Below are 247105 nucleotides of genomic sequence, written 5' to 3'. Positions count from 1 at the left end.
TGCGTCTATAGATATATTCACATCTATCTCTCATTTCAGTGAGGGGTTTAAGTATACAAAACCGGTTATTACGTCTGACAAAGAGAGGTTCCGTTAATTGCAGAGAATGACTCGTGTGAGAGCAAGTTTAATAGTTTAATAGTATAGCCCACTACTAGCTCCAATTCATCTATAGCCAATCTAATAGCTAGTTCATATAATAGTTACTTACTATACTATTAATATATGGTCTCACCTGTCATACACACATTACGTCTTAGAGTCCGCGCTGTAGCTGGCTACATATCTGTAGCCTGCTGCTCATCTCTCTTATCTTTTATCTTATTAAAATATGTTTATAGCTGGCTAATAATCTGATATTGTACCTGCTATGAGCACTGACCAGTCAAAGCATGTACAGCTCGTTGAGCAGGGCACACGTGTGAATAGATGCCTTTGCATGCGGCGCCATAGCTACTTAATTACAATTAATAGGGTAGTACATGATTACATCAATGGAAGTAAATCGGAAACCTTTCTCCTCTCTGTTCTGTAAACAAGTACATGGCAGAAGTAAGTGCGTGTGTGACTAGTGATTCTTAAAAAAAAAAAAAAAGACTACTGACTACTGCATGCATGAGCAACAGGACTGGTGTTTTCTCAAGTTGGTTTGATTGAGTATGCATTTATATTTGCAGATAACAAGTGGATTCCACACGCATCTGTTAAGTTATATTTACGTGTAATTATTATTCGCTGGATTATTGTTATAGCGGGTTATCTAGTTGGTTATAAGAAATCTAGATGTTAAATATTTTTAAAAATAAACTTATGAACTTCCTCCTCCATTTTGCTTTAACTTTTTCTAAAATTAAACTTAATTAGTTTTATTAAACTTAACATATGCTTGTTTGATGTTGAAAATGTTGTTATATTTTTCTATAGATATAATTAACATAAAAGAAATTCAACTTTAGAAAAACAAAGCATCTTATATATAATGCGGAACGGATAAAGTAGTTTATAATAAGTGATCTAACCAACATGGTAGTTTTTTTTTTTGAGAAAACATATTTTTAGAAGCGTAGAGCAAATAATCTACCCTCCTTGAGAAAAAAAGCTCACTTATAGTGGGGTTTTTTTAATGACGGAGGGAGTTGTACATCAATAATCCAATGAAGTAGTCCCTCTCTTAAAAGAAGTTCAATTCAGAGGATGAATACTCATCCCTAATATTGTGTTTTTAGAGGGAGTAGCGTAGGAGTACATATGGATGATGCATGCAACACTAATGAGAAAATTCATTCCATAACTCTGGACTAAATTGCGAGACAAATCTATTAAGCCTAATTAATCCATGATTAGCCTATTTGATGCTACAGTAAATATGTGCTAATTATGAATTAATTAGGCTTAAAAAATTTGTCTCACGAATTAGCTCTCATTTATGCAATTAGTTTTATTATTAGTCTACGTTTAATACTTTTAAATAGTGTCCAAACATCCGATGTGTCCCTGATCCAAACACCACCTGAGTAAGCAGTAGTACTACTCCGATATAGGCTGTGTTTACATCCAGGGGTGTAAAGTTTTGACATATCACATCGAATATATGGATACACATTTGAAGTATTAAACCTAGTCTAATAACAAAACAAATTATAGAATCCACCTGTAAACCGCGAGACGAATTTATTAAGCCTAACTAATCCATCATTAGTAAATGTTTACTGTAGCACCACATTGTTAAATTACGGCGCAATTAGGCTTAAAAGATTCGCCTCGTAATTTACATTCAATATGTGTAATTAGTTATTTTTTGGTCCATATTTAATATCCCAATACTCTATACATGTCATATGTGTCCAAATATTTGATGTGATATGGGCTGTGTTTAGATCCAAAATTTGGATCCAAACTTCAGTCCTTTTCCATCACATCAACCTGTCATACACACACAACTTTTCAGTCACATCATCTCTAATTTCAACCAAAATCCAAACTTTGGATTCAACTAAACACAGCCATGGTGTAAAATTTTACTACAAGATCTGAACAGGGCCATACTATCTGCGTACGTTGATGGCTGTCTTGACATGAGGTATCATGCAGACGCTGAGATGCAGAAGGAGGCAGTAGCAACACTCATGTCAGAAGCCAATTTTTAAGATGTGTGCATGCAACAGCTACTGTAGCAGCTTCCATATCCATGCATGCATATACTGATCTGGCTGCCTCTTTCATGTCACCAACACAGTTCCTAGCTGTTGCTGTGTTGCATGCATGCATCCACCAGCTACTCCAGCCTTTTCTGCTTTATTTTTGCATATCCTATGCTTGCATTTGCATACGTACTTAATAACTGGCCCATGAAGCAATCCAATTCAGGCCTCTCACTGTCTCACAGTGCAAGCAGGTCTTAGCCCAAAAAAAGAGGTCCAAAGACACTCATTCTTATAGTGCAAAGATCATATTTTGCGTAGCTTTATTGGATGAAGGCATTGTGCAAGAGAACCAAGCCCACATTGCGCGTGACTTCGAGCGGCGAGCACGGGAAGCGAACAAAATAAATTTTCCTCACCTACCCTTCGACCTTATCGTCTCGCGCCCGTGCCCCTCCATCCTATGGCAGAAAATTTAGTAAGACTGAAGTCTTACGCTCCTGCAAAAGACTTAATCCCCCGTGCAACACGTGTCCCGTCACAATCTCAAAGCACATAACTCCCTCAAACCCTCTTCTGACGTCATTAGCACGTGAGAAGACGAACGGACGCGGCGCGCGCGGCTGCGGGGAGATGGACGAGCGCGGCGCAGGAGATGAACCGGTGCTCGTCGATGCAGTGGTGGTTGCCCGGCGTGCTGGTGATGGCGGTGAAAGCGGTGAAAGCCCTAGCGGCGGCGGCGGCGGCGTCAGAGTCCCTGCGGTAGCTAGGGCAGCGACGTGAGATTGAAGCTCCCACGCCGGCGATGCCTGAGGGACGGTGCGCAGTCGTAGTGGCATGCCGGCATATGACATTGAACAATACGGCTGTAACTCCTAACAGTTACATCAGCATCATACATACGGTGAGCTTATATATGGTGATTAGATAAATTAAGTACAGAGCTCTGCTATTGAAGCTCCGATAACAACTTGATTGTTGGTGATTATATAAATTGGGAATTAAGATAACAAGCTCCAACAGTGAAACAGAACAAGAAGAACAAGCTTAAGCACACGTACATAACTTCATCAGATTAGAAGATGTCTTAATATCCATATGCAAAAACCCAAAATAACAAGACAACTGAACTTGCAGAGAAGCTGATGCTTGTGTCTCTGACAAAGTAGAACTCAAAATGATTCTAACATCAGTCATATGCTTGTGTCCACTTGCCGCACCTCACGCAGGAGCACCGGTTCATCTCCTGCGCCGCGCTCGTCCATCTCCCCGCAGCAGCGCGCGCCGCGTCCGTTCGTCTTTTCACGTGCTAACGACGTCAGGATGCATAGTTAAGAGGGTTTGAGGGAGTTATGTGCTTTGAGATTGTGACGGGACACGTGTTGCACAAGGGATTAAGTCTTTTGCAGGAGCGTAAGACTTCAGTCTTACCAAATTTTCTTCCCCATCCTATCGTCGTCGTCTCGCCCCCCATAGAGGACGTCGTTACCGATGCGCCACCGCCGCAGCCCACCCCTATCCTCGTTGTCTCCGCGGGCGCACGCCGGCCCCGGCGAGCGGTGAGGCGGCCGTGGCCGAGCAGCGCCTCGGCGTCCTCCGCTGGCCCCGCAGGAGAGTGCGTGAACGGGCTTGGCGCGGCGGTGTTGGCGGCGGAGCTTGGCGACGACCTAGCCAAGGCAGCGAATCTGGCGGATGCGGTGGTCGTCGGTGCGAGGCCCTGGAGCGCTGAGCGATTCGAGGCGGCAGCGAAGGGCCGCGGATGGGAAGGAGGTGGACGGGCTCGCCGTGGCAGTGTTGGCGGCGGAGCTCGGCGACGACCCGGCCAAGGCGGCGGATCTGGCGGACGCGGCGGTCGTCGGCGCGAGGCCCTGCCGCCGTCGAGACATGGCGGAGCGGCATGGTGGGGTGCCCTGGGCGTGCTGGCGGCCAACAGCGTGGTCCTCGTCGCCGATTTGGCCCTATGATCTGTGATGAATCCAATTATTCTGTCCTCGTCGCCAATTTGGCCCTTCGGGAGAGGGATTTTGCTTCTTTTTTCTTTTTCATCTTGTGGTGGCAACAATAGTGTTTCTTGAATCCATCTTCTTGAGTTCTTGAATCCTTCGGGAGAGGGATTTTGCTTGCGCGGGAGCGGAAGAATCGGTGGCGGGAGAGGATATTTAGGAGGGTGAATCGGGTATTTCACTTGGACGATTGGGCGCGAAGTCACGGTTCGACGAAGCAACGCTCTCCACAGCGCAACGCATCCTCCTTTTCCTAGCCGCGCGTGGGCTTGCAGACGCGAGGAAGCGTGCTTCCCTCCTAGGGGGCGAGTTCCTTTGCTGTGGCGCGCACCCTACTACCACGCACGCGAAAATTCCAGGTGACAAGCTGGAGCACCGGTCCAGCTCACCGCACTGTGAGAACTGAGAAGCCTCATATACAATGCAGCAAATGTGCTTTAATTCGCAACCGATGCTACTTCAACCGCAGAAGCAACCAATTTATACTGTAGATCGTTTCTTTTTGGAGTACTGAAAACTTGATGAAATATAGTGCACGTCTTCAGAGTTTCACGCAGCTTCACATCCGCACAGTTCAATCTGCGCCTTACGGAGATGATATACATACATTCTAGAATTATATTTATTTCAGCACTAAATTGCAGATCAGATCAATTAGTCCACACATACGATCATTAGATACAGTATGTGTGTTGCTGAATATACCGCTCCGTATATGACAAGTAGTCGCGTACCAAAGATGAAAATTAAGACTCTGTTCAAAAAAGATGAAAATTAAGAGATGTCCCAATGGGGTCGGACACTATTGTTCTCCGAACCCTGATCATGAATTGCCATTTTCTCTTATAATTTTGTTTAGAGCCTCTTTTGATTTTATTTTGTCTTCTCCACTTTAATTCGGCCCATAAAAAATTCTAAACACAAGCGTACACGTACGTATCAAAAAAAAAAAAGAAGAAGAAGAAGAAGAGAAAGATCGCTAGCTAGATGCATGTAGCTTGTTAAATGTTAATCATGTGAGGCAAAAGGGATTGTCTTAATTTGGTTGATGCATCCAGTAACACTAGAGCTATTTGCACATGTACGGCTTGCAGAAAATGGTGCCGACTTCGTTAATTAATGTAAGACGATTTGCTGATGTAAATACGTACATTTGCAGTTTATCCAAATGGGTTCGGAGTTTTCGTCTCCGTACCCCCATGGCGTTCTCCATTTCCTGCAGAGATTGTATATATTGATCCTTTTCCCTTGCTTGATTTCTTCCCCCTTAGATTTATCGGATTCATTTGCCTTCGATTTCTCAAATATGTTTTCGCCAAATTACAAACGGAAGCCGATCAATTTTTAAACACGCGACCGGTTTTCTTCTCCAAGGGGGTTCGGAGTTTTATTTTCCGAACCTCTTGATCTCGGCAGTTTTGAAATGAAGCCCCGAAGTAAATTCGGCCCATTTAACCGTTCGGGCCCAAAATCCTTGTGGTATGGATCGATTTGCCTGGCCCAGCTAAAAAGAAGAGGGAAGGACTGGCTCGATAATCTGTGCCGCACATCCTTGATCGGACGTCTCACTGAGATCCAAAGGGTCGGAGTTTTTTTTCTCCTAATCCCCTCGGATCACCATCTAGCTCTCCGATTTAGCCATTGAGTTAATCCGGCCCACCTAAAGACTTCGGCCCAAAAAGAATGTGTGTGTATATACACAAAAATGAAACCAGATTTGCATATATGTTAATTAGTCTGTAAAATGTGTCTGTTATGTTCGTCTACGTACTTATCTGAACCTAACGAGCATGGGCATGGGCATGCCGCCCTTATCTGAACCTGATTGCATCGTGTAACTAAAACTCTTTTTTCTTCTAATATGTTAACGTGCAATCCTTTTGCGCGTTCGCGATAAAAAAAATACTCCCTCCGTATTTTAATGTATGACGCCGTTGACTTTTTTACAAACGTTTGACCATTCGTTTTATTCAAAATTTCCATGCAAATTTGAAAGTATTTATATCATGCTTAAAGAACATTTGATGATGAATAGAGTCACAATAAAATAAATGATAATTGTATAAATTTTTTGAATAAGACGAATGGTCAAACGTTGGATAAAAAGTCAACGGCGTCATACATTAAAATATGGAGGTAGTATATCCGAAGGGTTCTTAGTTTTCTTGTCTGATCCCCTTGAGGCCTTTAGTAAATTTGGCCCGTTTAACCATTCAGGCCCAAATGCCTCGTAAATGGATCGAGTTACCCCGATTTTCAAGGCCCATATGAAAAAGGCGGAAATTCATAATACGCAAAGGACCAATGTGAAAATTTTGTCTCCTATCTAATCTCTTCCGCACATCCTTGATCGGACGTCTCACAGAGATCCAGGGGGGTCGGAGTTTTCTTCACCGAACCCGCGTGGGCATGGTAACGCTGACACGTGGGTCCCAGCCGTCAGCGCAACGGGTGACTTGCAACGGCGCCACTCCGAGCGCCGCCGTCGCCGCTTTCTCTGGAGCTCTATGCATCATTGCTTCCGATCTTTTCCTTTTTTTCTCGAGACATATCAATCGGATCTCGTCCAGTATTTTCTCATGTTTGCATTCAGGCTCTTATGTTTCTTGATTTCGTTCGCTCAAATCTGGATTCTGCAGACCAGTCTAAAAAAAAATTTGGATTCTGTTGAATGAACACAGGTCAATCAGATCTCTAAATGATCGATCGATGCACCAAGCTTCAAGTTCAGAATGGGCAATCCGATCTACAGAAGGTACAGATTCAGATTTGAGATTCAGACTTGTTACCATTTCTTCTACTAGTAGGTAGTTAGGTACCCTACCCTCTCTGAACTTCTGAAATATAATCCACAATTGATAGAGAGATTGAATTACTACATGCTTAATTAGCTATAGCATCATCATGATCCCACACCTCAACGTTCCATTTGCAGTGTCTGTCCAAAAGAGGATGGAATAATTCCAAGGTTTTTACAACGGTTTATTAACCATCCAATATTAGTCAGACAAGAATGCACACCTGATCATGCAGAGATATCATGTATGATCATATTTTTTTTCATGCGAAATCCATCACCCAAAGTGCTCCAATTATGCATTGACCTTTAGTTCAAAAAAGATCTCCCCTACTCCCCCAGATAAATCGAATCGACGATCATGGGGAGGAGAAAAGGTGTCGTAATCTCAATCGGAACAGTTCCTGCACTGTATCAGAAATGCATCCGCGCGTCAGGCTATACTCCACTGGAGGAGCCAGCAAGGGATTATGGGCTAAAGATAATCAAGTAAAGAGTTGTCACTGTTGAGAGTTTGATTGAGCTAGTAGCTTAGGCAGGCAGCCATGATGCAGATGCAGTACTAGTACTGGTGTGCTAGCTAGTTGGTAAATGGATGGCTGGGAGCTTTTGCTTTCCTAGCCATTATTTCCAAAGTTCAGATCAAAGGCGAAGACCGGCACCATCCATGGTGACAATGGTCAGGTCCCATTCCATGCTTAATACCCTTGTTCATTATTAGATTGATCTCCCTTTTGCTACCATATCGCAATTGTCCTTTCTGGCAATCTTTCAAATTAAGCCTGCAGATTTTTGTCCCCAAAGTTTTAGGGATGTATATTGTAGTACTGTGCAAGCAAGATCTTCAGAATTCAGATATGGATTGAGTTCAGAAGCTGCTAGCATCTTTAGAGATTTGTATCTTCAGCCAGAATTATTGGGATAAAAATATTTCCGGATATGCTACAGTAAAAATAAGCATCTTATATGCTATAAATAACCAGAGAGCAAATTTCATTTTCACGGTTTCGCCAATCCATAAGTAATAACCACTCAATTACAATTTAATTAGCATCCCTGCAATTTACTTTCATGAAGACAAACGCAACGTTGTTTTGATCCCTCTTCTGAATTCTGTACGGTAAGCCGGCCATAGTAGTCCTCTGTGTACTTTCTGTACTTGACAAATTTCGCAAACGAAAGAGGTGTGCATTGACAAAAAAGGCTTTATGCTATACAGTTCCAAAGTCCACATCCTGAAGAGAATAATTCCATTTTGTTGTCACTGAGGCTTTATAATAATGGAGGCCGCATGAGGGGAGGGCTGGATGTTTGACTACCACCCACCATGGAAAAACCTTAGCTTTCTCTATGCAGATAACTTTGGCTAAATTATTGGAGCCAAAGCAAAGCAAAGCAAAGTGATTGTGAGTGACCTCCAAGCCGACCATACTAATGGTTGTTGGTGTGAACGGTGGCCTGCAGTACAATTCAGGATTCCATCTTTCCTTCAATGTATTTCTAGTTTGGAGTTCTTTTTCAGTAAATGCAAAAAATATGATTTGAAATCATCCTGCATCATATTCTCACAGTTTCATTCTGTTGTGGAGGAACTGATGGTTACAGCAAACATCTAACTAATTTGGACTACCTGTGTGCAGAGTCTGAAAGGTTTTCCTGCATGATGCAGTGTTAATATTCAGAGAGTTGGAGAAGGTGTCCCTATCGACAAAAACAAATTTCATACTTATGTCGGCAAAGGCAAGTTAATATGCTCTGTATTGATGCTAGATTAGCACTAGCATTATGCAACAGTTTATTGGCAGAAGAGAACGAATACATAAAGCCCATGATTAGTGTTGAAAGTAGCAGAAGCACTGCAGCTAGTGCTCTATATAGCCTCTACCACATCAAAGAATCAAAGGTAGCCTTCATCAGCCGGTTCACGAGCCGTTGGAAATGATGCATTGAGTCCCAAAAGAAGCCATTTAAGAAGAAAAAGAAATCAACGGTGCCAAAACATTAATTGTGTCGGGACATAACAAACCTGCTTCTTTTCCAATTTGTCCTTGCTGTCCTTACTTGTTGATGAGATCGAATCCGTGGCTTCAGCTCCGTCCTCCTCTGCCTGCATCTGCATGTCCCTACTGAGTAAACATATGGACTGCCATTAGAGTGGAATTAATCAAGAAAAACATGCAATCATTTGTAGTCATGCAGGTTAGCTAGCCAATTTTGTAATGGTCAATTATTGCCAATATATATATATGGTCATAGGTCGTAACTGTCTGCATTGTAATTTGCTTTGTCACCTATGTACATAATTTAACTATCAGCTAGCTAAACATATAGTTTCTCTAGTTTTAAAAAGATAGCTTCGTTGACTCCTAGACATATATTTGACCGTCGGTTTTATTCAAAAGATTCATGCAAATATATAAAATATAAGTCAGGCATAAAATACCTTTAGTGATAAACTAAGTCCTAACAAAAATAAATGATAATTACGACGAATGGTCAGATATATATAAAAAATCAACAACAAAATCTATTAAAAAAACAGAGTATGTAGCAAAATCTACACGAAGAACCAGAGGATATGATATTCTATATGTATATCCAAAATATATATGCATCCAGCTAGTTATTGCGATGACCGTGGTGAACCATATATACATGTGTAAAGTAGACTAAAAATATACTTCCTCCGTTTTTTAATAGATGACGCCGTTGACTTTTTCTCACATATTTGACCATTCGTCTTATTTAAAAAATTTACGTAATTATAATTTATTTTGTTATGAGTTGTTTTATCACTCATAGTACTTTAAGTGTGATTTATATTATATACATTTGCATAAAATTTTTGAATAAGACGAATGGTCAAACATGTGAGAAAAAGTCAACGGCGTCATCTATTAAAAAACGGAGGTAGTATTATCCCGTGCTGTTGGCTGCATATGTAACACATACATCATGGTGTTATACAGAGGATCACATTATTTTTCTGTGAAATACATGCACGCACGCTTTCTACGTTTTGACAGAAACATGTGAGTACGTACGTAACAACGTGGCATGCATGTACATTGGATCCATGTACCATCCCATGGGACGGACTTTAGCCTAGTTACCTTGTCAACTAGTATTCTTAGACTTTCACAATTAGGAGTAACATGCTTATACGTTGTAATAGGCCAATCTCATCTAAGTAGAGATGGATCATAAGTGTGATTGAGAGATAAAGCATTGGATCCGATGATTACGTACATACGCTACATGTGTGCACGGTGGGAGGAGACAGAAGGAAGATGACTTCGCTAATAAGGTAGTAGAGATATTTTAATAAACTTTTAGGCTCGCCAGATCACCGCCTATGTTGAGGATACACACACTACACATTGAGCGTTAGGTGAAATATATGACGATAACACTCATGAGACCTTATCTTTCTTCCGTCATCTATAACTTGTAAATGTGTACGTAAGTTTCTTGACGATATGTCTAACAACACATAGAAATAATATAATGGATATATAAAATGAATATTCATATTTCTTAGAATCAACCATGCAAAGCAAATAAAAATAGTATCTACCTACCACAACAAAATAATGTTACATATTTTTCTTTGGATAACATATGAGTCCATATAACAAGGCAATATAGTAAATTGCACACATGTATGAGCTTTTGGTTGCATGTAACATGTATACCATGGGTTATGCAGATTGCAAGCGACATGCATGTATACCACAGGTTATTCTATCGACTTGGATAGATTTTAAGGCCTGCGACTTTGGTCATCGGCGTCTAGAGACTTCCATTGCGTATTCTTCTAAGCTTTACTAATTTTTTATGCCTGCCAGATCACTACCTATGTCGTTTGTGAGAGACTGTACAGATACAATGAGCGAGCGTTTGGTGTAATATGTGACAGTAGCATACACGAAATCCTATCTTTCCTATGTCGTTTATAGGAACCACAGACGTCTCCTAAAGTTGACCGGCAACATCTCTAGTGAGAGATAGAGATATCTGTTACTACCGGGTCAAGGTAGGTGTAGGTGGGTATAATAAATTTATGAATTACTTCGAATTAACGAAGCTATAATATATAGATATTACCTGCAGTAAAAAAAATATAAATATTTTGCTTTGAATAATAGAGTTAATATATAAAATATACAACATGGTAAATTGATTCAAACTAATTCTAATATGTATGGTACCACATTCTCAAACCTCAAACACATGGTGTTCTCACTGACACTTGTAAGCACACAAAGCCTAGGCAACACCGGGCATACTGGCCAGCTACACTCTACGGAGGGATCAGATGCCCTCTCCGCTGTAGCTAATACAAAGCTGTAGAGTTAGTGCCTTGCTCTATCTCCAACAGCTAGCTACACACAAAAAAAAAAAACACATTTCTTTTAAACATCCCAAAGAGAAAGCTAAGATATAGTAGTAAATACTTATTTCTGGATTAATATCACTCCTGAAACGGTGGAGTAATATTTATGGGGAGAAATCTGACATTTATTTCTGACCAGGAAAATCAGCAGCTGCAGGAAAAGAAACAGTAGAAGAAAAAGGAAACCATCAATAAATAATAAATAGTAAAAAAGAGTAAAAAAAAAATCACAGATAGAAACAAAAGGGCGCAGTCACCGGCCTCCTCATATACACGCGCACCCTACGCTCTCCTCCTCCTCCACCAACTCCTCCTCCTCCTCGAGCCAAGAAACCATCAAGCTAGCGAGGCCACCTCACCGGCCGCCATGGAGATCCCGCCGCTCTAACAGCGGCGCGTTCTTGCTCGTCGTCGGAGCTAGAGATCGATCGACCAAGCTAGCGTTTCTTCGATTAGATATAGTCATATCTATATATATAGGTAGAAGGATGGGCGTGCACTTGCTGAAGAGGCAGCAGTCGTCGGCGTCGGCGGGGGGGTCGTCGGCGGGGGGAGGGATGCCGCCGAAGGGGTGCATGGCGGTGAGGGTGGTGGGGCCCGGCGGCGTGGGCGGCGGCGGAGGAGGAGCGGAGGGGGAGAGGTTCGTGGTGCCGGTGGGTTATCTGAAGCACCCGCTGTTCGTGGGGCTCCTCAAGGAGGCCGAGGAGGAGTTCGGGTTCGAGCAGAAGGGCGCCATCACCATCCCCTGCGGCGTCGACCACTTCCGCCGCGTCCAGGGCATCATCCACCACCAGAAGCACCACCACGGCGGCTCATCCCATGGCGGCGGCGGCGGCGGCCTCCTCTCCGGCCACGGCGGCCATGGCTCGTCGGGACACCACAACAACTTCCACATCGCCGCCTGCTTCAGGGCCTGATTGAGATGATCATCAGATGATGATGCGTGGTGTTTCTTTGGCTAGCTTCTCTCTCTCTCTTAGATCGATGGATTAATAATACTTAGGGTTTTAATTTCCTTTTGGTTAGGAATTTAGTCATGGTTTGTGATGATGATCAAAAGGATCGATCATGCATGCATGGGTTGAGTTTGAGTAGCCTGCATGAGCAGATCTGTCATGCAGCTGCGGGTTGTTCTCTGTTCATCCTTATAGGACTCTCTCTCTCTCTCTCCTAGTTAAGTTAGATTGTGATGATGATGATGAAAATGGAGATCAAAGGATCTGTTCAATCAAAACAAAAGATGTTCCCTTTCTTCTTTTTCTTTATTTGTGAATTCCGTTTTTTTTTTCAATTTTTTGAGATGATATATATGGTTGGTAGTATTCTCTTTCTATTCAGAAAGAGCATCCTTTTTCTATTCAGAAAGAACATCCTTTTCCTAATGGTTGTTGATCAAGATTCATATATGGTATAGGGATGAAAAAAATATATGAAATTTCAGAAACAAATTAAACATGTCTATCTATATGTTGGCTTCCAAAAGAGTGGAGAAAAAGAACCTAGCTCCATAGACAAGAACAAAGAGGGCCAGCTAACTAGCTAGATAGCAAATGTTGTTTTTTTTTTTCTTTCATCTCTTCTAGGATTCTAGCTTACTTTCTTGGTTTTGTCCACTCTCAGTACTAAACAACAATCATCAGAATTTACTTAGTGCTAAGCTAGCTACTCCAGCTGTTAGTGCTACTCATCATTATTCTCTAAAAGAAAACTTACTAGGACAATAAATCGCCTACTGATCAACAGGGCCAGCACTACCAACAAATACATTCCAACACATTCAGAGTTTTTAGTTGGTGAAAGTTGTTGGTGAATTGAAACAGAAACCGAGTATGAACGAATGGCTAAATAGCTTATTTGTGATAATTATTATAGGAAGTTGGAAAATGGATTTGTAATATTGTTTAGTTTGAAAAACGTGCGGTTTAATCCATTATCCGTTTATCACGAAGGCAGTAGTGCAACAGTTGTCAGAGCTTCTTGTGGCAGATAGCCCTGGCACTGTCAGAAATGTGATGAGAATGAGTGAGAGAAGAATCTCGAGATGGTGGTAGGAAGGGCGGCGCCGCAGTAGGAAATGGAGGAGATGGATATGAACAAGCAAAGGACAAGTTGTTTGGCCAAAAGGACAGGCAGTACGAGAAACTGAGAAGCATTGGAGATCACACACACATGTACCGTACACATTCAGAAGATTCAGACAGATAATCTAGTTTAATTTATTTTCTTGGTGATTTTCTCCCCTTGCTTATATTTTGGGAATACCTGTTTTAGTTAATTGCAAAACTACCTCTTGTTATGATCCACTGAACATGCCAAATTAGCTTTGCTTGTTTTTTTATCTCAACGTGCAGTGAAAAGTAAAAGTAAATAAACCTGATCAGAGTGCTATGCGGTCATGTTTATGAGAGGTGTATAGTTTTTAGCATTCCCAAAATTCGGAGAAATCCAATCATGATCTAGCTAGTGGCACCAAATTAAGTTTTCACAAATAATTAAGCAAGAATTGATACTCTAGTACTAGCAGCTAGTTAGTGGTAGGTCACTTTTGGTGATCAATAGGGAAAGAGAGATGTGTATGTGTGCGTAGGTCAGAACTCCATGTAATGTGGAGAATGAAATAGAATCGTGCTTGATTTTTCTTTTTGAAAAGTTGTGTTCGATTTGGATCTCTCCATAGCTGCTATTAAAACCCTAGGCCATTGATGTGGCAGCATACTTGTCCTCAGAGATGTCATTCTACAAGCTACACTTCATTATTCATTAGTGTTCATCATCGATTAAGCATGTGAAATTAGGAACTAGAATGATGTTGAACCCAAAATTTAAGGCTATGACCGGTTGAACAATGCTGAATAAGCTGTCAAAAAAATGAATGACAAACATAACTAATTTATGATATTTTTTATATTTATATTATTAGCAATTTAAAAGATAAGGCTGAAAAATAGACTATATATGGTAGAAAAACCCAAAATAACTTTCAAAATTCAAATTTTGGTTGTGGCTAATAAGTCAACAAGCTGACAATGAAGACATCGTCATCCATCCATATATTTCTTCCTTTCTTTATGTACTATATTCTCTTCATGCCTTCTCTTTCCCTATTCATAAGAGGTAAAATAAGCAACCATCTATTCACAGTAAAACATTCTTGGGCGATCAAGGTAAGGAAAGAATTTTCTTTTAAGAAAAGGTGAGAAAAGAATATCATCAATTCATATAGTAAGAACATAGTACATCTTTAATAGTATACCGCGGCGGCGGTATCTAAAATGAAAGAATAAAGAGGGATGCTCTTTATTTGCCAATAGTTTTATTGACCTCTAGAAGTGCACATGAGACACGGTCGAATCGAGTGGTTTATCGACGGCGCCAACTACTTTTTCCTTCAAAAAATCACCAATTATTGGGTTCAACACATAATCGAGAGAAATAGAATATAACTAAAGATGATCGAAACAGCCAACGGTGTTAGTACAAAGCATGAACAGTGGTAGAGATGATGGAGGGGATACGGAGAGCATCCTTTTGTGTACGGCAAAAGAAGCAGCAGGTGGACAAAGCGAAGGCCATAGTTTTTTTCTTACAACAAGACAAATGCATTGTGTTTTTGCCTGAAAAAAAGGACAAATGCATTGTACCATGCGTGATGAGACTATCTTGTGTAGTGGAGTATTCCATGGATTCCATTCTGGACTCTTCCATTCCCTTGCAATCTTTGCCTCTGCCTTGGAATGGCCTCCACTGCCTCTCCTTTCACCACCTGGATGTTGACTTTGAGGCAATATCTCTGAATTTTCCAGGCTTGTATAAAAACTGAACAATTTTCGACTCAAATTTTATAAGTCCATGACCATGACAATAGTTCAGAGGAGGTTCCAATCTATTCTTTAGGACAGCTTAATTGAGTCATGTATGGGAATTTGTCACCGTTTGTATAAAAACCGCGAACAATTTCATCTATTTTTAGGAGTGACTTTTTTGGTCTTTGAGAGGAGCTAGAATATTTTTAGTGTAAAAGTTGGTACCTCCGATATCTAACACTAGAAAACGTGACACCCATCGGTACCTTATCAACAACCGTAATAAATAAAAATGTAAGTCCATGACAATAGTTCAGATGAGGTTTCAATCTCTTGTGCAGTTAGTCATGGTCTCATGGACTTGCAGTCCAGAAGAGTTTGATGGAAAGTGCTGAATTCAAGATGTCCCTTCTATCTAATTTAGTGTGTGGTTGCCAATTTATAAGACCAGCTTGATCAAATATCAATCTATCATGAATGATTGTGTTAAAGAACTCAACAACGCGTCAGCTATAGATAGAAGAAAATGAATGGACTGACTCACTAACACCCTCATGTCGACGTTGCCACGGCGACCTGATTAAGACGGGGTTTCATTGACAGGTTTGTATTCATCCACGTTAGTTGCATTAATTCTCATCCAATCTGATCATCACCAAACATTTTACTTTACAAGTTTCTTCATTGTCACTGTCAGACAAGTTTGATAAGGTACAGTTCAAGGACGGTTCCATTGCACGGACACGGACTGTCTGTTCCTAATGGCAGAATCATCAATCAGTTAATTCTCCTGTAAAGATGCTGTCATTCTCTGTATATACATGCATACAAATATATTCAGTGATCATGAACAGTAACCTATTCTTTGCAAAATGCTGATAAAGAATGAGTTTTTCTCTCGCTTTTTTCTTTCTGGTTTCTGAAGCAGATAAAGTAGGGTTGAAATTGGCAGCTTCAGTTTCAAGTTCAACGATTGCTGCTTGGTTCATCCAAGCTGATGACCTAGTTTCTTTGTCTGCGTCTACAAACCAATTAGTAGGTTCAGGCTATCTGATTTATATGGTCCATAGATGTGAACTAGACAGTTTTTAGCTGAGGTAGGGTCGCAATTTGGCGATTGGTATGAAATCCATTTAGCATATTCATCCAAACGCCAAGCGAGTAATCATCACCTAAACAAGTGGTTAGATTTTTTGAATCTTGCTTCAGAATTTGGTACAGTTGTTCGATCTTTCTCTCTCTTTCAGTTTTGACCTTGTGAAGAAGTCGCAATATCATGCGTGCCAACCTTGTCAAGCGACGGTACTTTTGCACAGTATTTAGATATAATCATTTTTATTTAAGAAAAAGATGACATTAAGTACACCCTTCATCCCAAAATAAGTTTATTTGTGGGTTTATGTGTCTAACGTTTGATTGTCCGTCTTATTTAAATTTTTTTTATGATTGGTATTTTTGTTGTTATTAGATGATAAAACATGAATAGTACTTTATGCGTGACTTACCTTTTTTTAAAATCTTTTCATAATTTTTTTAAATAAGATAGATAGTCAAACGTTGAACACAAAAACCCACAAATGAACTTATTTTGCGACGGAGGGTGTAGATGATATAATCACTTCAATTGATAGCAACGCACCAATCATATACAGTATATACTGTGATCTCTAGACTAGGAATTTGGGATATGTATGCTTACTGTGCATAAGCTGGTTCAGAAATTTCAGAAGTTCAGATGAAGGAGAGGGAGAGGAGAACAACTTGAAAGAACAAAATACAACAAAAGACTTGCATCTTGTTTCCTGTGGGCTGAAGCCTGAAAGGACCACATCTTTTTTATGACAATGAAATCATCATTAAAAACAGACCATCTTTGATTAATCGGCCCGTTTCTTTTCTCATCGAAATGGTTTCATTAACGAGAGGAACTGAGCTCCTTCATGAACAACAGGAGCAGCATCACCGATCGATCGAGTAATTCTGATTCTAACTGTAATTCTCTCGCTTGAGTGATGATCAGTTTGACGCGATCGAAAGGAGAGATCATCTTTGTCTGACATTTACAAGTGAACCGAGCACGATCTGACGCGGCATTGCAGCTCACGGTGACAGCAACAGAGTTAGTGGGAAAGCAATTTGGTGTATAATTCAATTATATATTACTACTATATAAGATGAACAGACAAGTACTCCTACGTCGTAGTCTGATGAGATGGGTGTGTGTAGCCATCTCCCAGCTGGAAACACAGTAATAAGTTGCAGAATTAATCCCATTTCCGGTCGATTTCTGGAACCCAGGAAAGCGAAAACGAGAATATGTACTCAGTGACAGCACCATGAGTAGGACAGCAAACTTGTTCTTGTTTTTTCATCTCGTCAGGACACAGACAGCAGCAAGATCGATGGCGAGAGCAACATAGAGAGAGAGAAAAATGCTCTGATCCAATGGCATTGCAGGTTGGAGATCGCAGCGATGATGATGATGGCGATGGCGTGCAGTGGATGGAGCTGAGTTCTTGCAGAGATAATCCGATTCCAAGACCGTGTTTGGCACGACGAGAATTTTGCGTGTAGAACTGGACACCATGGGAGAAAACTTTGAGATGTCATTAGTATCTGAATAGTGAATACTATAGTAAGCATCAGTTTTAGTTTTGACTGACGACAGAGCGTGTGATGAAGATGGTGCCATGAGCAGAAGGGAGTTCGTAGCAACCAGGTGCTTCGTCAGAGATTCAGAGGAGGATCACACACGAACGTGGCGTTGCTGAGATGATGCCTTATGCAGCAGCTTCAGGATTCAGACAATTACCCCCATCGCAAACGAATGTCGCGGTTTGTATTCTCAGCGCAAAGAGCCAACCCAGTTACCGAAAGAAAGTACTCCCCGGTTTCAAAACATAGGACGTATTTTATCTCATTAGAATACAATTTGATCGATAATTAGTCCATTATGATATTATTTGTGTGATAAAAAAACATAATTACAAGTATTTATGTGATACAAAAGCATAATATAAGTAAGTACTTTTGAATACGAATATAATAATTTTAATTTTATGTTAAAAAATTATATCCAAACAGAGTATTGTTGATCGAAGGTTGATCTAACTAAAGTGGTTATTAAGGGGCTGTTTAGATTTATGTCATTTCAAACCATACTATTTTTTTAAAGTTATTAAAAATATACATACATTAAATTTCTTGCTAAAATTTAGTAAATACATTAGAAATCCTGATAAAATTTTGATAATATTGCCAACTTACCAAAATTTGGTTAGATTTATTTGGGTTTCAATATGAACAGCCCTAAGAGTTGGTGCACTTCGCATAGCCATCTTCAGGCCCATTTGCAATGCTGCACTACGGCCATAGAAGAATCTCCCTTTGGGCTCTGCAGTCTGCACCATGGCCCATTTGCAACAGAATATGAAGAATGACAGCTTAAGAGAGAAGATTCAGCTAATAAATGTATCGACAATGATGCATTCATGGACAAATGATTTGTATTTTGTAGGAAGGTCTGAAATTACTGGGCAAAAAAGAACAACATGACACTATATTTCTTGAACAAACATATCATTCGATTCATTACAAAAGATCTTTACATGTATTCTCTACAAAAAACTATGATGACAACAGCCGACAGCATCACGAACAAGAATAATGATCATATTGACCAGAGGGATAGGAGCAGGAGGGGAAAACATCAATCAGGGTCACATAATGAGCGGCTTTAAAATTAGAAGAGAAAAGAATACATTTTCTTTTGCAAATCGCTTAATGCCGTCTTGTATTTGAGCCCCTTATTGTGACACCATGTAAAAATTTGGTAAACCCGAGAAAGTTTAGCTTGCCATCGGATTTTCTGATCCAGTCTTGAACGATGGAGTAATGAGTTGGAGCAAGATTTAATTCCTGTACAGAGAAAGGTTGGTCAGGATAACCGTTATAGTTACGAGAAAAAATGTTACTTCTCCATGGATCCCACAAACCATGGTAGTGAAATTGCAACAATATTATCCACACAAACATTACCCTACCAACTAAGGCAGCTGTGGTGTCAGATGGGATCATGGAAATCATCATAAATACCTGTGCTAATTCCTCAACTGATATGACTCGGTTGCCCTCTTGTTCAAATTGCTGAAAAGCTGTTCCAGCAATCTCCTCCCACCTTTCCAGAGCCTCAAGCTGGTAAGGACTGATTGCTGCGGCACAGAACTCTTCAAAGTCCATTCTTCTGTATGCAAGTGGTTCCAACTGAGATAGAATCAATATACACAACACTGAAATCAGCAACTTCAACCACCAATGAGATGTATTTTAAGAAGTTTTAAAAAAAAACACAGGATGCAAGGAGTTAGAAAAGAAACAAACAAAGCAATAATGGCCATCAGTTCATCATAATAGCTTTGGTTGTATGGCTTTGCAACAAAAAAAATTCAGTATATGGCTTTCAGCATTAAAGGTAACGATGGAATTCATATAGTAATATAAAATATTTAAGCAGGTACCATAGAAGGGTGATAGTACAACTCTTGTTGTGCATCACAAATTAATCACATTATGGTCAATATCAATCAAAATATGGTTAATTTCTACTACATGTACAAGATAAACAGCCATCTAGCATGCCAAATGAGCCTTTGCTTGACAACTGGAAATTATGCTCTCTGGTAACTTTGCATGATCTTGTACTTTGAATATAGGTCAATACAAATTGAACATTCTCCTAGTACTTAAAGTCGTCAGTGAAATTTCCTTACCGCATGCAAAAATTCAAGAACCCTCGATTCCTTCATAGCATCAGTTAAATATCGCGTTAGTGCCTGAATAAGATAGTGAATTAAGAGGTTAAAACTATGATTTACTGACAGGTAATGTAATGCACATTGGATGACAAGTGTCATGTGTGCCTTTATCTCAATGAGGTAATCAGAAATAATATGGTAAACTCACCATCCGAAAGTTGTCAAGTGATACAAACCCATCTCTAGGTTCGAGCAGTTTAAACTGCAGTTTGAGATACAAAAGTTCATCTTCCCTTAAAGCCTTGGATAGTGCCTGTGACAGTACTCAGATTTCAGTAATAAACAAATATATGGTTGAGTTGCACCACAATTTGCTGGCATCAGCAAATTTATAACAAGGACTTTTAACGCAGAAGTTTGAGCAAAACCATGTCCACTAATTGATACTACCCCCACAGTAACACATGGAAAAATGCAAGGTCATAAACGAAAGACACAACTTGACTATCAGTAAAAGCTTAGCCAAAGCACATGTAAGAACATGAAAGGGATCCACACGCTTTATACCACACATAGGAATGATACTGCAAGCATATTCAGTTTTTCCACTTGGCAGAGTTAATAGTTAACACAGCCTTCATCTTTTATTTTTATCATTTTATTATTTTTCTCCCAAATTAGTCTAGGGAGACTAACTTGGGAACTTGACAGCTCCTTAATATATGAACATCCCTAACAACCTGACAATAGTATATAACATATGCACCAATGATGCTGACAATTATTTTGCAAGAGATAAGATATGCAGTCCTAACCAAACTAGGCCCTTGCATCTTACATACAGCCAGCCAGCCATGATCTTGTGCATATAACAAAACATTTAGCCAGTCCATGCAAATTTATTAGCCAGAGTGCATATCAAAATCAGTGAAACATCAAAATAATAATTACAGATGCAGAGAAGATCATGATAATCTATAACGAACCTTTAACGCCAACCGTTTAAGAGGTGTAGCACGGAGGTATTGCTTAATTAATCTGAAGATGAGTATGTCCAACGGGATCTGCCTTTGTTCATCTCGCAACCAAGGATGAGCTGCCAAAGAAAACAAGTGTCATCCTCTCATATACGATTTATGATAGAGAAAAATAAAATAACTAGTGCCATACTACACAACAGTTATAGATAATAATGTTGACAACTTACTCAGTGCTTGAACAGCGGTCATTCTTTTGCGGTAATCTTTGTTCAGAAATCTCTTCACAAAATCCTTAGCTTCAGCTGATACTGTAGGCCACGGTGAATCATCAAAGTTGGGATCAGCTCTCAACACAGATCGGAAGATTCCTGATTCTGTTCGTGCCCAGAATGGCCGACTGCCACAGAGCAGAATGTACGTTATGACACCTATACTCCAAATGTCTGCTTCCATACTATATGATCTGTGTAAAACCTCTGGGGCAACATAATATGCACTTCCAACAATATCATTAAGCCTTTCATCTGCATTATATAGCACAAAATACAAAGAACAAGGTGTCTGGTCAGCTAATGAAATACCAAGCAACAGTGAAGAGAAAAATAGTTAGCCAAAGTTCATTAAAAGCATCAGGACACAAGCCACAAAAAATGAATGATGCATTGTCAACCTGGAATATAGATAACTCAGATTAACGTAAAATGAATTAGCCCAGGACAGGATGCCACAGCACAGAATGTAAACAATAGGCATGAACAACAAGCCAAGGTAGTCTATATAAATCAAGATTATCCACAAGCCATACCTAATACGGAATGCATGGTAGTACACACAAAGATGAAGACTAGTTTATTACCTGGTCTAATGAAATCAGAGAGACCAAAATCAATCAACTTCATGGGAGCATTTTCATCCCTGGTTGTGAAAAGGAAATTCTGGACAAAAGAATATAACTATGTCATAAAAATAACCTAGCATTCTACAAGTATAATTTACAAATGTGACTGCATACGTATACGAATGTAAACAACACATAAATTAGTTCCAAGATTTCAAAGCACACCTCTGGCTTCAAATCACGATGCACTACCCCCTGAAGATGACAGAAGGCTACTACGCTCAAAATCTGTACAACAATCGCTTTGGCATCTTCCTCTGTGTATCTCCCGCCTCTTCAATAGTTTAGGTTAGCATAATTGGTAAGCATTAACAGATATACAGAGATAGTATTAGTTTACTACTATGCATAAAGAAAAATGTAGAAAGTACCTGGCTAATATTCTGTCTAGCAACTCTCCTCCCTCACATAATCTGTTAAGGAAAAATGATTGGAAAATTACTTCCTTAACAATATTAAATAAGGTGCGACAAATAGTGATTTTCTGCAATGGTAGGTAGTAGACTAGTAGATAACACAAACATCAGTAGATAGAATAGGAAAAAAAAAAGCAGATAATAATAAAGTAACTGCGGAGCTCATAGACAAGATATTTTGCATGCGTGTCAAGTAATCTGAGATCAAATATTGCCTGTAGAAAAATCTTTAAGTATATTGGTTAAAATTACATATAAAAGTCATAAAAAAACATACTCCATGACAATGTAGACATTCAGGCCATCCTCACATGCATCATAGAATTTGACGAGATTATTGTGCCCTGATAACGCTCTCAAAATTTTTACTTCCCTACGAACATCCTCAATGGATATTGCCGTTGTCATCTGCCAAACACAAGAGTAAATTGTTAAAAGTAAGTTACTAAAATTTTTGTTTCAGTTCGAAGAACTAGCCACTGCAATAAATTTATAGGTGCCGTTGTGAAGGTACTTGCACCATTTCAGTTCGTATCAATGAAAAGAGAACAAACAAATCAAATAATACGATAAGTAGGACTCATTCTACTTCACAGTACCATATTTGACCCTAACATTGCATGCTTTCATTTATAAATTATTTTATAAAGTTGGATCGAGGGAACCGGAGCAACAATAGGACACTTGACAATTAGCTGCCCTGCGGAAATCCCATTATTTATCATGTTAAACTGCTGCTAGGTTGAGTTGAAGACTGATTATAAGAAACTTGCGCTGCATAAAGTAAACTTAATTTCTAAACTCTAAGGGAACCATTTGTGTGTTAAATATCATGTCGGTTTGATCTTTGACCCAAGAAAGGGTCTCCTGAGAAAATCAGAGCTATGTTACCAATGGTTACTAATTGATAAGTGATAACAAGATTAATCGTATGAGCCTCCCACTAGGGCTACTGGACGTGCTACCAAATCTTCCAGTTAGTTTAAAAATGGTTTGTCATTATCTCAAGGTCCCAGATTTTTGGCATTTAATGCAGTCTGCCAGCAAATATTTAGCTTGTGATATATTTAACTGTTTAGACAACAAACATCCAGAATGTATTAAAAATATTTCTAAAAACTATGAAACAGTTTTCTTCAAATCATTAAATGATTTGTCTGAAAGGCTAAAAGTAAAGCAGATGCCTATTGATGTTCAGATTCCATAAATAAAGCAGTTGGAACCACCGATACTCAGCTATCACATCTCTGATATCCTAAAAAGCAATGTGAATATCTGTTGTGGTGGTAGACAATCAGGCCAATTCATATTCAGATCATGAATCATTTCAAATTATGTAGTGCCTGATCTATGAAGCCCCTGGCAATAAATAACAACCAAAGGGCACTCTACCCATTTTTGTTGTATCACTCAATTAAGTAACAGTACCATATGCCATGCGTCTCCTAAATCAACTCTAAGCTCTGTAGCCTCCTTGGATCTTTCTCCACTTCAAATGTCTTTAGTAGATGTCAGCCTGCAGTTGCTGTGACACTACCTCCCACTGATTGTGAATTGTGACTGGCAAATGGTGACACCCAAGACCTCTCTTTCCTATGATGTGCTTTTTGAAACTACCGTCACATATGGACTAAAAATACCGATAATTGATCACTAGACCAGTGTATTCATGTCAGCTTTTCCCCAGATGTGTCACATGAAAATCCACCTCAAAATCGACAAGCCTTAACTAAAAGCCAAAAAGGACAGATAAAAAAGGTAGGTTAGGACATGTACTGCCGATTGGTTAGAATATCATTTATCACTAGCAACGATTGGCTAAGTCACCAATTTAATCAATGTACTAGCTGCATCCAAAAGCCTCTTCACACCACAAATTAAGACTTGGGTAACTGTTCGTCCCTCACAAATGCAACTATCTTCCCCTACTGTTTCCAGTCAAAAAAGAAAAACAAATGTAACTCTCTAAAGGAGGAAAATGCAGAAATATCCTGGTTCAACCTTACTGTCTATTTCTCTGAAAGACAAACTCCTCAAAAACAGTGAAATTGAATGAGATAATCCTACTCCAGAAACTGAACAAGATTAACCATCGCCAATGTAGAACTAATGTGGCAAAATCCGAGATTCGCAATCTTCCATTTGTGCCAGTATCCTGGGGGGGAATAATATAATAAGACAAAATTCCTAAATCTCAGTTACTTCTATCCTTCAATCTCGATCATACGAATCATAACACTGACCTAGATTTCAGTTATTTCTTCAAAAATGGCGCGACGGCAACAACTAAATTTTGAATTCATGAAAAAAAAGGTGAACCAGAGCTTAAAAAAAAAAAGCAGCTAATAACCACCACCACCAGCAGCGAGCTCTGACCTTAGCTTTGGCGATGATCTTGACGGCGACGGTCTGTCCCTTGTACTCGCCCTTCTTGACGACGGCGGAGCAGGTGTGTCCGAAGTGGCCCCTCCCGACCTCCTTCCCGAGCTCGTACTTTGCGCCGAAGTTCTTCGAGAACCCGAACGTCTTGTCCAATGGCCTCTCCGTCTCCGCCCCATCCGCGGCCGCTCCACCGCCGCCGCCAGCGCCCACGCCTCCCTCCTCCGGTATCGTCCCTTCCTTGGGCTTCCCCCCACCCAGCCTCTTGGCGAGCGTGGCCTTTATGTGCTTGGCCGGCGACGGCGGCGGGAACGGCCGCTTGAAGAACCTCCTGGGCGTCGACCTCGCCGGCGACGGCGACACCCCGGCCGGCAGCGGGCTCGCGCCCCCGGACGGGTACGGGCTCGGCCACGCCACCCCAGGCGTCTGGTGCCCCGGCGTCGTCGATCCGGACTTACTCCCACGCCGCCTCGGCGTCCCCACCTGCTGCGCCTGCGCCTGCGCCTGCTGCCGCGGCGGCGTCGACGGCAGCCCGTTCGCCGGCGGCGGCGACTGGTGCTCCGTCACCACCCCGCCATCATCGTCCGCCGTCCTCCCCGACGCGCCCTTGCCGTAGCACTGCCCCATGGCAACAACAACAACAGCTGGTCGGCGCGCGCGGGCGCGGGCGCAGCGGAATTAGGGTTAGGGTTTGGGTCCCCCCGCACCGCCGCCTCGCGAGGTGGAGGTGGAGGAGGTGGAGGCGAGTCGCTCGTTGGGGAAGAAGAAGAAGAGGAGAGGAGAGAGAGAGAGAGAGAGAAATCGGAAATGGCGTTCGTTACCAATTTCTCCCTCCTCACCTCACCTCGGGGTTACATTACATTACACAGCAACAAGAGGAGGGAGGGAGGCGACTGTCAATTCCACGTTTCCCCAGGGGCCAATCTGCAAAAGTGCCAGGAAATATTTTTTTTATTATAACGCCTTTCTGGTGGCGGGTCCCCACGAAGGGGTGGGCCCACGAGTCAGTGACCCGTTCGTGGCGCCGCGTACGGAAGCCGTGCGTGGGAAACGGAAAAGGGGGAGAAGGGGAGGTGGCAATGAATGAGTACGGGGTGGATGACAGGTGGAGCCGAGTGGACACGTGGCGGGAGGTGGGTGGTGGGGGAGTGGGTGTTTGGTGTGTGTGGGTGTGTGAGGTGAGGTGGGGTGGTTTTGGGGGCGCTCCAGAAACACGGCGGGTGGCCGGGGCAGTTGATGCTTCCGTTGTCCACTTGTGTGTCTGTACCCCGTTTTTATTACACCCCCAAAACCTGCCTCCTTCTCTCTCTTCTAATCCTCTCTCTCTCTCTCTGCTATCAAGGATTAGTTTGTTTCTTCATAACCTTGATTAGTTTATAATGAAATGGATCACTAGTTTATTTTCCAGTACATTTGACCACCATTTCACCGTGGCTTTAACCTCTCACAGTTTGTTCTACGGTTTAGGTGGTTTTCTTTTCTCCAGAAAATGAAGATGATGAAGATTAAGTTTTTTACGTAAAACGAGTTGGTATTTACGTATGATTGATTAAGTATAAATTATTACAAACTTGAAAATAGATTAATATGATATTTTAGAGAAACTTTCATATAGAAAGTTTTCACACAAAACACACCGTTTAGCAGTTTGAAAAACGAATCTTTAACTTCATCCGACTTTTGTTGAAGAAATGAACAGGACCTTAATGAAATGGATTACTAGTCCTTAAAAGATGAACGAGGCAACGAGATATAATAATATATAGGTAAATTATTATACATGTGTTCTTACTTCTTAGCGATTTACTAAGGGGTTGTTCGGATTTATGTCATTTTAAACCATACCAAATTTTGGTAAAGTTGCCAAAACTTTGCGTCCATTTAGTTTTTTTATCAAACTTTAGTAAACACATAAAAAATCATGCCAAAACTTGGCGATATTACCAAATTGCCAAAAATTTGACAATAATGTTTATTTTGACTATAATCAGAACAACCCCTAAATTTCAATGCTGAAAAATAAACTACGACGAAAAATGCTTAAAATTAACTCTAAAATTAGGTTCGAAATTCAAATTTTGGTTGCAGCTGATGAGCCCACAAACAAACTATTCCTCTAGAGTTCTAAAGGAGCTCTTGGATTAAAAATGAGGTATTCAGATATTGCTCTGAAAATTCAGGTTCAGGCATGTACTGAAAATTGCATGACCTGAAAATCTTTCAGAAGAGTCAGTGTTGCAGTAATCATTTCGAGCATAATACGACTTCGTTGAGTTCTTTTCGGGAGGAGTAACGAACTGCATATATTGATTTCTAAAGTGCATTCAAAGACCGGATCAAATGTGTTCCTGGAATTTGACCGCACGGTGAGTCTTGTTCGTTTCTGAATCTTCCTCTCCATCTTTTCCATCTTTCGATGTGTTCAGTTCATGAAGACACTTGCAGTGACGTGCCTTCGATGCAAGCGTGTTGACATTTCTATCTGCTATTAATCAAAGATCGGTTTTTTTGACTCTTTCGATTCAAACACAAAGAGCTATGTTTTGCTGGACTCGCCAGCAATTGTTTGATCCGTTGAACAATTTATGTTTTAAATATATGATACCAAGTCTTGAGAGCCTTGCCTCCTTGGCAGGTTAGGCCTGAAAACCTTTGAATTGTCATGTAAATAACTCTTGCAAGATGAAAAGTTCAACTGTGCAAATGATACAGGTTTTGAATGTGTCCATGCACCGCCTGACATTTAAAAGGTAAATAAATTGTACATGACAATTCGTAGCTTCTCCAAGGAATCATATACTCTTTTAGGGATTCCATCCCCTAAACAAAATGATTTTTGCCATATAGTAGTAGAGTACTAGATTGCAAGCTTTGTCTGATAAGATGGTGTCTGACGGGATTCGATTAGCTTTCGCTACCATAGGAGTTTAGGAATATCACAGAAGAACAGGTTGATAGAACAAGTAAAAAAAAGAGGCCTGATAGATTGACAGCGGCAGCTTGACCTGTTGCAACCAGTGATTTCATCTTTTGCTATCTACTGTGGAAAGGAAGAACCATGTACCTTTTCAAAAGAGATTTTGCCCTTCTTCAAGACAAGATCATCACAGATACTTACAGCGCCATTGATTTTTGACATATGTTTAACTATTTGTTTTATTAAAAAAATATAATTATTACTTATTTTGTTGTTATTTGTTTTATTATCAACGGTATTTTAAATACGACTTAATTTTTGGTATATCTGTAATTTTTTGTTAAATAGATAAATGGTCAAACGTATGTGTAAAAGTCAATGATATCGTACATTAAAAACTGAGGAAGTATATATTTTTACTTCGTGCTTAGCATCGCGTGTGGGATCATACAACAGGAGATGGGAGTGAAAAATAAGCAGAAATGGCAAAAGGTTTTATATTCTGTCTGCATGCTTTTCTATCTTTATCCAAAAGGCTTGATTATTACCATATCATTGTCAGTGTAGCACTGTACTTATCTCCTTTTTTTAGGCTGTCAGCAAAAGCCCCTTTCATTGCCAAATGACAAGCTTCTGTGCATTAATCTGAAGAAAGAAATTACAGGAGAAGTTTTCTTCTGCTGCTAACCAGGGCTTAGAGGATCACTAATATCCTTTGGGTCCAATATTTCTTCTCCTCTGGAATATCTCTGAAATTTTTAATTACAGAGTATGCACCAAGCCTTTCCTGATGACTACATTTAACTGTAGATGAACACGACCTCATCTTGTTTCAGAATACATATTTTTTTTGTACTTTTATCTTGGTCAGAATACGCTGCAGGACGAACTAATCCAATAAAAAATATATAAATTTATAAGGACTATTAATTAATTAAGGCATGTACTTAGATACTTTCTGGTGATGAATACTAGCTAAGCACGTGTGTAATCCTGTGGATAGGTTGATGACTGACGGTGACACTTGAGCACTTGTATAATACTACGTAGTTAAGATTTTGTATCTAATAATGTGTCATCCATGATGCAATTGGCATGCTTTTTGTATGCCTACCTGAAGCTTTTGATGCTAACACATTTCTTAATCTTGCATATATATATAATTGCAGCTGCAATTGGATCATATGATCGATATCTGTGTGCATATTTAAGCATATTCATGTCGCCTAACCGCGTTTAGGTATAGTACATGAAGGATTTGGAAATTTTCTTTCTTTTGGATTTGAATGCGGACTGCGAAGCTGAGCTGCGCCAACCTTTGAGAAGTCATAAATCTTGCTGACCTACCCTCTCGTTATGAATCAGATCAATGTTTGTCTGTCTGTAATGTAGTCCAAACCAAGCTTAAAATTCATTATTTCACACCATGTGACTATGTGAGCCATGGCCACCTCACCATGAATGGTGCCAGCAAATTTGTCGATTGAGCATTATTGTTTTCTTTTAGTTGAAACTTGCCACACTGTACAATTGATGAGTGCCATGTATTGACAGACGATCAAGGATATCATGGGAATCAAAATTGTCGATTGTTTCCATTTTTTGTTTTTTTAATGAAATTATTATTATTATTACTTGAAGATTGTTATGTAATGTGTTAAATTACTGTGCCACAAAAAGGAGTGAAATTACACGATCTTCAACAACTTATGCATAGTTAGGATGCACACAGCTAAACACATTCACGCTTGATGTAATAGTGCTTCCTAGTTCAATTAGCCCTTAACTTCATTTCCGCTCTCATAAATGTCTAGGGGTCTTCTGACTAGCTTCACAAGGTGGTGGCCTAGACGACTTGGGTTCGAAGCCTCACCCCTTCTAATTATTTGATATTAGTTCATTCCCTAGTATTCACGTTATTTTGTAACTTCATTTCCGCTCTCCCCAACCCCTATGGCCGCCGCTGAGTGGATCACATCATGTATAATTAATAGTACAAAATTTTCAATCCTCCTAATATATCAACACACAAGCCTTTTGTCCATTCGCGAAAAATGTAATTATCATGTCTGGAGAGTTTAAATTCATGAAAGGCACATGGCTAAGTTCCATCAGCAATTAGGTTGAGAGCGTCTTTTCGCGACGAAAATTCGCACCTTTGGCCTCTGCTTCAGGAAGAACCACAGTGTATAGTTTGAAAAGATCCATTCTGTCCTAATATTTTCTTTTGAAAGATCCACTCTATCCTAATTTCGAGGAATTATTAGCCACAGTTGTCCATTCTAACAGCCACAACTTTTTTGATCAGTTGAGTTACTGAAACTGCACGAAACTGGACTAGACTTTTTTTTTTCTAGCAGAAGAACAAGTTAAGCGTCTTAATCAGTGGCTGCTCATTTCAGTGGCCAAAAGTAAATCTTGCGACTACATATCCAGCCGTTTGTTTTTACCTGCTCAACAGATTTTTCACACCAGTGTAGCTGCAATAGGATTACTACCTCTGTTCTCGAAAGGATGACGTCTTAAATGCGTCCAACCAAATCTTGAACTCTTAAATCATTAATAGATTAAAAATATTAGGATTTAATGTGTGAAAATGCACTAATAAATTTGTCAGGAAAAACTCTTTCATACGGTTATATTTTCAATAAATTTTATAAATACATAATTAGGGAAAATGATAATGATAAGACATGCGCATTGGAGATTGCTTCGATGTCCAAAAGAATAAGTAAAAAAGAATAGAGGTAGTAATAGGATAATTTGTGCAATAATTTACACAACTGTAGCTGCCTCAGTCCGTTTTCTGCATCAGGGACCACCTGCATCGATCTGTACCTCAGTTAATCTTTTTCTTCTATTTAAATAATTTTCCAGGTATTCTGCTGATGATTCATGGCTTGTCATTTTCAGTGAACAGCTATCAACATTTTAATCCAGAGAAAAAGATGCACGCAGCAAAATCTGGAGAAAAGCTGAGATGAGCTGCTGATAATGGATTCGGATTCAGGCAGAGTCAGCAGTGTTAGCTGGAATTCTGAATTTGTGTCCGAACTGTGAGGCAAAAGTACAGTTGCATTGCACCCACAAAACTCCAGCAGGAAGAGGCGTACCACGAGCAGACGAACTCGAACGAGTAAAGAAATCACACTATCACAGGCAGGAGGAGAAGGAAGCAGGTACAGTCTACAGATTACAGAAGCATCTATCTCCTCGTCTCCATCTGCATAATTAACAAACTGACACTGCAACCACACCACTCCATATAATACTCCTACTGCTCCATTGGATGCAGTAAAAAAATTGTCAGTGCTAGCTGCTCGTAATTGGCGCTCATTAGCAGTTGCAGACACTGACAGATGAAGGTTCCAAGCCATTAAACAAGACCCAACCTGCAGCAAGATTCAGAAGAGAGGAGCCTGTGGTAGTTAATTTTTCTCGCTGCTTATTCAGAGCAGATCATGAAAGGTCCGGGAGTTAAATCTCCCACACCCAACTTGCCATCCACAGAGTAAATGCAGCGATGGACAATGCGAAATATGCAATGGCATCCTTGTCTGAACTTGTTTTTGGTTGGACAAACAGAGATAGCTTTGACACTTGCTCGAGAAATTCCTTGCATGCCAGGCTGCCAGCAATGAACCATCTCATAGGCTGTGTTTAGATCCTATGGTGAAAATTTTTATCGTGTCACATCGGATATACGGACACACATTTAAAGTATTAAACATAGTCTAATAACAAAATAAATTACAGATTCTGTCCGTAAACTACGAGACGAATTTATTAAGCCTAATTAATCCATCATTAGCAAATATTTACTGTAGCACCACATTATCAAATCATGGAGCAATTAGGCTTAAAAGATTCGTCTCATAATTTACATGCAATCCGTGTAATTAGTTTTTTATCTATATTTAATACTTCATGCATGTGTCCAAACATTTTGATGTGATAGAATGAAAAAAACTTAACATGGGATCTAAACAGGCCCATAGTAGAGTGAAGCAGTACTTGCCACGAGAGTAAATGTTGCTACTAGATCAGAGAAGAAAAAAAGGCAGTGCTGCTGCTCATAAATTGGGCTACTGGTACCATGTCCATTCTGCATACCACTATGCTGCACTGTATCATGAGCTGTAGTACTGCAAGTCTACTACCACTACCTTAGTACCATGTACACATATGTACGTTTGAATCATGTATAAATGTACATTATTCTCCTGCTAGTGATTGTGAAGGTGAGGAAGATGAACACTGAACAAACTGCACTAACTGAAAATTGCTCTCACCAGGGAAAAAAAAAAAGAGACAGCAACTGAAATACTACAAGTCACATTTTATATTTTTTTTTGCCGGATGTGCTACAGTTGTTTTTCCTATTGCCTCACCTTCCTAGCTTGTACTGTTCATAACTATTTTCATCTTGATGGGAAGTGCAGATATTCTCCTTCCTTAACTTAAAAAAGATAAGTACACAAACTTTCAGTCAATTGAAGATGACGGTGCAGCTGATCTCGATCTACCTAACATATAGATCTGCTCATTATTATAATCTTTTTCTTTAAACATAGAAGGATTGATAAAACAATTGTGAGACCAAAGAATTTGTGTTTCTCATCTAAATATCTCTCTTGCAGTACAAATAAGACTACTGGCATATAGTCAAAGGTTAGCATGTTATTAGGACTTTTGTTTATTCATCGTGCTACATACGTAGTATTATATTCTGGAGACAACCTCAACAAGTATTCACCAATACTGCTAAGATGACTATGGAGTTGAGAAATTTGAAGTTTCTGTCTTCAAACTATCAATATCTGATATCTCAACATCCACGCATTTACAATAATAGGGATGTCCAATGAACATTATTGTACGAAAATAGCATAATTGTCTAAGAGCATTTTATGTACTAAGGTCAACTTGACTAGGTCAAAACTTTGACTTCAACAGTACATTGCATCAGCTATATTGGTTTCATTTTTCCAATTCACAGTACTTTTTTTCGTATGTCAAACTTTTCGACATCTGCACAGGCCACATGCAGTTCAGTACACATGCATCTAAAAGAAAAAAAATGTGTTTAATTTGACATAAATTTTGGGCTGTAAGATTTTGTTTCCTCTTTAGACTTAGAGGCACCACTGTAAAAGGCCTCTTAGCCTTAATGGTATATTTTCTGTAATCCGGTTGAAAATTTTCATGACTGTTCAATGTCATAGGACATATCCATCACAAAAGAAAAAACTGACCTTCATTCCTTCGATGGGAGAAAGCTAATTCTAAGTTTTCTAACATCAAACTTCGGCATCCTAGTTAACTAGGCATCCAGAAGGATTAGCAAAACTATTTTACTCGCAGACAATGAGTGAAGGCTATATCTTAACACTGCCTTAATTATTTAGTTCATCGATCGAATACAAGTGAGATCAATATCATTGTAGGTGATTTGGAAGAGAGCTAGACAGCTAGCTCCTCTTATGTTGCATTGTTGCTAGCTAGTCACTGTCACAGCAATCTCAATCTCCTGGCTTTGTCTGTGGTGTTAATATATAGGTTAGGCTCTTAACTGTGCTCCTTAATTAAGGTTTGACTAATTGGAAAAGCTAATAATATAATATAATAAAAATTAGGCGAGACTAACTAATCTCCAAGTCTTCAGACTTCGAATGGGTGGCCTGTCTATAATTAATCTTGTTTCATGCTTTCTGCAGAACATGTACATCAAACTTGCAGTTGAAGGTTTGAAAATTTGAGCTTGTTATACGCAGAATCATAGTCTAGTCAAGCAATTCTGACTTGACCTATTATCCTATCATCTCGAACTATATGAAGACTCAGCGGGAAACAGCTAAGTTAGTGTGTCGCCGTCTTTTTTCCTGACTTGTAAAGAAAAGAAAATATTTAACCTCAAATCTGAAAATTGTTGAAACAAGCTGGCACTACATAGAAATCCGGGACTTACCGAAGCTTTGCTTGATAATTTACTCTCATATGAGTTATTTTCTCCTCTTTTTCTTGAGAATTTCTGTCTGAAGAAGTTGCTTAGTATTAGTAGCTCAATGTCCTTGGAGAATTTGTTTATTTTGAATAGAGGGCAGACAATACCAAGGATCAGCTTGTGGTACATTGAATATATGTTGACAGCATGTTTGTTTTGTATTAGAACTGTTACAATATTTTTTTTCATAAACTTGGTCAAACTTAACCATATTTAAATAGGAAAAAAGTTCAAAGTGACTAATAATATGAAATAGAGGGAGCAGAAAAAATATTTACGGATTTCGCTAGGATACCCACAAATGTAAGAAAAGATAAAAAAAATAAAGGAAAATATAAGTGGTTAACAATGAGGTCCTTGCCATATTAGTAGAAGCCCAAATCCATCAAAATTTGGCCCAACTACAATAATACCCTGTGTGCTAAAGCCCAGCCCACTACTATACAAAAGGCCTAGCCCATCAAGGCCTTGCTAGCCAGTATCCACCCTCCTCCGCTTGGGCCACCTGTCAGTTGGGTCTCCTCTCCTCCGCATCCGAATCCCACCACACCATCGGAGAGGAGAGAGAAGAGGAAGCAAGCGGCGGCGGCGGCGGCGGCGATGGCGACGTCGGCGGGGTTCCTGGCGCGGCGGGCGGCGCAGAAGGAGAGGGTGCGGCTGCTCTACCGCCGCGCCCTCAAGGACACCCTCAACTGGGCCGTCCACCGCCACCTCTTCTACCAGGACGTGAGCTCTCCTCTCCTCTCCCCCCTTTCCGATCTGCTCCCCCCGTGCTCGCGGATCTGACCTCGTGTTCCTCCCCCCTCCCTCGCAGGCGTCGGATCTCAGGGAGAAGTTCGAGGCGAACAGAGATGTGGTAACGCCTCCGTTTCCGCTTCCCGCATCTCCGCCTCCGCTTGTTGTGTTGTGTCGCGAAATGAACTCGCGAGTTGTAGTTTACGAATGGTTTTTTGTGTGTTTGATTTTGTGAGGGGAATTGCAGGACAACCCGGATGTGATCGATAGGCTTATCGATGATGCGGAAGCGCAGTACAGGAATTTCCAGCATCCCGATCCCTACATTGGTAAGCTCTGAAATGCTGGAGAATTTTGCTTTCACTGCCGAAACCTCTCTTTCAAGCCGAATTTCTCTTGTTAAGTCATGTAGGATGGTAGCATTTCTGTTTGGTTAGGCGTTTAATTTTTTACTTTCAAGGCTTCGGAACTCTTAAAATGGGTACAAGATAAGTAGGGGTGTTCAACTATGATTTGTAAGAAACCTTCCAAAACAAACTTAAGCAAAAGTAGCTAGTGATTAGCGTTGCCACTGATGTGATTACCGCTGTTGAAGGTGCAAAATGCACTAGCCGATTTTACACGGTTTCACTGGAACCATATATGAACATCCCTGCTGATAAGTATGCGGTGCCATACAGATTTGCTTCTATAAGTAACTGCCTTACAGATTATTATCTTTCAAATGGCAATGCCAAATCACCATTCAGCTCATAGTTATTTCTACCTATATTGTTTAAGATTACCCCAACTTGCTTGGGAGTTGAGACTAAAAGGCTGCAGCTGTTTCTGAGATGTATTGCTAGTTTCAAGTCAATGTACTGGACTACTGGTGCAATGAGCTGATATGTGAATCTCACAAATCAGACTGACTTAACACTACTGCCTTGTACTAGAGATATTCAAACTTCCCTTAGGAGTTAGTAGTATGTTTTAGGCATATTATGATGCCCTTGATGATGTGATCAATAAGGTGGGGTTCTTATATGCTTGTTCGAATCTCTGCAGTCCCATGGGCTCCTGGTGGCAGTAAATTCACAAGGAACCCTCCTCCACCTAAAGGGGTAAGAACATAAATTCATAATTTTTATCTTATCATGCCTGACTCCTTTTCCTCGTCCAATATTTGCTTGTCCTTAGTAGAAATTGATGTAGTGCTTGTCATTTATAATGGTTTTCTTGGAGATTTGTATCTAAATGTTTAACAAAATTACTCAGCAGATTTAGATCACCTTAATTCAAACATTAGTCCACATTGGAGTACATCTCTGTTTGTCGAAATACATAACTCTTTGTTCTAAATCTTATTTTATGCTTTTAGATGTGTGACTATAAACTGATTAATAAAGAGGTAACTGCCACAAACTGTATGGTTAGTTAAGTTGCTTGTTCTGGTTTTGGTGCTGCATTCTCTTAGTTCACCATCCACTTTACTAGCTCAATTTTTATTTTTTGGTACTGCCAGAGAGTATTTTGTTCCAGTTGTATCCAAATTACTTATATGGCATGTATGCTTCAGTCAAAACTTGACAAGCATATGTGAATAGTATGCAAATTTTAGTTTTATGGATAAACATATGTGAAAAGAAGCAAATTCTGTGCAGTTTGCGATGCATTTTAGCTTTATGAATAAGGATTTACTTGCTGCCATACTTGTTCCGGTTTTGCTGCTGTCACATTGTTTTCCTTTGATTTTGTGTTTCGTGCATCAAAGTGTCGCAATCAGTTTATAAGGTGATTATATGACTCCTGCAGATCGAGATTATCTACAACTATGGAAAAGAAGACTGATGAACAGGAGCCCTGCTGCATCTAGGAGCAGAACTTGGCACCTCCAGGGTGCAAACAACTTAATTTCCCTTTTCCAGTTGATAACGTGCAATCGACATATTGTATGATCAATAAGAACGAAGCCACTGGTCTGTCACCCTTTTGTTTCGTTTTTCATCAGCTAGTGCATTGTTGTTACATACACATCGCTATGCCTATGCATCATTTATCTTTCAGTCAAGCATAAACTGCTGAATGTGTTACGTTCGATTGATCCATCCAACCTAGTTGCATTTGGTTGTCAGCGTGGCGTCACAACTCTGGGCCTTTGCCTTTTTATTATCCGTTAAAAATGGCGCAAATGTTTTGTATTCGTATGAAATCCTTGTGAATTTTTCTCTATCCCTAAACAGTTCGTCCTGAATCCAACTGTTGCGATTCCGAGGCTTGGAAGGCACGGATCCAACGGTTGCCCCGATGCAGCGCACGCGGCGGCACAAGCGATCTCCACCGTCTACCTATCTACCCTTCGTGGCGGGCGGCGACGTTCCTCTTCCTCCTCACGAAACCGAAGCGACGGCAAAACACCCTCACTGACGACTGGGCCCCACCACTCTTTCCGACCACACCTGTCAGTGTAACCCCACTCTCACTGAGGACCGGGTCCCACCACTGCTCGGACCCCACCTGTCAGTCTGACCCAAGCCCCGTTAGTTTCTCGTTAAACCAAAGCGAAGCAAAGCAGTCGTCGGAGAGGGGGAGAAGAAGAGGGAGGAGTAGACGCAAGCCCACGCGAATCGAATCGAATCGAATCGAGAGGAGAGGAGAGGAGAGAGCGCAAGGAATAATCCGTAATCCGTTCGCGGCGAGGTGGGCCCAGCGATGCAGGCGCACAGATCGCCGGCGATGGTGGGGGGCGGCGGCGCGGGGGCCGTCGGGCCGCCGTCGCCGGCGACGGTGCCGGTGAGGCGGCGCTGCGAGGGCACGGCCATGGGGGCCATCACGCTCGACCTCCGCCCCGGCAACGGCGTCGGGCCCTTCACCCTCGGTGAGCTCCTCCTCCTCCCCCCCAACCCTAACCACCCACCTTCCGCCACGGTTGGGATCGCCGTCGTCGTCAGTTGCTTGCTTGTTTCCTCTCGCTTTGCCACGGATATGTATATGCTTGTGTTGGAAGCAATCGCCGGGCTTCCATTCTGTGGCTGGTGAATTCTTACGTGGGAGGTCGCGATTGCTGCTGCTGCTGCAGGGATGCCGATTTCCGATGCGTTCGCGCAGATAGAGGGCCAGCCAACACTCTACGACGTTGTCCACGTGAAGTACTTCGATGAGGTTCGTGATAGCGTGTGGCTCTGTTTGCTACCAAATGCGCCGCCAGTAAGCTCAACTGATTGTTTGCTGTCGTTTCTGTGGCCTCAGGAGCCTCTAAAGTTGGATTTTGTCATAAGCTTTCCTGACCATGGGTTCCACCTGCGCTTCGATCCTTGGTCACAGGTAAGTTTGTATGGTACAAACATGAAACATGTGCTTTGATTTCCCGGTGGTCCGGTTACATCTCAGGCATCATTAGGCTAATTTGTGCCTAACATATTAATACAAAAAATGTTTTAATTTGTGCCTAACATATTAATACAAAAAAATGTTTTTGTGAATATAGAGTACTGTAGTGCACCTCTTATGTGATCAAATTGAACTTGGAGCGAGATATGTATTCTAAATATGTAAAGTGTACATCCTAGAGAGCATGAAAGTCATTACTCCAGGAAAAAAAAATCTAGTTTTAGCGCCAAAAAGAATTGCTATTCCTGAACTTGTGTGGTTGGTGAAATATATTCAGCGTACTTAAACAAGTGATAAAGATCATTTCTCCCCTTGCAGAGGCTCCGTCTCATTGAGATCTATGACGTGAAAAGACTGCAACTGCGATATGCAAAGTCCTTAATTGGGTGAGGAGCTTGCTATTTGTTGAACCAATATTTGGAATGTTTACTCGTTTCACTGAATCACCTTGGCCATTTGACCCAACTCTCTGTGCTATGTTATTGATAATTTTTTTTTCTCCTTTTCTCTTTCAGTGGCCCATCAACATTAGCCACTTTTGTGGCTGTTTATGGATTATTCGGACCTACTTTCCCGGGTATATATGACAAAGAGAGGGGCATTTACACCCTCTTCTATCCAGTATGTCATGACAAGTAGCCTGCCTTGTGTTATTCTTTTACAATTTTTTTCCTGTCTTTTCTTCTCATGATCAGTAGGGTATCCATCTTACTCACATTTTCTTGTAGGGGTTATCCTTTGCGTTCCCTATCCCCAGCCAATATACAAATTTGTTTACCAATGGGGAAGGTACGCTGCTGCCAAATTGCCACATTTAATTATTTGAGCATCAATATTCAGTTGTCCTATATACTTATATTTTCTCAGAATCTCAGCTCAGCTCCCTAATTGTTATGGCAGTGGCAGATTTGCCTCTGGAATTTCCTGACGGAACAACCCCTGTTACTTGCCGGGTTTCTATATATGACAGTTCAACGGATAGCAAAGTTGGGGTTGGATCACTGATGGATAAAGCAGTTGTTCCTGCATTACCTGCAGGCAGCCTGTACATGGAGGAAGTGCATGCAAAGGTATATTACCGTATTATATCGATAATATTTTCAGCCTTAGTAATTGTATAGAAACCAAGGAGATATATATACTTCACAACCCTCATCCCTTACCCAGGAACCTTTTCTATAAGCAAATGCACATATGGAACAAAAAATAATTATATATATTTTTTTAGAAAATGTATCTCCATATAATCTTTTGGCATCCCTAAAAAGGATATTATCATGTTTCCAGCTTGGTGAAGAGCTTTTGTTCACGATAGGCGGGCAACATATTCCTTTCGGTGCATCACCCCAGGTAGCAAATTATGCTGTCTACTCTCTCTGCTTTCCCCTTCTCACCACTTTGATGCGATGGTCTTATTTATTTCTTGATTTGGCATCTCTGGTAGGACGTGTGGACTGAGTTGGGTCGTCCATGTGGCATCCACCAGAAGCAGGTCAGTTTTTAATCTATTAGTGAAACTGTTGCAATATGGATTCCCGTAGATGTTTTGTAGCATGTAAATATTTCAATATCTATTTCACACAAATAATATGCTCTAAATTGAGTTTGTTGAACATGAAGTATGGTATTGTAGTAAAATCTCTCGTGTTTGAACTTCCACATTTATCGTGAACTTAGCTCCTGTTAACATCTGATCATGCTATAGAACACATATCTTCTCTGTTTTAATATGCTATGACATGCCATGCGTGCATAATCATGGGCACTCAGGCAATGAATATGTATGCCCTTACAAGATCTCAGGGCATCCCATTTTCACATGACATATCTTTTGGGTGCTGGGATAGCATAGGACTGTTACTTTGTTAGGAGAAGACAATGTGTTGAAATTAGACAACTCACTGCTCCACTGAAGCATGTCAAATGTCATAGTCAAACTTGAAAAAGAACTCTTTTCCAAACTATTGCATACTGTTTTCTGATATTGTAAAAACATGATGTGGCACCTTGTGTTCAATATAAAGGAGTGTGCTCCTTAATTCAATCTACTCGCTCTCATCTGCAAACCATATTGTGCTCTCCCATCTGTCAGGTTGACCAGATGGTAATACATTCAGCATCAGACCCCCGCCCTCGGACAACTCTTTGTGGGGATTACTTTTACAACTACTTCTCTCGTGGTATTGATATCTTATTTGATGGGCAGGTATTTATATTCTGACACTAAGAATGTCTGCAGTTCAAAGGGCATGTTTTTTCAGAGACTCAAAATGCTTGCTAACCTTGCTCTACGTTTATTTTCTCCTTGCAGACACACAGGATAAAGAAGTTTGTGTTACACACAAACTTCCCTGGTCATTCAGATTTCAATTCCTATATGAAATGTAACTTTGTTATCTATGATGCCGAAGGTCTGAACTACTTGCTGTAGAATTAGTTTGTTGCGAAGAAACCAAATACATCCAATTAACTATATGTCTTGATCAGCTGAAGGGACAGATCAGCCTGGTAGTATCCCTAAGAGTTGCATAACGCCTCGCACAAAGTGGGAACAAGTCAAGGTATGGTGGTTGACATGACTTTTGTACTGCCAAGATACTTTAGTCTTGTCTTGATTCAGATAGGTTCTCAAGCTCAACTTTGCTTTGTACTAGGATTTATTCAATCACAACATTGTGTTCATCTTCTGTTGCAGTTCTCTTTTATATCTCCTTAACTTCCTAGGTTACTTTATGAGAGATCCCTTTATTTTTTAATAGTGAATGCCAATTTATTCTTCCAGATAAATATAATGGCCAAAGTTCTTGTGTTAGGAATGTCGTTTCTGTTTATAACTGCTGTAAATGTATCTATGCTTTGAGTTACAATGCTGTTTTTTTTTTTGACCAAGTATGGATGTCTCTTTAACCTTCCCTTGCCTTGTGTTAACAAAACCATCTATTTTGGTTGTTATATTAGGAGATCCTTGGTGATTGTGGTCGAGCAGCAATCCAGACGCAAGGCTCCATGAACAATCCATTTGGGTCAACTTTTGTCTATGGATATCAGAATATTGCTTTTGAGGTGGTTTTTAATTAATCAAATAAAAATAGAGTTTTCCCTGTGCGAACTGTATTGTCATTACTCAGAAGTGAAACCGTTTGTTCTGCCTTCACTGATTAACAGGTCATGAAAAATGGATATATTGCAACTGTGACCCTCTTCCAATCATGAGGTATGTATTTGTACTTGTTGCACATAGTATGCAAAATCTGTAACACTGAGTCACTGACCAACAGTGAGATGGGACAAAAATTTCAATCTCAGTGCTAACAGCTGATGGTGATGCAAATCCAGCCGCATCTGCATTAATGGTTAGACAGTGCTGCTACTCCAAATGGGACTCTAGAAAGGTATTTAGTCGTTTTTGCCTGATCGAAAACTGCATTTTATTGTGACTCTGAGACTAATTCTTTGTTAACTCATTGACAGTGCTTGGTTCTGGCCATGGAATGCAGCCGCAGCGCTCAGCATGGATAAGCATCACTACCTTGTATTCATTCTGTAGATACAACTCATTGTACAGGAACTAATTGTATCCTGCAATCTTACGTTTTGTACATATGATATTTATTTGTTGAAACAAGAATTCAGTTATACCAGCTGTACTGCCTGTTTAATTCGATCCCAGTGATAAAATAATGGGCGTGCTTTCCTTTCCATCTAATTTACCTCATCGTTTGTCTTGTCTGGTACCATGATATGCAAAGAGATGGTTTCTGTCAGCTGAATTATGTCATTCAGTGCCCATGTATCGCTGCCACTTGTCAGCAAACGAATGGTTTAACATAGTTCACGGATTATCTACTTAATTATATAAATAAATTAATTATTTTAATACAAAATACTCTCTCTGTTTGATTTTTATCTTAGTAAAAGTTCTTCGGGCTTGACCAAGTTTATAAAAGAAATTAGTAACATCTACCATATCAAATTAGTTTTATTAAATTTAACATTGAATATATTTTAATACAATGTTTGTTTTATATTGAAAATATTATTATATTTTTCTACACATTTAATAAAAAGTTTGATTAAGGAAAAAAAACCAAATAACTTATATTATGAAATAGAATGATTACTAAATTAAAATCTAATCAATAGGACGGAATAAAGTTTTTTTAAAAAAATATTTTTCAGACCGTGGAATAAATGATTTAAGTGAATAAGCTGAAAAGAAGATAACGCTACTGTACGATTTGATGCACATTTCTAATCTAGTGCTCTTTTTCATACACTGCCTTTGTATATTTGCCGTTTTTAGATTACACATCCTTACTTCAAATACAAAACAATATGAAATTCCAAACTATAAAAAGGAAGGGGAAAAAGAAAAGAAAAGGGAATGCTTCACAAATCACAACACAAACACGGCTCATCTCATCCATTATGTTTCCTTGGGGGGCTGAAATGGTAAATAAACGGAAGTTGTAGCCAAAGAGGCGAAGCCCCCCGCTCCACTCCTCCCAACTCCGCCGCCTCACGCCGCCGCCGCCGCCGGCGCCGGCGCCCGATCCACCACACGCGTATCCCTCCAGCTCGCCGCCCGCCAGCCCGGCATGGAGCGCGTCGCCGGCGGCGGCGGAGGAGGAGCCGGCGAGGCGCGGGGTGCAGCCGCGCCGCCGCCGCCGCCGGTGGCGGCAGGTGGCGGGGGCGGGGGCGGGGCGGTGAAGGGGAAGTCCTGCAAGGGCTACCTCTTCTACTCGTCGTCGCTCAGGTCGCGAGACCGCGGCCCCGTCTGCGCCGGCATCACCCGCGCCATCCCCCAAGGTAGTGCCCCTCCCTTCATTTGTGAGCATATGCTATGCTGCTACTGCGCGCTAGCTTTAGGGTCTCACGAGTGCTAGGGTTTCTTCTGCTGCTGCTGATTCAGCCGCGGCCGCCTCTGAGCCGAGCTCCGGAGCTTTTTCTGGCACCTTATTCCAGTGACCCTGCAAACACGCACGCACGCATGGAACAATGGGGAACGTAGATGTTCAATCGCAACTGCTGGATTGGCGCGGTCATAGTCGCAACCATGATCCTTACCACACAACACAACACATGATCGATATTTAATTCATCCTGACTTGTTGCTAGTTAGCATGCCACTGCCACTGCTAATGCCTAATAGCAGCAGAAACAGCAGATCTGGACAGTGTCACATGCCATCGCACTGCGCCGTAACTCTGAATTGCTTGGTTTGAAATGTTTTGTTGTCATTTACTCTGAATTTGCTGTCTATCCAAACACATGCTTAACTGTTGAGCTAACTTTTATGGATTGTTTAAATGCTCAATCTGAATTGTTTTCTTCGTCACAGTGGTTGGCATTGGCTGACTGTTCTATGTTTCTGCATCAGTCCCTGATCACATGGTTGGAGAAATCGAGATGGAAGCTATCCAGGAAGGTCGCAACCTTTCCGACTTCAGATATGGATGTATCGGCTATTCCATGTATCTGGATGACAAGAAGAGTTCTGATGGGAAAGGTGACAAGCACCCGCAACTACCTATTTGCGTTGGAATTGAGGTATTTCCCACTAAACCATGTTATTGCTCTGAACCTATGCACACATTATTGTCAGTTCACATGTTGGAGCATGCTAGTATGACATAATGTGCAGAGTAAGCAGTTATGAAACAGTTCTCCTACCATAAAGAATTATTGTGATGATTCAGACATGCTGCGAAAAGTATCAGCGTGCTAACTTAGCTCTGTAGTATGTACAAATGGTTAGACTTCGTGGTAGCTTGCTTCCTCATATGCTGCTTACAAAATAGACTTATTCTTTCTTTTTTATGAATGACAGTACAAACAGATGCTACCCATGCTATTCGCCTATTCCATTAGAAATATATATCTTTTGTGTTTTTTCCTGATCTTTTTGCACTGCAAATGCCCATGCAGCTATTGGCTGATAGAAAAACTTCAACCAATCAGGCTTCGACTAATCAGGCTTCATCTCACCATAAAAAGGAAGGTAGGAATATATTTTGTTTTTATTGCTTGACTAGCATGTAGAACAGCAACACCAATTCTACCACAGTATGCTAATCACTGACACATTTAGTCTAGCAAAGTTGATTGTCTGTATAGTGGCTATTGTGTTCTACCTAATGAGCCTTGCCTGTTGTCACATCTAGTTGGTTTAGATATTGGACCTATTATACATATACCTGAATTCTACTTTGAATGAAGTTAACATAGACCCCTTTTTTTTAGCGTTGTAACTGATGTTTCCCTCCTACCAATGAAATGGCAGAGCTCCTGCCTGTTCCCTCCAAAAAAAACTTTGAATGAGGATTGTTAGTGCACAACAATGGTCGAGTGCGAATGTTGCCTCCTTGATTATCCCTATTATTTTTGGTGAGCCTGTGTAAAATTGAAACCGCCAAATGTTATCATGATAGACCAATTTTTTCCTTACTTGTTGACCCTTTGTGACCAACCTACACACATGGTAGCACACTGTACTTTTATCACGGTTGTGTAGAAATGTTTCCTGGCCACTACTTATGTATGACCGATTTCTCATTAATCGGAGTTGCTGGATCCCAGACTGGTCCTGACTTTATTGGCGAAACAATCTGGTCACTTTGGAAATTGCATTAATATGAATCTCTTCGAGTTTGTTAGGAGACTGTCTAAAATATCTACATTTCATTTCTATTCTTGAAGACTTAACTTGTCTTGATAACACTGCAGCTCCCCAACCACGACGATATAAGCCTGCACAGAGAGGAGATGATTTCTTAACCAAGTGAGTTCCTCTTCTGTTTTAGATTATGTTTAGATCCCTTAAGATCGGCATCAAAATTTAATGAATGATGGATTTCCCGATGAACCTGCAGATTTCAGAGGAATGCTGGACTTGTGGCTAATGGTGTAGCAAGGAACTTAAATAAAGTTGGGGCCTACATTAAAGACACCATGGATGATATCATGTATCCTTACCGCAAACGTCCAAAGTAAAACCTAGATCTGGTTCTTTTTTAATCCTGAAGTGGAGTAGACAAACGGGGGAGTGTCTAAATCCACTACTTCCTGAAACACCTGGCTAGCACATAGATAGGCTCTGTAGGCAGTTATATGGAGGCCAAGTTGCGCTCTATTCCGCTAGCTGTTTGGTGTCTTCATATCATGTTTTTCCCCCTAGCCTTCTCCCGCTATTGCAATGAGTTCATTTTACTGGGTTCCTTCCAGCAATGTATAGGAGGTATGATGTAACACACAATATCACCTGCTTGAGGTCATACTTGCGACTTCTGAGAATAATATCATGTCACCATTGCGAGCCACCAGCTTGAACAATTAGCAGTATAGGAATATCATGGACCTTCTGTTGTATGATTTCTCAGACCTCTGTCAAGTGTTGAGCATGCCTACTAAGCCTACAGCACCTGGTGCATTCGCGAATCGCGAGTACATATGCGTGGTGACATTTGTGTGAGATTTTGTGCTCTACACGTTGATGTGATTACGAAGATTATGTGGGGGATCCAGTAGAGGTGGCCGCCCTCGAAGATCACCACGTTGGCGATCGTCTGCACGCCCTTGCCGTGAGCGCGCCGACCAGCGACTTCAACTCCGCCGCCGTGCCGCTCGACGTGTCTGGCAACATTCATTAATAATTTTACATCAACGAAAGCTAATTATCAATCCCGTATGAAATACTCTTTTTTTTTTTAGAGAAGGGTATTTTTTACCTGGCTTCTACATCCAACCGGATATATACGGCTATTGAAATAGGGAACTTAGCCCCGTAAACAACCCAATCTGAAATTCGCTCCATAGGAGATTTGAACTCAGGATCTTGGGATACTACTCAGGTCACTGTAACCACTAGGCTACATGCCCTTTCGTTAGATATACTACATGTCCCGTATGAAATACTCATGACCGAAAGCTAATTAGATCAACATTCATTAGTATATCATACGAGATTGATATACTACGATTTTAACATTCATTAGTATATCAATCCCGCTCGACATGACCGAACGATGCATGCTCATGCGCCATCGTGCCACCATGGTGAAGCGTGTTCATGTCGGCCGGGTTTGTGCCGGTGCGAGCCACCACGTTCCAGTGCCTTTAATGAGCATCTCTTTATCTAATCTCGATATGGAAATAAAGTTAGTCTTAAGATCACCCGCAATGGTAAAGTAAGGTGCTATCTATAAAACATGTATATCTCAGCAATAGACTAGATTAATAGTAGACCACCTCAATAGTATGTCTACATGGGTATCTATAGCTCTCTAATGCATTGCCTCGTTTTTCTCTATAGACTATCTCCAGGTTAGTAGATAGCTTTGCTCTCTCTCTTTATTTAATCTCTTCCAAGTAGGAAAATATGCTGATATGGATCTCTTGTAGAGAGTCTATAGATAACCATTGTGGGTGCCCTAATAGTCATAAGCAGAAATTTTAAATCGCACAAATTAATGCCATTTTTAATAATGGAATAGAATATCATCTTAGTCTTTGTTCAACGAGCTACAACCAATTATTACACCAAATCACTCAAAACGAACAGATAATGCCTTTATTTAATATCCCATGTTACAGTAATCAGGATTTAATTAGCTTGGACACTCAACCATATATACTCCCCCGGTTACATAATTCTTAACATTTTGGACAATGGCACGGTATCCAAAACATATATTTAATTTTGTTTTTCTATCATAATATATGCAATAAATAAATGCATGTTTAATTTTCTTATAGTAATTTGAAAGATAAATCTATACATGTTGTTTTAGTTCCTTTAAACTAAATATAAATTATTGATAATCAAAGTTACAAAAGTTTTACTACAACTTTATTCAAAACACAAAGAATTATAAAACCGGAGGGAGCACTCGGTTAACGGTATATATATTTTTCTCTTAGGAATAAATGGTTTACATCTCCGGCCAATACGGACGGTCGATCACAGCCAAGGCAATGTAGTGTATATATATGTTACTAATCATGCGTGTGTATATTACATATGTACTTATCTATATACAGGGATTGAAATCCCCTATCTTCAAAGGTATCATGCGTGTGTATAATTACATATGACCCATGGTTCATCGGTCCCACATATCAGTGAGAAAAGGAAGGTAGAGGAGCCTGTTCCCTATACAGCAGAAGCAATACATAAGAGGTGGCACACAAGCATCATATCACTAATCAATCAGAGCGATGCGCTGGAAGATCGAGGTGCGATGATCATCGGCATCGCCGGCGACGGTGGCGGCGGCGGCGGTCTTCTCCCAGACGGCGTAGCCGTTGCCGTGGGCGGCGAGGTGGAAGCCGGGCGGGATGAGGCTGGAGACGTCGTAGCGGGAGCCGATCTTCATCACCACCTTGCCGTCGATCTCGGCGACGTAGGCGTCGGCGTCGTGCAGCATGATCTTGAGCGAGCTCGTCGCCGTCACGCCGTTCCGCTGCCTCACCGCCACCAGCGCCGCGATCTGCTCCTTTAACCCCCAATCGAAGAAATGGTCGTAGAACTACACATATACAAGTACATTATTGTGCAATTTTAGATGACTGATAAAGATACATATATGTACACATGTGCATTATGCAAGTTTAGTAGACAACTGATAAATAAGGGCAAAGAAGTATTAGACAGCTAATAAATAGCAAAAATTGATGAAGTATTCAATATTAAACTTTGACTACTTTCTTGCTTGGAAAAAATTACAAATAATTACAAATATGTTATATTACTGAAGTCTGTAGGGTCACAATTAAAAATGGCTATTACCAAAGTGTGTTTCTTAAAAAAAAATATTTATAGTCAACTGAAATGGCAATAATCAATTAATAGTGTTTGTTATTTCGGAGTCAATTAATCAATTAATTTATGTAAATGTATAAGATATAACTCATGCTTAAAGTACTTTGAGTGATAAAACAACTCATAACAAAATAAATTATAGCTACATTAATTTTTTAATAAGACTATGGTCAAATGTGTGATACAAAATCAACAGCTAGTAGGAATACTTACGATGCATGGGTTGCCGGGATGGGTGAGGATGTAGGCGTAGCCCTGCATGACCTTGTCGGAGGGGAATGGCCACATCTGTTGTGTCGAGCCGGTGTCGTGGTTGTCGACGAAAGTTACGGCCTTCGCCGGCCACCACCCGATCAACCCCGGCGCCTCCCTTGCGGGTCAATCAGCTGCCACAGCTCCCCCTCCACTGCTGTGTTCATGATCCCCTTCGTCGTGAAGTCGAACACCATCCCCGCCGACGTCGTCCCACCCACCCTGTCCACCCAGTCCACCAGAGCCTGCCGGTGTGCGTCCTGATTGTACTCCGGCTTCTCGTCTCCGCCGTACGCCATTGGGTCCCACAGCTCCGCCACCGCCAACCCCACCGGTGCCGTCCCGTCAATGTACACCTTGGCCACCTCCGACGAGTACCCCCTCGCGAAGTCGAGCCGCCACGCGTCGAAGCCGACCTCGTCAGACTTGAGCCAGAGGAGCCAGTTGGTGAGCTCCCGCTGGACGACACCATTGAGGTGGTCAATGTCGGGGGCAGCGGCGAAGTCAGCGCCGGTGTCGAGGTTGCCTGTGCCGTCGGAGAACTGGGTGTCATCGCGGCAGATCATGTGGGGGCCCCAATCGAGGCGGCCGTCGGGCGTGCCGCCCTCGAAGATGCAGTAGATGCCACGACTGTCCTTGTAGTCCGCGCAGCGGTGGTTGATCACCACGTCAGCGATCGCCTGAATGCCCTTGCCATGGAGCACGCTGATCAACGACTTCAACTCCGTCGCCGTGCCGTACCTAGACGCGTCCAGGTCGTACAGCCGCCCAGGCATGTACCCTTCACACACATCGCCACATTGATTAACGAGTAAATTGCATTGGCAATACACAAACTTATCAAGTGGGTGCAACCTAGTGCACGAACCTATAAAATCGCTCGTTTTGGTGCATAAACAAACCAAGACCAAAAGGGCACTACATGGCTAAGCTTGTAGATCTAGGCGCTGATTATGATACTACATAAATATATAACCAAAAAGGTTGTTGTTTGGACATACATTTGTTCAATAAAAAAGATAGAATGAGGCATAGTGATTGTAGAGAAAGATATGAAAATATGAACAATGGTAAATGGTTACAAAGATATGAAATTCATCATTGACATTTCAATGATGTAAGATAAAGTAGAGACCAAGTTAGAAATATAGCATGCCTTATGCATACTCAATACACATGTGTGTATGTCATGTCCTAATCAACTTCAACTCTGTAAAATCAGTATCAATTTCTATGGAGCTAAAATCGTTTGGTTGAGCTCCATCTTTAGAAAAGGTTGACCTGAAATTGGAGCGGATAAAGTATGCTAAATTTACACATGATTTTTGCACATCCAGTTTAAATGTTTAGAAGTGATATGTTTTTGTACTCAGAGGAAGTACAGAAGTAGTTTTTTTTTGTTGTTTTTAGAAAAAAAAATGATAATAAAGTGGCATATTAGTTACTTCAAAAATGAAAAAAGAACATATTTTTTTCCTTGGAAGGAGCTTAATTACTAGTACTCATTATTACACTTAGTACATAACATTAATAATTTTTTTCTAACTGCTGACAGCTTACCTTTGTATTGCATATGTATAAGATTAGAATGGGGTTGCAAGATTGATTGACCCTTATGCATGTCAGTGTGATATTATCTAGCCAAAAATTCTTCTCAACTAAATCAGTGAAACATCTCATTCCAACCCGAATGAAATAAAGGCCAAAGTGACAATCATCATCCACACTTCGCAATCAGGGTAGCTAGCTAGCGTGCTGTCCACTCCACGCTTGCAGGATCCCAAATTTCTCTAACTCCAAAATGTTCAGAGATAGTTTCAGACAAGGAGGAGCAGCCGGAGAAACCGACCTTGCGTGGAGACGGAGTGCGACGGCGGCGGCAGCCAGACGTGCGTGACGCCGGCGGCGGCGATGTCGTCGACCTTCCCCATGAGCAGGTTGTACCACCCTCCGCTCTGCCTCCACGACTCCCAGTTGAACCCCTGAAGAGAAGAACGCAACAGCTTGTTCAGAAACTGAACTGAAATCGGTCACAAGTTCAGTTCAGGCCGTGGCTGGCTGCGTACCTGGAAGAGAATCTTGTCGCCGGAAGCCAAGCCGAGAAGGAGGAGGAGGAGGATCATGGAGAGGCGTCGTCCGGTCGCCATGGCAGCAGCCAAGCTAGCTAGCTCTAGCTAGAGCTCTCTCCTTTGCACAGAAGCAGGGACACTCTGCTCTGAACTCTGAACTCTGAATTGATGAATTCAGAAGATGATTACAGGTGTTTTGATGATTGCAGAAGATGGCTACGCGTGTAGGGTATTTATAGGACGCAGCTGCGGCAGGGCAGAATTGATGAATTCTTTCTTTTTCTTTTAGAAAATGGAGGATTGATGTTGATGAATTCTTTTCTAGATTCCGCGATGTGATGTGCATGTGATGGAGAGTTGCTTCCTTGGGGACAACTGCTGGATACCCAACTCTGTTACGTGCTACTACTCTGCTTCCTGATGAACTTTACTCAACTCCACTGTGCTGATATCTTGTATCCTGATCAACACCAGTGTTTAGATCCTAATTTTTTCTTCAAACTTCCAACTTTTTCTATCACATCAAACTTTTCTACTCACATAAACTTCCAACTTTTTTATCACATCGTTCTAATTTCAACTAAACTTTCAATTTTAGAGTGAACTAAACACAGCCGAAATCAGATGAGATGAGATGAATTCATGGCGTTGTCAAGTCAATGAAGGATGGCGCCAATGTCACGGACGCCTTGGAGAAGAAATGGCTGCAATGCAAACGTACCATTCGTTGCCCCTGCTTTTAGATTTTCAGGGTACTAGCCACTTCTTTCTCTCAAGTCTGACAAAACATGAGCAAAACACACAGAGAGGAAAACAATTGGTTGCATCTGAAAATGTATCAGCTATGTCGAATTTGTTGGTTTCGGATGATAAGCCGTAGAAAAATAAACGAGACAACAAAAATGTAATCTTAGGGCGCTGCCATTAGCACCTTTTTTTAAGTACTCCTTGATGAGTTGATCTCCAATTGTTTTCGTGCATTAAGCTCAAAAATACGTTTTTTTTACTAATATGATGGCCAATCATAGTTTAGTAAAGATTTGAAGTGGGTTTGCTTGGATTATGCTATCTCTGTTTTTTTATTTCATAGGAGATCTTGGTTAAATAGTTATAGCATTATCCGGTCTTAATTAGGTGTAACTATATCATAAGCTTATGTTTCTAAAACAATCTCACTTCGTATTTACTCGAATAATACTACCAATCTTCATCAAAATAAGTAATTTCAGAATTGAATAAAAATAAGGAGCCGAAGATTTTACGGGCCTACATCTTGTGTGTTCTATTCTTAGTGGTTTAAAAGCTAAGGCTGAAAAAAGAAAAAAAGGCTTTGAATATTTTGAAATCAATATGGAAAATTCAAATTTTGGCTGCGTTTTTTTAAGCCAACAAGCAAGCATTGAGGGTGCAAGAAGCTTCAGATGCACTTATGTATGGCCAGTTTGACAAATACTCCCTCTGATTACGAAAACATGATTTTTTTTTATATTGTCTTTTAAGTTGAACTTTTGAAACATAAAACATTGATACTGTTATCTTTTATATATTTTGGATTAAAAAAAGGCAATGTAAAAATTCGTTGAACTGAACCAAACAAGACATTATCATCACTGTAGTTTGATATACCTTCACTTGAGCAGTTTTGGAACGCTATTTGATTTCGTTATAGTACCATTTTTAAGCGAATAGGCTCTACCAAATTCGTTTATATTTGACTTCATTATAGTAACATTTTTTAAGTGAATAGGCTCTACCAAAAATGGTTCAGCTCAAGAAACAAGACAATTTAGCCTATTACTAAATGTGTTGAGACGTAATCCTCCGTACGAATGTAGTACCTATAGTGAATAAAAATCGAATAATGGAGGTAAGTAAACGCTGATAATTTCTCTTGATAGATTTGTTAGCCAGGATACCAGAACAAAATCTAGCAGAAAACTTCTACTATAATTAATGTAACAAAGAAATCTTGGAAGACTTGGTATTTCGGCAATTAATAACATGAAACAACTTGATCTTACTGTTTACCCTAATTATAATCCTGAAATGTACTTGCTTGCAATTGCATACAAGATAATGCAGAATAAACATGCATTATCCTCGAGAGTAACTAAAAAACAATTATGAAACAACTTGATCTTACTGTTTTACCCTATTTACCATCCTGAATTGTACTTGCTTGCACACAAGATAATGCAGAATAAACTCGCATTTTCCTCGAGAGTAACTAAAAAACAAAAACAATTATGAAACTACAAGTACTACGCGTTCGCGAAAAAAAGAAACTACAAGTACTACGTTAGCAAAATGAGTTATACTGTTGGAAATGTACAAGGTTGATAGATTTGGGTGGCTGCAAAAGCAATTGTGAAAATGACATCTAACTGTCAAATGCCAATGGGGGTGATGTGCTTATCCCCTAACTGAATAAATTAATCCTTGAATAATTGAGATTGTTAGTAAGTACTTATTTAATCCCTTATAAACTGAAAGTCTGTACGATAAACACCAAATTGTGTGTCATTGTCATGTTACAACTAATTCTAGTACTCTCGTACTGGCATTTTTTGTTTAATTTCATCGAGACAATGATCACAAAGAGGGAGTTGCTTAGAGTGCCAAGATTTATCAGAGGAACTCTGTTGATGTGGACAGACTGAATGACAGAGAACCGGTCATACACTCATACTCACACTACATGGAGTATACATATGGGAGTATCTATCTTTGATCTGGTTAAGAGACCAAGGGGAATGAATACAATCTCTTTTCGTTTATCTTATCCGCAGCGGCAGGCGGTAATTTGATCTCATCTCCTAGAGCATAGTACAATCTTATCTGGTTTTCTCCTATATTGTAATTATATGATCAATATATCCCAATTTGGTAATGATATCTGTATTGACATAGTGAAATGGAACCAATCAACTAACGATCAAAGTATTCAATATTCTCTCTGTTCCCCCGCAAAAAAAATATTATCTGTTAAAAGTTATAAAAGTTTGATTGCTAGTGTACGTACGAAATAAATTCGAAACGAATCAAAATTAGATCACATAGCAGTATAGAAAGTTATTTTGGCTGACATGGAATCCTAATCAACAACAAAAAAAAAAACAAAAATGTGGGACCACATTTTCTTATGGTCTTGAAGCACCATCCACATTTTCTTTATATTTACAGAATTTATTTTAGAGTAAATTGCATCCGCGGTGCATCAACTTGGCAGGTGAGTGCAATTTGGGGCTATAACTTGAGAAATGAGCATTCTAGTGCAACAACTTGGCAGATAGGTGCAATTTAGTATAAAAACTTTAGAGTAAATTGCACCCGCGGTGCATCAACTTGGCAGGTGAGTGCAATTTGGTGCAAGAACTTGAGAAATGAGCATTCTAGTGCAACAACTTGACAGATAGGTGCAATTTAGTATAAAAACTTTATAAGTGATCGTATAAATGCAACAACTTGCAAGATATGTACGCTTTTCATACAATAAATTAAAAAGTTATACGATAACTTAATTATTTGGAGCACTTTTTTTATACATATTCAATTTTAAGTACTTATTTTGACAATTAATATGCTAGCGTAGCGTGGATTTGTATATAAGCATATTTATATTTTTATCCTAATAACTAATAAGTCAATTAAACTGATGTAGAAATTATTATATTTCGGTTGAGATTTGGAAAGGTGAAAAAAAAATTCTTAAAGGTAATTGGATGTAAATTGCATGTGCAATATAATTCTTAAAAATTAAATTCAATATTATAAGGTAATATCCGTAGGATTGCTATGTAATGACATATTGACGTCGCGGGAAAAACCCACCTAGCATATGCTTAGCTAAGTTGATGCACCAAAATATTATTTTGTCAAGTTCTTATACTAAAACGCACCCACGTGTCAAGTTGTTGCACTCGAACGTTCAATTCTCAAGTTCTTGCATCATATCGCACCCACCTGCCAAGTTATTGTACTGTGGGTGCAATTTACTCATAATAATAACTGCTTTATTCAAGTTGGCCTTGGTCAATACCTTATTACTTGCCCTATTCTCTAGTTCTTTGGAAATTGACATGCTGTGAATGCACTTTGATTATTACTTCTTTATATTTAAATGAATGCTAGCAAAATATATTAGATGCATAATGATAAGAAAATAAGATCGATGACGCGTTTACTGATATGAATTTTTATGAGAAATGCAAATAATTTTATAGTCGTCAACATTTTATTAGGTGTTGTACCGTAGTTGTGCACATGGGAATGGAGGTGTCGTGATCATGTTAACAATGTTCATTTTAATAATCGTTGCACCAAACACACAGCAGTTCATTTCAACAAAGTTCAAGTTCTATTTTCTGACTACGGTAGAAAACCCCAAGGTTTGTCTTAAACTCACACAGAACAGTATGATGCATAATGACTCTTGGTACTACTCTGCCATAATGACTCTAGGTACTGCTCTGCCATTGCAGTATATCAACCTCATCAAGCTTATTGTCCTAAATTAAAGTTCACTACTCCTAGTCTCAGTTTGCTCATTCAGACCATCCTGAAAAAAGAACTATAATAGAAGAGAGAGGCGCTCCGGTGCAATATACTTGCAGTATTCTACTATAAGTAGAATTAATCTCGGCTGTTTATCTTAAACGGATAGATTAGTAATATGTTAATATATATTAGGGGTAATTTTGGAATGGTATGATTTCTCTGTCTCATCAAGTACGGCGGAATCGGTGGCTCGACGCAACGCATCTCGCCCCCGACACATCACCACGGTTTCTGCTCCTCCTCCCGGCGGGCGGCGGCGCGGCCCCCGAGCCCCCGACGCAGGCACCGCATCTCTCCCGAGCCCCTGACAGATCACCGCATCACCGCGGTTTCCGCTCGTCCTCCCGGCAGGCGGCGGCGCTGCCCCCGAGCCCCCGGCGCGGTCCTTATTTTCTCATATATTTTCTATAATCTAGTTTTTGCCAAACTGATTGAAAGGTTTTTTAGCGGTTGACAAGGTATTCTGAGGCCTTCTTGCAGGTATATGAACCTCAACTCTGTTGTTCTGTAACAAAATCAAATCATTCAATTGCAACTGTAGTTTATGATGGAGTATCTGCAGAGTTTTCCACTGATACTGAACAATGGCACTGCATAAATTGTTTCCTTATTGTTCTTTCGAAAGTTCGCAAGTTATTTCCTCGTTAATTTCAGTATTTTGATATTTGAATGGCTGAGTTATCAGATTAGTATCTGATCCGATGTGTTCAATTTGCATTGTTGTATTTAAGCCCAAAGAGACCCCTCGCTGCTGGAGCAAACGACTGCCGGCAGGAAGATGTGGCAATATCTGGCTTGCTAGATGGAACTGGGGAGTACACTTTGGTTTACTAGGATTATGAAGGTGACAGGGTGCTTGTTGGAGATGTGCCGTTGGGGGTGTGTTTTCCGTTCTACCTTTCATTTTCAGAGTAGTAGACAAAGTTACTACATTTATAGGATACTGATTACGCAAACATCAATGCTTAAAATGATATGCAGTCTATTGCCTTAATTTTTTTTTTCAGTTTTATTGATTATCAAACTGGGAAAAAAGAATTCTACCATCAAACTGGACCATGCCTCCTATCTGATAGTCTGATACTCCAATTCATGTAGGATGTTTGTTTCTTCAGTTAAGAGACTGAGAGTACCGAAGACATCTGACCTATCTTCATCTGTCAGTACCTCTTTCCACCTTCCTTCTATTACATCAAACTCACGGTAATCTCCGCATTATTCTGAAATTTGATCATGCCATGTAATCCATGCAGCTTATAACTTCTGGACGGAAAAGAACAGCAGCTGAGTGTTGACCTTCTTTTTTGGATCTGCTTTGACACTTTCAGTGACTTGCTGTTCAGAAGAATATGATCTTCTGAGCTTGTATCATCGTCTCTTTCTCTCAATGTCTTGCTGTGCTGAGCTTGTAACCAGCCATTAGAGAATAGAGTCCTCGATCCTGATGAGATTAGGGCAAAAGGAGCTCCATCGAAGAGACGAAGGCCATGCCGTGAGACATTGCACACAAATAACCAATAAGGTTACTGTGGCTCACAAACTTTGTATCTTTTGTATTAATGGCATAGTTTTTTTATTGGATTAGTGGCAGCAATAGCTATTATATGTAGTGTGCAAACAGGAGGATTTTTAACCTTCCCCAATATTTTTTTTTTCGGATCAGCTCTGAAAATACATATAGGCCACTTGAGCACTGTATCATGTCTCTTATCAAGCCATGCTATGATTTACAGAAGTTTGAAGTGACTTTTAGAAGCACTGTATGAAAAGGGGGAAATGTTGCACTGCGCGGGTGAGCAAGCAGTGACGGTGCGTGGGCAAGCACACGGCACACAACACTGGACGGGCTAGCGTCGCAGGCGCACGGGGCAGGCAGAGGCAGCTCAAGATGGCGATATCAGGCCAAGGAGCAGTGGCGAATTTAGGAGGAAATTTGCTACAAACTCCTCTTCCCATATACATATACATATAGGAAAAAAAAAGGCAAAATTTGCTATGGAACACTCAAAATTTTTTTGTGGTTTTTGCTAGTAAAAATCTCGAAAAAATATGGTAATTTACCGTATGACACTAAGGTCATTAAAATATTATTTTCATTAGAGCTGGAGAGAGAAACAAACTAAAATTACTTTGCTGCCATGTCTTCTTTCTCCATCCATTCCTCCATTGGTATTGCTGAAATTGAAGAATATAAAGCGCGGCGGACTGGGGCGATGGAGGCGTGGGCCACGTCACTCTTTTTTTTTCGCCCGTCGGATTAGGTATGGATGGCTGAGATTGAGGCGCGGAGTGAAAATTTTTCAAGAGTCATCCAGTTTTCGTATAATCCGATATAGATCCCTCATGAACAGTTCCTTGCTCCCTGTTATTTTACATGTAGGCCCTTTATAAAGCCAGATATTTCATGCGATGGCGAGATAAAACGTGAATTAGGACCGCGCTCTAAAATGTGGAAGACGAGGGGCTTTTTAGCAAAATGACACCCACTAACCCATTCACACTCCAAATCCTAGCCGCCGCTCACGTCTCCTCCTACCTCTCGTATCACGCTCTCCCTCTCGCGCCGCCACCGCCTCCACCGTTGCCGAGCGCCTTTCCCTCGCGGCATGCCGTCGCCGTCGCCGAGCGCACCACCTCCGCCTCCGCCTCGCATCGTCGCTGTCGACCGCCGACGTCCGGATCCGGCCTCCATGTGCTCGGGGGACGCGGATCTGACTGCCCGCGTCCCCTCCTCCCTCTCGCCTCACACTCTCACTCTCCCTCTGACCACCCCCGTTCAGATCCCACTTCGCCGCCGCACTCCCTGCTCCTGCCGCCGCCGCTCCTGGTGCTGCAGATCGAGGGACGACTCAAGACGGCGAGCTTCATGGTGGCACACATGGGCGGCGGCTTGCGCAGACCACATCCATGACGGCAAGGGCTACTGGTGGCGGCAAACGAGCTCTAGATCTGGCAGTGGCGGAGTATTCCTTGTGGCGGCGGCGACTGCATATTCCCGGTGGTGACGGCGTCTTTCGGCGACAACGGGTAGCCAGAGAGAGGTGCGGCAGCGGTTGGGCGGCCGGTGCGATCGGCGACGGAGGTGGCTGGTGAGGCGCGGCCGGGGACGGTGGAGGTCGGTGGCGACAGAGGCGGCTGCGGTGCGAGGAGGCTTGGCCGCCGGAGGCGGAGGCCGGCGTTGTGCTAGTAGAGGCCAGCGCAGGCGAGGTTGGCGAGGCGTGTGCCGGTGCGGCACGACGAGGCTGGCCGGCGTGGCATGAGGAGGTGCGCCCGACGGAGGAGAGGCCGGTCTACTGGGCGAAAGCCCAGCCTCGGTTCTCTTTGAGACCTCGACAGACGACTGCGGCGGTGCTTTCGTCGTTTCTCTTCTTGTAGACGTCGTCTAGTCATCCCCCTTAATGAAACCTCCGAAGCATTCGGTGCAAGCTCGCTCTAGATTCTTAATCTCTTGTGTCGGCGTCCTAGCTTCTGCAAGGTGGCCACGTCGGAGGGCCTAGGGGGTGAGCAGTTCCATTATTCTCTCTCACCCTCTCTCCCTCAATTCCAAAGATGTGGATAGAGCGGGTTTTTGTGTAGGCTGTAAGGGTCTGGTTTTGGGCGACCTCGGTTGTAGTTCTATTGTTGGCCTAGCGATGCTACCCTTCTCTTAGGTCTATGTGTTGGTGCTATCGGTAATGCGGGTGGTGGTATATTTTTTTTGTTTTCCTGGTTAGGATCTCTCAGGGCTATAATCTTGTAATTTTTTTCTGCTATATCAATATGAACTTCAAGTCATTAAAAAAAAAAGAAGAGAAAGGAGAGGAACTTAAAGTGGACTTATTCCTTGCCCGGTTGAGAAGTAGTAGTAGTTATTTAGCCCATTTAAACAGAAAGCACGTAAATGGACTGGAGTAGGGAGTGAAGGGACAATTTTTTTTTTTGGCAACAATTAATTATTTACTATTCACTGTATTTGATATGTGGGCCGGTCCAGTGGCAAATAATTTTAGCACGACTGTTAAGAGTGGAAAATAGTAAATTATTGCGGGAGGGAAACCCTAGCCTAGCCTTGCAAGGATAAGGAGCAGACGTGATGTCGTGAACTCGTCGTGCCTTGGCGGCGGCGGCTGAGGCCTCCTCCACCTCCTTCCTAGACGAGCCTTCTCCTTCCTCCTCTCCAAATTGCACCTTGTCTTCCTCCTCTACTAGACAGAAGCAGCGCCTTGTCCTCCGATCCTCAACGCCCGCCGCCGCTTCAAACCACCACCATCACTCCGGATGCCACCGCCCCTCCCTGCTCGCTGGGGTATCTCTGGGCAAGGAGCTCGCTCGGCGAAGTTCTCACTGCTCCGGTCTCTCTATCGGAGCCTCGTCGCCTACGGAGACAAGTAAAGCTCCAACTCAGTCAATGATTGTTGATTTTGATTCATGGTGAGGGATTAAATATATCCATGCGTTTTGCTGTGGGGGAAAAAGCTTGGATTTTGGGGGCACTTCAGGCAGATGCGCGGTTCCATGTTTAATTTCACAAGTATTTGCAGGGTCCCAGCTCCACTTGTAAGTGTTTTTGGTGTTCATGCTAGGTTTGGGCTTCCTTGGTAAATCTGCTGAATACCTCGCGAGGGACAAAGACAGGATCTGTCCAGTTCTTTTTTTTTACTTGTGCAAGACAGAAGATTATGTAATCCCTATTACAAAACGGAAAGGATTCCAAATACACAAACTACTTCTGCGTAATAACAATATTTATCCAGTCAAGGTTCGGAGTCCTGTGTCAAAGTCGGTGTTGGTACATATGATAATTACTAGTATATCTGTCTTCTGTATAGACTAGATCCGTGATGTTGTTCTGTTTTGTGGTTGTGGCCTTCTTTGTAGCAGCAGCTTATGGAGAACACGATGGCGGCCAAGCGGAGCTGGATGGAGCACCATCGTGTGCTCAGCGACGACTCCTCCTTTCACATGGAAGACCTCCCAGAGGTAAAAAAAGAAAAAAAAAACTTCTTTTCCTTGATCTTTCGTCACCTCCTAATTTGGTTTGGTTGGGAGCCGGACAGGACTGGGCTGTTGTTGGCCTGCAGCTGCCTTCTCACTCCCACTCACTGAATGATTGATTTCTGCCGAGGGATTGATTCTCCGTTCCTTTTGCTGAGGGGAAAATCTTGGATTTTAGGGGCTGTTCTAGCCTTCTGCTGAGGCCTCTTAGTTTTCCTGTTTTGTTCTGGGGCAGGTGGATTTCTGTTTTCTGGGGATTATTGGGGGAAATATTGTTCCTTGTTTATTTCAGAAGTATTTGCAGGGGTAATACGACATTTTTTGGGGAGTAAAATAATGCTTTATATACTCTCAGAAATATACTGCCTAAAGTTTTTGTGGACAGAACCAGTCCAAATTTTTAAGTAGAGATTACTTGATCCCTATTACAGAGGTAAATGGTTCCAATTGAACGAATTACACAAGAATATAGTATCCCATCGAGGTTTGGAGTTCAATATTGGTGCAAGGATTGGTTATATAATGTGTCTTCCTGCTGCAGCTGTGTATGGACTACTCATGATTTGTTTTGTTTTGTCACATGCCTTCTTGCAGCAGCAGCCGCAACTTATGGAGAACGTGGCGGTGGCCAAGCGGAGCAGGCTGGAGCAACACCGCACGCTCAGTGACAACTCCTTCCGTGTGGAGGATCTCCCTGAGGTAACATTCTTTTTTTTTTCCTCACCAGTCCTCACCTCCCAATTTGGTTGGGTTGGGGAATCATGATTTCATCTTTAGGAGTAAAATGATTATTCTTTGATGCTCTTTGTCAACCCCTTACTTTATGAACCTGCGCACAGAATGATCAAGCGTGTTTTGATCTTATATTTGATTTTTTGCTTTACTTTTCTCCTCTCTTATCTGTGGCTATGTATGAGGGATGGAGTATAAATTCAGTTCCACCATGGAGGTAACAATCCCACTTACACGCACATCAGTAGTACTTTTAAATGCCTCCATCTGTAACCCGCTCCTTTGGAGACTCTTCTGTTGCAATTTGTGCACACAGTGCAGGGATTTTCAAGTTTGAAAAAGATGGATCATTCACTAGGACCTTCCAAGCAAGATGCTGGATTTTTTTCCTCAATAAAATATCATGTAGTTTTATCTCCCCACCTTTTCTTTCTTCCCTGCATAATTTTATCAAAATCCCCAATTTTCTCCTGGTCTTTTTCTACTAAGGGCTTATAAGCCAAAAAGCCTAAGCCTAAACAAATGATGAGTTTTTTCGTTGGGATTTTAAAAGCCGTAAGCCACCCTTACATTGTTAAGTTAAAAGCTAAGTACGAGTAGTTCTTTTTTGGCTTATTTGAAGTGGAGGTAGGACTCCACCATTGAACTTGAGGCTTAAAAGCCACCAGCTGTAAGCCAAAAAGAATCAGCTTAAAATCCTAAGCCAAAACAAAGATGGCCTAAACATTAGCTATCTCTGCATGGCTTTGCGCTTGACATCAGCATTTGCACCCATGCCCTTCAATTCTTTATTGAAATTCCTGACCCTACTCTTCCTATTTTGCCATATGTAATCTTAATTTCTTATATTGTTTTCTACACTCAAAATTAGAGGCGGGTCATAAATTGTAAGTAAATAATCATCTAGCATTCTCTGCTTTGCATGCCTTAAATATCTAGCACTCCTTAATGTTGTATGTGGCATAACATATACTCCCTCCGTTTCATATTATAAGACTTTCTAGCATTGCCCATATGTCTAGATTCATTAACATATATGAATGTGGGCAATGCTAGAAAGTCTTATAATATGAAACAGAGGGAGCAGTTAAAATGTGCTTGGCTTCAAATCCTCACCATTTTACCTATTGGGATGCTGCGAATTCCTTAACAAGGTTGTTATCTTTTGTTCTCCTATATTTTAGAATGACTTTACTATCAGAAGCCAACATCTTAGCAAGTCTTCTGTAAATTTTTACTGTTCTCAGAAGCCAACATTTATGCACACCACATTGTTCTAGATAGAACCTTGCAAACCTGATTTCAAATATTATTTAGGATGCATCAGTTATAAACCTACTGCGATGGACCACAATTCATCAAGGGGTAAGAACCACCAAGAGGATAGTGGTCTGTGTCAGCTGCTTAAAATGGAAGGAGACGTAGGGTGGGGCGACGATTGATGGACTGGGAATGGGACTTATCCTTCATTGCTTGTGCACTAATTGATGCACACTATCCTTTTATAGCCATATGTGGTTTAGGGGTGGATGTCAAGTTGGCTCGGCTTGGTTCATCTCGTCTCGTAGGCAAGCTCGAGCCAGCTTGTTTAGCTCGTGAGCCATGGGCAAGAGATAAAGGCACTCAAGGTAGCATATGATCTCGAGTTCATCGATACTTGGACCACGGGGGAGGAACATGGAGGAGATGAGCTCGAGTTCGGCGGCACTTGGACCACGGGGGAGGAGCTTGAAGGAGATGAGCTTGAGCTCGCTAGTTGAGGAGACAAGCTCGAGCTCATAGGCACTTAGAACACGGGGAGGCGTTGCTGCTCACTGGCGGGTAGAGGCGCTGGGGTCGGGTGGCGGTGCAGGCTTGAGGCGGCGTTGGGAGTGGGCGCTTGCAGCATCTGGTAGTGGCACTTGGTCGAGTGGCAGTGTGGGCAGGTGGCGAGTGGCGATGTCGGACGCTTGGGGTTGGCATATGGGTGATGCTGGGCCGAGCGGTGGCACCGGGTGCTGGGGACAAGCGGCTGTGGTTGCCTTTGCCTGTGAGGATATGGTTTGGTGTGGTGTGATGGCTTTGATCTGGGCTATCACGTGGCATATGTGGTGTGGTGGGCTGGTCCCTAGTGGATTGATGGGCTACTGTTGGTGGTGGGCCATGGTTTGATGGGTTGGATGTAACCTGTATGCTCCACGCCTCCAGCTCGTTTGGCTCGCGAGCTAGCTCGAGCTGGCTCATTATCTTTAACGAGTTAAAATGCCAGCTTGGCACGTTATGAAAATGCAACGAGCCAAGTCGAGCCGAGCAAGCTAACGAGCCATGAGCTTTTTCGTCCACCCATAACTAGGTTATTAACAGCTAGGGCATAAGATCAACAAATAGATCAAGTAGTACTTACTCCAATCACAAATATGAACTTAATCTAGGCTCAAGTCTTTTTTTTAAAAAAAAACTTTGACTAGCTATGTTTATAAATATAAAAGGTGTCCAGCCAATAGTGCAATACATGAGTTGCTTTGGAGAATGAATTTTGCTCTGTATCTTTTCTTTGCTTGCCTGAGTTGCTTCCTCAGGACCTTCGATCTAGAAATAGAATCACCCCATTGTTTGCCCTTTTCACAAAACATTATGCATTCAATGTTTGTTACTCCTTCAACCTCTTTTTAGCTTTTTCTCTCCATTTAGTTGCCCATAGCTTGAGTTTCCTCCTAATTGTGTTTTAGATCCCTGGGTCAGGTTCTGTCATGCATTTGATTTCCAACTTTCTAGAAATAGAATCACCTCATTGTTTTGATTTTCTTCATTGTATTCAGTGTTCCATCCTAGCTAAATTTGGTGTTAGTAGATGCATTATTTTTAGTATTTTTGGTTCTTCTGTACTATCTCTTATCTATTTCGTCATCGGATTTGAATGTGCTAGGTGACTGGGAAAAGAAGAGGAAAAACCCATTGAAGTTAGACTTTTCTCATTGTGTCCTGACTCAACCTATTGAGTACTTAATGATTATCACGCCTGTCTGTTTCTTTGATCAAAACTCAACCCTCATCATCCTCTTGTTGCAGGAAATTCAATCTCTTCTATTATCTCTGCTGTCACTGAAAGAGGCTGCTAGTACAAGCATCGTGTCGAGAAACTGGAGAAAACTTTGGACACGGTATCCTAATCTATGCTTTGATGGCAGCAAGGACGGGCCTGCTGATATGGATAGTGTCAAAATAGAAAGAATGAAGTTCATTGATACAGTAAATTCTATTATTCAGCAACACAGTGGAATAGGGCTCAATAAATTCAGTATCAGGTGCAACCTTCTGAAGGACGACTCAGACATTCTTGATAGGTGGATTCGCTTTGCCACTGCATCAAAGGCTAAGATTATAGATATGAACCTGTGCACAAATAGAAATAATAAAGGACCAACCAAACATTTGTATGACTTCCCTCTTGAGGCTTTCGGTGATCAAGATATCCCTTTTATCCAGTGCTTGTTTCTCAACAATGTTTCTATAAAGCCACACTCGGATATTGGCTTTACGAAACTCAGGAGCCTTCATTTGCACTGTGTTCAAATAATTGGAGATCTTTCAGGCTTGCTATTTAATTGCTCCAGTCTTGAGGACTTGGAGGTCTTTGCGTGCTTGGGTGTGACTGCTCTGAATATTCCACACCAACTCAATAAACTTAGGCATTTGCTAATTTGTAATATGCGTATCCAGATGCTGGAGTTTCATGTTCCTGGTCTTTCTCATTTTGAATACAAAGGTACTATGATTCCTATAATGCTTCATGGTTGCTCAAAATTACAGAAGGCAACCCTGAATTTTCACCAGACATGGCTTGAAGAAGATAATAATAAAGTATTGGGCCATGTATTCCATGGAATTCCCAGTGTTTCGGCAGTTGAGGTGCTCAATATACTTGTTGATATTTGCACAAAGCAATCGGTCTGGTCCTCACAGGTACATCCTAGTAGTAATAATTATCTTTGCTCACTTAGCTGTTCAAATGGAGATGCGCTTCCTGATTTGTTCTGGTAATGTTTCAGGTGCATACGTTGACAGCAAGACCAACAATCATGTTTATGAATTTGAAGCATCTGACTTATGAGATACTTATTTTTACTAAAGATCCAAACAGCCACAGTGGAGTTCTTCAGCTGGCTCAGTATTTAGCTTTTGCACCGCAGCTGGAGACTCTAGAATTGCATGTGAGTGCTCTCCTGCCTTTCTTGTTTTTTGCTTATGCTTCTTTCTTTGTTGGCTATGTATAGATTGCAATAGTTAGTAGTTACATATATTTTTGTTTCGAAAAACAGATGTTGTATCATTCGACTCACTGCCGCTGCTGGCATGAGGGTGCGGGAGTCTCCTACGGACATATTCCCCATCATCACCTCAAGACGGTCTACATGAGTGGGTTCAGGTGCTACCGGGCTCAGGTCGAGCTGCTGTTTGCCATTCTTGAAATGGGTGATGAGCTTGAGCATGTGACCATTGATCCAATGACGAGAGTACCGTATAGCCCTGATTTGATGAATTTAGGCATACCTGAGGACGAGATATGTCAATGGGCGAACCGTACCTCACAACGGTTTGGTAAAGCAATCTCTGTTGTAAAACCTCCCTAGGTGGTGTTGGTAGTCCTGTGCATATATAGATAAGTGTTTGTTCAGATTCAGTACTGAAATTGCTGACACCGGGGTTTCTGTTTTGTTTCCATGAGTAAATTGTTTTTTATTTTATTGTTTGACAATAAAAGGCTTGGACTTGTTTCTTAATTTTGTGACAACTTTCATATGCCAGTTTTATTTACGAGTGAAGTACACAATTGATTCTTAGACTGCGAGTGTCATCTAGATCTCTAACCTCTCAAGATATACTTTTTGTCGTATAGGTTTAAAAGGGGTTCAACCGACTTCTGTGTATTGATCTACAATGTCAATCACATAAAAAAACAAAATTAGAAAAAAAAAAAGCATCATCTTCTCTTATTATGTTAAGGTGAGAAAATATTAAATAATTGCATATTTAACACAAGTTTGAACCGATATTATGGATCTGCCACTATAAAAAGTGTAATTGGATATTTACCATAAAAAATGGTTGGAATCCAATATATTGCCATTGAAAGATTAACACATCATATGCCAAAACTCACGCATCACGAGCTTAGGTGGTGTTTGGATCCAGAGATTTAATTTTAGTCTCTATATTTAGACACTAATTTAGAGTATTAAATATAGATTACTTATAAAACTAATTATATAAATGAAAGCTAATTTGCGAGACATTTTTTAAGCATAATTAATCCATAATTAGAGAATGTTTACTGTAGTATCACATAGGCTAATCATGAATTAATTAGGCTCAATAGATTAGTCTCACGAATTAGTCCAAGATTATGGATGGGTTTTATTAATAGTCTACGTTTAATATTTATAATTAATGTCCAAACATCCGATGTGACAGGGACTTAAAAGTTTTAGTCCCATCTAAACAGGGTGCGACGGTGGTGGCAAGTGCACGGAGATGTTACAAACTTGCAGAGGCTCTGAATATTTTGTGGCACGCTCTAGTCCATTGGTAGTCCAAAAGGAAAGTAATCGCGTCTTATCTCAGATTATAACATGGTGATTAGTCTGAACATGCATGTAGAAAGCATGATGAAGAACTCGAACAGAAATGAGAGAGAGAGGGGGGAGGATGAAGGAAGACGCATTCATGTCCAATACATGTAAAAATATGTAGACCAGTGGCATATTTTAAATTACATGTAAATTGTAGGGCCCCTTTGAATCGTAGGAATGAGAAAACATAGGAATAGGATAAACGCAGAATTTTGATAGAAATGTAAGTGTAAAACAGAGGATTGCAAAACACAGGAAAAACAGAGGAATAGTCGTTTGATTGGACCGCAGGAAAAACGCAGGAATTAGAGGAGAGATAAAGACTCAAAGGAAAGTTTCCAAAATGTTTTACCTCATGTTATAATTCCTCTAAAACTTACATGGCATTAGCCAATCCATAGGAATTTCATAGGATTCCATAAGATCCATTCCTTTGAAGATCCATTCCTTTGATTCAAAGGGCTATATAGGAAAAAATCCTATAGTAATGAAATCCTCTAAAATTCCTATGAATTTCCTTTGAATCAAAGGAGGCCGTAATGGTATTGATCGAAATATGTAAATTATAGTGACATATTTCAAAACTGTCAAATTTATAATGGCCTGGGCATGTATCCAATTAACCCTAGTGCTAACGGGTCAGTTTGGGCTGGTTACACGGTTTAGACTGGCCTGCTTATCAAGTTCTGAGATCCTGAAGGGAGTTCACTAAGAATTGAGATACCTTGTTATCTTGATCATCAATTCAGAGACTTACAAAACACTGCGCAACCATTCACCAGGCAATTCACGACGAGGTAAAGATTACGCATGTCAAACTGATATTTCAGTACCTCAATCAGACTTCAAAAGGCAAACATGTATTTTAATTGCATGCTTCACATCTCATTTACATAATCAGACCCGTGATAAAAGAGTACCACTTCAAAATGGAAGCAAGATTAGGCCTGAATCACACCCCCAAGTTCCCTGACAAAACATAAAGAGTATCACTCCGAGTTGGAAACAACAGATTATAATTGAAATCGCAACCCCTCCCCCACACCCGTGTCTGGTCACCTCAATCTCAATCCAGTGCCTCAACCTGTGCAAAATTACATGCCAGGTAAATCAACAGGTTGTCAAAAAGAAGAGTACGTAATATTGATGAACTATAGTTTTCTCATTAGTGTTTTTTCTTTCAAATGCACCATTGGTACTTGAAAAAGGAGTACCAAACAAAAAGAAATAAATACCTTAGTGTTTAAGGCTCTATAAACAGAAGTCAAGGGATGCACAGTATCTTTGGAAGCGCTTTGCCCTCTGTTCTTCAGGTTCCCCTTCCATCTCCATAAATTTCATGATCGCCACTTCCTCACCAGCTGCATAGAATGACCTAATTCATTTCATGGACTAACACTTGACAATATCCGAAATCGGACCAATTGTCTGTCTACACATACCATCATCTGAAGAAGCATCAGATGCTTCAGCTGGGGTAGCATCATCTGGTACAGCAGTTGAGGCAGCAGCTGGAGCAGCAGTAGAGGCAGCAGCTGGAGCAGCAGTAGAGGCAGCAGCTGGAGCAGCAGTTGAGGCAGCAGCTGGAGCAGCAGTAGAGGCAGCTGCTGGAGCAGCAGTTGAGGCAGCAGCTGGAGCAGCAGTAGAGGCAGCTGGGGCAGAAGATGGGCCAGCAGCTGGGACAGCATAGAGGAGCAGCGTTAGAACAAAACTGGATATCAAAGGCTCTTTTCAGGTACCATTGATGGATCATCTGATTTTTTGTGATAGCTGTACAAACAAATGAATCGACTTGTACAAACTTCAAAAGTTGTTCTAGGAAAGTCTTCCGACAAAATTTTATATAGAAAATTCCTGTGCAAAACACACTATTTAGGAGCTTAGGAAGCATGCAAATGAAAATCCAAAAATCTAGAATCAGAAAGGAAGCCTTTATATCACCTTCTTTCTTCTCATGGATTACCGTAATGTCCAAGACCCCTTCTCCAGTGGTGTCACCAGGCATGTTAATTGGGTAGCTCCCTATTAGCGACTTCTTGTTCATTAGACGTGTTAGGACCTCAAGCTGAGACCTGATATCCATGACAACCTGGGATCTTGAAGTAGGATCTGTCATGAACTGTTGAATGGCGCTGCGTGTCTTCTCAAGGACTTCCTGGACTTTATGCTCAAATTGGTAGCGGCCGGTCACACCAAGCAAGAAAGTGCGGGAGTTAGCCAAGGTATCGTTCGACGTAAGCTTGCTGCCCATCATGTTCCTGATGTTCTGCACGAGGCCATGAATAATGGGCCATGAGACGGTCCCATCATCATTAACTGCCACAGCATACTCATCTGGTCTGTGGTGTTTAAGGATCCAAATCATGTCAGCGGAGTGAGCAGATGATGCCCCTTCACCCAATCCAAGCACCAAGACTCTGTTAAGAGCGTCCACCTTCATCTGCCGCAGCAGCTCTGTCCTGCATGTGCAGAGCTCATGTTCCTGAGCAAATTTGGATCTCAGGTTAAACATCTCCACCAGATTCCCCCCAGCCTGGACCTGCCGAAGGGCTTCCCGAAGGCTACAGCAGTAGCCGTTCAGCTTGGACAGCATTCGGCTTTTCTCTTTAGCCACATCAGGGTTAAGTACCCGCATAGACAATGGAGTACGAGCAATCATATACTCCATGTCCTGGACACATCTCAGAGAAATGAACTCAGAGTAGAGAAATCTAATCTCACGTAAGCCTAGAGATTGATAATGATGTGTTATATCAAGTGCATCACTATGAGACCAAACCAGCCCCTGTGCTTTGCCATCAGATAACTCCCAAGCAGACAGATAAGTTGGAGGAATGGAACTCAGTAAAAACCTCACGGGCAATCTATACTTGTCAGATAGCGCTTGAACAAGCTCACTCTCCGAATGGTGTGGGGGTGGATCCACCTGAACGGCGACGGCGGTGGCGATGGAGGGGGTGGGAAGGAGACCTGAATTTTTCACATTTTGGTCCTTTTAAAAAACTTATTTCGCAAATAGACCCCTGAAAAAACTTATCCCAGAAATGGTCCTTTTTGGGGCGCCAGAGTGGCTGGCGCCGTCATCCAACTGGACGGCGTCAGCCTCTCTGGCGCCGTCCCCCTGCCGACGTGGCGGGGCGATGCTGAGGTGGCTAGGGGGAGCGCGCCAGAGTGGCTGGCGCCCCCCCCCCCCCCGAAATTTTTTATTTTTCTTTTATTTGTCGATATTTTTTTCACGCTTAGGAACACACAAGAACCAACCATAGAAAAATTGAACTCAAATGGGCATAATATGTGACCTGTAGAATTTTTCCTATCCTCTCCTCTCTCTCCGAACTAGTGCAGAGGAGAGAGATGTGCAAATTTTTTATTTTTATTTTATTTTTTTGATATTTTTTTCACAATTAGGAACTCACAAGAACCGACCATATAAAAAATAAACTCAAACGGACAAAATATGTGGCATGTGGAATTTTCCAAAGATCTACCGAAAAACTTCTCTCCTCGAAAACACAATCTTGCAAGCGGAATTTGGAGGTTTTAATATCGCCGAACCCGGCAAAGCGGGGAAAATCGGATGTAACTTTTTCTGTAGATGTCCGTGGATATATTATTTGCCTGATTCTGAGTCCGTATGAGAAAGTTACGCCTATTTTAATAAATAACATATTTTGTCCGTTTCGGTAGAGTTTTGGAAAATTCTACGAGTCACATATTTTGTCCGTTTGAGTTTATTTTTTATATGGTTGGTTCCTATGTTCTCCTAAGTGAGAAAAAAATATCAAAAAATGAAATAAAAATAAAAAAAATGCATCTCTCTGTACTGTAACTTATGGCTATAATTTCATGTGGTTATATTTTGAATTAGATTAAGTAATTTCATATAGTGATAAAGTGCATTATGTGCAACATGTTGTTTTACTAAAGAAGTTATGGTCCAATTTTACAAAAGGAGTTATGGTCTAATTTTAGTGAAGGTGCAAAGTAGACTAAGTGGTATGCTAGCTATTTTCAGACTTAGCTAAGTGGTAGTTCGAGTTTAAATTTTTTTATGGTTGGTTGTATCGTGATCCTAAATGTGAAAAAACATCCGAAAAAATAAAACAAAAATGACACCGGTGCAACTCCATACATAAAAACAGAAATGGAGGCGAGGGGTGGGGAGGGGGGGCGCCATCTGTGCTGGCGCCCTCCTCCTTGGGGCGGCGCCAGCCATGTTGGCGCCCTCCTCCTGCCACGTCGGTTCGCGTGTGCCACGGTGGCAGGAGGACGGCGCCAGAGAGGCTGGCGCCGTCCCGTTGGACGACGGCGCCAGCCTCTCTGGCGCCCCAAAAAGGACCATTTCTGGATAAGTTTTTTTAGGGGTCTATTTGCGAAATAAGTTTTTTAAAAGGACCAAAATGTGAAAAATCCAGGGAAGGAGACTGCGGTGGCCGATCGGCGACGAGGAGGCGGCGCCGAAGATCGGATGGGGTGGATCTACCGGAGCGGCGATGGAGGTGGGCGGGATACCGATCGGCGGTGAGGAGGCGGCGCCGAAGATCCGCTGGGGTGGATCCATCGGAGCGGCGGCGAACTGGCGATGGAGGGAATGGGAATGATTTGGTGGGCGATGGCGATGGCGATGGCGATGGCGATGGGCGCCGAGGAGGGCTAGGGTTGGAATCGATCCGACGGGATTGTGGTCTTGGGGATTCGCCGGCCTCGTGGCTCGTGCACGTTGGACGTGCGCGCTTAACCGCGTCGCTGTCTGGGTCTAGTCCAAACTCCAAACCGACCGAATCGACCTCTTCTCCGGTCCAATTGCTCCAACACGGGGTGACAACTTTCCGGATTCCGGACCTATTTTTGAAAACAGAATTTGCCGGTCAGAATTTTTTGGAAACGAAAACGGATTCAGAAATATTTTCTTGGAAACGGAATCGAAAATCGAAAATGATAAGGGTGGTTTCCGTCGGGACTCGAATCGGTAGGAAACTTTTCGGAAATTTTCTCGGAATTTCCAGAAATCACAAAATACCCTGTATTCTATTTTTTAAAAGCACTGAATAGTTAATACCATGGTGTTTGGTTGTTATTTTTTTAAAAAAATATTTGTTATGCAAATCTAATATAAACCATACTTTTTTTTAAAGTTGTCAAAAATGTGCATCCATTTAGGCTTTTACCAAACTTTGGTATATACATAATGATTTCACTTTGGTAAATACATAAAAAATCATGCCAAAATTTGGCAATATTATCAAATTACTAAATTTTGATAAGGTTTATTTTGGCTACAATCTGAAAAGCCCCTAACTTTAGATGTATGTAGTTTATACTTATAAATTTAAAATGTAATTTGAAAAAACAAAACAGTCCTGCATGTGGCTAAGAGGCTCAAAATAATCCGTGTTTACAAGGGAATAGCCCCAAAAAGAATTCCTAGCAACATGGAAGCTCTTGATTTCCCAAGCCCAATCCAGAGCTAAAACTGAGCTAGATTTGGGCAGCTATGGTCGTTCCAGGCTCCCATCGGATGACCTAAACAATAAAAGAATAAGCCAAAATTTAAATTTTCAAAATTAATTTTGAGATTGATTGTGAGACATTTTCAATGTTGTTTCCTTTTTAGGGCCCCTTTGAATCGCAGGATTGAGAAAACGTAGGAATAGGAAAAACGTAGGATTTTGATAGGAATGTAAGTGTAAAACATAGGAGTGTAAAACACAGGAAAAACACAGGAATGACCGTTTGATTGAACCGCAGGAAAAACACATGAATTGGATGAGAGAGATAGACTCAAAGGAAAGTTACCAAGAGGTTCTACCTCATGTTAAATTTCCTCCAAAACTTGCATGGGAAGAGGCATTCCATAGGAATTTTATAGGATTTCATAGGATCCATTCCTTTGATTCAAAGGGCCATATAGGAAAAATTTTCATAGGAATAAAATCCTCTAAAATTCCTATGAATTTCCTTTGAATCAAAGGGGGCCTAAACATTGGCTTTTAAGTCACCCAGAACACATATATAAAAGTTTTACCTACAAATTTATTTTTATTCCCTAATAAAAAGCCAAACGACGGGCCCCAAGCGCTAGGGTCGCGCGTAGAGCCGTAGACATGCGTTGGACATGCGTTGGGGATTCGCCTCGAGCACGTTGGACATGCGTGCTTAACCGCGTCGCGTCGCGTCGCTGGCTGGGTCTAGTCCAAACCGACCGAATCGACCTGACCGTGACGAGAAGAGGGTCGTTGGTCTGGTCCAACGCGGACCAGGCTGGGATGCCCCTTCCCTTCCTTCTCCGAAACCCACGGGAAAAGCAACCGCACCATTACGTTTCGGTTTCGCAAAATTTCTTCATTTCGATCCATCACTTCTTTCTTTTTTAGACAGAATCCGTAGCTTCATTGAACACAAAATTTGGCACGTGATTCATACTATAGTACTACTCACGTTGGAGACATGTTTACTTAAAAAAATCGATTAGTACTAATCTTACCATTCAACCGCGTTCCTTGAACGAAAGGGCATGTAGCCTAGTGGTTACAGTGACCTGAGTAGTACCCCAAGGTTCTGAGTTCAAATCTCCTATGGAGCGAATTTCAGATTGGGTTGTTTACGGGGCTAAGTTCCCTATTTTAATGGCCGTATATATCCGGTTGGATGTAGAGGCCGGGTAAAAAATACCCTTCTCTAAAAAAAACCGCGTTCCTTGAACAATCCGTATTCCAAATTCACAAGCAAATCCAGAAATGCAAAGAATGGTATCAAGAAAGACAAATCAAACACCACAAAATTAACTAAGGGTGTGTTTAGTCCGTGAAAAGAAATATTTTGGGCGTCACTTTAGAAGTTTGACCGGATGTCGGAAGAGGTTTTCGGATACGAATGAAAAAACTAACTTCATAACTCGCCCGAAAACCGCGAGACGGATTTATTAAGCATAATTAATCTGTCATTAGCACATGTGAGTTACTATATCACTTATATCTAATCATAGACTAATTTAGCTAAAAAGATTCGTCAAACTGTGCAATTAATTTTTTAATCTATATTTAATGCTCCATGCATGTGTCAAAGATTCGATGTGATTCTTTTAAAAAAAATTTGGGAACTAAACGAGGCCTAATAATCACTTTTAGATTTTAACAATTCATTTTCCCAAAATAAAAAAAGAAAAAGAAAAACATTTCTTCTCAAACTCACCAACCAACCTTTCCCCCCTGGCCGGCGGCCGCTTCTTCTTCCTCCGCAAGCCTCGAATTGATAGCCCCCTCTCCTCCATCCTCCTCTCCTCTCCTCACCTTTCCCAAAATTAGCACCCGCCTCCCTCCGCCAATCCCCACCACCGCCACCGACCTCAAGCCAAATCCACCGCCGCCGCCTCCTCCTCCTCCGCCTCGCTTCCCCCCTTCCCCTTCCTCTTCCCCTTCCCTTCCCCGGCGTCCCCTCCGCACCGGCTTGTGGGGGAGGAGTAGGAGGAGGAGATGGCCGCAGCGGCTGTCGCGTGCAGGCGCGGGTTGCTGCAGCAGCAGCAGCTGTGGCAGGCGCACCGGTGGGTTGGCCCCGCGCGGAGCATCTCGCAGCTCGTCAAGACCAACGGCCGCCGCGCCTTCCTCGTCGACACCCTCGCCCTGGTAACGTGCCTCCACCCGCCGGTTTGTTGCGCTTGCGTGCCCAATGCGGCTCGGATTTTGTGTTCGAGAGGTGTTCGACGGAATGCGCACGCGAGAAATGCTGGGTCGTTGGATTTTTTTTTTTTTGGGTGGGGGGAAATTGTGTTGAGAGGTGTTCGACGGAATGCGCGCGTGAGAAATGATGGGGTTGTGTGCTTATTTCCGTTTGGTGATCGTTGCATCGCAGGTGAGGAAGCTGGAGTCGCAGGGCGTGCCCACGAAGCAGGCGGAGGCGATCACCTCCGCGATCACGGAGGTCCTCAACGACAGCCTCGAGAGCATCTCCGAGTCCTTCGTCTCCAAGGCTGAGATGCAGAAGGTAACGCCATTTTTTTTTTTGGACCGTACGGCTAGGTTATTTGCTCCCACGGTTGGTTAATGGGTGCTTTTGTTTTCCCATGTGCAGGCTGAGATGCTGCAGGAGTCCAACATCTCCAAGTTCAAGTCGCAAGTGCAGAGCTCGCAGGTATTATCTGAAGCAAACTGTTAGCACGCACAAATCGGATGCATGCTGATGCTTCTAGTTGTTATAGTTGGTGAACTTTGCAATCCGTTTGTTGAACATGATTAGATAGATATCACAAGTTCTACTTAGCATTGTTTTCACCGTGAATTGTTTTGCATTGCCTCATTTGCAATGGTGGATTGTGAAAATCACATTTAGGCTCCACTTTGGACTGTTGCTATGTTGGAATAGATGTGTTGGGATGAGATTTGGAGGTTTTGGTGACCATTTTGCCTACCATTCTTGCTATCTCATCTTAATAGTGACAACCAACATATATAGATTTCAGATTGCCCTAAAAAGTGCCATTCTATCTGGAAATCTCTTAAATGTCACTGCCATTGGTAATAATTGGGTTCCTATTATTATGGAAGTTGCCAATCTGATAATGTGATACTGCTTCCTGTCCTGTCCTTTGGAGGATATGTATTATGCATATCTTCACAGTTTTGTTTATGTGTATATTCATATTAAACTGATCTTACATTTTGAAGCTAGATAAGATTAACAGGTTATTCTAGAAACTAGAGCTTCGCTTGGAACATGTTGAGGCATTGCACCAAGTCATTTTAGTCTCAGGCTTAGTAGGCTTGTTACTTATCTTGTAGTATCAGTTACTGGACCTGTTCTCATATTAGCTCTAATGCTTTGTACACCTGAAATCTTTGTCTGCAACCCGCTATAAAGGACTGCATTTCTCTCAGGCTCAGTTTATATATGAGTATATGCCTTTTAAACCTTTTTCATATATTTCAAGTATAAGTTTCAACATTGTGTTTTGTTCTTTTCATCATGTACTCAGCCTGCATTTTATCATGCACGCAATCTATGGGGTTATCTTTTTCTGTACAGAAGGGAAATCTTGGCTGTTATCCACTTTTATTTTGTATACTTGTTTACTGGGTTCTTCAAATAGCTCTAAGGTAACTACTAACAAATATTTAAGCAAAGATATTTCACTAATAAAGATTCACCTTAATGTTGTTTTCATATATTTATTAGCTTCTATTTTCTGTTTGTCATGAAGTTTTAGTTGTCTCCTTGATGGTGCTCGTTGGTTGGACACGCAAGCTATTTTTCATCCCAATGGCACCTTATTCATCTTATAGTGCAATCTTACAGAGATTAATCAGGATAGTAGTTTCTAACTTGAAACCTTGACATGCACAGGATGGTTATTAATATTGTGTCCATTAACAATCCTATGGAGCTACTAGTGGCCTTTGTTGTTTCAGCCACCTGTCACCATTTGCATTGAGTTATCCGTATTAAGTTTGGAGAACCAAGTCTGATGTCTTGTTACTTTATTAGAGAACTTTGGGGGTACAGGTTTCAACTTGAAAATCCAAGCCATTCAACTGATACTTTCATACTTCTGATTTTTTATGTCAATTCTCTGTGCACTGTGTTTTCATGGATTCAGTTGTGCTCTTATTGCTTTGATGATACGTTAGTATTTGCAACTTCTTTCTTGAATCTTGACTCCTCTGTCCTGTTCATGTACTTCTCTCTCTACAGATTGTTGGGGAAATGTGTTTCCAGTACTTATCTATCTAGACAGTGTTGGAAAAATATGTAGAGTGTTTACTATTTGCTGAAATGGACCTTTTGTCTGCAGGAAAACCATTTCTCTTTGTTGCAGCGTGAGACTGAGAAACTCCGTGGGGATATTGATAAGATGAGGAGTGAACTGAAGTCGGTATTAAACCTATGAGATTTTTGTAATAATAATGTGAACTAGCACACTTGGTCTGATTCTCTTGTTCTTCATTTTGTGTGAAACAGGTATGAGATTGACAAGGTCACTGCAGGTCAGCGGCTGGATCTAAACCTTGAAAGAGGGTAAGATTTATGTTGCTGTTTATGTGTACTACCTGATCATGACTGCATCATTCGATTGTTTGCTTGATAGCTGACCAGAAACTTCAGAGAGCATTCCAACCTTAGAATTTGTAAGAGAAAGGAAATAGAGAATTAATGGTTAGCGTGTTTGCTTTAATCAAAAGCTCTGTGACTGATGGCCATGATCTTTGTATGTGGTCTTTATCAGTGGGCCTTCAACATGGACTGCTTATCTGCTCTAATAAAGTACTTTCTCAATCTGTGTATAACAAAATAGTGCTCTTTAGTCTTAACTTTTGCAGAAAAATCTTCCAGTTGTATCAATTTGCTGCATTAAGTTTCTTCTATTTTTGATTGTGATGCTCGTAAATTTCTATTAAGAAAATACTCCAATGAAAAGGATGTAGATTCAAGTAAAAGAAGGATGCCGATTACATGAAACCTTTGATCTTCTGCTTCTTACTGCACCTGTTGACATTATGACAGGGGATGACATTATCTAGGTTCTATTGCTACCATGAGAATTATTGCATCCATCCTCAGTCCTCCCTGCATGTATGATATTTTAAGATAAAATTGTGTATGATTATTTTTTGAAGCATTGATTACGTACCCTCCTTAAAACTTTCTAAATTGAAACATGGTAGTGTCATAGTGTGCATTTAATGTGTGCTATGATCGATTTTGTTTTTGTCATTTATCTGCCAGAATGAATAAACCTGTGGTTGCATCTTATCTGACTAAAACACTTTCATTCCAGGCGCATCCGTGATGAACTCGCCAAGCAGAATGAGGAAACTACAGAACTCACCACAAAGCTAGACAAGGTGAGTAAAGTGGCCTTCATGTGTGGGCTCTGTTATCTCTCTGTCGGGCATTAACAGGATTTGTCTGATTTGCTACTGTTGGCAGGAAATTCACTCACTGAAAGCCCAGCTCGAGGCAGCAAAGTATGATGTCATCAAGTACTGCATAGGTACCATTGTTTCGATATCAGCTGTTGGACTCGCCGTGCTCCGCATTGTGATGTGAAGAGCACAGATACGTTCTTTCCTTTACCCATTCATCCATGGAAACTGCAAGAAAGAGGATAGGTTGTGATTCTGTTCCTAGTTTTTTTGGAGGGGACAAAACGTGGTCAGGGGAAATGTTGTACCATCATCCTATTAGGGAGGAGAAAAGAGGTGGTTCCTCAAAACTTGTAAAAATAGATCGACCCGCAGGAGAAATGCAGCAACCAAAAATGATTCTTTTACCTTTGTGTTTGTTGGAGCTTCTGATATTTGGTCAACATATGCTTCCTTTGTCTGTGAGACAGTGGGAGCCCACTTGTTACCTTAACACGCAATGGGAATCTAATCCAGTTATTAGCTGAGGGAACACTAGCTGTTACTTTTCCCTGCATACTCTGGAAAAGTGAATCCAGTTATTAGCTGAGGGAACACTAGCTGTTACTTTTTCCCTGCATACTCTGGAAAAGTGTTTTCTCATGTGTTGTTGCCTTTTTCCTGTTGTTGGATGCGTCCGTTGATAGTACCATTTTGGCTTCACCTTGCACCTATTCCTCGTACTACAATCTATTGCACTCGATGAGCCAGCGGCATCAAGCTGATCGAAATGGTCTGGTGAGAGTTGTGTGGAGCTGGCTCTCTCTCGAACCCTCTCTCGCATGCTACAGTAAAAATCCCCTTTCTCGACCCCTCTTCCTCCTCGATTCCGGCGGCCTCGTCGCCGGTGACGGGAGGGAGAGGGGTCGTCCCCCTCCCCTAGTTTAGTATAGTAGTCGGGCTAGTCTCGTTAGGTCGGGTTATTCTCTTTTTTTTCTTCTCGTTGGTGTGGTGATGGAAGTTGAAGACGGTGGCGGTGGCGCGATTGAGGCCGGTGACGGTGGAGGCGACAAGGTTGTGGCTTGCGACTGCGATGGCGACACAGATACAACCCAAGGCGACGGCGGCGGCGCGGATCCGGTTCGCGGCGGCGGCAGCATTGCGGATCCAGTCTGCGGCGACGGCGGTGGCGCGGACCAGCTCCGCGGCAACGGCGGCGGCTCGAACGCGGCCTGTGGCGACGGCGGCGGCGCGGATCCAGTCCGCGGCGGCGCCGGCGGCTCGGACGCTGCCCGTGGCGACGGCGGCGGCGCGGATCCAGTCCGCGGCGGCGCCGGCGGCTCGGACGCTACCCGTGGCGTCTGCGGCGGCGCGGATCCAGTCCGCGGTGGCCATGGCGCCTCGGACGCGACACGTGGCGACGGCGACTCCGCGGATCCAGTCCGCAGCGGCGGCAGCGGCTCGGTCGCGGCCCGTGGCGACGGCGGCATCGCCGATCCAGTCCGTAGCGGCGGCGATGGTGCGGACGCGGCCTGCGGCGACAGTGGCGGCGCGAGGGCTGTCTCCCACGTCGTTGCTTCCAGTTGTGTCGTTGTTTCATGGTGTAGGCCATCTCTTTCTCAACCATCTCCATCATCTCAGCAGGACAGAAGCTGATTTGCAGCCATTCAAGTGCTCCTTCGTTGAAGGTTGGCTGCTCTTCGGATTCACCCATCCTGTTGTTCCCTAACAGAAGAAACCATGTTGGGTTTGTCATTCGGGTTGAGCTCGGACCACCTGAGCAATTTCGGTTGATAGGGTTGATGTTAGAGCTCCTCAGATTTAATGATGAGCCCCGTGGGGATCCTTTGCTGAGTCCGGTGACGCACACACCAAAATCTACGGCTCAGCAACAAACCTCGGTCTTGTGCCGTTTCCGTGGAGGCAGCCGATGGGGATTAACGGTTTGTCAAGCGGACTGCACATCTTTTAAGGCCCAGGGTAGCAGTCGTCGCGGCTTCGCCGCAGATCCCTGTCGACTTGCTCCTTTTTCTGATGTTAGGTTATTTTAGGAAGGTTGCTTTCGTAGTTCAGTTAACCCTCCTTTCTTAGGGATGGCTCTTTTGCTTGGATATGTAATGGGGTTTATCCCCTAACTCTGTTCTTGCTTAATAAAGTTGATGTGTTTCAAAAAAAAAAAAAAAGAGCCAGTGGCATCGAGAACCGTAGGTTGCAAAGTATATAAAAGTGCTGATTAAAACTGATTTAGAGACTGCTACTACTGCTCCGTAATTGCTGTTTGGTGGCATATTCTGTTGTCTAATTCATTGACAGAATATTACTTTACATAATTGCGAGTATTTTAGTAGACTTTATGCTTGCTACTTCTGCTGTTCTTATCTAAAATATTCCATCCCAAAAGTACTGTGGGAAAAGAAAATATTTTGTTAGATAGGAGTAGATTAGATAGAGACCTGGGCGTAACACTGTAAAACTGTAGATGTTGCGGTTGCTAGCACGTGGGCGCAAGTTGTGGCTGAAAGTCGTGGAACCATCGGCGCTGAGGCTGATTTGCTGAAAGGCACTTGGAAGGAACAGTTGCGGTCGCAAGCCACCTGAACCCTGACGCTGACATTCATCCTCTCCTCTCCTAAAAATCCCATCCCTCTCTCTACAGTAAAACGTCCCCAGATCTTATGTGTTCATGCCAAAAAGTACCATTCTTCATTCTTTGAGTTCTCCATGCTGCTTGCAGTCACTAGAACCTAAACAATAACTGACCTGTTGGCGCTAACTTTGACAGGGAAAAAAAAGGCACATGTTACTACCTCAGTAGAGTATGTATTTTTGAGGTGGATAGGAGTATTAAGAAGACTGGTAGAAATGATTTAAGAAAGTTTGTGATTAGTTAAGAAGAGGAAATGTGTAAGGTGATTAAATAGAGAATGGTTATAATTGGTCGAGAGCAGAGAGTAGGTAAAAAAATAGCTTTATTTTAGAACAAACTACTGTGCTAGAAATAACTATATCTTAGAACGAATGAAGTAGTAGAGAACAAGAGCGTACATCTTGCATAATTTCCCATCATAGTTTCTGCCCTCTTCACAGAGTCAACAAATTTCACATCAAAACAGTTTAATTCTGACTGGAATATCAAAATTCCAAGTGGATACCGGCTCACATGCAAAACTGAGGTAATGATCCAAAATGTGATGGCAGCTATCTTGTGTGCTCCGCTTTCTTGCAATGTATTCTGAAGCATCTCAATCTCTCTAGAAAACATGGTCCATTTGACAAGCCCATGCCGTATTGTCTCAGCCTAAATACACGCCCACCGCCCTCCAATCCCATCCCATGCATGTGCACCTTCATGCCTCCATACCTCCATTTTAAAGTAAAAGAGCATTTGCAAATTGTCTCAAATGTTCAAGAATGCTACTCGAACAACAATTCTAATGGTATTTTTTATAATTTTTTAATAGTAATATTACAATAATGATTTAAACCAGTGGCAAATTTACAATTACCATTGAAGTATACGATGTTATTGACTTATATACGTTTGAGCATTGTTATACCAGAAAAAAATAAAACAATATACAAATACAGAGTATTATTTATCTTCCTAGAACATGTTTTATCATAAAAAATATTTAAATAGGATTTATATCTTATATATTCGCACAAAACTTTTAATAAAAATAAATGTTAAAAAAGCATATTCAAAGGTTAATATAATCATAAAATTTACTTAAACAAACAAAAATACTCACTCCGTTTCATAATGTAAGACTTTCTAGCATGGTCTACATTCATATAGATGCTAACGAATCTAGTCATATATATATTTATAGATTTGTTAGTATCTATATGAATATGGATAATGTTAGAAAGTAGCATATATCTCATTATCTCCTTTGTGGTACCAATAATACGAGTACTAAAAAAAATTCCTCACGTGACGCGACAGCGACGTCGGTGCCATCGCCTCGCCGGAGACGAAGGTGGCGATCGAGAGGGATGGTGGACCATCGCCTCGATAGATCGCGGCACGGATGGGCACAGCGCGCGTCGCCATAATTAATCCCCCGCGCCACCCTCCCCACCCATACCGCTCCTGGTCCCCGCCGGCCGGCCGGCCGGCCGGCGGCGACGTGCGCCAACCTTAACACGTTGGCAGGTCCATGTCGCCGGGATTCCCAACCAATCCGGCGAGCCACCACGGCGGCGGCGGCGGCGAAAGCGGATTTCAAGCTTTGCCACCTTCGCACGGCGGCGCCATGTGATCGATCGACACTGATCATTGTAATTAGCAGCAGCGATTTGATTTTTTTTTTGATGGTTTTGGTTTGGGTTAATTTGGTTTTGGCTCGGGATCTAATGCGAGTGATAATCTATCCCCACATCATGATCATGGGCGTAATTATCAAACTAAACCCGGCCCCGTACACATGGACGGGCGGCGAAAATATTATGAAATCTTTCGTGGAAAGAGACCCAAACTGTTTGGGATTAATTCTCAAAGTTGGAGTTGGACTTATCACGGCATCAACTAGATTGGAGTATTGTACAACACTTAACAGCGAGGATAACAGTAGAGCTCACTATCTACTATTAGCCCATCTTAAAGCCAATACATATAATAAATTAGCTATAAGATTGGCTACAATTTTTCTTCTCCTATCTCTATCTCTCACTTATACATTTATTATTTTTGTCTTGAAGCTTGTGTTAAGCTAGCTCTTGCATGAGAGCCAACACCTTTGATTTTTTGTTACTTCTCTCCTCCACATAAGCTTACAGTAAGCTTATACTAGCTCACTATTATACTTGCTCTTAACATGCGTGCTAAGTTCAACAAAGCTATTTTTAACATATCCATTTATTACGTACTAGTAGTAATTATTAAAGCCTAGAAATTATCACATTAATTTGTGTTAGCGTAGATTTTTTTAATATATACTATAGTCTATAGCATTGTAGTTAAAATTGCTTTAAAAAAAGTTATAACACATCCTCGTCAGCACGGATTGGCTGTTGGGGTGTAAACTTCAGCCATGACCAAAAAAAAAAAGGGTCAAGTAACTCGAAAAAGGACATAGCGAGTACTATTATGCAACTGGCCTTTGTATATATCCATACACAGAAACTCTAAAAAACACATGCTGTTAGTCCCAATTTGTATGCTGATAGCAAATTATCAACTAATCCCCAATGTGTTTACAGTATGAGCAAGATTAATAAGCAGCTTGCAAGAAAATTAAGAAGTCATCGTACTATGTCAACTACACTGATGTTGTTGTTCATCTTACTGGTGCCTTTGGTTGACCAATAATAAGTCGAAAGCTGTACAGCAATGAATGAGTGCACACACTGAAACTAACTCAAATTAATTAAGAGAGTATTAGGGTTTGGACCATATCCATGAATCTGATAGGTACTTCCTCCATCCCAAAATAAGTCTATCTCGTACTAAAATATACCGATATATTCTAATATAATAAATCTAGAGAATGTCGAAATTTATTATAATAGGATGTGTTATATTCTAGTACGAGATTAGTTTATTTTGGGACCAAGTAAGCCATACCTAGATTAGAACTTGCATGCCATAGCTAGTGCTATCATAATATTTTCGCACATGAATCATCCAAGATCAAAAGCGTGCATGATTTGACTTTCTGAGCCGGACTAATTAACACAAATTAACATCAATTAGTACAAAGTTTCAAGCTTGCGCTGCAAACAAGTAGAAGTAGACAGCAATCTTGCTCCAACTACCACAATGTAATTAGCCCCCCTGGTTAATTATATATCATTTTCTTTTTCTCTTCAGATCTCATCTGCATTATGTTGTAGTATGGGTTTACTTGTTGATCTTAGATGAAGAAATTAAGAAGATGAAACATTACAAAATACGATATTTAACAACATCTCAGTTCAGTTTGATACACACACTTATATAGGAGTAACAAAGTAGCATAGGTTCACCAAAATTAACTAGTATATACTAGCTTAGTACACATTGTGATAACACTAGTAGCTTAGTACTAACATGATATTTTCGCACATGAATCATAGGGCTAATAGCTTGTGATAACACTACAAGTCATGCAAGATCAAAAGCGTGATTTGACTTTCTGAGCCGGACTAATTAACACAAATTAACATCAATTAGTACAAAGTTTCAAGCTTGCACTGCAAACAAGTATACAGCACTCTTTTCTTACAACCACCACAATTTAATTAGCTCCCCTGGTTAATTATATATCATTTTCTTTTTCTCTTCAGATCTATGTTGTAGTATGGGTTGACTAAGACTAGCTTGTTGATCTTAGATGAAGAAACTAAAGAAGATGAAACATTACAAAATACGATAATTAATTACCAACATCTCAGTTCAGTTTGATACAAATACTTCATTATATAGTAACAAAGTAGCATAGTTTTCACCAAAATTAACTAGTAGTAGCTTAGTACTCACTAATTAAACAGCAGCAGCTAGTAATTAACAGTGGCACATCAAGCTTGCTGATTGCTACTTGTAGTAGTGACCAGCTGAGTGATTACACAGGTGTTCGATCCATCGAGGTGTTCGTCGAGCTCGCCGCCGGCGGCGGCGGCGGCGGCGTTCAGAAGCACCAGTACTGCGAGCTGGGCCGCGCCCTCTTGGCCGGCGGCGGCGGCGGCGAGAACTCCGGCACGGCGAACGCGTCGCTGTCGCTCCAGTGGCTGTCCCGCACGTGTCCCTGCTTCGCCTTTACAGGTGTCGCCGCTGGCGCCGCCGACGCGGCGACGACGACCGGCACCTCGTCGAGGCACCACGCCGGCAGGTGCGGCACGTGCGGCGCCCACGCGCCGCCCTTCTTCTCCGGCCGGCCGGCGACCACGTCGAACAGGTCGGCGTCGAGGAACGGCACGCGCTCGTCCTTCTCTTTCCCCGCCTGCTGCTCCAAGGAATCGTAGGTTACTCTCGGCTTCATCGATGGAGACGTAGCAAGAACACGGCGGAGCGATGGGTTGGTAGTACTCACCGCGGCGGCGGCGGCGAAGGCGTCGTCGTCGGGGAGGAGGTCCTCGACGCGCCATCCGGGGCAGATGGTGGTGAGGTAGTCGGAGATGCTGCTCCCTCCTACTCCTCCTCCGCCGCCGGCGCCGTTGCTGGAGGCGTCAAGAGGCGCGCTCACGGCGGCGCCAGTGGATGCGGCGGAGGAGTGGTACTCCTCCTCGGTGGCGGCGGCGGCGGCGTCGTCGTCGGAGCTGCAGTCGGAGGACGGGACCGGTTGTTCGGCGAGCGCGGCGGGGGAGAGCTTGGCGCCGACGAGGAGGAAGCGGGTGTGCTTGGCGGTGAGGTCGTTGGCGGAGTGGATGGGCTCGTCGCAGTCGGCGCACAGGATGGCGCGGTCCTCGACGCAGAACACGAGGCCCCTCTTCTCCCTGCACACGTCGCACAGCGGCGCGGCGGCGGCGCCACCGTCGCCGGAGGACGTCGAGGACGGGTGGACGAGCGGGAGGCGGCGGTGCTTGCTGGCGAGGCGGTTGGCGCGGTGGACGCGGCGGTCGCAGGCGGAGCAGAGCGCGGCCTCGTCGGCGCAGCAGAGCACCGCGGCCGGCTCGGCGGCGCAGACGTCGCACTGCACCCGCATGGCCGGCGATCGACGAGCTAGGTCTCCAAGTCAAAGGCAGACAGCGAGAGGAGGCGAGGAGGAGGACATGGGTGGGTAGCTTAGCTAGGTAGGGTACAAGGCCAGCTACTAGTGCATCCGATGGAGGATGGGGATGGAGGAGGAAGAAGAGGACGAAGTGGAGGGAAATATAATAAGCTCAGGCTCAGCTCACCTAGCTACTGCTAATAAAACAGAGGAAGAGGATGATGGTGAGAGATTTTTTTTATTATTTTTTCCCCATTGTACTGGTTCCATTACCCAACAAAATGGAAACAAGTTTTTGTTACATCATTTTTATTACAAGGGACTGCCCCTATTCATCTTTCAACATATTTATAGTTTTAAATCTTGCATAAATTTTAACCAATAGATATAGCCCGTCTTAATTTTTTTTAAAAAAGAGAGATAAAAAGTTGTTGTAAAATCTAATATTGAGTGTAAACGTTATGTTACTGAGTGTAAATGTAGTTTGGATATATATGAAAAACTGAAAGATAGAGGTCCAAAAATTTGTCGCAAGTGAAACATCAAAATCGTTTTTATAAGGAAAAAGTACGAATTACTCCCTCCCTCGAACTATCGCGGTCGACCAAATTACCCCCGTAAACTTTCAATACTGGACAAATTACCCCCCTCGACCCAATCCAGAGCGATCTTATCCTACGTGGCGTATGCGTGGCAATCCAGTCAGCATTTTATTTATTAAAAAATGTGAGACCCACCTGTCATACTCCTCTTCCCCTTTTCCCCTCTTTCGGCATGCGCACGGCTGTGCGGGGACGACGGCGGACGGCGCGGTCGGAGGCGGAGAGGCGGGCGAGGCAGGCGGTGGAGAGGCAGCATTAACAAATGAGGCGACTCAGGCAATAAGCTGAATCAAACGCATCATCCTCTTCCTATCTCATTTGTTAATGCTGCCTTGGATTTGTACAGCCAACTCTATACATAAGCAGTCAACTCCTATTCCCTCCACATTAACTAGTTGGATTTTGCATTGTTAGTCTTCTATTCATCCATCTGTAAAATCATTATAATTCTGAGAGACCAGTTATGCACCAAAGTTTGTTTTTTTACATGTTGCACACACCTTGAAGCATTGTAACTTGTAGGAAAAAGTCCAAATACCCCCTCCCCTAAACTTTGGATGGAAGTCTATCTAGCACCTTAAATTTTAAAACCGGATATTCAACCCCCTAAACTTTGCAAAAACGTTCATATTACCCCCCCAAAGTTTAGGGTGCTAGACGGACTTCTAACTAAAGTTTAGCGGGGGGGGGGGGGGGGGGGGCAGGGGGGTATTTGCACTTTTTCCTAACTTGTAAGTATCTAAGTGCAGTACTCTTTTCTTTCTTTACTTGGTATTTCTAACCTTTTTATTGCCTCTAATGAGTGATTTTGATAATTGCTTTTCATAGCTTTACATTAAGACATCATAGTAAATTTGCAATATTACTAAAGCATATGTAATGAAAAATGTAATTATACAATATTCATTAAACAAATCTAGATAATTTAAAATATACTGTTAAGGTTGCTAACTTAGACTCTAGGGCGAAAATTTTGTCTCTTTTCAATGGGGTGGCGGCAGAATTGCCCCAGCCAAATCCTATATATCTATAAAATTCATCACCACTAAATGTAGTTAATGCTATTTTTCTCTTTTCTCATTAAGCCACATCATTTCAATTATTTTTAGTCCTAGGATGATTGATCTATGATCCAAATTATTTCCGTCATTTTCTTCTCTTATCTATTCATATCACTTTGATTTTACCTTTGGACAATTAATCTGTATTATATTTCTTATTTTCCTTCTCTCATTGAACCACATCGTATTAGTTATGTATTTGAATGATCAACCTATACTACAAAGTTATGTCGTCTAGCTATGTTACATGTTTGTTTTTTTTTACTATTTTCATACAAAACTCTCATAGCAAGGCGCGAAGTTTCGTCTAGTTTATAAGATGGGGATGAGCGTTCGGCAAATTCGTCTGGATTAAAAGCAACCATGTGTATGTTGCATATCATTTTTTTCAAAAAAAAAATCAATCAAATCATAGATTACGATCGTAAATTTGGCTAGATAAACCTCAAACAGTTAATTATGGTAAGGAAAATCTGTCACGAAATAGATTGATATCTGTAGTTGCTATATGGAGTCCTTGAGTAAAATTCTCCTCGTTTCCTACCCTTGTTTTGTCATCTAACTTTCTGCACGCTAATAAAGTAGGGTAGTGTGTCATCCTGCATAAATGAAGAAAATCTGGCCTCTGGGGACCATATGACCAAAGATATTATGAATTTATAAACGGAAGCTGCTAGTGATCAAAATGCCAAGGCAGATGCCATCCCATGATCCAGGCATGTTCCTGGTAGTAGCTAATGAAAAGGGCACGAGTGAAAGGGAGAGGAATGTGTGCTACTCCCTCTATTTCATATTATAAGTCGTTTTAACTTTTTTAAGTCGAAAGTTTGTAGAAAAATATAATAGCACTTGTAGCACCAATTTAGTTTTGTTACATCTAACATTGAACATATTTTGATAGTTTCTTTATTTTGTGTTAAAAATACTATATTTTTTATAAACTTAGTTAAGTCTATAAAAGTTAAAACAATTTATAATATAATATGAAATGGAAGTAGTAATAGCTTTAGCTGCTGCACGCAAGCATAATTCCAACACAGTTTTTTCAGTGATCTGCACCATTTCTGCAATGCAAGTCGTTTTTTTCTTTGAAGGTACGCAAAAGAGTTGCGCATCGTTCTATTAAGGGAGGCGCCTCTGCATACCGTCATCTTGGATAGGATACAGATACAGACGCCACTGTCACCAAAGAGAACTTTGGTTTTTGATATCGCCATAGCTTTGTTCAAGTTTCTAAGATATATATACATGCAGGCCAACCTGAAAGAGATTTGATTTTCTTTTAGTGCACAGCTGATGACAACTTTCTTTCTTGACCTTCTTGAGAGTTTCCTTTTGGCAAAAAAGATGACTTTAACTCGGTAACCATCATCTTCAATATATCATGAATCACTGAAATACTAGCACAGAGACTAGTATTAGGCCCTGTTTCTTTCAGCTTAAGATTATTATAATCTAGATTATTGAGTCAGATTACTATAAGCTAGATTGTTATAATCTGTAGTAGAATAAGCGGTTAGTTGTTTCTTTCCTAGATTATTAGAGCCTAGATTATTGGGTTTGCAAGTCTAAAGAGGGAGTGGGGTGGCATGGTGGGTAATTTTTTACCTAATAATCTGGAAAAAGCTCACCTAAATGAGCTTATCAGATTATAATAAGTTGGACTCCAGATTATAATAAGCTACTTTAATAAGTTATCTGTTTCTTTCAGCTTACTACCAATAATCTGGATTATAATAATCCCAAGCTGAAAGAAACGTGACCTTACTAAGATATTTTGTAGGAACGCAAGGATTATATAGAACTTGCAAACCGCTGAACAAATCAACGGTAATTAATGCAGATTCTCATCAACCATAAAATAGTCCATAGATAAAAGTTTAGCAATAGATGTTCAATATAACTTTACTCGAGTATTTATATTAGTTTTCTTGTTTTTAACAAAACGGTGATTTTGTATTTCGTAGTCGTTCGACGACCTAGAACCTCTGTATAATTTGCCGTAGCATTTTAAAGCAAAGCCTGAAATAGATTCCATTATTCTCTTTTAAAAGAAACTGCATGTTGTGCCAAGCATTTCGAAGCTGGTAGTAGCATCTGTTTCCGAATTCCAGAAGCTTCTCTTTGCAATGTGCATGCAGTTTGGCAGGTGGAAGTGACACCGGGCTTGGTCACTTCCATGCCCAAATGCAGCTTACGCCGTGTTTAATTCCAAAGTTATTCTTTAAACTTTCAACTTTTCCATCACATTAAAACTTTTCCTACACATACAAATCGTTTTAATTTCAACCAAACTTTCAATTTTGATATGAACTAAACACAGCCGTAGCACAGTTACGTTTCGGCCGCCTCATTTCGATCGCTCTCACCGCCGGTCACGAACCCAAAAGCGTGAGGTGATCTCCGGCGCTTTCCCGGCCACTCAACGCCGGCGATCAAGCCCAAGATCAGGCGGTCACTGTCACCACGCGGCACGCGCTCCCGCGTGTTTCTTCTTCTTTTTTTTTTCAACCAGTTTTAATTAAGCCAGATAGGGATGGATTGGCTTCACGATTAGGCTCTTCTCTTTCTTTTCTTAGCTAGCCAAGCTACTACTATCTTATCCTTAATTGATTAGTTCCAGCTCAAACCACACCCAGTTGATGCATACTAATACTAAGATTATATAGTATTATATCATTAATCATTTTCTGAAGAATGATGCATATGCATTGATCGAAAAGGAGTTTCTCTTAATTGTTTTTTTGTTGAATCTTAATTTTTTTTTCTGGAACCAAACTGTCTTAATGAGGTGATGCAATTGTTAATTGCAACTAGTGTCAAGCTGGACTGTACTGTGCATATAGCCTGATGGCTCTAACCTGGAGTAGAATGGTAGATACTTGTTTTCGTGGAGAAATGTTCTTGGATTTTTTGTCTCAATTACCACTAATGGTCTGTGATGCAACAGAAAGATTGGTAGATGTCATTTCTAAGCACATGGATGCCACTTCAAAAGCTAATTCAGTTTCTCTTCTACTAAAAAAATCTGCACTTGTTCTGGATCCTTCCTCCAATCTTCAGACTGAACAGTTCATTGTTTATTTTTGTAATCATATTCCTTGAATAAAACATTATTATTATGTGCCACGTATAATACTAATTGATGCTACTTATTGGTGTAAAAATGATCTCTCCGATGCTGACGACAATGGTTTGATTTAAAGTTGAATTAATTGCACAAACTACACATGCAAAAGCAGCGTTGCATACTGGAGTTATTTCTGAACCTTTTGTTTATTCACTTCCATTAATATACTTTTTCGAATAAGAACTTCCAATTAATATACTTGATAGTACCAACTTGGCCATACTGCTTTCATCAGAAAAGGAAAATTATATGCATATTTTCCTTTTGGAATGTCAGTAAGATGCTCCCAAGTTCCGATGGAGCAAAAATGTTTATCACCAAGTTGCCTTTTAGAATTATTCTCAAGCACAAAGTAGGTTTTAAAACTCATTGGGTTTGTGCAAAGCCAGCTCTAGACTCTAGTGGCCATTTGGGCAAAGAGGAGCTGAGCTGAAAGATTCTTATTTATCCCACACAAACAAAAAGAAACCGAGGAATAATTATGGGTAGTAGTTGCTGTTGTTATTGTTCAAGATCCTCTGAATCTAAATCAAGGTAGCAACTTGGGCAACACATCATATTCACGACTAATTTACTCTAAAATTGTGAGGGATTATGCATGTATCATAAAAAATGCTACTTATATATGTTAAGAAAAGCAACAAAAAAAAAAAGGCATTTTACCTCGGGAGCCACCATTCTGAATATGTAACTATAATTTTCAGGTGTTGATGTACCATTGTGAGATCCGACAAGATCGACAAGTTAATTTGGCAGACAGCTGTGATCTTGGCTCTCTACATCTAATGCATCTTGGTAGGGCTATTACTTTCACAAAATAATCAGGTTGCTTGTCCTATCTAATTCTGGTAGCTGAATTAAGTCCCTACACATTGCAATTTGCAGTACTTTCTTTAACATATCTTGTAAATAAATTAAAACAAACTAATTGGTTGTCCCATCTGGAAAGGACATCTTGTCTTTTTTTAAAGAGAAAGTTGATAACCAATAACTGAATGTCCCACCTAAGAAGACGCCAGACAGCTCTGAACATTATGTTGCAACTTCAGTTTGATCAACAGTGAATGCTGATCATCAGAAAGGATGTATAGATGTACTGTTCATTGCCAGTTTGTTAGGAAACATTTCCATAAATGTCTCTGGTAGAAAGCTTTGGAAACTGTAAGCTTTAGAATCCAGATCATCTAAACATATACCCCATATAGATTTTCCACAAGGGTATGAAAGGAGCACATCAGAATTACTGTCAATTTTTCATGAACTTTTCTTTCTTCAAGATGCTTCCAAGCTCCAATTCAGCAAAACATCTGTCACCAAGTTGGGTTCAATAACTACTCAACTGCAAATTTCATTTTCGAAATGGCGCTAAATTGAAAGTGTTGAAGAAATTTTGAAATGACACCAGTTCAGTTTCAGAAATTGTTCAGACATGTGTTGCAGAAATTGTTCAGTTCAGACTTCAGATCAGATGAAATTTTACTAGTCTCTCTGCATGGGCCGGATAAATATTCATGGGCCGAAAAGGCCCATATAACTGGAATCCATCTTGTCTCTCCCCCACTGACAAGTAGGGCCCACACAACCAGGACCAGAGCCCAGATGCAATCACTAGCATGCGATTCGCTCCCATCCTCCGGAACCCGCGCCGCCGCCGCCTCCTCCGCTCCGTAAACCCTAGCCTCGCCGCCATGTCGCCGCCGGCCGCCGCCCACCTCGCCACCGCCTCCGATCCCGACGAGGACCTCTGCTTGAGCACCGAACCGGTCGCGCCCGCGGAGGAGGCCTCCCCGCCCTTGCCCGCCCCTCCGCCGCCGGTGTCCGCGGAGGAGAGGGTGGAGCGCGCGTGGGCGCACTGGAGGCGGCTGGGCTCCCCGAAGATGGTGGTGGCGCCCATGGTGGACAACTCGGAGCTCCCCTTCCGCATGCTGTGCCGCCGCTACGGGGCGACCGCCGCATACACGCCCATGCTCCACTCCCGCATCTTCTCCGAGAACGAGAAGCACAGGGCTATGGAGTTCACCACATGCAAAGTAAAATTCTCCTTGATGGTTGGTTCATACGATTTTTTTTCTATTCAATTCTTGGATCCTTCAATTAGAGCGCTCGGAGTAGTTTAAGGGAATTCTTCACTGGAGTAATAATTGTGATGATGCTTTGATAATTCGTAGTAGTTACCGAGAAAATTCCGAGCAATACATCGTCATATCGTAGACAAAGGATTAGGTAGTTGTTTTGATAATTAGGTTTTATTGTGCTGTCACCTCTGTAATCCACTGATCGTTCTTTGTATTGGTTATGGAACATACTAAAAACAGAATGTGACAATTGGTGGTATGTTATACAGGAGGACCGTCCACTTTTTGTTCAGTTCTGTGCAAATGATCCTGACATTTTGTTACAAGCAGCAAAGATTGTGGAACCGTACTGCGACTATGTCGATATCAATTTTGGGTAATGTTGTATTCCCTACTCTCTATGCTGAAAATTTCCTCTGCTCTTACTTATCTGGCATTTTACTGTTTAGTAGATCTTCCCCAGTTTTGCTCAGTTAATTGAAATGTCGATTTTCCTTAATAAATGAGCATTACTTGATACCATGTTTCGTTCTGGATGCTCTTCTAAATGGTGATACCACCTCTCTGAAATCTTGCAGATGCCCACAGCGCATTGCTAGAAGGGGGTACTATGGTGCGTTTCTCATGGACAACCTTCCTCTCGTAAAATCCCTTGTACAGAATCTATCAGCAAACCTCCATGTTCCAGTATCATGCAAGATTCGCATATTCCCACGACTGGAGGACACACTGGCCTACGCAAAGATGCTTGAAGAAGCTGGTGCTTCTCTGGTAGCTGTGCATGGGCGGACCAGAGATGAAAAGGATGGGAAGAAATTTCGAGCTGACTGGGATGCTATTAAAGCTGTCAAAGATGCTCTTAGGATACCTGTTCTTGCAAACGGAAACATTCGCCATTTGGATGATGTGAAGGATTGCCTTGAACATACTGGTGCTGATGGTGTGCTTTCAGCTGAAACTCTTCTAGAAAATCCAGCATTGTTTGCTGGTTTCCGGACAAAGGAATGGAAAGAAAATGGTGATGAAGATGAAGCTAGTGGCTTAGACCAGGCTGATCTAGTCATTGAGTATTTGAAACTGTGCGAGCAGTACCCTGTTCCATGGAGAATGGTTCGATCCCATGTTCACAAGATGCTAGGGGACTGGTTTAGAGTGCATCCTCAAGTGAGGGAGGAACTCAATGCTCAGTCCAAGCTCACTTTCGAGTGGTTGCATGATATGGTAAAGAGGCTGAAGGATCTTGGTGGAGGAATACCACTTTACAGAAACAATAATGCTTTACAGACCACATCAAATGGGCTAGCTGCAAGCAACGCCTGACGATCACCTTCCAATTTTGATCATTCAACATATAGCTTACAAATTTATCAACCAAGATTTTAGCAGCAAAGCACTTGGTTTTAACTTACATCAGTATACAGCGAAACATCATTGTTGTAGTGCAACACCACATTTCCTTCTAAGAAAGGAAGTTTTGAGAAAGCATTTTACCTGTTGCTCCGTTAGCATGTTTTGAGCAACTACTATGATCACCTTATGGTCTGTAACAACTGGTGTATAACTAATTGTATACTTGCATGCATTATTGTAATGTTCCGCATATGGTCCATTTTTTATGAGAATGTGTTTATAGCTGCTTGTTAGTTGAGCTGGTGCAGATTTGGTCTGTTCTGGATTTTTACTTGAAATTGTCATGTGTGACCTTGTCTATGGTTGCCACTACAATCATGTTCATTTTTACACCAGTTTCGTTTGATCATGTCACATATAAATTCTAATACGTGGAATTGTTTGAAATATACAAATTAAGCATCTTGATTTTGGGATAAAACTGATGAAACTACCAACAGAGACCAAGCCAGCAGTCATCTCAGTTCTGTACTTTTGTGTTAGTGCTCAGAAGGTACACATACTATACTAGAACAGTGACAAAACCATACATATACTACCATTGCTGTTGCTGATGGCTGCATTATTTGTTTTTGTAGGATAATAACCACTACAGAACTATGTCAAGTGCTACCAATCAAAGAAGCATAAAAAAAAAGACAAAAAAAAAGAAAAGAGGAGAAAAGTTCTATCTAATCTTGTGTTGGGGAGTGCTGCTTCGCCATCCTGAGATGGCCTCGCCGCGCCGCCGGTCGCCGGAGATCATCACAACGGGTCGGCGAGCAACTCCGGCCGCCAATCCGACTTCTCGGCGTAGAGCAGCGCCTCGCCGTTCTTGGAGAAGGTGAGCCGCACGTCCCAGTGGAGCGACCTCAGCAGCCTCTCCACCTCGCCGACGGCGCCGGAGTCGTCGCGCACGACGATGCTCCCCCCCGGCCTCACGATCCTGTCCACCTCCACCACCACCGGCAGCACGGCGCACCTGAACACAAAGATACCAAAAAACATTTCTCGATCGATCGCCGGCCATGGCGAAGGCGAAAGCAAAGATGGGAGAAGATCGATCGAAGAGAGCATCAATGGCGGCTGACCTCTCCTTGATCTTGGAGAAGAGGCGGTCGGCGTGCAGGAGGTCGTATGTCCTCGGGTAGGTGCTGAATGACTCGCACCAGTCATGGTACATCCCGATCAGCCCTCGCTCGAAGATGATCGGCAGCGTGTCCGCCGCGTCGACATTGACGACGTTCATCACCCAGATCTTGTGGTCTCTCATGGCCGCCGCGAACCTGACAAGGAGAGAGAGGTCAGCATCGTCTTCTTCTTCTTCTTAGTTGTAAGTACTACCTCCGTTTCAGCCTTTTACGAGACGTTTTGACTTTGGTCGGAGTCAAACTACTCTAATATTTATAATACCAAATTAGTTTTATTAAATCAATAATGGAATATATTTTCATAATAATTTTTTCTTGGGTTAAAAATGTTATTATTTTTTAAAACAAAGTTAAAATAGTTTAACTTTGAACAAAGTTAAAACGTCTTGTATTCTCAAACGGAAGAAGCAGCAGCAATGGCGCAATGGCGATGGGTGTGTGACCTACCCTCCGTAGGTGGCTCTCATGTCCATGACGTTCCTGACCCTGGACCAGTCGATGCCGAGGCCGTTGAGGTACGACCTGTCGACGACGCGGCGCCAGTGGTCGTAGTCCACGGCGAAGTCCTCCGGCGCCGGCTTGCCGTACACGCCGGCGCGGGAGGCGTTGAGCCAGTGCGGCGGCGCGCGCAGCCGCCGCGGCCACTCCGCCGGCCACGCGGCGCCGCGGTCGGACGGGGCGACGGGGACGCGGTGCATGCAGGCGTTGAGGCGGATGTACCACGCGACGTCGGCGTCGTCGTCGTCGCTGCACATCGGAGGCTGCTGCCGCCGCCGCGTCTCGTAGCACTCGTTGGAGGTCGGCTTGCGGTAGAAGGCGGCGCCGATGCCGTTGAGGCGGTCCTTCTTGATGGCGACGAGCTCCCAGCACATGGACTTGGTGAGCGCGGTCATGGCCTTCCAGATCTGGACGTCCTCGGTGAGCTTCTGGTACACGGGCGTCGCCGACCAGACGAAGAAGCCGCCGGGGCGGAGGACGCGGTTGAGCTCGAGGAGGAGGGCGCCGCCGTCGGCGTGCCACGGGACGCGGCACCGCGCGCAGTGGACGAGGTCGAACACCTTGCTGGGGAAGGGGAGGCGCTTGGACCCCATGACGGCGGAGATGGCCGGGATGCCGCGCTCCAGCGCCATCTGCACCTGCGCCTCGTGCTCGTCCTTGGGCGCGAACGACATGGCCACCACGTCGCGGTCGAACAGGTAGCCGCCGAAGCTCGCCACGCCGCAGCCGACGTCGAGCACCACCCGCGTCCGCTTCCCCCACGCGATCCCCCGCGCCGACTGCTGCAGGAAGTCGATGTAGTGCAGCGCGCCATGGATGAACTGCGTCCCGCCGCCGGGGAACGTCAGATACTGCCCGCTCACCTTCACCCAGTTCTGGTGCCCCTTCACCTCCACCAGCTTCGTGTGCGGCACATTGCTGTACCAAACCTGCACGCCGCCGACATTGACATGACACGAAGCAGCAGCAAAATGTGTAATTAAGCAATGGATGGCGATCGAACAGGTGGCGTGCATACCCTGTCTCGGCTCTTGGGCCACTCGATGGGGCGGCGGTAGCCGGCGGGGAGGGGGACGAGGCACGTCGGGCCCTCGTCGGGGCAATGCCGCTCGCGGTGCTCGTACCGCCGGTAGTTCTCCGGCCGCAGCTTCTTGATGGCCTTGTCGTTGTCCAGACATGGGATGTAGTCAGGGCCGGTCTTCACGTTGCACAGCCGCCACTCCGGCTCCTCGCCGCCGCCGCCGCCGCCGGCAGCGGCTTCGACGCTGTTGTCGTCGACGCCAGCCGCCTCGTCGCGCCGGTCTTTCTCCTGGTGGGAGTGATCGGCTTGCGTCGCCCACGCGTTCTGCTCGTCGACGCCGGTGGCGGACACCTCCGCGCGGTCTTCCTCGCCGGGGAGCGTGTCGACCATCTCCTCCGTTCGCTCTGACACGGTTGGCTTGTCCTCCGGGTCGACCTCGCCGCCGGCGTCGGACTCCGACGTGCGCGCCGCCTCTGCTTCGCTGCCACGCTCCTCCTCCGGTTGCTGCTGCTGCTGCTCGAGCAGCATCTCCTCGCCTTCCCCGTGATCCGCCATCACGTACCCTTCACCGATCTGCCCTTCCTCCTGCGCTTCACGGCGCAAGCTCGCGCCGCCGTCGACGCCATGATCGATCTGCTCCTCCTCGCGCTGCCGCTGCCCGGCGTTGCTCTCCTCCTCGACGCCGCCGTCCAAGCTCTTCTCCTCCACGGCGGCGGCGGCGCGAGGCTCTCCTAGCGGCATCTGCAGGTGCAGCTCTTGGCTCTCTTCTCGCGCGGCTTCTTCCTCGTCCTCCCCGACGCGTGCGCGGCGCGCTCCAGTCGTCGCCGCCGCCTCCTCCTCTTCCGCGTTGGCCTCGCCGGATGACACGCTGCCATCCTCCTCGCGTCGCTGGGCGTCGTCCATGGCCGCGACGGCGCTCTTGGTCTCCTCCTCGTCGGCGCCATGGTCATCAAGATCGGGCTTCCCACGCGGGTCGTCGTCGCCATCGCCGTGCTCCTCCTCGGCGCCATCCTCGTCAGCGATCCTCCCCCGCGCCGCCGCGTCATGGACCCGCTCGACATCGCGCGGCGGCGCCGGGGGCGCCTTCCTCTCGGGCCTACTGACCTCGTACGCGAACGACGAGCGCGTGGTGTGCCGGTACGTCGTCGTGACGGTGCCGCCGCCGCCGCCGCCGCCGCTGCCACCGTCGCCATCGACGACGGAGCCCGCGAGCGACGCCGACGAGGCGGAGGTGAGGAAGTAGGCGCCGGCGACGCAGAGCGTGACGAGCACGGCCGTGGTGGCGTAGTAGACGCACGTGGAGGCGGCGGCGGAGGAGGAGGACACCGACGAGGAGGAGGAGGAGGAGGACGCGGCGCCGCGCTTCCCGGAGGCGCCGCGCGAGCTCCGGCCAAGCCCCGCCATTGATCGGACAAGGACGAGTAAAGTGCGGGAGGGCGCGGGTTTAGGCTTTGTGTTGGTGGGTGACGTGGCGCGCCATGCGCAGAGCTCCCGGGAGCGTGGGGTGATCCCGGCGAGGCGGGGGCGCGTCCGGATGTGACGATGACATGTGGGGCCACGCCTGGCCGGTGGTCGTGGGCCCTCAACTCGCCGGCCGGTTTGCATTTGCATGGGGAGCTTGAGAATCGGGACAAAGGAGAAGCGTCGTCGTCTCTCCTTGACATTCCTCTCTAATTTTCTCAACCATTTCGTCTTCTCTTCACTATTTCCTTTTGTTTAACTGGCTACTCTATCCGTTTCAAATTAAAAGTCGTTAATTTTGACTTTGAACAAAGTCAAACTATTTCAAATTTAATTAAGTTTGTAGATAAATATAATAATGTTTATAACACCAAGTTATTTTATTAAATTTGCAGTTCAATATATTTTCATAATATATTTGTCTTGAGTTAAAAATATTATTTTTTTTCTACAAACTTAGTCAAATTTGACTTTGTCCAGAGTAAAAACGACTTATGATCTGAAAATATCGATGATGCTCTACTCCGAGCGACCGCCCCTCCCCCATGTCCGTATATGCTGGACCCACCTACTTCTCTCTCCCTTTTTTCCACAAAATATATTTCACCTAGTATACTTACAATGTTTTACTATTTATAGATCTAATGTTGCAGTGAATTAAAATATTCTTTTGCAACAAAAAATCAACATATTTTGGAAACTCTCTATTAGGGAATTTAGTTTATTTTTTGTTCCACCAAAAATGTTTCGCACAGTGTACTCACTATATATAGATCTAATGTTGCAGGGAACTGAAACATTCTTTCGCTATTTGCTGAAACATTGTTTTTATATAAGGTGAAACAACACCCGATTTAAACGAGTGAAACATTTTCGATCTACTTAGTGAAACATTTCCGATATGCCTGGTGGAACATCGTGCAACATTTAAAAATAATTCAATAATAAGCTAATTTTTTTTGTCGGAATATATCAATGTGTGGTCTTGTTTTGAAGATTTAATTGCAACGAATTTAATGGTGCAATCGGATCATGATTTGGATAATTAATTTAGGAGAAAAATCAGTTTAGAGTAGTTTTGCACGTAAATCGGTCGCCCGAGCGGTAGGCTCGTCCTGAAAATATTACTATTTTTCTACAAACTTAGTCAAATTTAAAGTAGTTTGACTTTGTCCAGAGTAAAAACGACTTATAATCTGAAATGTAGAGAGTATTATATTGTGCTAACAAATTTATTACAACTCCCTCCATCCTTAAAGAACTATTATCATTCTAGCTCGTCGAAGATAGATTAAGCACAAAGTTAAAATACTAGTAATCTAGCTCTTTATAAAATGCGGAGATAAAATAAGAGGGATATGCACACTGGTTCAGCGGCTAAAATGAGAAGAAAACTTTTAAATAATATTAAAATAATATCAAAGAAGTCTAGTGAACTTGGCTCTGCTTTGCAGCATGCTCACACAATCTTTGAAATTAAAGCACGAAATGCTATGACATTCAGGGAGGGAAATACGAACATTGTACACCTCCTCATCAAATCAAAGATTGTGTTGAGCTCTGGGAGCATCTTGTCAAGCCAAATATTCATGCGCAAATCTGTTGTTGGGCGATAAAGATGGATTAGCCCACACGATGATCACCATGTTTTCCTTTTTCGCTTTCTTTCCCTTTTTTTTTTTTTTGCCTCCTTTTCTTTCTTTGTGTTCTATATCACTCTTTTCTGTTTTCCGCTGTGTTTCGGCCATTTGGCCTTGTAACTCTTGACCACCAATGGTTACAAGGTAAACTCTCCACCTTTTGCATAAAAAAAACTCCACTCTAAAAAAACTTTCTTTGTGGGATAAATTCTAAAACTAAATTATAGTCTTTTAAGAGACAGAGTAACAATATTACTTCGATGAGTTTTTAAGGATAAATACAACAGTTAAGCCTTGCAATGATTTAAATAACGAATGCTCTAACCTTAATCAACTAGAATATTTTTATTATATTTTACTCTTTCACTTATATTATATCTCCTCCACATCAATAGATTGGTGAGGAAATGTATATGCATATGTAATTCTGATGAGACAAGATGGTGATGGAATCTGAATAACTTTGATGTTTGATACAAATACATATACAATATAATGGTCAAAAGATGAGGATGACATCTCAATAAGTACTTTCAAGGACCAGGAAAAAAAACCATTTTGAAAGAGTCATCTCTGAACCAAAGTATATACTCAGTAACACAAAGTCATCAGCAAGTAGGAGTACAGTGTAATTGCAGGATGTGTACTGTAACGTCTCAATCTCGTACAACCGTTGGAAAGGCACATCAGCGTCATACCTGAAATGTATGTGGCTAGCAGGTGAAAGCATTGCACGGTAGGTGGGTGTGCATATAGTGCCCTCCTGCCTAGTGTAAATTAAGGCGCACTGTGGCTTGGCTACTGCTACTTTTATAAAGTTTTTGCACTATGGGATGGGTTGTTTCTTAGGGAGTAGCTTGGTAATATTGTGCACGGCAGTAGCTAGTTTCTTCTTCAAGGGTAGTTTGGTATAAGATTGTACATGAGTTGTTCGGGTAACAATATAGCAATATATATAAGATGATTTTTACCATTATTAAGGAGGTACCACCAGGTAATTAAGGTATTGAGTATAGTTACCATTCAAATCTAACCGTTGAACTATTATGTCATGATATTATATATGGTCATAACTTTGGCTTGATATATCTTCCCTATCTAGTTTTCGCTCGGTCTCCATGGCATCCAATATCTCTAAGAGATTTACGCTGGCCTCTGTCACCCGCCCCTATGGTCGTCGTGTCTGTGGTGCTAGTACCGGGTTGGAGGAGATCAAAAGGTCATCGAGCCGGTCCATTGCTGCATCCACCGCACTAAGCTCATCGCTATGGCCGCTAGGTGACAGCGGCGATACGTCGGGGAAGGATGTTAAGGACGAATGCATTGGAGGAACATGGAGTGGGTGGTGCGAAAAGAAAATTAATCATAACCTTTATAGGGTGTCGGAAGGCTTGGTACCCGGTGGGACTAGGCACCGACGCTACTAGATACGAAATGATTCTCAGCCATTTGATGATGCTCAATAGACGGCCACGATTTGGTCTATGTCTCCCCTCAAGGATTGTAAAAGTTCTCTATATGTATTGGAATTTTTCTTTTCTGGAGAATTTTTTACTTGATGTAGTAATTGCTATGATACTTGGCATGAATCAAGGAATGCAAGCTAGAAACCTTTGTGCATGTAAGCATCGTTGACCAAAATATATAGACCAAAATTTCCAACAATATGTATTCTTTTTTATCACATATGTATACACTCCTACCTTAGTCAATGGAAGCATATGAATGCCCATTGAGTATTGGAGTAAACCTACACGAAAGAGAAGAGAAAAAAAAAAGGTATCGTTGCTGCTGGTAATAAAAGAAAAGGAGGTACTCCTAGATGGAAACAGGTCTCTTGTCACTCACCCCTGTAGTTTGTGCAATGACAAGTCACATACAAAGTGCTGGAAGTGATAGTATGTGGGCATTAAGTGGTGCCTGGACTAGAAAGTTGCAGCGAGTGTTTTCCACTTGTGTCCAATGGCGCATGATTGACCGTGTCGTCCTCGTCGCCGTTGCATCTATGGAACTGAGCTGCCCATCCCCTCTCCTCCGTAGCAAAGGCATCACAGATTCACAGGTCGCCCATCACGTCGATCGATCAGTAACTGTTACAGCAAGCATGTAGAATAGCCATTTCTGAACCTGCGAGGTTGCATCTATCCATGGTTAAAACAAGTCGCCGTACTACGAACCATTGGTGTCATATGTCCTTTGATTCGTTGGGGGTGACATGACTAGTCACGAGCTGCCTATATGTAACACTAGAAGAGGCTTCTAGTGGTCGTAGTAGCTTGGTTTGGTTGCTGGACAATGAGAGTTGGTAGCAAGAGGTGCACCCTGCTGTCCCCCCGGTTCAGGGATAAAATGAAGCACAGGCTGGAACTTAGATTGTCTAGAGATGGTAATTGGTCAATTGGTGAAGTTGTGACTTGTGATTACGAGCATCTTGCTCTTGCAAGACATTGCTCTCCCCTTCGCTCGTAATTGGTAGTTTGTTGTCATTGGCCTTGTTTGGATCCTCCGGGCTATTAAATAGCCCTCCGAAATCTTGCTATTTAGGATTATTAAACGTAGATTACCGACAAAACCGATTCCATAACCCCTAGACTATTTTGCGAGACGAATCTAATGATGTATATTAATCCATAATTAGCGGTTGATCACTGTAGCATCACTGTAGCAAATCATGGATTAATATATCTCGTTAGATTCGTCTCGCAAAATAGCCTAGGGGTTATGGAATGGGTTTTGTCAGTATTCTACGTTTAATACTCTTAAATAGCAAGATTTCGGAGGGCTATTTAATAACCCTCCGGATCCAAACAAGGTCATTGTCTTTTAGAAACACCTAGGGGTCTTCTGGCCAGCTCCACGAGGTGGTGGGTTAGACGACCTGGGTTCGAAACCTCACCCCTTCTAATTATTTGATATTATGTTATTTTCTAATATTCACGTCTGTTTTGTTGTCATCGTCTTTCTAAGTGTGCGTGCTTGCAAAGGAAAGGAGTAGAGAGAGAGAGAGAGAGAGAGAGAGAGAGGCACATCAGCAGATCGAGAGAGAGAAGCTGGTATGACAAAAGAAAAGAAAAGACAGAAGATGACTCATGCACACTTGCGAAATCAAACCAAAAGAGAATCAAAGCGAGGCAATATGTACGCGCAGAAGCAATGATGAAGCGAAAGCCGAAATGGTGCTAACCGTTGGGCGGCCAGCCACGCATGCAGCGAATCGGTCGATCGATCATGCAGCTGCTAACACACACACAAGAGATGACGAGACGAAACTCAGCCGGCCGGTGATTCGACCGAGAGTAGGTGACACAGCCAAGCAGAATAGAGGCTATGTTTAGGGGAGCTTCTAGCTGCTGCAGCTTCTAAGCTCCCCCAAACAGTATATCTTTTGGTTCATATTCTAAGAAGTTGTAGTTGTAGAATCCAGAAAGTGAACCAGAAGCTAGAAGCTGAAAAACCTAGCTTTTCAATATTCTCAGAAGCTGTAGTTGTAAAATCTAGAAAATGAATCAGAAACCAAAAAACTGGAAAATCCAGCTTTTCTAGATTCTTATAAATTGTTTACAAATCAGCTGCTTCTCATAATTTTAAACTCCACAAACACTGCAGGATCCGTCGCCGCGAACCGAGAGACGTTACGGTATACGGAGTGGGCACGATTGCTTTCACGAGTTGGGAATCCGTTGGTGTCGTACGTCTCGTCTATGGCGTGCTGTATGTCCTCTCCTTCTTTCTTCCTTTCCAAATAAGCACTCCTCTTCTTCCTCCTCCTCCTCCTCCGCCTCCTCTTCTCATTCCCAACTCATCGATCCATCAGTAGCTAGCTGCATTGTCCGGCGAGAGAGATAGCTGCTGCAGGGGGCGGCCATGGGGAGGGGCAAGATCGAGATCAAGCGGATCGAGAACGCGACCAACAGGCAGGTGACCTACTCGAAGCGCCGCACGGGGATCATGAAGAAGGCCAGGGAGCTCACCGTGCTCTGCGACGCCCAGGTCGCCATCATCATGTTCTCCTCCACCGGCAAGTACCACGAGTTCTGCAGCCCTTCCACCGAGTCTGTATCTCCATCGCCACTTCGACTCTATGATCTTCTCCATCCTGATTATACTATATATATAACTGCATCATATCGATCTTAATTGCATCCTGCTGCAGCATCAAGGGGATCTTTGACCGCTACCAGCAAGCCATCGGCACCAGCCTTTGGATCGAGCAGTATGAGGTTGATTTGTTTAATTTCTTCCTTTCTTCCCCTCCGCTAGCTGCAACCAAGCTGCTCACTTCGATTCTCTTCTTATGATTTGTTTTCTCATCTTTTGCTCGATTCGTTTTTTCAATTTCCACTCCAGTTTCTTTCCTTTAATTCTATGTCCCAACTCTCTTCTGCTCGTTAATTGGTTTGGTTTGGTTTGTTTTCATCCATCAGAATATGCAGCGCACGCTGAGCCATCTCAAGGACATCAACCGCAACCTGCGCACCGAGATCAGGCCAGCACAAATTTCACCCCTTTAATTACTTTCCTCTCTTCTCCTTAATTAATCCCTCTTAGTATATAGTTACTGGGGGATTTTAGCTTGAACAAGAGATCCAAGTTTACAACGTTTTTCAAGATATGTACTGCTGGATCTGAATATAAACAACCATACGTGTGTGCAGGCAAAGGATGGGAGAAGATCTGGACGGGCTGGAGTTCGACGAGCTGCGCGGTCTTGAGCAAAATGTCGATGCCGCCCTCAAGGAGGTTCGCCACAGGAAGGCATGCACGCACGCCCTAATTAAATTACGAACCCTAATTTGCTCAATACTAAAACGTCGTTCAATTCCTTAATTCAAGGGTGGTAGATCCTTGTATTTTGTGCACACTAGATCTACGGTTCATGATCAGATCCGTGCATATTTCATGCTTCTCGCTACAGATCTACGAGTTTCTTGAACCCTTCTTGGCTTCTTGCATGTGTGGAAATTATATTGATGGTTTTTAATTTGGCCTCGGTTGCTTGCTCGTATTAAACAAGATAATTTTAAGGTTTATGCTTTATAGAAACATAATTTATGTGTACTATTGTTTTATCTTACAACTAGTAGGATGTATGCTCATTGATCTATTGGACTGTAACATATTAAACTTTCTGCTTAATGTATCCTAGCCTTTTAATTTGTTTCAGTTTTCTCATGATTAATTCGGTTTTAATTTCTGCAGTATCATGTGATCACCACACAGACTGAAACCTACAAGAAAAAGGTCAGGAATAAGCCATGCCCATTTTCTCAGTATTTGTTTCTGGTTAAATTTTATATATATATATATACCACCAATTTTATTCCTTCCTCTTGAAACTGTTGGCTATAGGTGTACATCTACTGTGGATTTTATTCCTTCCCTTGGAAGCTGTTGACTATGTGTGCATCTCTTGTGGATATATAGGCCGGATTTAATCAATCCATTATCTTAAAAAAAATACTGCCAATATTATGCCTAATAATGCAGCAATATTAGTATATATATGTATGTTCTTCTGGTGCAGTAATAAGGGTATATCTAGATATCTGCACAAGCCTATATAAGTGTATATTTATCTTCCCCAATTCCTTCCTTTAATTGCTTCACTTTTGTGGCCACCATCACTGCTTAAATTTGCTTAGTTTGGCCAATAAGTTCGCACTTGCAGTGTCGTCTATGTTCACATGTCTTTCTGAAGAGCTATATGCTATCCCTTTGATTGTACGTTGTTCACATTTTTCCTGACGATATTAAGTTCCTCCGGGTAAAATATACATTGATCCCGTGAACTAAATTGCACTCACCCAATAACCTGCATTTTGCCTTATTGCGTGCTAATTTAGCCATATACATAGCCATGGATCTCCCAGTTTCTGTACTTGAACAGTCGAAGCTAGCTAAGCTAGCCCTTGAATCGATCAAAAGCCAAAATAAAAGATCTGACAAGCACCATGACGCCTCTCAACCGAAACATGCATGCTAATGTACAGTGTGCATTACCATGCGTGTCTGTGCATTTCCATACTATCTACACATCAATATATTTGATCGAGGCTACCTGATCTACACATCTAGTCTAAGCTATACACATAGCCATCAGTAGATGTACATCGATGTTAATTGGAGCATGCATTGTCATGTGCATTCCTATACATTACATGATGAACAACGCACGCAATATAATGCGATCTGCGATGCAGTTTTCTATGTCTTTTTTGCAAGCTAGGACTCATGACAAACAGCAAAGGACAGTAGTATGAATTGGGCATGTATCTGCATATATATGCGTATATGTATCTCCTGTTAAGCAAACAACTAAGCCAGGATCGGTAGCTATATAAACTAGCTGTACCTAGAGACGATGAAGCATGCATGCTTATTTTGGTCCCCCGGCTATTTAGGAGAGTAGCATGTCAAACACGGATTTTTATGAGAGATTGCATCGCGGCGTGATACCTTTTGGTAGATAAGGGACGGCATTGAGGCTTTATGATTTGCAAGAATTTGGAAACCAAACCATTACGGCCGCTGGCTTACTGAATCTTATAGTGGGGTGTACTACTAATTAATTACTCAGCTTGAACAACTGAGCAAAAGCGAATACTTTTGACTTTACATTCAATCGACTTTAATAGGGAGTACTCTTTGTTCATTGTTTTGTAGTTTTACCTGCGGTTAGCTGGTCAGAATTAAACATATATATGTAGCTGAATAAGTAATTCATTGCATCGAGGGAATCAATTGTTAACCATTCATGCATATCTAACTGTGTTGTCGGCTGAGGTGAAAATTAACCAGTTCATGCATGCATGTTGGCATACAGTATAAGCTAGCACATCACAAATTCACAATCACCTTCAAGTGTTTAATTTCGCTGCATTAGCTACTCCTTTGGTCTTGTTACGTGAGAGAGCTGACAGAGAGTAGTGTATAAACTCTGAACAAAGAACTGCACTTTGATATGGAGCTAGCTAGAAGATGACTTTGAATCTGTATATATAACTTTGTCATTGTGATATGGGAGAGGATAACTTGCTTAAATTTTATGTGAGTGATTGTTCATAGAAATTAACTTGAAGATTGTTTCTTGTGTGCTATAGCATGTTGTCCGAAGATGCAAACATGTATATACACACATGGCAGTGACACACTCTACTGCTACTTGCACACACTTGCTGACCCTATGCCTATACATGCATGCATGATATAATTTGTCTGTCTATAGCTAATAGAGATTGGTTTCTACATTAATTGATCCGGTGTGTGCATGCATATAATGCAGGTGAAGCACTCCTACGAGGCGTACAAGACTCTGCAGCAGGAGCTGGTAACCTAGCTATCAAGCAATTTTTTTCAGTTATAGCCAGAAAATTAATTGTTAGTTTCTCCAATGCAGGCTAGCTAATTTGATTGTACTCTACTGTTGGATGAATGTTTGAATTAATTCAGGGGTTGCGCGAGGAGCCGGCGTTCGGGTTCGTGGACAACACCGGCGGCGGGTGGGACGGCGGCGCCGGAGCCGGAGCCGGCGCCGGCGCGGCGGCGGACATGTTCGCCTTCCGCGTGGTGCCCAGCCAGCCCAACCTGCACGGCATGGCCTACGGCGGCAACCACGACCTGCGCCTCGGTTGATATATCATCGCCGCCGCCGCCGCCGCCGGCGGCCTGCTCGTCGCCGGCCGGCCGGCCGCCGGACACCGTATCATCGCTCGATCTAGATAACAAGCCGACGAATAAATTGCAGTGCTCGTGTTACTTACCTGCATGCGCATGCATTATTATCGATCAACGCAAGAACTTCATTTCATTTAACAAGCCGCTTGATGTGTGCTATGATCCAGCGGTTAAACCGTGTGTTTTCTCTTGACATTTTGTACTACCAGCTAGCTACTGATGTTGTATTATGTATGCGTGGATAATTTCAAACTTATTTGCCATGCTTGCTTTATTTAGCTTTGAGTATGATCAAGTGATGAGAGTCACCTAGCTCGAAGGATTAATTATTGTGTACAGCTCAAATACATTATTTGGCTACTGCCTGCTGCTGTCCGAGTAATTATTTACACCTGTGGTATATCGCTTAGTCCGTTATTTTTGTTGGGATTTTGTTGTTTCTTTTTTTTCTTCTTGGTGTGATTTTTTTTCTCTCTTTATCTGTGGGTTTTTTCTTTGGCTTCTCCTATATAACTTTCTTCTCTTCTTAATGAAATGACGCATAATTCTCTTGTGACTTTTAGGGAAAAAAAAATTACCTCCGTGGCCAACCAGCAAGCTCGCCCTCGCCAGCGCCGGTGAGGGAGAGGAGATCGTCGTCGTTGGCTGTTTTATGGACCGGACAGCCCAACAATTACGGCCCTGTAACCCGTGATGTAGTCGAATGAGTCCTCTGGGTAAAAGCCCACTCAGCCCATAGAGTTAACTTACGTGGGCCGAATTGTCGCGCACCCAAGGTGTCTGCTCCGACTCCTGCGCTGCACGTGGGCCCATAAAAAGGTGAAACCAAGTGTGGACCTTAGTTGGGCTTAATTCTGGCCCATTAATAATCGCTGGACACCGTCCATGCTAGCTACTGCATTTTTTTTTCGATTTTAGTACCACCTTGGAAAGCTATAAACATCACCAGAATTTACACGAAAATTCTATATAAAAATCACCTTGAATTTACACGAAAATTTTACGTTTTCAATATATATTCATTTAAAAATGTAATCACCGCAGGTTAGTGCACTACACAGCCAAGGAGATAATTGCTGTAATTAACAATGTTATCCTCGACTAAATTAAGGTATTAAATTTTATATACGTACCTTCAATCGCCCGTTCAACTGGGAAATTAAGAAATGCAAAGTAGAAGAGACAAATTAACAGCGGCTTTTGGCCGCCTACTTTTCAAGTTCATGTGCTAAGCATATGGCATATTGCTAATCATGGGGTCGTATTAAGGAATCATAATCATCATGGTGATCATCATCATCACAAGGTGATTAATTAAATAATAAAGATTTAAAGGCGGCCGGCACCAGCTGAGACTAAGACTGGGCTCTGGGCTCAATCAGACGCACCGGACTTTCAGCTAAAAGGGCCTCGTCAAAGGTGCTTGGGCCTCGCCAAGATAATAAAAAAAAAGCCCTTTAAATTAAAAGTGTTAATCACTTGATCTCGCACTAATCTTCTTCTTGTATGGGGCTCTCCACTTTACTAATTTTCTTTCTGTCAAATTGGCAGTAATTAACTACTTCAGATTATATATGTATTATTAAATACCTGAGTTTTAGCAGTTGCATATGGTTAGCTCATGAGAGTACTGTGAACACATATATAATAAATATTCAGTTTCTTTTTGCAGCTATAGGTCAATGTGACTGACATGTATATATTGGTGGTAGGGCCCAGATGTCTGGGGGACAAAGTTGCTTGCTCATCTCTTGCATTGCACAGGAGCCTACCATGGCTATGGATCAACCTAAGCTTGTCGTTACGAATTGGCAACCATTGAAGTTGGTCGGATGCTATCTTTACTAGCCCATATAGTCAACATATGATCATCAGAAGCAACCGTAATAATATATATATGAATCGATCATTGGGACAGGGACACCTTGATCCATACCATCCATCGATTCGATCATATCTCTCTCAAGATCATGAGATGATTGAAATTAACATCATCTTGATTTCTCAGGTGATGTTTGGATACAGGGACTAAATATCACATCGGATGTTTGACACTAATTAGAAGTATTAAATATAGACTACTAATAAAACTAATTGCATAAATTTGCGAGATATTTTTTTAAGCCTAATTAATTTATAACTAGCACATGTTGCTAATTATGGATTATTTAGGCTAAATAGATTTGTCTCTTGAATTAGTCTAGAGTTATGGAATAGGTTTTTTTCGCGAACGCGTTATAGAATAGGTTTTGACATTAGTCTATATTTAATACTTCTAATTAGTGTCAAACATCCAATCTGGCAGGATCCAAACAGCCCCTTAGTGTGTCTGACAAAACTGAACACACTACTGTCCGGTTGATCAACCACGCAAAATCTTCAGACTGTTAATAATTTCTTCGTGAAAAAAAAAGAGGAGAGGAGAAGTTGGATTATTGTTCAGAGAAGACGACGAGATAGATGACATGCATCATCTATCACCAAATTTCAGTAAGACGTGTGCATGCATCTTCCTTGCAGATTAAGCACTGTATTAGCTGGGATATATAATTATAATTAGAATTCGTCGCTATCATGATTCATGCACAAGATTTTGTGTGGTGAATGAAATCTTACAACAGTAATTAGAGTCTAGAAGCTAGGTAGGTAGGTATAGGTTAATTAGGGACGAATAGATGGTTGGATTTGGAAGGTTTAGTGTCTCTTACTAATAATTTATAATTATCTTTTGATGGTTCTTTCAAAGCCTAGCTAGATACCATTACCTACATATCATTGCACTACTAATGCACGCTCAATGCTCTTCGAATAGATGCGACAATTCGTTTACTGTGTTAAGCCTCTACACATGATCCATTCATGTAATTTAGGAGTAATAATTAATCTGTTTGCATTGTGCGTAGGATACGGTCTATAAGGGATAAAATCCAGTCTAATTAATCATACTCGGTATGAACATTTGAAGAATTAATGGCAGTGTCGCGTAGTACATAATTAGTAAGAGCAATATTAATTACAGAACTTCTCACAAATGCAAACAGCTAGCAAAGCAAGAGGCCGTAATTTGCGCTAAAAAGAGAAAGGGACAAGCTAGCCGACAAAACGAAAGAAGCATCAAGGAATATTAAATCAATCAAGCAATTAATTAATCAAGTAATTACACGCATAATATACACTGACATTATGATCACACTGTCGATGCAATGCCATGATTTTGTCAGCATTTAGATCACTCCCGATCCTTCGTGCACTTCGCGTGATATATCAGTAATTAGCAAGGAGAGAGATAGATATGATCGATGTGATGCTTAATTAAGCCAATTTTGCTAATTAGTTGAATACCTTTGCCTTCACGGTTACGAGTACTAACTAACTTCAAATTTACGATCAAAATCAATGGATCGATCACGCATGGAAGACGGGATATGTTTCGTATATGTGCAGTACTGTCCGGATTCTAACTCTGAATTGGATCTTGTGTTGTGATCTGGCAACATTCACGTACACTGTCAGATGGAGGAGGAGGAGGACCATGCATAGCACAAATGTACCAAACCTAGCTAATTAACCTGCTAGCTAGCTAGGTCATGCATGCGGCTTTGCAGAGACTATTGCAGAGATGAACGATGGACGATGGATCGGTCGATCTCGATCGATCGATCGAGTTCGTCAATTATGAAAGATATGAAGTACAGTACACTAATAATTCGAGCTGAATATAAGAAGGACATATAGGTAGATCGATCAGAAATCAGAGTTGTAGTATGCAGCAGACTGACTCGCCGCATATGCCTCGCTCTGCTAGTGCTTAGGTGTGGCAGCTGTAGTAGTATGCAAGTGCAGCAGCAGCTATAGCAGCTTGCAGCCACTGATGAACAGCTAGCTGAAGAACCTGCATATATGCGACATGCATGTACACATCTCTTGGAAGCTCCCGTGTGTCTGCATCTACTTGAGCCCCGTGCATGCATGCCCATTGCCACCAATCGATCCATCCATCCATTCACCTCAAGCATCTTCCCTCAGTAATTAATTAATCACGCTAACTGCTTCATGCCACTATAATTACTGGAAATAACACAACACTACATGCTTGATTAACAGTGTCAAACTTTTGACCTGTTGCTATAGCTTACTCTTCTTGCACAGTACTTTGCCCTGAGTCTGATGAGGAGTATAGCATTTAGCAACAAAGAAAGACAGACAGATAGAAATGAAAAAAATAATAATAACACTATGGTCCTATATATAAATAAAATTACTACTACTAATTAAAAACTTTGAGTTGGCAAGTCACTGTGCTGCCTCCCATCAGCAAGCACTAGAAAACACAAAGTACGAACTCTCCAGCCTCCTCTCATCTCGGTTCTGATGATCTCACACTGCCCAAGGCCAGCTCTTTGCGTCCACTAGCTTTATTTTTTCCCCTTCTCATTTGCCTAATCAAATATACTTATTAATTAACAACTAATTAACATGGGGATATATTAGTAACAGTGCAAGTTTCATAAGCTAGTAGTATATCCTGTTGGTTGTGGATTTGGCATCAAGCGATCCAGTTAACCATCTTGTCACCGGTGCTAATTAATTAACTAATTAATCTCACGCTAATCGCCAGAGCCTACACGTAGCTAGGGTTCGTAATTATATCGATGCGAACGGCGCGAGCACATGCTAATTACAGTGTCGCGCGCATACGTGACAAAGCTAATAAGGTTCAGCGAATTAACGCGCTTAGCTTACTTAATTCGCATGCACCTAGCATGTGCAGGGTGTACGCGGTTTCCCCTAATTACTTAATTAGCTATAGCTTGGAGTGCGCCTAATTAATTAACTAAAGCTAGCTTAGCTAGCTACTGTAGCTAGGAGCAATGTAGCTAAGCTGCTGTAGAGTGCAGTGTGTAGTACTCTAGCTACCAGCTCTACTGATGATGAGTCGACGCCCTAATCTTCTTTCTCAGGCTAGTTAAATACTCCTTTTTAGCTAATTAAGTTAAGCGCACCAAAAAGCATTTATGCATTGCATTGCAACGCAGCACAAAAAAAAAACTACTATACTTCTCTAATTCATTTTTTTTCATATCACTTCAGTTAGCTCCACTTCTTTTGTGTGAAAAATTAAAACCTTTTGATTAGACTTTAGCTTCATAAGAGATGGAGCTAAAGCTAAAGCCCTGTCAAACAAGCCCACAAGTTCCAAACCGATCGATAGACATGCATGTATGCAGGGTAATTAAGATATATTATACTATATATATTCTTGTATGTATTACAATTCATAATTAATTATAAGTGTATATATAGCCCTACATTTTTACAAACTAATCACGCACTTAGATATGCATAACATGCAAGACAAAAGTGGTTGTTTTGAGAGGGAAGAAATAATTCAGAAACTACAGTATGAATTATGAATTGTCCTTTTTAATTACAGTAGCATTATAGCTTATAGGTCAACTCACATCGTAAAAATATACTAGTATATAGCAGTATAGCACTATAGCTTACTGTTCAGAGCATGTGTGTTATTATTCTCTGAAACTAGAATAATTACGTACGCATTTACGCATTCATGCACGGCATATGTATATCGGATTTAACAAAACGCTGTGGCCATTTAAGTCATCACTAACTCCATGCATATGATTAATTATACAACAATTAACTTATTGATGCAAAATATACTCAATTCGCAGATGATATATAATGCATGCATATGATGCTTTGAACAATTAGTCATTTAGTACCTAAGGAAGGATATACTATATGTGTATAACTGTATATAGAAATGTCCTTTGTAAGATACTACTTTACTATATTACTAGCTCATCATCATAAAGATAAAAACAAAAAGGACATAGTAAGATATGTACTAGCTAGTGTACTCTAGCTACATGCATATAAATATATCGTAGTATACTATATACATATGGGACATGAAGTAGACACCATTAATATTAATTAAGATTTGTGACCAATTAAACCTTGTGCTTGTTTAAATTTGTGGGATGCATGTGAGACGCCGCATCCCCTTCAGAAAGCCTTTTTCTCCCTCTTTGGGTTTTGGGACCATATGTACACTAGTTGTTTTTGCTCTTGTATCCCTGGCCTCCTTCTTATATATATATATTCTCTAACCCCACACTATTAGCTACACAATGCATGAATGATAAAACATCCATCTTAGGGTAAGAGGTCTTAACCTAAGCTTATATAGCTGAGCTCTCTCTTTTATCATGTGTATGCAAAGCTTGCAAGAGCAGACAGCTGACTAGGAGGGTCCCAAGCACATAAGCAGGCCCACAAGCTCAGTGTACAAGTCACTGAAAAATAAATGAATCTTTGCAATTAGGACCCTAGATGGAGGAGGAGAAGCCTATAGTTGTGGGTGTTAGGTGTGTGGATAGCTTGGCCCAATAAATTGTTATGTCTCTTTATTTAATTTTTTTTTGAAGAGCAATAAAACTTTCTTGTTAGGTCAGATTCCTTGTTTGTTGTAGTAGTAGTAGGATTCTGGTGATAGCAAAGGGAGAGCTAGCTAGCTTTTTCTTATGACAAGGTCAAAATTGAAATTTTCTTGTTAGAGGTCATGCATGGAGGGAAAGTGGTCCACAAAATCTAAGAAGGCCTAACTCATGTCTCTTTCCTCCTATGTTTGTGATGGATAGTGAACTGCATTCTAGGCTTATGTAATGTGGTTTATAGCCATCATGTTTGCCATAAAAACCAATATTATTAATGATATGGAGATGGTACATATGTTTATAGCTCACATATAACTTCTATTGTATAAAGAAATAGATCGATCTCATGCTTATCTAACATAACAAGGCTACATATAACTAATATTCTTTTAGACATCTTACATTAATTTGGCATTGTTTGGATTGGTAAAATGTTTGCCAATGCTATTATTACAAAACAAAATTAGTATATATATGGAATGTTTACTACTAGATTTGCCACATTGCACATGACGGGCTCCTTTGGAACGCAAGATTCTCAAACGCATATATAGGAAGGAAAAATGCTAGGCTGAAGGTACCCTAGCATCTCAAATCATATATGTACGTTGAAAAAACAAATAAAACTGACCATTTGGATGTAGCGCAACAAAAAATACAGAAATTAGGGGAGAGAGAAGGGGGGGTCAAAAGGTTGGAGCTCATGTTAGAATTCCTCCGAAATTTATATCTTTTGAGCCAACCGAAAAGAATTTCATAGGATATTTTGATAGCTATTCCATTGATCTAAATATAATGACCACATAGGAAAATTTTCGATGGGATTGAATTCCTCCAAGAACCCTTTGTTCCAAATTAAAGGAGCCCGATTCATGGTGTTAAACTTTACAATATATAGCTGGCTAGGATTGTGTCCCTTTTATCTTCTTAAGTATGAAACCAATGAGGTTCTTGAGAATTTGCTCGTAAAGGATCAGAACAGAGGGGATTCATATTCTCCATATGATTGGATTGTGCTGAGCGATAAGGATGGATAGATCAGTTGGAATCGATGATATAAAATATATATGCAGGGAGATCGCGACAGGTGGTCTCAAGGACAAGAAAGTGATATATACATACATGCTTGTAATGCATCATGCAATGGTTCAAGTCATGATATATTCATCGCAAAAAGGAAAATGGCCTTGTACTATAGCAGGAAGAACTAGCATTATAGACTCAAGAACATTCAGTACTGCCACATCATTCTCCAGTGTATAGTATTAGCTAGTTACTATTTTTGTTAGTCTGCTTGCTAGCTAAATATACCAGAAAAAGGTGGATCAATGCATCAGAGGTTGAATCGAGGCTTTGAACTATTATATATATGTATGATGTGAAATATCACTGGAAATCAAGAAAATTTCATGAATAGTACACAGAGATCACGCACTAGTTTTTTCTTCTTCTTTTAGAGAGAAGGGCTGAATAATGTTTAGCAAAGTATTAACAGCAAGTTTCATTCATATAAGTATTCTTTGCAGTATCATTTATCTGTTAATTCCCCCCCCCCATTATATTGCACACATTATAATTAAGTACTGAACATATATATGTGAGCAGCAAATTAAAAGGAAAAAAATCAAAGAGATGCCGTATTACACCATCATCAATCAAACTAAGCATGGAAGAAATCTAGCAAAAAAAAAATTTTGCAACACAGACATACTCTAGTACAATTAAGTAGTTGCATGCATTTTTCTACAATTTTTCATACATAACATGCATATATAACAAACCAATGAACATAATTGTGCGCAAATTAACTTTGTTGCTATATATATACATGATATTCGAAATAAGAACTGATCGTATAATTTTAAAATGGTATTATACAGCATTTGTGTGTTCTTTTTCAGAATAACTTGAGCTCTTATTGTATTAATTAATAGTATTAATTATACATGATTGGTCTCAAGATAGTTAGAACATAAGATATAAAGGATTGAATAGATGTATTGCGTACAGCGAAATGGCTGTAGAAAAATTATTTAACAATGCCATGGATTTTTAGTAGGGGATGCTACAGAATATATATAACATTATATATATCCTGAGAAGTATAAACCTAGCTTATCCATGAGCATGAATATACAAATCGAATGAATTGAACCATGACTAACAACAAGATCAATACATATATATGCATATAATTAAAATATTAGATGAAGTTATATCATATATATAGCTAGCTTAGAATTCATTAGTATACTAAAATGCTACGAATTGTACTATAATAGAACTCAAATCAGTGATCAGAAACAGACCCAGATCGAAGGTACGTGCATATATATATATGTTCTTCAGTTATATATATGCTACTCCATCTATTCCAAAATAACTTCATCTTTGATTATTTTGGGAAATGTGTTGCATTTCTTACAGTATTATATATATGCACATGCATGTAGTTTAGCGACGCACAATATACCTCTCTTTGATCGATATGTATAATTCTTTTTTTTTATCGATATATAGAGTTAATGTGTATCTTGCAACAGAGTTGTGACACTCCAAGCACATTTAATGAAGTTACGCAAATTAAATCTTAATCTGAACTCCTGAAAAGCCCCTCACAATGTAGAACATATCGTATATATATATACTAATTAATCATGTGGGCAATAGTATGAATAACTAGCAACACAATACCAAAGTGTTTCAGTGCAAATGCAAACAGATAATGATGGACAATTTGAAACGCAGAAATGCACTTGATGTGTATGTACATCGTTAATCCAAACATATGCTGGACAACTGTGAATTATGCACTGCATTACAATCTCCTAGCAAGCTAGCTAGTAGCTATATTGTGTACTTGAGCTACTACGACACCCCCATATGAAAAGTTCAGTGATGATTTTCTCCATAATAAAAAGAGAATAAGTGTTCAGATGGAGTAAAAGAAACAAAGTAGAGATGAGGCTACAGCTAGATGCAGCATATGGACAGTACTATACATCACTACTGTACCACTCTACACTCTACGTATAGGCCGGCCGGGAGTGAAGCAAATTTGCATAGTGGCTGTACTGAAGGACAAGAGATCATACCAGTAACTGTTCTTTTATCCTTTCATATATTTTTTATTAAATAAAAATTGTACTCTTGTAAGAAGACAGTGCTAGCTAGCCAGTAGATACGTACAGATCGAAGAACAGAGAGATGAGAATGAAGACGAAACATGCATACACCTAGCATTAATTAGCAGAGCTAGTATAGATTCAGTTCAGACAATGTAGAGAGAGACTAATGGTTGCTTAGGCTAACTAGGTAGATTAATTTGTTAGTAAAAACCAACCATACACATTGTTGACATTCCATCATTCCATGTGACTTGTATTGGTTGGTATAATGCATTATTTTACATTTGTTTTTTTTAATTTTTTTGAAGGATTGCAACATGGCTCTACGTCACTTCAACATAAGAATATTAAAAACAGTAGCCTAGGAAAAGAAGGAACAGTGGTGTGACAAGGTCACTATGTACCCTAGAGAGAGGAGAGAGAGAGAGACCAATAGCTAGGCCATGACCATGAGAGAGAGATGAAAGAGAGTCCAAAGATGATGCATAGCACAAGGCAGTAGCAGCATTGTCGAGTAGATTAGCCAAAGAGAAAAAAAAAACCTACATCAATCCCAGCAAAAAAAAAAAATGCATGGAATTTATGTACTTTCCCTTGATCTGGATCAGGAAGAAGAGAAAGAAGCTAAGGTAGGAGAAGCTGATTGCTCATCCATCCCAAGGCATGAGGCAGCAGCTGAACAGAATAGCTGCTTAAAAAGAAGCAAACTACTGGTAGAAGAAAAAGAAAGAAAAACAACCGCAGGTACTACCCGGTTAAAACATGCAACAAATCATATAAAAAAACACCATCAGGTGAAGGGCCAGCTTTACCCATGCCAAAGCCAGAGAGAAGCTTCTCCCATGCACACACACACAACACATACGTACACGTACTAGTACTAGCTAAGTTAAGCTAAGCTGGAGTACTTAATTAATTACTCAAGAAATTTTAAGCATGCAGTAGTAATTAATCAACTCATCACATGCCAAAATCAACTGGGGAAAAGAAGGGATTTTAATCAAGGGGGAAAAGCAAATTAATTAATTAGAACAAGTTCGATATCATCATTGAAGCTACACTTGGTTCTTTTTTTTTCCTCTCTCTCTCTCTCTTTGCATTGCATTAAATTAAGTCATTAATTAATAAACTCGAAATTAATAAGCTCATCGACGACAAGCAGTAGTACTAGCTAAGCTCTAGCTAATGACATGCTCTCGATCGACCGTGCATTAGTGTTCATCGGCTGAAATAACAAATAATCTCTTAATCTCATCATCATCATCTTCTTCTTCTTGTTCTTCTTGTTGTTCGATTGATCTTGTTTTGTTGAGACGATGATGCAAATGAAACTAGCAAATTGATGATGATTTGATCATGGAAGGAAGTAGATGATGATAGGTAGCTAGGTTGCTAGGTTCTAGGGTTATGAGGGAAGAACTGGGTGCCTGCAGCGAAGGCGCCGATGGGCGTCGGGTAGGGGTCCATGAGCACCGCCGCGGACGTCGCCGCCGTTGCCGCCCCGTGGCCGCCGCCGACGCCCTCGCTGCTTCCCGCCGGCGACGATTCCTCCCTCCCCTGACCCGTCAGCTGGTGGTACTCCGCCGACGACGGCGGCAGCTGCCCCGCCGCCTCGTCCGCCGGCCCGTGGTCCCGGAGGATCCCCTTGAACGTGTGCCCGCCGATGCTCACCGCCGTCTGGTACGCCAGCTCCGCGTCCGCCTCGTCTACCGCCCCGATCCGCACGCACCGGAACACCGCCTCCACGCTCAGCTCCGGCGGGAACCTCCCGTCTCCCTCGCCTGCACACAACCATGGCGGTGTCAGCGTCAGTGTCACCATTATTGACAGTGTGGGGGTGAGAATTGGTGGTGTACCTGAGGATGTGGTGGTGGCGACCATGGCGGTGTTGGCGGAGGGCAAGCGGCCGAGGGTGCGGACGAGCTCGCGGGGGCGTTTGCTGGCGGCGGCGGCGGCGGCAGCGGCGGCGCTGTTGTTGGCGGCGGCGCCGCGGAAGAGCGCGGCGAGCTGCTGCTGGCGCTCGCGGCGCTTGGCGGCGGGGACCCAGGTGCTCTTGACGTGGGTGGCGCAGCTGAAGCCGCGGCTCCGGCAGCAGGTGCGGCACCGGAGGTGGGAGCAATCCTTCTTGGCGTTGTTGCCGCAGTCCTGGCAGCTGGTGCCCGCCCTGCCGCCGCCGGCGCCGCCGCCGGGGCCGCCCATATGCCCGCCGCCGCCGCCGCCGTCATGCGACGAGAACCCCAGCACGACGCCGGTGGCCACGCCCGAGGAGAAGAACTGCGACGTGTGCGGCACGGCGGCGGCCGCGGCCGCCGCCTGCTGCTGCGGGTGCCATAGCTGGAACCCTATCCCCCCACCCCCGCCGCCGCTGCCCGCCGTGTCGGCGGCCGCGGCGGCCGCGCCGCGCGCGTACAGGAACAGACTGTCGGCCCCTATGGCGTGATCGCCGCCGCCGCCGCGTTCGCCTCCCCTCCCCCCGCCTCCGCCGCCGCCGACTCCTCCTCCTCCGCCGCCTCCTCCTCCTCCTCCCCTCAGAGAGAATCCCGCCATGCGCCGCCCATCAAGAAACCTCGAGTGCAACACCACCTTCTCCTCTTCTTCTCCGATAAAATCTCCCCTTTAATTATTATCCCCTACACACACAAAAAAAAAGGAGAAAAAAAATCAGATCTTGGCCACACAAGAAAAGGCATGGGATTGTAAGCTCTAGCTAGGTCAGAATCATAATCTTCTGCAAAGATGACACACACTTGCTACCAAACTAGAAGCCATAGATAGATCTGTAGTGAGATCATGCAAGCCATAGCCATGGAGGATGAAGAGAGAGCTAGTGAGTATGAGTGGCATGCAGTGCAGTACACTAGTATACAGTACACATCACTCCACTCTACTAGCACAAATACAGTTACTACTACCACCACCACTCACCTCTAGCTAGAATTCTCCACTTCTCTCTACAAAGATTTCCTCCTCTTCTTCTTCCTATCTTGAGAGCTTCTTGCTATTAGTTGGGGTCTAAGCAACAAGGGTTAGGAGGAAGAAGATGATGGGGGTGATTAGCTTAGGTAGCTTTTTGAGGTGGTGAGAAGGAGAGGTGGATGGGCTATATAAAGAAGAGGAGAGATGAGGAGTAGTGGGTGTAGCTGCAGCGGCAGGAGGGGAGGAATTCTAGGGCGCCGCCTGCAAACGCCGCCATGAGAGCGGCTAGCTCCGACCTTTAATTTTCTATTTATTGCTCATCTTCTCTCTCTTCTTCCTCTTCCTCCTCGCAGTTGCTGCTGCTGCTTCTGCTTCTTCTTCTCTCTCTCTCTCTCTCTCTCTCTATCTGACCTTATCTCTGTGCTGCTTGTTTCCTTGCTTCCTTCTCTGTCTAACCAACCGGATGAAAGAACAAAGATGCAAGAGAGAGAAAGTAAAAAAGGGAAGAAGAAAATGGGGGAGAGATTTTGCAATGGCTGTGGCTTTGCTTTTGCTCATCTTTGTGCCATGCCGTTTCCCGCGTAATTACCGGACCTGCCATTCGCTCTCCTGCCTGCCTTGCTTCTTGTCAAAAACAGTATGACTACTTGGCGACAAAGGACACGGCCAGGAATTTTTACTGACAGGAGAGAATACACACACACCTTTGCAGTCCTCTTCTCCTCGTCCTCGTCTTCGTCTTCGTCTCATCTCTGTACCCGGCCAGTCGCATGCGGCTGCTTTGGCTAATTACTCCATCCTCCATCCGTCTTTAAATAAAAAAGATAAATCTAAAATTAGATGTAATATATTATATTACAACAAAACTGAATAGATATATATCCAAATTCGTAATACTAATATGTGTCACATCTAATATTGTTTGGTTTTTATATGACAGAGGGAGTAGGTACTTTGATTTGGGTGTGTTTAGTTCAAGCCAAAATTGAAAATTTAGTTGAAATTGGAACAATGTGACGGAAAAGTTAAAAGTTTGTGTGTAGGAAAGTTTTGATGTGATGGAAAAGTTGGAAGTTCGAAGAAAAAATTTGTAACTAAACTCGGCCTTTGATGACTTTGATATGGTCTTACAAGTTGTTAATCTCTCTTCCTTGATTATTATCTCTAGCATGTAATAATAATGCTGATTGTGCAGAGAGTATACATGATGGGGATGTAAATTAATTAAACCACTGTGCATGTTTTCTTGTTTTGTTTGTTTGTTGGTTTCTTCGTCAATGTGTATATATATGTTCAGATCGTACTTAATTGTATGTTACCGTGCAAGGAAAAGTTATACTCTTACTGCCTACTGTTCCAAAAGTAATACTAACAAGTGCGATTTGGAAGCATTAATTGACAACGTTTAATTTGTTTTTATGATAAACATCAAAAGAGTACGTAGTACACATATACCAGCTATCGATCTTCTGCTACAATTCAGTATGGTCAATTCTCAAACGTATGGTACGTGGAGCCTACATGCAACAATATATTTGTGCGTACCTGCATGAAACTTAACTAGACGTATAACATTATTTATCGTGCATGTACAGATTAATAGTCATGCTGATTGAATGTGTAGGTCACGACCAACAGTTCAGTGGTACATGCATGATAGTACATGAAAAATGCTGATCGATGTTAAGGAAAATGTACGGTGCTACATACTTCTAATACAACCAGTAAATTTTGTACTTAATTATAGGCCTATAAAGATAAACTAGCATGTTAGTCCTACATATTGTTAGAACACATTACAACATAACCCTTTATTTGCAACCAGTCATTTGTAATTGTAACAGCTTAAGTAGAACCGTTTGTAATAACATATGTAAAGGTTGAATATTTAAACCATTATTTGAAACGAGCACAAGGTGGCTTGCTCCACCCCACGCGTTGGGCTCGTCCCGTAGCGGTTATGCCGCCACAACCGGCCGGTCTCCTCTCCCATCGCTTCTCCATGCTAGTGAGGAACTCGAGGCATCAGGTTGAGGGGCGGAGTAGTGATGGTTGGTGATGGCGCTTGATGCCGAGAGTCTCTAGCTCCTCTTGCATGAGGACGGAAGGCGCTAGATTCGGCCACGACAACGATGGTGAGGGTTGGATCCAACCATGGCGGCTGTTGCCAGGGGCGGAGCTAGCACCAAAACTAAGGTGGTGCACTACCATTGAAAACCTAGAAAGCTTCAATCTAAACGCTATGCATTCCGGTGTTTTAAAGTGAGAAATCTTGGCTTTATGGGGGTTCCTGTGCACCATCTAAGCTGAACGTGGCTCCGACACTGACTGTTGCTCCCTACCCGAAATCAACCAGATTCGGCAGACTACTCAACGTTAGGATCTCTAGTGGCGAAGTGTGAGGAGGTAGAGGACCACGGCACAACGACTACCGTGAGGTGGAATCCTTTTCTTTTTGGCCTCTTTCCCTAGATTTTTCCTTGTCACTGGAGGCTCATCGTCCAGAGTCGTTACAGATGGGTAAATGGAAGTGGCTCTTCGATGTGGTGTGAAATGTATTTTTAGTTCTTTAAAAGAAAGGAATGCAAATTCATTGTTTGAAGGACAACCATGTTAATTCTAAACCCGATTTGAGTTTCATGAAATCTGGCAACAAGAGTATATCTAGTTAGAGTTTGTATTTAGACCAGGAGAGCAAAAGAGAAGGGAGTTTAGATTTAGAATGATCGAGTGAGGTTAATGTGATAAAATTGTGGAGATGGCATACCGGAGGGGGAGAAGAGGTTGGCTAGTCGATAGAGACAATTGATCGAAGAAGACAGTGTTGGGGTGAGAACCTATGGTGATGTATATGGAGAAGAAGGGAGGCGACAGTGACGTGCGAGCGAATGCTAAGAGATCCAAATTAAGGTGAGGAATGATAGAAGTAAGGTTTTTGTCACTAGATGGATGAATGTGGGTTTTTATTTGAGAGAAATAATTGGATCCACACGACACACTAACAATACTCTCGCACCACCACAAATGCATACGCATGTCTATAGTCTACCGGATCCAGACAACCGGTCCAACAACGACTTGAGATATCTGAAAGCAATTTTTGAATGTGATATATAGTGGCCGCTTGTATATGCATACCAGAAATTAAATCAAAATATGCATAGCATTTACATGTTACATGCACACAAAATACAATGGAAATTTCGGTCGTATATTCTTTTGCAGTGATCATGATGATCTGTTGGACATTTTCATTTGCACTAGTACCATCTCTCGCATCACTAGAGAACAGAAGAAGAGCTAGGTGAAAACAGTCCAAAGAAAGAAAGAGACTATAGGGGAGGGAGTTCTTGCAACGCCGGCCGGGACGGCACAAGAGCAGAGCTAAGTATATAGCGTGTGCACGTAGCTAGATGAGTTTAAAACCCCGAGGGAGAGAGGGTGGGGGCCATCGTGGCCGTCTAGGCACGATCGAGCGGACGGCGCATGTCTAGCCACGTGGCGGGAATCGAGGTCGTGTGTCGGGGTCCTTTCGGGCCGTGAAAGCCGCTGCCCATCCGGGCCCACCCCCACCTCTCATCTCCATTCATCTCTCCTCTTACCTTTTCGAAGGCCCATATGTCTACAGTAGCTAGCAGTAAAACATTTCAGCTCAGCATACTGCACAGTAAACAGCATTAATACTACTAGCGAAGCGGCAATCAGCAGCTGAATGGGTGAAGAGAATAAAATAGAGGTGAAATAATGGATGTGTTATAGTGAAAGAAGCTTCAGGCTGGCTTGTTGTTGGCCATGGCGTTTTTAATTGGTGTCTTGTTGTCACCATATGCTTTCCTTCCTGGCTTTCTGCTGCTGCAGCAGCTGCTGCTTGGCACGGCATTGACACCACTTGGGGGTCTAGAACCTGTCAGTGCCTCCTCTCCCTCCCTCCCTCCCCTGGCGAAGGGCATATCGAAAAGCTAAAAATTCTGAGACACAACTAGTTAATAGTCAATTTAATATAAAAAAATTATGTTTTTCAGCTTTTAGCTTCTAATTCGTTTTCTATATTCTATAACTATAGTTTTTTAGAATCAGACAAAAAATTGAACTGTTTAAAATGTTTTTAATTTTAAGCTATAGCTGCCAAAAGTTCCTCGAACATGCCCTCCGAAAGGCTGAAGGGATCATCATGCCAAGCACCCAAAGCCCAGGATCCCATATGCTTGCAAGTTGCTATCCTATCTTCCTTGTCATTCATGGTCACACAAGTTTTTTTTCTGCTCCCATCACTTGATGAGCTAATGGCTGATAATTCGTACTTAGAAAAATGAGTAAATCAATCAAAAAACAATTTATAAATAAAATTTTTAAATCTGTGTTATTCGGTGGTTTAAAAGCTAAATTAAGCTGCCACTACAACGAAAAACTCCAAAATCAACTTAAAATTTGAATTTTGGCTATGAATGATAAATGAACTCTAATTAACATACATCTCTCTTTTTAAATTAGTACTTTACTAAACAAAAAGCATGTCCACAAACTTCCTAGCTAGCTAGTTTATTAAAACTTGGAATTCAGATATCTAAAAAAACAAATCTAGGAACAGAAAATGGCAGTTACATGAGTATTATTTGTATGGGTATTCCTATCACATGTGCAAGAGAAGAAGCCATATATATGACTATAGTTGACTACAAAGCTATAGCAAAACATCAAACATGCATGGGCTTCCACACTTGTAGTACACTACTATACCTGTTCCTGCAGCTGCCTGCCTGCATATATTGATCCTACATGATCAAAACCAAGAGGCAAGAGCAAGAGCATCGATCCATGCAGACAAGGCCACTGCATATAGCCACTTTTGCTGGTTAAGCCAGCTAGCAGCTTGCTATCGAGAGAGGTGTAGCATGATTAGCTTAGGTTCTCTGGTCTCTACCTAGTGGGTCCCTATGTATCAAGTACTGTTGGTGTATAGACACTTAGACAGTGTGCATACCTCATGATGCATCGTCTATATATGCACACGGTGGACTGTGATGACCGACTCAACTCAAACTCAACTCAAGTCGATCATTTCCAGTCTCCAGCTAGTGTACTGCACGTACTACTCCTGTGGAGGGATGTATGGAACATGCATGGTTAATTTTTGATCTGCAAAAGGAGTGGTAGAAGTTAATTTAACCACAAAATTTCAGTGAATGTTTGGTTGGTTCGATGGAACAACACATATAATGTGCAACATTATTAACAATATGTGCTTGTTGGCCAAGAACTTTAAGACCAATGGTGATCATAGATAGACCAACAAACGGGTACATTGGACATGTACCCGGTCCGTGCAAGCGCACATGTATCAATGATAAAAGTCAATTAGGGAATATACTTGAGAAGATGTAGATTATCATGGCCATATTGAGAGATTTGATATGCAGCTTTTAGGCAGTCACCTTTTTGAAAGAAAACAACAGATAAATGATCGAGATAAAGTAATTAAATTTTAGATAACGGCTAGTTAATAGTTCACTGTAATATCCATAAAAAAATAACTCTTGAGAGTTATCTAATCAATATGAGATCTAGCTAGTTAATGAGCATGCGTCATATATCCTAATATTTCTTGATATCCCCCTGTACAAACGGAAAGAATTAATATGTTGTTAGTTTTTTTCAGATTCGCTTTGTATGTGGTCAAAGAATAATCCAGTTTTCCACATAACGGCACCAAATTAAAGGCGGCCACCGTGACAAGAAGGTTGCCTAACTTTTCCCTAGTGCACATATGAACAGTGCTCAACATTCAACTACAGTCACCGTGGGTCATTCAGATCCAATGGAAAAGGAGAAAAGAATATATGTACACTTCATATTCATTTCATGTGAGATGAGCAACATATGCAGTTTATTTAACTCCTCATGATAAGAGATTTTATGTGCGACATTCCAGTGAACTTTGCAGCTGAAAGCTTATGTGCTAGCTAGTGGCTTAAAGTGGGGTATATATATATATATATATATATATATATATATATATATATATATATATATATATATATATATATATATCTATATATATATATATATATATCTATATATATATATATATATATATATCTATATATATATATAGTGGTGTCTAAACCCTTTTCTTTTCTCAGATTTAATTATTCTCCCCTCCAATATTGACTAATGTTTTTTTCGTTGAATTCCTCTTATGCCGAATGGAAAAAAAAATATTAGCTTAATCCTTTATTGACCCTTATATTTTAGGGGAGCATGCACAAATCCATCATCCTGCAGTAAAAATAATTATTTAATTTCCTTGGATATATATCAAATTAAACAAAAAAGAATGCGGTAAAAACAGAAGAACAAAATTATGCATTCTTCTAAGCTGTTTGGTCTTCTAAATGAGGGGCCAGGTTATCTATTTGTCTCCTACAAACATCTTTATCAAATTACATTCTACATATATATATGATTTCACGTGCAATTAATAGGAGGGAAAAAGACCGACTACAGCTGCTAGGTAGAGTAGCTAGCTCCAAAAACTATATGCAGAAAATCTCAGAAAGAAAGCAAGGAGAGTATGTAGGGTGATTTATTTTATTTATTTTCTCTCTTGTTGTTGGGCACAGAAGGGATTAAAAGGGACCCTAAAATTTGACATTGACAGTGATGTGGGTGAGGTCCCAATAATTGAGTACTTGCTGTGGCCTTTGCTCTCGAGCCCTGTGCAATACACGAGTTGACTCTTCTTTTACTCCCTTTCACTCATTTCAGTCCCTTTCTGTCCCCATCCAAAACCACATGAATGTGCGTTGTATGTATGTACACTGTTCATGTAGTATGTGTCGTTGGTGTGTGTACGCACACATACATATGCAAAGGCAAAGGATGAAAGGAAGGAGAAAGAAAGAAAAGGAAGGGAGAGGAGCTAGAGAGATGCATGGAGAGGGGAAGAAAGAAGCAATGCCATAATGCCCAAATCCCTATGCTTAACTAACTCTCATTCGCTTTGGAGTTTGGGGGGTCTCACTTGAGGAGCATATGCATGCAACCTGAAGTGAGAGGATGGTGCCTAGAGAGGTGTGCCATTGGGTTTTTGAATGCATGACGCACTTCTCCTTGCTATGGATTGATTGGATGCAGCTAGCAGGAGTACTTGTTTTTAAGTACAGCAAGATTTTGGGGGGAAGACAGTTGTAGAGCGACTGATCAAAGATAACCTAACTAATCAGCCCCAGGAAGGTTGTCTCCATTGATTAAATATACAAATATTAATTCTTGACTTAAAAAAGAAGCCGCTCATTGATAATTAGTTTGGGCTGACCAAGGAGAATAACCAACTCTTATTAGTCCCCATTTAGAGAGCCGAAGATTACGAGAAACAACTATAGAGCTTGTTCACATTGTAGCCAAAATAAACCTTAACAAATTTTGGTATTGCCAAAATTTTGGCAGGATTTCTTATGTATTTATTAAATTTGGCAACAAACTAAACGTATACATTTTTTTACAACTTTACAAAAAATAGTATGGTTGAAAATAGCATCAATCTGAACAGCTCCATAGTAAGTTGGTAAGAATTTGGAGAAGCCAGTAGCTAATAGTTCATTTCTTGTTTAGCTATTGTCAGAATCTAGGGTGAGAATTCAAGGAGGTAGTTGCAAATTCTTAGTGTAGATCCAGCTGTAAGAGCTCTCCTAAAAATGGCCTTATTAATTGGATCAGTGGAGCTATAAGATCAGGGCATGGCTTTATCCACCTAATCAAATTCTAGTGCTCAAATTTATACCGGCCATATCTGTTCATTTTAGTAGGAATTCGTCAGGTTCATGGAGTTTAGAATTGAGCTAAGCATGTGTACTCAGATGTGAGCGGGTGCAATTTCTTTGTGATAGAAAAAAAGAGAAATATCTGTGCTGATTTAGTGAGTAGGAGTAGTAACTAGAAAGCTGATCATTTATCCTAACTGACTGACTCACGAAAGCTGCTCTGATCAGCTCATACGATGGCCCGACACGATGATTTGAATTAAGACCTAACACATCGCATCACGTGTGAATGAACCTGACAACACTTGTACCACCACTGAATCTATCTGTGCACAAGAGAGAATATTGCAAAAGAGAATACAAAAGCAGATTAATCCATCGTTTTAATTATGTCATACAAATACAGGCATGCATATGCTAGTCCCGTTATCAAACCAAAGACCATTACCTCCAAGCATTTTGTAAGAAAGCCCAATTCTTGCAAGATGCATGATTATTGTAGTTCTCATCGTGCATTGCTAAGGAACTAAACGGAAAATAATAAAGTCAGGCGTGATCCCCCTTTGCCCTGCCCTCTAGGTAGTTGACACCTTAACTCCACAATAACCGTCAAAAATATTAGTTAGAAGTCTAGATATATAATGCAGGCAATTGTTTTCCATTAAGATTATGGTCTGTTTAGTTCCGACAGAAAAACATTAGCAATCCGTAATTAATAAATATTCATGCATTGGTTTGTACTTTAGTTACCATAAAAAAAAACTCAATTGGTATCAGAGTTTGCTATAGTAGGTAGTGGTATTTTGTTTAACTTAAGGTTTTGTTCGAGGACTTAAAAATAACTTTTAAACTAATGATATTGTAAACATCCTTATTAGTCAGTTATAAGTTAGGAGTATAACAATTTGGAATTCTTTATTATGTGTAATATATACTACCTCCATGTACAAACAGGGCAAGTGCTGTACTACTGACATGTCCTTCAAGTTTCATATCACTTTGCCAATGCAACCACGAGAAAGATGGAGAGGAGTAAAATAGAAAGAAAAAAGAAAGCGCGCAAAAGGCCATGCCCTTTAATTTACTCATCAATTAATTAATTAGTTCTAGTGTCTCTGATGATCTCTTTTTTTTTTCAGAAAAATAATTTATAGCCGAGGAGCTGCCCCAAGTACTTGTCTCTGACTGAGAGAGGTGCCTCTGCGTAGTGTATATATATCGGTCGTACCGGTTGCACTATAGTTAACAGTAGCTTTTTGCAGCTCCAAGCAGATAGCCGGAAACAAAATGTTCCGTTTCTACAAGCAAATAGATGCAATAGGGATACCCCTTGTCCCTTGACAAGAAAGCGCAATAGAAGCTCGACTTGATAGCAACTGGGCCAACCATCACATGCTTGCATGCCCCCCCTTCCCTCTGTAGTCTCTCTTCACCTCTCAACTCAACTCAGTCCATCTACCAGTCTCTCTCCCTCTCCTATATACTAGTATATTCTACTCCCTCCGTCCTAAAAAAAAAAAAGACAAACCCTGGTTTCCGTGTCCAACGTTTGACCGTCCGTCTTATTTGAAAAAATTATGAAAAAAATTAAAAAGACAAGTCACGCATAAAATATTAATCATGTTTTATCATCTAACAACAATGAAAATACGAATTATAAAAAAAATTCACATAAGACGGACAGTCAAAGTTGGACACGGAAACCCAGGGTTTGCCTTTTTTTGGGACGGAGGGAGTACATCTCTGCTAGCTAGTATACGTTTCACTATAGCCCATATGCCCAACAAATAAATAAATGCTACAAAATTCATACATAACAACAAAGAATTATTCATTTCATCAAGAAGTAGAAGAAACATGCATAACAAAATAATTAGATGGTATTATATATTAAGGGGAAAAGGATAGTGAATTTTTGTACCTGGTGCAGCATCATATATAGTCGTATGTATATAATGAAGTGATTTAAATATGCACATACCAATCGGCAAAAGATAATGGATGAGGAAAAACTCACTTGTCTAGTTCTTTATCGGCCCCGTTGATTCCATTTGTAGCAACCCCTGCCTCCAATGGGCCAGCAGATGAACAGGGTAGACTCCGTAGCTTCTTGTGATCACTGAAAGATATGCTCCAAGCGTATAAAATATTTGGCAGTAGGTTGCAGTGCATCATCCCCTAGTTCAGCTAGTCTTCTCTAGATAGATCACTGCAAAAAAGAAAAACAAAAAAAAAATGAGTATGTTGTTTGGGTGTGTGTTTGCAGCAATTGCAGGCCGTATTCACCCTTTAATGAAGCATTAGTAGCAGCACATGTCTCAAGATCACTAGGCAGTATCTTAAACCAGGCTCTATCATCTCCTAGCACCACTAGAGACACAAACACCTGCCGTGTTGGTCTAAAAAGGATCATTAGAGTAGGCCCCATGCCCATCCTTTTCCAAATGGTGGTGATCATGTGCTGTTTAGTAGTGCTTTATGCCCTAATTGCCTCTAATGCTGCTCCCAAGAATAACCACGCCATCATTTTGCCACTCCTTGCTTGGGAGTGACCTATGCATGGTTGAATTGATGGATTCTCATGTACTACTGTATAGTAACAGAGATTTCTTCATTTGTTTATGTGATGGTAATCATCTAAAGCTTCAGGTAGTACAGGAACATGTTTATGCCCTGTGTAAGACATGTAGCAGCACAAGCCAAGAATGCGTACAGAGGATACAGCCGGAGTGGAGTCTCCTCCAGTGCTGGCATCAAATCATTTCAGAATGCAATGTACTCCGATCCTACAACACAAGCAGGGGTAATATCACTGATAAGCTCATAATCTTTTTAATTTGCAGCACAGCATAATTAGGTTATGCACTATATATATGGTTCAGGAATTGGAAAGGTGGTAGTTGTACCTCACAGTGAAGATTTTGTGGTTCAGAGAATTTGAAGCACCCGCGTGCCCACACACATTGCTTGATGAACAGCGTGTCACAAACCGCGCGATTCATTGATGCATGTGCAATGTTCCGCGAGACCACATCAATCAGGCCATCAATGTTTCGACTCCACAAAACACAGAGTCAATCAACAGCTGCGCCAGCATGAATGCGTGATGTAACTCCAAGGGAACAAGTTCATGCACACGTGCGCACGGCGAAAACATCTGTAGCTGCGGCCCCCAGAATGAGCGGACCATGTCTTCACTTTCCATAGTTTGAACTTTGAAGCATACAGTTGGTCACAGTCCCTGAATTATTTGCAGTGCATATATCGGCAGCCGTTTTCATCTGCCAAGAAGAGCAACCATCCAGTGAGATAATTGTACATAGTGGGAGATGCACAGTCAGGCTGTCAGCTGAAGGATTTAGCGAGTAAAACAGAACATGGGAGTGTCTCCATCAATCTGAACATAAAGGAACCTGGTCGACACCTAAAATATATAGCATGCCATGCCACTTACTGATTGGATCATGTTTAACAAAACTAGGAATTACAGTTCTTGATTCTAATTAGTGGTGCTCGAATCCGGTTTCTGGAACCTGTTGAAACTCACCTCTCTCTTCCCTGTCGGCAAGCAGTCACTACATCTTTTTTTTTCTTGGAAGAAACGTCTTTTTTTAAAGTTTAAAACAAAGACGGAAGCTCTGCCTTATTTCATAACAACACGAACCCAAGAAGGGGGGCACACCAATCACCTGCGCACCCTGACCAAAAATATGCTGTGAGCTGGTTCTGACTAGGTTGGTTGAAAGGACGACATCTTTAACATCCCAAGTTCAAAATGTGTAGCATAGCCACAGAACATATCCAGAATAAAAACTTGGAATTGATATTGGAAAGAGTACTGCGAGCAGGAAAAAATCAAAAGAAAGTGACCAAATAAAAGGAAGTTGAGGGAATTAGCTAGTTCGGAATATTTGTGCAACGATGAAAGTGCCAGAGCAGTACAAGACTCTGAAGTTTGTGGTACACAGAGCACAGATATGTTGTCGGGATTGTCTAGGTTGTTTTGGCATCTATAGTGCAATATGCACAACAAAAATATAGAACATTTCTAGTAGAATTCTAGTGAAAACACAAGATGTGACAATATTATAATGATACTAGTTTCATGAAGAACAATAACTATCAACACAAGATATCTGGTTTTAGTGTAAAGACTGATCTTGACAGTGTCCTTAACATAGATTTCTTTTATTTTAGAAGGTCAATAGAAGTACCAAATCTCAACATATGCACAGTAGCCAATCAGTTTTCAATGAAGGAAGAAGACATGCTATGACACCATGATATCATGCTCACGTTCAACTGGAAAAAATACATGATCAGGTTGCATTCGTTTTGCTTCATGGAACAAATATAGGAGTCTATATTTCCGATAAAAAAAATATAGGAACCTACATGTAATATGTTTGCATCCTGTCTAAATGGTGCATCGAACAAATTGGCATCATTAGCTCCTAGTACAAAGTGTATTTGTAGCGCTTTTTGGCGAAGGAACTAGACGCACATACTTCCAAATAAAAAGTTAGAGAACTAGACAAATTCCTGAAGGAGGGATGATCAATGATGATAAAACCAAGTGACGGGGATTTCATTCTTTTGGAAATTTCTGGTTTGGTTACCCATTCCTAATATGCTGAACCAGTATGCTGTTTGAAGCAAGAGAAATCACATTTTGGGATTCATAAATCATAAGGAAACCCAGCTTATCCCTAGTGAACTTCACTTCACGTTACGTATCCAACTATTCCATTGTGGCCAGCTGTAAAGTCATCTCAAGACTTGCATCTTGACTATTTAGATACATGTACATCTTTTATGTTTCTGTCTATCTTGAAAAAAATTTATTGGACCTTTTTTTATGGGAATTACTGTCAGGCATTTGCCCAACAGTATAGCTTTTATAAAAGAATAATATTTACATCATACAAAAGGACATGAAAACCGTAAAGGAAAAAATTACAAAGATTGTAACCAATCAAAAACTAATTGTTTAAAGGGATCCTTCATTCTACACATATGCAGAAGAAGCAAACTCTTGATTGGACCTTGTTCAGTAAAACTCTTGATTGCTGAACAGAACCAAACCATGAGACAACTTTATGATGATCGAACCAGGAAAATAAGCAACATAAAGAGAATAGTTTATGCAGTACACTTATGTGACAAGTAGACAAGTAAAAATTAATCAATTTCTAAGACCAACGATTAAGAAAATCAATGATTAACGGACTAACTAGTATGTTAATAAGTTTTGATCAACTAGAGAGGTCATCATACTCCATAACTCATTAGTCTGGTAGAAATCCTGAACACCTAATTATTTGCTTGCCCTGTTAGAGATATCATGATTCTTAAAGCACGTTTTACTTTACAAGTGATAGTACTTATGATTAAGAGCTGGTTTCTATTGGTTTTTAGGCCGTGGCCCTGCTTGAAACCAGACACGGAATATCACAATACATAATCTGTTGATGCATGTTTCCGACGGTTACAATGTCAAAATCTCCATGTGGTTTAGTAATCAAATCATACGGACATGTGCCCTCATGGTGGTAACACGCAAATCGTTCAGCAATCAAATCATATGGATAAATGCAACTCGTGGTGGCAATACTAAATCCATCAATCCATCGTGTGTCTCCATGTGTTACTACTGAAAAGTGACAACTACATCGTCTTGAGAAAGCTAGTAAAATGAATTAGATTTAGTAAATAGTACCATGCCTAATTGAGAAGTTCAGAGATCAAGCAAAAGCATAAGCAGTTCAGAACTGCAACAGACCTGAAACGATCCTTGTGTGCGCCTGATTGAAACATCAGCAAGGTATAATTTCCGGCAAGCAAACTCTTCAAAAATGGATCAAATCCCTCGCTCACTCTCTCCACAGACATCAGTACCGGATCAAAGCCAACAAACTGTCACAATGGCTGTAAGGGCACTGCATGATCGATCGATTCAAGGCATATTGCACGTTAATCCGAGACAATGCAAAAACCTATTCAGATTAGTATATCAACAAATTGCATGTTCCTACTTCAGAAGTTCAGACTGGTATTCAGGCTGGCCCGGGGGCGGAGTACGAGGGGAGAAGGTACCTCAGCTGCTGCCGCGACGAGAAGGGCGCCGTCGGATCCTCTATGAAGAACCGCTCGAACCATCCGGTGAGGCGGAGGTGGAGGGCGCGTGCCGTCGAGGAGCGCCGCTGCGGCGGCGGCGCCTCGCCGATGAGGGAGCGGAGCCCATGGGCCTTTGGACTTTGGAGACGACGAGGCTGGCAAATTGCAATGAGGTCCCTCCAGTTACCTGTATTTGCATTTTTTGCGTGGGGAAGCAGCAACTGGTAATAGATCCTGGCCGTTGATCTACGAATGAAAGGGCAAGGACAAACCACAAATCATTAGAGAGCGAGAGAGAGGGGGGGTACAGATGTACGGAGTACAATAGTGGAGTGATCACTTAAAATTTACAATTAGCTCTTGTACACGTGTTACAATTAGCTGATAATCCATCTCTTTTAAAAACACAGGCCTAAGAACAACATTAGCTACACAAACTTTTCAGAATTTCATTTATCAGGTGAGAACAATCACAAAAACATACAGGCCTAAGAACAGCATTAGCCACACAAACTTTTGAGACATTTCATTTATCAGGTGAGAACAATCACAGGGTTCATCATTCTTTTCTGAAGAAAAGAAAAGATGGTTACAGATACCACAGAGGGCTAATGGAAAGGGGGGCTAGAAAACGAATGTGGGAGGCAACTACATACATAAGATACCTATAGCAAGTAGCAACACGAACAAAGAACATCTGAACATGCAATGGAATTACTGTTGTTCCTACTATATCGAAGTCTAACAAGGGGGCTTGGTTCCAAGTCCCACTAGCTATTCATCACTGAAAGAATGAAATCACTCCAGGAAAAAAAAAGCCTATTGACTGATCTTGCACCCACGAACATAGGTGTGCTCGTAGTTGATGTACTTTGTCCAGTATGGTCGGTACTTCGACATTGCAATCTCCAGCCATGGCTTCATGTTCCCGTTGTAGTGGATGACGGCGGCGTTATCTATTTCTGAGCGCTCGATGGATGGGTTGTACCCTAAGCCAAGAACATGCCATGATTTGTCCAGGGGATGTGTTAACTTGTAGAATGTTAGGAGACCTGGCGGCAGTGTCCCAAGCTTCCAGAGCAGCCTGTTTTCATTCTGTAAAAAGAACAAAGTGTGAAGCACAGTAGTGGAATTTGTTTAGTACTGTATGCTACTGTTTGTGATATAGAATGTGCATCTCACGAAGTGCATATTATGCTTTTACTAGTTTTAGAAGCTAAGAGGGTGCATGAACTGTTGTTAGTGCAGAACTGCATATACTACATTTGCTAGTGAAAATAATAGGAATTGCAGAAACTGAAATATTGCATATTATAGCGAAAGAAATTTGCCATTGAAATTTCTACAGAAAAATGGAAACAGTAATATAAACCTTATTTCAACTTACCATGTTCTGCCATTTGTGATAAATGCCAGTAATGTCCTTCTTCTTCCATTCTTCCAAATCAAACATATTCATTCCATACGCCCAGCCACAAGCATTAGGATCGAAGTTCTGAGCAATATTTGGATTTGAAAAATTGAGGTACTTGTCAAAACGGTGAAAACTCTCCCCACATGTTTCCACAGCACCATTTACATTCCCATTTAGATCAACCTCCCAGAGTCCTGTCAAATCCTTCTGAACAACTATGTCATCATCCAGGAAAAGGATCTTATTCAACTTAGGATACACTTGTGGAAGGTAGAATCTTAAATGGTTGAGCATGGAAAGATATTTGGGGTTCCTATATTTCAGATTAGAAGAACCAGCAGAGAGAGTTTTTGGACGGTCTGCCTTAAAATAGTACTCTTTCATGGCCACAGATTCAAGCTGCTTCAGAACAGGGCAATATGAAGAGTTCAGCCATTTGAAGTCATCCACGTTTTCAACATGGATTGTCGCATCTCCAGGTGGATTCAACAAAAACCACATGTTCATTGCTCCAAAGTTCAGCTTGTCAGTAACAAGATGGAATACATGTTTCTCAGGCTCCTGCATGGTAGAAAAATGAGCAGTTTTTACCGAATACATGTTTCTCAGTCATTGCCAAGAAATTGCAATTCCAAATTGAACTCTAGATTGCACTTACCTTTGCGTTCATGATGGTTGAGTTCACCACAACTGAAGCTGCCAAAACATTGTCCGAAAAAAGGGCATAGTGATAAAGATCAGGATTTTCTAAGTTCTCACTCTTCGGAAACTTTCTTTTCTCTGGGGAGAGAAGGTAATAGTCTATCGTTAGCCGCATGGACAGGCAATGGATGCCATTTGGGATTGTCTTCGCCGCTAACTGGCTTAGGAAGGTGCTCTGCTTCTTTAAGCTCCTGACCTGCTCATCAGCTGACTGAAGCATCGCTCTTAACCGCTGAGTAATTGCCTTGCAATCATATAATTGATCTCTTGCTTTTGCTAGTAACTGGCCCATTACTTTGACTCTCTCAGAAGCACTTCAAATAAGTAAGAAAAATTAGTAGTGCAAAAAAAGGAAAAAAAAAAGACCTAAAGAAGAGTTTAAACAGAAATTACCTCTTGGGAAGTTCAGCATCAGCAGTAGCTTCCCCAAGGGAGCGCTGGCTTTCCTTAAGCCTGGAAAGTAGATCCTGATGAAGATCGAGCTTGTCCCTGGATTTGGCAAGCACAGAATATATTCTGGCCATGATCATTTGATCACGCATCAGACGAACCTTTGAATCTGCTTTTTCATTTTCATTCTCACGCCTCCATATGCTATATTTTCCAAGGACAGCCGAATCAACGGCTTTTGAACGTTCAATTCCAGCATTCTCAAGCTTAACTAGTGCTTCATCATCCTGCTGTACTGGTTCAATCTTCTTTATTCTGGTTCTCTCCCGCAATTTCTGTAGTAAGGAAATATAAAAAAATGCTTAAGAAACATAAGGTCTCATTTGGAAACAAGTAGTAATGCTAAAAGAAATGGCATAAAAAGGATGGACACTTCTGTTCGGAATTGTAATACAAGAAAAGCTAGAATATCCCTAGTTAATTTGCAAGGGCTTTAAGTAGAAGAAAGTTACCCTGTGAGTTACTTCTTCTGGTCTTACCAGCAGCTGAAGTCCATCTGCATTGAGAAATAAAGCACCCACATTGAATGGATTGATCTTAGTAGATGCAATCATATAGAATTATAGATCTGTCATTGTTCACTAATTATCACCTTCTTCAGTTAAGGAGAAATTCTGTAGTTTAATGTTGGCTTGACTACTCCAGTCCAGTACCTAGTATCACAAAATTGTGGCAGTAAGAAAACATGCTTCAATAACACCAATTAAAGATGTAGAAATGAAGGATAAGTCTTCAAACCTGTTTACTAGAATAAAGTGGGTCCACTTGGGCTGCACAAAGCAGGAACACTTATTAGAACGACTTGATGGGATATGCTCTAAAACCATCACGAGTGTCCAGAAGGTGATTGGATGGCTTAGGTATAATGAGGAAACATTTCATGAGAAAATTGTTCCTAACAAGCTAACACAAGCGTATAAATTGTGAACAGAAGGGGTAAAGTTTATTTATCAATCACTTCCAAGTCCAACCCCAAAGTAAGTTAAACTTTAAACAGAGAACTTAATAGAATGATGAAGGGACGTTATCTTCTTAACAGGTGAGAGCAATATTCAAAAACTGAGAGAATTGATTGCTTCCAAAACTAAATGGCAAAGCAATGCCGTACAGAAAAAATGTAATGATAAGGTAATGTGGTCAGGTCATACACGAATCCTATATGTTTGAGTAAACTGATTAACTTTAACTCTGAACACAAGAAAACGCGAGCATATATATAAACCCTGAACTTTGTCAGCATATGTCACTGGGATGCAACATGAAGACTATAAATTGCGTGGAGTATAACAAACACTTATGTCTAGGATAAAATTATATGCCTGAAATTCCAGCAAAATGTTCCTAGGCATTACGAAGATGACACCAGTAGTTATTTTCCCTATAAATATCATGTTCTCGTTGGAAACAGTGACGGCCTGACGGGTATGGACCCTAAAACTTGTCAGAGCATGCTGTTCTAGAAAAAGGTCTAGTAGACTCATATAATCAATTGGTAAGGCCAAATATTCAGTAGGTGCTTTCACTAAATTATCTAGGCAATGCCGGATGGCTGGGTAAAATGCAATCCACCTGGTGAAACAACAATTAGGCACCATTTGGATACCCAATTTATAAAGGCTTACTTATGACACAGCCATGTTGATGGACACAAATGGCTCTTCCCAGCCATTGTGCAAATGTCATCAACCGTCACTTCCAGAGCACAGTAACGTACATCTAAAATGTTGCGTGTGAAGTGTAAACTACTACAGCTAGTTCAATATGTACTGTATCACTTTATACACAAGATACCGAGTAAAAATACAATTAATACCAAGTGTTTCCCATGCATGACAGAGAGAATGGTAATCACATTATGTCTATCAACAGATATTGCATGACAAAAATTTTCTGCTCTCCAGTCTCCACTTAAATTTCAAGATATTGTCAATATACGGTCGCATTTGGCAGCTGTTAAAAATTAGAGTAGCTGAGCTGCGGACAGATCAACACATGCACATAAAACGCGAATTCACCCTAGCCTGACAATCGAAAGCCAAAAATTTCCACATTCCACAAGGAGCAAGACAAAAGTGCAGCAGCATCACTGTAGGTGTTAATCTGAGCATCTCATCTAGAGAAACAAGCGCTGGAAAGAAAGAAAAAAACGAAACTCCTCACCTCCGGTGACGGCGACAGGGAAGGCGGCGAGGGCGCAGAGCGCGACGAAAGCCATCGCGCGAGCCCCCGCCATTCCCGGCCCAATCTAGCTCAAAATCCACGAGACCAGCCACGCACTGGCCCCAAAACGAAAACAAAATCGTAAGTAAAAAAACACGCACGAGATTAAAACGAGATTGCCCACAACAATCGGCGGAAATCAAGCACGGCCAGGGCTGAAATCGACGGACCGGCGAGGGGAGGGCGCGGCGGCGGAGGTAGATCGGCGGCGGCGGCGGCGGCGGAGGGAGGAGGGGTCGCGCTCCGCGATCCGCTCCGGGATGTCGGTGAATCGCCTCCTCCTCCTCCTCCGGCTTTTGGAGTGGGGACTGCGAGTGTGCCTGCCAGCCAGGGGTGAACTGCATTCTGTTTCTGTGTGCGGGTTTCGTTCCATGGGCCATTGGGCCTAACCATGCTCCAGGCCTGCTTAAAAGCCCATTTACTCGGTACGTGACCGACAATTAGGCCCATTTCAATTGCAGGGGAATGGAATAAGTTCTCACTTTAGGTCGCTCACTCAATTTGTCGTCGACTTTCAAATTCAACCCTAAACCGCAATACCTAAATGACGCGTTACTCAACTTCCAAAAACAATACAAATAAGATCTCAAGATGGTTTGGATGGTTGTTTCAGCTGACGTGGCATCTATGTGACATTTGACGTGGCATTTAAACTTAAAAAAAACTATGGGACCCATGTGTCAGCGACGGTCTGGTTATTTTTTTTAAAAAAAAAATACAATGGACCCATGTCTCCCTGTCCAATCTCCTCCTCCTCCCCAACATGCCACCATATATGCAAAGCCCCAGTCAGCGTCGTCGTCGTCTGCCAGTTCTACCGTAACGAACCTCGTCTGTCGGTTCTACCTAAAACGAACCTCATTGTGGCCTCTCACCGGCAAGTGCCACACTCGCACGAACAGCCAACCTGCTCATGTTGACGCTCGACAGTGGTTGAGCGAGCATCGCCTTTGACATCACGAAATATAGCTCCCCCACCCGAAGCGACTTTGCCGTGGGCCAGCGCCAACAGGTGGTTTTCAAAGTAGAGCGCATCAGAGTTGCGCATGAAGAAGGACGCCGTGTCAGCGCCATCGCTGTCACTGAGCACAGCTACACGGGAGGAAACCGGGGTACACATTAAGGGCTTGTGTTAATTACTAACTTAATTTAACTTATCAGCGCCACACAAAAAAGATAGATCATTAGCACATACATAATTTAGTACTGATTATTATATTTTTTAAAATAAGTTTATTTAATTATTTAAAGAAACTTTTATAAAAAAAGTTTTTAAAATATACTATATTTAATAGTTTAAAAACATGCTAACGAACAATTAGAAAATTATAGTTTTAAAAAAACGAAGCCTTAAGCTTAGCTGAGGTGTCGACTTGAACTTTCTGTTACGAGTGCGTGTGATTAAATCTTTAGCAACTTGTTTGGAGCTAATCTATTAATCATTCCAAGCTGCCTGCTGCGATTGTCGGTTCGGTCATGTGGTTAGGTGTGTGAGTGTGGCTTAACTTAATTACCGTTGGAGTGGTTGCTTCATTTCTCCCATCAAACAAAAAATGGCTGGTTTAGTAATTTGACTGCTCGTGTTGCCGGTCAATTCGACGATAATTTGGTTATTTTAATCACACACAAAAAGGAAATTTGATTATTTTACTTGCTGCTAGAACGACGCATCGAGATCGCGTGGTGGAAAAGAAATTGAAAAAGGGGTGGTCACGTGCTAAGTGCTGTACTCTTTGGCTCGACGGCCGGATCGTGTGGTGGCGCGGCCATCGGACGGCTGAGATGAGAGATCCACTGGTACTTTTGCACTATGCTACCTATGATCTCTCCTATTTACAAACTAGAGGGCAGAAGCGTCGGTTAATACAAGGAGGGAAAGGAGGTAATTAATTAACGCGCTAATCCAACGAACCACTCCAAGTAAACGCGTGCCGTGTTACTTCCATGCGAAGTATTGAGAATCTATCCGAAAACGAATGTGTGCGTGTGCGTTGTTCGACGGTTACGAAGATATTGAACGCGACGAGTGCATGTCATATTCAGCTGTTATATCATGTCATATTATCTATTTTTAAGAGGGTATCATGTGTTGTGTCCATGTCCTATGTGGCTATGTGTATATACATATGTACTTATTTACCAATTCGAGCTATATGTCTCTATCTACATTTCATTATTGTTATATCTGCTTAATAAATATGCTTTTGACGTCGATAGAGTGGTTATGCGTTATGCAGGACTATGTAAGGACACTTTCAGAATGCGACAAAAGTTTTCAAATAAGTAGAAACCAAACGTCTCCCGTTAATTTTATCTATGTTCATTTAATGTTTCTGTTGGAAATAATTCATAAGTTGCCAGAAACCAGAGATTAAACTATTTCCATTATTAAGAAAAATAATTCCTAAGGTTAGTCTGGATCACTTTTTAAATTCGAACAAAGAAGTTGACTTTTCGTAAAGAAAATATTCCCACACTACTTTGTTTACATGTCAACGTTGCAAATTAACAGTTGAGATTCAACTGCCACAAATTTTATGTAAAAAAAAGGATTGTAAACAGCAACCCCATATCGTTTTAGAAATCTTTCGTCTAATTCAAAATTCAAATGCTCACTAGCACAAAGTACAATCACTAGTATGCTGTAAGACAAAGATTAAGGATGAAAAGAACACAATTCGTGCAACTACGGGGACCGAATCGGGAAAAAAAACAACGACATAATCTGCAGTTTATTTGTACCCACACCCACTGTCTCGTATTCTATTCCCCATTCCTTCTCTTTTTTTCTCGCTTTGTTTCTCCCGTCGTCTGATCCACCACCGCAACGCACGCACGCACGCGCGCCTCCTCCTCCCTCCGCGGCGGCGACCACCGCGCGCGACGCCATCGCCGCCACCTAGGGTTAGGGTTCCGGCGACCCCCACCCCCGGCGATCGCGCGAGGGATCCATCCGTCCTCTCCTCCATGTCCACCGACCAGCCTCACCTCCCGCCGCCCGCGCCCCCGCCCGGCGCCGCGGCGGCGGATCCCCCCGAGTCCACCCTCGCGCCGCCTCCGCCGCCGCCGCTCGAGCCACCCGAGGTGATGCACAAGACGAGGGCCGTCGACTTCCTCGGCCGCCGCACCCCAATCGTCTACCAGAACGACAACGGGCCGTGCCCTCTCCTCGCCATCTGTGAGAATCCCCCCACCTTCTAGATTCCCTTCGGGTTTCCATTCGCCCCCGCGCGCGCGGCGTTGTGATGTGTGGGGTTTTGTTTTGGTTGCTGCAGGTAACGTGATGCTGCTGAAGAATGTGATCAGCTTGAACCCGGACGCGGGCGAGGTGTCGCAGCAGAAGCTGCTCTCGCTCGTCGCCGAGCGCCTCATCGACTCCAACAGCAATGTGCAGGTTCGGTCGGTCCCCGTGGGGTTAGATTGTTTGTTGTGTTGCCTTGTGAATTGGTTGTGGGGTGTGATTCGCAGGGTAAGGACGAGGAGTACGTGCGCAACCGGGAGCAGAACATCTCGGATGCGATTGACCTTTTGCCGCGCCTCGCGACTGGCATTGATGTGAATGTGATGTTCAGGAAGTGAGTCCATGGTTCGGTTTGTCGGTTAGCGGTTTGTTGTTTATGGTGCTCTATATGTTCTGATATGATTCGGGGTGTGGGCGTTGCAGGATCGATGACTTTGAGTTCACCCGAGAACGTGCCATATTTGACCTTCTGGATATCCCGCTGTACCATGGGTGGATAGTAGATCCCCAGGTATGCATCTCCTTATGGCATGTTTGTTTGGTTTAGCCATGTTGAACTTCTGTATCTAGACAACTGGATCGGCGTGCGGGTTAGAGTTTACTGTACTTCTTTCGACATGGAATACAATAATTCTTGTGCTTGGAGATAACTTCATGTGTATACCATTCACAGTTTCTGTTATTTAGAACAGAGACCATGTGTTCATGCTTACCATCTGCAACAACACTCAATAAAAAAAAGGAAGTGTAATATGTATGCCAGTGTACTTGTCCCCCCCCCCCCCCCCCCCCCCCCCCGATATATACCTTATACGGGCAATGTTTACCATTGTTTTGAAAACTCGTTTGAAAGCTCTATCAAGTAGCTACGTGGTGATTCTATTTGATAACTGGTAGCACTCACAGCTATTGCTTGGTTTCGCAAATATGTATCACATTTAATTAAGCTAGTTTTCTACATTGTTTCCCAACTATGTACTAGTTAAGATCCTCCAATTTGCAATTCAGACAGTGCGGAACTTCCTCGTCACAAATATATGTTGTTTTCTATGTTGATGCGGTCTTCAAACTACAACTTCTGATCACTAATTTCTTTTATGAGTAAAAGCAAGACAATCACTCTACGTTGTTTTCCAACTTTTTACTAGTTAAGATGCTCCAACCTGCAATTCAGACAGTGTTGAACCTCCTCGTGTCACAAATATATGCTGTTTTCTATGTTGACATGGTCTTCAAACTACAACTTCTGATCAGTAGTTTCTTTTAGGAGTAAAAGCAAGACAGTCGGACTGGCTCTATGGTTGCGTTTTGATTTGAGTATTGTATGTGATGCTCCAACAAAAAGCGTATACTTGTGTCTAGACATGATAAGTTTCTGTAGCAACCAAAACTTAATATAGGATTTATTTATCTTGTGCAATACAATTTGTTAAGATAGCCAGAAGGATGCTCGAACAGCATAGTCAATACCTCCCTACATGCTGGATGCATAAGAGATTTTGCTTGCCTCTTACGTCTGCAATTCTCACCTGCATGCTAATTCTGATTGTTTCATATTTTTAGGATACTGACACTGCTACTTCCATTGGATCAAAGTCTTACAATGCTCTTGCATCTGGGCTTGCTGAATTTAAGTCGGGGGAATCAACAAAAGAGAATAGACATGTACAGGAGGAAGAAACTGTTGATTTTGCTGCTGCAACTACTGCAGCACTAGGGGTTCCTTCTCCTAGTGTTTCTCGAGGTATATCATTTGATGAAAATACACTCACTGACCCAGTTGAGTTGCACATAAGACGAGGCGATCGTGAGGAAGAAGAGGAACTAAGGAGAGTCCTTAGTCTATCAAAAGCTGAAAATGCTAATGCTGTTGATGGATCTGGTTCCTTTGACACTTCACAGTCTCATTCATCCTCAAATATGGAGGAGACAGCACACACTGAGAGCTTCCAATTAGAGGCAGTCGAGGCGATGGATTCAACAAATAAGGAGGAACATGGCAACAGCCATGTTTTGAGCGATGGCCCTATGTTACAGGACAGCACAAATGCTGCTCCTAATATTAATGAAGTTGGGATGGAGGAATCCCAACAGGTTTTGACGTCTAATGAACTAGAAGACGATGGGAAAAGGAATATCTTGCCAGAGCACTCTGATATAACCATTCAACCTTCAGAGTCTGTGCTTGACTGTTCCTCTCATGAGTCTTCTGCTCCCAACCAAGCTGCTCCTGCCCTTGGGCAAGTTGATAAAGAATCCTGTGAAGAACAAGCTCCCTTGCAAATTCTTGGTCAGGCTTCTGACACTGAGAAAATTCATGGTCAGGCTTCTGACACTGAGATTAGCTCTGAGCTAACAACTGCAGCTAGTCAAGATACCCCAAATCATGCTACTAAAGAGCTGGATGGGGAAGATGGCAATAGTCCTGAGCCTATCATCTTAAACCTTCAGGAAAGTGAGCCAATATATCAAGGAGAAGAGCACATACTTAGCACTGGAAATTTGGCATATGAAAATCAGGAGCCGGTTTATGAGGGAGAGGTGGTTCTCGCTGAACAAGCTGACAAGACTGAGAAAAGTAGTGAGGACATGCAAGATGGGCCTGCAGAACATCAATGTGAGAATTTTGTTTGTCCTGTCATCTATTATGTACTTGTATTTGTTTGAAGATCAAACACACATGAATATCCAGTGCATAATGTTTGATATTACATTTTCTTATTTGTTTGCAGGGGAACTAATAGATAATTTCCTTCAGAACACTGCTAGCCAGCTAACTGTCTATGGGTGCGTACTTACTATATAGGTTTAAACCTCGTGTATATTTCTTATTTATACTGTTAACTAATGCCTGGGCGAAATTTCTACATTACAGTTTATTTTGTCTACAAGAGGGTCTTAATGAAAGAGAGCTGTGCGTCTTCTTCCGTAATAATCATTTCAACACAATGTTCAAGGTATGATGATTAATTAAGTTATAGTCTCCAGTTTCTTTAATAAGCCACCCAAGTTAAGTTCTTAAGTTCTTTTTTGGTGCAGTACAATGGAAGCCTATATCTCTTAGCCACTGATCAGGGTTTTTTCAGCCAAAGTGATTTAGTATGGCAAAAGTTGGATGAGGTACACCACACCATTTCCAACAGTTTGGTTGCTCGAAATAAGGGTTCTTTTACTGATTTATTCTGTTCGCAATTGATATTCATCAGGTGAATGGAGATGGAGTTTTTCTGACCAGCAATTTCACACCATTTAAGGCTGAAAACCCGAGAAATGATTCTTGGAATGAACAGCAGGCTATGACAAGTACCGCTGTATGTGCAACATCGATAAGCTGGTGTTATCTCCATTGGTTTCTATAATGTACTGATTCAAATTGTATTCTGTCCACAGGACTATCTTGCTCAATTTGACAATACTACCCTGCAGCACTCGTCTGGAAAGTATGCCCTTCCTACCTATGTTTTTCTTTAAGTAGTGATGTATTGGTCAGTCAGAGAGTAGGTGTTACTGGAATCGCTGTTTTGACCTCTATGGTGTTGTGCGTCTCTTGAATGACATTTTGCTTGTCAACGCAAGTACATCTATTCAGCTATATTGATGCCACTTGAACCCACAAATGCTCCCCGTGCATGAGGTTAATTAAGTTCAGTCTTCACTTATCTCACAAGCACATTATAGTTAATGCACAATCAGTTTGGTATGACAATCCAGTCAACAAGTTTGCTTTACATCTTAACAAAATGTGCATGACACTGGAAGAGAATTGTGCAATGCACCTGCACACTAGTACCGTGGCTAAATTTCATTTAATACTATCGACACACTTTCTATTGTTGTTTCTTTTAGGTATTATTGCTTTTGTTTCTGCACGTGTGCCTAAGGTGAGTAAGGTCTAATATATGTGTGTTGGTGTTTCTTCTGTTCTGGCAGCTCTGATCTAGAGCTAGCTATAGCACTTCAACAACAGGAGTTTGAGCGGCAACAACCTCAACGACACCAGTCGTCAACACAGCAGCAGGAGCCGGTGCCCCAGCAGCAACAGCAGACACCCAATCAATCACATGGCACAGGTCGGCCAGGATTAGTTGTTGGTCCAACAACGGCAAGGGTATGTTTTTTTGCTTTGAAGGATTCTGCCAGTAGCAAATTTCTGTTAATTAGTACAAAAAAGAATCTCATTGTTGTGCACTGCATGTTAGGATTGTTATATTTGATTTAGATGATATCTGTCATAGCTTGTAGTGCGTTGGGGGGCTTGAGGCTTTTAGTTTATAAGGTTAAACTTGCTCTGGAGTCACCAGTTTGTCGTAAGGGGCTTGGGGCTTTTAGTTTATAAGGTTAAACTTGCTTTGGACTGGCATATGCAATTTGGTTTTAGGATTGCCGAATTATCCACAAATATGATTAGTCTTTTTGAAGCAGAACATATGTTCTCCGTATACTTTTATGCAAGGTTAAAAACTCATGAAACCTGCATCCTGCGGCTAAAATATCAGAAAATCACCTGTTTTGTCTCTAGTATACACCTGAACCCAACCAACAAGCTAATTTACTGCACAAACTGTCGTTATGATGTTATATCAAGAGGAAAATAGAGTTAATACTAACATGTTCTAAGGAGCAAGCAGATCATGGGGTTGAACTTTTCGTTTTCGTTCTTTTCCCCTTATTTTCATCTATTGCTTGATCCCTTGATCGTGTCAGAACCGAGGACACGTGGTTTTACTTGTTCCAATCCGTATTATACAACTAGTATACCCTGTTTGATGGATCTGAATATGGAGTGGTTTGATCTTTGTTCAGAGGCCACCTGCTCCACAGCCGACGACGCCGAAGAAAGAGAAGTGCATCGTGATGTAAAGATACAACATATCGGAGACGGGACAGGAGAAAGGAAAAGGGAGGGGGACAAGGAGCATCACATAGTATACTGTAAAGAATCTTCTTGTCTACTCTTCTTCTTTAGTGCCGCGGCATAGCAGCAGCCTGTTGTTTTTTTAGCCACTTTTCCCAATCTTGAGCGCTCTTCATTTTGCGTGTTTTTTCTTCCCTGGTGTAAATAACCTTCAAAGAAGTCATAAAACGTAAACAGATGCTGTCAAATGATAGCCCTCCAACGCGATGTGATTGGTTCATCGTATAGTACATCTCACCCTCCTCGTCATCACAATAATAATACAGTAGAAAGCCCGGCGGCTGTTATTTTCTCTTTTTCCTAGAGACTCATTCCGACTTGCTGACTACGCGTAGCGATGGTGATGGACTGATGGTCGAGCCTCGAAGTTCGACACATTTGGTTCCGTCTCAAAAAATAAAGAAAAAGAAAGAAATTAAAGACATATATTGATTGATATTGGGATGGACGATACGAAACAGATACTTCCATCCAGTTAGCCAAAAAAGAGTTTGTAATAATCCATCCAGTTAGCCAAACCAAACCAAACCAAAAAAAAAGAGTTTCTATGTGCACGCCCAGTTGGACCAATGTTGTACAGTATCATATCCACATTGCACAATCCAGCGTGCCATCACGCGACAGCTTTTCTATGGATATAAATATATATTTTTACGATATGAAACAAAATTGCGCACTATACCGGTTAGCCACTTTAGTCCAACACGCCTGAGAAAGCTACATGGACGGTGAAGCGGTTGGAAACCATCCCTCTAAAAACAAACGGAGGTCTGTCGTCTCCCACCGCGTTACAAACTCCCATCCACCATTTTAGCTCTCCCCTGCGATCAATCCAGTCGATCAAACTATCTCGATGTAGACTTCCCCGTTGATCCGGCCCGCGAAGAGCGCGATCATGAAGGGGAGCTTCGTAAGGGATGCCATCAGGTCATCCTTGCTGATTCCGTCGTCATCGTCGACGTCCAACGTCTTGAACAGCTTCATCATCTGTAATGTAAACGGTAGGCAATGACAGATGAGTCGAAACTGGGTGATGGCGTTGGAAGATAGGTGATTAGATATGTTGCATGAAGCAAACTGGCGACTTACCCCATTATCGGTCATCAGCTCAAGCATGCTTGACCGCAGGACATCGGCGAGCTGCTCCCTGCCGATGTGAGATGTTAGGGGATTCCTACACCTCTCAAACGCGGTTTCGCAGGCGTCCTGAAACGATGGCTGCTTCCTGAGGTGCGCACATCCAATCAAGAACTGCATACATCACGTCCTTGAATGTTAGTAAGCGCAAGGCATCAGTTATTATGTTGATTGTATTCAAGTTGATACCTGACGGAATGTGATGGATTCCTTGGCTTCAAAATCGAAGTACTGAAATATCTGAAAAACAGATGCACAAGTTCAGCGAAGGGTGTACTGTAACTCCAATTAAGGTTGGCAGTATTTACGCGAGGAGAATGCCAGTACCTTCTTGCAAAGAGGGGTGCAATTAAGGCCAAAATGAGCCCAAAAATCTTGCGCATTCACACGTCCGCTGCAAGGGTTAACCGGTTAAGTAATGTCATTTGTCATGATTCTGTGAAATCATGATAACAGCTTTTAGGAAATGGAGGACATCTTTTTAGACTTCACGACCAAATTATGTGCTCTGCCATAAAGCACATATTTGTCAGTGTGAGGATGAGAAAACTTACTCCTTGTCTGGGCTCATACACAAAAAGTCTTCCAAGAGTGCCATTGCTTCTGATGTGCTCACACCATATGTCTGAAAAAGAACAAAAAACATCAGGTACCATAATTGATGGAGCAGCAACTATAATGCCTCAAAAGCACCAATGAGCAAAAGAAAACCATGCATGGCAAAAGAAAAAAACACAGTAACACGGCTATGATTATGCTTTATCTATATAGTGGGTGGGACACCTCTAAATAGTTCGCATATAAATCATGCACAAACCAAGTCCTACTACAACATTTTCTTCAACAACAATACAATTTCAAGGTCTCATGTTATTTCTTCTATGTACTCCCTCCGTCCCTAAATATTTGACGCCGTTGACTATTGTAAACACGTTTGACCGTTTGTCTTATTCAAAAAATTTAAGTAATTATTAATTCTTTTCCTATCATTTGATTCATTGTTAAATATACTTTTATGTATACATATAGTTTTACATATTTCACAAAAGTTTTTGAATAAGACGAACGGTCAAACACGTTTAAAAAAGTCAACGGCGTCAAATATTTAGGGACGGAGGGAGTATATCTGTAGACCAGGTCCCATATTGATATGCATATGCCAACAGTGCGAATGTGGAAGACTTACTTCTTTTACCCAAGCCATCTCCACCATATAATTTGAGCAGTTCACCTGCAAATGTTAAACCCAGCCTATTAGAGATCAAATTCATAGATGATGGAAGACAGCCTAATGGCAGATTTGTTAATATATATCTATGCACTATGCAACGTTCCATTATATGGAATCCAGCAAACACAGTCAAAACAATGGACATGAATTCAGCGTGAAGATCACACTACGACATTGCCCTTTTTACCTTTCCATCTTCCACTGCTCGAGCCATGATCATTGAATCCCCATATGAATAAGAGGTTGGAATAACATTAAGTGCATGTGCCATAGCATAGCTAGTCTGCAAAATTCAATAGTTAAAATAAAGTACTTTGTCCATTACATTGGTATGGAACGCAAAAATATGCCAAATATGTAATTATTTTGAGTCAAGAAGGATTACGTTCTCTGCAAAATGAAGGGCATTCTCTTGCTTGATCTCAGGTGGGTAAACAACAGGGAGGTACTCTACCTGTAAAAAGTATGGTTCATGTAAGGACCTTATTGTGTAAGTAGTTATTACCAAAGACATGAAGATTTTACATTCTAGGCTGAATGGAATGAGAGTGTGCACCTCCATGAAATTGTGAAACTGGGTAAACATCTTGAACATGAGCTTTCCTAATGATATATTTCCCCTGGAGCAGAAAATGAACATAAATAAAGCATTGAGGCAACAAATAAGGATTTATTTCTGTACAGATAACTTACCATGATTGATCAAAGTGCACATGTGGATAGCGCACAATAACAGGTTGAACAGGGTAGCCAGGTATGAATGCACCATGTTGGAAAGAAATCAGAAATCTTCCATTTGTTGTCGTGCCTTCCGGGAATAACAAGACACGTGGGAAGCTATTGCAAGCCGCCTTTCTCTGAAATCACATCCTAGAGAGTATGTACCATATGAACAAGATAACAAAACAGAAAATCATGCTTTGCACTTTCTAGGATGAGTTGCATGGCATTGCTTCCTGAAATCAAATGTGGTGTATTTGCATATTGTAGATGAAAGAGGAAGCTACAGAAATGGTGGCTGCAAGCACAAGTTTGTCTTTGTTCTTTTCTGCCTATTATTCTTTCTACCCCAGAAGTCCACTGTGTGCAGTAATGATAATTTGACAGCCTAACAGCTATAGGCAACAGAAAGCAACAGGATAACTTGCATATCACCAATTAAAAGATGCCTGACACCATGAGACCATCACTTTATTAAGGAAAAAGCACATGTAATTTGATGCAGTTAATTAAAAATATGCAGAGCAACAGTGGGGTCAAGAGGAATCATTCTAACCTTTATTTCGTTTACAGCAGACTTCCTTGAAGCTGGCGAGAATCTGTCAACATATATAACCTATGCATTTGTTGTAAATTTGAAACTTGAAAGTAACTTGCAAAATAGTGTCAAAGAAAGTAACTGGGAAAAATGGGCTTTTAAAACATAATGGATATACCTGCATTGCTCGGATAATTGTTCCAACAAATGGTATGGAATCATGAGAGTCTGAAGAAACGATTGTCGGGAACAGCTCATAGAAGAAGTATATGGGTTCTATGTATGATACATGATTTGAGACAACTATAGGTGCAAGCTCTCTAGGCGCGGGTTTTCCTTTCCTCCTTATCCAATGGTATCTGACAGTAGAAAACAAGTGGTTAGCAAAGATCAGACAGTAAACAGTTGTATTGCAAGAAGAGAAAAATGACAAACAGTAGGCACTCAGTCAGGATACCGCAGCATAGACAAGGAGCAAAAGTGAGTTGTTTCAAAATTTCCCATTATAAATCCATATGTGAGATTAAAAACCAAAACTCCAGATCATGGCCCAAAGGAAAACTTTAGTATAAAACAAAATCCACATCCAAGTGGTCTTCGTCCCCTGAAGTTTGAACAAAACGTTCATTTCTGCAACTGCTTACAGAACACGACCACCAACACTGCGCAGTTCCCTTCTCAAGTTCTCATTTTACTGCATAGAAGAACTATTGGCAGAGATGATAAGCTATGTGTGTGCTTTCTCAGCATTGACCACTCAACATTCGCTCGCAGTTTTCACCATTCTTTTCACAACATTTGAAACTTCAAACGTCTCAAAATTTGTGTGCAGAGTGTCCAATTGAGCAATTCCCAGGTGAACAGCAATCCAATTTGAACTAAGTAGCAGCCACATTTTCGATCCAACCACACAACAGCCCACCTGATTAGTGCCTCAACTTAATTAATTATCAGCGCCAAAGGCCAACAATTTTCAGAATACTTTCAGGAAGGCTTTCTTACTCTTTCTCACTATCTTCCCAAACCACCTAGTAGACAAGGCATCATCATTCATCGCTAGTCCATCTCGTTTCGATCCACAATTGTAGTGAAGCTAACCAAAGGCGCCGTGCAGAGATCAGTCTCTAACCTCTTCTGAACCACCGTGGTACCCTCCCCTCGTTGTCGGTCTCTTCCCAGCCGCAATTAGTGCAGAGAACGAAACAAACAACATATCTCACACACGGACCCTTCACTTCACCTTCCATACGCTACGTTGCGCCCACCTAACAAATGATTGCAGCAAAGCCACGCCCACACACACGTGCCCCAAAAATCACCAAACCCCAAAATTCCGCGAAACCAATCGCGCCACCGAATCAATCCATCCACAGATTTCGAGTGCTTCGTCTCACCACCCGAATCTAATCACCTCAATTTCATTCTATAAACTTAACAGCGGCTAATCCATCATCCGATGCAGATCGGATTAAAGTTTTTTTGTTCTAATTTCTGATCTGTCATCGATCCAGACTCGATTCTGAGTGCGCGTTTGGTGAGAGGGATGCTAATCCGAGCGACGAACAGCGGAAACTAGAACTCACCCGAAGGAGAAGAGGATGCAGCGCGCGGAGATCCGCGTGATCCACATGAGGCGGCGGCGCCACGCCGGCATGGGCCCGGCGCCCTCCTGCGCCGCCCGCTCCCGCACGTCGACCCACCCGCGGAGCGCCACCCACGTGGCGGCGTACCCCACCGCGATGGAGAGCCCGAACAGCACCAGCCTCGCCGCCGCCACCGGCGCGCACACGAGCGCCCTCACGAGCTCGTACGCCCCGCACCACCCCGGCGTCCCGTTGCGGAACGGGTCGGCCGGGGACACCCCCCGCGGCGACCACCACGCCGGCCGATCCTCCGATAGGAACGCGAACGGGTCCCCCCCTCCTCCGCCATCGCCGCCGCACACCGTTGGCGACTCCTCGTCGTCGTTGTCGTGGTTATGGTGCCCCGCGTGGCCGTTGGTGGTGGGCGTGGGCGAGATGGAGTCGGAGAGGAGCGGCGTGGAGAGGGAGGCGGGGCTAGGGTTTCGAGAAGCCATGGGTGGCGGAGGCGAGGCGAGGCGAGAGGAGGCGGAGGCGGGAGGCCAGCAATGGAGGAGAGGGAGTAATGGCTTTTATGAAAGCGAAAGCTTATAGCAAGAGGAGGAAGGAGACGTTCCTTTTTTGTGGTCGTAAATCTATTTAATTTATTTCTTTAATCGTCTTCAAATAAATCCTTTATTTATTTTTGCGTTCTAGCCCTCGCATTTCTCGGTTTTTTTTTTCTTCTCGCGTTGCCTATAGTCAAGGGAGTGGTCGGTGGCTGCTAGTACTATTTTTTTTTAAGAAAATTATTGGTCTCTTTTCTTAACTGATTTATAAAAGTTTTTTCTTCTCTTCACATGTGTTTATAAATAAATAATTGAGGTCCTTATTAAGTTGAATTGAGAGGTTTAAAGAATGCTTACATGTGAAGGTTGAATTAGCTTTGATTGTGTGGACGTGGATGCTCTAGTCTTCCCTCTTGGATGCTAAAGGATTAATTTAGATGAAATTAGTCTTTCAACACGTAATCCTAATAGCCTTTGAAAGCTGACATTATATGATAGAGCCTGTTGTTTTACCAATTACTGCAACATTGCCGTTTGTAGATTTTTGTGCAGTTTATAACATGGAGTAAATCAGGAAGTTTTCGATGTGACATGCTAGATTAACTCTAAATGTGGGAATAATCAAATGTGACAAAGGGTGGAATAGTAAGAATGCTAACGTGCCTGGTAAAAAAGAGAATAATACATATGCTATACGTGCTTCTACGGTTCAAAAAATTTCAAAATTAACCACTTTATTTTTGTCACTGAGTTCCATATTCTAGAGGACAATATATTTAATCTTACGATTGTATTTCAGATTGCATTTTCCGTATTCCAAATTTTACAAGATATATACGTAGACTTAAAAGAAGACTTATAAAGCACAAGCAACAGCATGCAAAAAGAATATATGTAAGTGTTTATTGTCATTCTAATGCGATGCTCTGATGGGTTTCTCTTTATTATTCCAAAAGATCAGTGGAGTCGGCTATGTTCTTTTCAGCTGTACTCCACCAGATTTTATCTTCTGCATTGCTTAGCTTAGATCTAAACTATTTGCCAAATTTACTTCGCCTACATAATCCACTATGATAATCAGGTCAATAATCTTTTTCAAACTTGTAGTACTTGGAAGGAAAATAGAGCAAGGGGTGTTGGTGCTATTTACCACCGGGCCGGGCACCAAACAGCAAAATCACAAGACAACAAGCAGTCCAGTAGTCGGACACTCGGATTGCGGTACGTGGGGGCTCCTCCACCGCACCCGCGACCTGGCACCCACTCGCTGACATGCGGCCCCACAACTCCTGAGCCCACCTGGCACCACTCCGCAAAAACGCGTGTTTCGTGGAATTTTTTTCATTTTTAATTTTTTTTAATATTTACAAAAATATTATACCGACGAAAATATTTTGAAAAAAAAGACCCTGTTGTCCAAGTAGAGGGCAGCAAGGTGACATTGCACACGGCGCCATGTGCGCATTTTGCGCCGAGGTCGAAATGCAATTTTCGCCGCATGCAAAATTCGCATGCCCGCTCAGCAACTTCCAGCGCTTGCTCACACACGTCACCCTCCACTCTCGAGGAGCGCGGATATATTTCTATGAATATTTTCACCGGTATAATATTTTTGTAAATATTAAAAAAAATAAAAATGAAAAAAAATTATGTTTCGTGCGGTGGCGTGACAGACGACGTGGGCCTCCGGCCTTCGGGTGGGACGCTCGCTACGCTACGAGTGCAAGGCCCGCCGCGACGAGAGACGACGACGACGGCGACCCGCGCGCCGAAGCGATGCAAGTGCGGCCGTGTCCAATCGTCGTCTGCCACCAGCCCACCACTAGCTTCCCTTGTGCACCAGCCTGTCTGGTCTGGTCGACCACTATCTATCTCTTCTAGCTCCTCGTCCTGCACTACAGTCCACTGCACTGCATTGCGCTGGACTCATGGTCTCATGCTATGCTGACGAGGCTCGGGTAATTGGACGCCTTCCTTCTTGATTTTTTATTTTTTTAAAATTTTAAAAATAAATACTTTTGAAACTTATTTTCAAAACATTTTGATCATGCCAACCCATCTAGCGTGGCAAAATAATACTAACGCCGCACATTGCGGGGCGTTATAGTTTTGTATTGCCATGATGGTTTGGGTGAGGTGGCCGAATAACGTTGTCATGCCAACCAGATCGGCGTGATAGTTTTGTCTTGCCACGTCATCCAAGGTGGTATGGCCAAATAACGCCGACACCAGCCAGACCGGTGTGATCAAATAACGCTGTCATGCCAGCTAGATTGGCATGGTAGTGTTATTTTACCATGCCAATTCTACTGGCGTGATCAATGCTCATATCTTAGAAATAACATTTCAAATGGTTTATTTTTAAAATTTAAAAATAAAAAATCTACCATCTCTTCTAATTAAAATACAGATTTTATCTTAACTTCTATTAGCATATCTTTTAAACCACCAAATGTTATGTTTATGTAGAAGTTGTTTTAAAATATCAAACAAATATAATTTTTAAATTTATAATAATTAAAACTCAACTAATCCATGTGCTAACAAATTTCTTGTTTTGCGTGCGCTCACTTCATTTCCATTTTAATGTATCACAAGCATCGCCTTAATCCTCCGATCACAACCTAATACTACACTCCTATCTCTTATGGAGATTTTGGAATTGTCATTAGCGGTTTTCTTATATAAAATTCGCCCATGGTTTTCACGTGAATTGGTAATTTGATATAAAACCCTCCGTGTCAACTCACGCCTAAATCTCCTGTTCACCAATATTTAAATTGCTAATTAAATTTTTAAGCAACGGTCAAAATGTTCTCTCCCTCCCACTTGTTCGGTTCTCTAGCTTGCGTGGTCGTATACATAGAATGTTGATTATATGGCACGCCCTTCTAATATTTTGAAAACGATTGTATATGACGCTTTTTTGACTATCAAATGGGCAGATCTTGCGTTATTTCACACTCAAACTGAATCTGATAATTATTCTTGTTTTAATTACGAGAGGCGTTGATTCTGCATGTGCCTAAAGCTAGCTACCCTCACATGAACGCCGGGGGATATTCTACTGTATTTGTGTAAGATCAGGATCTGGCTTTGCTGTGCACACGACGGTATCCTTGCTGGATCCACTGGAGTACTAGTTTGAGTGATGTTTAATCTTTTTTAAGTCGTACTGTGTAATTAAGTAACAAAATTCTCGCCGTTTCGGACAGGTAGTCCACTGAAATTGCACGTTCCCCTTGGCTCTCTTTGGACGTGGTCACGTTGGTTTGAGCTGTTGTTCTTGAGGTCTCAATTGGCAGGATCTCGATGGCGTAATCTCTTCAAAATTTTTGCCCGGTTATCTGGTTTTGAGAGCCGTGGTTGGCTGACCGGACAGATTCTCCATTCTTCTTCAGCGTATAGAAGAATTGCTAGTGTTCTTGGCGTGAACAGGTCGCGGAAAAGGAAGAGGAATTGAACCCGATGAAGGCACCGCCACCGTAATAATCCGATGAATAATCGGTCGTATTAGTATCGTACAGCGACTTTTTTTTATTAATAACCCATAACCTTTATTTCCATTTCAGAAACAGCGTACATGTTTTTATCGTACAGCGACTTGGCTAACGCTTGGCTTAGCAGTTAGCACCTGTTCATGACGTGTTTTGTTTAGCCGACCAAAACGCCGTGGGCGGGCGGCGCGACCACCAGATTTCGCGCGAGACGGCGAGCAAAACAACCGCCCACGTCCCACTCGCCGACACGATGATCGCCGTCACGCGCACCGCGTCAGGACTCAGGAGCCACGACACAAGAAACGTTGTCAACTTGTCGTAGATTCAATCAACCATGTGAGGAGGCATCAGTTCATCAGCAAGAAATAACGTTGGGAAAAGGTTAAATTGAGAAGAGATGGTAATTCTCTTTATATTCCAACACTTCTCTTTACATGAGGCCTCTTCAAGCCTTTAGTGTGATATAGAAGTAGATTAGTCTTTAGCGTGAAATAGAAGTGGACTATAATTTTTATTTAGTTGCACACCAGCTAGAATTCGAACTCAAAACTTTTTACTTTGATACCATATTAAATTGCATGCACCGAACAGTTTAATCCAAAAATTTAAACTGATAAAAAAAGATGGACAATTCACTTTTTATTCCAACAATAACACACAGTAATAAATCCGTGAAACAATTTGGCATCGTATTTTTGACAGCAGCAGGAGAGGATCACAACACGAAAATGACACCGAATCGTTGGTCGACACGAACGAAGTTACAGAATTTTGCAAGGTAAAAATTGCCAGCCGAGATGCATGTCTGATGCTTCCTAGTGCGCGCTCTGGCGCGCGCCCTCCTCGGCGCCGGCGACATCCTCCTCGTCGTTGTCGTTGTCGTCCACCCACTTCCAGTAATGGCGCTTCACGGTGATGGCGGCGGCGGCTCCATCGACGACGACCTCGTCCTCGTGCTCCCCGCCCTCCTCCGTGTCGAACTCGCCGTCCTCGGGGACGCCTTCGACCACCTCCGCGTCCACCGCGTGGAGAACGTACCTGGCGTGGAGCCCCGGGTAGGACGCCGAGTCCCGCTCCTCCACGCGGGCCTCCTCGCCGCCCAGGATCCGGACGCGGACGCGCTCGCCGAGCTCCTCCCGGACGGCGCGGACGGCCGCGGCCTCGGGGGTCTCGCCGGGGCGCATCTTCTCCGACAGCGGGCGGAGCCCGCCGCGGGAGCGGAGCGTGCCGTCGGAGAGGAGCTGCCCGGTCTCCATCAGCAGCGCGCCGCGCCCGTTGCGGATCCGGACGCTGGCGACGTGGACGGCGCGGACGACGGGATGCTGCTGCTGCGATGGCGGCGCCGCGGCGGCGGCGGCGGCGGCGGAGATGAGGACGCACTCCCCCTGTGAGAGCTCGAGGAAGAGGTTGAGGAGGGTCTTGGTTCCCGGCGCCGTGCCCCAGGACGCCAGCGCCGACGCCGGCAGGCGCGAGCCGAGGAACGCCGCCAGCGAGTCCAGCGTCGGGAAGGCCAGCGGCCGCGGCGGCGACGGCGGCCGCATCGCGATTGGTCAGCGCCTCCGCCTCTCTCAGTGGTGGTGGGTGGAATCGCGATTCGCTACGAACGCAAATGGGGAAGAGAAGGGATCGCGTTGCGTCACGTGGAGAAATTTCCACCAGCCACCCGAGGCCGCGTCCTACGGCCCAAGTGCGAGTATGGGCCATAGGAAAAAGTACTCCGAAGGTCCCTCAACTTGTCATCGAGTTACAAAATCGTCCTCCAAGCGCAAAACCAGATATCCAACGTCCCTTAACTAACCAAAACCGGACATAATAGGTTCTTTAGTAGTTTTGACCCCGGTTTTATCCTACGTGGCGGCTGAGTCAGCGTGAAACCCACGTAGGCCCCACATGTCAGGGCTGCCACATTAGCCTCCTCTCCCTTCCTCATCCCTCTCTCTCCCTTCTGAGTCAGCTGGCGGGAGGAGGAGGGCGTCGGTGGCCGGCGGCCGGCGACGGGCGTCGCGGCGACGGTGATGGCGGCGATGGTGGAGCGGCGGGCGGGCGGCAGGAAGGGGCGGCGCGCGGGCGGGAGGGCGGCTGGGAGGGGAGGGGCGGCGCGCGGGCTCCCCCGCCGGCCGCCGCCCACGAGGCCCACGAGGCAGCGGAACGGCGGCGACGACTCGGCATCGGCCTCGTTGGAGGTGAGCGCGGCGGTCCCACCCTCGTCGACCGCGAGGCGCGCGCGGCCGCCGGGGCGCTGAAGAGGTACCCCGCCGCGGCGTCGTAGTCGGGATTAGGAGATGCCGCTGAGAAGCATCGTGCCGATGGCGAGCGGCTTACGGCCGAAGCAGTCGAGGAGCAACGCAAGGAGCACGTAGGCGGGCATCTCGGCGAGCGAGTTCACCGACCGCCTTGCAGACGAACGGCGGCGGGCGTCGGCGGCGATGGTGGCGACGGGCGACGCGGCGGCAGTGGGGGGAGGAGCTGTCGGCGGGAGGCGGCAGGTGGTGCTCCGGAGGACGACCCGGGCATGCCGATGGCGACGCGGCACCTGAGCTGGATGGCGAGGGCGAGGGTGGACCTCATGCCCCACGTCGACGTCGACGAGCCGACGACCGTGAGGGCGCTGCTCGAGCAGGAAGAGAAGGAGGCACCGGCGTGGCCTTCCTCCGCCTCCCCTCGGCCTCCTCCGCCTCCTCTTGGCCACGAGCCACCGCCTCGCCGCTCCACGCTGTCCTCCTCCTCCGTGCCGCCGCCGTTCGCATCACCGGCCGCCGCGCAACGTCTTCCTCCGGGTCGGCCTCCTGCTCCAGCTCGGCGGCCAGCAACCTCGCGACCGCACGCCTACGGCCTCTACAACCACCGCGGAGGGCGCGAGCGGCGGGGGGAGGAGCTACGCGTGGACGGCGGGGGAGCCCGTGTGCCGCTTCCCCCACCGCCATCACCGCCGACGGCCGCCGCCTAGGCGCTGCCGGCCACAGAGAAGGGAGAGAGAGATGAGGAAGAGAGAGAAGAGAGGAAAAGAGAGACGAGGGTGATGACGTGGCCAGCTGACATGTGGGACTCACGCTGACTTAGCCGCCACGTCGGATAAAACCGGGTTTAAAACCACCAAAGAAACTTGGGTGACCAGTTTTGTATAATTAAGGGAACCGCATATCTGGTTTTACGGTTCGAGGATGTTTTTTATCCTGATAACAAGTTGAGGGACCTTTGGTGTACTTTTCCCTAGAATAATTAGGCTCATGCGTTGTGTCCTTATTGGGATGGGCCAATTCGGATCGCATTTACAATGGGCCTAAGCTTTCTATTTTGGTGGGCCAAATGAGAAAAAAGATTTGGAATGAGAGACGTTCCTCCAAACATTTTTAAGAAGAAATTATAAGTGTGTTTAGATTGAATACGGGATCTTGGAGTTGAAACCGCACACCTCTTACCATTACCACTTTCATTTGTGCTGACCAAATTTCATCCGATGGTTGCTGGTAACTCAAAGGGATTCGGTGACATGTACAGTACTACAGTGTACACAGCCAGCAGGCATATTACTGAACAAAGTCGGACAGATGATTAAGCATGTTTTATTTGGACAGTACAGAATTAAACAACTCTGATTCAACCGAGGAACTGATCGACCGGCGAAGAACAGCAATCTACAGAAGAAAGAATTTTGCCAATACAATCCTATGTACTTCCTCATCATATAGTAGTGACCAACTAGCAAACTTGAAACTGCTCTTCTGGATCTTAATTACTACTGCGCCATGATCGTCCACCAGATGAAGCTGAAGCCTACCAAGGACGATGCACTGACCAAGCTCAGGCGATGCGTTGCGCCTCCGCTCGCCGTTGGCTTGGCCGCTGCAAGATTCAGCAAACAAAAGAGAGGCTCAGTTACAAATTACAGCTACATGTCTGTGAATCACTGGAAATTTCTAAGCAAGCTTGAAATGATCTCATACAGAGAGGTTTTAATTTGGCTGCCAGTTCATACTGTGGAAAACTGAAACATAATCTGAATTGTGATGTTCTGAGTTGACAGCGAAAATTGTTGTTCTAATTAAGCACAGGTACCTGTAGATGCAGCGTTTCCAGTGGAAGCTGAAGAAGCAGCAGTGCTACCTGCAGTGCCGGCACCTGCAGGAATTGAAGAGAGTTCAGATCAGCATCCCTCTGTAAATGATCATATCAGTTTTTTGTGATCTGATTAAAATGCCAGAGATCATGAATTGGAGGCCATGATTAAATTGTGATCCTGATTAATTTGCGATCTCTCAATTATCAGGTGCCTCGGATTCTTGTGAGACCGGAGAGACAACTGCATGCTTTAGCTGGCACTAGCTAGCTAGAGTTGGTGCATCAAACGACAAACTCTCCAGCGAGGAGAGGAGCACTGTTAGTGTTAAACTAAGCAATAATTCAGACCATTATTACTCTAGCTAGGAGAAACAAACAAACAAACAAACAAAAGCAGTAGCAGTCAAACCGCATCAACCACTGTACGTATGTCCACTGCAATTAGTAGCAGCAATCTAGCCGCATGGATCACGCCGTGATCGTCGACGAGAGGAATTAATTAACGAGATCAAAACATTGAGGAAATTGATGGAATTATGTGTGTTACCGGCGGCGGCGGCGGCGGCGGTGGCGGAGGAGGAGGCGGACTTGGCGCAGGCGGAGGCGTCGGTGGTGACGCCGCAGCGCTTGGCGAGGAGGAGGCCCTGCTCTGGCGCGACGCCGAACGCCTGGAGCGCGGCCTTGTTGGTGAGGATGGCGCACAAGCACGCCGTCTCGTTGGCGGCGGCCTCCCTGAGCGGGCCGCAGCACGACGCCGGCGGCGGCGCCGCGGTGGCGTTGAGGTAGCCGCCGCAGGGGACCAGCTTCGACGCGCACGACGGCACCCCCGCGGCCGCCCCCGTGTCCACCGCCGCCTGCGCCGCCGCCGAGCTCGAGGCTGCGCCCACGAATAAGGCCGCGACGACGACCACCACCACGGCGACGAACGCCCGCGCCGCCATAGGTGATCAGAGCGATCGAGTGAGGTCGCGGTGATCGAGCGAGCGAGTGAGCGAGGTGGTGTGGGTAGAGTGTACGTAGAGGCGTTTGTGTGTGGGTTGGGTTGGCGGTTGGTGCATGATATATGGGACGTGTCAGTGTGACACTGCCAGGGAGGTTTAGTTGGCGGCTTGTACGTCGGCTAGCTGGAGTACGTTTCTTTCTTTCCACAGCTAATTAAGCTAGTTAGATACTCCCTCCGTTTCAAGTTATAAACTTTAATCAAAGTAAAACTATTTTAAGTTTAATTAAGTTTGTAGAGAAGAGTAGTAACATATTTTTAACCCAAGACAAATTTAGGGCATGTTCACTTTGACGCAAAAAAAAACCTTACCAAATTTTGGCAACTTGCCAAATTTTGGTAGGATTTCTTATATAGTTACCAAAATTTGGCAACAAACTAAATATAGCCACTTTTTTTGGCAACTTTACCAAAATTTAGTAAGGTTGAAAATGGCATCAAAGTGAACATGCCCTTAATATAAAAATATATTCAATCATTGATTTGATTAAATTAATTTAGTATTATAAATACTATTATATTTGTTTATAAACTTAGTCAAACATAAAACAGTCTAACTTTGACCAAAGTCAAAATATATTATAACCTAAAACGGAGGGAGTAGAACTCATGGGACGAGTAAGTTATAGGCATTACGCTGCCAAATAAATATTTCAAACTAAATTTAAAATTTATTGATAGTTAAAGTTTTACCCATTTGATTTTAGTCATTTTTTAAAAAGTCAATAAATTATGGAAATATAATATATTATTGTACTCTCTCTAAAGTTGAAAGTATTTAACCCATCTTGTCGACCGACCTGTGTGTTTGGAAAAATCTTAAAAAAAAGGTCGATCGGAATCGGAATGGACTCCGGATTGGGCTTAGCTGGATCATCACAGAAAAAAGCCCACCTTGTTGCTACAGGCGAACGTGGTAGAGATTGTGCAGTTTTTACGGCCGGCGAGCAGTTGAAACTTGAAAGTTGCAGGGCCTCACTCGTACTTTCCTCTATTCTAAAATAAGCTCATTTCTCAGCTTACCTACACATATCAATAAAAAAGTAAAAAAGATAAAAATATCATTACTGTATTTAATCTTAATGTAATGATTCCTTTCTTTATCTACTTTCTCTGCATTTATTCAGTACTTATACAAATTCTAATATAATGATTACTAAAATAAAATTATTTAGGACAAACGGTATAGGCTAAAAGAACTTAGGATGGGGGAGTATACCGTGGGTAGCCACTAAAGGACTTTGTAGCTAAAATGAACCTTACTAAATTTTAACATTGCTAAAATTTTAGCAATTTAATAATATTGCTATGTTTTGGTGGGATTTCTTATGTATTTTTTAAAGTTTAGTAAAAAAATTAAATGGGTGTATATATTTGACAATTTTATTAAAAGTTGATAAAGTTTATTTCGGCTTGATCAGGCCCTAAAGCTGCATATTCGTTTGGTCGCAGACTACTCGCGCGTGCCGGGCGGTCGTAGTGCTGTCCAGTACAGTGCGACGATCTCGATCACTGATAAGATGAGCATGCATGTACAGTAGAGGATGGTTCGAGAAACACCACATGCATGCATATGATCGATCGATAGCGTCGAGGGCACGCGCGTAGGACGTACTCTGATCATGCATGCATCCCCGATCGGAAGGACAACACAGACCAGCTACGGCATCACATCGGAATCCAATGCAAAACTGGAGTGAGTACACCTCGGCGGTCTCCTGTGCAGTCCTGTATGTACTTTCTCTGTCCTATAATATAAGGGATTTTAGATGAATGTGATAGATCCTAATCAATGACGGACACACCCATTAGACAGGGTGGATCGGCTGGTCCAGCTATGGTCTGTGTCGCCCCACATCTCCAAACCTTATTTTAGTCCTATTTCTAACACATTAGTTGCTACTCTACTATTGAATAATCAGGTAAATCAAGTATTTTAAGTAGGAACAAAAACATTTATGAAAATTCGTGTATAAGTAGTAGGATGTGTCACATCCACCCAAAATTTGTTATATTATAGGACCGAACAGATAGAGTATAATATTGTTCGATGAAACATGGATATGTGAGGATCTGTAGTACTTTTTCCGTTTCATATTATACTTCTTCTGTTCTAAAATATTGTTCGATGATACATGGATATGTGAGAATCTGAAGTACTCCTTCCGTTTCATATTATACTACTTCCATTTCATATTACACATCCGGTCAAAATCTCTTATATTTTGGGACAGAGGGAGTAAGTCATTTGATTTTTTCCAAACTTTCTTAAGTTTGATCAAATATATAGGAAAATACAGTAATATTTTCAATAATAAATAAATATATTTGTTGAAGGCATATCATGAAAACCTTCGACCAAGGCTGCCAAAACCTGGTGGGCTCGATCGGGCGAAGCATAGGGGGTTCACTAAAGGCCAAGACACTTTCGCCACCTTAGGGCCCATAACAAAGCCCATCAAGGACCCCAGGGCACAATAGACTCTAGTTACCCTCACAAATGCCCATATCATAAGGGTATTCATGTAAATTCCCCTTACTCATTAACTCTAGGGTACATGAACCCTGTACTCATTAACTTTAGGTTGCATGAGTTTGTACTAAAGCTATAAATAGTACATAGGGCATGTAATGGGGATTCAAAATTCCACAAATCAATACACATTGTTTTACTTTTCACTGTGTGAACCACGTCTTTCGACGTAAACAGTTGTCAATCGACAATAATATTATCAAGATATATTCTTAGTTAAATATAATGAAACTAATTTGATATTGAAAATATTGCTAATTTTTTCTATAAACTTAGTTAAATCTAAAGAACTTAAAAAAAAATTAAACGACTTATAATATACTTCCTCCATCTACTCCCTTAATCTTTATATTTCATCTTAACAGACGGAGGAAACGGAGGATTTTTGTGTCAGCGAGGCCGGCAACTCGCCTGGATCGTCGCATGGCCTTGTCGCCGCATGCACGCACGCAGCTGGGATCATAGTCTCAACTGTACACACTCTCTTAATTTGCCGGCTGCAGTAGCATGAGTCCTGTTTTATGTGCTCGTTTCATGTGAACACACACATGCAGTATGCTCTCCAGTTATGCTCCTCTAACTAGCATGAGTTCTGTTCAGATTGCAACCTGCATATCCAAAGATGCACTGTTATTAATGGGAGCCGTCTATGTCAGAGCTATAATAATTTCTTAATTGAAGTCTACCTATACTTCCATTTGGTGGTGCTTAATCTCAAGTTAATGCACGCAGCTGCTTCTGTCCTTTGGAGTCCCCACTATATATGTATACTCCTATCAAGTTAGGTTTGGTTCACATTTGCTGTAATCAACTAATCTTGCATCAAACTTACACAGTTACACATAACACATCAGTTGCTAGAGCTATCAGCTATGTGATTCAGATCAATATCCATTGCGTGCCATGGTAATGGCAGTTCAGAGCTAGCTAGAGCAGATATTGATCCATTATATTGGTTAGGCGCCCATTATTCCACTTGGTAATAATATCACAAGCCATAGATGGACAGATCGATCGATGCATACATGCATAGATAGACACACATACAGCTAGCCTTCATGCCCATTAACTTGGATCAATCCTAGTTGGAAGGTGGCCTACCATAATTCTCAAAAATACTCTGCGCCACTAATTAACACTAATTCAATAGTACTTCAAGCAGTCTAGCACCATTACAGGAGTAGAACGTATAGCATTACTATTACAGGAGTATGTACTCCAAGCAGTCTAGCACCAACAAACATTGCATGGATGTAGACATGCTTGTTCATATAAGTCACAATTCTCTGCTCTTCGAAGCGCAATGACGATCCGCTAACCATTTCTTCACGAATCATAAGTCACTTTTTCTCTGAAAATGCAGCTGGTTTCTGCCACTGCATTGGTTTCATTGTTTCCTGCTCTACATGCACAGCACGAGCCAATCAAGCATACAACTACACAAGAACAGCGCAGTTCTTCCGAATTCAGACACTATATGCAGCCATGCAGGCAGGATACCCTTTGCATTGCAACCATGGATGGATGGGTTGTGCAGTCTGAAAACGATCGATGCTTTGCGTTCGATTAATTGCTTCATTTTTGGTACTACAAGGCTGCTAGCGGCTAGCCAAGAAACAAATGAGACATACTCAAACCATCTTATAATATAAGGTATATATTATAATTGGAACAGAGAATCAATTTAAATTCGAAGTAATAAGATTTGTCCTATCCAAGCCTAATATCTTATATTTTACGACGGATGGATACATATATACCTTATTTAAGCTCTCCCTAGATAATTACTACTACCTCCGTGTTTCAATGTATGACGCCGTTGAATTTTTATTTAACGTTTGACCATTTATCTTATTCAAAAAATTTATGTAATTATCATTTATTTTATTGTGACTTGAATCGTCATCAAATATTTTTTAAGCATGACATAAATATTTTTATATTTCCACAAAAATTTTGAATAAAACGAATGGTCAAACATTGATTAAAAAATTAATGACATCGTACAATAAAATACGGAGGGATTACAGCTTGCTTGCATTGCAGGTTCTGTACATAGCCAAGAAAAACTCAAACTGCAATGAGCGAGAAGTGAGAACATAGCTTAGCTAGCAGTAGGGGAATGGTCAGCTGCGTTACTTATTGCGGAGATTGAGGTATATATCAGGCTCTTGAATGAATCTTGATTCCCGGCGCCGCGAGTTCGTTCGTCAAAGCGTGATACTAATCCAGAATCCTAAGTAAAGAACCAACTGATAAACAAATCACACGGCATACCTAAGAAAAAGGTATGGCCATGTATCTTCTGTAGTAAAAGCTAGCTCAACGCATGTAAAAGTACATGCTTTAGGGCTTGTTTGATTTAGTGCCCTACCAAAATATTGGTAGTGCTATAACATACATAGCACTACCAATATTTTGGTAGGGTAGCATTTTAGGTGAATGGATTTGGATTGATACCAATTGAAAGCCAAATTTATATTATACTCAAGAAGGTTCTAGAATTATGCCAAATTAATCTTGGGCATTACCATTCACTTGGCTTCAAACCAAACCATTACATTCACTATTCAAACTACCAAACAAATTGGTAGGGCACATTTTAGCATCAATCCAAAATGGCCCATAATGCTTATACAATAATATAGTATAGTTACTTTTTTTTAGATAATAGTATAGTTATTTTCTGAAACTTTGATGCTTTCACTTCGATCATGGCCATGTTTAGTTCACTCCCAAACACCCTAAACTTTCAACTTTTCATCATATCACATCACATTTAAAACTTTCCTCCACACATAAACTTTTAACCTTTTTTCCAAACTTTCAACTTTCCCCAAACTTTCAACTTTTTCCAGGAACTAAACACAGCCCATATATCATGTACTAAAGAACTGTGTTCGGATGCTACTTTTCCCAACCTCTCTCCCTCGTTTTCCGCACACACGTTTTTCAAACTGTTAAATGATGTGTTTTTTTTAAATAGTTTCTATACGAAAGTTGCTTAAAAAATCAAATTAATCTTTTTTTTTAAAAAATAATAAATACTTAATTAATCGCGTGCTAATGGATCGTCCCTTTTCCGTGCATACTGTACACCGTTTCCATCCACCGGTAGCGAACACACCCTCCTTCAAGAAAGTATAGAAGGAATCTACATGTAACATGCTGTTAGTTGGCAGATCAGCATACGTACTTTGGAGGAATTCTGTACGGAACATTTTACTTGGCTAAATGTTGACACAATAACTGATATTTTAACGAACTCAGCCTAAACTGAAGGAAAGAATGTGAGTCAAAAGGAGGGTTGAAAATCACAAAAAGGTGTAGGCGACCAAACCCAGAATGGTAGTGAGTGGAGTGGACCAGATATTAGGCCCATGTCCAACTCCAACCATTGCATAATTCAAGCTTTTGCACATGCATGTGCATGTACCTACGTACCACAATTATTTGAACAGGTTTTCAAACCTCATTTAATATCTTCTTTCCCATCAAAATGAATAAGTGTACTCCTCACCCTCAAATTAACCTCATCATGTCATTGCAAACAATATCCATTATTCAGAAAACATCACACATGATCTCATTCCGATCCAATGCTCTCTGCATAAATGTATCTTACTTATACTATGATTTGATTTGCGATAGTTCAAATTTTGAAACATAAACAAATATGTGCCAATTGGAGTTCATTAGGAAGATGAGTGTGATGTGGATGGCATCACATGAGGTGGAGGTCCACCAGAACACGGGAGTAGGCCGGATCCCATCGCTTGCACTGCACCCGACTCGATCAGCTTCAGCTCGCTTCCCACGGAGACAACCACACGAGATTTCCTCTCTTTCTCACTAGACACTAGTCTCCTCCTGCTCATGGCCCATCACGTGATCGCACCTCTTCTTTTGTGGACATCTTCTCTCATTTTTACTCCTCCTGATTCTGGAATTTTCTGTTTAGGTCCCATTCTTGTCACAAATGTAACCCCTTGGCATGCTCTAGTTATGCTCGGCCATGTTTTGTAATAATTCTGGTTAGGTCCCATGTTTTGTAATTTTTTTAAATAAAATCATAAATATAAAGTTTTAATAGAAAATGTACCGTTTAATAGATTGAAAAATGCATATTCATGCATCATTTCTCACTCTTCCAGCTAGAATATTGGTGACGTGGATAGCTATTCAACCTGCTGAATGTTATTGTACATGCTCTTAAGAGAGAATAAAAGCCTATCGGTAAAAAAGGAGTAATGGGGGTAAAGTAGTTTATCAAATTTTTTTCACAGTGAGCTGATGCATGTTGTGGTCCCTTTAACAAGGTAGATTATCTTTATGCCCAATTGTCTATCTATAGCCAATATCAGCATGGAGCAATAACCGCTCTAGGTCAAATAATAGCCTTGCAAATTTTAATACTCACTAAATAACTAGACTTTTCTAGAAAAATCTCCACCATGTCATAGTACAATGTCTTTATCCATGCAAGGTCCAAACTGGAAAGGAATTTTGTAAAAAATATTAAATATTTCCAACAGTTTTTTCCCTCTCCTTATAAAAGTTGGTGCTGGTCAGTACAAAACAATCATTCAAGTGACCAAGCAAACACACAAAGCGCCACTGTGTAGCTCACTGCTCACTCATCAACCAACTTCCTCAATAATGTCTCGCTCTAGCTTCGCCATGGCGCTCCTCCTCGCCGCCTTCGCCGCCGCGGCGACGGCGAACGGCGGCGCAGCGCCGGCGGCCAGCGACTTCATCCGCAAGTCGTGCCGCGCGACGCAGTACCCGGCGGTGTGCGTGCAGAGCCTGGCGTCGTACGGCGGGGCCGGGGCGCCGCCGCCGCGGAGCCCGCGCGAGCTGGCGCGCGCCGCGCTGTCGGTGAGCGTGGACAAGGCGCGGTCGGCGTCGACGTACGTGGGGCACATCTGCGGCCCTGGCGGCGGCCGCGGCGGCGCCGGCGGAGCGGGCCCCGTGCGCGACTGCCTGGAGAACATGGCGGACAGCGTGGGGCACCTCCGCGACGCGGCGCAGGAGCTCGGCGGCAACATGGGGCGCGCCGGCTCGCCGGGGTTCAAGTGGCACCTGAGCAACGTCCAGACCTGGTGCAGCGCCGCCCTCACCGACGAGAACACCTGCCTCGACGGCCTCTCCCGCGGCGTCGACGCCGCCACCCGCTCCGCCATCCGCGGTAAGATCGTCGAGGTCGCCCAGGTCACCAGCAACGCCCTCGCCCTCGTCAACCGCGTCGCCCCCGCCAATTAAACATCTACTCCTCCTATAACTAATTAAGCTTTTGTTCTTGGAATCTTGGTCGAGTTCATCTTCGTCATGGGTTAATTAGCTCAGTTAATCTCGATGCGTCGTCGTTGCTATGGTTGTAACATATACTGTACTGCTAGTTAATTATCAAGACTTAATTAAAAGAGTCGATGTAATATTGTAATGGTTGAGTCTTTACACCGAAGATGGTGAGGAAATTAATCCGTGTTTTGCTTGCTAGGTACAATTATCGATTACTGTTTGATTGATTGTTTTGCTGAATATTATTGTCACATGAGGAGGAACAGAAACAGATGAGAGAAAATCATCATCAGCATCATCAAACAGGGAAATGAATGGATCTTGAATCGATGGGGACTTAGAACAGGTTAAGGAAGGCGACGTTTCTTTCTTCTTGCGTGGATTCATCGGAGTTTCTTGTTCCTGGTTGGATGAACTGTAGCCAAGATTGGATGGAGATGGACACCAACCTTGCTGTCCTGGCATGCTCGATCAGTAAATGAACGGAGTGCATTTGTCTGCTCTGCTCCTTACCTATACGTGATGAATTGATGATGATCATGTGGTGTGGACGTTAGGGTTTAATTGCAGAGCAGAGCCAAATTGAATGTTCGTCGGATTGAACCAAAAACCTCGTGCAAAGTTCGCAAAAACCAGTTCGCTGCTGTTCTTCTTTGGTTGTTTGGCTACAAGAAAACTGCTGGTCCCATAGACAGAAATGCGAGAAATTTGCATGATTTTTTTTGCCTCCAGAACCAACAGCAAGATATGTATACAGATCAGAAACCATTGTGGCATTGTACATCTGTACTGTAGTGTACTGATACGTGGCATGGGCGTTGGCCGTTGGCCTGCCAATTGGCGACGCAATTATGCCAGTCGGATTGGTCGGTGATGTCCTTATCTAAATTTTAGATTAAATCTCTGAATAATCCCTCGCAGAAGAACAGTAGTATGCCCAAATAAATGGGACCTTTGTGTCAGCATTCTTCTCGGATTCCCGTTGCCATGATCGGTCTGATGCTGATTAAGCAAAGCGTGCATTGTTACTGGTAGGTGAGGGTAAAATACTTACAGGGAGACTGATGAGGGAGCATTTTTGCATTTTAGATGGATTGACAGTGGCGCCGCGCAGCTTGTACATAAGTCTCCTTTGAAACAAAGGACAAATAGATGAATTCTACAGGAAAAATTTGAATCCTATGGGAGCAATTCATATGAGGCCCTCTGGAAGAAAGGATTATATCCCTAAAATTGCATGTCTCTTCTACATACTGTGTTTTTCCTGTACTTCATCCAAACGGTTGTCTGTGTAGTTTTCTGTATCTTCAAGGTTCAATGACATTTGAATCCCGCTTTTCTTATTTCTATAGGCTTGTTCAAATTGATGCCATTTCAAACCATATTATTTTTTTATAGAGTTGCCAAATATATGCATCCATTTAGTTTCTTACTTCATCCGTCCTAAAATGTTGCTACCTAGGATGGGTCATCCTAGGACAACGAAGCTCTGTCTAGATTCGTTGTCCTATGATGGGTCAAATCCCATCCTAAGTAGCAACATTTTAGGACAAAGGAAGTACCAAACTTTAGTAAATATATAATAAATCCTACAAAAATTTGGTAAGATTTATTTTGGTTATAATCTGAATGGCTACTATGGTTTGAGAATATTGCGTTTGAAAGGAGCACAAAGATTATGTGTATGTTAGTGTTACTACTTACTACCATGTGGGACCCGACGTGGCAGGCTTAGGTGGCCACGTGCAGTTAACATCTGCCAACTCAGCTGGATGATGGCATGATGCATGTTGGCCGGCCGGCTTTCTGCAGCACACATCTGGAATTGCAGGATTCTGTCCATGGCCGACATGGGAGGGAGGCGCTCTTTCCTTTTCCTTTTTCTTTTTCTTATTATTGGGCCTTTTGGACAATGAGATATTTAGCCCGGCCTTATTTTGTTGAATTCTTCCGGCCCGCTCCTGCCTGTGCAGCGGGCCAGCCGATGCCGGTGCAGATGCAGGTTGGCAACTAGGCCGTCCGAAAGGCCCAAACATACTAGTCGTCTTCTTCTCCTATGGGCTGGCCCATACAGAGCAGGCCAAAATTGATTGACATGTACCTTTTGTACATGATCCATATTACATACCTTTCGCAAACACGAAAAAAAAGTTGCATATCAATATATTAGAAGAAAACAGAATTTAAGATACACAATGCATCGTACGCCGAAAGCGGGAGGTACAACAGAAAAAAAAAACTAGCACAAAAACCCGTGAAAAGAGATTTAAAGGACTAAAGCCGGTAACACATTACATACGGGGTGTTCGGTTACCCAACTGCAGTGCTCTCCAACGCTGTTGCTGCAGCGGTTGCCGTAGAGATTGTATGTTTGTTACTGTAGTTGCAGGCAGCCATCTAGCCATATCGAATAGCCCCACAATAATATTATCACCTTTTTAGATAATGGTATGATAATGAGCTGTTCGTGCGACATGATAGTGAGACGCCGGCCAATATGGACAAGGGGAGTTCAGAGAAAATGTCGCTTTAAGCTCCTGTTCCTTTAAACCTTTTTTTTTTTCATTTTTGCCACGGATTATTTGTTCCGCAGTTCTTGAAAAAAATTATTATATTCTATTGTTTATACTATTTATTGATTTATCACGTTAATCGAGTAAACAACGCGTAAAAAATTTGTGTAAAAATCTGTTTCAAACAGGCCTGTGAATATATATGCACTGTGGCGTGCATGGTGTAATTACCAGCACTGTGGCGTACAGGGTGAATGCACCATGCATCACGACGAATTTATTTGTTGGCCGGCCAGGATTTACGATATAATAACACTACTATTATCCTATCTATGCATGGTCTGGCCGGCCTGCACATTATATTGTTTGTGGATTGACTGATCAATCAGCACTACTCAGGGTTTACCTTTTGATTTTTAATTAAAAACCTCTCCTAATCAGTTTACCGAAATCTAACCGAAAACTTGTAAAAACTGATAACTTACCATCCGGTTTCTACAAACTGACCAACAATGGTTTCAAAAAACCAGGCGGATTTCACGAAACCACTCAGTTTTGATAACCCTAGCACTGCTGATCTTTCAGGTTTTCTTCACTGAATCATCCCTTGCAAATAATGTGGAGTGGTGGACCGTTTTTGTTGTTTGTTTGTTGAGCATTACGATCATGGGCTGCATTTGTTAATAGCATATGCGGCCGGCATCGTTTATATAACAGCTAATATATGGTACCTAGGTTCTAGCTAGGCGCATCCGCGCATGTACTTATCTCTTCTATTTTAAATGATACTAGTGGTGTGGTGTACGAATCTGCCTTCAATGCCACGAGCTGATATGTAGTGTCTAATCAATTAACTATGCTATAAACTTATAAACTTGTAATTATAGGGCTTGTTTGGTTTAGGGCCATACCAAAACATTGGTAGTGCCAAAACCTAAGCATATTTTGGCACTACCAATATTTTGGTAGGGTAGAATACTAGGTAATGTGTTTGGATTAATACCAATCGGAAGCCAAATTTTATATTATGGTGAAGAAAGTTCTAGAATTGTACCAAATTAAGCATGGTCATTACCATTCATTTGGCTTCAAACCAAACCATCATATTTACTATTCAAACTACCAAAAAATTGGCATGGCACATTTTGGCATCAATCCAAAGTGGCCCATATAGCTTTTTCTTTGGATATGGCATTATATGACTAACCAACTAACTATGCTATAAATTAAACTTGTCATTTTTGTTTTTGTTTTTTGGTTTTACAATACCCGTTGCAACACACGGGTCTTTAGCTTGGTTGTGTGTGTGTTGGCATATACAAACAGCATTCCCCTAGCTTGTCAATAGTTGAGGTTGTTGATGGCACAGGGTAGCTGTTCTCTAATTAAGTTCCCTGAGCTTAGGAGATGGCAGAAAATGAATTCTGTATGCTTGACTTTCTTTAATTTTGACATTGCAGTGAATTGAATTATGGTAATCTTGCTTTACTGATAATTTTTCAATATTTGTTTATGCGTTTGGCTCTTAATCATCTGATGACAAACAAATATTCTAGCTTTCAGCTTAACGCATGCTATCTAGAAAAAAAAAAAAGCACGCGCCCACACAATATGTATGATGGAGTTACCAAGCACATCAGACTTTTTGCAGGCTGTTTTTTACAGCAGCAGGCATATATAGCACCGTGGTTCCAAACAAATTAAGCAGACCATTGAGCTTTGACTACTAATTAATCTCTCAAACAAGATAGGAGGTGATGATGTACATGCTCCCAAAAAAAAGGCAAACAAATATACGATTGGTCAAACACATCTGCCTAATTATTAATTAGTGGTTAACTTGTTAAGTACGCCTAGCTCATCAACTGTTTGACATGTGGGGCAAGTGGCCGAAAAGCTAATTTTGGCATGTTCTGGGGACAGGACCGCATCGATTTGCTAGCTAATTAGCTGTTTCTTTCGGGTATCCTGTCATGATAAAAAAGGTGATAAGCCTCATGACCAACATCGTCACATTCATTCACATGGTCCTCATCCCCGAAAGATCTGCCTTTTTTCCCTTTTGTTTATTTTTAAAGGAAATTTTTTTTTTTCAGTTTCATTTCTATCCCTTCTCTACAATGTACTCCTTTTATAAAAAACAACAATAATAATTTAAATCCTGAGGATAAATCTAAACATGATGAGCATCATGTCCAGTTTCATCATCAGGATTTGATTAGAGTTAAGAAACCCTCTTCTTATTCCTTCTAATTTGGGACAAGAACACAGTCAAATTTCAAGTCGGATTCACTCGAGGAAATTAAATTTGCTGATCTTGACATGTTTGAGACTGATTTGCCCCCACACTTAATCTGGGGAAGCTTCAGGAAAATCTACGTACGAATAACCTGGATCAACATGATCGTCAAAATAGGGTTGGCTAGCGAATTGATTAAGCCCACCTCATTGGTTTGATTGAAGAACACGTCGGTATCGTCAACGCTGCTAATTAAACTCCCATAATCATGATCCTTCTTCCTTTCTCCTCCACAGGATCGTCGCTCACGTCCCGACCATCAGAATCTTCCACGACACCTACATACAACTATTTATTTGATTGTGGAAAACTGTTTAATCTGAATCTATCAATGGATTATTTCTCTATACTTAAAAAATATATATTTTTTTTTGTAAAAAAAATGCTCTTATGATGTTTTGCTTAGACCACTTGTTAAATTCATTTTTTACTAGATTAAATGGATAGTACTTTGCAACAATAGTTCTCTCAATAATGTAAATCAAATAGGACATCCAATTGGCTGTTAAAGTTTTTATCGCTCAACATAAACCAAAAACCCAAAATAAAATTGTACTAGCGCCGTACAACAAATGGTTACCTATAGAAAAGCAAATGCTTCCATTCCATAATTCATATCATGCCCCTAGTGGTTTTGATTATTTATAGCACGTGAGACTTGGTGGCGACGTTTCAGCTGCAACAACTCCGCAAGCTGTCTTGGATCCATATACAGTGTACCATACTCTATACTTCCTCCGTTTTTAAAAAAAACTAATCTGAAATTGGATGGAATATTTTTTGAACCTGTCTAAATTCGTTGTAATAGAAAACGTACTATCTAATACTAGGTTGGTTTTTTATCGGATGGAGAGAATATGTTTTTACTACTCCTTCTGTTTTGATTTTTTCCTAGTTAATCAACTTTATAAAAAATATCAACACTTTTGATACAAAATAAACATATTATCAAAATGTATCAATCTTACATTTAATAAATCTAATTTGATAATATTACTTTTTTTTACAAATTTAATTCCACTTAAATAAATTTTATTAAAAAGATCAAAACGAAGAGATGCGATCGTACGATACGAAGGAAGCAGGATCGAACAGCAGGAGGCAGCAGCCATGTGCCAACGAATCCGGGCGAAAAGGCGTTCCATGGAGTGTTGCACATCGACTAAATTAAACAAACAAGATTAATGGAGTATTAACTAAGCATGCATGGGTGTGTGTGTGTGAATGTGTTTGTTAGGCTAATATAAATAACACAAAACCAATCGCAATCAGATGAGTGGTGGCGCGATGGCCCCTGGGCGTGCATAAAGGCCAAAAGCTACCTTTTGGACGCACAGCAACCTCTTAAATACCACTGAATTATTTAAACCCAAAAAAAAAGGGAAAAAAATCACAATCACACCGACTGTTTTCTGTTTTCTTTTCTTTGGATCGCTCTCGAGCGCGTGGGCAGCTGTACCATACCAGTAGGATCCATCGGACCAACAACCAACTTGACAACATGTTGGTGTTGGTGTTGCAGCTCTTCTCCTCCATACAAGTTCTCCCCCCACCTTCACTACTAAAACCACACAAAACTACCCAACTAGGAGTAGTAGTAGATCTTTTACTGGATTTAATTGTGATCATTCTGCCCCCAGGAATACTCCTATTTGTGTAGTATTGTAAGTAGCATTAGGAGGGTATGTTGGTTATGAAATTTTTCAGGTTTGTGTGGACAAATATATCATAAAAGTTGGGTTAAAATTGAAACGAAAAAAACATATATTGAAGTTTTTGTGCCCCGCCGCGCCACCAGTGCTGGCAAGGCAACCCAGTCGTCATTCTCTCCATCCCGCCCTATCCTCCTTCGCAAGCCAGGCATCGACAAAGTGCCCCCCATCTTATCATACATCTTCTCTTGCACCCATGCTGCTTATCCACTTCATATTTAGCATCCACGTCGCGTCTTCTTCCAACCTCGTGGATCTGGTGATGCCCACGCGACCTTTGTGCCCTACATGTGGCCGCCGTCCACCGCTGACCACGGCCATCAATCTAAGCCTGCTGAAACCACTCTCCTCCTTTACCAACACCCCATTCATCCTAACCCCAACTCCAAACCCTTATTCATATGTTCTCCAATAGAGTTGGCGTGTCATCAGCGCGCTAGAAAAGAGGAGCTCGCTGTTGCTAGGGAAAAAAAAGAGATTCGAGGGGAGAGACATCCCCCGGATATATTTTTAGAAGGGAGGAATCGAATCTAGGGTAGTTGGTTACCGACAATGCTGCTAGCCACTAGGTCTCACTAGTTTCCCTCTCGTCGCCATAGAAGAAGACTGTTGTCACCACCGCTGGTAAGTCCCAGCCTCCCCTTGTCCCTCTCCCTCCAGTCCGCTCCCAAAGAGAATTAGTAGGCTAAAGATGACTAAAATTTGAGGGTTTGAGAGAGCTCTCGTGAAACCAGGCAACTGCAGATAAACAAAATCCTCTCCTCTCCCTCTTCCACCTCCAATTTGGTGGTTCGCTGCCAATGAAGAGAGGGGGAGGGATCGACATTCCTTCTCTACTAGGTAGTCCTAGGTTTAGTCAGGCTTTTCCCTTTTTCGAGTACATCCTGTTTCTACTCTTGTGCAATGCAAGGAGGTCATCGGCATCCGATCTCCCTTGTCTCAACAACTCTGGCCATAGAGGTACTTGCTAGGCTTCTTTCCAGTGAGGTCGTCTTGTCTGTGATTTGTTGGGTCCCTCCAAGATGTCCGCAACTAAATGAGCAGTTGATTTGTTTGGGTGGGTGGCTTCATCCTCAATCCCAACATCTAACAGGTAGCGCCGAATGTCCTCTCTTTCTTCGGCGATCTTCCTGTTGTCTTTGGTCCTCTTCTTTGTCTCCCGCGACAGGTCTTGAAGCAGCAACTGAAGCGCTCTTATATGGTGCTAAGGTAACTGTAATCTCCATCTCCAAGATGCCTCACCTGGGTTTTCTATTTGGCAATACATTCTGCAGTTTGCCATGGTTCTTGCAAACTTGTTGTCGTTGTTGTCATCGATCGAGGAACCGATGCAGAGGAAGAAGCAAGACTAAGACCTTGATTGTTTTTTTCTTATCTTTTGTAGTCCTTATCTGCTTATTTTGTTCTCAAGTTATAACGTACCCATTTTTTAGGGGCTTATGTGCAAATCTAGCTATCCTTTCAGCTAGCTTTATGTTAAATAAGATAAATAAATAAAATAAATATGACTAGAATTTCTAGCAATTTTAATCACTCGAAATTTAGCAATCTTCTTAAAAGCGTTCAGCGTGTCCTTCGCCCATGGCCCCCAATGATTAAAGAAAACCAAGACAAAAAATAAGAAAACCCGGAGATAACTGAGGTGAATGTAGTCGGCAAATACTCCTAGCTAACTCTGATGTACGTATATGTAGTTTGAAAAATGCGGACGAACGGTGCCTTTTCCGCGGTGACGCAATGTACGCATGTGACCGTCTGCTAGTGGCCTGCCCACTACGTACGTCTACACGCACCATTCAAATATTCAATTCAATAACCAACAACACGCAAAAAAAAAAAAAACTTTGGGAGCAATTGAGCAAATGGCCAAAACAACTTGTCGTCCTCTTCCATCTCTTTCTCTCTCTATCCCATAATGCCTCACGTATGCCATTCTCTCTTTTTTTTCCCAATGTTTTTCATGCCATTTCCAGCTGTGCTTTCTGTACCGTACGTCATGGCCCTCCCTATCATGAGGAATGAGGATCCCCTGACTTTGTGCAGTTTGCAGTTGTTCTGCAAACTGCACAAAGTCAGAGGATCTGTTTCCTATCCTGAGATATCTGGTTGCTATTCATTTCTTCAAAAGAGCTGTTTACCTAAATGATACAGTACATAGAAAGTTGATATTTATTCAACCCCAAAATAAACTGAATTGTTTCGAGTGAATTTTTTTAGCTTAGGGGGTGTTTAGATCCAGTGGTGTAAAGTTTTGGCGTGTCACATCAGATATTATATAGGGTGTCGTATGGGATGTTCGGGCACTAATAAAAAACTAATTACAGAATCTGTCAGTAAACCGCGAGACGAATTTATTAAGCTTAATTAATCCATCATTAGCAAATGTTTACTGTAGCATCACATTATCAAATCATGTAGCAATTAGGCTTAAAATATTCGTCTCACAAATTAGTCACAATCTGTGCAATTAGTTATTTTTTAAGCCTATATTTAATACTTAATGCAGGTGTTTAAACGTTCGATGTGATAGGGTGAAAAATTTTAGAGTGGGATCTAAACATGGCCTTAAAATATAGCCTATAATATGTTTGAGCTTAATTTCGCTCCGATCAACTTGATAAGGGCAAAGCAAAGAGAAAATTGGACTGGTACAACCATTCCGAAAGATACCACTGAAACATCTCTTTGCTCATACACCACTGATAAAGTTTCAACTTTTACAACTTCCATCCAAAAAAAATTTCAGTGGCATCATGATTCCATAAGTTTGAACCATGCCGACCTAGTATTATCTACAGATTTAAATCAAAAGGAGTAGTACTATATTTGAGGATGTTTAGTGCCTGTGCCACAACACATAATCAAACAAAAGCTTTTTTGCAAATTGCAGGCAAAGCAACAGTGCAAAAGTCCAAATACTTGAAAAGGCAAGTGTACTCCTCTTCCATAAATGGGGGTGTTGGGTTTTTTGCTGGTAGGTTGCTACAGTAGCATCCAAAAAGGAGCAGGCAATAATCAATCTGATCTGATTTGCAAGTGTATGCATATCCCAGCCTTTACACATTGACTCCTCCCCCATTGGTTCGTCGGTTGGCTGGTTGCTCCCTACTTTTTCGCACATACATCATCCATCAATTCTCATCGTCCCTCCGTCGGCCGGCGGAAAAGTCTATGTGTGATTAACTAAAAAGTCTATGTGTAATCGCTAAACACACCCGACCATTTCACATACCTGAGCTTGATTCGTTGTATTATGATATATCTTATCCGTCCAAAATCTATTATATTTTAAAACTGAGGGAGAAGTAGATAGTATACTTTCCCAGTCTAAAAGGTTACCGTTTTAAATTGGTTATCATAGATTAAAGTTTCATGAGAAATAATATAAAAAAATTTATTAAATGACATGTGGTAAGGATAGGGTTAGGAGAAATATGAATGAGAGATAATTGATGAGACAAGTACTTTAGAGTGCCAATTTTTGTAGCACAAATTTTATTTTATTTTTTAAAAAATAAAGGGATGGAGGGAGCGGTATATATCAAACGAGAAGGGAAAAACAAAAGGAGGAAAGAATGTGAATGTCCAAATTCAGAGAGCAGAAAGTTGCTTTGAATGGGATCTGCTCCACCATCGAATATCCCAACTCAGATATGTCGAATCAGATTGTGTTCCTATGCTTTACCGTGAATTCTTTTCCAAATTCCAAAGGGTGGCCTGCCAATTATTTTTGGCCTAAAATGATCCCAAGATTGTTATGATTATATGCCAGTCAGCGGCCTCTTCTACTATAATTCATTCATTCCTTTTAGATTATAAGATTATTATAGCTGATAGATTATATGCAAATTATTCATGCCCGTTTTCTCAAGGTATGATTTCTCCAAAAATCTTTCTGCACCTGCATTGCAATCTCGAGTCGTAGGTAAGTGTGTAATTTGTCAAAGAAATCAGACTCATAGAATTCTAATAGTACTTTCCCAGCGTTGAAAATTTGCTGTATGATGATAGCACAACGAGAGGTCCAAAGTGCAAGAGCAGAAGAGAAGATACAGGGGAGATCCCGATCGTGCAGCTTTTGAGTCACAGAATGAAAAAGCATCAGCAGCAGCCAAATGAGATTGTGTATGTGTACCAGCTGCTAGCTAGAGTTCGTCAACTCGATCGTTTTACAGCATTTTTTTTCTTCCTTTCTGGTGGATGGTGACCACGCAAGTTAACTGACGTGTAGTTCGTTTTATGTTGTCATAAAGTGGATCCATCATTGCACAGTTGTGCACTAGCTTTGTTATCCTTAATTTGTTAATCACAGCTGACGTACGGGTTAATTTTGTTGCAGTCTGCACTAATGACGCACTTCCTCTATCCATCAATCAATATAAGGTTCCTCTGCACTAAGGTTAAAAGTGAAATCACTTTGATGCTCATAGAAGTTTGCCTGCCTAGAAGTGATCATGCTCAGGGACACATCAATAAATACATGGAATTATTGGGAGATGTTGGACTGGGAAAATAGTAATAGAGAAATATTTGAATTTATAAATAAATTTTGGACGCTAGAAAATACTTATATTTATAGATATAGATGACTTAATCACAGCTGAATGTCTCGATCTCGCATTGTAGACGTAAATAGTGAAAACTAAAAGTAACAAGTACTACCCCTCCATCCCAGAACATAATTATATCTAACTATAAATCTAAACAACTATATGTATCTTAGACTTATAATATAAAAAAATATATTTTGGAAGAAAGGTAATACTAAATGTTCTTCCTCTAGGCTCTTCGACTCTGCGCTCTCTTCGGTCTCAGTGGTTGTAGAGTCCATTCTCTCGAAGGGTTATTTGTGGTCGTTAGTTGGCGTTGCTTCTTTTAGGGATTTCTTGGGAGTATAGTGTGACTCTGTCTCTCTCCCAACTGATTAGAGTTGCGTTTAGCTGTCATAGTATTCTCTTCCCTTTTTCTTGGTTGTGTTTTTTTCTCTTCTCTTGGCATAAGCCAATCTGACTGATTGCGTCGTGTAACAGATTTTTTTTATAATATATTAACGTGTAATTCTTTTAAGCGTTCGTGGAAAAAAAATCCTCGTTTTCTTTTGCTTTTTGCAACGACGACCAACGCTATAATAATTTTCAGCTAGCTCGATGAGTGAACCTGAGTCCCCTGATGCATGTGTACACGTACGTGCCTAAAAGCTAGCCGCATGGGCCTGTGCAGCTGTGCTCTGTACATTGTGTGGAGGCAACGGCGACCCAACGTCGCGGCTACCCGCGTTGCAGCCTGGCTGTACATACATGTTGCTGCTGTGTTAGCTTCGCTTAGCACCACACAAACACAAGCTGACCAGTGACCTCTCCTCTCATGTTCCCATATCTATGGCCGTATGGGGGAGGTGGTCAAGCCTTCCCCCTCCCCTGCACTGCACCCCCCAATCTTTCCGGATTAATTATACCACCTCGCCTACGCACATGCGTCCGCCCCCAATATAATACTGCTCCTGCTACCGCCGTGCTCGCTGAAGCAACTCGGGTTCCTCCTCTGATATAGTAGTATTGCGACCATGATGGCCGCGGTCAAGCGCCCCTACTGCAAGCCGCCGCCGCCGACGACGACCACGACGGCGATCACTTCCTCCTCCGGCCAGAATCACAAGCGGCTCCGCCATTCGCTGCCAGCTGCTGCTGCCATGGACGGCGGCATGGAGGAGGAGGCGGTGGCGCCGCCGCCGCCGACGACGATGACGACCACCACGCCGCCGCAGCCGCTGCTCCCCGGGTTGCCGGACCACCTGGCGCAGCTCTGCCTCTCGCCGCTCCCGCCGCGACTCCTGCACGCCGTTTGCCGGCCGTGGAGACGGCTCATGTACACGCCGTCGTTCCCGCCATTTTTGTCTCTGTACGCGCTCCTCGACGACGCAGATGCCGACGCCGGCGTCTCGTTTGCCGCCTACGACCCCTTGGCTGGACGCTGGGACGCGCTTCCCTCGCCGCCGATGCCGTCGCCGCCGCCCATGCTCTGGCACCCCTCCTTCCTCGCTCGCCGCCTCCCGCTGCAGTCCGTCGCCGCCGCCGGCCGCCTCGTCCTCGTCTCGGGCTCCACGCAGTCCCTGCACCCTGCGCTCTCCCGCCCGCTCGTGTTCGACCCGGCCGCGCCCACGCCGCGGTGGCAGCTCGGCCCGCGGATCCCGCTATCCCCGCGCCGCTGGTGCGCGGCCGGCGCGGCGCGCGGCCGCGTGTTCGTCGCCGGGGGCGTCGGCGCCGGCTACGACCCGGCCGTCGCCCGCTCCGGCGCGACGTGGGACCCAGCGGCCTCGCCGCCCCCCGCCGCCGCGTGGGAGCCGATCCCGCCGCTGCGCGACGGGCGGTTCAGCCGCGACGCCGCGGAGGCCGTCTGCTCCGGCGGGAAGGTCTGCATGGTCAACCTCCGCACCCCCGGCGCCAAGGAGGGCGCCGTGTTCGACCTCCGCGCCGGCCGCTGGGAGGACATGCCGCCCGGCATGCTCGCCGGCTGGAAGGGCCCCGCGGCGGCGTCGCCCCCGGACGACGGCGAGACCATCTACGTCGTGGACGAGGAGCGCGGCGCGCTCACCGCCTACGACTGGGGCGCCGACCGCTGGAGGACGGTAGCCGAGTCCGACCGCCTCAAGGGGGCGGCGGAGATGACCGTCGCCGGCGGGAAGGCCTGCGTGGTGGCCCCCGGCGGTGGGAAGGTGTTGATCGTGGACGTCACGCCGCCGCCGCCGCCGCCACCAGCAGCGAGGAGGGAATCGTGGGCGGCGCCGCCGCCGCCGCCGCGCATGTGGGAGGTGGCGGCGCCGGGCGGGAAGCGGGTGGTGTCGCTGCACGTGCTGCCCAGGATGACACGCCCCGAGTAGGCGAAGCTCGTCTCCGCATGGATATGCGATTCGGTACACGTAACACAGCACAGCACTGTACAAAAACGAGAGCTCTTTTGATTTTGCCGCAGATTGAAGCTCGATTATTTTTTTATATTGATTTTTGGAGTAAATTCCCCCCAAAAGCTTTGAATCATGCATGCTTCTGTTCATTTCAATCAACAAAAGAAGAAGAAGAGATGGATCGATGGAGCGAAGAATTTGTTTTTGTCGATCCACACACACACACAAAAAAAAAACCTGAATGTGAATGTTCGTAGCGTTTTTGGATACCGTGGTCCATTTTATGTTGTTACTGCTTTAGCTCCAAAATTAGGTTCTATTCTATTCGTCCCAAAAGCCGTGACCAAAGTGGTAGGGATCCCCGTGGGCGATGGCAACGGCGGCGGCGAATGACCGATTTGCTGCTTTCGCCGTCGATCTCCGGCCATGCGCGCGCGCGCGCGAAGGAACCTCGCATCCTCATCTTTTCATCTCCCTTTTTGTGTGGATGCTGTCTGTGATCATCATATCGATCCGCTCGTGGGCCATGCGTCGATCGATCGATCGATCCGGCGAACTTTTTTTGGTTGGTCGCCACCGGCGGTGGCAGGTATGGGCGGATCTACAGTATTAACATCAGTGTCAAACGATACTGATGACTTTCGATAAAAGTTATGGTTAAATTGCTTGTTCATATATTACAATACTATAGTTATAATTTCGATAGACACGTTATGATACTAATAAATTATTTTTCTAGATCGGCCACTGCAGATAGGGTGTGGTTGCCGTGGTTCCAACGGAGGAGGACCCGGCCGTCCACACGGACCGAGTCCTATTCGCCGTCACGGTGACGGCGACATTGGCTGGCTCTGGTGTCCTCTTTGTCTCGTCGTCGGTTATAAATGACGCCGCGACGATAGCTCAAAAAGTAGGCACCTGTCGTCCATGCCAACTTTGCTCTCGCTTGCATGGTCACACACAACACAAGAGAGAGAAAGAAGAGGAGGGGGCAAAAAAAAAATAAAAATCTAGGTGTGAGAAAGTTTATAGCTCATTCATTGACGAAAGGCAGGAGAGCGGCGCGCGCGGTGGCCAACGAGCTATGTGCGCGTTTATAGCTCTTCCCCGCCGTCGGTCAGGACGGAACAAAGCTAGCGGACGGTGGAAACGAGCCAAAAACGGGTGACCCTTAATTGCGGCGAGATGCGATGATTCCTTGTGTGTTACTGGTAACTAATTGTGATGGCCACTCGTCCGGCAAGTTTCGCTCACGCCTGATGTCATTTCTTCTTTCTGGTTCTCTTTACATTGGGAAAGTGATTTTATTCCTCCATGGGATACCTGCTCGTTTCGTGCATGCCACCTAAATAGTTAATAAAAAATATGAAAAAATTGGCAACATAGATTAATATGAAATATATAACTTCTATAAGTTGTAACAAAAATAACAATATAATTGCGAATGTGCGATAACTATTTTTAGTTAATTTGTTATTTTTGTTACAACTTGTATAAGTTGAATTTGGTCTTGCATATTTGTGGAGTGATATATTTCGTATTAATCTATGTTGTTAATTGTTTTCAAAATTTTTTAATAACTATTTAAATGACATGCAAACAATGAGGGGATATCCCCTCGAGAGATGAAAATCCACATCCCTCTACATCCTTCTTCACTTGCCAAATTCTTCAAGTCCCAGATGCTCTGAAAGTGATGGCTTCAGGACGGCCTGATTCTCACACACTTTCAGACTAGACTTCTTTTTTTTTTCCCTTTCATTTCCTTCCAAAAAGGAGAAAGCTTTTCAGACAATTGTGTGACAGAAACTAAGCAATGGTACTACTCCAACTATCATGACCGGTTGCTTGGCCAGTTAAGTGCCAACTTGATTTCAATCAGATTTCAGGCGTTTCTCAGAGAACAACTTGAGCTGCTTGCTGTGTAGGAGTATGTTGGTAGCTTGCAGAGAGTACAGTGCTTGCTTAGACCATGTGCCATCAAGTAAAATAAACCTAGAAAGTGAAATCTTCATTTTGTTAGCTATCACCTAGAAAAAGGTGAACGCAAGAACTGTAACAAGAGAGTGATATTTCTAACAGGACACTCAAAAAAAGACTAAACTGTTATAGTAGTGAAGAGTAAGCAAGACACTAAAGCCTGAAAATGAAATCCTCACCTGGCTCAAGTGTCAACTGTGACACAGCCAACCAATATATGCTAAGGCAAATCATTTCCCAACACTGCCGCAAGATGCTGCTACCTCAACCGGCCTAATTAGCGTTCCTGAATTACCACCATCCAAATCAAAATTAAGGTTAGGAACAGTCACTTTCTTACACGGTTACACCCACTGGCTTGCTTGACCGATAGCAGTATACTACCAACATATACTCCTTATAGCAATGGCAACAGACAAACCGATAATTTCACTTGCTCAGCAACTTGTTCGTGACCTTGTCTAGATCAACCTTAATTGTAGCAATTAGCTACAATTAAGGCATCTTCTAGACTGTCTGGACAAGTTTGTAGTCTCGTCCATCCCTAGACAGACCGGCGTTATAATTGGGATTCGGACGTGCGGCTTATTGCAAGACATTTGGGGCACCAGCACACCACTACAGTTAATGATTATGCTCATTTGGATACATTGCAACATCACTATAGTTAATGATTCAGCTCATTTTGGATACACAACTTCTCGAATATGCTATATTCTCACGACATTACATCCGAGTTGGCTTTCTTACAGTTACAGTTTCCAAGCAAATTGTTGATAGGTTACAACTTACAAGCAAAAGACAGCTGGGGAAACAGACAACATGTCCACTCTCTACCAGCAGAGTGTGCAGAGTTTCTAATCTGGCAAGGCAGTCCCCCTTTCAAGATTGTTCTTGATCTCAAGAGTATACTTGCCAAATGCCCTCTCAACCTTCTTGTTGAAGTGTTCGTTCCGGTCATTGATCGAGTCAATGTCCTTGTCTTCATGGAACTTGCGCCTCCTGCTGAATGCTTTCCGTTTCTCATCCCGTTCCTTAAGCTCATTAACCATCCTGTCTATGTTTTCTTCCGGGACCTTAGACACCTGTTCAACGCACAAGCCATCGATAAGGACTCCATGACAGAAGGGCCTTAAATTCAATTAGTACAAAGAGTTTGGTACGATGGCAAGTACCTTCCCATATTGGAGACTTGAAGTGTCCCGATAAAATTCAGGATCGGCTTCCTTTGCTTTGTTGTATGCCTCCATGTCAACCTCAATGTTCTTGGTCCTCTTTTTGTATGCATCATATAAGGTCTTCTGGTTGAAAACTGCAAGTGAGAACACCCCCATTTATATAGAGGTACGAGGTTTAAATTAAAAAGATCAAAGGGAGTTCATGGCCAAACTCAAATTGTTTCAAACAACAAGCTATAACCATGGGCCTATGGCAGCTACCTTGATGCTTTCTGATTTCTGACTATAACATAAGCATCAGGGATTTCCAGATATAAAGAATCATGTAAGTAGACACTCATAGTGCCAGACATTCAATGCACTATGTAACAAGAAATGCTAACCAGATGTTGCATTGCTGAAGGCTAGACGCAAAAATTATAGGGAGCATTTGTCAAGAGCATATATAACATATAATCTTGTTTAAGAACATCAGTAATTTACACTTGCAGGTTTAATATTTAAATGCAGGAAAAACAGAAACATATGTTGGTAAAGTTTGCAAAGCACAGGTTAAACTTATAAAACAAAGAAACTGATATGACAACCTAGACCCTGATGGGAAAGGAACAACATGCCATATACTACTAGGTAACAAACTGACAAACAATTATTCAAGTAACTTCAGAAAATTCATTTGGAATTAGCTTAAAACACGTATAATAAACACCACAACGACAACCGGCCATGAGACAGACAGCAATATGAATACGGATGTGTCGAAATTCACCAAAGCTACAGAATATGCCTCTGAATATAAATTGAATGAAGAAATTCGAGAGATGGAACTCACCATCCCAACCATATGGTGCAGGTTCCTTTTCCCACTTCTTGTATTTTGCTTCGGCTGACTCCTGTGTATCGAGCATGTAAGACTTTGTCATGTCCAGGCCATTCGAGTCAAGAAGCTTTCCGATCTTCTTTTTTCTGTCTTCCAGCCACTTTTGTTTAGAAACACCTCTACTCTCAGTGCGAGGCTCCATCCTCTTCTTCTCTGCCACCATCGCTTGCTGATTTGCCTTCCTAGCTTCATTCTGCAGCACGAGAAACAGCAAAGAGATGAATACCCAAGACTACACAGACAACAGCTATGACAAAACAATGGAATTGCCGATGACCGCACCATCTTCAGCCGCAACTCAAATAGCTTCTTCTGCTTCTCTGTCATCTGCGGGTAACCGTCGTCTGAGCCGGCGTCCTCCTGCTCCGCATCATCATCACCACCACCACCCTCAGCTTGGGCAGCATCGGATTTGCCAGCGTCTGCAGAAGGCGGTTCTTGCTCCGCACGCTCCAACCCTTAATCGAAGCCAATGAATCACTCCATAAGCACCCAATACAGGCTCAGGACGAATCGAATTACTCCTAGCCTCGAATTAGAATTACCACTATAGTATGGATTCATGGACATCACCCATGGCGCAAATTGCTCAGATCAGAAAATACGTACAGAAGCGAGAGGAGGAGGCGGGGCTAGCACCTGATTTGGCGTCGGCGATCCTCTTGAAGCAGTACTCGGAGCAGACGTGGTAGGGGTTGGAGGCGTTGATGCAGTCGGGGTGGACGGTGCGGTCCACCGGCGGCCGCTGCTCGTCCTCGATGCGCTCCTTGGCCTCGGCGATCTTGCGGAGGCAGTAGTCGGAGCACTCGTGGAACGGGTTCGACGAGTTGATGCACTCCGGCCGCGACCTCCCCGACGCCGCCGACGACGACGACGCCATCGGCCTCCGAGCTCGGGATTCGTCGGAACCCTAGAAGAGGATTAGCTCCGCGTGCGAATTGGGGATTGAGAAGGCGATGGCGGCGGCGGCGAGGTGAGGTGGTGTGGTGGGCTTCAAACCGGGCCGAGGAGACATGGGCCCACCCATTTCCCAAGGCCCATGCAATCCGCATCGCAGCCAGCCCATGAGACCCAGGAGTTAGTTCACAGGCCTAAGATACTTTCACTTTGGTCCAACGATAAACTCCTACAGAAGGAAAAAAGTTTATTACGGATCCCTCGACCATAGGCTGAGTTTGATTTGCGTCTCTCATTGGCAAAATCGAGCACAGCGAATCAATTTACCTCCCCACACCGTTTTGAGAGAGATTTTAGCTGACGTGGTGTCTACGCGACAAAACAAACAGTAGAGCCCACGTGTCACCGGTAGAGCCCACGTGTCACCATCTCGCCCCCCCTCCCCCCCGGATTGCGGAGTAGTCGGATGGCGTTCAGCTCAAAGTCTAGCAAGAGGAGACTCTATGGTCGGTGTAAAAAAAAAAGTAGACTATATGGTTCCGTTCTTTTCTCTAGTAAGAGTTGGATGAAGATTAAAATTTCCGTGGCACGTTTTTCAAACTGCTAAACGGCGTTTCATGCGAAAACTTTCTATATGAAAGTTGCTCTAAAATATCATATTAATCTAATTTTCAAGTTTGTAATAATTAAAACTTAATCAAATCATATGCTAATACCACCTCGTTTTGTGTAAAAAACTTAGTCTTCATCTTTGGAAGAAAAGAACACCACCTATATATGCGAAAATAAAGGATCCAGGTCCAAAACTCCCAAAGAACTTGAGCAAAAGTTCAATTCCTCTCCGAAATCTTGAAAATTGCAAATTCTATGCCAATTCTTCGACGAACTGAACCCTATGCCTAAGAATTTAAGATCCTGTTGCGAAACATAAATACGAAAACATGGATAATGATTTCGTTCGGGCCACCGGGCGGGGGAGGAAAATTCGGGCGCTCCCCCCCTCCCCGCCGTGCGCGCGCATGCCTGCGCTCCACCTGGCCCACCACGTGTCCACACACAAACAACTCTATTGCAACAGAAAAAAAACCCACATATTTTAGAAATCTTCTATTAAGGAAATTTGGTTTTTTTTCCAAAAAAAATGTTTCATCTAGTGCATTCACAATGTTTTACTATGTATAGATCTAATGTTGCAGTGAACTGAAATACTCCATTGCAACAAAAAAAACCCACATATTTTGGAAACGAAAAAGTGCGAATTACCCTCCTCCTGAACTATCACGGTCGTCCGAATTACCCCCCTGAACCACAAAACCGGACATTCTTCACCCTCAACTATACAAATCGGACGAATTACCCCTCTCGACTGAATCCGCGGTGGTTTTGGTCTACGTGGCGTACACGTGGCAGTCCAGTTAGCATTTTATTTATTAAAAAAATGTGGGACCCACCTGTCATAGTCTCTCATCTCTCTCTCCTCTCTCTCTCACTCATCCTCTCTCTCGCTGGTGGCGGAGGCAAGCGGTAGCGGCGGTGCAGACGGCAGGCGATCGGCAGGGGCGCGCGGGTCAAGCGGCAGCGGCGGCGCGCACGGCGGGCGGCGGCGCGGGACGGGCGGTGGGCAGGGGTGGGCATGCGAGCGGTCGGCGCAAACGGCGCGGACGGGCGCTCATGGCGGCGCGGGGACGGGCAGGCGGGCGGTCGGCGCTCATGGCTCTTCCGCCCCACATGGACGTCGCGACGCACGCGCACGCGCACGCGCATGAGGTGTTCGTCTCCCGTGCCCAAGGCGAGCTCCTCCTCGTCGGAACATGTGTTCGCGGTGAAGGAGCTCGACGCGGACGACGAGGAGACCGGGGAGTGCACCGGGGAGCGGGAGGCCGCCATGGCCAGCATCCTCGAGCTCTACCGCTGCAACCTCATCGAGCACCGTCGGCATCGGCTCCTCGCCCGCTGAAGCATCTATGCCCCGGTGTTAATTTTGGTAATTAATGACAAGCGCTAATTGTGGACTAACCATTGTCTTTGAGCTATACATTTTAAGTTAGGTCCACGTCATATGTGCGCATGGATGATTATCGATGGATTAAAATTGACGGCGCAAAACAAAGAGAAAGAAGACGGTAAAACTAGTGCTTTAATTTAGAATTGATCGAGGTATAGGGCGATCAAAATTGCTAGTTTATTTTCTAGTTTCGCCGTACTATTAAGAGGGGTAATGACCTAGCAAAGAGATGATTGAATTGCCACATTAGGTCATTGCATTTTCATTTGTGCTCTCTTTTTCATCACACATACATTCACTTGCAAATTCACTAGGTTCGGCCTGACCAGGGACGGTCAGACCGGCCACATAGTGGCGGTCTGACCGGCATGCCATGGCCGGTCTGACCGGCCACAAGACGGCGGTCTGACCGTCGCATAGGGCTGGTCTGACCGGCAGCACATGAGCGGTCAGACCGGCCCCCTAGAGGCCGAGATGATGCTGCTCGGGATGGCCGATACAGAGTCGACGGAGCCGTAGTCGGTCAGACCGAGCCGATGGCGGTCTGACCGAGCCGAGGTCGGTCTGACCGCCCACTCTACGCCGGTCTGACTGGCCAGGCCGATGGGGCCCTCTGACAGCACTTCAACGGCTAGTTTTCTAGCCGTTGCAGAGTAGCACGGTCTGGCCGGCCACATACCTCCGGTCAGACCGGCAGAGTACAAAGTTGGGGGATTTCGCCCCCAACAGCTAGTTTTGGTGGGTGGGAGTATAAATACTCCCCCACCAGCAGCAAGGGGGCTCTCTTGGCACCCAATTCAATTGCATACACCCCTTGCACCTCTCTCACACTCACTTGAGCTTTGTGTTCATCCATCTAGTATGTTAGAGGGTTGATTAGCCAAGAGTCAAGTGCATTTGCTTCCATTGCAGAGCTAGTGTGGCACTTGATCATCTCCACGCCGGGTCATTGCTTGTTACTCTTAGAGGTTGTCGCCTCCTAGACGGTTTGTGGAGAAGTTGCCCGGTGACCTCTCCGAGAAGATTGTGGAGGAGGCCCGGTGATCGTTTGTGAGTGGTTTGGAGTTCACCACCTTCGGAGTGAAGGAAGAACTACCCTAGTGATCGAGGCTTGTGTAGTCCTCTCCGTGGGCCGGCTCCCGCCTTGCCCACCCATTAACGAAGGGGGCGTGCGGTGGCTTCGTGGTTGAGCGGTGGAGTTGGGCTCGCCTCAACGGGGAGTAGGAAACCGGCGAGTTTCCGAACTTCGGTGAAAAATCTCTTGTCTCCTTCTCTCATTTGATTGTCGTATTTACATTTGTGCAATTTACTTTTCTAGAGACAAACTTGAGATCATATCACCCTAGGATTGCTAAACATTGACATAGGAGTGATTTACTTTCCTAGAGATATAATTGAGCCACTATCACCCTAGGTTTGCAAAACATAACTTAGTTGCTTAGTTAGAGTTGAACCTCACCAAGCCTAGCAACTTAGGTTAGTTTTGATTAGGTGTCATTTAGTTTTAAATCGCCTATTCACCCCCCCTCTAGTCGACATCTCGATCCTACAAGTGGTATCAGAGCTTGGTCTCTCTTGATTGGGCTTCACCGCCTATAGAGAAGATGTCGAACGAGGTGAACCATGTAGGGAAGGCTCCCATGTTTAATGGCACAAACTATTCCACTTGGAAAATTAAAATGTCTACTCACCTCAAAGCTATGAGCTTCCATATTTGAAGTATTGTGGATGTAGGCTTTGCTATCACCGGCACGCCCTTGATGGAGATTGATCACCGCAACCTCCAACTCAATGCCCAAGCCATGAATGCTTTGTTCAACTCTTTGAGCCAAGAGGAGTTTGATAGAGTGAGCAACCTTGAGACCGCATATGAGATTTGGAACAAGTTGGCGGAGATCCATGAGGGCACAAGTGAGTACAAGGATGCCAAGCTTCACTTCCTCAAGATCCAATATGAGACATTCTCCATGTTGCCTCATGAGAGTGTGAATGACATGTATGGGAGGCTTAATGTCGTTGTGAATGATCTCAAGGGGCTTGGGGCAAACTACACCGATCTTGAGGTTGCTCAAAAGATGCTTAGGGCTCTACCGGAGAAGTATGAGACCCTTGTCACCATGCTCATCAACTCCGACATGCCAAGGATGACACCGGCAAGCCTCTTGGGGAAGATCAACACCAATGACATGTACAAGTTGAAGAAGGAGATGGAGGAAGCCTCACCTTCCAAGAAGTGCATTGCTCTCCAAGCCGAAGTTGAAGACAAGGGCAAGGGCAAGGTGAATGAAGCCAATGAGAACTTGGAGGAAGAGATTGCCCTTCTTGCTAGAAGGTTCAATGATCTCTTGGGAAGGAGAAAGGAGAGAGGAAGGGGCTCCAACTCCAATAGGAGAAGAAATAGAAGACCCAACAAGACTCTCTCCAACTTGAGGTGCTTTGAGTGTGGTGAGAAGGGACACTTTGCTTCCAAGCTCATGAAGAAGCTCAAGAAAGAAGGCAAGAAGATTGAGGCCTTCATCGGGGAATGGGACTCAAATGAGGAGAGCTCCGCCTCATCCGGGTCCGAGGAAGAAGATGGTGATGATGCAAGCTCCAAGAAGAAGAAGATGGCCGTTGTTGCCATCAAGGAGGCTCCGTCACTCTTCGCTCCACTTTGTCTCATGGCGAAGGGCTCCTCTAAGGTAACATCTCTTAGTGATAGTGAGAGTGATGATGATTGTGATGATGTTTCCTATGATGAGCTTGTGAGTATGTTTGAGGAGCTCCATGCTTATAGTGAGAAGGAGATTGTCAAGTTCAAGGCCCTAAAGAAGGATCATGCTTTTTTGGAGATCTTGTATGAGGAGCTAAAGACTTCTCATGAGAGGCTCACCATTTCTCATGAGAAGCTTAAGGAAGCTTAAGGAGGGAATGAACAAGAGAAAGTGACATTTGGAGACAATAGCAAAGAAAAGGTAATTGGGTTAGGTAAAATTGCTATCTCCAATGATTTGTCAATTGATAATGTCTCTCTTGTTAAATCTCTAAATTTTAATTTGCTTTCGGTTGCTCAAATTTGTGATCTTGGCTTGTCATGTGCTTTCTTCTCGCAAGAAGTTATTGTTTCTAGCCTTCTTGACAAGTCTTGTGTGTTCAAAGGTTTTAGATATGGAAATCTTTATTTGGTTGATTTCAATTCTAGTGAAGCAAATTTGAAAACTTGTTTAGTTGCAAAAACTTCTTTGGGTTGGCTTTGGCATAGAAGGCTAGCCCATGTTGGCATGAATCAATTGAGCAAACTTTTAAAACGTGATCTAGTTGTGGGCTTGAAAGATGTGAAGTTTGAGAAAGATAAGCTTTGTAGTGCTTGTCAAGCCGGCAAGCAAGTTGCATGTTCTCATCCTACTAAGAGTATCATGTCCACATCTAGACCATTGGAGCTCTTGCATATGGATTTGTTTGGCCCAACAACCTATAAGAGCATTGGTGGTAATAGTCATTGTCTTGTGATTGTTGATGATTATTCTCGCTATACTTGGGTGTTCTTTTTGCATGATAAGTCTATTGTTGCCGAGCTTTTTAAAAAGTTTGCAAAAAGGGCCCAAAATGAATTTAGTTGCACTCTTGTGAAAATTAGAAGTGACAATGGTTCCAAGTTTAAGAATACCAATATCGAGGACTATTGTGATGATCTTGGTATTAAACACGAACTTTCCGCTACCTACTCACCTCAACAAAATGGTGTAGTGGAGAGGAAAAATCGTACATTGATTGAGATGGCAAGGACTATGCTTGATGAATATGGTGTTTCCGATTCCTTTTGGGCGGAAGCCATAAACACTGCTTGCCATGCAACCAATAGGCTTTATTTGCATCGTCTCTTGAAAAAGACTTCCTATGAGCTAATTGTTGAGAGGAAGCCTAATGTTGCCTATTTTCGAGTTTTTGGTTGCAAGTGTTATATTTACCGAAAGGGTGTTAGACTAACCAAATTTGAAAGTCGGTGTGATGAAGGGTTTCTTCTAGGTTATGCCTCAAATAGCAAGGCATACCGGGTCTACAACAAGAACAAAGGTATTGTGGAAGAAATCGCCGATGTTCAATTTGATGAAACTAATGGCTCCCAAGAGGGGCACGAGAATTTGGATGATGTAGGTGATGAAGGCTTGATGAGAGCTATGAAGAACATGTCTATTGGAGATGTCAAGCCTATTGAAGTGGAAGACAAGCCATCCACCTCCACTCAAGATGAGCCATCTACTTTCGCTACGCCAAATCAAGCTCAAGTTGAAGTGGAGGAGGAGAAGGCACAAGATCCACCTATGCCACCAAGGATACACACCGCTCTTTCCAAGGATCACCCAATTGATCAAGTGTTGGGTGACATTAGTAAGGGTGTTTAAACTCGATCTCGTGTCGCTTCGATTTGTGAACATTACTCGTTTGTTTCTTGTCTTGAGCCAAAACATGTAGATGATGCTCTTTGTGATCCGGATTGGATGAATGCTATGCACGAAGAGCTCAACAACTTTGCAAGAAACAAGGTGTGGACTTTGGTTGAAAGACCTAGAGACCACAATGTCATAGGGACAAAGTGGGTCTTTAGGAACAAACAAGATGAGAACGGGTTGGTGGTGAGAAACAAGGCAAGGTTGGTGGCACAAGGTTTCACACAAGTTGAAGGTTTGGACTTTGGTGAAACTTTTGCCCCCGTGGCAAGACTTGAGGCTATTCGCATCCTTCTTGCATTTGCATCATGCTTTGACATAAAACTATTTTAAATGGATGTGAAAAGTGCTTTTCTAAATGGTGAAATTGCCGAACTTGTCTTTGTTGAACAACCTCCCGGTTTTGAAGATCCTAAAAATCCTAACCATGTTTACAAACTCTCAAAAGCTCTTTTATGGTTTAAAACAAGCTCCTAGGGCTTGGTATGAAAGATTGAGATATTTTCTTTTGTCAAAGGATTTCAAAATTGAAAAAGTTGACACCACTCTTTTCACAAAAATCATTGGTGATGATTTCTTTGTGTGTCAAATTTATGTTGATGACATCATATTCGGTTCTACTAATGAGGTATTTTGCAAGGAATTTGGTGATATGATGTCTAGGGAATTTGAGATGTCCATGATTGGAGAGTTGAGCTTCTTCCTTGGACTTCAAATCAAGCAACTCAAGGATGGGACGTTCGTGAGCCAAACCAAGTACATCAAGGATCTACTCAAGAGATTTGGTTTGGAGGATGCGAAGCCCATCAAGACACCTATGGGAACCAACGGGCATCTTGACCATGATGAGGGAGGTAAACCGGTAGATTTAAAGCTTTATCGTTCTATGATTGGTAGCTTTCTTTATCTTACCGCATCTAGGCCGGATATCATGTTTAGTGTTTGCATGTGTGCATGGTTTCAAGCCGCTCCTAAGGAGTGTCACTTAGTGGCCGTGAAAAGGATTCTAAGATATTTAAAGCATTCCTTTACTATTGGCTTGTGGTACCCAAAAGGTGCAAAATTTAAGCTTGTTGGCTATTCCGATTCGGATTATGCCGGTTGTAAAGTGGATAGAAAGAGCACATCCGGTAGTTGCCAAATGCTTGGTAGATCCCTTGTGTCATGGTCATCCAAGAAACAAAACTCCGTAGCCCTCTCTACCGCCGAGGCGGAATATGTTTCGGCGGGTAATTGTTGTGCCCAATTGCTTTGGATGAAACAAACCTTGTTGAACTATGGCATATCCTTCACCAAAACCCCACTCCTATGTGACAATAATAGTGCCATAAAGATTGCAAATAACCCGGTCCAACATTCTAGAACCAAGCGTATTGACATACGCCATCACTTCCTAAGAGACCATGTTGCCAAGTGTGACATAGTCATTAGCCACATAAGAACCGAGGATCAACTAGCCGACATCTTTATCAAGCCTCTTGATGAAACCCGCTTTTGTAAGTTGAGGAATGAGTTAAATGTCATAGACTTCTCTAATGTAGCTTGAGATGGTGCACCATGGTTGCTTCTTTTGCATATTGTATATTTGCTCCTATTTGCTCTTATGCTTTGGATTTATTGCCATTTGATTCTTCATTGCGAAAATGGAGCATGTCACATTAAGGGGCAGTTTTGCACTCTTGCATGTGCTCTACTTCCTTTTATATGTGAGCAAATCAACTAGTGGTGCTAGTAGTATTTTCAAAATGCCCAAGTCAACATAAGTCAAAACTTTTGCAAAATCAATGTAATTGGAAAACTATCTCTTGGAAAATGTTTCAAAAGGGTCCTTATATGTTTTCCAAGCCTCATATTGCAAGAAAAATAATTTTTGAATGAAAATGCCATTTTGGCTCTCTTTTGAAGAAACTAGATTCTTGTTTTTGGCCAAAATGAGATTAAACCCCAAAATGAGTTTGAGAAGGAATTTGAGAAATGTTTCAAAACAAAATTGGTAGAGAGGAGGATTTGAAATGTTTTTGGTATTCAAATCATATTCAAAAACCAAATATTTCAAAAGTTGTTTGAAAATCAAATTCGCCCAAAAACCCCTATAGACCATAAAAGGTCACCTCCTAGCACTCAAGTGAGTTTTGTTGCAAATCTTCATAAATTTCAAATATTATGAATGGTTGGCAATATTTCCACTCACACATTTCAAAATTGCTCCAAAAAATCATTTTTTTTGTTGAATTTTATTGTGTGGGGGTAGCCGAACTGTGCAAGGGCTGTGCACAGTCGGCTGGGGGCCAGGCGGTCTGACCGACGCTATATGCGCGGTCTGACCGGCCTGGTAGCGGCGGTCTGATCAGCCGCACCCCGACGGTCTGACCGGCCGCATATAGCCGGTCTGACCGGCCTGGGATGGTGGGCCCAGGACTTTGTCCTTTCTTCCTCCTCCTCCTTCTACCCGACCCCTCCTCATCCCATCTCATCTCTTCACTTCTCCAACTCGAAATTTCTTCTCCTCTCTCCTCTCCCAAACCCTAGCCACCTCCCTCCACCAACTCCATCCGGTTCAATCGTCAAAATCACTCCGATTATACCATAAGTGAATCTCCTCCTCTTCCTCTCTATTCCATGGATTGATTTGAGTTTTTATTGAGTTTGTGATCCATGGCATGGAACCCTAGGTGAAAGAAGAGGTGTTCTTCGATTTACACCAATAGAGGGTAGTTTCTTAGTGTGATTCAACTCCTTCAACCGGTAAATCTCTCTCGCTCTTGTGCATTGCTCTCAAATCGGTCTATTTCAATCTCTAGGGTTAAGGATAGTTTCCCCCGTTGCTTCAATCTTGATGAAATAGACCTACACCTTGATGTTCATGTTCCAATCTTGTGCAACAATGTCCTAGCAATTTTTAGAATCATTTGAGTGGATTGTGGAAGGATTCGGTTGTGCTACTGTCAGAGGCGGTCTGACCGGCCTAGGGCCGGCGGTCTGACCGGCCTTGAGCCGTCGGTCTGACCGGCCATTGGCTGTCGGTCTGACCGACTTCGGGTATGCGGTCTGACCGGCCGTGGCTCTCGGTCTGACCGCCCCTGACAGGCAGCACTCCCCCTTCCTCCCACTTCACTATGTGGTTTCTAAAATTATTGCTTATATATCCTTTGCTCCTGTTTTTTCAGTGATGCCTCCCCGCACTCGTCATGGTCATCATGCGCCCACTCCGGATCCCGTGAGTGAGCCTGAGGAATCAAGCGGAGAGGATTACGCTCAAAGTGATGAAGAGGTTGAGGCCAATGTTGAGGGGGCTAGCGAGGAGGAAAGTGGAGATGATGACAGTGGAAGTGGAGAGGATGAGGATGAAGGAAGTGATGAGATGAACATTGATCCCTCCATCCAGTTTGTTGTGAACATGCAGAATCCATCATAGTATACCATCTTGAGGCACCATGATCAGTTTTTGAGGCCTCGGGACATCCCGGATCCCCGTTTTCACACCGCTTTCCAGAAGAGTGTGTATGAGCAAGTCTATGCAGGGAAAGCTTTTGCAGAACATAAGTGGATCTCTTGGAGAGACATTAATGAGACTCCAGAGTTTGAGGGCTTGCAGGATCTCTTCAGGACTGTTGGCATTGACCGGATTGTGACTCTTAAGCAAGATTACAATGAAGATTTGATCCGGCAGTTTTATGCTACAGTGTGGGTGGCCGGGGACTATAGTGAGATGAAGTGGATGTCCGATACCCTTTAGTGTTCTATCTCTAGGAGGCAATTCCGGCGGCTCCTCAATGTTCGCTTGGACTTTGGAGATGACTTGCATGAGGAGCACACCCATAATCCGCTCTCCATAGACTACCTCTCTCAGTTTTATGAAGATGGAGCGCGGTACACACATGGGAAGGTTGCCGGCTTGAGGACCATCCCGAGTGTGGTTAACAGGATTGTGAGAACTACCATCCTCCCTCGCCTGGGTAACAATGATGACATTAGGGGGGTGGCTTGGCACGTTATCGATGCCATCATTCAGGGCCATCAGTTCGACACTGTGACTCTCATGATGCAAGAGATTGCCATCTCTAAGGGGACCTTCACTCAGGGTATCTATTATGCCCCTTACATCATGAGATTGATTCAAGACAAGTTTGGGGCTGCTGGGCCAAATTTGAAGAAGCACAAGCAGTACAAGCCCCGCCTTCAGCCTGGAGCTCCCCGTGCTCCTAGGACGGCGCCCTCCTCTCATCCTGGAGCTAGCTCAAGTTCAGCACCTCCTCCTCCTCATGGGTATGATCCAAATGTCTTCTTTCATCCGCAGTATGCCTATTTTGGAATGCAACCCAACGAGTACTTCAACCCGGTACTTGGGGCTATTAATACCGTAAGTGAAAGCATTCAACGCTTGTCTACCGGGCATGAAACTTTGCATGAGGATGTTCGTGGCTTGCGCACGGACATTGGAGACTTGAATGCTTCCGTGGGGAGATTGCACACTCGAGTGGGTACTTTGGATTCTCGAGTCCAAATGTTGGAGAGCTCCCAAGCATTTGTGTATCATCGTCGTCGTGATGCTTCTCATCCTTCCACTTCGGCGCGTCCTCCTTCTCCTCCCCAAGAGTGAAGACCTTTTTGGTGCTTGATGCCAAAAGGGGGAGAAAAGTGTGTTTTATGTTTTGTTGGGTTGGGACTAGTAGTAGTGAGGTTAGTCACCTCATATTTAATAGGTTAAGGAAGATTGGGCTATATTTTGTATGGGTATGGGCTATTACTCTATCTTGTGTGTTATTTGTCATTTTGTTAAACTCTCTATGTCATTTGGACCCTTCGTGGTCTTGTAATAGCCTACATTTATTTGTGAGCACTTTATGTGGTTTTGATGTGAACTTGTGCAATGATGGATGGTTGGTGTGACATTGATATACTTGTGACCATCTTATGCATTCGGTTCATTCATATGTGAAGTTCACATTATAATTTGCATATGTGTTGTGCTATGTTGAAATGTGAAATTGAAATGTGCATTGGCTCCATATTTGATATTTGTGTTTGTTATCCATATGTTTAGGGGGAGCTTTTGCTTGTCAATGCAATATATGTCCATGTGCTCTATGTTTGATTATATATATTTGTGGTGTTTGTCATCAATTACCAAAAAGGAGGAGATTGAAGCATCTAGGCCCCCGGTGTTAATTTTGGTAATTAATGACAAGCGCTAATTGTGGACTAACCGTTGTCTTTGAGCTATACATTTTAAGTTAGGTCCACGTCATATGTGCGCATGGATGATTATCGACGGAATAAAATTGACGACGCAAAGCAAAGAGAAAGAAGACAGTAAAACTAGTGCTTTAATTTAGAATTGATCGAGGTATAGGGCGATCAAAATTGCTAGTTTATTTTCTAGTTTCGCCGTACAATTAAGAGGGGTAATGACCTAGCAAAGAGATGATTGAATTACCACATTAGGTCATTTGATTTTCATTTGTGCTCTCTTTTTCATCACACATACATTCACTTGCAAATTCACTGGGTTCGGCCTGACCAGGGACGGTCAGACCGGCCACATAGTGGCGGTCTGACCGGCGTGCCATGGCCGGTCTGACCGGCCACAAGACGGCGGTCTGACCGTCGCATAGGGCCGGTCCGACCGGCGGCACATGAGCGGTCAGACCGGCCCCCTAGAGGCCGAGATGATGCTGCTTGGGATGGTCGATACAGAGCCGACGGAGCCGTAGTCGGTCAGACCGCCGATGGCGGTCTGACCGAGCCGAGGCCGGTCTGACCGCCCACTCTACGCCGGTCTAACCGGCCAGGCCGATGGGGCCCTCTGACAGCACTTCAACAGCTAGTTTTCTAGCCGTTGCAGAGTAGCACGGTCTGACCGGCCACATACCTCCGGTCAGACCGGCAGAGCACAAAGTTGGGGGATTTCGCCCCCAACAGCTAGTTTTGGTGGGTGGGAGTATAAATACTCCCCCACCAGCAGCAAGGGGGCTCTCTTGGCACCCAATTCAATTGCATACACCCCTTGCACCTCTCTCACACTCACTTGAGCTTTGTGTTCATCCATCTAGTGTGTTAGAGGGTTGATTAGCCAAGAGTCAAGTGCATTTGCTTCCATTGCAGTGCTAGTGTGGCACTTGATCATCTCCACGCCGGGTCATTGCTTGTTACTCTTGAAGGTTGCCGCCTCCTAGACGGTTTGTGGAGAAGTTGCCCGGTGACCTCTTCGAGAAGATTGTGGAGGAGGCCCGATGCCCGTCTGTGAGTGGTTTGGAGTTCACCACCTTCAGAGTGAAGGAAGAACTACCCTAGTGATCGAGGCTTGGGTAGTCCTCTCCGTGGGCCGGCTCCCGCCTTGCCCACCCATTGACGAAGGGGACGTGCGGTGGCTTCGTGGTTGAGCGGTGGAGTTGGGCTCGCCTCAACGGGGAGTAGGAAACCGGCGAGTTTCCGTACTTTGGTGAAAAATCTCTTGTCTCCTTCTCTCATTTGATTGTCGCATTTACATTTGTGCAATTTACTTTTCTGGAGACAAACCTGAGATCATATCACCCTAGGATTGCTAAACATTGACATAGGAGTGATTTACTTTCCTAGAGATATAATTGAGCCACTATCACCCTAGGTTTGCAAAACATAACTTAGTTGCTTAGTTAGAGTTGATCCTCACCAAGCCTAGCAACTTAGGTTAGTTTTGATTAGGTGTCATTTAGTTTTAAATCGCCTATTCACCCCCCTCTAGTCGACATCTCGATCCTACACCCGCCCGACGTCTGCCCGCAGCCCGCAGCCATCCCCGCAGCCGGCCGCCCGTCGGTGTCGGCTCCTCGCTAGCCCGCCGCCCGCAGCCATCCCCGCCGTCGGCGTCGGCAGTTGCGCCGCTCGCTCTGCCTCCACTACCGGCCGCCCGCTCCACCTCCGCCTCAGTCGCCCGCCTCGCCGCATACGCCGCCCCACCCCCTCCCCCGCCTCGCCGCCGCCTCTAGCCACCATCCCGTCCGCGTCTCCGCCGCGTCGTGCGTACCGCCATGAGCACCGTCGTGTGCGCCGACGGCCCGTCCACCCGCCCCCGCCCGTCCCCGCGCAGCCGCTTGACCCGCGCGCCCCTGCCGACTACTCGTCCCGCGCCGCCGCCTGCCGTCTGCACCGCCACTGCCGCTTGCCTCCGCCACCAGCGAGAGAGAGGATGAGTGAGAGAGAGAGGAGAGAGAGATGAGAGACTATGACAGGTTGGTCCCATATTTTTTTAATAAATAAAATGCTGACTGGACTGTCACGTGTACGCCATGTAGATCAAAACCACCGCGGATTGGATTGAGGGGGTAATTCGTCCGGTTTGCATAGTTGGGGGTGAAGAATGTCCGGTTCTGTGGTTCAAGGGGGTAATTCGGACGATCGCGATAGTTCGGGGGGGTAATTCGTACTTTTTCCTTTTGGAAATCCCCTATTAAGGAAATTTGGTTTATTTTTTGTTCCACCGAAAAATGTTTCACCTAGTGTATTCACAATGTTTCACTATATATAGATTTAATGTTGCAGTGAACTGAAACATTCTTTCGCTATTTGCTGAAACATTGTTTTTATATAAGGTGAAACAACGTCCGATTGAAACGAATGAAACATTTTCGATCTATTTAGTGAAACAATTCCGATATACTTGGTGGAACATCGTGCAACATTTAAAAAAATTCAATAATAAGCTCAATTTTTTTTCGTCGGAATATATCCATGTGTGGTCTTGTTTTGAAGATTTAATTGCAACGAATTTAATGGTGCAATCGAATCATGATTTGGATAAGTAATTTAAGAGAAAAATCAGTAGTTTTGCACATAAATCGGACGCTGACGTCAGCGCCCGATTTCCCCTGCTCCCCGTCTGGCGAGCGACGCGTAGTCGCGTCCAGAAAACATTGTCGTGACCCAAGGTCACGGACAAGATTGGGGATAGACGGGAAAACCCCCTTTTCCCGCCTATCCTGAGAAATGAGCCCGAATACCAAATGAACACACACACTAAGTGACAAGACTTTTAGTATTCCAAGATATCCTGCCTGCTACAGGCTTTTTGTCTGCTTTATATAGTTCACAGCTTTACATGTGAGATTGCAGTTGCGCCCTTTGTTGGACCCACATGAAATTACAATTATGCCCTTGCTATATCAGCTAACCCTAAGGGCATTTTGGTACATTATGGAGGTCATTATAGTCTTTTGGTGCCAGCTAGATGAAGTGGTTGAGTGGTCCTCGGGAATATTCTCTTGGCATCTTTGTTGTCTAAGTCGTCCTCTTCATGATCAAGAGTCTTTTCCACCACCATGGGTCTTCTCCTCAATCGAGGGTCTTTTCCACCACCATGGGTCTTTTCCATGGCAAATAGTCTTTTCCAGTTCAACCACCCTTTCCGACTTATCCGGTAGCTGACCTGTTACTGACTTAGTTAACATTCAAAACGGATAATAAGACTTAGTGACAAGAATTTACTCGAACGGTATTTTCCGACTCGAATAGTGTTTTACCGTTTCCCTGTTCGAATGGCCATTTCCACTTGGATACTTAGAATAATGACTCATTCTCACCCAATCTCTCTCTACAGTGTTTTGGGCCGAATATGGAGGGACGGTGGTCACCCCCTGCTACAACAAGCCTCTCACGGGTAAGGGCGATGTGTGTTTTCGGTCGAAACCGTGTTCGAATCAAAAGCTGGGGGAGAACCGCCGTCCTCCTATTCGGTCGAAAAAACACTAGGATATAAAATTTTGAAGTTCGAAGGTGGTTATTCTTGATAATCATTATGCGTTTATTTGAACCGAAAAGTTGTGGTTCAACGCAGCAAGTGTCATTCAACTCGAAACATGAAGCACATTGCATTTCGAACACATGAGAAGTTGCTCTTTTCTCAAGCAACTAATTGTGATGATGAAGAGAAGGAAATACTTTATGATGACACTTGTATTTTTTCTTTTAATTTTTTTTAAATGGCAAAGAGAACATCGAGATGGCAGTTTGCGTGACTTCGTCGTCGAGTTTAGAAAACGACGTTCAAATAATGCTTCGAGCAGCATTAATTTTTGGCAAACCTTTAGACCATCTGAGCGTCAACTTATAATATGGAAAATGCGCTACTCAATTGTCCCTTACACGAGAATGCCTTCTCCTCTCAATGTCATTTTTCCTTCTTCTTTTCCTTTTTTAACAGGCAATCAGATGTAAATTTGTCGTGTGGTCTTCAATAAAACAGTTTCTGAATACTTTTCTGATACAAAATAGCTAAGGTAAAAATTTATTCGAAAACCGTCGTCCTCCTTACCTTTCGAAGGAGTGACGAGGTCGAAATGACGCTTTACCTCGTCGCGTGGATTTTCCACTTTTCGCTCGAATCGGATATGAGTGTTCGAGTGCTTTATCGTTAGGTTTTCGGACGAAGGTAAAACTTGTTCGAAAACCGCCGTCCTCCTTACCTTTCGAAGGAGTGATGAGGTCGAATTCACGCTTTACCTCGTCGCGTGGATTTTCCACTTTTTGCTTGAATCGGATAAGAGTGTTCGAGCGTTTTATCGTTAGGTTTTCGAACGAAAGGTAAAATTTGTTCGAAAACCGCCGTCCTCCTTACCTTTTGAAGGAGTGACGAGGTCGAATTCACGCTTTACCTCGTCGCGTGGATTTTCCACTTTCCGCTCGAATCGGATATGAGTGTTCGAGCGCTTTATCGTTAGGTTTTCAAACAAAGGTAAAACTTGTTCGAAAAAATGCCGTCCTCCTTACCTTTCAAAGGAGTGACGAGGTTGAATTCACGCTTTACCTCGTCGCGTGGATTTTCCACTTTTCGCTCGAATCGGATAAGAGTGTTCGAGCGTTTTATCGTTAGGTTTTCGAACGAAAGGTAAAATTTGTTCGAAAACCGCCCTCCTCCTTACCTTTCAAAGGAGTGACGAGGTCGAATTCACGCTTTACCACGTCACGTTGATTTTTCACTTTTCGCTCGAATCGGATAAGAGTGTTCGAGCGTTTTATCGTTAGGTTTTCGAACGAAAGGTAAAATTTGTTCGAAAACCGTTGTCCTCCTTACCTTTCGAAGGAGTGACGAGGTCGAAATCACGCTTTACCTCATCGCGTGGATTTTCCACTTTCCGCTCGAATCGGATATGAGTGTTCGAGCGCTTTATCATTAGGTTTTCAGACGAAGGTAAAACTTGTTCGAAAAAACGCCGTCCTCCTTACCTTTCGAAGGAGTGAGGAGGTCGAAATCACGCTTTACCTCGTCACGTGGGATTTCCATTTTCCGCTCGAATCGGATATGAGTGTTCAAGCGCTTTATCGTTAGGTTTTCAGATGAAGGTAAAACTTGTTCGAACTATGCGGAGTACTTTTTGACCTGTTATCAAGTTGGCTTTTCTTCTTCGAAGCGTGCGGAGGGTTTTCTCGATTTGGTATCGAGTTGGATTTTCCTCTCCGAAGCGTGCGGAGGATTTTCTCGATTTGCTATCGAGTTGGATTTTCCTCTCCGAAGCGTGCGGAGGATTTTCTCGATTTGCTATCGAGTTGGATTTTCGTCTCCGAAGCGTGCGAAGGATTTTCTCGATTTGCTATCGAGTTTGATTTTCCTCTCCGAAGCGTGTGGAGGATTTTCTCAATTTGCTATCAAGTTTGATTTTTCTCTCTCCGAAGCATGCGGAGGATTTTCTCGATTTGCTATCGAGTTTGATTTTCCTCTCCGAAGCGTGCGGAGGATTTTTCTCGATTTGCAATCACACAAGACAAGTTTTTTATACAGGTTCGGGCCTTCATTATGGATAACAACCCTACGTCCTGTTTATATGTGTTAACATCGAGAAGAAAAGAGAATCTTACAGAGGTGGTCGGTATTGTACACTTCGAGTAGCATGTTTCCTTTTTTTTTCTTTTTTTTCTTTCTTTCTCTTTTTTTCTTTTTTTTACACATAGAATTTCTTCAAGGAAATAGCATTCCAAGTGTGCTTTAACTCTTCTCCATCGAGGTGTGCCAGCTTGTATGCTCCTGTTTCTAACTTCCTTTTTACTATGAATGGTCCTTCCCGTTTCAATTCCAACTTTCCAACAGCCACTTCATTGAGTGTTTTCTTGAGGACCAAATCACCTTCTTCTATTTGCCTGATTTTCACTCTTTTTTCATAATAGCTTTTGGTTCCTGTTGTACTTTGTGCCATTTTGTCTAATGCTTCCACTCTTATCTCGTCTAACATTTCCAAGGTGATTTCTCTTCCTTCTTCTCTTGTTACACATTTTAGCAAAGGGGCAGTGACTCCACTCTTGTACAACTGCCCTTCTATCACTTTGTATTTCCTTGACATTAACCGTATTCTTCTTGTTTCTTCTTCCTTTTCTGGAAGCTGTTCACGAACCAAATACTTCAGAATTGGCTCTCTCCAATCTATCTCGCCTTGTATGTTTGCCACTTCTCTTTTCTCATAACTTGGTTGAATTAACATATCAAAGAATGAATTCTCCAATGGTTGGCCTGTGGCGGCTGCTTTTGCAAGCTCATCAGCTTCCCCATTTTCTTCTCTTGTTATAGCTTTTACTGTTATCCCAAGGAAGTGTTTTTCATTCAGCCTTGCTTCTTCCAAGTACTTTGCCATTGTCTCTTATCTTGCTTCAAATGTTTTGGAAAAGTGACCTGCCACCAGCTTTGAATGAGTTTTGATTATCAATCGTCGAGCCCCTAGTGCTCTTGCCTTTCTCATGGCTAATAAAACTCCTTTGTATTCTGCTGTGTTGTTTGTTGATGGGAAAACTAGCTTTGCGGAATATTTGAGTGTTTGCTGCATCGGTGTTTTTACAACCGCTGCTGCCCCTGCACCAGTGGTATTGCATGCTCCATCAGAGTACACTATCCATGGTTTTTCATCTTCTTCCTTTTTGTCCACCTCATTGGGAGTCCATTCTGCCAAAAAATCCGCCAGAACTTGTGACTTTATAGCTGTTCTCGAGTTATACTTCAAATCAAATGGTAGAAGTTCCATTGCCCATTTTGCAATCATTCCTGCTACCTCCTTATTTTTCAATACCTCTCCTATCAGGTATGCTGACGGTATCGTTATGTCATGTGATAAGAAGTAATGTCTCAACTTTCTTGAAGCCATCACAATTGCATAAATCAACTTTTCCACTTCTGTGTACCTTGTCTTTGGCCCTTGTAAAGCTTCTGATACGAAGTAAACTGGCATCTGCTTGTTTTCTTTCTCTTGCACTAAGACTGCGCTTACTGTCACTGGTGTTGCCGCTACATACATTAGCAAAGGTTGACCTTTCGTGGACTTGCTAAAGTTGGCATATTCTGTAAGTATGTCTTCAAATCATCAAAAGCTTTCTGGCACTCAGCGTCCACTAAAATGAGTTTGCCCCACTTAGGGTTTTGAAAAATGGCAAGCCTTTCTCTGCAGATTTAGAAAGAAATCTGCTCAAAGAAGCCATTCTCCCTATTAGCCTTTGCATTTCCCTTGTGTTTTTTGGTGGCTCCATTTGGTGAATCGCTGCGATCTTGTCAGGATTTGCTTCTATGCCTCTCTTGGACACTAAGAAACCAAGCAACTTTCCTGCTCTTACCCCGAAAACACACTTTTCCGGGTTAAGCTTAACTGAATATTTTCTTAAATTCTCGAATGTTTCCTGCAGGTCTTTGCCATGAGTGAACGCCTGTTTGCTTTTCACCACAATGTCATCCACATAAGCTTCTACATTGCGGCCTAACTGCTTTGCCAATACCTTGCCTATTAACCTTGCAAAAGTTGCTCCTGCATTCTTTAAACCAAATGGCATTCGAATAAAATAGTAAGTTCCAAACGGAGTGATGAACGATGTTTTCTCTTCATCTTCCTTCATCATAAAGACTTGATGATTACCGGAGTATGCATCTAAGAAACTCATCAACTCGCAACCAGCTGTAACATCTACTAACTGGTCTATTCTTGGCAATGGGAAGTCATCTTTTGGGCATGCTTTGTTGAGATCTGTAAAGTCAATGCACATTCTCCACTTTCCATTTGCCTTTTTCACCAGGACTGGATTAGCCAACTATTCAGGATGCATCACTTCTCTTATCACTTTTGCTTTGAGCAATTTCTCGAGCTCCACTTTTGCTGCTTGCTGCCTGTCTGTTGACATTCTTCTTAACTTTTGATTTTTTGGCTTGTACTCTTGCTTGATTGCCAAGTTATGTTCAATCAGGCTTCTATCTACCCCTTTCAGTTCTTCTGGTGACCAAGCAAAGACATCCATGTTGCTTTTCACTACTTTCAAGATTTCCTCCTCAACATGCTTTTCCAGATTTTCTCCTAACAAAATGTATTTTCCAGGATCATCATCATCTAACTGTACTTTCCTAGTTTTGCCTTCAGGAAGTGGTTTCTGCAACTTAGAGTATTCTCCATGCTTTTGATCAACGACATGGACTCCTTTGCCATTTGGCGTTCCCTGAAGCTCAAACTTTCTTGCCGCCAACTGGCCACCTCGGACTGTTATCACTCCTCTTGGTCCAGGAAGTTTCATGCATATATAATTGTGATGTATTATTGCCTCGAAAATATTGATTGCTGATCTTCTGAGTATCGCATTATATTGATACGACATGTCTACCACATCAAACACTATTTCCTCCTTCCTTGCATTGTTGCCTTTCCCAAAAACTATTTGCAAACGTATTTTCCCAATTGCATGTACTTGTTGTCCACCAAAACCTTGCAGAGGCACTCCTGCACTTGTCAATCTGTCTTCGGGTATTTGCATCTTTTTGAAAGCATCATAGAATAACACATCCGCTGAGCTTCCTCCATCAACCAAAACTCTTTGAACTTCGCATTGTGCTATTTCCACTGAGATCACCAAAGGGTCTTGGTGGGGGAAAAGTATTCCTACCGCATCTTCAGGCCCAAAGGAAATTACTGTCTTCAAATGAACTGGTGGATTTTACTGATAGCTTGTCCCTACATGATTTACTTGTCTCACATATGCTTTTCTTTGTCTTTTTTGACTCAATTCCCAAAGAAGAGCCTCCTGTTATGGCATTTATCACCCTTTTTGGAGCTTCTTCGATTGCTTCTAGATTTTCATGACTTGTGGTGCTTCTATAGCATTTTGCCCTCGCTGATCTCGGGCCCCCTCATACTTGTTCTCATATCGACTGACATGCTTTTCCACTAAGTAGACCATGTGCCTACATTCCTCAGTGGAATGGCCTCCTGGACCATGAATTTGGCAAAACTTGCTATAGCATTCTTCTGTAGAAGGACCACCTGGACCATGTGCTTTACAAAACTTGCTATGATCAAGCTGATATTCTTTTCCTCCGCTTCTGTCATTATTCCACCATCGTCCTCTACCTCTGCCAGAAGTCCACTGGCCTCTTGCAGATTGCCCCCAATTGTTTCTTCCTCCACGAGTGTTTTCCCATTGTCTCTTCCCTTTTCCTTCTCCATTATTTGAGTCATTTCCAATGAAGTTTACTTGTTTTTTCTGATCTTGCTTGTAATCGTTCTTGAATTTTTTCCATGGTTTTGCAGTGTTTTCTGCTTTTTGTTCTTCTCCTAAAGAAACTTGCTTGTTCTTCATCTGCTTCTTTCCCAACAATGCAGCCTCTTCTGCTTGCACCCTTAGCTTATCTTCTTCTCCTCTTGCAAAACTTTCCATTCTAGGTCCTTTGTTGTCTTTGGCCTATTCCTTGCAAGATCGAAACGGAGAGGGCCAGGCAACAAAGCTCTTTTTGCTAATGCTATGAGCATCTCATCATCTACCTGCCTGATCTGACACCTTATTCTTGAAAATTTTACCATAAAACTTCTCAAGGTTTCTCCCGGCATCTGCTTCATGGCGTATAGGTCATCTGCTTCTTTTGGCTCTTCATATACACCAATGAAACCTGCTCGAAAAGTATCTCTCATATGCTCCCACGAGTAGATTGACATAGGTGGAATGGTGGTATACCACGACAATGCCACTCCTTCTAGCATGGTTGGAAGTATCTTTGCTTTCGTTGTGTCATCTCCTCCGGCCGCTTCTACCGCCGTCTCATACACCCTCAAATACTCATTTGGATCTGTATCACCTTTGTACTTTGTGATGTTTGATAACTTGAAATGTATTGGCCAAGGTGCCATTTGCAGATTTTGGCTCAGGGGGCTCTAGGTATCGATTGCTCTAGCCGGTTGAAAATAGGATTGTGCTGATGCGAACTGGCCTATGCGGTTGGGGAATTGGGTGGCAAACTGGGTTATGTTTGGATTGGGCATTTGTGGAATGCAGTATTGCTCTTGTGTTGTTTCTGGTTGTTGTGAGTGAAAAGAGGGAAAGGCTTGATGCTATTGGTTAGGGTTTTGCATTATCTGATCATGTGATGCTTGTATGTAAGGTATATTGGCTTGGCGTGTTTGTACTTGAGGGATTTGAATATGTGGAATTTGCATTTGTGGAATGTTGGCTTGGGTTTGGGGGATTTGGTTTTGAGGAAAATGGGTCTGGTTGTAGAACTGTGGTTGTGTGAGCTGTTGGGTTTGAATGGAAGGTAGATTTTGAGTAGTTTGCAAGGTTTGAGTGGATTGCGGATTTTGGGTGGAAAGTCGGTTTTGCACAGATTGTGGGATCTGAGCGGGAAGTTAGTTTTGAACGCATTGTGGGATTTGAGTGGGAAGTTGGTTTTGAGGAACTTCTTGCGTTGGCTTGTCAACTGGAGCATTCCCTACTTGAGGATTCTCTTTTTCCACATTTCCAACATTTCTTTGGATCTCTTACCCGACTTGATTCGGTTGACCTTCGTCAGTGTTTAATGTTTCTACCTCTTTGCCAGATCCTCCTGCTCCCATGGTTTGATCATGCAAAGCTTGAAGCCTTTGCAGTTCTCTTTGCAGTTCTTCATATTGTTCTTTGTTCACCATAACAGCCCCTTGTGCTTGCACCATCTCGGCGAGCTCTACTTCACTTGTTGGGTTTTCTCTTGTTTCTTCTCTTGTTGGACCAGCAGTCTTTCCGCCTGGCATTGCTTTCTCCACTCCGGTTTGTGCTGATTGTCCAGTCATCTCTTCCCACTCTCTTTCAAGTGCTGCTGCTGCGCTTGCAAAAGTGTCGGTGTAGCGGATTGGCACTGACTTTTGCCTTTGGGAACGTTTCATTTACTATTCAAGCCCACTCCAAGGATACTACACGTCCCCACGGACGGCGCCACTGTCGTGACCCAAGGTCACGGACAAGATTGGGGATAGACGGGAAAACCCCCTTTTTCCGCCTATCCTGAGAAATGAGCCCGAATACCAAATGAACACACACACTAAGTGACAAGACTTTTAGTATTCCAAGATATCCTGCCTGCTACAGGCTTTTTGTCTGCTTTATATAGTTCACAGCTTTACATGTGAGATTACAGTTGCGCCCTTTGTTGGGCCCACATGAAATTACAATTATGCCCTTGCTATATCAGCTAACCCTAAGGGCATTTTGGTACATTATGGAGGTCATTATAGTCTTTTGGTGCCAGCTAGATGAAGTGATTGAGTGGTCCTCGGGAATATTCTCTTGGCATCTTTGTTGTCTAAGTCGTCTTCTTTATGATCAAGAGTCTTTTCCACCACCATGGGTCTTCTCCTCGACCAAGGGTCTTTTCCACCACCATGGGTCTTTTCCATAGAAAATAGTCTTTTCCAGTTCAACCACCCTTTCCGACTTATCCGGTAGCTGACCTGTTACTGACTTAGTTGATATTCAAAACGGATAATAAGACTTAGTGACAAGAATTTACTCGAACGGTATTTTCCGACTCGAATAGTGTTTTACCATTTCCCTGTTCGAATGGCCATTTCCACTCGGATACTTAGAATAATGACTCAATCTCACCCAATCTCTCTCTACAGTGTTTTGGGCCGAATATGGAGGGACGGTGGTCACCCCCTGCTACAACAATCATATCTTTAAGAAATGCTGATAAGAAAAGTAAATTTCATCCTATACCATACGTATCAAATTATAGTATCAAAATTGTACAATAGACCTTGATTCCTATTTTCCCTCAATTATATATGCTTCTCTTTGTCTAATCAAATGAGGGCGTGAGCAACGACAACTAGAGATACGCCGAGGAGATGAATAACCAGGAGTGCACACACAGCAGCTACCACAAACCGCAGAATCGTCGATGGCCGCACCCGAAGCTCAAATACTAGCTTCTGATTCTCTGTCACTGTCATCTTCAGGTAACCATCGTCGTCGTCTGCGGCAGCGTCCTCGTCGTCGTCGTCATCGTCGTCGTCGTCAGTTTTGGCATCATCATCGTCGTCAGCTTGGGCAGGAACAGCTTCGGACGCAGGCGGCTCTTGCACCGGACGCTCCAACCCTAAAACGAATAACACCCAGTGAGAAACTACACAAGCACACGATGGATCGATCGATACAGGCTAGCTCAGGACGACGATCCGCGGCGCAAAATTGCTCAGATCAGAAACAGGATCAGAAGCAGAAGTAATTGATCAGAAGCAGACGATAGATGATAGATCGATACAGGGTGAGGGGATTACTACCTGCAGGTGAGGGTTTGGCGTGGATGATCCTCCTGAAGCAGAAGTTGGAGCAGGCGTGGTAGGGGTTGGAGGCGTTGATGCAGTGGGGATGGACGCGCGACCACCGATGATTATCTTCCCTGGCCTCCACGATCTGCCGGAGGCAGTAGTCGGAGCACTCGTGGTACGGGTTCGACGAGTTGATGCAATCCGGCCGCGACTTCCCCGACGGCGGCGGCGACGGCTTCTCCATCGGACCCACGATTAGATGACGATTAGCTCCGCCTCGCCCTCGTCGGAGACCGCAACGCGTGTGAATTTAGGGCTTGGATTGAGCGAGGTGGTGGGCTTCTCTTTTGACTTTCCTATTAGTATTAAATCAAATCTCCTCCTCCTTTTCGAGTAAGATTCTAACTGGCCGAGAAGGTGATGGGCCTTGTGCGCGCGAGGCCCAATTATTTTTCCCGAGCCGTTGGGCCAAGGCCCATATATTCATCGCGGCGACCGCGATATGTGCGTCGTCTTCGCGGCCGGCGAGACTGCGAGAGGCTGCGACGGCGGCGTACGTACGATGCCGGAGTTGAAGACGGCGAGATGCGGAGCCACAGGTAGTCGTACAATGCTCCTCGACGGAGAGTCGAAGAGCTCCTCCTCGTCTCGTCCGCGTGGCCCGGATTGATCTCCACCGCCGATGAGATCGACAAGCACAAGAGGTTCTCCCTTCGCCGCCGCCGGCGAACGCAACAACGGCGGTGGTGATTGGCCGGAGGTGCGATTCTGAAGTGCGCGCTGCACAATACGGGATTACGGGTCCTTTCTGCATCGACGACGCGCGGTCGTCGACGACATCGACGGTCACCTATCTGATTGGAAAATGGAAACGGTGCTTCTACAGAAGTTCATGTCTGCTTCCAGTCAGCACTCAGCACTCAGCAGTTCGGAGATGCCTGTGCTTCAACTATATTGAAAAATGTACTACTCCCTCCGTTTCTAAATATTTGATATCGTTGACTTTTTAAGTAAATATTTGATCGTTCGTCTTATTTAAAAACTTTTGTGAAATATGTAAAACTATATGTATACATATAAATATATTTTAACAATGAATCAAATGATAGGAAAAGAATTAATAATACTTAAATTTTTTAATAAGATAAACGGTCAAAGATATTTAAAAAAGTCAACGGCGCCAAATATTTAGAAACGGAGGGAGTATGTAATAACCAAATTAACCCAAAAGCTTAAGTTGATGAGTAGAGACGGGTAATTCACTAATGTTGCAACACTCATTCTCTCACGCGAAACGCTCCAAATCTTAAGCGTGGAATAGAATTAGGCTGCAAATTTTTATTTGATAATTGCGTGCTAGTCAGGATTTGAACTCGAGACGTTTAAACTGATGAAAAAAGGACGGTTTACTTCTATTTTAAAGTGTTCAACAATTCAACTCAAAAAGTTTCAACTCATGAACCAACCTCCAGAAGAATTCTACCAAGTTGGCAAGTTCCGCTCCACAATCTTGCATATTTACGTTAAATTCTGTATGAGTAGAATTCCATCACCTGTCTCCCGGATCCCAATTCTCTTGGAACAGACACATGAACCTGCAATTGTTCTGTTTTTGTTTCCCAGGTTCTTTGATTGGTCGTATGGTTCGGTGCAGTTTTTCACTTCTGACGCCTACTTTCTTCACGAAGGTTTTGAGTAGCGACCTCATTTTCGTCCTTATGTCGCCTTCGTGTGAACCATAAATATAATCAGAACGTGCAACCACCCGTTTTGTTGAATGTGGATCACATCATCACGCACATCAGCTATGCTGCAAACACTGGAAAATTCTCTCCTTTTTTCAGGTCAAAAGACATTTTCAGGCACGAATTGGACGTCTCAAACCAAACAACTGACGAGTCTGAAAATTCCAAGCCCCCAAGGCATTCCTCATCAACAAGTAACATGACGTGTACAGTAGTACTGAATACTGATGATGCTGTATTATTCTGACCAAATGGCTCCATCTCCATTCTAGAAGATTCACAACCAGACCCTGCCAACCAGAAAGAGCAGCCATACTTGTCAAAGAGTTGATATCAATGATGGGTTTCCCTTGTTCATTGATGATAAAACAAAAGGGAAATTAATGGCCACATATCTTGGTTCAGAAGAACCTCCCTGCTATAACAAACATCGATCCGCCTATATCTTTTTATATAACAAATATGGACAGTGATGGAAAGAAAATGAATGAAAAAACTGGTTTGTGGACCACTTGGTTGGTGACAAAATTATAACTTATATAAGCAGGCAATTATCTTACAAAAAGAAGGGGGAAAAAAAAGAAACAACACGCTTCTATTTTTACAATCTTCACGGAATAAATTATACTACTAGATCTAGAATATGGGACTCTTTTATAGGAGTGAATGGCGGTAAGAAAGTGTGTAGAAAAGTACATGATAATACAGCAAAGATTGTGATGCTGCAGTCACAATAAAAAGCGGAGCCGATGGAAACACAGCTTCTATTGAAACCTACAGGACTATTGTCGGGATATACTTTTTTTTCACCATCATCATCTGGAGAGGAAACCTTGTATCGCCAGCCTAGGACCACAAAAGGAGATACTGTCAACTAAAATAATAAAAAAAGAAATCACTTGTATGATTAAAGAAAATCTGCTGCTTATGTTCATCAAGTTAATTTTTTTGTATCCAACTAATATCTTTTTTTCCCCTCAAAATCATTGCAGATCTACAACACACTGGATTAGCTGGCTAGGGGAAAGAAAAACATATGTTGACCAGATGCTTACAGCTCATAAGATTTTTCAAAGCTTGACCAAAGAAAACTAATACGAAAAACTTTTTTTCCGTCATATGTCTTGCCTTACATGTTTGTAATCAGCCCTAAAAAATACATATAAGTAGTTACAGAGCTTCAATGGTTTTCTTGGGATCATGTAAGTTGATGTGCCCATAGCTAGGTCATGACAGCTGAGTTACTAGTTGTGCACAATGAAATCTAGAAACTTGTTGAAAGATGACAGATTTTTACTAGATTATGCATGTGACTCAAGAAAAACGAATCTGACTAGTTGACAATATATAACTACTAAATGACAATGTTATTGAACTAGTATCTTTCATGAAGGGTTACTTGGTCCAAAAAGCTTAGCTAGATGAACTTTACAAGTACCAAATCATGGCTTGATAACATGCCACCCATGTTAAGTGAAATATGTTCAGTTAATATACACATCAAACCAATGAAGTACAGATAACTTCAATGCGCAAGGATAACCGAACATAAAAGAGAATTTTCATTACCTTATCTACCTGTCACCCTTTCTCTTACAATGTTCCCCACACTTGTGGTAGGGATTGGACGCATTCACACAATCAGGATTGATTTCTCCTGTTTGCTCTGCTTTCACAACAGCTTTGCCCTTCCTTGAGTCTGTAAACAGAGAGATAGTAGGCATTAAAATGGCTGCCAAAGCTCTCGTATATATACACATGCCATGATAACTCATTGGGTTAACTAGATGTACCTGGTTTGCTTGTATCTTTCTGACCCGTTTCGTTCAAATGATCAAAGCAGTATTGGGCGCATATATGGAATGGGTTGGACGCATTTGGGCACCTCGGATCCACCTTCCAGTTCTGCACCACAGAGATCTCCTTTCCCCCTGTAGGCGTAAACAAAACCAATTAAGAACGGCAGTTGAAGGTACAAAATATAATCTGAATTGAGCATATTCAGGATAAGCAAGTTGGTAGCATCATTATCATAATGCCACCATTCCATTCGAAATTCACAAGATTAAGACATGGGCCCTTTTATGGTACCAACAATTGTTTGTAGGTGATCCAATTCTTTCAAAGTAGTGGAACAAATCATTTAAGATTTTCTTATAATTTTGCACTTAATATAGGGAGGAACATAATAATTATTACAATAATGTAATAAAGCAAAAGGGTGTTGCTGCTTCTTTCCCACCAACAAGCACTACATGAACTGCGAAACATTATGGTGAACAGATCTTCCCATGATCATGGTTGGTCCCTTCAATTTTCCTTTCCCGTAAACCAGCAAAACTCAGTCACATTTCTTTTTTCCAATTTGCTTCCATGATACCAATCACTACATTTACAGTGCATATCAATTTGTTTGTACCATTAGAGGCATTTAAGGGATATGTTTAGTTAGGTTTAGGGTTAAAACAACTAACCATTTATCCCCTAATCTACACTAACATCAAAATTGGGGAAGCTAAGAAACCATAAACAATCAGCAGTGGAAGGCCACTAGTATATGCTACCTTTCTTGCGTGAGGACGACTTCTTAACAGTCTTATTCTGCTGAACCACCTCCTTCATCTTGGCAGCACAATGCTCAGTGCATTCATGGAATGGATTGCCAGCATTTGGGCACTTAGGATCCACCTTCTTGCTGCTCCCCGATCTCACGCTGCCATCTGCGCAACCATCCAACAATTGTTATGACAGATAATACAAAGAACAACAAATCCCAAATATGATATTACCAATCAGTAGCAAGTAACGAATCGAGCAAAGAAAGACAGAAACCTTCAGAGGAGGAGGAGGAGCGGCGCGAGTGGCGGGAGAAGAGGGACATGGGGGACTTCCCGCCCTCCGACGAGCGGCTGACCTCGGCCATCTTGGCGGCGCAGTGCTCGGTGCAGACGTGGAACGGGTTGGGCGCGTTGGGGCATCGCGGGTCCACCTTCTTGCCGTCGCCGTCGGCTCCCTCGCGCACTACAGCACCAAAACCCAAATCGAATCGAATTCTCATACTTTCTTCTGAAAGTTGCTGCGAAGAGATGGGGGGCAAAGGAAGGGAGGTGCTCACGGAAGACGTAGAAGGGGAGGCCCCCGGATCCGCCGGCCCTGTCGCGGCGGCGCGGCTTCGCCTGCAGCTCGCCGTCGCTGTGCGTGCTCCCGTTCTGCTCCGCGATTCCGTTCTGCGCCGCGGCCGTCCCGTTCTGCGGCGCCGCGGTCCCGTTCTGCGCCGGTCGGGAAGACGGCGGCGGTGGGGGCGGCTTGGCGGTGGCGGCGGCGGGAGCAGGGACGGGGCAGTAGTCGGCGCAGCGGTGGAAGGGGTTGGCGGCGTTGGGGCAGGCCGGGTTGACCGCCTGCCGTTCCTCCATCACCGGCGGCTCTGCTGCTGCTGCTACCCCCACCAACCCAACCCCTCCTCCTCCTCCTCTTCCAAGATCAAAATCAACCGCAGCAGCAGCAGCAGCAAGGCAAGAAAACCAGAATAAATAAGGATGGTTTGACTTGCGAGATGCTGGTGCTGCAGCGCAGAGAATTCCGAGGACGAAGGGTGTGATTTGAAAGGAGGAGGAGGAGAAGCTGGGGTTGGGTCGTTGGCTGGGGTGGGAACTCGATCGGGAGGTTGACGACGACGAGGAGGAGGAATTAACAAGGGAGGGAGGAGGGCGTTGGAAATGGAGGAGGAAGGGAAGAGGTCAAGTCGCAACAACTGCTGTGGATGGTGGTACTGGTAACAGCCGCGGCGCCAAACGGTCAGGCCGGTCCAATCTGCTCGCCTCGTGTAGTCGTCTTCATTCTGTTTTTTTTTTTTTTACTATATAAATTTCATGCGTAATCATGTTATTTTTTTTCCTAAAAGTATATAGGAATTTTATTTTAAAATATTATTGGTATCTAATTCAGATTTCAGTTGGGATGATGGACATATCATATCATATATATATATATATATATATATATATGGCTCGGCAGAAACTCTGAAGCAATTAGAAGTCCGACTCCCATCTGAAATGAGCATGAGTTTTTTTTAAATGATTTTTTATACGATGCCTTATATTTTTAAAAGCGAATGAAATTATAAACCAACTGAAATTACTAAAAAATTAGCGAAAACATATTTAATTTTTATAATTGCAGGGGAAGAGATTTGGTGCATTCATGTTTATACTCGTCAAGACGTATCAATACGAAATCAGGTTTAAGAGAACCGTAAAGACGCACACCTTCCACCTGTTCTTAATTGTATATTTATGAGGATCATTAACAGCATGACAGCTCTGCGCAGTAGAGCTGGTTGCGGCTATATTACGTACCAGTACTACTTACCAACGATTTAGCAGTGTTGCGGCTGTGCAGTCGTAACTCGTAAGACCATTGATTTTCCTTGATTTTATCAGCAAATTATACAAGAAACGTAGTATGAAGATATTTTTTAAATGCGAATTTAACGATACAACATACACAACATCAAACAAACATACTACTCCCCCGTCCCACAATATAAGGGATTTTGAGCTTTTCTTGTAAAGTTTGACCAAGCGTTTTATTCAAATTTCTTTTGCAAATATAAAAAACGAAAAGTTGTGCTTAAATACTATGAATAATAAAGTAAGTCACAAATAAAATAAATAATAATTTCAAAAAAACTTGAATAAGACGAGTGGTCAAACGTTACAAGCAAAAACTCAAAATCCCTTATATTATGGAATGGAGGGAGTATATATTCTAGTTTAATAGTTAATGAAAAGTGAATTACTAATTTTTTTAAAAAAATAATGTTGTTTTATATTTGCACACGTGAAGGCCAAAATAAAGTTCTTGGTCTGATATGTGAACAGTATTTTGGTCAATCACTGATCTAAACCAACAAAGTACAGCCATGTACTCTACGAAACCCGGAACAACTGTTTTTTTGTTTAAAGACGACTAGAGCAACGAGTACGTGTGCGCGTGCGTGCGGCTAATAAGGAACTTTTGTTTTTTTCTACTTTCAATGTCTGCAAGACTGGAAGCTTCCAGGAGAAAAGGAAGGAGGAGTTGAGGAAGGAACCAAATAGCGGAGGAGCACCACTGTTTTGGACCGCTCTTCTACTCGATCCATCCGTGGCTGCTTCGTTTCCACTGAATTTCCAAGCTCTCCCCAGTGTCAACTGATCGTTTTCTCCTCCAAAAACCATCGAGATACAGAAAAGTAGTCCCTCAGGTTAATAATTTGTAGCCTTAAAATTTAAATTTCTAAACTTGGTTTTAAAGTTGATTTTAAGATACTTCAACGTAATTTATTTTCAACATTGGCTTTAAATCACTACGAACAAATGTATAAAAAAATTGTCTATAAATTGTTTTTATTCCCTAACAAGCCGTATTGAACAAAAGCTCACGTTTTGAACAAAAGCTAACATCAAATTTTATTTTTTTAACTATAATTAAATTCTAAAATATTAACCATACATATATTAGTATTAAAAAAGTACTTTAATAAAATAATATTTTGATGATATTTCTATATGTATTATAATAAAAATGATAGTACAAACAATAAGTATTATCAATGACAGGAACTTTTTTTTTCTCTACCTAACGCGTTGTTGTTGTACTATAGTACTATATGGTACCTGTAAAAAAAATGTGAATGAAGCAACACAACTGTCACGTTTTCCGTTTGCACTTTGCAGCCAGCACAGCCGACGGCGATCTCTTGTGTTTCCAGCGTGACGAAACGGATGGATGGCTACGGATAGAGTGGTGCTTTGGTGTGCTTTTGTTTTAATTGTTGTCTCTTCTCTTCTCTCGTGCAAGGCCGGCAGTGTACCGTGTGCTGATAATGAGTTCAACCACTAAAGTTCCGAGTAATAAAAGACCCAGACAGTACAGAGGAGCCACTTTGCATGCATAAAACTCCTACTCTACTGTACTCACAGTTGCACGGCTCAGAATTTATTTATAGCATACTGGAGTATGTGGTTGTTTATGCAGGACCAGATGATCAAAAGTTGGTACTAGTACAAAAATTGAGTGATTCTTTCACAACTCATCATTATTGAGTAGTGGGGTTGTGTATACTTGGCTAGTGTTTGTCTCATCATTATTGCCTTCCCAACTGATCGTAAGCCCGTATAGGAAGTTCCGGCCCAGAAGGCCATAGTTGCATTTCCATCTGGACCCGAACAAATAATCGGGCCAGAAGCTGAACAGGCCATATTGGACTATTCTTTTGACGAAGTGACGGAGTTTTTATAGCATGTGTAGGCAGAAGGATTAAGTTCACCTGCCGTCCCTCAACTTTACACCGAATTTGTTTGACATCACTTATCCACAGTATCAGAAATCTTCACCCCTAAAATATATAAAACCGTGTAATTTAGGTTCCATAGATGTCTGGTTTCGTTGACGTGGCATCATAGTCAGCAAAATAAAATTAAAAAAAATGAGTCCTACATGTAAGTGAAATGAGGAGAAAAAATGTGAGACCCACTTATCAGCCCCATCATCTTATATAGAGGGGGAGGCCAGCCGGAGAGGGGGGAGAGGATGCCGACAAGGGGAGGGGGGTGCCAGCAGGATAGTGGGGAGAGGATGCCGGCCGCGTCGGTGGGAGAGGGGGAGAGAGGCGACCGGCGTGACATCGCTGGCGGTGAGAAAGCGCAGGGAATGAGCCATAAGGAGGTGGCAGCGGCGGCGGTGGCTGGAGGGGGCAAGGCAGCGGGTGCGGAGGGATCTTCATCTGCAGGCGACAGCGGCAGAGCTCCGCCGCCGCAAGCACCCTGTCGAGGCCGACGGTTACCCACAACCATCCTCCGATCTGCTCCGTCTTCATCGTTGATGCCGCCCCCACGCGCCACCCTAGATCTGCCTCGCCCGGTCCGCCCAAGGACCTTCACCACTTCCCCCGTCGCTTCCGTCTTGGACTCCTCCCGATGCGCCGGCCTTGGCTCTCCACCGATGGCTACTCCGCCCCTCAGCCTTCCTCTTTCTCCTCTCCCGTCGGCGCAGTCGGCCGCCTCTCCCCTCACTAGCTACTCCGCACGCCGCCGCTACCACAACCCAGGAGTACAAAACCATGGTGGATGTCCGCGCGGGGCGGCGGCGGGCGAGCGTGGTAGCGGGCAGGGGGAAAGGGGGCAGAGAGATGGCCGCAGTGGCATGTGCGCGTTGGTGCGGCGACAGAGCTCGACCGGCTGCCTCGCCCCAATTTGCCACCGACAACCTCCTTGAAGAGGAGAAAATAAGAAAAAAGAAAAAGATATGGGCCCCACATCTTTCTTCTCACTTCACTTACATGTGGGACCCACATTGTTTTTATTTTTATTTGCCACATCAGTGAAACCAAGCATTTGTACTGCTATGTGACTTAAATTGTACGGTTGGGTGAAGATTCCTGGTATTAAAGATAAGAAATGTCAATCAAACTCGGTGTAAAGTTGAGGGACGGTAGGGGTGAAGTTATTCCGCAGGCAGAATCATCGATCATGCGAATTCGAACCCCATGGAATCAGTACAGCTAAACAACACACCCCATCTTGCCATAAAACCGACCCGTCACGTACTAAAAACTCCTTCCAACGATCTAATTCCATGGATGGTGGATCGCCTACAGGATCATTTACCATACTACCACTACTCTCTATCCCAAAATATGTAATCTAGGATTGGATAAACGAATTTGAACGAATTCATACATATTCGTTGCAGTAGAATGTCCATTCAGTTCTTAGGGACGGAGGGAATACTAGCATTTATACTGCCATATTTTGTCAAATTGACAGCATTTATAACCATTAATCATCCTCTGATCTTCCCAAATCTCCATCAGCCTGCCGCTGGCGGTGACCATAAAAGCCCCGACCAGTCGACCCCCTTTCGCGGCCGCCGGAGCAGCGGCCGGCCACCGCCGGTGTTAACAGCGGCAGCCTTTTCATGCGGCCACAACGGTCAAAAGCGCAGAGCATCCGAGGCTGGCCCACCACCACGCGCCCGACGTGACGAAACTGCCCCCCATCTCTCTCTCTCTCTTTCCCCTCCCACGCAACGACAAATCCGGCTCGAACCACTGACCATCCCGTCCACACTGCACCGCGCTAGCTCACTCCCTCACTTGCGTGTCCCCCCTTCCCGTGGCTGATCTCGCCGTCGTGCGGCCGCGGGCTCCGGCGACCGGTCATGGCGTACTCCGGCGGTGGCGGGAAGCTGTCCGCCGTCGATGCGATCCTCGCCGAGGCGGCCGACCTCGTCGCGCTGGAGCAGATCGCCAAGCTCAACACCGCCCACCTCGCCGCCGACGGCGACTCCGCGCTCCCTTCCAGCCTCGAGTCCCGCTTCCGCAAGCTCAAGTCCCTGCCCGCCGCGCCGTTGCCTCCGCCGCCGCCCGCCAAGTCCCTGGGCCGCAGCGCCACCGCGCCGCCCCACCACACCGACCCGCCGCCATCGGAGACGCCGGACCCTGCTCCGCCTGCGCCCCCTGCACCGGCGGCACAAGAACGCCGACCAGAAGACGCCGCCAAGGAAGCCCAGGAGAAGGATAACTCCTCGCCGCCGCCGTCGCAGGCTCATCCTCCACCGGCCGTGACCGTTCCGACGGCGGCGGCGGCGGACGACAACGAGGAGGACCTGGAGAAGCTGTTCAGGCCAGGGCGCGGCCGGCCGACGCTGAGGGAGAGGAACAGGGGGAGGGACGACGGCTCACCGTCGCCGCCGCGCCAGGCGTGTTGCTTCGGCTTCTCCCCCAAGAAGACGCTGCAGAGGACTCCGACCGGGAGCGGCAGGAAGAGCCGCCGCGCCGGCGTCGCCGCCGCCGCCGCCGACGACGTCCTTGGCATCGGCGACGCCGGCGAGTGGGGCGACGAGAACAGGAGGATCGTCACCGAGCTCAAGCAGCAGCAGCGCAAGCTCAAGAAGGCGCTCGAGGAGCAGGTCAAGGTCAGCAGGGAGACGGCCAAGATGGCGCAGTGGGTGAAGCAGGCGTCCGCGCGGATGACGCACACCGCTGCCATTGACGACTTGCTCAGCGACTGCGACGATGAAGACGAGCTCAAGTGAACAAAAGATTTCATCACTGCTGCTTCTGCTTTATCTATGTTCCAAAATGTTTTAGGTTACAACATAGAAGAGTCATATGAATCAAACTTCAGGGAAAAGGATATAAATCCTGCTGTTTTCTAGTATTTTGCATGAGATAGACGAAGAAAGATATATGAATGGGATATGTAATGTGGTCAGGAGATGTAGAAATGAAATACAGACTTCTTGCCAAAATTTCGTCTTTTGCCCCTCCCATATGTCTCCTAAACCATTTACTGATTTACACAGCCTTTCCTGATGCCACTATGAATTCAGTAATAGTATCCTGACAATTTTCTAAATAGAAGAACTCAAGAACAGCGTTAAGGTCCAGTATGTGAAAATCATGATTTCAGTAACAACACTAGGGCAATTTTTTCTAGTATCTAAATTCACAAGCCACTGCTCACGCCATTACGAGTTCATACTTGGGCAATTTTCTCAGAGAGCATTTGCAGTACATGAACGTATACAGAAACGGACACACTTATTTGATTTAATTGGTTCATTCTATTTTATTTTGAGTTATGGTCTATTGGTACAAAATAAAAAGGATCAACGCAAAGAAAAAACAAACACTTTATCACAAAAGAATTGCCCTGTCATACAGTATATCACAAGATGATTGATTACATGTCATTTTATACTTCACTGAATCTTGTAACACACAAGTCAATATCAGACCATCTGATACTATCAACATCTCCTTATGACTTTATCGTGCAAAGCTACTCATGTATGATTCAGCAAGAAAGCAACATGAGGAAATTCTAAATGTTTCGTGTATATCACTATCTCCAAATATAATCTTTTTCATCTGAAACATACGGAAATATGTGGGGTAGAAAATTATGTATCATAAACAGAAAGTGAACATTTCTGATTCCTCCTTATCATGATGCCTGTAAGTGTTACCTACTTGTTGCCTTAACTACAAAAATTGCATGCTCAAGTACAAACACACAAGTGTACCAATTGATCCTATGATGTAAAATGAATGAATTAGGACTTGTCCTAATTCATTCATTTGTGTTTGACTGATCCTACATACTGAAATGAATGTAGTAGGGCCTGACTGTTTTAGTGCGTACCAGCATTGTGGAACCAGGCTTATGAAAGCATCAACGGATGACCATTTCCAATGTTCTGTCCAACCTCAAAATTCCAAAGTTCAGCAATTCAAGAGAATTGCTGCCATTGTGTCAGTCCAACAAGCTTCAATTGCAGACACAGCATTTGTCAACAGCAGGTGATCCAATGGTAGAATAACACAGAGGGCCTCTCTGGAGTCTTGATTCGTTGAATATCCCACAAATTGCACCCTGTGGATTCCTTTGTGCACCCTGAATGTAGTTCGATATTCTTCCTCTGTGAAAGAGTGCAAGAGTATCAACAATCATATGTTGAGGAGGAACCAAGTAAGATGGATTTCTAACTAGAAATAGAGATAGACATGGAAATATGAGAACCTTATTTCTATGCTTAAGATAAATTGAGAGCTTGATGCCTCATTGTTTTCTCCCATGAAATTTAGTAATAGGTAAATCTGAAGCGAATAGAGGAGCCGAGCTATTGCAATGTTTAAAGCAAGAGGTCATCTTACAGTTGTAGGATAAACTACACAAGATTTCAAACTTTGATATGTTCCATAAAGTTGTGACCTAACTTTCTCTCTCTTTTTTTTGAAAGGAGCCTAACCTTCTCTTTCTAAATAATGTTGCTTTCTGTCTTTTTTGGCACACTCTGCAGTAAACAAATTAAAAAGATAATTGGAGGCTTGGAGAAATTTTATTGAGTGACATCTTACAATACTGAGGGAGAAAAAGAACTGCAGAAGTGTCTATATATTCCTGAGCAAGCCAAAACTCACCTGTGTTTACTATATATCGTATCTGTTTCAGACATTCAGCATGGCAAGCAAAAAAGGGATATGGTATTCTTCAAGTTATAGAAATTGAAGCTTGAGCCACTTCAGAATTGTAGGTATTCCAATTTCGATAACCCGCCAAAGCATCCATCCTTGGAATTCAAAAGGGTGGCTACAAATGTAACATTCCCCTTTGTTCCAGTACAATAGAGGCGTCATTCAGCATTTCTCTAGCTTTTCTATCAGGAGTACAACCAGCACCCTCCATCTCCTTATATACTTCTGACACCTATGCAGGAAAATAATCAGAATTACTTCAATCTCCTAAAACCTTAGATTAATAAGCCATGTTTCATAAAGCTTTGTTACAATATTTTGTATCATCAAGATGATCTAATAGCATAATATAATGTGAGATAGTTGCATACATGAGGAAAAACTTATTTTAACAGTTATGGTGAAGAGCAAAACAAATAAGTATTCAGAATTTCAACAGAAATTTAGGATGAGGATTTGCTACAATCCATGATATTTAAGTTACTAAATGCTAAGGAGTAGAAAAATAGTGGACATGCCTTTTCAAATTTCTTTGCTCTCATGAAAGCCTTCATAAGTGTTGTGTAAGTCACAACATCTGGGCTCATACCCTGAAAAAATGAAATCAACAATAGGTAGAAATTGCTCAAACTAAGTTAAATCATGGAACCCAAAAAAGAAACATTAAAAAAAACACTTTTCTTCTCTCATTTCTGGAGAAAGAACGTACACTATCCTTGATATGCTGGAGTACAGCAAGTGCCTCCAAATGCCTTCCAGCAGTACCAAAAGCATTTATTAGCAAATTCAGCATAACAAGATTTGGCTCAATTCCTTCTGCCTCCATCAATTGAAGAACATTTACAGTTTGTTCACACAAACCCTGAAAAGAGAGAGTTGAAATGGTGCATAAGCCACACAAACTGAAAGGTATGCACAGTGACATGTAGATATTGATGTTTTTAGACCAATTAAGCCTTCGTCCAAAAGAAAACAAAACTGTGAAGGCAGAATGATAATTGAAGATTCCAGAGCGTTTTGAAACTACAGTAGAGACTACCGAGTAATGCCACCACATTTTTGACTCTCTTGATACCCTTGCCATGCCTTGCTAGAGTGTGCAAGAACACATGTGCCTTAGGGCCCATGTGTGACACATGGGTGGGATATAATCATTGCCACCCCCTTTAACTAGAACTAAACAGAATGGGTGGCAAATGAACAATGAGCACGGCATTGAACAGATAAACAAAATGGTCAGGATTCACTGAATTATTCATGGAGATTTTAATCCAGAGATAGAACTGTGATTTAATACTAAAATGACTGCAAATTGTTGTTTTCCAAAGTTATATTATCACTTTGACACTCTATGTTAGTCTGCATCAGATGTTAATAACAACTATCATGCCATTAGACGAAGTTGATTCCATCTATATCCAGTAACTAGACTAACCTGTTGAGCATATGCATTGGCCAATACACAAAAGATGCTAGGTGAAAGCTGCAGATTCTCAGCTTTGAGAGCAGCTACACAGTCATGGGCATCACGAAAATGGCCGTATTGTCCATAAATGTCAACCAAAACTGCATACACTGCACCACTCTCCTTGAGCCCTCGATTCCTCATGCCATGAAACAGCTTCTTAATTTCGTCCCACTTCCCCTGTTCCCCCAACCTGCTGATGATTGTAACAAAGATTTTAGGATCCGGATACATTCCTTCCTCCTGCATTGCAGCGAAGAATCGCAGAGCACGTTTCGTATTCCCCACACGACAATGCCACCGAATCAAAGAATTCCATGTAGTAATATCAGGCTTGACCCCTTCTGCGCACATTTTGTCGAACACCTTGCGTGCATCCGCTAACTGCCCATACTTGCCGAATGTATCGATCAACCCGTTGTAAATCTTGACATCGAGCTCCACCCCGAGCTCCTGCATCTCCATGATGAGGTCGGTGGCCTTCTTCCACATGCCATTGTCCCTGTACAGCCGCACCAGCGTGCTGTACCCGGCGGTGTCAAGCCGAATACCCCGGCGCTTCATCTCGCCGAGAACCCACCACGAGTCCTCGAGGCGGCCGGCCCGGGCATACGCGTTCAGCAGCAGCATGTACGTGCGCCGGTTCCGCGCGACGCCGTCGTCGGCCATCTGGAGGAGGAGGCGGTCGGCGAGGCGGAGGTGCGCCGTGGAGAGGAGCCCCTCGAGGAGGGCGTTGTAGTGCGCGGCGTCCGGGCGGAGCCCGAGGCGGCGCATCTCGAGGAGGAGCGCCTCGGCCTCGAGCGTCCGGCCGGCGCGGGCGAGCGCCCGGATGAGGCGCGCGTACGCCGCGCCGCTGGGGCGCAGCCCGGCGGCCTGCATGTCGGCGAGCAGGCGGAGGGAGGAGGCGAGGTCGGAGCCTGCGTGGTGCTGGATGCCGCGGTCGTAGGACTCCCACGGCCGCTCTTGGCTGCCCACTGGGCCGGCGGTGGCGCGGCAAGCGACGGCGCCACCGACGCGGCGGTCATGGCGGCCTCGAGGTAGAGGCAGGGTGGGTGGAAGCTGGAGTGGTGGAGGGAGATGGAGGCGGACGAGGTAGTATGCATCCATGGCGGCGCGCGCGGAGACAGGAGCGAGTTGGGGAAGAAGAGTGGAACCGATAACTAACTAAGAAAATACGCGTTCCATTAAAGAATACGTATTTCAGGTAATCCGCTAACTAATCGGGTTAGCGGTCCCCCGAGAAGTGCTGAAGGCGGAAACCCGGAGAGATCCTGACATCCTGTCTAGAGTCTAGATCCGGAGAGGCGCTAAGAGCCATGTTCATTCTAGTCTAGAGTCTAGACCATGATTTTCATCAACATTCGATAGAAAAGGAAACAGAAAATAAAATTCGTCTATTATCATGTGCTTGTTAGCTTATACTAAATCACAGCCTAAATTTAAATTTCAAAACTTGAAGTTGATTTTTGTCTTAGGCTATTTTCTAGCATTGTTTTTTTTATGTAGCTAATAACACATATATTTAACCGTAATATTTTTTATTTCATTTAGGTTTCAAGTTGTAGCTAAAATGATCAAAGCATCTCATATTTTTAACTTAAAATTACTCCACCCGTTCTAAAATATAATGTTTTTAGATTGTTTAGCAAATACTAGTTAAAATATTTTTTTAAGTTACTTCAGTTATTAATTTTTGAATTTTGATTTTTTTTAGATTCCTTTTCAAGCATGTGATTAGCTTTGGAATCATTTAAATCATGAGAATCAATGCGTGAATATTAAAATTGTGGCATAAAATTTAAGAGAAAATCTACTCCCCGGTATCCCGTGGTGTCGAGATAGCTCTTCAACCTTATCCATCCGACCCGCATCCTCATCCACCCGACGCAATCCCCATCTCACTCTCACCTCACTCCCCTCCTCTCTCTCTCTCTCTGTGAAGAAGGCCGAGCGGAGACGAAGCCGGCCGGGAGGAAGGGGTCGTCATCGTCGTCTCCGGCGGCAGAGGAGGACGACGACGGCACTGCGTCGGCGAGGTCGACCAACCCTCAACAAGGTCGCCCTCGAGCTCGCCTCCCCTTGTTGCGCCGCTCTAGCTCGCCGCCCTCGTCGGTCGGGTGTGCGCCAGGGAGTCGTCGCCCCGGGGAGAGCAGAAGCAGGAGCTCCCCTTGTCCTCGCCCTCGACCTCGGCGTCACCGTCGTCCCCGCTGTAGCCTATTGCTTTGCGCCTCCGGGATGGACGCCGGCAGCCTGCGTCGACTTGCAACAGGTATGGCCGTCAACCTCCTCCTCGGCTTCTCCTCGAGATTTCTCACGCTCTCTGGCTCGGGCCTCGACCCTCAACTCGTCGTGCGTCCTCGACGCCATCCTCCGCCGTTGCGGCCCTCCCTCCCCCACGTCTCCTCCTCTTTTTGATGGTACCCTCTGATACCCCACAAGTATCAGACTGATACCTAGATACCACCCGGTATCTTGGCACCGGGTATCAGGTATCAGTCGATACCTAGTCGGTACCAAAGGTATCAGGTACCAGGTAAGGTACCTGGTATCAGGTATCAGGTATCAGTCGATACCTAGTAGGTACCAAAGGTACCAGGTACCATGTACCAACCGGTACCTAAGGTACCATGTATCAGGTACCAGGGAGCACACGTGGATAGAGGAAAGGAAAAGGGAGTCACTTAAAATATCCCGTTGCAACGGTATCCGTTGTGTAGCTGCCCTCAAAATTTAAATACTATAAAATACTTTTATTTTAGTAGAAGTTTAACACGGGATAATCAAGAAGACGAGGTATAGTAACCTTGATCTGTCTGCACAAACTCTTCAACGTCTGAAACTCTGAACCTTGATTAGGGAACCCCATCTCTTTTCAGCAACTTCACTGAACACCTTTTTGGTGAGATGAAATATATTACGTGCAAGCTTTGAGATAACACGGCTGCTAACTGCAAGACACTGAGTTGCATTGCTCATCGCGTCTGCGATGATGCGAGGCCGACGCCATATCATAGCAACCATATAATATTTAAAATTCAGATGACTTCGGTCAGGTTGGACCCAAGGGTCAAATTGTCATCACATTTCTGCCAAACCGGCCAATCAATCATTCCCTGGATTCGTTAGTTAGACGATACAACTTTTTTAGCTAGATGATAACTACATGAAAACAACCCATCGGTAATCTTCTTTTTCTAGCTCGATGGATTATGATGCCGTGCACGCGTAATAAATCGGTCATCGCGATGGGTTGATTATTTATTTAAGTGGGCTATGTTGTACTAATAATTCAGATGCTTTGTATCTCTGAAGCTACTACATATGCTTACTTGCGCCACAAAAAAGGAGTAATTTAAATGCAAAAAAATTGACTATCTGTGTTGGTACGGCCCCATGTGTCTAAAATAGCCCCACATCATAGGGGTTGGTGCACCAACCTAGTCCCTAATTGTTCATACGTGGATTAGCTGAAGAAATATAATGTCAGCACATCTGTACATGCTTGGAGAGATGAAACATAACGTCAAAGGAACTGTAGGTTATTAATCCATGAATCAACTTAATTATCAGCATGAGCTTGCAAGAGGGAATCCATTCATGAACAGGTAACCAATTAAAATATTCATGAACAAATCTGGATTCATTGGTTGCTCTGACAGTGCTGATAAGTGCTAATCCCACTGATGACATTATCCTGTAAAAACACCATTGACAGACTGATAAAGGTAAGCATGAGACATTTGGAGTAATCTTATCAGTTATCCCATGCAGGTGAAAGTAGTGATGAGTTGTAGAATTTCTACGTGCGATTTGATTAGGCACAGCACCGGCTAATAATGTATACTTGCCAGCTGGTAGAAGTCTCCATTCATTTAGGTCATATCAAAGCAACTCTACTATGACTGAGACCCTGTTTAGATGGGACTAAAACTTCCCTATCACATTGAATGTTTGGACACTAATTATAAATATTAAACGTTGACTATTAATAAAACCCATCCATAATCTTGGACTAATTCGCGAGACGAATCTATTGAGCCTAATTAATCCATGATTAGTGTATGTGATGCTACAGTAAACATTCTCTAATTATGGATTAATTAGGCTTAAAAAAATTGTCTCGCAAATTAGCTTTTATTTATGTAATTAGTTTTATAAGTAGTCTATATTTAATACTCTAAATTAGTGTCTAAATACAGGGACTAAAGTTAAGTCCCTGGATCCAAACACCACCTGAATTCCTTTGTTCTTCAGGTCAAAAAGATTCAGATTTGCACGCCACTGGTTTCTGAACCTGATCCAAGAATCCGTGGCCGGTAAAAGATGGCCACCAAACCCCACTAGAAAAGGACACAATCTTTGCTCGATGGACTGTGTGTAGTGGGTACGCAGTGACGCGAATTTAATTGTTCTTGAGATCTTTCACAATGGGACCAAAATGATTAATAAGTTCAGTGTAGATGAATAAGGTACGTGATGTGAGAACAGCCTGAATAATAAAAAAAAATGTGCTACAATTTATATATAGCGGCTTGATTACTACTGTTTTGGTAGTTTAATTAGTTTATACATTGCTCTCTTGACTATTGTCCCTGCAACTTGATTAGTACACAGTAAAAAAAGGTGTGGTGTCTTTTCTTACGTACATGCTGCCTCGAGGAGGTTGGGAGGTATCACACTTGGTGGTAGAATAAATGCTAACCGTTTATATTTTTCAATCCAATACTCTCTCCTTCCTAAATTATAAGGCATATAATTTTTTACACAATCTTTAATGACATACTTTAACCAATAATTCTATGTTATGAGATTAGCATCATATGAAAGTACTTTAAATATAAATATAGTGATATAATAATTATCGGGTTTGATTTTCCTTAAAATAAGAACGCACTTTAATTTGAGACGGAAGGAGTAGTTCATATCTATTTATACTACTAGCTACCATCTCAACTACAGGTAATAGAATTACTTTTTCTATTCCTGGTAAAAAAAAATAGAACTACCTTTTCTATTGTTGATAGAACTCGTAAATTAACGGTAAAGGTCACTCCTAATGGTGATAATACTAGTAATAGAATTTTACAACATAGATCATCGTAAAGGTAGTCACATGATACTATGTATTCTACATTTTCAAGAAATGTAAAATCACTTTAAACATATGTGACAAATATCAACTTGTCCCCGACCACCTTATTAGGCTCTTGGTAGTTGGTAGTGAGAGTATGGCCGGGAGCCTAGGGCAGCTAAGGCTCCACAATCATGTTTTGATCATCTTAAATCATCACTAAAAATTTGAAGGAAACCCATAATTCATTAATTGAGCCCTTGGCTAGAGATTTCTAGTTTCGAGCCTGACCGGGTACGAGGTATGATCATGAAATGAAACTTTTGCGTATCGCTAGAGTTCTACACCATTTCAATGTGACTAATATACGGGTTAGCTTTAGTTAAACAAAAAAAAAATGGTCCACACAAGTGTTGTCGTTGCATTTTTCGCATCTAATGTACTACTCCGTTAGGTTTGGTCTAAATCAAACATCATTATATTTTGATCGAGTCTAAAAGAATATAATAACATTTATATAAAAATAAAATATATAATAAAAATATATTCAATGATGAATTTAGTGACCTAATTTGATATTGTAGATGTTACTGTGCTTTTTTCTATAAATTTGATCAAATCTTAGAAAGTTTGACTCGAGACAATCCCAAAATATCTTATAATGTTATGGAACAGCCAGCAGAGGGAGTATATTGGTAGTATACGATACTTCCTACTCTCTCCGTTTCATATTATAACCCGTTTTGTTTTTTTTCATAGTTAAATATTTTTAGTTTTGATCAAGTTTATAGAAAAATCATTTTTAATATAAAATAAACATATTATTAAAATATATATTCAAGGCTACATTTAACAAAACTGACTGGTGTTGTACATATCGCTATATTTTTAGTCCTGATCAAACATAATTTTGATTAGAAAAGATTAAAATAATCTATTATATTATTAAAGGAATAGAAAAAGAAGCCTCCACGTTTGCTCTCATGGCTTAGAAATTCTCACATTAATCAGAAAAAAGAAAAAACAGAGTCCATATAGAAATACAATTAGGAAATAGCTGAAATTCGGAATTAAAAACAAGGAATATTAGAAGAGGAGACTAGAGTCCATATAGAAATACAATTAGAAAATAAATGAAATTCGGAATTAAAAACAAGGAATATTAGAAGAGGAGACTAGAGTCCATATAAAAATACAATTAGGAAATAACTGAAATTCGGAATCAAAAACAAGGAATATTAGAAGAGGAGACTAGAGTCCATATAGAAATATAGTATAGAGTCCATATAGAAATACAATTAGAAAATAACTGAATTTCGGAATTAAAAATAAGGAATATTAGAAGAGGAGTATAGAGTCCATATAGAAATACAATTAGAAAATAACTGAAATTCGGAATCAAAAACAAGGAATATTAGAAGAGGAGACTAGAGTCCATATAGAAATACAATTAGGAAATAACTGAAATTCGGAATAAAAAACAAGGAATATTAGAAGAGGAGTATAGAGTTCGTATAGAAATACAATTAGAAAATAACTGAAATTCGGAATTAAAAACAAGGAATATTAGAAGATGAGACTAGAGTCCATATAGAAATACAATTAGGAAATAACTGAAATTCGGAATCGAAAACAAGGAATATTAGAAGGAGACTAGAGTCCATATAGAAATACAATTAGGAAATAACTGAAATTCGGAATAAAAAACAAGGAATATTAGAAGAGGAGTATAGAGTCCATATAGAAATACAATTAGAAAATAACTGAAATTCGGAATTAAAAACAAGGAATATTAGAAGAGGAGACTAGAGTCCATATAGAAATACAATTAAGAAATAATATAAATTCGGAATTAAAAAAATAAGGAATATTAGAAGTAGAGTATAGAGTCCATATAGAAATACAATTAAGAAAAAAAAGAAATTCGGAATTAGAAAATAAGGAATATTAGAAGTAGAGTATAGAGTCCATATAAGAATTTAAAACTAACTAAAATTTGGAATAAATATAATAAAATTAAAATTAGAGTTTAGAGTCCATATAAAAATACAATTTACAAATAACTAAAATTCGAAATTAAGAAAAACATGGGAAGAAGTGTTTAAAGGTCAATATAGGAATACAATTTAGAACTGAAATTCGAAATTTAAAATTAAAGAATATTGAAAGATGAGTTTAGAGTCCACACATAAATACAATTATAAATAATAAAAATTAAGAAATAAAAATAAATAATATTGAAAGAAGAGCATAGAGTCTATATAGAAATACAATTTACAAAAAATTCGGAATTAAAAAAAATAAATATTAAAAGACGAGTCTAGAGTCCATATAGGAATATATATAATTTATAATTTACTAAAATTTAATATTAAAAATAATTAATAACTAACACGTATATAAAATATAATATGAAAATTCAAAAATAAAAATAAATAATATTGGAAGAAAAGCATAGAGTCTATATAGAAATACAATTTACGGAAAATTCGGAATTAAAAAAAGAAATATTAAAAGACGAGTCTAGAGTCCATATAGGAATATATATAATTTACAAATAACTAAAATTTGATATTAAAAATAATTAATAAATAACACGTATATAAAATATAATATGAATATTACACATTAGTAGCTTTGTAAAGTTATTGTAAAATTTAAAATTATGTTGTCATTTTAATATATTTGAATAATATAATTAGAAAACATATATGCTATTATATGAGAGAAAATATAATGATTATAGCTGCGCAGTTTGCGCGGGCCACGTTCAGTTTATAATATGAAACGGTGGGAGTAATATATATTTGTACAGAGTGCGTGAAACTTATTTGGTGTGTGTAAAAGGAATGCGAACACGTGTGTTCGGGTACGTGGGGTGGATGGGTGTACCCGCTAGACTTGGGTGACCACCAATAGCACCCAGCCACCAACCCCCGTCTTCGTTTCCCGCGCTATATAAACGCGCCAAAACTTCGCCCACTCCACGAACACACTACTACGACCACCTTTCATCCCAACGCACATATGCACCTACGCATCACTCAATCGATCAACAATGGCGTCGTCTCCACTGCCGGCGTTCACGGTGCGGCGAGGCGAGCCGGTGCTGGTGACACCGGCGGCGCCGACGCCGCGGGAGGTGAAGGCGCTGTCCGACATCGACGACGGCGAGGGCATGCGGTTCTACAGCTCGGGCATCCACCTGTACCGTAACAACCCGGCCAAGAAGGGGCAGGACCCGGCCATGGTGATCCGGGAGGCGCTGGCCAGGGCGCTCGTCCCGTACTACCCCCTCGCCGGCCGCCTCCGCGAGGAGGCCGGCCGGAAGCTCGTCGTCGAGTGCGCCGGCCAGGGCGTCATGTTCGCCGAGGCCGATGCCGACCTCACCGCCGACGACTTCGGCGACGTGCAGAGCCCGCCGTTCCCTTGCTTCGAGCGGTTCATCCTCGAGAGCACCACCGTCGCCGGCGTCGAGCCGGTGGTCGGCCGCCCGCTGCTCTACATCCAGGTGACGAGGCTGCGGTGCGGCGGCTTCATCTTCGGGCAGAGGTTCTGCCACTGCGTGGTGGACGCGCCGGGCGGGATGCAGTTCGAGAAGGCCGTGTGCGAGCTCGCGCGCGGCGCCGCCGCGCCGTCGGTGTCGCCGTCGTGGGGGAGGGAGATGTTCATGGCGAGGGACCCGCCGCGGCCGTCGTACCCGCACCTCGAGTACCGCGAGCCGGCGGGCGGCGCGGACCGGCTGCTGGCGACGCCGCCGGAGGACATGGTGCGCGTGCCCTTCTTCTTCGGGCCGCGCGAGATCGCCGGGCTGCGCCAGCACGCGCCGGCGAGCGTCCGCGGCGCATGCTCCCGGTTCGAGCTCGTCGCGGCGTGCATCTGGCGCAGCCGCACGGCGGCGCTCGGGTACGCCCCCGGCGAGGAGGTGCGGCTCTCCTTCATCGTGAACGCCCGGGGCCGCGCCGACGTGCCGCTCCCGGAGGGGTTCTACGGGAACGCGTTCGCCTACTCCGTTGCGGCGACGACCGCCGGCGAGCTCTGCGGCGGCGACCTCGGGTACGCGCTGGGGCTGGTGAAGAAGGCCAAGTCGGCGGTGACGTACGAGTACCTGCAGTCGGTGGCGGACCTGATGGTGGTCGCCGGGCGGCCGCTGTTCGCGCTGTCGCGGACGTACATCGTCTCCGACGTGAGCCACGCCGGGTTCAAGAGCGTCGACTTCGGGTGGGGGGAGGCCGTCTACGGCGGTCCGGCGAAGGGCGGCGAAGGGCCGCTCCTCGGCGTCACCAACTACTTCTCGAGGTCCAAGAATGGCAAGGGCGAGCAGAGCGTCGTCGTGCCCATCTGCTTGCCCAAGGACGCCATGGACAAGTTCCAGCTCGAGGTCCAAGCTCTCACCGCCGAGCTCAGCTAGACCATTGAAACGCAGCATGTGTGTTCTACTGTTACTTTTTTTTTTTTTTTTGCCCAAGTGTGTTCTACTGCTCTTGTTTTTTCTTGGTTCAGAATGTACTTATACCTGTCGGTGCCTGATAAAAATTGCACTGACTATGTACTACTAATGACGATGTCCTATCGTGTTCAAAAAATATACTATGTCTGTCCTAAAATATAAATATTTTTAGTATAATGATAAATCAAATAATTTTAACTTTAACTATTAATATAAAAATCAATTATATAAAATTGATGTTACTAAATTTATCATTAAATAAACTATTATAATATATAACTCTTTTTATTTAAAATATTTTTCTTTTATAGATATTGTTGGTTAAAATAGTATCTCGAAGATTGTGTCAGAGTCAAAATGTTTATATTTTAGAACGGATCGTATCTCTCTACATTTCTCCAGTCCGGTCATCGTACAGCGGAGAGTTCCTGTGGAACGTGATCCGAGTCTGCTACAGTAACTAAGCACAATTTATGGCTACAGCCTACAGTATCAGTGCGATCTGGATCGTTAGACTGTGATCGTGTGGTTTAGTATCATTGTTCATCCACTGCGTTAGTGCCTCTAATGCAGAGGATCTAAGTTCATATTTTTTTTTCAGTTCTGTGAAAGTGTGTGGTACTAAATTATCTGAATCAGAACTGGTGATCTCTCGATTGAATGCATTAGTCTAGTTGTCTCTCATTGCTTTGCTTATTGGCTTATCAACAATAATCAGCATTTATAAATTTTGAAAATTTTAATTTTAGAAGAGACTTACCTTTGTGGTTTGTTTCGTTCTAGTCTATTTCTAGCTTGGCTGCACCGTAGATAATACGGATATAAAAAGTTGACCTATAAATTATTTTTATTCGTTTTTTTTCCGTGGCTTATCCGCACGACTGCTCCTCTTTTTAAGCAGAGGCAAACATCAACTTTGTTACAATCCTAAGATATTTTATATTTTTTTAATAGAACTTCAAATAGATTTTTACTTGCTCTTAGGACCCTTTTAAATAGTAGGAATTAAAAAAAATAGAGAAAATAGAGAAGTGTAAAAGACAACAAAACATAGAAATGACCGTTTGATTGGACCGTAAAAAAAATAATACAAGAATCGGATAAGAGAGATAGACTCTGGATTGTCTATTCCTATTCCGCATGAATTTAAAAGGATAGAATATAATAGAATCATTTGTTTCTAATATGATAGAATATATTTTTTTCTACAAATCAAGAGGGCCTTCGCAGTTAGCAATCATAAAAATAGAATTGAACAACAAATGTGACAAAGCAACCTTTGGGTCCCTTTGAATCGTAGGAATGAAAAAACAGATGAATAGGGAAAACACATGATTCTGACAGGAATACAATTGTAAAACAGATGATTGCAAAATACAGGAAAAACACATGAATGGCCATTTGATTGGACTACAGAAAAAACGCAGGAATCAGATGAGAGAGATGGATTCAGAGGAAATGTTCCAAGAGGTTAGACCTCTTGCTAACTTTCCTCCAAAATATGTATAGGATTACCCATTCCATAGGAATTTTAAAGGATTGGATAGGATCCAATCCTTTGTTTCAAAGACCTTCATAGGATTTTTTTTCCATAGGATTAAAATCCTCTAAAATTCCTACATTTTTCCTACACATTAATGGAGCCCTAAAATTAATTCAAAAAAATTAAAAAAATTGTAATCACCTCCAAATTACCACTACTACTATAATATAAACCGTGTCAAGCAGGCAAGATCCTCGTTCGGTGTACCGAGGATGCAAGTGCAACAAGATGGATTAGTACAGATCCCGTGGAACTTTCCGAGGTGCTCTCTGGTGAATCTATATCTTCTCATTTCTCCTTCATGGTTCCCTGTCTAGTTGCCCAAATTTTTTTTCCCAAAAACATCACATCGAATCTTTACATACATACATGAAGTATTAAATATAGATAAATAAAAAAACTAATTGTACAGTTAGAGAGAAAATTGCGAGACGAATCTTTTGAGTTTAATTAGTCCATGATTAACCATAAGTGCTACAGTAACCCATATATGCTAATGACGGATTAATTAGGCTTAAAAGATTCGTCTCGCGGTTTCCAGACGAGTTATGAAATTAGTTTTTTCATTCGTGTCCGAAAAGCCCTTCCGTTATCCGATCAAACATTTGATGTAACACACAATTTTTTTTTCACGAGCTAAACAGGCCACGTGAATGTGGAACAGGTGCGTCAACCAGCCAGCTATTAAATGGGGATTCTCTCTGTACAGTACAACAAAGAATCTGTTGAAACATGATTATGAATAAGCTGTTTGTATTTTAACCCAGAAATCATACTGAATAAAATTTGACCAAAGTAGGTCAACAGATCCACAGTTTTTTAAAAGCTCCTCGTTTAAGCATTTGCATGAATCTGCACAACAGCACAACCATGAGAAGTTACTGAAGAAATAATACAAGGAGTACTCTACTTCACAATACTCTGACAACAACCTTCTTGATTGCTTTCTTTAGAGATAGTTTAGAACACTAATATAAAAGTTTTTTTTTCATCGTAGTTTATTTTTCAGCCTTTGCTTTTAGATACTACCTCCGTCCCAAAATAAGTGCAGCCATAAATATCCGTGTGTAGCGTTTCGACTATCCGTCTTATTTAAAAAATTTATAGAAAATATTTAAAAAATTAGTCACACGTAAAGTACTATTCATATTTTATCATCCAGTAATAATATAAATACTAATCATAATCTTTTTTCAAATAAGACGAACGGTCAAACGTTGGACATGAACAGTGTTAAAACTGCACTTATTTTAGAACGGAGGGAGTAGTTTAGAACACGCAAATAAAAATTTTACTTACAAATTATTTTTTATTCACAAATATACCGTTTGGATTATTTCACCAAACATCCAAACGATGGGGCTGAATGACCGTAATGATCTTTGGTCTAAAATTTATATCACAATTGGCCGTTTAGAGAAGAGAAAATGACCTCAATGATCTTTGGTTTAAAAATTATATTGTGTCACTGGTTCCTTCTAGCCTCGTCACCTTCCCACACCTAACACTATCAATGTGTTACTCCTAACACTAGGAATGAAATATTACCGTATTAAATATTCAAAAGCATGTATTTTATGAGATGGGGTTTTGTGATTCTTCATATGGAATCCCATATTCTTGATGTCCTCGTGTTTGAATCGCTTCCTTGAAGTTTCTATTCTATCCCAGAACAATGGAAAGCAACAGGAATATAGACAAAGCACGCAATTCTGACTGAACACCACAATATTAGTGGTAGAGGAAACTGTTCCAAATTCTCGAGAGAGGATATTTTCTCGTTGTTTGCATGTTATCTAAATAGTTATATTTTTTTTAAAAAAATCAACAAGATAGATTAATATGTGATGAATTACTTCACAAACAATGTATACTCAAAATTAACAACTGCAAAAGTTACAACAAAAAATAAATTTGATTGCGAATATATATTAACTAGATATATTTTAATTTGTTTTTAACTAGCGTGATTGTAAACTGATCTATCACATATTAATTAATCTAGTTGATTGTTTATAACTATTTGGATGATATGTAAACCATGAGGCGATGTCCCATTCAGAGTTTAGAATCAACTCCCATAATAGTAGTGAAAACCGAGAGATTGTTTGTTCGCGCTGCCCTAATGGTGGTCGTCGGGCGGTCGCTGTCCACGCTGTCGTGGATGTACATCGTCTCCGACATGAGCCACGCCGGGTTTAAGAGCATCAACTTCGGGTGGGGGGAGGCCATCTATGGCGGTCTGGCGAAGGGCCGCTCCTTGGCGTGACAAACTACTTCTCCAGGTCCAAGAATGGCAAGGGCGAGCAGAGCATCGTCGTGCCCAAACTTCTATACCTTCATGCGAAACATACCGTTTAACAATTTGAAAAACGAGCTAACGAAAACTGAGATAGAATCATATATTACACACCTGGTGCACATACACCGGTACATTGCACTAGAATTTTTATTATTTTTTAGACTTTTTAATTTTAAAATAGATTGTCCCCAAAACTTATTTTCAAATGCGAACCTTTTAATTACACTTGCGTGGTGAACACTGCCACATCACCCAAAAACTCATAATGAGAGTGTTAGTATTATTTTGCCACACCAATCTAATTGACATGTTGAAAGTCGAAACCAAAGTGGCCACGCCAAAAAAATTCAGATTGTAAATTAGTTTTGCGAGCCCTTATTTTTAAAATTTTTAATTTTAAATAAGTTCAAAAAACAGAAAAAAAAGGGTACACTGGACATATTTGAACGAGGACTGGTGATTCATTGAATGCATCAACATATCAATTGATCCTACGGTCTATTTTGGAAGAATCATTCAGGTGAGCATCAACTAATCTTTGGTAAGCTAATTAATTTCGAATTTTGTTTTCTAAGACTAAGTTTAGATACATCTACATGTTTTATAAAAGTAATTGTGAAAAGAGAATTGGGCAACGAATGACGAAGACGCGATTAAAATTAATTCTAAAAGTTAAGGACAGTTAAGGACGCGATTAAAATAAAGCCGTGCCTAGCAGGCAAGAATCCTCGTGCAGTGTACCAAGATAAATCATTATCGAATAAAAGAGTACTAAATCTCAAAAAAAGAATAAAAGAGTACTCCATTTGAGAATCTATATCTTGTCATTTCTACCATGAATAGAGAACAATGCATCAATTTGCTCCAATGGAATATATATTCTGAAGAACAGAATCTTGTTACTTACATTATTTGACTTTATGTCACTGACATATAGATACATACTGAGATGCAGTCACATGACTTAACACCAGAGAATCCGCATCCATATTTCGATGGGTACTCTCTACAACTCCCCGGTACTATAAAAGAAAGAATCTCTCTCTTTTTTATCGCAAAACATTAAAAAAAAAGGACCGTTGAAACGTGATCTTGAGTGATCTATTTTCAATTGCACCGACGAATTAAACTGAATAAATTGACCAAGGGTTAGTGAACATCTCCAGTCATTTTTTAAGAGCTCACTGTCGAAGCACTTGCATCAATCTTCACAACCAAAAATAGCTACTAGCACCAAAGAAATAAGATAGGTAGAATCTGATAAAACCTGCTCCCGAATAAACATTTTTTTCATTAACCTACGAATTAAACTCACTAAAATTGACGAAATTAAGCAAGCCAATAGGTCCTCGACTTTTAAAGCTCATTGTTGAAGGCAGAAGCACTTGCATAAATCTGCACAACTAAAAGTATGTTCAAATCCCAGACTTAGGGCATCCACAATGTACTCCAAAAGTAGTCCATAAGCAATATAATATTTGATTCAGCCACCTAGCAACATTGTGGAACTAGTCCATAGGAAAGAAATAACAAAATCTACCCATAAGTATATGGGCTGCCCATAGAGAATAAAATATACTATTTGTCTCTATCTCTTCTCTCCTATTAATACTATTTGCTATCTATATACATTGTGAAGGTTACAATAGTTAAAGTTCATATATGTGGGTCCCATCTCTATGGACTACTTTTGTCATATACATTGTTGTTGCCCTTATATGTGTGCTTGTATTTACGGACGATTATTTTTTCTGACAGACGACGTACCCGTTGATACCGGGGGTGTATGTGGATTGTGATAATTTTATCAATTTCAATATATTGGCCTGGACTTTGGAGATGCTTATAAGTGTACAATATGCATATGTGTACTTATGATGAGAGTGCTTGCGTATATACGAGAGCCTATGTTTGCAGTGTTTCTATAAAAAAAAGGGTTACAGAGAGAACTGGTACTGCATTTAGCACCTACTCTGTATCAACTGCTATCTTGATTATAAAAGCATGGCCATAATGATCCATGCTCTTAAAGTTATATCAACTGGCTGGCAACTTAGTACTACTAATTTTCAGTAAAGTGTTGTTCCTTTCAAGAACGGCAAGGGCGATCAGAGCGTCGTCTTGCCGATCTGCTTGCCCTCATGGGCAGGTTCCAGCTCGATGTCCAAACCCTCATCGCAGAGCTCATCTTCTGTCTAAATGCAATTGCAACGCATGTGTTCTACTGTTCTTGTTTCTTCTTGGTTCAGATTGTACTTAAATTTGTTGGTGTCAGATAACATGCTGGCCCTCTAGTTCATCCCACGACGCAGAGTAGGGACTATTCCTATTGTGTTCCAAAAAAAAAAAAATTACATACGTGCTATTCGTTCTCTACATTTTTTCAGTTCTGTGACAGAGTGAAACTTCCTGTGAGCGAGTAAAGCTTATTGTACAATGGTAGAGTACTAAATTACTTCTCTTTCTACCTAGAGACAAACATCAACTTTCTTTTTATAAACACATTAGAAATGGAGACGCTCACACACACACGTGCAAAGTCATCTCTACAAACAGACCCTATCCCTATGAGCACATCAGAAAGATTAAATCAACATATCTTTATATTAATAAAGTTATTACAAACGCATAATTGTCGATAGGTACGTCAACTACCACTAAGACATTAACTGATCTTGGTAAGACCTTGTTACGGTCCAAATAGTATAATTTTGATTTTTAAGAATAACTTTAAATTTTTACTTACTGTCTTAGCAATCATAAAAAAGAACTGAACAACAAATATGACAAAATGAGACCTTTAAAATTAATTCCAAATAAAAGTTAAAGTTCAAAACCACCTCTAAAGTATATAATATAAAGCCGCATGCTAAGCCGGCAAGATCCTCGTTCTGTGTACCGAGGATGCAACAAGATGGATTTAAAGGACAGGCCCCATGGAACTTTCCGATATGTTCTCTTGTGAATCTATCTTCTCATTTCTCCTTCATGTAACATGAACGTGGAACAGGTGCGTCAACCAGCCAGCTTTTGAATGTAACATATTCAGACATGAACATTAAAACAGAGAAGAATCTGCGAAAAATTCATCCAATTCATCCATGAAAATTAAAACAGAGAAGAATCTGCGAAAAATATGGTATTGGTCCTATTGGATAAGCTGTTTGTATTTGAAACCATGAACCATACTGAATAAAACTGATCAGAACAGGTCAACAGATCCTATACTTTTTTAAAAGCTCCTTGTTGAAGCATTTTGCATAAATATGCACAACCATGAGATGTTACTGAAGAAATAAGACAAGTAGTACTGTTCTTCACAATACTCTGAAAACAACCTTCTTGGTTACTTTTTTTAGACAATGACCGTAATGATCTTTGGTCTAATATTTATATCACAATTGGCCAGCAACTGTTAGAGAAAATGACCTCAATGATCTTTGGTCTAAAAATTATATTGTGTCATTGGTGTTTTGTAGCCTCATCACCTTCCCATACCTAACACTATCCCTTTTAAAATGGTCTCAACTCTTCTAAAACTAGCAATGTGGTACTCCTAACACTAGGCATGGAGTATTACCGAATTAATATTCACAAGCATGTCTTTTATGAGATGGGGCTTTGTGATTCTCCATATGGGCTCCCATATATAATTCCAACATCCTCTCCATTCCTTGACTTCGTCATGTTTGAATCTCCTCCTTGAAGTTTCTATTTCAGGCCCAAACAATGGAAAAGCAACAGGAATGCAGACCAAGCACGCGATTCTGAACACCACAGCAGTAGTAGTAATAGTAGTGAAACCGAGAGATCCCTGTCGCTGGTATAGTTTGCTGTGCTGCCTTCAACTAAGCAAGGCCACAGAGGCCGAGTTTACTTCCAAACTTTTTTTTCAAAAAACTTTTCTATCACATCAACACTTTCCTACACACATAAATTTCTAGCTTTTTCGTTACATCATTTTAATTTCAACAAAACTTTCAATTTTGACGTGAACTAAACATTCCAGAATGATCAGCTGCTGGGCAAAACCGTAAATCGAAACGATTCTGAATTTCTGGTTCACGGGTCGGCTGGAATCATCGTGGTGTCGTATTAATATAGTAGTATTTAACTGCACTGCACTGTATCAGTTTAGTGTGAACTTTACAGAGAGCTATACTAGACTACGATACAGAGAGAATGACAGATTGGCCCGATCGATTTGTTCTCCGGCATGGGCGACCCTACATAAAATGCTTCGTTACAGATAGCCAGGTCGATGTGCCGTCTCCTTTGTTGCTTTTCACCTTTTCTTTTTACTCAGGCTCACCCAGACACAGACAGTCTCACATCACAAGTCAGTATGCATATGCCTCCAATCTCTGCAGTTCCCAGTTGGATAGGAGGATTCCTAGATAATCTCGCAGAGTTCAGTCGCACGGCTACAGAATCGGACATTCAGATCACAGTTGCAAGCAACAGATCACATGAACAAGCTCCAACTAATACAGTTTCAGTTCAACCAGTCCAATGCATACAGGAACAAATCAAGAAAGTTCCAGCTCACCAGCCAGTCTTTAGTGTCTTGCTACCTTCTTCAAGTTCCAACACGTACAAACAGAAAGGGCAATCCAGATCTCCCTGAAGATGTGTGCTTTGTGATGAGTTTTTTATAATCTTTTTTGAAGAATAAGCTTTGTGATGATTTATTAATACCTGAAACTCAATTAGGTTCTAAAGCAAGCATTGCAAGTAGAGGCTCTAGAGTAGCATGACATGAAGAGGTAGTTACACCGTGTTTAGTTCCAAACTTTTTTTTTCAAACTTTCAACTTTTCCATCACTTCAAAATTTTCCTACACACATAAACTTTCAACTTTTCTGTCACATCGTTCTAATTTCAATCAAACTTCCAATTTTGACGTGAACTAAACACAACCTTAGTACCTTGAGCATTCAAACTCCAAAAAGGAAGCTGCTTGAGAGAGCAAAGAAGATACCAAACCCTCTTCTTCCCCTATCCCCTTCCCTCCTATGATCCTATCCTATCCTAGCTTCCATTCCCCCTCAACCTTGCACATCACCATCCTCCCCTTAATGCCACTCCTCGCCTCGCCGCTGCCGCCGCCTCATCGCATTCTAGAGCATTGCTCATGGCGGACCACCACCACCAGCCGCCGACCCCACCACGGCGCCATCGGCGTCCCCATGAGCTGTCCATGGCGGCGGAGGAACGACACCATGGAACGCAGACGGCGATGGCGTCGGATGACGATCGCCACCATGATCGTGGCGGCTGGATCAGGCCGGAGGAGAAGCACCGGAGCTCCGGCGTGGCGTGGGCGCTGGTGATCCTGTGCACGCTGCTGGCGGTCGGCGTGATCGTCGCCGGCGCGACGGTGTTCGCCGTGTACCTCATCTACAAGCCCCGGATGCCGTACCTGGTGGTGTCCGACGCGCAGCTGGTGCGGCTGGACTACGACCAGGGCGGCACCATCGACTACCTGGAGGCGCTCGTCACCGTCATGGCGAGGAACACCAACTCCAGGGCGGACGCCTCCTTCGCCCGCGTCGACCTCGCGCTCCGCTTCCACGGCGCCGACGTCGCGCGCCTCCGCGCCGCGCCGTTCGTGGTGGCGAGCGCCTCCGCGGCGCCGCTCCGGTACGACGTCGTGTCGAAGGGGCGCGCGCTGGACGCCGGCGGGATGCGCGCCATGGACGCGTCGCTCAAGTCCGGCGTCGTGCCGCTCGACCTCCTCGGCCGCGCGCGCACGCGGTGGAAGGTCGGGATCTTCGCGTCGCTCAAGTTCTGGACGCGCATCTCCTGCCGCCTCCACTTCTTCTACCCCGGCAATGGCACCGTCATGGCCTCCGATCGCAACACCTGCACCTCCAGGTCGCCATAGCCGATCGCCATTGATTCCAATTCCTCCATTTGATTCGTTCGTTGCATCTCGACGCCATCCGAGACACGTACATTACTATTACATCGCACCATTACAGATCATGTTTCACTTGTCATACTTGTACAGCCAAATAATGCTGGTACAGTAGAATCTCTGAATCTACAAGAAGAGTTTATTCAAATTTAGCGCGAAAACAAACACATTTATATTTGTAATTCTTTATTTTTTCTCGATCAGTCCCCTGTTTGTACTCTGTACCACCAAATTACGAAGTCGATCCTAATTCCTAAACAGTGTGTATGAACTACTTCAAGTGTCTTTTCGCTTCGTGTCATTGTCAGGAATCAGAATCGATAACATCATCAACTAATCTCTTCAGTGTTACTACTGCAAATCCGATGAACATTCTCTGACAAAATCAGACGCTGTCTGTCTACTGAAAACTGATAATACTTCACCATTGGGCTGGGCCTGAATTACCAGATTGGACTTTCTGGCCCAATATGTAAATCCGATGAACATTCTCTGACAAAAGGAAAAAGTACATCGAAGGTCCCTCCCCGCCGCCGCGCCACCGTGCGGCCCACGATGGGCCGGCCCGCACAAGGAGAAAAGTGAGAAAGAGAGAGGAAGAAGGGACAGAAGAGGGGAGAGAGATGGTGATGGCGTAGTCACCCTGCCCTATGGGTTCCACGCTAACTCAGCTATCACGTCGGATAAAATCAGGGTCAAAATCGTCCAAGTATCCAAAGTGACCTGGTTTTGTAAGTTGAGGGATGGTACAATTTTATAATCCGATGACAAGATGAGATTGGACCTTATGGCCCAATATAGAAGGCCCACCTATTCTTGGGCCGAAGTCTAAGCCCAACAACCGGTCAGCGAGTCGCGACGGGGAGGGAGTGGCTGGGAATCGCCGGAGAAGAGGAGGATGACGCCGTGACACGGGAGCACAGCAAGGTCATCGTCGTCGGCTTCCGTACGAGACTAGGAGGAGAAGTGGGGATTGGATTGCCGCGGAATTATCTCCGTCGCTGTCGCCACCGGCCGTGGGGAAGCAGCGCGCGGCGCGGCGCGGGGGGGAGAGTCTCCTCCGCCACCGCCAGCGTGGGCAGTGGGACTACCTCCTTGCCCCGCTACGCGACGCGGCGACGTCGCCGTCGGCGTCGTCACCCCTCCGCACGGTGCACTGAACGTGGCGCCTCCACTTGGCGCGCGACGCGACGCGACGCGGCCCGCCTTCTTCTTCTCTACTGCTACTTAACCACCAGCCGCGCGCGAAGTGCGGCGAGCGCGCAATCGAGGTCGAACACTTGGCCGGCATGAAGCCCAGGCCTACCGGATTCGGGGCCGGGGCGGCGGCGGCGGCGGAAGTTTTGGTGGGGGGCGGATGCGGTGGGTGGGCGTGGAGGCCGAGGCCGAGGCCGGCGACGGTGGCCTCCACCGCAGCGATGTCGGTGAGGGGGCCTGGTACTACCCAGGCGGCCGCGGCGGCGAGCGCCGTGCACTCGGAGCGCCACCGCGGCGGGGTGCACGGGCTGCAGCTCCCTCCGCTGCGGCTGCAGTTCACCGCCGACCTGGAGGCGCGGATCGAGAAGGTGATCTACGCCTGCCGCTTCATGACCTTCCTCGCCATCGCCGGCTCGCTCATCGGCTCCGTCCCCTGCTTCCTCAAGGTCGATTTTTATCTCCTCTCTTCAGGTTCGATCTACTCCTAGCAATTTGTTGACTGTCCAACTCTGCAGGGCTGCGTCTATGTGATGGATGCCTTCATCGAGTACTACCTGCACGGTGGCGGCAAGGTCACCCTGATGCTAGTTGAAGCCATTGGTAACTAACTAACTAATCTCCCTAAACTTGATGCTGTTCTACACACTTCAGCCATGAGCAATTAACCACTTTGTATCTTCAGCAACACAGATTAGCAGTTGATAACACGGGAGCACAAGCACCAAACCACAAATTGCATCGTTGCTACATGCATCCTAGTGGAGTTATATGTAGTAATTTCTGATAACTGACCAGTGTGCATTTCTTGATTTACCTCAGATATGTTTCTGGTTGGAACGGTCATGTTTGTCTTCGGGACAGGGCTATACGAGCTGTTCATCAGTAACATGGACATTGCAAAGTCATCATCCTATGGCTCTAACCTCTTTGGCTTGTTCAGGCTCCCGGTTGGTTCACGCACTTAGCATCCCTCTAAATGGTGCGGTAACTGGGGAATTTCCAGTATCCTGATACCTCTGTTTCTATCTGCAGGAACGGCCTGAGTGGCTCGAAATCCAGTCAGTGAATGATCTCAAGACTAAGCTGGGGCATGTCATCGTCATGGTTCTACTGGTTGGCATCTTTGAGAAGAGCAAGAGGGTGACCATCACATCATGTACTGACCTCTTCTGCTTTGCAGCATCGATTTTCCTCTCTTCAGCTTGCCTCTACCTGCTCTCCAGGCTCAGTAGCAAGTAGAAAAATAGGAGGTAGCGACACCTGAATGGCTGGAGCACAAACAGGTCTTGTACATATGACATAGGCCTGTTGTGTTTCCTGTGCCGTGCAACACCTTATGTTATGTTTACATAATGTAAAATTAGAGGGGAGTTTGCACGTCTCACGTACTCTTTGTATGGAATGGAAACTACTTTGTATAGTGGAGCCATAAGACATTATTGTCACCATCACCGTGTACCACCTGGTACTGCAACTCACTGCTTCGATGATAAATATAAATAGTTACTGCTATGGCATGTTATGAATTGATTAGCAATGCTGCCTTTTCTGTCTGTGATTCTTTTGAAGTTTTTAGAGCAGGATTACTTTGTTGATTTCTTTTATACCCCCAAAAGTATAACCAAGTGCTAGTTAATTAGTTTAGACCAGGAGGAGTTGCACCTATTTCTTATTCTTATGATGTCTTTTATGAACACTTCTGAATGATATGTATGTTATGCTATTATATGCCAAACATACTACTTGCCTTCAAAATCATTGGTGTGATACAGGAATGCTCTGACCTCCCTCTTTGATATTAGTAGTTCCTATTTGATCACAAGGCCCTGGTGAAGCTTGCCAACATAGTGTTTCCATATTATCGCTTATTTTCTTACACACAGAGTATATTTGATGAATGGAGTGTTGTTTGGTGTGACTACTGGCTTGTGAATGAATTGAAACCTGCAGAATCTAATTACGTGTTATGTATCCATGTCCTTCTTTCTAAAAAAAAATATAAGTGAAGCTCATGATGTACTCTTTGCCGTATGTTGAAGCTTATCTGCGTAGCTATCGCCCTTATGAGTAAGAATACTGAACACGATCATTAATTTGTGAGGTTATAATTCTGAGCAAAAACTTGCTTGATGTTGCAGTTTTATGTATAACTACTAAAGCTGATGTTTCAGTTCTGTGACCTACGTCCGGCCAACTGTCCTTCCCACACATAAGATTTGGATGCTAGATTATCTTTGAGGTATGTTTCTGACCTTCAGTATTTGCAACTGTTAGCATCATGCCATGATCTGTTGATTTCTGAATTGGATGCGCCAATGTATGGTTGTTGCCTTGAGATTTGTTTCTGAGTTCTCACCTAGTATTTGTAATTCTTAAGACCATTCAATGATTTCCGAGTTGAATGCATGGGTGCTTTCCTTTGAGGTATGTTTCTGCTATCAAGTATTTTTTAAACTGTTGCAACATTCAGTGATTCCCAATTGGGTGCACCAATGCATGTTTGATGCCTATACTAACAGCAATTGACCTATTCCTAAAAGTATTTCGTAGAGAGGCAAAACTGCTCTGGCAAGAACGATGAAAATTCCTATGCTTTATGAACTTTGGTCAAGTATGACACCTTTTCTCTTAGGTGATCAAATTAAAGGAGAGGAATAATAAGAAGAGCAGCTTGTATTTTGCCACAAACGATGACAGAACCTGAAATAAATTATTCAGGAGTTCCAAGCCAACCAACGGGAAGCAAAGGTTCCCAATCAAAAAAAGACTTCAAAGTGGCCTTTCCAAATATAAATAAAAGTTCCAGGAATTTGAGAAAATAAGGATCCCACAGGGGAGGAATAATT

General features: G+C 42.7%; 32 protein-coding genes, 2 long non-coding RNA genes and 1 pseudogene across 65 annotated transcripts; 19 read left to right on the top strand and 16 right to left on the bottom strand.

The window, feature by feature from the left end:
- The first annotated feature begins 11615 nt into the window (after positions 1-11615).
- On the top strand, positions 11616-12594 carry LOC127775516 (auxin-responsive protein SAUR32-like). Its single transcript, XM_052301764.1, has one exon. It carries the CDS (start codon positions 11826-11828, stop codon positions 12252-12254), a length of 429 nt encoding a protein of 142 aa, XP_052157724.1. The 5' UTR covers positions 11616-11825; the 3' UTR covers positions 12255-12594.
- A 6075-nt stretch (positions 12595-18669) lies between these two features.
- Positions 18670-25385, bottom strand: LOC127775515 (CDPK-related kinase 3-like). Its single transcript, XM_052301763.1, has 11 exons — positions 24565-25385; positions 22466-22596; positions 22144-22185; positions 21938-22046; positions 21731-21809; positions 21102-21398; positions 20881-20990; positions 20103-20207; positions 19910-19972; positions 19236-19403; positions 18670-19058 (listed from the first exon to the last, which is right to left on the bottom strand). The coding sequence occupies exons 1-11, from the start codon at positions 25192-25194 to the stop codon at positions 18921-18923; spliced, it is 1872 nt and encodes a 623-aa protein (XP_052157723.1). The 5' UTR covers positions 25195-25385; the 3' UTR covers positions 18670-18920.
- An 8601-nt stretch (positions 25386-33986) lies between these two features.
- LOC127776486 (NADH dehydrogenase [ubiquinone] 1 beta subcomplex subunit 9) lies at positions 33987-36336 on the top strand. Its single transcript, XM_052302873.1, has 5 exons — positions 33987-34214; positions 34303-34344; positions 34471-34552; positions 35271-35326; positions 36018-36336. The coding sequence occupies exons 1-5, from the start codon at positions 34089-34091 to the stop codon at positions 36051-36053; spliced, it is 342 nt and encodes a 113-aa protein (XP_052158833.1). The 5' UTR covers positions 33987-34088; the 3' UTR covers positions 36054-36336.
- A 433-nt stretch (positions 36337-36769) lies between these two features.
- LOC127776484 (PHAF1 protein At3g51130) lies at positions 36770-41228 on the top strand. 3 transcript variants are annotated; one of them, XM_052302869.1, is made up of 16 exons: positions 36770-37080; positions 37282-37364; positions 37452-37526; positions 37911-37978; positions 38108-38213; positions 38321-38381; positions 38460-38662; positions 38880-38942; positions 39037-39084; positions 39685-39798; positions 39904-40003; positions 40080-40153; positions 40551-40655; positions 40758-40806; positions 40929-40984; positions 41064-41228. In XM_052302869.1, the coding sequence occupies exons 1-14, from the start codon at positions 36915-36917 to the stop codon at positions 40803-40805; spliced, it is 1314 nt and encodes a 437-aa protein (XP_052158829.1). In that variant the 5' UTR covers positions 36770-36914; the 3' UTR covers position 40806; positions 40929-40984; positions 41064-41228. The 3 variants fall into 3 exon arrangements, with proteins under 3 accessions (XP_052158829.1, XP_052158828.1, XP_052158831.1); XM_052302868.1 differs by having other exon boundaries at positions 40899-40984; XM_052302871.1 differs by having other exon boundaries at positions 36771-37080; positions 38493-38662; positions 40899-40984.
- Positions 41229-42010: 782 nt separating this feature from the next.
- On the top strand, positions 42011-44909 carry LOC127776485 (uncharacterized). Its single transcript, XM_052302872.1, has 5 exons — positions 42011-42401; positions 42973-43142; positions 43521-43593; positions 44319-44373; positions 44465-44909. Exons 1-5 carry the CDS (start codon positions 42191-42193, stop codon positions 44583-44585), a joined length of 630 nt encoding a protein of 209 aa, XP_052158832.1. The 5' UTR covers positions 42011-42190; the 3' UTR covers positions 44586-44909.
- A 1575-nt stretch (positions 44910-46484) lies between these two features.
- On the bottom strand, positions 46485-49918 carry LOC127776870 (alpha-amylase isozyme 2A-like). The gene is given in 5 exon segments (XM_052303440.1): positions 46485-47119; positions 47626-47780; positions 47783-48445; positions 49514-49646; positions 49731-49918. Coding segments are annotated over 5 exon segments (1359 nt in total). The 5' UTR covers positions 49812-49918; the 3' UTR covers positions 46485-46792.
- Positions 49919-54470: 4552 nt separating this feature from the next.
- On the top strand, positions 54471-56396 carry LOC127777674 (uncharacterized). Of its 3 annotated transcripts, none has more exons than XR_008018362.1 (4): positions 54471-55169; positions 55389-55449; positions 55544-55812; positions 56024-56396. It is a non-coding gene; the product is annotated as an uncharacterized LOC127777674 (long non-coding RNA). The 3 variants fall into 3 exon arrangements; XR_008018361.1 differs by lacking the exon at positions 56024-56396 and having other exon boundaries at positions 54471-54770; positions 55022-55169; positions 55544-55998; XR_008018360.1 differs by lacking the exon at positions 56024-56396 and having other exon boundaries at positions 55544-55998.
- A 1943-nt stretch (positions 56397-58339) lies between these two features.
- LOC127776598 (putative F-box/LRR-repeat protein At3g59230) lies at positions 58340-64756 on the top strand. Of its 24 annotated transcripts, none has more exons than XM_052303037.1 (7): positions 58340-58657; positions 58811-58826; positions 59151-59249; positions 59862-59963; positions 63045-63938; positions 64025-64186; positions 64295-64756. In XM_052303037.1, the coding sequence occupies exons 1-7, from the start codon at positions 58548-58550 to the stop codon at positions 64604-64606; spliced, it is 1695 nt and encodes a 564-aa protein (XP_052158997.1). In that variant the 5' UTR covers positions 58340-58547; the 3' UTR covers positions 64607-64756. The 24 variants fall into 24 exon arrangements, with proteins under 24 accessions (XP_052158997.1, XP_052158995.1, XP_052158996.1 ...); XM_052303035.1 differs by having other exon boundaries at positions 59859-59963; XM_052303036.1 differs by having other exon boundaries at positions 59148-59249.
- A 1694-nt stretch (positions 64757-66450) lies between these two features.
- LOC127777913 (uncharacterized) lies at positions 66451-70166 on the bottom strand (annotated as a pseudogene).
- Positions 66857-67649, bottom strand: LOC127777074 (uncharacterized). Its single transcript, XM_052303577.1, has 3 exons — positions 67547-67649; positions 67048-67281; positions 66857-66966 (listed from the first exon to the last, which is right to left on the bottom strand). Exons 1-3 carry the CDS (start codon positions 67647-67649, stop codon positions 66857-66859), a joined length of 447 nt encoding a protein of 148 aa, XP_052159537.1.
- Positions 70167-72818: 2652 nt separating the features above from the next.
- Positions 72819-76674, top strand: LOC127777078 (protein FMP32, mitochondrial-like). Its single transcript, XM_052303580.1, has 7 exons — positions 72819-73227; positions 73454-73585; positions 73673-73732; positions 75390-75466; positions 75557-75613; positions 76374-76440; positions 76526-76674. The coding sequence occupies exons 1-7, from the start codon at positions 73078-73080 to the stop codon at positions 76643-76645; spliced, it is 663 nt and encodes a 220-aa protein (XP_052159540.1). The 5' UTR covers positions 72819-73077; the 3' UTR covers positions 76646-76674.
- A 766-nt stretch (positions 76675-77440) lies between these two features.
- Positions 77441-78632, top strand: LOC127777079 (uncharacterized). Its single transcript, XM_052303581.1, has one exon. The coding sequence runs from the start codon at positions 77455-77457 to the stop codon at positions 78094-78096; it is 642 nt and encodes a 213-aa protein (XP_052159541.1). The 5' UTR covers positions 77441-77454; the 3' UTR covers positions 78097-78632.
- A 4135-nt stretch (positions 78633-82767) lies between these two features.
- On the bottom strand, positions 82768-84256 carry LOC127775775 (B-box zinc finger protein 20-like). Of its 2 annotated transcripts, none has more exons than XM_052302071.1 (2): positions 83454-84256; positions 82768-83366 (listed from the first exon to the last, which is right to left on the bottom strand). In XM_052302071.1, the coding sequence occupies exons 1-2, from the start codon at positions 84063-84065 to the stop codon at positions 83052-83054; spliced, it is 927 nt and encodes a 308-aa protein (XP_052158031.1). In that variant the 5' UTR covers positions 84066-84256; the 3' UTR covers positions 82768-83051. The 2 variants fall into 2 exon arrangements, with proteins under 2 accessions (XP_052158031.1, XP_052158032.1); XM_052302072.1 differs by having other exon boundaries at positions 82768-83363.
- Positions 84257-90464: 6208 nt separating this feature from the next.
- LOC127776801 (uncharacterized) lies at positions 90465-92582 on the top strand. The gene is made up of 3 exons (XM_052303349.1): positions 90465-90894; positions 91209-91315; positions 91518-92582. The coding sequence occupies exons 1-3, from the start codon at positions 90478-90480 to the stop codon at positions 92257-92259; spliced, it is 1266 nt and encodes a 421-aa protein (XP_052159309.1). The 5' UTR covers positions 90465-90477; the 3' UTR covers positions 92260-92582.
- Positions 92583-92695: 113 nt separating this feature from the next.
- Positions 92696-96634, bottom strand: LOC127776800 (probable methyltransferase PMT24). Its single transcript, XM_052303348.1, has 4 exons — positions 94996-96634; positions 93927-94906; positions 93420-93614; positions 92696-93310 (listed from the first exon to the last, which is right to left on the bottom strand). Exons 1-4 carry the CDS (start codon positions 96607-96609, stop codon positions 93094-93096), a joined length of 3006 nt encoding a protein of 1001 aa, XP_052159308.1. The 5' UTR covers positions 96610-96634; the 3' UTR covers positions 92696-93093.
- Positions 96635-101716: 5082 nt separating this feature from the next.
- LOC127778034 (MADS-box transcription factor 16) lies at positions 101717-106051 on the top strand. The gene is made up of 7 exons (XM_052304676.1): positions 101717-102151; positions 102253-102319; positions 102524-102585; positions 102755-102854; positions 103299-103340; positions 105382-105426; positions 105549-106051. The coding sequence occupies exons 1-7, from the start codon at positions 101964-101966 to the stop codon at positions 105729-105731; spliced, it is 687 nt and encodes a 228-aa protein (XP_052160636.1). The 5' UTR covers positions 101717-101963; the 3' UTR covers positions 105732-106051.
- Positions 106052-115096: 9045 nt separating this feature from the next.
- On the bottom strand, positions 115097-118783 carry LOC127775579 (protein SHORT INTERNODES 1-like). Its single transcript, XM_052301838.1, has 3 exons — positions 118291-118783; positions 117222-117995; positions 115097-117146 (listed from the first exon to the last, which is right to left on the bottom strand). The coding sequence occupies exons 2-3, from the start codon at positions 117910-117912 to the stop codon at positions 116758-116760; spliced, it is 1080 nt and encodes a 359-aa protein (XP_052157798.1). The 5' UTR covers positions 117913-117995; positions 118291-118783; the 3' UTR covers positions 115097-116757.
- A 2641-nt stretch (positions 118784-121424) lies between these two features.
- LOC127775712 (uncharacterized) lies at positions 121425-132310 on the bottom strand. 3 transcript variants are annotated; one of them, XR_008018021.1, is made up of 7 exons: positions 132138-132310; positions 131824-131980; positions 128948-129322; positions 128755-128827; positions 128059-128250; positions 123263-123417; positions 121425-122249 (listed from the first exon to the last, which is right to left on the bottom strand). It is a non-coding gene; the product is annotated as an uncharacterized LOC127775712 (long non-coding RNA). The 3 variants fall into 3 exon arrangements; XR_008018020.1 differs by lacking the exon at positions 121425-122249 and adding an exon at positions 129589-129739 and having other exon boundaries at positions 122811-123417; XR_008018019.1 differs by lacking the exon at positions 121425-122249 and having other exon boundaries at positions 122813-123417.
- Positions 132311-132658: 348 nt separating this feature from the next.
- On the bottom strand, positions 132659-137263 carry LOC127777268 (polygalacturonate 4-alpha-galacturonosyltransferase-like). The gene is made up of 9 exons (XM_052303842.1): positions 137115-137263; positions 136885-137000; positions 135463-135494; positions 135317-135377; positions 135177-135220; positions 134668-134999; positions 134231-134588; positions 133546-134133; positions 132659-133253 (listed from the first exon to the last, which is right to left on the bottom strand). The coding sequence occupies exons 2-9, from the start codon at positions 136955-136957 to the stop codon at positions 132978-132980; spliced, it is 1764 nt and encodes a 587-aa protein (XP_052159802.1). The 5' UTR covers positions 136958-137000; positions 137115-137263; the 3' UTR covers positions 132659-132977.
- A 2445-nt stretch (positions 137264-139708) lies between these two features.
- Positions 139709-145325, top strand: LOC127775827 (uncharacterized). The gene is made up of 12 exons (XM_052302133.1): positions 139709-140122; positions 140220-140338; positions 140413-140519; positions 140609-140696; positions 141749-142802; positions 142918-142972; positions 143061-143142; positions 143225-143305; positions 143392-143496; positions 143576-143625; positions 144116-144293; positions 144989-145325. Exons 1-12 carry the CDS (start codon positions 139912-139914, stop codon positions 145043-145045), a joined length of 2187 nt encoding a protein of 728 aa, XP_052158093.1. The 5' UTR covers positions 139709-139911; the 3' UTR covers positions 145046-145325.
- Positions 145326-145507: 182 nt separating this feature from the next.
- On the bottom strand, positions 145508-150903 carry LOC127775828 (lysophospholipid acyltransferase LPEAT2). The gene is made up of 13 exons (XM_052302134.1): positions 150310-150903; positions 148905-149085; positions 148745-148804; positions 148162-148325; positions 148025-148088; positions 147854-147922; positions 147656-147751; positions 147424-147468; positions 146792-146862; positions 146565-146631; positions 146427-146477; positions 146190-146351; positions 145508-146087 (listed from the first exon to the last, which is right to left on the bottom strand). Exons 1-13 carry the CDS (start codon positions 150801-150803, stop codon positions 145941-145943), a joined length of 1671 nt encoding a protein of 556 aa, XP_052158094.1. The 5' UTR covers positions 150804-150903; the 3' UTR covers positions 145508-145940.
- Positions 150904-154965: 4062 nt separating this feature from the next.
- Positions 154966-156378, bottom strand: LOC127777453 (uncharacterized). The gene has a single exon (XM_052304047.1). It carries the CDS (start codon positions 155893-155895, stop codon positions 155170-155172), a length of 726 nt encoding a protein of 241 aa, XP_052160007.1. The 5' UTR covers positions 155896-156378; the 3' UTR covers positions 154966-155169.
- A 1502-nt stretch (positions 156379-157880) lies between these two features.
- On the bottom strand, positions 157881-159455 carry LOC127777454 (non-specific lipid transfer protein GPI-anchored 9-like). The gene is made up of 3 exons (XM_052304048.1): positions 158961-159455; positions 158411-158473; positions 157881-158197 (listed from the first exon to the last, which is right to left on the bottom strand). Exons 1-3 carry the CDS (start codon positions 159352-159354, stop codon positions 158091-158093), a joined length of 564 nt encoding a protein of 187 aa, XP_052160008.1. The 5' UTR covers positions 159355-159455; the 3' UTR covers positions 157881-158090.
- Positions 159456-166543: 7088 nt separating this feature from the next.
- LOC127775844 (21 kDa protein-like) lies at positions 166544-167452 on the top strand. The gene has a single exon (XM_052302150.1). It carries the CDS (start codon positions 166606-166608, stop codon positions 167206-167208), a length of 603 nt encoding a protein of 200 aa, XP_052158110.1. The 5' UTR covers positions 166544-166605; the 3' UTR covers positions 167209-167452.
- Positions 167453-179118: 11666 nt separating this feature from the next.
- Positions 179119-180794, top strand: LOC127775987 (F-box/kelch-repeat protein SKIP25). The gene has a single exon (XM_052302300.1). The coding sequence runs from the start codon at positions 179335-179337 to the stop codon at positions 180646-180648; it is 1314 nt and encodes a 437-aa protein (XP_052158260.1). The 5' UTR covers positions 179119-179334; the 3' UTR covers positions 180649-180794.
- Positions 180795-183335: 2541 nt separating this feature from the next.
- On the bottom strand, positions 183336-185655 carry LOC127778102 (uncharacterized). Of its 2 annotated transcripts, none has more exons than XM_052304758.1 (5): positions 185320-185655; positions 184993-185168; positions 184663-184903; positions 183828-183964; positions 183336-183737 (listed from the first exon to the last, which is right to left on the bottom strand). In XM_052304758.1, exons 1-5 carry the CDS (start codon positions 185588-185590, stop codon positions 183510-183512), a joined length of 1053 nt encoding a protein of 350 aa, XP_052160718.1. In that variant the 5' UTR covers positions 185591-185655; the 3' UTR covers positions 183336-183509. The 2 variants fall into 2 exon arrangements, with proteins under 2 accessions (XP_052160718.1, XP_052160719.1); XM_052304759.1 differs by having other exon boundaries at positions 185350-185653.
- Positions 185656-187369: 1714 nt separating this feature from the next.
- LOC127777073 (uncharacterized) lies at positions 187370-195454 on the top strand. The gene is made up of 2 exons (XM_052303576.1): positions 187370-187538; positions 195207-195454. Exons 1-2 carry the CDS (start codon positions 187370-187372, stop codon positions 195452-195454), a joined length of 417 nt encoding a protein of 138 aa, XP_052159536.1.
- A 13451-nt stretch (positions 195455-208905) lies between these two features.
- Positions 208906-209864, bottom strand: LOC127777934 (uncharacterized). The gene is made up of 2 exons (XM_052304556.1): positions 209556-209864; positions 208906-209371 (listed from the first exon to the last, which is right to left on the bottom strand). The coding sequence occupies exons 1-2, from the start codon at positions 209785-209787 to the stop codon at positions 209076-209078; spliced, it is 528 nt and encodes a 175-aa protein (XP_052160516.1). The 5' UTR covers positions 209788-209864; the 3' UTR covers positions 208906-209075.
- Positions 209865-211804: 1940 nt separating this feature from the next.
- Positions 211805-215047, bottom strand: LOC127777899 (uncharacterized). Its single transcript, XM_052304524.1, has 6 exons — positions 214404-215047; positions 214121-214309; positions 213853-214008; positions 213082-213219; positions 212858-212987; positions 211805-212134 (listed from the first exon to the last, which is right to left on the bottom strand). Exons 1-5 carry the CDS (start codon positions 214699-214701, stop codon positions 212863-212865), a joined length of 906 nt encoding a protein of 301 aa, XP_052160484.1. The 5' UTR covers positions 214702-215047; the 3' UTR covers positions 211805-212134; positions 212858-212862.
- A 2859-nt stretch (positions 215048-217906) lies between these two features.
- On the top strand, positions 217907-218917 carry LOC127777376 (uncharacterized). The gene has a single exon (XM_052303956.1). It carries the CDS (start codon positions 217907-217909, stop codon positions 218543-218545), a length of 639 nt encoding a protein of 212 aa, XP_052159916.1. The 3' UTR covers positions 218546-218917.
- Positions 218918-219315: 398 nt separating this feature from the next.
- LOC127777375 (uncharacterized) lies at positions 219316-220582 on the top strand. The gene has a single exon (XM_052303955.1). The coding sequence runs from the start codon at positions 219491-219493 to the stop codon at positions 220364-220366; it is 876 nt and encodes a 291-aa protein (XP_052159915.1). The 5' UTR covers positions 219316-219490; the 3' UTR covers positions 220367-220582.
- A 5-nt stretch (positions 220583-220587) lies between these two features.
- LOC127777374 (pentatricopeptide repeat-containing protein At5g42310, chloroplastic-like) lies at positions 220588-224918 on the bottom strand. Its single transcript, XM_052303954.1, has 5 exons — positions 223747-224918; positions 223021-223173; positions 222830-222901; positions 222258-222543; positions 220588-221755 (listed from the first exon to the last, which is right to left on the bottom strand). Exons 1-4 carry the CDS (start codon positions 224881-224883, stop codon positions 222427-222429), a joined length of 1479 nt encoding a protein of 492 aa, XP_052159914.1. The 5' UTR covers positions 224884-224918; the 3' UTR covers positions 220588-221755; positions 222258-222426.
- Positions 224919-231835: 6917 nt separating this feature from the next.
- On the top strand, positions 231836-233460 carry LOC127775670 (benzyl alcohol O-benzoyltransferase-like). The gene has a single exon (XM_052301950.1). The coding sequence runs from the start codon at positions 231906-231908 to the stop codon at positions 233256-233258; it is 1353 nt and encodes a 450-aa protein (XP_052157910.1). The 5' UTR covers positions 231836-231905; the 3' UTR covers positions 233259-233460.
- Positions 233461-242076: 8616 nt separating this feature from the next.
- LOC127777775 (uncharacterized) lies at positions 242077-243302 on the top strand. The gene has a single exon (XM_052304392.1). It carries the CDS (start codon positions 242277-242279, stop codon positions 243027-243029), a length of 753 nt encoding a protein of 250 aa, XP_052160352.1. The 5' UTR covers positions 242077-242276; the 3' UTR covers positions 243030-243302.
- A 738-nt stretch (positions 243303-244040) lies between these two features.
- LOC127777465 (uncharacterized) lies at positions 244041-245792 on the top strand. Its single transcript, XM_052304063.1, has 4 exons — positions 244041-244705; positions 244775-244859; positions 245079-245206; positions 245292-245792. The coding sequence occupies exons 1-4, from the start codon at positions 244352-244354 to the stop codon at positions 245496-245498; spliced, it is 774 nt and encodes a 257-aa protein (XP_052160023.1). The 5' UTR covers positions 244041-244351; the 3' UTR covers positions 245499-245792.
- The last annotated feature ends 1313 nt before the right edge of the window (positions 245793-247105 follow it).

The sequence above is a fragment of the Oryza glaberrima genome, chromosome 6, assembly GCF_000147395.1.
Source record: "Oryza glaberrima chromosome 6, OglaRS2, whole genome shotgun sequence".
NCBI classification, from domain to species: domain Eukaryota; kingdom Viridiplantae; phylum Streptophyta; class Magnoliopsida; order Poales; family Poaceae; genus Oryza; species Oryza glaberrima.
Note: the sequence above shows the minus strand (reverse complement) of the source record. Positions and strands in the feature narration are given on the sequence as shown.

Coding starts and splice junctions, on each gene's coding strand:
- LOC127775516 (XM_052301764.1), top strand. CDS start 11,826: ATGGGCGTGCACTTGCTGAAGAGGCAGCAGTCGTCGGCGTCGGCGGGG.
- LOC127775515 (XM_052301763.1), bottom strand. CDS start 25,194: ATGGGGCAGTGCTACGGCAAGGGCGCGTCGGGGAGGACGGCGGACGAT. Junction 22,186..22,465: donor AATGTCTACATTGTCATGGA/GTATGTTTTTTT, acceptor TTTCCTTAACAG/ATTATGTGAGGGAGGAGAGT. Junction 19,059..19,235: donor CAGTTGAGGAATTAGCACAG/GTATTTATGATG, acceptor TTCTCTGTACAG/GAATTAAATCTTGCTCCAAC.
- LOC127776486 (XM_052302873.1), top strand. CDS start 34,089: ATGGCGACGTCGGCGGGGTTCCTGGCGCGGCGGGCGGCGCAGAAGGAG. Junction 34,215..34,302: donor GCCACCTCTTCTACCAGGAC/GTGAGCTCTCCT, acceptor CCTCCCTCGCAG/GCGTCGGATCTCAGGGAGAA. Junction 35,327..36,017: donor ACCCTCCTCCACCTAAAGGG/GTAAGAACATAA, acceptor TGACTCCTGCAG/ATCGAGATTATCTACAACTA.
- LOC127776484 (XM_052302869.1), top strand. CDS start 36,915: ATGCAGGCGCACAGATCGCCGGCGATGGTGGGGGGCGGCGGCGCGGGG. Junction 38,382..38,459: donor TTTGTTTACCAATGGGGAAG/GTACGCTGCTGC, acceptor ATATTTTCTCAG/AATCTCAGCTCAGCTCCCTA. Junction 39,799..39,903: donor ATATCTTATTTGATGGGCAG/GTATTTATATTC, acceptor TTCTCCTTGCAG/ACACACAGGATAAAGAAGTT.
- LOC127776485 (XM_052302872.1), top strand. CDS start 42,191: ATGGAGCGCGTCGCCGGCGGCGGCGGAGGAGGAGCCGGCGAGGCGCGG. Junction 42,402..42,972: donor CACCCGCGCCATCCCCCAAG/GTAGTGCCCCTC, acceptor TTTCTGCATCAG/TCCCTGATCACATGGTTGGA. Junction 43,594..44,318: donor ATCTCACCATAAAAAGGAAG/GTAGGAATATAT, acceptor ATAACACTGCAG/CTCCCCAACCACGACGATAT.
- LOC127776598 (XM_052303032.1), top strand. CDS start 58,846: ATGCTAGGTTTGGGCTTCCTTGGTAAATCTGCTGAATACCTCGCGAGG. Junction 59,250..59,858: donor ACATGGAAGACCTCCCAGAG/GTAAAAAAAGAA, acceptor GCCTTCTTGCAG/CAGCAGCCGCAACTTATGGA. Junction 64,187..64,294: donor TGGAGACTCTAGAATTGCAT/GTGAGTGCTCTC, acceptor TTCGAAAAACAG/ATGTTGTATCATTCGACTCA.
- LOC127777074 (XM_052303577.1), bottom strand. CDS start 67,649: ATGAACAAGAAGTCGCTAATAGGGAGCTACCCAATTAACATGCCTGGT. Junction 67,282..67,546: donor AATCCATGAGAAGAAAGAAG/GTGATATAAAGG, acceptor ATGCTGTCCCAG/CTGCTGGCCCATCTTCTGCC. Junction 66,967..67,047: donor TGATGCTTCTTCAGATGATG/GTATGTGTAGAC, acceptor CATTCTATGCAG/CTGGTGAGGAAGTGGCGATC.
- LOC127777078 (XM_052303580.1), top strand. CDS start 73,078: ATGGCCGCAGCGGCTGTCGCGTGCAGGCGCGGGTTGCTGCAGCAGCAG. Junction 73,733..75,389: donor CGCAAGTGCAGAGCTCGCAG/GTATTATCTGAA, acceptor TTTTGTCTGCAG/GAAAACCATTTCTCTTTGTT. Junction 75,467..75,556: donor AAGATGAGGAGTGAACTGAA/GTCGGTATTAAA, acceptor TGTGTGAAACAG/GTATGAGATTGACAAGGTCA.
- LOC127777079 (XM_052303581.1), top strand. CDS start 77,455: ATGGAAGTTGAAGACGGTGGCGGTGGCGCGATTGAGGCCGGTGACGGT.
- LOC127775775 (XM_052302071.1), bottom strand. CDS start 84,065: ATGCGGGTGCAGTGCGACGTCTGCGCCGCCGAGCCGGCCGCGGTGCTC. Junction 83,367..83,453: donor CCTTCGCCGCCGCCGCCGCG/GTGAGTACTACC, acceptor TCCTTGGAGCAG/CAGGCGGGGAAAGAGAAGGA.
- LOC127776801 (XM_052303349.1), top strand. CDS start 90,478: ATGCGATTCGCTCCCATCCTCCGGAACCCGCGCCGCCGCCGCCTCCTC. Junction 90,895..91,208: donor TGGAGTTCACCACATGCAAA/GTAAAATTCTCC, acceptor TATGTTATACAG/GAGGACCGTCCACTTTTTGT. Junction 91,316..91,517: donor TATGTCGATATCAATTTTGG/GTAATGTTGTAT, acceptor GAAATCTTGCAG/ATGCCCACAGCGCATTGCTA.
- LOC127776800 (XM_052303348.1), bottom strand. CDS start 96,609: ATGCAAATGCAAACCGGCCGGCGAGTTGAGGGCCCACGACCACCGGCC. Junction 93,615..93,926: donor ATGAGAGCCACCTACGGAGG/GTAGGTCACACA, acceptor TCTCCTTGTCAG/GTTCGCGGCGGCCATGAGAG. Junction 93,311..93,419: donor TTCTCCAAGATCAAGGAGAG/GTCAGCCGCCAT, acceptor CTTTGTGTTCAG/GTGCGCCGTGCTGCCGGTGG.
- LOC127778034 (XM_052304676.1), top strand. CDS start 101,964: ATGGGGAGGGGCAAGATCGAGATCAAGCGGATCGAGAACGCGACCAAC. Junction 102,320..102,523: donor TTTGGATCGAGCAGTATGAG/GTTGATTTGTTT, acceptor TTCATCCATCAG/AATATGCAGCGCACGCTGAG. Junction 102,586..102,754: donor AACCTGCGCACCGAGATCAG/GCCAGCACAAAT, acceptor ACGTGTGTGCAG/GCAAAGGATGGGAGAAGATC.
- LOC127775579 (XM_052301838.1), bottom strand. CDS start 117,912: ATGGCGGGATTCTCTCTGAGGGGAGGAGGAGGAGGAGGCGGCGGAGGA. Junction 117,147..117,221: donor CGCCACCACCACATCCTCAG/GTACACCACCAA, acceptor GGTTGTGTGCAG/GCGAGGGAGACGGGAGGTTC.
- LOC127777268 (XM_052303842.1), bottom strand. CDS start 136,957: ATGGCGGGGGCTCGCGCGATGGCTTTCGTCGCGCTCTGCGCCCTCGCC. Junction 135,000..135,176: donor CAGAAGAAGTAACTCACAGG/GTAACTTTCTTC, acceptor TCCTTACTACAG/AAATTGCGGGAGAGAACCAG. Junction 134,589..134,667: donor GATGCTGAACTTCCCAAGAG/GTAATTTCTGTT, acceptor ACTTATTTGAAG/TGCTTCTGAGAGAGTCAAAG.
- LOC127775827 (XM_052302133.1), top strand. CDS start 139,912: ATGTCCACCGACCAGCCTCACCTCCCGCCGCCCGCGCCCCCGCCCGGC. Junction 143,306..143,391: donor TATGGCAAAAGTTGGATGAG/GTACACCACACC, acceptor GATATTCATCAG/GTGAATGGAGATGGAGTTTT. Junction 144,294..144,988: donor TTGGTCCAACAACGGCAAGG/GTATGTTTTTTT, acceptor ATCTTTGTTCAG/AGGCCACCTGCTCCACAGCC.
- LOC127775828 (XM_052302134.1), bottom strand. CDS start 150,803: ATGGCTTCTCGAAACCCTAGCCCCGCCTCCCTCTCCACGCCGCTCCTC. Junction 148,326..148,744: donor CTGCTGTAAACGAAATAAAG/GTTAGAATGATT, acceptor ATGTGATTTCAG/AGAAAGGCGGCTTGCAATAG. Junction 147,752..147,853: donor CCCTTCATTTTGCAGAGAAC/GTAATCCTTCTT, acceptor TGAATTTTGCAG/ACTAGCTATGCTATGGCACA.
- LOC127777453 (XM_052304047.1), bottom strand. CDS start 155,895: ATGCGGCCGCCGTCGCCGCCGCGGCCGCTGGCCTTCCCGACGCTGGAC.
- LOC127777454 (XM_052304048.1), bottom strand. CDS start 159,354: ATGGCGGCGCGGGCGTTCGTCGCCGTGGTGGTGGTCGTCGTCGCGGCC. Junction 158,474..158,960: donor CGCCGCCGCCGCCGCCGCCG/GTAACACACATA, acceptor CAATTCCTGCAG/GTGCCGGCACTGCAGGTAGC. Junction 158,198..158,410: donor TGGAAACGCTGCATCTACAG/GTACCTGTGCTT, acceptor TGAATCTTGCAG/CGGCCAAGCCAACGGCGAGC.
- LOC127775844 (XM_052302150.1), top strand. CDS start 166,606: ATGTCTCGCTCTAGCTTCGCCATGGCGCTCCTCCTCGCCGCCTTCGCC.
- LOC127775987 (XM_052302300.1), top strand. CDS start 179,335: ATGATGGCCGCGGTCAAGCGCCCCTACTGCAAGCCGCCGCCGCCGACG.
- LOC127778102 (XM_052304758.1), bottom strand. CDS start 185,590: ATGGCGTCGTCGTCGTCGGCGGCGTCGGGGAGGTCGCGGCCGGAGTGC. Junction 185,169..185,319: donor CGCCTCCTCCTCTCGCTTCT/GTACGTATTTTC, acceptor GCTTCGATTAAG/GGTTGGAGCGTGCGGAGCAA. Junction 183,965..184,662: donor TGCACCATATGGTTGGGATG/GTGAGTTCCATC, acceptor TCTCACTTGCAG/TTTTCAACCAGAAGACCTTA.
- LOC127777073 (XM_052303576.1), top strand. CDS start 187,370: ATGAGGTGTTCGTCTCCCGTGCCCAAGGCGAGCTCCTCCTCGTCGGAA. Junction 187,539..195,206: donor CTGCAACCTCATCGAGCACC/GTCGGCATCGGC, acceptor CTGTTTTTTCAG/TGATGCCTCCCCGCACTCGT.
- LOC127777934 (XM_052304556.1), bottom strand. CDS start 209,787: ATGGAGAAGCCGTCGCCGCCGCCGTCGGGGAAGTCGCGGCCGGATTGC. Junction 209,372..209,555: donor CGCCAAACCCTCACCTGCAG/GTAGTAATCCCC, acceptor TATTCGTTTTAG/GGTTGGAGCGTCCGGTGCAA.
- LOC127777899 (XM_052304524.1), bottom strand. CDS start 214,701: ATGGAGGAACGGCAGGCGGTCAACCCGGCCTGCCCCAACGCCGCCAAC. Junction 213,220..213,852: donor GTCGTCCTCACGCAAGAAAG/GTAGCATATACT, acceptor TTACGCCTACAG/GGGGAAAGGAGATCTCTGTG. Junction 212,988..213,081: donor GAAAGATACAAGCAAACCAG/GTACATCTAGTT, acceptor CTCTGTTTACAG/ACTCAAGGAAGGGCAAAGCT.
- LOC127777376 (XM_052303956.1), top strand. CDS start 217,907: ATGCCGGCCGCGTCGGTGGGAGAGGGGGAGAGAGGCGACCGGCGTGAC.
- LOC127777375 (XM_052303955.1), top strand. CDS start 219,491: ATGGCGTACTCCGGCGGTGGCGGGAAGCTGTCCGCCGTCGATGCGATC.
- LOC127777374 (XM_052303954.1), bottom strand. CDS start 224,883: ATGGATGCATACTACCTCGTCCGCCTCCATCTCCCTCCACCACTCCAG. Junction 223,174..223,746: donor CCAATGCATATGCTCAACAG/GTTAGTCTAGTT, acceptor CTCTCTTTTCAG/GGTTTGTGTGAACAAACTGT. Junction 222,544..222,829: donor GAGCAAAGAAATTTGAAAAG/GCATGTCCACTA, acceptor TTTCCTGCATAG/GTGTCAGAAGTATATAAGGA.
- LOC127775670 (XM_052301950.1), top strand. CDS start 231,906: ATGGCGTCGTCTCCACTGCCGGCGTTCACGGTGCGGCGAGGCGAGCCG.
- LOC127777775 (XM_052304392.1), top strand. CDS start 242,277: ATGGCGGACCACCACCACCAGCCGCCGACCCCACCACGGCGCCATCGG.
- LOC127777465 (XM_052304063.1), top strand. CDS start 244,352: ATGAAGCCCAGGCCTACCGGATTCGGGGCCGGGGCGGCGGCGGCGGCG. Junction 244,706..244,774: donor CCGTCCCCTGCTTCCTCAAG/GTCGATTTTTAT, acceptor CCAACTCTGCAG/GGCTGCGTCTATGTGATGGA. Junction 245,207..245,291: donor TTGGCTTGTTCAGGCTCCCG/GTTGGTTCACGC, acceptor TTCTATCTGCAG/GAACGGCCTGAGTGGCTCGA.